Source organism: Agelaius tricolor, unplaced genomic scaffold (genome assembly GCF_023055355.1).
Source record: "Agelaius tricolor isolate 1412-34295 unplaced genomic scaffold, bAgeTri1.0.p SCAF_4, whole genome shotgun sequence".
Taxonomy (NCBI): domain Eukaryota; kingdom Metazoa; phylum Chordata; class Aves; order Passeriformes; family Icteridae; genus Agelaius; species Agelaius tricolor.
Window position 1 is genome coordinate 4,943,466 of NW_027269264.1, and position 259,185 is coordinate 5,202,650.

At 39.5% G+C, this 259,185-nt stretch overlaps 3 protein-coding genes across 9 annotated transcripts; all 3 read right to left on the reverse strand.

The window, feature by feature from the left end:
• Window positions 1–18,815: 18,815 nt before the first annotated feature.
• Window positions 18,816–170,704, reverse strand: COMMD10 (COMM domain containing 10). Of its 6 annotated transcripts, XM_071424419.1 has the most exons (7): window positions 170,360–170,694; window positions 170,101–170,191; window positions 167,196–167,306; window positions 165,246–165,401; window positions 147,240–147,350; window positions 64,882–64,941; window positions 60,380–64,254 (listed from the first exon to the last, which is right to left on the reverse strand). In XM_071424419.1, the coding sequence occupies exons 1-7, from the start codon at window positions 170,389–170,391 to the stop codon at window positions 64,216–64,218; spliced, it is 600 nt and encodes a 199-aa protein (XP_071280520.1). In that variant the 5' UTR covers window positions 170,392–170,694; the 3' UTR covers window positions 60,380–64,215. The 6 variants fall into 6 exon arrangements, with proteins under 6 accessions (XP_071280516.1, XP_071280517.1, XP_071280520.1 ...); XM_071424416.1 differs by lacking the exons at window positions 60,380–64,254; window positions 64,882–64,941 and adding an exon at window positions 18,963–19,266 and having other exon boundaries at window positions 170,360–170,704; XM_071424417.1 differs by lacking the exon at window positions 170,101–170,191 and having other exon boundaries at window positions 170,260–170,408.
• Window positions 170,705–181,832: 11,128 nt separating this feature from the next.
• ARL14EPL (ARF like GTPase 14 effector protein like) lies at window positions 181,833–184,164 on the reverse strand. The gene is made up of 3 exons (XM_071424422.1): window positions 183,951–184,164; window positions 182,428–182,567; window positions 181,833–182,073 (listed from the first exon to the last, which is right to left on the reverse strand). The coding sequence occupies exons 1-3, from the start codon at window positions 184,086–184,088 to the stop codon at window positions 181,851–181,853; spliced, it is 501 nt and encodes a 166-aa protein (XP_071280523.1). The 5' UTR covers window positions 184,089–184,164; the 3' UTR covers window positions 181,833–181,850.
• Window positions 184,165–196,668: 12,504 nt separating this feature from the next.
• LVRN (laeverin) lies at window positions 196,669–231,518 on the reverse strand. Of its 2 annotated transcripts, none has more exons than XM_071425923.1 (20): window positions 230,926–231,518; window positions 225,398–225,540; window positions 224,015–224,154; window positions 221,759–221,885; window positions 219,450–219,604; window positions 217,959–218,072; window positions 215,697–215,837; window positions 215,327–215,392; window positions 215,128–215,193; window positions 213,505–213,674; window positions 212,040–212,116; window positions 210,067–210,206; window positions 207,905–207,960; window positions 205,997–206,150; window positions 205,032–205,126; window positions 204,155–204,262; window positions 200,303–200,473; window positions 198,643–198,783; window positions 197,649–197,724; window positions 196,669–196,973 (listed from the first exon to the last, which is right to left on the reverse strand). In XM_071425923.1, exons 1-20 carry the CDS (start codon window positions 231,516–231,518, stop codon window positions 196,827–196,829), a joined length of 2,880 nt encoding a protein of 959 aa, XP_071282024.1. In that variant the 3' UTR covers window positions 196,669–196,826. The 2 variants fall into 2 exon arrangements, with proteins under 2 accessions (XP_071282024.1, XP_071282025.1); XM_071425924.1 differs by having other exon boundaries at window positions 196,882–197,305.
• Between the last annotated feature and the right edge of the window lie 27,667 nt (window positions 231,519–259,185).

Genomic DNA, 259,185 nt, shown 5'->3' on the forward strand with positions numbered 1-259,185 from the left:
ACATACCTGGATTCTTTGCCTTGATTTTGTGTAAATGGGATCACTTATGCACAGCCATTAACTACGGTACAAATAAACATTGGTTATGTCCATTACTAGGCTTAATGGACTCATTTTGTGAGAGGAGTAGGCATTGTGAAGTGTGACCCCATAGATAAAAGGGATCTAATCCAGTAATTTATCCTTGCTCAGATCATATTGGGGATTTTCTGCCCTGCCAGTAGACTCTGTTTAGGACCTATTGCCTTTGTGATACGTGTCACATATGTGACACACAAATGCAGAGCATTGCACACACCATTTTTCAGTGCCTTGCCCACATACTTGCCTGGTTTTTTCTCAGTGTGGGCTCCCTTCAAGCTGGGCACACTGGCATGCAGATGTGTGGTGTGCACACAGGGAGAACATCTGCCAGACCTGGGACATGCCCCAAGTAATGCTGAGGGACTCTCCAGCCTGGGGACTGAGGGCAGTGCACAGTTAACACAGTGCTCCACTCTCTGCTGCATTTGACCTGCGTGCTGCCAGAGCTGCAGCAGATGGGAAAGCGAAAGCTCTCCAGGTGCTTAGGGACCTATGTTTCTTTCAGTCCTGCAGACAATCCTTTGTGAAATTCCTTTGTCTATTCTTCTGTTTGAAATGCTTTGTATAAGCAGCACCTACAGAAGCTATTCAAAGATTAATATACCTCTTTTTTTAAATTAATATGAATGCTCCTCCATAAGCAGTGACAAGCCTGGAGAAAAAGGCCCAACAGTGCCCGGTGCGGTGCTGGATGTCTCATTTTGCACAGCTTCTCCATCTCTTGCCAGTGAAAGTCCATTTAAAACATAGGCATGAAGGAGGAAGGGCAAGAAAGTGCCCTGATGAGCAAGATATTTGGGGTCTGTAACTGCTCTGTTCATGCATCCAAAACCTGCTGCCAAAGGGAAGGTTTGTACTTAGCCCCTTAAAGAACTGTTCCCTTGAAACACTCCCCGAAAGGTGCACTTCCAGATGGCAAATACACGTCCTCTGACAGAGACCAGCCTTACCTTCTGCTGGGCAGGAAGCATCAGAGAGGAACTGAAGGAAACACACTGCCCCAGTGGGGTCTTGGCCAGCCAAGCAGAGGGCAGGTACCCACAACAGCACCCTGCCAAGGAATGGCTCCTCCACTGAGAGCGCACAGCTTGCCACCCAGAAGAGGCAGTAACACTGTGGCGACTTCTGACAAGTGAGGAGACCACTGAGCTACTCACTGTCTATTTGAATCATGAGATCTGTCCCCTACAGGGGCTGCTGGTGCCACACTGCAGAGGCTCCCTGGGGCTGAACAGGACAAACAAGAAAGCCAAGAGAAAGCGAGGATGCTTTGAGCGCTTCACTCAAGTTAGTGTCATCTTATTCATTGTATTAATGGTACTCACGTTGACCTCATTTAGCGTGTCATCGAGGATGCATGGAAATTCCCTTCCAATCAGCATTAATTTGCATGCATATTTTTACACAAAATGGTACTCAGCTGAATGACTCAAAACAAAAGGTCTCTGCAAATAAATCCTGGTCCACTGCCCAGTTCTTTCCCTCTGCCTCCAACAGACATTTCAAACTATACCAGACTGTAGTTTCAAAGACAACATCAAGTCCTGCCTCATTGTAACAGGGAATCAGGGAAACCCATCAGGGAATATTTTTTACCTGAAAGTTCTCCATGTGAAAAGAAGATGAGGCAATCAGGTCAAGCATGTGCAGCTCAGGGCACTTTGCTGCCAGCAGGATGGCCATACACACAGCTGGTTTGCATGGAAAGGGTTGCCAGAATAAAGTGCCATAACAATAATGCATCAGCACTAACAGTAACACATGATCCACATGATGGCCAGACAAATTTCAGGGATGCAATTCCAATAATTCTTCTGCCACAGAATTAGCAGGCTGTTCTCTCCCTGGAATAGGCATGGATTATTGCTCTCTAAAGCTTGTTTCTATAGCTTGTTTAAAGCAATGTGGAGGACCTTAAGTGATAGTCTTATCCACCCCACTGCACTGAGGCAGGATCAAGCAAGCCTAACCCATTCTTGATGACTGTCTTACCCTTTCATTGTAAACATATTTTACTCTGAGCAGTGAAAGTCACCCAAGGGATCAATATCAAGCATTTCAGAGTGTCTAAAGAAAATAATAAGCTAAGAAAGGGAGGTGGACTGCCTTAGTTAAGGCCAGTTTTCTATTTATCCAATTAAAGTTAATTTCCCAGAAGTATGGCACCTGCTCCAATGAACAAGTGTTAGAGAGACACATTGTGTGTGTAATATTCATATGCTTCCCGCTGATGCATGTGTCTGCTAATGAGTCTCTAAGTAGTCTTTTTATTACTCTTTTCCCTCTCTTTTAAAAAGTGGAGATACTTTTCAGAATAAGTACTAAGTCCATCTTCACATGCCTTGTGCAGAACAATGATGTGTTAGACATATTTATATGAATAGAAACAGGTAAATAGTCATATATCCCCTGCCTGTAATTTAAACAGTGCAAGTCAGTAGGGAAAAGCTATAATTGGAGTCAGAGTAAGTGAGGTGAAAATTGCTAGGTGGCAGTACCATCTGCATCTTGTTTTAATTAGCCAAGTTTATTGTCAGAATATAAAACTTTCTGCTATTCAAGTCCCTGGCTTATTTCAGCCATCAGTCCAAAGTGATTGCTACATGTCTGGGTAAGCACAATTACTGATCAGCAAAGGAGAATTACCCTCCCCATTGATCTGGCTAACAGTAACCATGTCTAGAAGTAGGGACAAAAATATGACTAACCAAGATCATTGTCATATCTGCTTAGTGTTTCATGACAAACTCTATTAAGGCTAACAGAACCACTGTTAATTCAATTAGATCAGTGTTTTCCTTTGCTGGCCATGATGCATTTGGAAGACCAGCAACTGTATGCAGAGCATGGCAGGCAGTCTGCTGCAAGGAATAATAGCATCATAAATAATATATTAATACGAAGACAAATCTAGCATGCTGCAGTCAGAGCACATCAGGCTTAGAGATGAATCCTGCAATATCACAAGGAGGTGGGGGAGGAAGAAAGTAACTATGACAGGAAATTATAGAAACTGTAAATGACAGGGACTACAGGAGGGGAAAAAAACTCATTAGGTCAGCTCTTTAAGCAAAGTGCTTGGGAAGCACAGGACAGCCTGCTGGCAGCCATGGAGGCCCTGTGAGCCCTCACATTTATCCTCCTTAAAATGAAATAGCAGACGTCGAGCGCTGGATTTAAAGGAAGATGATAAATAATGGAAGATGACTGGCAAAGACCTCAGTGGAAACTCCTCCCTTTCTCTGGCCTGCATGCCCTGCCCTAGCATTCAAGGCTTTCACCCTCTCTGCAGAGCGGGACTGGGATGGTTGCACCCTCCAGAGCATGTGGGCTGCCCTCCTGCAGAGCAAGGCCCCCAGCACCAGCTGGGCACTGCCCTGTTTTGGGGAAGCACCTTGCACAGCCTGGGGCAGTCACAGGCACAGGTAGCTCAGGACAGATGAGCCTTTGTTCCACCAGCTGGATCTGGGCTACCAGGGGGCCCACACCAGCACTGGGCACCGCCACACCACAGCCTCCACAGCAAGTAAGAGACTGTGGAAACCCTGTTCAAGCCTCTTCCATGTTCACAGGAAAAAAACCAAACCCCACTTTTGCTTCAGGGAACCAGTAAAAAGGTGCTGATAAGAGCTCTGTAAAGCAATTTCTGCCTTTTGGGGGATTTTTTTCGCATTTTTTTTCTATATATCTATACAGCCTTGCTGCTAGAGAAAGACATTCCATGTCAGGAAAAAAAAAAAAAACCCAACAACAAAAAAAGAAAAAGAAAAAGCCAACTAGAATATTTTGTTTCTCTGACTTCTGGAAATTATTACATAATCTTATCAATTTTCAATAAATACAATCTAAAATATTCGGACTGCTGATAGAAATATTGCTTCTGATGGTGCAGCAAACTGCAGATTGAGCTTTTATTAAATGCTGCATAAATTGTCTGTGAAGAAATCTTTTACGAGATGTGGTGGTTCAAACAATTTTACAAAGAGCAGGAGACAAAGAGTTCCTTTTACACTATAATGGTTTCCTAGGAAACACTGCAAAATGTAACATGATATCTCTTTGTGGAAGTTCAAGGACTTGTGTGTGCTCTTGTGTGTTTCTCCTGACCCTCTTTTTTTTTCCTTTTCTTGGTGTGGTGTATGGTATTGCTGGCCAATTTTACCTTTTGATGGTAGCAGAAGAATAGGATAGGCCTGTACCACATCAACCCACAATCTGAAGGACATTTTCCTCTTTGATAATCAAATCTCTTCTCTAAACAGAAAAGAAAAATGTTGATACAAACCAAGTCTTTTAATCTGTAGCACTGTGGTTTCACAATAAGGAAAAAACAATGACTGAAAATGCCCAGAGCCAAGTTTCAGGTTTCAGATAGTCCTCATGGCTGACCCAGTGTATTTTCTTATCTCTGTGGAGCCTATAGTACACGACATAAACTTATAGGATTAAAGCAGATATCAACTGCCTGCGAAGCTATCCAAAACTATTCAGAGATCTGGACATATGCCTGATCTTCCTTAATTAAAGGCTAATACTCCACCCATCTGAGACAAGCACTTTTTCTTTCCTATGTGCAAGCAGTGTGTCCCCAGAAGTGTAAAGTTCCTAACCAGGACAGCTCAGCTGTTTATCCAAACAGGAGATAACTGAGCTGACCTGGCTGCAAGCCCTTTCATTAGCTGTCCTGCTTTCATAGATGCTAATAGGGATGTAGCATTAGATGCATTTCCTGTACATGTTAAAGACTGCAGAAAGGTTGATGTATGAAACACTTTGCCCCATCCATAGCTATTCTCAAGACCTCGATATGCTGAAGTCCTTAGCTAGACAATACACGAGCCCATGCAGTGCTGCTACTGTGTCTGTCATCCTCCCAGCTGCAGTCTGGGCACTCAGACCCATGCAGTTCTGCCCAGAACTATGTCCAGTTACAAAAGCATACTGGCCCGAGTGCAGAAGCACTACAGCACTGTATACAAGGCAGCAGAGCCAGACAGACAGGGCCGAAGCTCCAACATGGCTCAAAGCAAAAACACCCCATTTCTTGCAGGATATTTTACAAGCAGTTGTTTTGCAACAGACTAAATAATATTTCTGAACAGGGCTGGGGATATGATTTAGGTCCTAGGACTCCTTTTGCCTAGTTTGGAGAAAGTGCAAGCAAGTATTTCAGAAATAGTTGCACTGAATTTAAGCAAAGTGTCATTCATAGGTGACAGGAGCAGCACTGGTTGTCCCTGTCAACCTCAGCCAGCAAACCTCCCTGAGTTAACCAGACGTCCTCTTTGGAAAGCACACACCCAGTGCACTGATCCTTACTACTGCCTCCCCACTCCAGTTACTCAATTTTACTACCTTGTTCCTTCGTCCTTTGTTCCTCAAGCAGAGTCTGGGACAGTGGCAAGCTGCAGTGTACACGATGATGTATTTGTCTCTGGTCCCTGGAGAATTTCTGTTCTGCAGGTAATTGACAAATGGAGGAAAACTCTCAGAACAGAATCCAGAGAGTTTAGCTCATGTTTATAAGCCCAGGATAATCCAAACAGCAGGTGAGCTAAGAACTGACATTTACTGTTTGTGCAGAAATGTGAACTTTGGTGAACTACGGAATTTGTCAGGTTGTGCAGAGAGCAGCATTTGGATCCAGATGTGCACTCTGGAAGAGTTGGAATGCATTACTGCTGGCAACACAGTTACTGACCCAGGGAAAGTCTTGACCTGAAACACAATTTCACCCAGTGAGCTCCCTGTTTTAAAACTGGGACAGAATGACAGATTTTCTGGGCAGGGCCACAGGGCCCCTCCTGAAGAGACCACATTGCCAACCACATTAAGAATGGTGCTGAGTTTCTTCCAAACTAACCGAGGCCAGACAGCCATTGATACTCCATGAGAACCACTGCCCTCCAAGCCAGTAAATCTAAAGGAGTTACCTGACAGAGCTGAACAGGCATAAGGCCGTGCCGTGTCTGTGAAGGCAAATTGCAGACTCAGGACCTGCTTCCACTCTCCTTGTTCATGTCCCATTAATTGTGTGGACATAATTGGTTATTCTGTGTGGCACCCAGAAGCTGTACTCATGGATGTGTTGGAAACACAGAAGACAAAGGAAAAGGGCTTGGCTGATGCAGCCTGTAACACTGTTTTGTTCATCCTCTGCTGTACTGGCTCTGTTGTACTAATAGGATTAAAACGCATTTAACTGAGATTTCATGTTTGAGATCAGCAGGTAATTAAGCCCACATTGATGCACTACAGTTATATAAACACTTTCTGAGTAGAAATACATCCCACTTACTTTCCTAAACACTTTACTCAGAGTGCCCAGTTATTAAAGATTTAAATAATTCACATCTACATTCAAATAGCTCCTCTTTAGTCTAATTGGTGTGTTTAAATACCTCCTAACTGTAGTACACCTGCATTTAGAGTTTAAAATCCTGTGCAGACAAACACACTTAATTATATAAGTCATACCAAATATTAGTCAGTGAAGGGAAATCTGATTTTCAGGAAGGGACTTTCTGAAATGCAGGACTCTTGAGCTGCACAGGCTGCAGGTTCAATCTCCCAGTGTAACCAGCTCACCACAGAGATTGTTTAGATGGTCTAGTCTCATCCACAATTAGAGCTGATACAAGATCTCACTTGATACACAGAATATGAAGTGCATTAGGCTGACTGACAGAAAACTAAATAGTGTCCAGAGTATTTGCTTTTACATGCATATGCCATTCAGTATAACAAATGCAACTCAATAGTAGTTCTTTTGTTCATATTAATTTTTGAATGAAAAAATCTACCTGAACTTTGAACTACTAGTTCTAACACTGGAAAGGACATTACTTAGAATTGGTCTAAAAGCAATAAAAACTAATTTTCTGTCTTTGGATTCTATGACTATGTTATATAAGAGAAAGGACAAACTCCCCTGACCTATATAAAGATGTATGTGGTCTTTCCCCATTGCTTTAATTATGTAAATTAAGAGCTGCCCTATTAGCTCAGATCATCAAGGCAGTTCTTTATGTGGATTTGGCATGTCTGTGGGACTTTCACCACATGAGAAGGGGAACACTTCAGAGTTACTGCCATTCCTGTGGCTGGCACTGCGAAACACAGGTGCTGTGAGAGTTGCAGGAAGGGGCACAGCTTACAAGCATCAGCCTCTGCAAAGGGTGTTCCCAGTCATCTGTGGTGGTTGCACAAAAGTGGTCTTTGCTTCCCTCCAGCCCAGAAGTCTGCCTGCTTCCACAGGTCATTCAACCTGATTTGGAGAGCACAAGGGAACCTTCATGTATTTCAACAAGGGTGTGATTCAGGCTGCTCCTTTCTAAATCCTTCTTTTCTCTCTCCTTTCCATCTTATCATGCTGCCTGCCCTACAGGGACTACTTTGATGCAGGAGAATAGGCTGGATAACACATTTTATGAGCAGGAAAAGCGAGGACTGAAGGCATTTTGTCCCAGGCTATCTGCAAACCAGCAGCAGGGACAAAGGCAGTCACAAGGTCCCAGGTCACCATCTCATATGCTCTCCTCTGCATTGCCCAGCATAACTGGCAGGTTTGAGGAAAGGCACAACTTCATAAACCTGGAGAGTGGTGGCAGAAACAGAGAATCAAAGGAAAGGGGGTTGAATGGAAAAGAATTCTCTTTTGTGAAGAATTTACAAACACGGCAGGCACACGGATATTCCTGGTTCAATACAAAGAGCCAGGAACAAGGCTGAGCTTTCCCAGAGCATGGAAGAAGAATAAGAAGAGGAGCTGCTGGTGTGAGAGGAGGAAGGAAAGCAGGCTGCTGCCCCAGGGAGCAAGGGCCATGGGTCATCTGTTTCCAGGGAGGGGTTCACAGAGTTCCCCAATGCTGTCTCTGGTGAGGTGTGTTTCCACCTGCAGCTACAGGCTGGGCACGAGCTGTGCCACCACTTTACACCAGCCCAACTTGCCCCTGCCCTGCCCCTTGGCACTGCCTGGGTGCTCACAGGACATCCTGCTGCCAAGGTGGTATGTCTCCAGCATCAAGGAACTTCTGCTTTCAGAAACCCTCCTGTGGCAAATTGATCATAAAACACTAACTATACTAATTTTATATCTAGAAAATATGGATATAAATGCGGTTTGCATATATGATATGCAAAAATATAGATATAAATAATGTGGTTTGCATACATGACAAATAGAAAATATATCATACGTGCAAACCACAATATTTATATCTATATTTTTGCATATCATATATACAAATTTTTGAGCCATATATTATATCTAGAAAATATAGACATAAATGTGGTTTGCACATATGATATATAAGATATTAAAGTTATATTAAATATATTTTATGTCTATGTCATGGTTTGACACTGGCACAATGCCAGTGCCCCCATGAAGATACCCTCTCCCTGGTAGCTGCTGTGAGATGTGACCAGGAATAAGCAAAGCAGGCTCCTACTTAGGAAAGAAAAGAAAACAGAACTTTATTAACTACTCTACAACTGCAAATAAAAAGGAACACACACACAGGGAAAATGAAAACCTCACAAATACATTTCCTCCTCCCCCCACCAAATTTCCAACACAATACATCTATTCCCCAAATCACCAACTCTCGGTCCAGCACCACCTTTTAGACAATCAATCCTCAGTTCATCAAGAGGAGAGGAGTCCTTCTTGTGCCATGGGCTTCCCCTGGAAACACAGCTGAAGCCTCGTGTGTTTCCGTGTCACTTGTGGCACCGCCCGGAGTACATCTGCCGTCGTGACTTCTTCCTTTTCATGTCCAGTGCTCTCACCACTGAACACGGACCAGAGCTGCTTCTAGGGTTGTCTTTTTAAGGATGCTCTGTCCCGTTCCAAAAAAGGCACAGTCTCTCCTTTGGGACACCTGTCCCCCCCATATTTTTTCACCCCCTGGGGCCGAGGGGCATCAACACTGAACCCTCTTGGTTCTGAGGCATTGCCTCCCCCTAGAATGCAGTCTCTGCATCACAAGGAACTTGGTTCTGTCCATGGCTGTACAAAAAGAGTCCAGCAAAAGCCACTCCATCATCTCTTCCCACTAGGATTCTTCTCTACTCTTCCACTATCTCTCGCTCGCCCAAACCTCTCTCACACTTGCACATTTCCTTCCTCATCTTCCACTCTATCTTCCAGGAGAGGTCAATGATCTGTAAAGTTCTCATTCTCCAAAAAGGGGTTAAAAGCTCCTACAAGCAGCCGGCTGAACCCCCCCTTCTTCTCCTTCCCAGCCGTGCTGCCGGCACAGGCCCATGTTTATCCAGTCTCAAGGTTACAGTCCCAGGCACCAGCTCTCTCTCTCTCTCTCTCTGTGTCTCTCGGGGGGGGCTGCCCGATGGCTCCCGGTGTCTCTCTTTCTCTCTTCCACCCTTCCACCCCGGGGCTCAGGCCTACCTCTCCCGGCCACATGGCTTTTCCCCTCCCCCTGCCCAGCCAGCAGCTGGGCCGGGGGAGAGACCCGAACTCTTTCCCGCTGGAAACCCAAGAGGCCCTCCCAGGGGAGAGCTCTGCTTTTAACCCCGTGTTCTCAGAGGCGTGTCCAATGTCCTAATGGCCAGGTTAAATGTCAATATTAAAGTCTGAATATCCATTGGCCAAAAACACAGCATCCCAAAAAACACATTTCCTGTCAAACCACCGCAGTCTATTAAAAAGACTCCTCTTGGGATTATGTACCAAATTAACTGCTAATTTTCAGGTTTTGGTAGAGTAACTTGTATCTTGTTCACAGAAGTGGAGGCTTGCAAAGCTACCCCAGTACACTGCATGCTGGCTGTGGTGGATGTGAGGAGGTATCTCCCTTCTCCAGAAACACTGCTGCTGGGATGAGGCACAGCAAGGCATCCAGGAGTCTGAGACCTCACCTGTCCTTCAGAAATGAAGTATGAAAGGCACAGTCATGGGAGGAAACAACATCAGGGGTTGGAGGACTTGCAGCAGCAGACTCTTAAATGAGGAGGGTAGGAATAGATGGTGTTAAAAAATCTGCTACCTTCCCACAAAAAACCCAGAAACCTTATGAGACTAAATTTAAGTAATTTAAGAGAGATTGCGTGGTTTCACTCATGCAGCTAATTAAAGGTTACCTCACTTAAACGAAAAATAATAGTGTAATTTTTAGAGCAATAAAAATGATAACTGATTTGCTTCCAAATTGTGCCAAAGACAAACAATCCACAGAGCCAGAAAAGTTTTTTCCCCTACTTCTCTGGGGAATGAGGGCTGCAGGCAACCAGCTGCCTCCTGCCCAGGGGGCTGATGCTGGCCAGAAGCAATTAAACACTCAGTTGTAATTGGGCCTCAGTGAAGATACATCTCTAATCAGTCATCAGCTGTACTGAGGCTGTCAAAGCAGCTTGATCTCCTTCACTTAGCCTTCCTCTTCATTTATTTGTGGAGGGTTTGTATGTGTTTATTTTTATTTTAGGTGGAAGCTAGTGCCAGGGCTACCACCTACAGCTTTTTCAGCTGCTGTCCCTTTCCCAGGTCTGTTCTGTGCTCCTGGCTACAGAGCGCAGGGGAGGTCTGGCAGAATGGGACCCTGAAGTCGACAGCATGACTGGCATGATGCACGTGGCGATGCCTTTCTTTTCCTGCTCTTCTTTCCTGTTGTGTGTACCCCTCAGCACTGAGCATGAGGGTACTTGCCATCCCTGAGCAGTAGCTCTGCCAAGAGGGCCTGGAAGGTCTTCAATCCAAGCAACTTGGAGTTGAACCACATCCTTTTCCTCCTTCCTCTTGTCTCAGGATGTTTTCAGTCCCTTCTGTGACTGTGGCTGTGCCAGAGAGGAAGCACTGGAGAGCTGAAACACCCCCCCAACACAGGTTAGCCAAACTCTTCTGAGCAGCAGCGTGGACTGACAGAGATAAACTCACATATTGCAGCCTTCATTTTTAATATATATTTGTGTATGTTACAGAAACCAGATGTACCCACATGCTCTCAGGACAGCTGAGGATGGGAGGCACCTGCAGATGCCATCCCATCCAGCTCCCCTGCTCAAGCAGTCTCAGCTAGAGCCGGCTGCCCAGGACCACATGCACTTGTGTTTTTAGTATTTCCATGGGTGGAGACACCACAGATTGTTTCAGCAACCTATTCCAGCATTAGATTGCCTCTACAGTAAAAAATGGTTTTTCTTATGTTTAAGCTGAATTTCCCGTATTTCAGTGTGTGCTTGTCCTGTCACTGCACACCATTGAAAAGAGCCTGGCTCCCTACCATCAAGTATTTGTATATTTTTATGTGGTTTTTTCAATACCCTATGTGTTTAAAGGGAAAAATGAAAGCAGACTTCTGTAACTGAAACAAGAATTGAGCCAAATAACACCTAAAGAAAGAGAGGCAAACTGCCAGGAAAGTAAAAGTGGAATGAAAAGCTACACGGTAAAATACATAGTTATAAGCTTATCTGTCTGCATATAAGAGCATCAAGTTTTGTTGTCAGATGCACCATACTTACTCAGATTATGTATTTGCATATGTCCTAATGTGTGTGTTTCAGTCAGTGTGAAAAGGCCTTTCACTGGCCCAACACCACCTTCGTCTCCCACTACATTCCCAAATCTTGTGCTGCTGCAAAGCACATCTGAAGCTTCAGTGAGAAGGTGTGAGAGGCTGTCAGGTGCGGCAGGGAGGAGCTGCACAGCCCCCTACTCGTGGCACTTCCCCAGCAGCATCACCTCACAACACCCACCTGGCTAAGGCCACTGCCATCCTGCAGGACAAAGCCTGCTGGCACACAGACAGCAGCAAACTTGCCTCTTGCACAGGAAAATACTGGACAGCCCTGAGCACAAGGACACATTTACCCACATCCTACCACGCCATTAAGGCAGGTAATGTTACTGCAATTAAAACCCATGCATTTTCCAAGAAACCACAGTGTGGTAACCCCACTGTTTAGAATAGCATATCAGAACAATATCTGTGTGGTAAGTACTGGTGAATAATAATGTTTTTAATGGTTAAGTACTTCATGTAGCATTCTATTTTGAAGGGCTTTGTACATTAAGGTATTTTCCTTCTAAATAACTCCATTTAATTTTTTAGTTTTCTTTTAATTCAGTGTGAAGTAGTAGAATGCACAAGCCAGAATAAGGTGGTTTTTTAATCCTCTGGGTAAAGGAGTACAGTAAAATAATCACAAAATCTCACTGAATGCCATTTGGAATTTTTTGGACCTTCTTTGAACCCATCTTCAGAGCTACATCCACCACATTACCACTTGATCAACCTCTGGTGTATTTACCATCAGCTAAAGAGCATTTCTATAGGATATAGCAACACGAAGTGTGACCAGCCCTTCTGGGTAGTGGGGACTGCTGTACAGTACCATGCTCTGAGTCTCAGACTTCTCTCAGTTGTTCTTTACACCTTATTAAAGCCTAAACTGTCATAAATTGAAAGGGTTTTTGGAAATTTTAGCTGTAAAACCTCATACATTTCCTAATCTAATCTAATCTAATCTAAAAGTATACTTTGGATGATAGGGAGAAATAATGTAATCTATTAAAAAAAATGAAACTCCAAGGGAGACTTGAGGTTATGATGTCTCTGATTTTTGTGGACATCCATTACTTGTTTTGCATTTGGGGGAAAAGGCTTTACAGACAACTTCTTATTTATTGGTAATATATAAAAGAAAAATATTTGCAGGTGAACTTAATCACAGAGGCTTCAAATTGCTGCTTTATACAGAAGTAACACCCCTTCAGCTAGCAGGATACTGAGCAGGAGGGCAAATATCCACCATGCGTGGGAGACCTTAAAAGCACTGTGGATAAAAAATGCTAGTCAAGTAGGTACTTTTTTAAAAGTATAAAATCATTATTCTGCCTAAAGCTTTCTATTTCCTCAAAAACTTCACGAGGAAGAGTTGGAAACTAAGATTTCTACTTTTATGTCCCACTTTCTTACATACTCTCTTTTTATTGATTATAGATAAAACAATTCATTCTTTTAGGAATGCAATTTCTGCCTCTTTATGAACATGCAAAATGGCTTTATTATAATAAAACATTATTCTGTTTGTATCATCTATTGACATCTCTGAAGTCTTTTAAGAGCCACGGATGAAAGGTGCTATGCAAGTGCCAAGTACAACATAAATTATTAAATATTTCTTCAAAATCTTCTTGCTCAGTCTGCATTTCATTGGGTGATGCCAGATTTCAGAATGAGCTATACAAAAGGCCTTGATGAAACTTTGCCCTCCTCAGCACTGCCTGTGCTGTGCAGGATCAGGCAGAATCAGGCAGAATCAGAATATATGCTGTTTTCTGCAAGGAATTGCACATTTCTGGGAGAGGGAGAGGATTATTTGCAATTACTCCATTTGAGTCTGTGTCTCTCCCTGCAAAGCAGGGTTCCTGAAGGCAGTGAGGTTAAGAGCAAGCACCAGCCATGTGCAGCCCTGCCCTCCCGCTCTGAACAGCCCTGCCTGGGTAATGCAAATTATGCTGCTGCTGCTGGGCATTTAAGATCTATATGAACAAGCTGTCAGTTCAAGATCTAAAACTTATTCAGTTATTCAAACTAATTCAATTTCATCACCCAGCTCTGACACCCCCGGCACTTGCTGCAGACCATTTTAATGGGAAGTGAAATGTAAGCGCAAACACCTGGGAGGCAGACGGCAGGGGGACTTTTCTGATACTACAGTCATCACCATGGTTGTTAACAGCAGTGGCATTTATGTGATCCTAATTATGCTGTAAGTATAAGACAGACAAGGAGGGCTCACACTGCTCTTCCTGCACTGCTCTCACACCATCTGCAGGCTCCCAGTGCAGACCATTGTGACTTTTAGCAGACCTAGTACAACCACTTGCCATATTTCTATTCACATGTCTTTCTGAGAGCCTTAAGAGCATGGAAAGAAGTCTTGCCTTGAGACCAAGTTGTGGTTTATGCTAAGGTTCCCACCTTTAAGGTCCTTCCAACCCATGCCATTCTGCCATTCAATGATTTTCAAACACCAGTAAATTCTAGGCATGGATGGTTTGATTCCAAAACAATATTGCATTAATTGTGCATGAAGACAAATTACAAACTGGAACTCTGGTAGATCCTAGAGCACGCTTAATAATGAGGCCAGATCCAGTAGGGTTTTCACAGGACTGTGTCTTGGGCCAACCTTATTTAATATGTTTTCAATCAATATTCCATATTACATAAATCTTCAACAAGATGCCTGAAAATGCTGTACTGGTCACACAGCACTGAACAGTGAGCAGGACACGCTTGTGGCTGCCAAATGAACTGAGCTGAATGCCACATCTCAGTGGTTTTTTGGGTTTGCAGGGACCTACCACCTTAACTGGGTAATTCAGGTGGGATGTAAGGATAGGTTGGCTCCCACGAGCCATATGGGCTCAGTTGCACCTCACCTTGAAGGGAGATAGAGAGACCTATGTCTCTGTGGAAAAACACAGAGCTGGTGGTCATGGTCAGTGCATGCAGAAGAGGAAGTGGGGTGGCTTGTGACCTTGTTGAAGGACACAGTCCAGCTACCAGCAGTGTCCCAACAGCTCTGCACCAAGCAAAGCCTGGGCTGCATGCTTTTTATTTGGCTGCTGGGATGTGGCCTTAGGGGTGTGAGGTGGCTCAGCCTCCCTAGCACCTTCCTTCATCTGAAGGATGAGAAAGGAGGCCATCAGACAACTTAATAGTCTGTGATTTACCAGGGGCCATGCTGAGATCACCTAATGATCAAGAATTAAAATGTGCAGGGCTCTGCTGAGATGCTGTAACATATATCAAAGCTTCACCCACCAAGGTCAGAAATCCAAGGAGGTGGAAGGCAAAACAGAGATAAGTGATTTAGTTCAATGCTATTAGTGATCTAGTTTAATGCTATTCTGTTAGCAGCCAAGTCAATAGCAGCACCTGCTTTCCCTGCCCTCAGCCTTGCCCCCAAGCTCAGTCTTTGCAGCCTCAGGCACCAAACAGAAAACCAGCTTTTAAAGAAGTTTACGCAATCAAGTTGTTTTTTTAAATATAACTTTCAGCAACTTATAAAACAATTCTTCATTTACAAGTCAGAATTAACTTTGCCATTAAAAGGGTTGTTGTTGATATTTTATTTTTTTCTTGTGATTTATTTATGGAGAACTTGAAGCTTCTTCAACCACACAGGCTAATTTTGTCAGCTTATGTAAAACAAGGCAGAGACTCGGCCTTCTTCTTTGGGTAGGAGGGCTCCTCAAAAACCAGAAAGCTGCAGCTCCAGTCCTCAGCTCTGGCAGCAGTGCCTGCCAAAAGGGTCAGGAGTGTACCAGGTAATGTCAGACCCAAAGGAATCATGTTATTCATGTTCCCCCTTCCCATAACAGCTGAAGCAATGCAGCTGAAGGAAAAAAAAAACAAACAAACAACAACAACAACAACAACAACAACAACAACAACAAAAAAAAAAAAAAAAAAAAAAAAAAAAAAAAAAAAAAAAACAAAACCAAAACCCAATGCATTAATGGCCCACTAATGCAAACACCAGTTTTCTCTGCTTTCATCACATAGAAAAATTGTTTATGCCACAGTAAACCATGCCAAGAGGATCCCAGAGTGGGACAGATGTGCCCTTCTGACACACCAAACATTCAAACATTTTGTGGGGTGGATAAGCATCGATATATGTCAGAGCAGTAGGCAAAAGTATTCTTGACTTTATCTTGTAACATGCATGAGTATAAAGAGTGATCATGATCAAAAGAATAAATACTGCAGATCTCTAAACAGGACTTCTCCTTATGAAAAATTGCTTTCTTTTGGCATTTGTTGTGCATCTCAAATAAACTAGTTATCAGAACAGAAAAAACATTCCTACTTGTTCTCAAATCAACAGTATTTTCACTTACAATTAGCATCTTGTAGATGTGCAGAAAAAAAAATGTATTTTTGATTGTGGGCTTGTTTCTTTCACTTTTCAGAGGTAAAACCCATAAATATCTAAAATATACTTTGATTCCTTTTCCAGACTCACTGAAAACAGTACAATTTATGCCAATTTTGATATAATTTTCTCACATTAAAGGACTTTGTTTGCTTAGGTCTTTTTTGAATGATTGTGTTCATGCTGCACTGGTTGTGGTTGGGGTAGAGGTAATTTTCTTCACAAGTGGCTGGTGCAGGCCTGTGTTTTGGATTTGTGCTGAACACAGGGTTGATAACACAGAGATGTTTTGTTATTGCTGAGCAGGGTTTACACAGAGCCAAGGCCTTTCCTGCTTTTGCACTTCCACCCTGGTGAGGGAGCTGGGGGTGCCAGGGAGGCTGGGAGGAGACACAGCCAGGACAGGTGGCCCAGCTGACCAAAAGGATATTCCAGAGCATCTGACATCATGGTCAGTACATAAAGTGGGGGGAATGAGGAGGAAGGGGGAGGACATTTGAAGTGATGGTGTTTGTATTCCCATGTCACTGATACTGTGATGGAGCACTGCTCTCCTGCAGCTGGCTGAACACTTCCCTGCCCTTTGGGAAGTAGTCAATTAATTCCTTGCTTTGCTTTGTTTTTGTGCACAGCATTTGCTTTCCCTATCAAACTGTTTTTCCAAACCCATGAGTTTTCTAAGCTTTTAGCCTTCTGATTATCTTCCTGATCCTGCTGGTGGGGGCGTGAATGAGCAGCTGTGTGGGGCTTGGCTGCTGACTGGGGTTAAACCTCAACACTTGTAATAGGAAGAATAAGCATCACCAAATAATTATCCTATTATTACTTCACATTGCAGCAAGGCATGAAGGACCTAATAACACAAACTTCAGCCCTTAAGAAATGCTAAGCATACAAACCATGGATGATTCATAGCACATGAACACTAGGGAATGCCACAGAGAAGAAAAGGCTACCCAGGCAGAGGAGGATGGGACCCTAGCAGTCTTCTAGCTGGTTCCTTTTTTCTTTCCATGCCTTTTCACAATGGGAGCAAATATCTATAACCTGATTAATCCAGGGACAGATATGAGGGATACAAGGCACTACAGCTTTCTGGCCCCAGCCAGCCCACACAGACAGCCTCGAATGTAGACAGAGTGCTATACACTGATGCAAGGCAAATTAAGCGCAGTAGGACCAATTTGCAAACAATAACCTCTCTTTATCAGTATATCTATAGTTGAGGAGAAAAATCCAAGGTTTGGGTTTTAGGCCGTTTTGGGGAAGGAACACAAAAAACAAATTGCAAACACATCTGGTTTTGCCTGCTTTCTCGGTAAAGGAGGAATATGAGTAGGGATAGCTGGAACAGCCAAGCTCCACTTACAATGGCAGGAGGTCACACTCACATGATACTTTACAGAGAGGGCAAGGTCTGGCCCTAGTTGTAAATGGGGAGAGCAGCATGTGGGAAGCAACTCAATTGACAGGCAAGGACCTGAAAGGTCATGTAATGGGGTTCAAAGTCTGTTTAACCATGCACAGCCAAGCTGGAAAAGAGCCTAATAAAGCATGAGGTAGGTGAGGCACAGCTCTCTGCATCAAATCACTCTGTGTGGGCTAAACCACGGGGAAAGCAAAGCTCTTCTCACAGCAGCCGAGTTGTTAATGGGTGCCTCCCTGCGCTGCCCCCCACCACCCAGCTCACGTCCCCCCATCTCCATCCCACAGGCCGGGGGGAGGGAGAATGCAGGCACACACAGCTGTGGCCAGACTGATAAGAAAACCTGGGGATTTATGTGGTCCTTGTAAGCAGAGCTCCCGTCCCCGGAGGCTCTGAGCGCATTTCACTGTGTGCGCTTTGCCGCCTGCCCAGACAGGCCTGCATGCAGCCCCTGCTCTCCTAGCAGCAGGGAAACACTCTGTAACACGGGGGACGGCACAGCTCTGGGGGCTGCAAAGCAGCTGGGCTATGAGAAGGATCACCATGTGTCTTTTGGGGTGTCTCAGTGTATGGAGAAAAAACTCTTAGTGAAGGAGGAAAAATGAAGCAGAAGATGACCAGGAAGAGGATGTCTAAACACACATGGTGGCAGAACTCAAAGCCCTGTGGCATCAGCAGGGGCTCTTACAAAGTGTCAGGATACCATCCTCTCCGTCCTTGGGAGTCCAAGAACAGGGCACAGGTCAAGAGAAAATTACTGTGCCTAAATCCCACCAGACTATCTCACCCGCCCTGCTGGCTGGGAAGTTACAAGGCATTTTTCATCCATTCAGAGGGATTATTTAAAGCATAAAATACCTGAGGGACTCCAGGCTTCGGAGAACAGAAAGCATTTGTCTAAGCTCATTTCAGGGAAAATAATACATTTCCTCCACAGCTAAATGTGAATGTAGAAGGTTTTAACCTATAAAAGCACATAAACAAATCACACAACTAGAGCAGTTCAAAGATTTCTCATTTACTTAGAAGTAGAAAGACATCATGGCAAAAACCTAGGGGATGGAGAGCTTTAAAAAGGCACATTTTAAACAATATTTAACCTAGTCCTGAAATACTTCAGCCCACATTCAGCTAAAAGTTCAAGAAACAGAAAAGTACTAATTCCTTTGAAAACTTCCATGAAACAACCCTACTTGCGTTCACAAATATCTTGAATTAGCTCTTTGTTAAATTGAGAGAGTCTTTCCTATTAAACCAATATTATGCATCAGAGAGGAATTATCCACGCTTTTGTTTTATAAAACAGGCTATTTGCCAAATGCTGTTCCATTTAGCAGGCTTAGCTTTATTTCATCATATGATTTTATTTGTCTTTCAAGATTGGTTCAAATAAACCTTAGGTAACCTAGACATTTTTTGAAAATAGAATAATCATTATTTGAACTGTAGAAATTACTTTCTTTGGTCTTTTGCAGTTCCATATATGGTTCAGGATTCACGTGCATGATTTATGTGCATGCATAACTACTCCTAACACTGGCTTGAGTGTTCCCCCATCTTTGCAACTTGAGCTGCTGCAGTCAGTCACCTGATAAGCTGTTAGAAACCAGAGCAAAGAGGCCAGGGTGAGCAATGCTCTTTTGCAGACCACTCCCAGGAATGAGAGTGCACTTTGGAGAAAGGAGAGGCTCAGCAGGGGAAGGTTTCCCCCCCTACATTGTACCTTTTTTATATCCTGCTCTGAAGTCTCTTCTGCTCCTTCCCCTGGATGGATGGTGTTGTGGGTTGATTGCTTGCAAACTGGCTGCAGCCCAGGACTCCAGGCAGTTTGGGTCCTCTATAGCCTAAAAGAGAAACCCTGGTAAGCGGTAAAATCCTTCCTTTATGAAAACTAGATACATTTACATTCACATTTACATGCCTGATTGACTCCCCCTCTCTTTTCAAATCTGAACTGAAAATATGCATTCTCACTCAGATATTATTTACTGTCGTGCTTTACAACTGCATTGTTGGGCAGTACAGAAGTCTGTAATTGTAGTTTGCACAGTAGATTGTACATAAAATAAATTGGAAATACATAAGTCACCCTAGGGAACTACGTTAAAGATAAGCATGTAAAAGAGTCCCAAATGTACTATACTGCCAGATCTCCTGGGGTATTCTTGATCCTTGTCAGGAGCAACATCTTGGGCTCTGGAGTATATGTGGGTTTGGTGAGCACATCATAGAGGTGCAAAAAGCTGGCCCCAGGCTTGAGAGGCAACACCAGCTATGACCTGTCTGCAGGAAGAAGGATCATCTGGTTTTCCACCCAAAGGACTCTCTTGGGAACACACTCCCCATCCATCCTTATCCAGGACTGACCACAGCTAAACATGAACAGTGTGCTACACTGTTGAAGAGCAGCTGGATTAAACCTTCAGCAAGCACAGGAGGTGAAGTATTATTAAGAAAAAAGGTGGGTTTTAATTAAAAATAAAGGTGCAGTGACTAGATATCCAGATACTCTGCTTCCCTTAGGGTTATATTTCATGAATATTCCAGTCTCGGTAATTCAGGAGCAACGTCTATAAAACTTCTATGAACATTTATTATATGATAGAAACCATATCTTCTCAATTCAGCCTACAGAAGTTCAGATATATTTAACCCTCTGATACCTAGCAACAGCGTCCAACAGCCTAACATTAGATAATTAAAGGGTTTTTCTCCTTGTGATACCCAGTCACTTCATGATCGATTTAACAGACTGACTCATAACAACAGCTTTTGAGTCAGGCAGATGCCACCCCTTCCTGGGCCAGGGGACAGAGCCAGAAGAAACTGGAAGGCAGGGTGCTTGTGGAGGGGGACCTGGGGACAGGACACAGCCAAAACCTGCCATGGTATTTTCCGACTGATGACAAAATCTGCTGAGCTCGCAGAGGCTGGTGGGGCCCAGCAGGATGTGTTGCCCCGAGTGTGCATTAGCTAATTCAGACAGCGTAATTTGGCACACCTCTGCTGCCTTCAGCAGCACTCTGGCAGCCTACACCTACTGAGCCTCTTGGACCAGAATCTGAGAAGTATATATTTCACCTACGTTTGATAGTTCTGGTAACCAAATACCGTAAAGTGCATTGCTGGAACCAAATCTGCCCCAGCAAGACACAGAGTGGAAAACCTAAGATTTCTTTCTGTCTCTCTGATAACTATTCTCACTCACAAACACAGTAACATACCAGCAAATGCTTTTTTGCATACCTATGCATTTCTCTGAAGGACAGAAACCTTTTGCAATTCATTTCTATCACTACTATTCATTATGCTGCTCAATTACATTAAGTGCCCTAATTACTTATTTACAAAGGGTTGGTAACATTGTACTTTTTACCTGACCTATATACTAAGCCTGGAGGCAGCAAACAGTTTTCTGCATTCATCTCTTGCTAGAAGCAGCTTTCAATAGCCCTTTGTTTCCACAAAGCATCAGGTCAGCAGAGTTTTAGAGGGAGGCATGACTTTCAGTTGACAGTGAGCCCAGAGCCTGGGAGGCCTGGTGCCTCCCTGACTAATCTTGCAGTGGTCTGTGTACATTTCTGCCAGTGAAGGCAGGAAGCCCTGGCCCATGTTCTCAGCAATGGCATGCATGGACTGGAGAGTGTGACCTCCTCAAGATATCCACAGAGGACAATAGGCTGTCAGGGGTGCTGTGTGCCAGGGCCACCTCTGGCAGATGCCTGCCTGATTAGACCAGGGCTGGGGCACTGGAGACCCCACCAGCCCTGTGAACTGGCAGCTGGCCCCACAACCTGGCCCCTGCCCTCCACTGTGCTTCTGTGGTTCTTCCATTCCCTGTATGGTTTACAGAATCATAGAACAGGTAAGGCTAGAAGAGACCACAGTGGGTCATCTGCACAAGAAGGGTGATCCCAGAACACATAGCACAGGATTGTTTCTAGACAGTTCTTGAGTATATCCAGCCAGGGAAATTCCACAGCCTCTCTGGGCAATGTGTTCCAGTGTGTGGTCACTTGCACAGTAAATTCTTCCCCTTTTTCAGGGGGAACTTCCTCTGCCCCTTGTCTCTTGTCCTGCTGCTGGGCACCACTTAGCAGAGCCTGGTCCATCCTCACGGCACCCTCCCCGCAGATACTTAGAGACAGCGATGAGGTCCCCTCTCAGTTTTCACATCTTGAGGCTGAACAGACTCAACTCTCTCAGCCTTTTCTGGTGAGAAAGATACTCTAGAGCTTTGACCAACTCAGCAGCTCTCTGCTGGACCTGTTCCAGGATCTCCACATCTCTCTTGGCACCAATCACGCCCTTCTTTTCTGTTCAAGAACATCAAATGTAAACACCCCCTGTACCACAACCTGTTTTGGATTCAAAGTCATCCTATCTCCAGCTGAAATTTTCTTCTCTGACTGAAGAAGGAATTTGTCCAAATTTTTTTCATATTTTCTAGTCTACTGTACTACTCCCACTGTCCTCTTGGCTTTAATCAAGTAAAATAGCCTCTTTTTGAGATACAGTGTCCAAAATTGGACCCAGTAGTTTCAGGAACTTTTTTTCTGTGTGAAGCAGAAATGTGTATCATGTTAGAGTCCCATTCATGTGCTGTAGACAGGTGGGCTGTCACTTTATACTGTTTCTGTGTACTATTTCCATTTAAATTTATATATTCACCCATCTTAGATTCACCCCAATTGAGTTATATCCTGGGGTTTTTTTTCAGTCCATATCTCTACCGTCAACATTATGTGGAATGCTAATCCAGACTTTCAACCTCCTTGCAGCAGCATTGATAAGCCTGATCTCTACTCCAGTATTCAGGTAATCAGTGAATTACTTAATAATCTCAGTGCTCATGGCTGCTGAAGAGGTGGCTTGACAGATGTGAGGCTGCTGCTGCTGCTGTGTCCCCAGATCCACCCAGCAGCAAGGCTGAGCTTCTATTCCCAGCACACACAGAGTGCTCATCCAAATGGGAAGCATGCATGTGGCCTGGTTGTTGTTCCCTCTCCCTCCAGCAAGTGGCCTTAGGCAGTCTCTGCTGTAGCTGGTCCTGGATCCCCAGCCTCCCTGGCTGCCTTACCAGCCCCAACCCTACTCCAGCTCCTACTCAGAGCTTCTGGTGCACAAACACACACACACAAGTCCCCAAGGATGCTTCACACAGTGTGCCATTCCCAGGTGCCAGGATCCCAGTTGGGCGGGTGACCTCTTGACCATGGGCTGGTGCACACAGCTGTCACTGAAGGCACACACATGCACATGCATGCAGAAGAGTCAATCAGCTGTGAGAAGTACACTTGCCATTCTTGTTCACATACATCTGTCCCCTTTTATCCCTTATCCCTTATTTTTCTGAACTTGTTCTTTCTCAATCATCCCTGATCCCTCTTCCTCTGTATCTGATTCTTCCCTAGTCATAAAGCCTGACCATCCTCACAGCTACCCTATGAACATTCCAGAGTAGGTGTTGTACAGTCTCTAGGTACCATTTTTCAGCATTCCATCAGCTCTGGGCAGTGACTCCTGAAGGCTGTTGATTGCTGCAGGGATCCTCTCCCACCTACTCCACAGGGTCTCACCTCGTACCCTGGATCCATTACTTATTTTTAAGACTACCATTTCATACATTCTACAGCAGACCACAATTTTAGCTTGCCAATGACAACTGCTAGGTGCACTAGCAGATAACATATACACTGAGAGATTCTTCTGAGAGGAATATGATACAGCTACATTCTTCAGATCAAACTACAAGCACTGCTCCACTAAAGCCAGAGCAGCTTTGAGCTTTACCTCACCATTAACAAAATCTACTCATCAGCTGTTAATATTGTGGCTGGAGCCTCTATGTGGGCCCACACACATCCCCAGGGAGAGCCAAATAAGAGGGCAGACATTCCTCGATTAAGGGTCTCCTGTGCAGGAGTTGGTGCAAGGCAGAGGCATAGCATCCAGACACAAATGGAGGTTCCTGCCAGGCTTGGTTTTTCCGAGGCTGTCACCCCAGGAAACTCACTGTTTCTGCCTTGGGGAGCACTCCTGTGGTCAAGCAATGCCATGACAGGGTATGGATGCTCACACACGCACATGGGGAGCTGCCAAAGCCATCCTAGGTACCACAGTCAGGGAGAGACATTCCTCCCTCCTGAAAGCTGATATTGTGAAAGACAGCAAGCAAAAGCCACAGAGAGGGGATATGGACACTTGCTGCTGCATCACAGTATGGATTTGGCAGCACTTTGCTGGAAGTGAGCTCACTGTATAATTTCTTTCACACCATCCTTATATCAGGCTACATGAAAAGAGAAATATTTAATCACAACCCTCAGAATTTAGGGGATAGTTTATTCTTTTGAAGACATAGGTAAAGACACAAAAGAAAACAATGCCTAAGATTCAGCTAGTAAAAATATGTGAGGTCTCTCTGTTTCTCCCTCCCTTCTGGCCTTCCTCCAGAGCTGGCTGGAGAGCACCCAAGCTTGGTAAAACACAGGAACCCCTACAGTCAATCTCTTCCAAGGGAGTCTAACCTTCCCTTTGATACAACTGTGCCTCTTTCCTTCCTCCCTGTGATGTGTTCCTGAGGTAGTCCTGCCACCCTCTAATCAAAACAAATATTTTTCAGCTCCTCAGAGGAACAAATAAGGTTTTGCAAGGCCAAGCATTATCTTGTGGACTTGGTCAGTTAATCAGCTACTCATTTAGTTAAAGATGAGGGCACATCCTGACCCCCAAAGCATTCACCTCTCCAAATGCGTTGCCTCTCCACACTTGCACCTAAGCTAGTCCATGTGTCCACTGATGGACAAACTTCAGTATCTATGTGGGATAGACACATACAGCCCAGTCTTGGCTTGTAGCCAGCCACGGTGGCTGTCAGCCACTTGACCATGTCAGTTTATTTTCCTGCAGGAGCTTCAAGAGCTGGAAAGCCCCTTTCTTGCAGCTTCGCTGGGTAAAATTTGGAGAACAGAGCCAAAATTGCTGGAGAGGAGGACCTAGAGGCAGCAGAAAGATCACCCTTCACACACACAGTGAAAGTGCTGGCTGCAGTTCTCACATCTCTGTAAATATTGCTCTAAACAGAAAGTCAGTTTACTTCCACAAGATTAGTCTGTTTTGATGTTATTACTCAGCATGTGGCAGGTGAACTGAAAGTACAGATCCTCCTGTGATGTGTTTGTAATATTCCGTACAACAATAGCACATGTTATTGGGAGGGTAGAAGCAGGAGTGTGAAAAAAATTGGCATGAAGAGTGACACCTAAAATTCACAAAAATATTAAGATATGTCAGAAATTGCAGTGCTAATTTTAACAAAAATTTACTGAAACTGCCATTATTTCCTTATGCAGTTTTATGCTGCAAAGACTATTTGATTGGCAAAATCCAATCTTACTTAGAGATGTATTTACACCCTGTAAACAGAGTGAAGCAAATTAAGACCTATCCAAAGGGTAACACATTTAAATGAAAAGACACCTTCTTCACTATCCATCCATGCATACCAAAGTGAACATCACCAGCTAGCAAAATCCTTTAAACTGCATACATTTTACTTGCTGAAAATGGATCCATGTTAATGGACACAATGACATACACCTAATGTACCACATAACCAGCTTAGTATAAAAAATAAGTATCAACAGAATTCTAATTCATACATGATGCTACAGAAAATGCTAATTTGAGAAATGTCTGATACCAGATTACAACGTACTTAAAGGGTTTTTGCTTCATCGTACACTAGAGATGTGAAAAATTCAGAGCAAACTGACAACGTTTAGTTTATTTTTCAGAAATCTCTAGAACTCTCTCATCCTCTTACAATTAATTCCTAATTCAGAAAGAGATTAATATGGTGTGTGAGGAAGGAATTGGATGCCATGTCTGACTATCATGTGGCACGAGAGACCATTTCATACATCCATTTGGAGTATTCCAGTTTCATTCCTCTATTGTGACAGGGGAGCACAGAAAAAGTATTATGGCATGGTGGGTTGTCTTGTTTTGTACCACCAGCAAAGTGAAAGGGAAATAAGAAATGTTTTGCCTTCTCATCATAAGCAATAACAGCTTAAGGAAAAGAGGAGAAGCTCCTCCAAAAGCTCTGTACACCATTACTCCATCATGTTGGTAGGCTCACATATGCACAGTTTCAGAGCTCACTCATGCTGCATGAAACACTCTTACATCCTTGAATAATTTAGAAAAATACATAGACATGTTTGGTTTTCTCTGTAATTATTCAGTGATGATGTTGTCCCTTCCAGAAATCTTAGAAATGCTGGCAATGCATACTGGGAGTTCAGGTGATGCAGAAATTTTTAAATAAAGAAATTGGCCCAAAGAAGTCACTCATACCTTCCTTATGCAAATTGCCTGCATCCTTTGTGGGTGGAAAACTCCCTGGATATGTATATTAAAGCAGTTAACAGATTTAGATGGCCTGACTGGCACTGAGACAGCAAATCACCAAAGGTCTTGACAGCATAACAGAGGTCATTAAGAGATGGAAGAAACAGAAAGAAAACTATTTTCCAGCTTGTCCACCATAAGCAACCATTTCTCTCAGAGCAGGCAGGTAGCTCAGCCTTTTCTGCTTTCATTTTACATCAGGGAAACAGACCACAAGCACAGCAGCAAGAATTTCTGCTTGCTGGAGCACTGGGAAGACAAGATTGGCAACAAGGAAGTGCAGGGCATTGCTTCTGTCTCCCTTGAGCCTCCTACACTCTAATGTTATAGTGCTTCACATACTGTGCTGCTGCTGTGGCAAGGATTGCTATTGATCATCTCCAGCTCACATGCAAAAATCCATTTTATTATTTTGTTGGGTGTCTCCAGGGAGGTAAGTGGCACCAGATGGTAAGGGGGAAGCAGCTTTCTGAAAATCAAAGGTGACGATTTTGCATGACTAAAATGCTTGGTGAGATTTCTAGCCTTCACCTCTCCCACAGATGCAGACTACTCCAATTGCTGGACTGGAGTCTTGTGGGCAAAGTGAACCCAGAGATCTGTGGGTGGCAGCCTCTGGGTCCTGCCTGAATGACGGAAACAAAGCAACCCTGTGGCCTCCATTGGCTCTCTGCACTGAAATGATTTGAGGAAATTCCTCCCCTGGGGGCGATTGTGCACAATTAGCTCAGAATCTCTGGGATTTGTTCCAGTGGAATTGATTCCCAATAGGCCCCACCACTCATCAGTGCTGGGCAGTGCAGGCAGAGGGAGTCCTGCAAAAAATGCATGTGCAGGGATCTCTCCATACACATTCATCCCCGTCCCTGCCCATTCCTGCACACACCTTGGTAAGAACTGTGTACATTTGAAACCAACTCTGCTGCAGGTTGAGCAGCACAAGGAAGTAAAATATTTCCTTTCCATTCAAGGGCAGTAACAAATTGATATGACCTGTTGGTCACCAATTGAGCCTGGAGGAGCTGCTCACTGCTGAACGCCTCAACAAGGATGCTCCAAAACTCCTTCTGACCACCCACACCCCTCCATCCAGACTTGGCTATGCTGTGGAATGATTCCTGGCTCTGCTCCATCCCCATCTCCTACATGAACATCACCACTTCCCACCAGCTAAGATGGTTGAGGGTCATTGTCACCTTCCTCCAGTGGACCAGCTCTGTCTCTGCCCCTGTCCTGCACACTGCATCCACCACCTGCAACATTGCCCTGTGCCCCTCCAGCTGGGAAGCACTGGACACAGAGTGGTCACTCCACCCCTGCCTCAGTTGTTGCACTCACAGAGAGCTAATGACCCTACATTTTGTTCCAGAAAACAGACTTTGGAAACATAACCCTGAAAAGGTGCCCCTCGGCAGCAGAAATGTGCCTACTTTTGCTTTGCTGCCTGCCTGCTTATATATCCTTCCATTTCATAAAATATGGAGCTGTGACTGCATTGGTGTCTGTCAAGATTATGTGATTATACTAACTACCTAATAAATGTATTTCTTTACATAACAGCTAAGCAGATGCTTCACACCCCAGCAAGCACTCAGCGGAGAAGAGGATCTTAACATCAACACAGATTAAAACCAGAGTACCATGGAAAAACATCTCACAATTTGTGCAACTCAGCCAGTTTCAATAGAAATTATCTCTGGCCCATAAGATAGAGAGAATTCGTGAAATTATTAGCAGAGACAAGGGAGAGGAGGCACAGAAAAAGAAAGAGGAACAAACACCAGTGCTGGCTAAACTGGGCAGGAGCACTGAGACACAGCACAGATGAATTTTCAAGGTCGCTGAGTGTGCTCCAGCAGCAGTCCCTGCCTTTTCCCACAACGAGCTGCTATCTGCAGGGAAAAACATAACACAACAAAGCAGGCACAAGTGTACAGCTCCTGTTCAGAGCCAAAGCTGGTTATCAGCAAGGAGGCCCCATATCCCACTGAGTACTTGTAAATTTACTGTCGGCTTTTTGTGATGTGCAGATATGTTCATTGTGTGTTTATCTCTGTGGTAAAGACTGCCAGGGATTTGGGGGCTTTATGGTATTGACTAAGGCCATGAAAATAAAATAAAAATAAGGGCTTGGGACTGAAAACATTAACACTTTATTAACCAGGGGAACCACTTTTTCTTCCTGAGTACGTTCTAGTGCAGAAGAAAAACAACTTGATCCATTAAGGGGAATTAATTTAAGTAATGCAGACAAAGGCCTGAGCCTGGGACACAGAATCACAGAATCACAGAATTTCTAGGTTGGAAGAGACCTTTAAGATCATCGAGTCCAACCCATGTTCTAACACCTCAGCTAGATCATGGCACCAAGTGCCACATCCAGTCTTTTTTTAAACACATCAAGGGATGGTGACTCCGCCACCTCCCTGGGTAGATGATTCCGGTATTTGACCACTCTTTCTGTGAAAAACTTCCTCCTTAATTCTAGCCTGTATCTCCCTTGGCACAGCTTGAGACTGTGTCCTCTTGTTCTGTCTGTTGTTGCCTGGAGAAAGAGACCGACCCCCAGCTCACCACAGTCACCCTTCAGGAAGCTGAAGAGAGTGATAAGGTCACCTCTGAGTCTCCTTTTCTCCAGGCTGAACAACCCCAGCTCCCTCAGTCGTTCTTCATACAGCTTGTGTTCCCAGCCCCTCTCCAGCCTCGTTGCTCTCCTTTGGACACGCTCAAGCATCTCAATGTCCCTCCTGAACTGAGGGGCCAGAACTGGACACAGCACTCGAGGTGTGGCCTCACCAGTGCTGAGTACAGAGGAGAATGACCTCCCTGCTCCTGCTGGCCACACTATTCCTGATACTAGCCAGGATGCCATTGGCCTTCTTGGCCACCTGGGCACACTGCTGGCTCATGTTCAGCTGGCTGCCAACCAGCACGCCCAGGGCCCTTTCCTCCTGAGCACTGTCCAGCCACACCGTCCCCAGCCGATAACGTTGCAGGGGGTTATTGTGGCCAAAGTGCAGAACTCGGCACTTGGACTTATTGAACTTCATCCCATTAGATTCTGCCCATCCATCCAACCGTTCCAAGTCCCTCTGCAAAGCCCTCTGTCCCTCTAACAGATCGACACACGCTCCCAGCTTAGTGTCATCTGCAAATTTGCTAATGAAAGACTCTAAATGATGACTCCCTCATCCATGTCATCATTAAAAATATTAAACAGAACTGGCCCCAGCACAGACCCCTGAGGGACACCACTGGTGACTGGTTGCCAGCTGGATGCAGCACCATTCACCACCACTCTCTGGGCCCGGCCATCCAGCCAGTTCTAACCCAGCAAAGAGTGCTCCTGTCCAAGCCACGGGCTGCCAGCTTGTCTAGGAGTGTGCTGTGGGAGACAGTGTCAAAGGCCTTGCTGAAATCCAAATAAACATCTACAGCCTTCCCTGCATCCACTAGGTGGGTTACCTGGTCATAAAAGGTGACCAGGTTGGTCAAACATGACCTACCCCTCCTAAACCCATGCTGACTGGGTCTGATACCCTGGCCATCCTGTAAATTCTGTGTGATGGCACTTAATATGAACTGTTCCATTATCTTGCCAGGCACTGAGGTCAGGCTGACTGGTCTACAATTACCAGGATCCTCCTTTGCACCCTTTTTGTGAATGGGTATCCCATTGGCCAGCTTCCAGTCATCTGGAACCTCACCAGTGAGCCAGGACTGTTGGTAAATGATGGAGAGTGGCTTTGCAAGTTCATTTGCCAGCTCTCTCATTACCCTAGGGTGGATCCCGTCTGGTCCCATCGATTTATGAACATCCAAGCATTTCAGTAGTTCTTTGACTGTCTCCTCTTGGATAATGGGGGGACCATTCTGCTCCCTGACACCATCAACCATTCCAGGCGGGCAGGTGTCTTGAGGGCAAGTCATCTTCCCACTAAAAACTGAGGCAAAGTAGGCATTAAGCACTTCTGCCTTCTCCTCATCTGCAGATGCTAACTTCCCTCCCCTGTCCAATAAAGAACAAAGGCTGGTCTTACCCTTCCTTCTAGCATTAAGGTATTTGTAAAAACATTTTTATTATCCTTTACAGAAGTCGCCATTCTAAGTTCAAAATGAGCTTTGGCCTCCCTAATTTTTTTTCTGCATGCTCCAGCAGCCTTCATAAATACTTCCTTAGAGACCTGACCCTCCTTCCAACGCTGATACATCCTCTTTTTATTCCTGACTTCCTCCAAAACCTCCTTGCCCAGCCAGGCTGGATGTTTACCCCGTTGACTGATCTTTCGGCACACAGGGACAGTCTATTCCTGTGCCCTCAAGATCTCTGTTTTGAGGCATGCCCACCTTTTCTGAACTCCTTTGTTTTTAAGGGCTGTTTCCCAAGGGATGCTCTGAATAAGTCTCCTAAACAGGCCAAAGTCTGCCCTCTGGATGTTCAATGTAAGAGTCTTACTGGTGCTCCTCCTGACTTCACCAAATATTGAGAACTCTAGTATTTCATGATCACTCTGCCCCAAGCGACCTCCAACCACCACATCTCCCACCAGCCCATCTCTATTGGCAAACACAGTGGGGACCTGGATGCTCCGCAGCCAGGATGGTGAGATGTGTTAAAACATGACATTGGCAGTGGCTGTGCAATGGATAGGATCAGTGCCACAGTGATCCAAACCTGCTGCAGATGTGGCTTCCTCACTGTCCAAGCATGCCAGTTCCTTAGTCTGAAAGCTAAGGAGGTAACAAATGAGAGACAGAGGCACTAAATGCTGCAAAACTCATCCTAAAGACCCAATAGTTCATAAGAGATCTGCCATCTCCTCTGTTCCTTCCCTCATTCAGGAGCACTGAGGGAGCCAGTAGTGAGGTGAAGCTCCAAAATCCCTATACCAAGCCAGGACTGGGCAGTCCCTGACCCCAGAGCCAACCTGCCTTCTCCAGGGTGCCCAGCCGCCCTGGTAGCTGCTCCTCTCTCTACCTCACAGCACGGGAAAATGCTAAAATAGGACTGTGGGGAATTCGTGGAAGAGGTGACATGCGGATAGGGACACCTCAGGATAATCTTCAAAATGGAAAATGGACTTTGCTTAACTTCAGAAGGAGTGTTTGCATATCATTTAGCAGGAAAGAGGAGAAAACATTGAAATATATTCTTCCAACAAGCAAACCCCAGGCTATCAACAGCCTCTGGAAAATTAAAACATCCACAGTTTTTCCTCCCAGGGTAATAATTTTAATTAAATAGATAGATCACATCCAAATAAAAATATATATGTTAAAATACAATGGAGAATATCATGTGACATGGACATCTGCAAATGGTATTATCCCACAGGCCTCTTAAGGAAGATATGCACCAAAGTTGAGGGAGGGTTCTAAAATCAGGCTCTTTGTACAAACATTCCTTTATCTCCATACTCTTTCCTAGGAAAAGAAGTACCATTCAAAAGAGGAAAGCTCAAAGAAATCTACCTCAGTTATTAAGGAAGTTGTCTTTAAGGTCTAGATTTGCATTTCATTTCAGCATCAGCAGAAGCTCTTTGATAATACAATTTTGTGTTAGAGGAATGACAGCTCTCTCTGAAAACACCTCCCTGAGAAGCATCTGGACACTGGGAAAAAAAAAAAGGTATTACAAAAAAGGCAGTGAAAAAAGTGATTTTCCTATTGATCTGAAGTTAATGATCTGCCACAGGGGGTTACAACTTTTCAGGTGCCTGCAGTCACATACAGCAGCTCTACCTTTGTAAGTCTGGATACTTAATCAATTGGGAAAATGTTATCTGCCAGCCACAGAAAATGAATGTAAAACTACAAAGCATGTATAAAATCTGGCTGCTAAACAAAATAAAAATGCTTCGCAGAAGAAACTGAAAATTTGGGTGAATTGGAAGATTGACATGTCAGAATAACAAAGCCCTGCACAGGGAATGTGGGGTGGGGGCATACACAGCTTGGTAACAGGCTGTAGGGGCACCTAATGCAACTCTGACCATGCCAAGCCCTCCAGTCTTCAAAAAGGGAATAAACACTTCCAGCTCTCACCAGGAAAATCTGGTGCAGATAATCTCTTTGGGGACTGTCTCCTTGAAAGCAAAAAACTATCCATCCTGCCACTTCAGTGGAAGGTTTACAACCCATTTACAAACCTTTTCTGCTCTAAGGAGGGAAAACAGCACATAAAGGCCAACTTGCTAAAACAATCCTTATCAGTGGTGCAGAAAGTGATAAATACAGGCAAGTAGAACCTAACTGCTCATGACTGGGGCAAACAAGACATTTTCCTATTCTTTTTTCAAATTTCCCAAGAAGGGACATTTGCCAGCAGGCCTCAGCTCCCTGCAAGTCAGCCTGCAGAAAACGGAGCAGCCATATCTTCCCCAGCAATGCCAGAATCAGAGCAGGTCCCCTGGGATCACTCTCCAACCTGTTAGCAGTTTGATCTCACTTAAGAAAAAATCAGAATATTTTGTTGCTAAACAGAAGACTGAAGGTTGTTATGTAAATCATCCTTATCCTAATGCATAGGCAAATGACTGAATTAGAGCAATAGGATTAGATGCTAAATTGTCAATACAATAGCTCAACTTAGAATATAGTAAAATTTAAAAAAAGCTGACAGTGGAGTTTTTGGTCTACCAGTCAAACATTTCAAAGAGTGACATCTTCTCTTTCTGAGGAAAATTCCCCCAGAGGAGGATAATGGACTAATTAAGGCAATTAAGGGTGAAGGCATCAGGAGCTTCTCTACAAATCACAGGAAAGGAGTCGCCAAGGCACCGAACCCTGTGCTTCCCTGAGCCCGTGTTGCCTGCAGCATGAGGGGAGCCACACTCAGGCCTCCTCTCCCTGCTGGGTCCCATCTTCCCCCAGCTGGGCGGATGGAGCTGTCACCTCCTGTCTTGCAAGGAGATGGCCAGCCCCAGGCTCCAGCCACACCAGAGGGGGGCCAGTGCAGGGCTTCCCCCTGCAGAAGGCATCTGTGGCACTTGAGACTGCAGGTCCACTGAGGAGCCCTCTCTTACTCTTCTAGCCCTACAGAGGAAACAAAAACATTTTCCTGTGGTGTTACAAGCTCAGGACCATAAAACCTGTGCTTCTCCCCAGCTCATCATGTAGTCCTTTCTTTCTCTGTCTGCTCTCCCTGGCTGCAGAGCTAGACCAGCTTGCTGGTTTCACCTTCAAGCAAAGGAAGATTGGTGGAACTGCTTGATTGTTAAAGTACAGTACAAGTAGCACTAAGCTCTGATATGGCAATTTCTGTCTGAAACAATTTAGCTTTTGATCTCTGGATGCAGTTAATTGCTAGCTATGCAGACATTCGCGGAGAAAAAAACAATCACAAGCAATTTCAGAAGCGAGATGCTTGATGTTTAATCTTGCACCTGTCCTAAGAACTGAAATGAGCTTTTCTTAGTCTGGGTCATGCTGCACAGAGCTGCAGAACAGCCAAAAGCAGAACATTCAAATGTCAAATAGATGCAAATCTATTGCTCTCCCACATGATAAAAAGAGAAAGTCACCATAATAAAAGCAATAAGGTGTTCCATTCAATATATTCACATTAACAACATTCTTCGTGTCTTGAAAATAAAGCAATAAATCATATACAGAATAATTGGGAAAAACAGCTACATTCATTGTTCATTTTGGTCTTTATTTTTTCTTCTTGTGGGCAATTCTAGGACAGCAGAGAGCCAAGTCCTACTTCTCCAGGGGAAAAAAAAAAAATATTTTCAGACAGGGTAAGGGAGTAAGATAAGACAGGGCATCTTTGAGTATACCTAATCAAGGTTCAAATACCAGCACATAAAACAAGTCCTGGCAAAAAAAACCCAAAAAAACTCCGACTAGCAGCTGGCTAGGTGTGTCTCAACTGTAACTGCCCAGCTAAAAATGTAAGCTGTGACAGATACCCTGCTACCCACCACCAACCTGCTTCTATTCTCCTGGGTGTAATAACTCATCTCAAACCCTTGAAAGCCTGGTAACTTGGGATTGCCTTGAGAAATGTCATACCAAAGTCCCATTTAGCCCAAAAAACAGAGCCATTCAAGGCTTGCAGTGTGGGTTTCAGAGGGGCTATGTGAAACAGGGCAAGTGCCTCTGCCTTGCTCCTGTGCTGCTGCCAGTCTGGGACACGGCTATGACAGAAGGTGTAGCCATGCTGCCCAGTTTAACTTGCTCCCCACAGTCTTCTTCCTTCAGATTACCCACTCCCCCAAACCCCACTGGTACTCTGGCATCCCCAATATGCAGAAGCAAAAGTGCAATTCTGCACCACAGGAAAAGGCACTTCTCTGCCTCCGCTCCAAATCCAACAGCCAGCTTGCCCACTGAGCAGCACTTGGATGCTTTTAGCAAACATTGACAATGACTCAAGCTGTCTCTCACTTTTTCCTGAGATAAGAGATCAAGATTTTATATAAGTAGTCACTTTTCCCCTAACACAGAATTTCGTTTTAGTACAGTGAATAATTTCAGTGGTTTTTCAGAGTCAAGACTAGTTTTGGTTATCCTGAATAATATTTCATCAGTTGTCACTATTTGCTTGCACCACCTTCTCCAGGCCTCTTAGGAAGATGCTGAACATCTGACCCAGGTCTTGTGTCTATTGGACCTCCTCTTGATGTATGAGGTGCTGTTTCTTCCAACTCTCCCTTTTCTGCAGGTTAGCCCATAAGTAACTTCTCCTATTCCATAGTAAGCATCATTTGTTATGAGTCATTGCTTCCCTAACGTTCTGCTGAAAGCTACACAGCCTGAACAAGCACAATATGTATGCTCATGGTATCCTTCTGAGAGTCCTTGTGGCTTCCAAGCCTGACCTTCTTCCCCACACCCATGTTTCTTCTCAAACCTCCAACCAAATCTGAGCACTGCAAATGAAATCTTTGACTGACCGTTACTTCCCAGGATCACTCCTGAAGCCCTATTCAAAACTTGGCATCATGTTCCCACTTGCATCCCTCTAAACCCAGAGCTGATAGTAGTGGCAGATCACACATAGTTAGCAATTCAGAAAATTCTTATTTGTGGTGTGTGTTTTTTCAGGACTCCTGTGTAAACACCATCTGGTGCTGAGAATTTGTTAATGTTTAGTTTATCAATTTGTCCTAACATGCTTTTTCCCACCACCTCCATTTGAGGTGGTTCCTCTGACTCCCTCCCCATTCATGGCGTTACCATCACAGTGAATGCCAATGCATGCAAAAAATTTGTTCAGCTTTTTGACAATGCCATTGCCGTCTGCCAGTGGATCTTTTTACACAGGGGTCATTTATTCGCCCCAGTAGTTCCTCATCATCTCTATGAATCATGGACAGGTGCTGCACAGACAAACTGATCACATTAATATAATATTTATAAATCAGATAAACTTTAAATGCATCTATACTTCAAATACATGCTGCTAAGTTTACTATGAAAATTTCAGATTGAAAACACCAAATGTGATCTTGGTACACATCCAAATATAAATGTGAATTCTTTTGAGTATTTCCCAAACAGGAGTAATTTTTATCTTAGGGATCTTCCAAAACTAACTGCTACACAAGCACACTGTAGCCTCCAGTCATGTCAAACATTTGTTATCAACAGAGATGACTGAAGCCTAGAACAACACCTTTCTTTGTGTTAAATGTTCCATTGAATCCCTGAAAGCACTCTACTGGAGAGAGAGAAACCAAATACAAGATGACCCTTGCCTGGCCAGCACAGTGCTTTTGAAGCCCCTCTTCATGTGGAGAGTTGTTAAGAAGACTTATCTGAAGTTGCTCATGAAAATTCATAACTAGTGTTTCAGCAGTGGAAGGTAAAATATTTATTAAAAGCAGTGGATTGAAGAGAAAAGCCTTGCAATCAGTTTACCATACATAAAATAAGCAATAAAGGTGACTGTTTAACATTTACTTAACAATCCCAGCTGAAACCCTTAGAAAAAGTGAAGGGGTAGCATAAGGGGCGATAAGGGGTAGCAGCTTCTACAGCACTGAAAGACAAGAGAGCAGCGTCAGTGCAAGTGAGAGGGAGATGAGGAGAATGATTTATAAGGGCAATGATTAATCTTTCACTTTATGTGGGAACAGACTTGGGCATTTGATTAAATATTCAAGGTAGAAGAACAACATCTAATAACATAAAACCTTGTTTTGCAACAGCTTTCACGGTCTCACTTTTCCTTCTGTGAAAGTGGTCTGAATTTTAGATTATTGAGGCTTTGATTTTGGGTTTGGTTTTTCTTTGTTGGCTTTTTTTATTTTTCCTGAATTAAAGATGACATAAATACATTTGAGTGTCGAGGTGTGGAAAGGACAGAAGGTGTTTTATTTGGTTACTAGCATTGTTTTTTCATCTCCCGCTCTTCACCAGATCCAGGAGGTAAGGAAAGCAATCAAAACAATGAGGAATATGCTCTTGGTCCCACAGCAAATTTGCCTCTTGGAGCAGGCAAATTAATTGGGGTGCTGTTCAGAGCTGAAATATATCACTGTGTATTCATCAGCACTGGGCATGGCGACACATAAAGAACATTACTCACATAGACACAGTAAGGATAATAAACCAGCAACACGTCTGGGAACAAAAAAGCAACACTTTCAAGCTCATCTGTCAGACTTCTCATGTACTTGAGGTGAGGAGATGGGGGAAGGAAACCAGGAGAACCTGAAATAGCATAGTGTCATGTGGGAAGGTAATATCACAGAGCTCTGAGCAGCGGAGACAGATATTTAAAATTCTTTTTTATTAAAGAACATTTTTAGATGCTTGGCTATTGCCCTTCTTTCTGTTTTCTGGGTATCATTTTAATGAATATGTATATTCCTGAATATTTTATTTATATATGTTCCCTCCTTCGTCATCGTAATTCTACCTTGTTACTAAGTGACAAGGCTTGCCGTTGCTATGTTTTTTCCTCTCAATAATCCTGCTCATTTGATACTGCCGTTCTTCTCCCTGTACAAGCAGGCCTCAGCCAACAATGGGGAGAAACAGCTGGCTTTGTTTCAAGGTCCCAGATTTTACTGCTGTTGGTAATGGCACAAGTTATGCTGAGTTCACAGATGAGTGGCCCTCTAAAACTTTCTTACTATTGCTACAGCACAAGCTGCAGCCTCCTGAAGTTCCACTCTGCCAAAGGCAACCAAACTGAACAAACCAAACCAAAGAGTTGAGTGACCTGCTAGACTGCTAGGAGACCTCACCTGCAAGTACACCCATCTGCAGGCACTCAGCAGCTTGAGTCATGAGACCCTGCTTGAATTCAGATATCCCACCCGAGCCCACCTGAGCTTTCACACAGAGAATTTGCATGAACAAAGAGATTACTCATTCACAAACAACCCAGTTACAGATATCTATTGTGCTGGAAAAACAAGTGCATATTGATAGGGGCATTTGCCCCAGGTGCAGTAATGCAGTAATGTACAGCAGGAGCTGTAATGCCAGCTGGGCAGCACTCCATACTGATCCCACCTCACTACCCAGCCCACTGCATGCTCAGGGAAAGATAATGTCAGTGATATGGACCTCCTGAGGGGCACATCCAGCCCCTTTGGTGATGCAGGGATGCTGGGGCTCCCTGCAAGGGAAGGCAAACTTCAGATAATGTGCATTTAAAGGCCAGAGAGACCATCATTAAATATAGCGTGATCTTCCAAACACCCTGGGAATATTGCTTCACCCACCAATTCCTGCTCCAAATCTATTTGGATGTTTTCAAATTATGTTGACCTTGATAGTATATTGCAATCTGGCTACAACATCAAAATATAGCTCCGCATTTATAAAAGCTTACACTGTAGTATTAATCAGTATATTTTTTACTAAATACGTTCACACTTCTTTCTCACACATATCAAATTTTAGTTAACAGCAACCAATGGTTTAATTTAAAATATAAAAAAAATCCTGTGTTATGCAACCACAACTAGGGAAATATTAAAAAAAAAAAAACAAAAACAAACAGAAAATAGGCCCACTTGTTTGCTCTCCTGCTGTGATTGGAAAAGCAGATGATCTGGTTTTTTTTACAATTGCTTTAAGACCATAGCTTTGTCAGCCAGGCTCCTGATCTGAGCCAATTTTTCCAGCTGATTTGCAGACCCCTGAAATGGGTGTTTCTAATCCTGTTGTAAACACAGACATGACAGATACCATCCTGGCAGATACCTCTCGAGCTACAGCACCCATCGCAGCTGCGAGAGACGTGCTGGGGCAAGGCTCGTCTCCCTCATCCGACTGCATAATCCCAGGTTTTCACACAGAAAACTTTTGTATCCAAGCCCAACAGTCTGTTCACCGAAATTTTCCCAAGCTCTCTTGCAATCTTGTTATTTTTCTACCCGTGATAAAGGCTGGTTTGCTGCTAGTTACCCTTCCCTCCCCTGTTCCACTCCCCAGCTCCCTCACCAAGAAACACTGCATCAGAGCTTTCAGGCCCTAATTGCTCTATTTTAGCATGGTTAGCAATTAATTTAAGTAGGTAAAATAGAGAACCAAAATTCACTGATGCAGACATAGAGATTTCCAGAGTGGAAACAACAAACTCGCCTTGTTTCCCCTTGAAGTCTGACTCTTGGCATGTTTAATTTTAAGCAAATATATCTCATGCTGAGTGGATAGTCAGCTTGAAATCTGAACTGGTGTCAAAGGGGTCAATGGCAATAAGTGGCACATTTTCCTCAGCTTCCTTCAAAAAGGTAATTGTTTTTGGTCTGAGAACTCTAAGATTAATTTGGCTGCTCATCTAATGGGATCTCACTCATGCAAAGGTTTGTTTCTTCTTGAAAACCACATTGAATATAGGTACTTATGAATGAAGCAGAAGTAGAGCATGGTCAATATAGTACTATGAATTATGTAACCTTTCACTTTTCTATCAAGCTAAAGAATGCTTAAAGTTTTTTAATTTTCCTCTCAAAAACAGCCTGTACTCTATTTATTCACAAAGTGATCCCAAACTGGGTTTAGCTAGCCCTGTTTTCAAGAAGAATACCAACTATTGTCCAGGACAAAGCAAAAAATGTACAGCAATTTTTAGCAAAGAAGAGGAAGTAAAATTAGCTAATTCTCAGCTTCAGTCTTGACAATATGTACATGACCCATTTATGCCATATTTGCCAGGCTTTCTCACCAGGCTTATTATCAAGGTATAACAGCGCCTGGCAGTCCCAGAAACACCTACAGGCCGGGTAGAGAAGTACTTGAGAGCAGCCCCCAGACAAGGACTTGGTGTTGCTGGTGGATGAGGGCCTGTGGCACAGCTGAGACAGAGAGCTGGAAAACCAAACGTGTCCTGGGCTGCATCCAAAGCAGCGTGGCCAGCAGGGTGAGGGAGGGGATTCTGCCCCTCTGCTCTGCTCTGCTCTGCTCTGCTCTGCTCTGCTCTGGTGAGACCCCACTTCAGTGCTGTGTCCAGCTCTGGGGTCCCCAACACAAGGACAGGGACCTGTTGGAGCAACTCAAGGTCCACAGACTTTATGAGAAGACTGGAGCACATCCCTTACAATGCCAGGCTGAGACAGTTGGGGGTGCCCAGCCTCAGGAAGGGAAGGTTGTGTGGAGACCTCATGGCAACCTTGCAGGATCTGAAGGGGCCTGCAGGGAAGCTGGAGAGGGATCCTTCATCAGGAACTATAAGGGGTACAAACTGAAAGGGGGGAAATTTAGGTTAGATATTAAGAAGCAATTCTTCACTGTGAGGGTGGCAGGGTACTGGTACAGGACACCCAGAGAAGCTGTGGATGCCTCATCCCTGGCAGTGTTCAAGGCCAGGCTGGATGGGGCTGTAAGCAACCTGGTCTAGCGTGAGGTGTTCCCATCCATGGGAGAGGAGCTGGAACAAAGTGATCTTTAAGGTCCCTTCCAAGCATCCCATGGTTCTATGAAGAATTATAAGAAGAAATATAGATTGGTCAATTCAGATGTAATATTCAGCACTATAGAGATGGCTTAAATAAACTACAAGCAAAATAACAAGTTTTGACAGAAGCATTTGCATAGAACAGTTAATAAAAAATCACTTACTAAACCTTAACTTTTTTAATGATGACAAAATGACAATTAAGAATGATCTAATATGAATATTTAATTAGGTCTAATAAAATGTAAAGTCAAGACTAATTCCAATAACTAATTCCAAGGACTGACTTATTTTTTGACCACTTAGCTTGATTATCAGGGGAAAAAAAAATCCTACAACCATTTTACAATCCATTGCTCAAAAGAAATTGGAGCTAACTGCTTCTTTTCAGGAAAGTCACATTGCCAGATTAGCATACAAACATATTTTTAAGGAATATTATTTTTTTTTTTCTTGAGGAATAGTAAAATAACTTGGATGAATATAACTACTATCCAAGAGGCAGCACTTTGAGTTACACATACAGGCAAAAAGAACAGGTTTTTTTTTTTCCAGTTGCCATTGCCAGCAGCCCTACCCAATCCAGCTTTGAAGTCTGATTTGGAAATTTTTCCCAGGGCACCAGCCTATGATTTCTTTTTTCCTGGAGCATCCCATGGTTCTGTGGAAACAATGATACATTTGTGCTCCCCAGGGATCACCACTGCTGCAGAATGGATGTGAGCAGAGGAAATGACACCTCAGTTGTGAGTAGGAGAGAGGGAGCCCATATTTGCTGAAGTCTGGGCTGGAGTCTGCTCCCCAAGGACTGAGCAGGGTGTTGGTGGGTCAGAGGGTGAGCCCAGCACTGGTGTCACATCTCCACCTCTGCCTGTAGATCACGTGTGTTTTGGAGGAAGTGACCACTGAAAAACAGAGGTTGCCATTAAATGCATTTCTGTCTTATGTTTCAGCTTCTGATTCAGGCTTATTACAGCTGCTCTAACTCAAGACTGATCCCTTCCACTCTTTCTGGCTGCCCCAAATTCACAAAGACTGTCTTAGAGTTTCCCTCTTTGAAAACTGAGGAGTTCCATCAGGCAAACAAATTCATATTTGAGACAAAAGACGCAAGGGAGATGGAGGGCCTTCTCACTGATCAGGGGCATGCAGGGATGGGTCATGATGGGGAAGATGTTGCACTGTTCTGGTAGCACCTCACTTAAAGCTTTCAGGGAATGCTCATACCAGAGACCACATCTGGCCAGCCAAGTCTGGGGACTGAGTTCCAGTTTGGGAGGGTTAGCCAGCAGTAATGGTCCTTACCTAAAAGACACCAGAGACCAGCAGTCAGGTCCTTGGCAGTTACCTCCCTGTGTTTCGGCAGCTGTTACTCCTGGGGGAGAAAATGCATGTCTTTCTTCCAAATCGTCATGTGTTCTCATGTGAGTGAGAAATTATGGTGGAATTCCACATTGAAAACTGACTGTACACGCAGCACCTTCTCACATAACCAACCTGCTCACTCTGTGAATTCTCACTTTTGCTGATTTCAGGCAACTGAAATAGATTTTTACTACCTTTTGCTTTCTAGTTGCATAAAACTGATACCATTGAGAGCAAGAGAAAGAGAAAAAGGTTTTCCCTATTTCATCAGCTTTCACATTTCCTTTACCAGGGACAGTGCAGAATGATGCAGAAGACATGGCTTCATGTATGGATCCCAACCAGTTATGAAAAGCAATAAATATAGACCCCTATACCACACTTTTTCCTGGGTTATTTTTCAGAGCAGAGCCACTGTAATGCTTTATAAAAATACTTCCTGAAGACTGCATTTCTGCAGCAGCACAGCTATTTTTAGCATCCAAAACTCTGGAACCACCAATCTACAAAAAAAGCTGTGAGGTACATCAATACCAGCTCACCTGACATCCTCAACTTTGACTCTGCACCTATGCTTCCAAAGGGTCTTTTAGTTTATCTGATCTGTCAGAGAATATCCCAAACAATGAATTTCTAGTGGAATGGTTCCTCCAACACCATTCAGCATCTTGGCACTGAGCTAACATAGAAGGGGAGAGCTACTTAATAAATACGAAACACCACAGCAGACAGGTTTTCAGTAAGAGGTGAAGGAATGAAGTCTGGGGAAAGGAAGGTCTGATGACGTCTTTGTCATCACGCAGCGGTGTCATGTCACCAACTTGGCCCAAGCAGATGCTCCAGGCTCTGTGCATATGCCCTGGCAGCAGAAATGGAACTGGTTCTGTTTGCTTCTTTTTAGTGCAGGGTTATTTCCATGGCATTGACAGATCTTCAGGTATAACAAGGGAACAAGCAAGCAGAGAACAGATGACGATTTTGTACTGTGCAAGGAAACATGGTGAACAAAGACCAGCAAGCATATAAATCCCCACCTGGTCAATTATGAAGTTACACCTTTATCTATCATTGTTACCGAGAGGAGGGAAATGTCCACATCTCTGGCAGTTTTGCTGCAGCACCAGCTGCAAGAGATGCCAATGGCTCTAATTGCTGAAAACCTTGTTGTGGTGATGAAATTGATGCTTTATCTTCACTCTCAGTAACAGCCATGGATACTGATTTGAAGCCAGAGTCTTTCCTCATGGAAACACATGCCCCTGCAGTAACTGGCTTAATCAGGCCTCTGATATACATGGTCACAGATAAGTCCCCTCTAACTCTTTACACACCCAACACTCAAAATGCAAATGCCTGTCATTTGAAGGCCTAAATTCTTTTTTGCCAGATTCCTCACCTGGGGGAAATTATTTCAAAATCCCTAAACTAGGAGCCAGAATAGCTGCTGCTGGCACCAGTGTCAATATTTCAAGCCATGGCCATTGCTCTCAGCCTTGTGCCAAACTCTGCAGCAGCTGTGCCTGAGAGGAATGATGCCAGTCCATCCATGCCCTCCCCAGCATACTTGGAGAGGTGGTGAGGGAGAAAGAGAAATTAATAATTTCCTCTCACTTCTTGTCTTCCCCTCAAAATGGGGGGAGGCCCCCTCAAGACACCTGGAGGAGCTGCTCCTCTGCTCAGGGGTTTCAAGGGAAGCTTCAAGAAGTTCATGAGGAGGGAGAGGGATCTTGGCTACCCATTTTGGGCTAGGAAGACATCCGCAGCTTCCAAAGCAGATGGATGCCCACTGTGGTGTTGGGTGGAACAGACGGCACCTCCACAGCACAGCCTGGCCCTGCCACAGTGGGGAGTGGGGCCATGTGTCTCCTGCACATATCCCAGGTCACAGCACCCTGAACATCACCTCCCAAGAGCACGTCGCAAACACAGCCAGTAAGTAGCTACGTTTCTGCAGAAGCAAACTCCTGGTTTGGATATTGTGGGATGGACTGCAAAGCCATAACCAGCCAAGCTGGCACCTACCTTTCAGGATTTGAATAAGAACTGTCTCCATACTGTTTCTTCTGCTCTGCACCTTGTGGGTTGAATTTTTATTGGGAAGATTGACTCTTACCAAATACTCTATGATGTTTGTGAACTAATTTGGGATAATGAAGGCCATATTTCAAGGACAGTTTTTAGTCTGCTTTCCTTTCATCCAGGTACAGAGACAGGAGGGCTAGGTAAGGTGCAGATCTGAAAGAAAGGGATAATAGGCAGTGCTGAAGCAACAGTGGAGAAATAACAAGTGGTGATGTCACAAATGAATGCTTTAGGGTCACTCAAGGAATCACCATCAAAGATATTGGCAAAAATAGATTTAAAACCTCTTTATAAAATTGTGCATTAACAAACTCAATGGCAAGGTTCACTCTATTACCTAGCTCATGAATGAAACATACAAAGGTAAATCAAGTCAGAATCCATTTAGAGTGGCAGAGACCAAAGATCCAACAGGGTATGGGAGGTTCTCCCCTTGAGTCATGAGGCTCAGAGTGAACCCCCTGGCTCTCTAAACTCGTGATGAAGCCTAGCTGCACCTAGGGCCAATCTTAGTCTCAGACTTGGACAATTGTTTGTATCAAAGGAATCAATTTGTTTGCAAAGGCATCCATTACATGTTTTCATTAGTGTTAATTTAGCATGCTATCAGCCACTTACAGAGGATTTGTTGCAAAGAAGGTATCTCTCTGCCTGGGGTAAGGAAGGATGTATTGATCTCAGGTAAAGAATCTCAAACTTGGAGAGCCATTCCAGCTCCAGTGGAGATCACACTTATGCAGCCACACTGCCTAGCAGGGAGAGCTCAATTAGGCTGTCATATTTAAGGGATAAAGCAGTTGGCTCCCAGTTCAAGTGCATACAGCGAGAAAGGTAAGCATGAGACTCCTTGTACCCACATATATGAGCCTTGGCAAAACCACCTGCTCTCCCCGCATTAACAGCATGCTTGGTGTTCCAAGTCCACGTGCACCTATGCTCCCTGGGTCACTCTGCCCCTTTGTGGCTTCCCTGGGGAGATTCTGCCCTGCCTATGCCCAGTTTTTACCTCCTTTGGAGTTTGTACCAGACTGCTGCTAGTTTGGTTGAGGAGGCTGAGTGCATCCATCACAGGTGAATGCTCTGAGTCTGTCAATTTCTCAAATCTGTCTATTTTGTCCATTTGTGCAAATCAATATCAGTGAAACTGAGTAAGCTTCATCCCCTGGGGAGCCAACCCTTTACTGCAGACATTTCCTGGTTCTCAGCTGCCGTGAGGATGAAGCAGCAGGCTGGTTCCATACCCTTCTGAGTGACTGCATTCAAATATTTCCAAATATTTTTAATGTTCCTTTCTTGCTTGTCAAGGTTACATATCCTTGGATAGGGTTTCTATAACAGGTTTCTAACATCCTTTTACATACCCTTAAAATTGCCTGTAATGTTAGAGAGGGCTCTAATTTTGCATAGTTTAAACCAGTCCTAACTGCAGAGCTGTTATATCCTGTGCGTCTTGCCTCAAGGCACAGTGTAAATGAAAGTGAAGCTAAGAATAGGGCCTTGTGTCTCAGTTGAGGAGAGAAGCACGTGCCTGCCTAAATAAGGAGAAGTAGGCTATGTTTCTAATAACAAGCAACTTTTTTATTTTTCTTTTTTTTTAGGAAAAAAAAAGGTCAAAATATCAACAAATTTGAGCTGATCTATTCTCCTTGCCTCATTCCTAAGCAGATAAATGATATATATAAGAAAAACAGACAGACAGAAAATTCCCAAAGGAGAATCTTGTCTTGTTTAAGATATAATGAATTCAGTCTTCAGAGACCATGAAGTCTGAGAGTTTTTAAGCTCTGTAATGTCAGTTGAATAATTACCTCACAAAATGCATTTGTGTAGGTGAAATCCCTCTGGTTTAGTTGTTTTCCTGCTACGAAATGAAAAGCTGCTAGCCCCTTGGAAAAAAAAATAAAAAAGCACAGGGAAGCCAGAGAACATCAATTTTGTGTAAACACTTCTTTCCACTTATATTCTTCACCTAAGTTTTGGTGATGAAACACCTTAGAAATAAGGTTTGTCTGTGACACAGACTTCTCTCCCAGTTGCATGTGCAGACAACCAGAGTCAAACATTAAAATAAGAAAAATTAAACATGTTGCTTAACAGCTGAGTGTTAAACATGTCATTAAATGAAAATCTTAGGCTAGGTTGAAATACAGACATTTCAGAAAAACACCCTTATCAAACAATTTTTTTTCATTAAGTTCATTAAAAATAGAGTATTACTTGAATTGCAAAGTGACTGTGACATTAACTTGATTAGTTTTTTTCAGATGTAGAATATTTTACATTTAGGAGATAAAATCTGGCAGCGTGGCCCTGTGGATATGGAACTGGATTAAGAATTAAACTGTTAATTGGCCGGGCAATTGGGCAAAGTACATAATCCCTCTGCATGATTCATATTTCTTTATCTTTAATACAGAGTTTTCATGCACTTCAGCTTTCCCAAAGTGTTTTGATTTACACAGATAAAAGGCTTATATTAATTACTGTAGATGAATACTGAAATGCCATAAAAGCATTGCTTAATGAAATATTGATTTAAAAAATATCAAGTAGGACTAAGTCCTCGCCTTAGATGTTGAGGAAATGTCTGTGAAATGGGGGTCTCAGATCAGTCTCCTCAGAGATGATTCATGGCTCTGAACAGAGGAGCAGACAGGATACTCAGAAGTCCTGAGTTGTTCAGTGGAAAAGCCAAGCCCTCGGTCTCCTAAGCGACCATCTTGGATTGCCATTGACAATCCAACCACAGGCACCCAAGATGCCACCACTGCTCACAGCAGGATCCCTGGTGACACCAGTGTCTTCAGGCTCTTTTGTTTCCTAAGGGGAAATGAAACCTAGGGGAGTTGAGGATATAATTTCATCTCTTTCAAAAAGCTTCAAATTGTATGCTCTGTCTCTTTTAGTGGAGAGTGGCCTGGACCTGGAGGGGTGGGGGGAGCATTTAAAGGTTAGTTACTAATGAGGCTGTGTGGAATCAGAGAGACCAGAGACAGAGGGAGGAGGAGGCAGTGGTTTCTGAATTAGGGAATCAAAAGAGAGCTATTTACGCCTATATGTGCAGAGACATTTACAGTAACCCACAAACACCTACAGTTGAATGCACTGTGGGTATTTTAGGTGACAGTGTTATGCTGAAACATTTCAATAATGCAGTCAGAAAGTTTAAATATAAAGGCAAAGTGACAACAGCCTTGTAATTGATGTTTTATCATTAGAAGTGCTTGAGGTTGAAAAGTAATTTGAAGCATCTGAGGGGTGGAAAATCATGTGAGCAGTATGCAATGGGTTAAACTACATCATTTCACCTTTTATCCTCATAGTGATGAACTGTGATACCTTTATTTTTATGTTCCTACACTACTATTATAGTCCTTCTCTGAATTCGGCCCTTTTTTGTGTTACTACATTTTCCTCTTATGATTCCGTATTTCTGTCCTTCTTTCTTTATGCTATTTCATGTACTGGATAGCACTGAGATAAAACTGACCACAACCATGTTTCCTGAAGCTACAGTGAATGCTGCCTAAAAGTTTATCAATCTAACTAGCTTTTCTTCCCTGCCAGAAAATCACTGGGAAGAGTGGCAAGGGACAGGCATGGCTAACTCAGATCTGAAGCCCTGAGGCTGCATCTGCCAGCACATCACAGAGCCAGCGACTCTGGCAGTGCTGCTCATTCACCAGGAAAAGAGGAGAGACACGTGCAAAGCTGTGCTCTCACCTCTGCCTGCTTCCCAGCCTAGACCTTTGATTTCTGGACTGAAATTTGGCTGCTGGGGAGGCCAATGGCACAGCATGGCTGTTAGCATTTGCACCACACAGGGCTGCAGATGAGCCCCTGGAAACCGCCCAGGGCTTTGGGCTGCAGAAAGGCAGGTGAAGCTCTGAGAAACCCCTTACTAGACTTCAGTGCAGCCAGGTATTTTATCACAGGTATAATTTTAATTGCATCCATAATCCCACTGAAGTCTGTAGGGCCATTCACATCTTTCCATTTAGGCACTTTCTGTAAGTACTTTGCTGAATCTGTCCTGGAAGCTTATAGAATTTTTTTTTAACCATGTGTAGACCTCTTACCCCACAGAATAGTTTAGTTAACAACAAGTTTAGTTAACAACCCGAGCACCACTTAAGTGACCCAGAAGCACAGTTTAAAGCACAGTTGGAGGTCAAGACAGATCAAATAAAGAAAGATAAAACCTCCAATACAGTGAAGCTCTAACCTTGTATCCAAATGCCTATGCCTCAAGTATCCCACCCAGCTTCTTAGAGACCCTTGCAGGGGTGAGGTGACATTCAGCAGGAGCCTAAGGTACTGAGGTTGGACACATAATAGCAGAGAGAACAGACTGACACATGAGCAAAAAAGGAAGAACACATCAAACATGCAGTGAATGTCTGGTCAGCCTGCAGACCCCACCCACAATGTGTTTGAGGGAAGCCTGTGGAAGCTTGTAGTCCCCTGCTCAGGACATGTGAGCTCTCAGCCCTCTGCAGCTCTGTGCATGGAAGACTAAGAGGAGCCATTCAATACAACAGAAATTACAGAAACCAATAATAAAACCCTCACTGCATTCACTGGCTCGCGGTGTGGGGAGTGGGGAAATCTCTCATTCATCTCATCTGCAGCAAGGCATTTCTGGGATTTTGTTGGTGTCAGTGAGAGAGCTGCAGGCACAGAGACTCAAGGCACACTAACTCATGTATTCTCTCACGATCATCTGTGCCATGTACAAGAGGCACTGACAAAAATAAATCAAACCAAACAGAAAGCAACTTAGGGTTCAGTTTTGCCTTTTCTGTTGGTATCCAGAGTGCAGTCCTCCATCTCTGTCACTGCCCTGTGCCAGTTATTTCCTTGAGTTAGCCTGGTCTGTGATCCTACAACTGCAGACAATACAGACCCATAAATAAAAAAAGATCTGCACGGAAATAATTTAAAGGGATGATCTAGAAATAGACTAAGTTCTTATCCAGGGCCTCAGATTTGGTAGTGATGGTGGCTTTGATGTGGCTTCTTCAGACTCCATGCTAAATTCATCCATCCATCTCATTTTAAAGAGTGGGAGAATTAATCCTGATTTTAGCTCTGTCACTTCAGGGAATGAAGAAGGAAACAGCCCACTAAAATAGATCTGAACTCAACTCATGAGGTGAAAGTCTAACTCTTTATGAGTATCCATTTAGTATCTAGTAAAAGTACAGAATATTCTAGATTGTATCCATCTGATTTTATAGTTCTCTGAACAATGGAGACAAATCTGAAAGCTGGATCTATTAAACTCTTCACATAAAAACAAAAGCTGGGAATCAGCAAAAAAAGGGAAAGTGTGAAAAGTTTCACTTAAATTCCCTTTTTTCCCCCACTGTAACTTCTCTCCCACTATCACTTCAGTGATTCAAATTCTACTCCACCATCTGTTCTGAGAAGAAACAAATGGAATCTGTCTAATTTCTGGAAATTCTGAAACAACCTGGGTAATCTCATTCCAACAAAGAATCCAAGTACAAGTCAGCTTTCTGATCTTTATATTTTACAAGAAAATGCAGCTGAGACTGATCAAAAGAACACTTATAGAACAGAAAACAAACATCCCAACAGAGTAAATATAGACCAAAATATGTATATATAGAGCCCTTCATTTCTCTGCCTAATGTACTCATGACCTCAAGTGACAGTGTCTCACTCAAGCTGCCAGAGTGTGTAACGAGTCTGAAGGATGTTCAAAGCAAAGTTACTGAAGAAAGTTCCCTGAAAACTCTGGATTAAAAGTTAAAAGTGAGTATTGAATCTGTAATCTAACTTGGCAGATTTGAAACCATGTTTTTAACCTTGTCAGCTGCCCATGAGTTACACAGCATGAAAAGCATCCCTTCCCTTTGATGGCCAAGGCAAGAGTACATCATCTTTTCACTGTGATGTTTGGGGACATGACGGATGAGCCTCCTCCATGTTCCTGTTCAATGCTGAGAGGTGGAATTTTACTGACAATGCACATCAGCCCCTCTCCAGGAGAAAGAGTTTTCAAAAAAATAGGATGAGAGAGGGGAAAAAGCATTTTGGAAGAACTCCTGAACTTTTTCACCTGCATTCCTAATTTAGCTTCTTTCTCCATATTAGGTTTATACAGAGGTAACAGATAAGAGTGAGAAGAAATAGAGCTGTTATTCCTCCCATTAAAGATAAGCATAAGTAGTTATGCAAACACCCTACAGATTGCTGGTTAAACGTACAGTGACTAACTAGATATCACATTTAGGAGTCTTTACTTTCAGACACCACATCTGCTGAACATTGCAGACTTGTCTTACACTGGTCTATGAAACAGGTAACTGCCTTTCAGATTCCCTCTGAGGAAGAGCATGTTCCATCAGCCCAGGCACCTGGAAATAAAGCCTCTTGGGGACTTCAGTCACTTCTGCTGGAGATTTCTCTTTTGCCTTATAGGCGGTTTCTAAGTTGCTGTCTCTTGTGGGCAAAATCTGGCATGCAGATATATAAACACAGCCAGTGGAAGTCTGAAACATCTGAAGGTTTTCTTCTTTAAGTACATTTTAGAGATATACTTAAAAGTCTTCTGACAGCTGACACACACCTTAGTTATTCTTTGCCATATGTATGGTCCAGACAGAAATGATGACAGTGCTAGTTTTGGAAATAATGGGTATAGGAGTCACCTCAAGAGTGAGCTCTGCAGCAGTTCTTAGCATGACATGATCCTGATGAATAGCACCCAGCTGAAGTTTAGCAGTCAGAGCATTTGCTTCTGCCACTTCTCTCCTGGAAGCTTGGCAAATAAGTAAGCAGTCTCAGTGCAAACCAGAATTATTTCAGTTCACAGGAGAGTAGTACCCACAGGCCCATTTCAGAATCTGGACTGCCTTCTTCTGTCATTGTACAAGTAATCCTATTCGAAAAGTTAAAGAAAGTATAAAAAGTCAGATACAAGTCAGATAAAATCAAGTGCAAATAAAAACTGAATCCTGAATTCCACACAGAATCCTGAATCCTGCATGAGTGACCAGCTATATAAGAAAAGAAAATGGAAATTATTTTAAAATTACTTACAAAGCACTAATAGATGAGGCCAGTAGAGGAGAGGGGGAAGAATACAAACGATTCTTTCAAAGTTTTAAATTAATCATTTGTCACCACTGGTCTCCAAAAATTTGTGATCTTAAACCATTATTTTAACTAAAACAATATTCTTGTTTCAACATCTTACAGACTGCCAAGACTAAGTGAATCCTACATAACACAGCAGAGGAAACCAGAAAAGGGTTCTTATTACATTGCAATAATGAGAAACATCCTCATGGCTCACTGCAGGCCTATTCAGAGCTACTTTCACCTGCTTCTGCTTCTAGCTACTCAACTCTGCTGAGAAGCAAAATATATTATCCTGTAGTGAGTTGATCTTCTGCAGCTACTTCAGCACCCCACCTAGCCCAGGTGTCTCTGCACAACACTGCTTTGACCTGCCTGTGTTCAGTTTTTTATTTTTGCTTGCTGTGGAACTGACATTGGATATCCCTTCCTCAGGAAATCCTATGTGACAGCACCTCATGTTCCCTAATGAGGACAAAACTGGATTCAAAAGACAAAACAAACATTATTAAAAATAGACTCTACATAACAAATCTGGATCTCAACTGAATTTAAGGGCCATAATCTTATTATTCATATTGTAACAATGTAAATTCTTGGACAATTATTTATTTTTACTATCACAATTAGCTACATCTTTAGTATTCAAGGAGGGGTATGATTATAAAACAGAAGTCTTGGGATGTGAGTGCTATTCCTTTCAGACATCCACTCTCCAAAAGCAGTCTGCTTGGTTGATTTCCCTTGAATAGATTATCTATACTAAAAGATGTACCAAAACATACAAACACTTTGTTTCCCTTTCAATTTAGGCTCCATTTTAGCTAATGAGGCAGACAATGAAGCTGTACTTTGAATACCTGGCTTTTATGGATCAAAGAATAAAAACTGCCTGGTATGTGGATTTTATTACCGTCAGAGAGTAGATACTCTTCTTCTTTTTTACTTAAATTACTAGACACTACTGTCACATACTGACTTTTTAAGGTTTTCACAATGGGTTAAGATAACTTCACAGATGAAGGCTGGTGGAATTCAAAGAAGCAAATAATTTTTTATCTGCCTCCTGCCTCTGCTGACCATTTAACTTTCTAGACCCAACAGGGGATGTGAGCAAGTACTCCCTCTATTTAAGCTGATGTAATGCCTTTAGAATGGATCTTAACAGGGGCAGTAGACAGGATTCTGTAATAGTTTAGCTCCCTGTCCAATTTATTACCTTTCTGTCACCCTCTTAGATATTGCCAGATCCCTGAAACACTACAGTTCTTTTCTCTTCATTTCATATATGTGACACTTGATAAATAATTTGATAGCACTTTGTGGTGAAATGAACTCCACTCAAATAAAATTTCTCAATCCTTCCACCTCTGACCCTGGTCCCAACTCCAAATCAGCAACAGACCCCAAGGACTAAGGTTATGAATTCATATCAATTTGAAAAGATATAAAAAGCAATTTAGGTGAGCACAAGAAACTATCTGTCCTTCAGAAAAAGACAGAAGCACCAAAGTACTTTCAGACACTCATGAAGCAAAAAAGCTACCCCTCTTGGACATTGCATCAGAGGGATGCTTCTTGGCTATCTTCAAACTTCACCAGCAAGGCCATATTCTGTAGTTCTATCTGCAAGTTGTGAGTAACCACGTGCCTATAAATTCAAGATTCAGTTTCATCCTTTGACTACATTTCAGGTCTTTGTAAGGAGAGGCAAAAATCTTTGGGACTCAAATGCCATGTCGCTTTGCTTTAGTTCAAGCCGCCTTTGGCCTCTCTTTTATGAGAAACTCCCTGCCACTTTATATCTCTATAAAAGTTTTCACAGGCTGAAGATGTCTCTCGGGAAAAAGGTGAATTAAGAGCTATCTTTATCTTTAGTGGGCAGCACATTTAAAGCAATTCTTCCTCTATGGATCATCAGTGTAACAGAGCAGTACTAGAGGAATAAGTACAGGCTAACATCTGATGCCTGGGATCCTGCAAAAATAGAGCAAACTTCCTAAATATCAGATCAAAGTTAAGAATAAAGGTTGCATAAATAGTAACACCAAAAGCTGGTAAAAAAAGCCCCAAACAAACAGAGAAGAAAAGAAAAAGCTGCACACAGAAACAAGAACCCACACCACAGAACAAAACAAAAACACAAAAAACAGAAATGAAGGTAGGAAAAAACTCCAGTTATACTGTCTGGATACTAAAAACACCAGATAAGAGAAATACTTGGGTGAATAAAGGAGGATGTACTCACCCACTTCACACTTTCCCCACAAAGCAAGAAAACAGTGCCCAAGAGCTGAGATTAACATGGACCTGAGAAAAAATCTTATTTGCATGTTGATCCTTATCTACAACAGAGAACTGGGAAACCAGGAAACTTGGAACACTACCTAGGAATTTAATCCTCAGAGATCTGTCACACTATGTGTTCCTGAAAAATAATTCTGATAGAAAATAAGAACTATCTTTATTAGTCAGTAATGTGAGAACAAGACAAAGCAAAGACACAATAAACTCAGGGTTGGCGCAAAGAATGTACTAAATTATATGCCTTGACGGAGAGAATTTTAGTATCAGAAGCTCTCCATGGGGAAGAACAACAAGTAGGTGTCAGAGAGCAATCTGAGAAATGTTGACTCAGAAAAGGAATTTACCTGCAGAATAAACACAGGTCTTTAGTAGGGGTTTAAGCAGGAGTCACAGTACTGCAGTCCACGTGGCAGAATAATGCCAGAAGGAGCTGAGCTCCATTGGCTTGCTCAGCTCTCCCCTTTTCAGGGCAGCCAAACCCTAAATCCAGCTCCTGAAGTGGCACCAACAGCTTATATGCCACACAGAATGGAGCAGCATTGACCCTTTGAAACCCAAGCACTACACATATGGTGTAGTGCTTCATTCATCACTACACATATCGTGAATATGGATATAGGTAGCTATGGGTGAAGTCTGGGGGAAAAAAAAAAGGAACTGTGAAAAGTGAAGGGGGCAAAGTGGGAAAAAGTTGCTGAAGTGCCCCTAAAAATATATTATAAATGAGTCATCCATTTCCAAATGCCAAAATGACTGTGTCCAAAAAACTCTTCATTAAGTGTCAGATAAACCCTGAGATCACTGAGCTTTTCCAATATTTTCCTAGGAACAAACTGACCATAAAAGTGCTAAATACTTCTGCAAATGGTTAATTCAATACAGATGTATCCCTTTGCAGCAGTACAATGAACCAAGATACTTCTGTGTATGTGGATGTACACAGCCCTGAGTTCACCTGTCTCTGATATTAAGGAAATGGAGGGAAACAAGGAGTGAACAGACTTTGCCTGAATGGCATTCACACCCAAGGAACACATTCACTTCAAGCTTTGAGTTGTAGGACAGCACCTGATTTTGTAACCTTAGAATACAACTGCACTCAATACATCAAAAATGAGTTTCATATAACCAATCTTCTGCCTTTCTAAGCACAGAAGTGGGATGTGAGTTAAGTTGAGAGTTGACATCCTGGTAACAGGTAAGAATAGACAAAATTTGAAATAACTTCTGCAAAACACTTCCATCCAGCCGAGCCACAAAACTACACTCAGTTACACTGGAGAGAACCTCTGGGCTCAGCTCCCACCCAGAGAAGATGTTGCTCCAACTAAGGATTTGCTGAAACTGAGAAAGGCAATAGAAGAGCTAGGCTAACTTAGCACACACAAAAGTGGAATCAAAAGTCTGAATGGAGGCATTTTAGGACTGAAGTGCTGGGGGTGGTGGCAAAGCAACCCTAGGACATGTGGACATGTTTCCCATTAGAAATTGGAGACAAACGGAATGAAAGACAGTTTTAACCTCCTGGATAAATACCTTAAGTGACATATATCAAGTGCACACATCAAGGGAAACTACTCAGGGGCTAAATGTAACTTTGTGCCCTCTGCAGTGACACACGTAGGTTTGCAAATATGCACAGGGAGCCAGATCAGGGTTCAATACTGCTTGCAAGCACAAAGTGACAATCCAGTTTTGTGGATGTGGACTTTAGATAGTTTTATTTGGCAGCATTTCCAAGGAACTTTGTATTTTTTGAGCTCATCCTTTTTGTTGCCTATGTTTCTAAATGCCACTCTTTCTTTCACTTAGAACAACAAATATTTTCAGATTTTAAATGCAAGTACACACAGACCAGGAATATGGTGGTCTGATGAGATGCTATTAGATCTTTTGCAGCCTAGTCCATTAGAATATTTCAATTCACTTCTGCATGCTTTACTTCAGAGTTGTTTGTGTCATAAAACTAAAGATGTCCTTATCATTTGCTGATAAGAAAACCATCAGTCTTACAAGCTGAGCAGCTAGTATTTATGTATACCTTGGTTTTGATCATGAACCATATCTTTTAGCAGGAAATTAAAATCTCCTGTGGAAGAGTATCAAACCCATGCTTACAAAACCCATCAATGGAAAACATAGCTGATGTCTCTTCGGAGGATTTAACTTGACCATGTCACATTAATCACCTCTGAAGTAAAGGAATGACTCATAATTGTTTTCCATTACCTTGTGTTTGCTTTTCCAGTATTGCAAAAATGCATGGGCCAGGACCATAAATCTCATCAGACTCGTAGACAAGACCCTGAGTGGTTTTTGCCATGCTATGTTTCATGCTGCCCTTTTTCCTCTGATTATAAAAATATGTTTCAAATACTGGCGTTTCTGAAGCATCAACGTTTTCAACTTTCTGTACTTTTGAACACAATGCTCCCATCATTCCTTATGGATAGTAAAATGAATTTATAAGGCTATTCCACATTGTCTCAGACATTCTCAGACCTATTTACTTCTCAATGAAGGGACTGAAAAGTTGCTGAAGTGCCCCTAAAAATGTATTATAAATGAGTCATCCATTTCCAAATGCCAAAATGACTGTGTCCAAAAAACTGTGTACTCAAATAAACAGACTGTACTTAACAGATAACAGAAAGATCTTCTTGCTAATGCAGCAAAACTTCTGTAGAGTAACAGTTTACACAATCACTTAAAGAAGCAAGGGAAACATTAGTTTTGTAGCAGGACTGATTATCTAATAAAGGTGGATTAGTTACATGCCCCATGCGTCCAAATATCCAATGATCCTCTCCTCTCCTCTCCTCTCCTCTCCTCTCCTCTCCTCTCCTCTCCTCTCCTCTCCTCTCCTCTCCTCTCCTCTCCTCTCCTCTCCTCTCCTCTCCTCTCCTCTCCTCTCCTCTCCTTTTTCTTTTCTGTATTTTACTGTTTTCTGATCTTTGCAGTTGTTTAGCTGGTTTATTTCACCACTTCCATGTATCACCAGTAACCTTGAGTGTCACTGTGATGAATAGTGCAATTTTATACAGAATAATCTAATTGTGAATGATTTTTTACTGGCTTTAAGATTTGTACTATGTCCTTCAAAAGTGCACACCAGCAGAGGACTGTTGACAGAAAAATGGCAACTCCTGACCCTTCTTTTGAAAAGTTGACAGAGTACATATGTAGCAAATAGGGAAAGAACATGGCAAAACATTAATTTCAACTTAAAGAGTGTTGGGAAAGTTGTGAGCAGAACCAGTTAGCTCAGTGAGCTAAGGTAAAATCAGTAAAAAATAGAATACATCAGCAAAGAGGTCAAAGAAGAAGCTGAGTTTGGAGGAAGGTTTTCACAAAAACCAAAGGAGAACCAGAATTCCAGTTCATGATTCATGGGATGCATAATTTTTATTACTGGGGCTTATAACTGTCCTCAGAGATCATGTTCATGAAATCTGATGGATTAAAAACTAGAGACTACAGATAGGTATCTGCATTTTTCAGATAATGTGCTGTTAACATGATGCATAACAGTGAGATTTCAGCTAACTTGTAGCTGGGGAGAGGGATGGACAACCATTCCATGTATAATAAGCTAATCTAAATCTATGAAAATTAACTTTTTTTTTTCTTTTTTTTCCCCTCCAAGCAGGCTCTTCCTAGAAGACAAAGTCTTTTACAAGCTGGCACAGTAGTGTTTTCCTGTTCTTCTTCATCCTTATGTCAGTATACCAGGGGGACTACTGCTGCACTGTATTCCCAGACTGGGTAAAAAATCAGCTTTTAAATACAGGAGAAATATAAGCAGAAAGGGAGAAATAAGGAGAAAAGATTATGCAAAGAAATCTGTAGCATCTTTGAGTGGTCAACAAGTCATCAGAATTCTTCTGTAAAGATACATGTGTACATATATATGTGTATACATGTATATATACACACACACATATACTGTTAGTCAAGAGGTACAGTAGATCTTCATACAAGTGATAAGAAGATCCCTTGTATCTTTATACAAGAGATATGGTTACTTTATCTGGAGGCTGACAGAACTCTCAAGGGCTGAATTTTCAAGGACTAATATCTTGGCTGCAGAAGTGGGCTAATGTGGGAGGTGAATGCTCTGTCTGATTTGAAACCACCTCTATCACTTGACTGAAGGTACTTATGACATGGGGCTACTCTGGCAAGTAAAAAGTGCAGTCATGTCTGCAGTCTGGGTTTGATTTAGGCAGGGCTATGAAACGCAGAATAAGGTACCAAGTTCATGCTTTGTGACCTTGCACACTGGAATAAGGTTGATTAATAGGAGATTTCCTTTCTTCCAACATGCTGAAATCATTATACCACAGGGATACGACCTCTTGCTCAGATAATTTTACACATTCATATTCAGGCCCATCTGAAAGGAACTCAAGGGTAGATTTTATTCATCTAACATAGTAGTTAAAGCATGAACTTTGCTCCAGGCAGCAGAATAAGCTCCACCTTTGGCTTCTCTTTCATATTGAGTATTTCAACTAAATATTAATTTAAAACTTCTCTGTTTTCAGACAGAAGGTGGATCTTAAAACTTATCAACTTCAGTGCTGAGAGAGACACTCACCCACCCAAAACCTCGTCCATCAACCCTAGCAAACACAGCTCGTTCAGACAGAAAGACACTAAAATTACTTTGCATTCCCATTTGGGTGCTGTTTGCAGAAGCAGTTAAGAGCAGTACTGCCCAGTAGTGCAGGAGGTAATTCAGGACCTTGTATCTTCTGTCCTGACATACAGAAGAGCACCCAGACTGTCCTTCTTCTGACTACAGACACAAAGGAATCAATCAGTAGGCTGCCAAACAGATTTTAATGGGTAGATGCAGGGGTGACATTTGACAGGATATGAGGAGAGGCAGCTCAGTTGCAGGAGGACATTAAAAGCACTCAAAGTCACTTACTGGGTGCTGCAATGAGGATTACACACAGTCTGTGCTGCCCTAAGCAAGACCTGAGAAAACTTCTCACTTCAAGCATCCTCAGTGACATACTATGTTCTCCTGCTTAAAGGAGACTCTGCTTTGCTTGTTTGTGTCCTTTTTGCCTCTTTATATCTATTTTAACTAGGCCAGCTTTTTTATTATATCTAGTATCAGATTACCTAAGAAATTGGGATCACTGCCATTCATCCTGTCAGACAGCGAGTGAACACAGCTCCGAAGGTATCAGTTCACACTTATATATTTTTTCTACATTTATCTGATGCACTTCACTTCTGTTGCCCTAAATCCAATTCCAAGGATATTTTAGCTTGCTGCGATTCATAAGGATGATGTGGGGAAACAACAGTAATTTTATTCAAGTAGGCAGTTCGGCTGCAAAGAATAAATTTTATCATCGATTAGTTGAACATAGATTTTGTTCCAGAAATGGCCAAATAGTGAATAATACCCCTGAAATGGAATATCCTGAAAGGCTGGTCTTGTTTGACTTCTCTTTTCATACAGATCTTTTCTGGACCTTTCTCAAAGTGAGTTTCAAATTTGGGGTGATGAGAAAACCTCAACAAAAGCTTGTAGGTAGGATGCTACCTGGAACTGTACTGAACACTAGCCTGAAAGAGGAGTAGGGATCCTCTTGGGAGGAGAGATGAAGCAAGAGAAAGATCCTCTTCTGTTCTTGAGGCCTGTGGTGCCTCTCTCCAGGCTGTGTATGAGCTAGAAGTAGCAAGAATTTGCTAGGAATTAGAAGAGAAGATGGTGGAGATCTACCATCAAGGTATATCTATACAAGGCATAGCTCCTGACAGAGGTATCAGGGAATCATCTGATGTGCAAAGCCGTACTCCTCGCTTACAGGGAAGAGACCTGGGCAGAACTGCAGCTTGCATGAAGAAAACATTCTCATCCCTTCCAAAATAAAGAGCTAAGCTAACAACACGTACTCTGACTTAAGTTTTTTTCCAATGCAGTCAGCATCTCTGACCTTTTCCTGATGCACTATTATCCAGGAAAGAGGTAGCAACCGCTCAACTAACAGGCAATTTGAGGTGAAAACAAAGGAAAAACCTGAGCTGCCCCACAGGGATCAAAATGGAGGAATACAAGGAACAGGAGACATGGTCCTTTCCTCAGTCCCTGGGCTTCACTGACCTCACTGAGATTCATTCTCTGCTGCCAGCAAGGATACTGGCTATGACAAACACTTTGAATTAGAAACAAAAACAAGAAAGCAATATTTAAAATGCTACTACATAATTAACTGCATAATTTCTTAAATCAGACTTTTTTCTTTTTTAACAAAGAAACATTTCTTAACCCTGGAAGCAGAAAAACAGAAAAGTGCATGACAGAAAAAGCACAGTGTTCTCATGCTGTCCATGAAATACAATTTATTGAAGAGCTGAAACCATGGATGGGAACTAAATGAAAAAAAGGTGGCTCACCTGTATGTGGAGCTCTTCATATTAACCCTGGTGGGATGATCCTTCCAACAGAGTGCAGATGTGAGGAATCTTGTTAGCACCGTCCAGGGAGTGCTGCTTCCTCCTCCCTTCTCTTATCCTGAATCGTCAGAGGGTGAATTCCAAAAGAGCTCATCTGCCACTTCAGTGTGTCCAGTGCCAGAACTAGTACTCCACAGCTGCCTGTGCTGGCCTCTGTGGATCTGCACAGCCATCTCAGAGGCAGGTGCTACATGCATTCACATTTTCTTGAACGTATGTCTTATATTACCATAAAGGGGCAATTAATGTTTAATACTGATGACAAGAAGTTAAAAGTGCTCTAAAAATGTAATAATCTTATTAGAACAGCTGGTCAAGACAGTTATGCTTCCAGCATGTGTAGGACTCCAAATTGCCTTCCTATGATTTCAATAATCAGAGAAAAACATTGGACAACCATGAAATATATTTTGACCTCAACAGAAAAAAGACTACTCCTCTAAGTGAGAGGGGCAAGTGCTTCCTGGATGCATAGCTGAACACAGATGAACACTATCTGATTTGTAAGAGACCAGTAGTTTTTATCTCTTGAGAAACAAAATAATGAGGGGATGAAGGGATGGTCTAAACACTTTATTTCAGTTAAAATCACAGCATATAATTTGGTCTGATCAATAATTAAGGAGGCCAAGGGAAGATCCAACAAAACTGATTAATTTCTATGGAAACTAGAAATCAACTTATGCAATTGCAGATAAAAATATCTTACTAGTTTATCTTAATGAGACACCATCAATAGCGTACCAGTCAGCAGCGATGTGGTTCACACACCTACTCAAAATCACTGTTATTCATATCTGCTCCATAGAAAAGGAGCTTCCACACAGTAGCTCAAAATGTTACTCATTTTCATTGGTCAAATAAGCTACAAAAGCTTATACACAAAGTGCTATGATACTTATTCACTGCTCAGCAGACATTACTAAGCTTTGTCATTATTTTACCATAATGTATTATGGAAAAGAGAGAATTCATAATCTTTGAAGATATGATATGCCAATGAAGCCAAGCAATGAAATGTTACTGATGATGCTGGAATCAAGAGTATGAGAATACGAACAAGTGTGAAGGGGAGCTTATGCTATTTTATAACAATAACCACTTTTCTTCCTTTGACCATGGTTAAGAATTTTAGCATGTCCGTAAATTCTTCATGCTCTGAAAGAACAAGACTTCACAGCCCTTAAAATCAGACTGTAGAAATGAAGCTGCAGGTCATTACTCAAAATTTATGGGTCAGCAAACCCAGAAATTAAAGGAGAATTTGAAAGCCTCCTCTGGAGTGCCAAAATAGGTTTCACAGTTAGTCAAAATTTGAGACAGCAAAGATATCTTTGTCTAACTATGTATTTTACGTCAACAAAAATAAATGCAAAAATTTACAGACATTTTGTATTTGCTTAAAAAACAGGAATTATATCTCCAAGCTTGAACTGGACAAAGATAATCTAATTCATTTGTACTCAACAAGCATTAACATGCTGTTAGTGTTGGTTCTTCTCAGTGATGTACAGGTGGTTGCTCTTTACCAGTAATTTGGTGCTTTTGAGGCAGTTTGAGAACTGGCTTTCTCTTAGGTCCAGAACTCCAAATCTTCACGTCAAAATATTATTGATTCTTGTTATACCTGAATCAAAAGATTTCCTTCTTTTGCCAACAGTCCATTTGAGGCAGATTTTGACATTATAGTTTTGGAAGAAGCACAGTCACAGAAAATACTGTCTTTAATGTCTGAACAAAGATGAATCAAATGTTTTTTAAATGCACTGGAAGATCTGAAATAAGATTTAGTAATTCTTACTCATTCCAATTTCCAGTTTTAGAGTTCAATAAATCTCTGCAAATATCTTCTTCAACACTATGTGAAGCCTTGGTAATTTCAAATCTGGATCATGTCCAAGAGATATTACAGGCCAGTATGCTAGGATCCTGAAAATGGAAAAAGTATCCCTTTTGTTTTCTGCAATAAAAAATTTCAAAATTCTTCTCGGGGCTATTCAAAATAGCCCTGAGACTCAAGTGTTCTGTTTTTCACCAGTACCCATAACCACAGCTTGAACACCTCCAGAATGCACACTTCTGTCTAGGCTCTCACACCAACCTTGTGTGGTCATTCTGTGTAGTCTACATGCCACCTTCTTCCCAGAAGTGTTTTTCTTTCTGCCACCCCTAAGGCACTGGTTGAGTCCCTGCTTCAGGCAGATGTACCCATGCATGACCCAGTCTGGGCCAGTGCTTGTTTTTCCTCTTGTTCACTGACACCTGTGTGACACCAGGACTCTATACAAACCAAGCAGAGACAGCTTCTCTCAGGAGAAGAATAACCTTCCCCTCTCCAGGTTCACTCACACCCAGGGAGAAGCAACCAGGATAACAGCCTTCTTTTCTGCAAGACCTAACAAAACCCCCAAAGTCTTCTGCTCTTTCTCAGTTAGCCAATTTTCTCTCCTTAGTCAGTAGCACTTACATTTAAGTGGCAATGTTCTTCTCTAAGATGGTACAGGTTATGTCCTCACTCCGTAACAATATACAACCCCAAAGGTTCCCATTTTATACAGAAAAGTCTTTTTAAACTAAATGTTTATTTCTCAGCAGTCCCTGACTAAAGGTAACCACTGTACTTCTTACAATAAAGCTTTTGACACCAAGAATTCAGTACAGTTAGTAAAAAATAAAAGGCGGACACTGTAAAGAAATTGTAAATCTTTTCAGTCATCTGCAAACAAGGAAAAACATTAAATGTATTTTACAAAATTATTGCAGTCATAGGCTTTTTCATCCCTTTCAACATAGTTTTATAATTTTTTTAAATATTTACTATTAAAGCTAGATTTAAAATCTGTATTTCATTATCCCATACTTTGATCTTGGTCAGCTTTGCACCAAGGTTGGCACTTCTGGGTTAGTTTGAAATACTAGATGCAGTTATACAACTGGCTAGTTTCTATAGCTAATTCTGGTTTACTCTGATTCCCCTACTCTCACTCTACTATAAGGTTATTTCCCCCTCTGCTTAATATTTTCTTTGTATATATACTTCTGTCATCTTTTCCAATGTTTCTGCTCTCTTCCTGGTATTTTCCAACCCCCAAATTCCATCCTTGGGAATATCCATTTCTCTACTTTCTCCTTTGTTTCTCTTGTGCCCCATTTCTTCTGACCTTGACTTCTTTTTCTAAGATATGCCTGCTGATTTGTCCACGGCTCTTGCTCTCCAAACTAGTCCAGCCTTCACCTCCTCCTCCAGGATTCATCAAACACTGCCTACGTTCACAAAGATAACTTAAACCCCTCACACAACTGCCTTAGTATGTCCTGTATCTACACAGGAAGGTCTGAACTTGCTTTAGACCTGATTTCCAGAACATAAGCTCTGAAAACTCAGTGAAAAGGCTCAAGAGCAGTGTTCTTGCACAAAACATACTGCGCCACAGGACTGGTAGAGAAGATACATCATGCAGAAAGGGGTTCCCTCAGCTGCACTAACTACAAAGTACTGCTACTGTCAGCAAGCAGCGGGAATGGTGGGGATGTGTCCAGCTGCAGACATGCACCAGTCTATGCATGGGTGAGATGAGTAAGCTGCCAAGCTCTTGTTGAACAACCAGACCTAGGAGGTGACGTCTGTATCTCCAGACAATATGGCACGTGTGCCAGGGGCTTATGACAAGACATGATTTTGGCAGCCAGCCTCACAAGCTATAGTGGATAGCTGAGGGTATTCTGTTGGGCAGTGGTGACTCGCTTCTTCCAGGTGACTTTCTTCTTTTTCTACAGTAACAGTGTTACTGTACCAGAGCAGTAAAGTATCATTTGGCACTTCCTTAAAGAGCTAAGGACCATGGTAAGTGTGTGTTTTCTTTCCAGTACCCTTTACTCACACATAGGCTGTTATCATCTGAATCTAATAATTTTCAGCTCAGACAGCTTGTGCAAACCTCACAGTATTCTAGACTTGACAGCACAATCCCTAACAACAAAGCAACAAAAAGGCACAAAAAAGCAACAAAGCAGGAAATCTGGAACAGGAGGACCTAAACTATTCAGGAGAAACCAGCTATTCAAAACATACATTTTGGTTATAATTATACCTACAGTCATGAGTAAAGAAGGAAACTGTCTGGCTGGGTATTAACCATGCCTGATGTAGGGAAGAAAAAAATTTTAAATTTCTGAACAGGCAAATTTCCTCTCACCTTCTATAAGCCCAGAGCCCAGAGTCATATACAAACTGTCAACAAACAAGAACTAAGATGACTTTCACCTTTCTCCTGCTGCTCATGAATCATCTGGAACTAATGGGTGAAAGTATGACTAAGTCGGCCTTTAATCACCATCCTTCAATTTTTCCTGTTCAATGTAAAAATACTGGTGGTAAAAAGAGCATGAGGAAGGATCAACATAGCTTTCAGAAATCTGTCAGATCATTTCAGTATTTTTTTGTTTTATACTCTGAGATTTCTGCTCTCAATTATACATCACACTTCTTAGATTCGTTAGTGGGCATGTAGTGCTAAGAAGCCATGTTTATTTTCAGTGCCAAGAGTAAACACTGAAATCAGAGATATTGTTGATTATTTCAAAGGAAAAAAAAACCCACCAAACTAAAATAGAATAAAGATAGTGAAATGAAATTTGACTAGCCCCAAAATAAACTTTCAAAATTCTGAATTTATTTTGACAAATCTGCAAGAAGCATTATCAATTGTGTGAATATTATTTAAAAAGGATAGAGATTGTATCAGCTGTGTACTTTCTTATAACTTCTACATTTATGTCTACAAAAAAGGGTTTTTTTCCTGGTCTCTCACTAACATGCAAATTTCTACCGGAATCAAGTAACACACAGAATGAAAAAAGTATTTCTGAAGCAGGGTAGCATTCTTTGGGGAGGTGGGGGGGGAGGGTCTGGGCAAGGTGTTTCCCCACTGTAAGTAAAGAAGGCATTTTCCACAGCTGCTAAGCAAATAAGAGAAAGTCCATTAGAATCTTCAGACCCTTGACAAAGACTTTTGGCTTATGGTACTGGTCTGAAAAGCAGATAAGCCATATCATTTTATTAGAAGCAACGTGCTGAATCCTTCAGGAAATGCAGCTTGGCAATCTATCTTCAATTCAAAATAATGAGGTGGCAGGAGCATGATGGAGAAATAAGTCTTCAAAAACATCACGTAAGGGAATCCAGCTGTGCTTGTATAGTTTCCAGCTATTTAAAGGAAAGAAAAAGAGAGGAAAAAACCTCCACTCATAAAGGGTTGTTTAGAAACATGCAAACAGAAATAACCAATATCTTCAACTATGCATACCAAATATATTTGCATACCAATATAAAAATCCTGTACTCATGAATATTTGTTTTTACATGAAGCTATTAGAATTCATTGCTGCAGTTTAAATATTCAAATTTTAAAGAAACAGTTGTCTAAATACTACCTCTTTAGCATGCACAGATGTTTTCCTCTGAATTTCCACTGCATAATAACAAGGCAAAAAAATAGAGTTCATTTTGACTGGATTACGAGCCTAGCATCTTGACTGAAGATGTAACATGAAGATGCTGTTTCCAGAGAGATCCCCACTGTCAATCATCAGCTCCTGCTCCTGAAGTAACTCCCAGGTACGCTTACAGTGACCCAAGCCCTGCCTATTCCAAAGGTGAATGCACAGGCTCTTCTTGAAAATGGTTTATGTGATCAAAGGAATTCAACAGCCTTAATTTAAAGTTGGATCCCTTCTTTCCAGTTTTATTCTATTTAATTCATATAGGCAACACTTCCTGCTGAGCAGTATAAGGTGTTTACAAAGAAACTATAATATTGTAAAATCTACAGACCTTGTTGTAGAACTCAAATAGCTCCTGATGGCTAAATTCTACAAACACCTTCTTCAGGTTCTGTAAAGAAGAAAGAAAAAACAAATTTAAAAAAATTAAGGATTAAGCATACTTCTTTTCTCTCTTTTCTTTTCTCTTTTCTTTTATTTTTTCTTTTCTTTTCTTTTTTCTTTTCTCTTTTTTCTCTTTTCTTTTTTCTTTTCCTTCTCTTTTCTCTTTTCAACATTAACTCCAGTAAATGAGAATATGAGATTAAGCTATATGAAAGATAACCGTTAGTTTCCTTCTATTCACTACAATGTTCCTCATACATGTATATTTCATTTAAGCAAAGAATTCAAATCTATGGGTATATCTACTCTCCTCCTGTGAAGAACAGTAACAAAATAATCTATGTAAAGAATTTAGTTACCTTATTTTTAAGTCAGACTAAAGTGAAAGATTACATCATCTTTCTCAGCAGTCCATCTAAGATCTGGTAAATACCTTTCAGAGTGACAAAGTCAGTAGTGTATTTGATTGAACTGGCACAGCTATTAACGCACTGCACAGGCACAGAGCTGATACTTCCATTCATTAATCCAACACTTCCAATCTTAGCATGCTGACACTGCTATAGGCATCCATGCAGATTCAGCCAAAGTTAACAATTAACACAATGGCTTCAAAGCAGTGCTTAAGCACTTAAAAAACCCACAAAATAACACAACTGATGAAAACTGCTGTAGATAAAACAGATGGTGGTAATAATCCTCTGCATGCATGTGCTGATATCTGTGAAGATGGGAGTTAAATTAAAACTTCTGTCCTGCTTAACTTGCTTGGAGCCTGATACCTTCAATCACACTGCAGATCCATCCACACAGTTCCTAGCCTTATTCCTTCTACTTCACTCTGTGCCTTTATTTATTTAAAAGTAAATTTCTATTTCTGCAGATTCTCTTTGTTTTTCTTAGACTTTTCAAGGGTTAGAGGCATTCCTGAGGATAAAAGCTGCACTACCATGAACAATAATGAGGCTCTGTGAAAGCTGAATCTCTGGATTCACAAAATATTCACAAAATATTATCAGCTGAAATAATGTATACACACCACATTTCTTTAACTGGTAGCAACTTCATGTACCACTTGGGTCAACTGAAAAACACTTGCTTATCCACTCAGCTTAAATGAGCAAGGATACTTTTGCATACAGACAAGGAGGAGGGCCAGATTCTGTGTACTCAAAGCAATGTAAGTCTCAAGTTATGCCAAATAATGTCACTGAATTTGGCGCACCAAATGCACAAGACCAGTAGAAGCCCTGGGAACACAGTATAGGTACTGCCTGTTGCCTGCTCCTCAAAAGGAGCTGTAAGAGACACAGGAAAGAGATAAAATAACTGGGGCCAGCCTGTCTGGTGCAATTCCTCCTTCTCACTCTGCAGAAAGAAAGATCCCTTCCAACAATTTCAGGACGGCTACAAAAGCCTAGAAAAGGACCAGTAATTTGCATGAGAGACCAATCTTCCCCCTCTGGGAAGGAACAATGCAATACTGTGAATCGTATGGTGAATACAAAATAAAACTACCAGGACAGCAGTTTTCTTTGCCATGACTCCAGCTGATCCTCCCTCCAAAGAGCATAATGCCATGACAGGGGAAGTAAAAGCATTTTTAAAGGCTTTCTAACAGCTAAGAAACAAAAAAAAGAAAGCAAACAAGGGTTTTTTCAGAAGAGAAAGCGGGTAGAGGAAAGAAGAAAGACACATTAATAGCAAAGGCATCTACCATTTCAGCTGGGATGTTTGCTTGCTGTTTGCCTTCCTAGAAGGATTTTGGCAACTGATTGGAAGAAATCAGAACTGCAAAGATGAGGTTCAGCAAAAGGAAGATATTTTGTATATTTTACGTTTACCAGTCACAATTAATAGCTAGGATCATTTCTTGAATGATTTCTGGAAGTCTGCTGCATTTTGATGTCATAGTTTTGCAATGCCGCCAGAGAGGGGCAGAGAAAGACTTCTGACCATTAGATCTCATTTCTCCAGTCTCCGTGTCTCATTCAAGATGGGCATCTTCTGGTACTTCTTCAGATCAGCAAGCACAATCAATTCTTCTCTCTCTCACTGCTTGTCTTTCATATTTTCTACCTACAATAGTTACTGTTAGTTAGAAGATAAAGTATGCAAGTGAAAAAAAGTGCAGACCTTTTAATTCAGATACTCTTTACACTTTATTAAAAAAACCCACTCTGCTTTATGCAAAGGATGAGATCTCTCTTCCCATAATTATTTAATAGTCATACTCTGATAACTAGGACAAAATGTATGTTGGATTGTGTCAGGCAAATGTCTGTGGAGATCTAAAAGAAAGCATGCCACGCTAGGCATGTTTCTGATCTGGGGTGGGAGCAGGAGTGTCAATGGGAGAGAGGTGTAACAATCTTGTATGAAATATGTTGTTTATCTGCACTTAATCATCTGCTAAAACACATTTGTTTGTATGTGTAAAAACCTGGCACATCTACTACACCACTTCAACAGAGAGTGGTGTACAAAAAAACCATGCAGATGTATGGCACCAGTTAAAAATGTTATATTACTATATTAAATTTTTCACTAGCATGAGTCCGCTAAGGATGGTGACAAATTATCATTATTATGTCGTCAGGAGTTGCTATACAAATTACAAAAATGTTGTATCATAACTAGATCACTACAAAAAAACCCTACCCAGGTGCCTGATGGCCACCCATTTTTAGCTGAGATATCCATTATTTACTTACTTGCTTTATTCTGTGTGAATATAAACAAGTGCAATTAAAACTGTGCACTACAAGACTAGGTTACCACCCAGTTCTTCAATTACTCAGTAAAATTGTCTTAAAAATTACTGTATAGATAGATTATTGCTAAACCCCCCAGAACAGCCAAATTCCTAATATACTTAATGGAATTTTACTCAGATAAGCATACAAAATTACAAACCCCAATAATATTTCAACTGTAGTTAAAACACAGGATGAAAAAAATTGCTTTCAGCTTACCTACTTAATTAAATGTCACTGTGTGCAGACAAAGCCTCGACCTATTTATGAAAAGTACAGCTAAGCCGACTTCTTTTATCTGCACATACAAGTTTTCAGATGCTGCCTCTGATCTAGTATGTTTTTCCCAGATGTAAATAAGAAAACAGCAATTTGCTGGATGTCTAACTTCTTCTTCTTTTTATCAAGTGTATCATTCTTTCTTCCTCTTTCCCTATAAATATCTTCCCATCCTTCACCTTCACACTACTCTCCCCCTCATTTCTGGCATCTCAATTTCTCTTTCTTTTTATCATCTTCATGTGAAAGAAAACTATTTTGAGCAACCAGAAAACCAAACTGAATTTATTCCCATTGTCACACCTTGTCAATCCAACAGTTTTTCTAATTACATCCCAAATTTTTCTGCTGTGCCAGTGTTAACTCCTAGCTCCTGCTTTTAAGAATTTTAGGCTTGAGTGTGACAGTTTCATAGCATCAGATAAACATGGCTGAACATGATATTCTTATGACGACAAAGAAATCTCTAAAGTACCAAACGTTCATTCTTTGGGCTGCTTTGAAAACAAGGAGATAGGCTTTTTGTCTGACACAATATCCATGAAGGGTGGCAGGGACTGCACTGGAGCAGTATGTTCAGTAAGTGTAGCTAAAGAGTATGTGCAGCACATTAGCTAAATAAAGTTGCTCTTCAGTGTGTTCATCTACTGTAAAACATGACAAAGCACTGCATTTACTACTGGAAAGGTATGTGTGAATTGCAAGTGTCACCAAGAAAAATCTTTACATCATTCTGAATTCACTGCAAGGAATATGGTAATAAGCTTTCTGAAATGTGTGGTTTAACATGTTTGGATATAAATCACTAGTGAGTGTATTTTAAGTGTAAAAATTAGATTTTAGTGCCATTTTGCCTTCATATATCTAGATGAAATCTGATTTAATTCCACCTCTTCTGTCACCCCAGGGTTGTATCAATTTACAACTCAGAGCCTCCTGAGAACCGTGAAATTCTAATAAGCTTAACTGATTAGGGTTGTTTTCTCCCCTTAAGTATCTTCTCACTTACTGTCTGCTATTATTTTAAAAAACATAATGTCTTCATCAGTCTCTAAAACCAAATTTCCTTTGCAGGTGGAAGGGGGGCAAGAAAGAGAAAAGAGAAATGAGAGGAAAATGAAGATAAAACCTTTGTATTCCCAGTGAATATTAATATGTTATCCTAACCAAAACAGCCATTCTGAATGTCTGGCTAATTCTACAAAATAGCCACAGTCTTTAAATATATACTTAGCTTACAACCACCACCAAACAGGCAATTTTTTAGCTGAACATGATCATCAGCATAAAATGACGAAGATACAAATATACAGGAAATGTAAGAGTCTTCAACTTCCCATTATCTTGGTTAACTATTTTAATCATTAATACCTTCTTGCTGCAAAACATTTCTGTGGAAACCAAGCAAAAACTGTCTCCTTAAAATACTTCAGAAAGCAGAGGCAAATTTCAGTTTATAAAAAAAGGATTGGGTTTTGCTTTTAGGGGATTGGCTAGTTTTTTGGTTGGTTGTTTGGTTTTACAGTGGGGATGTTTATGTGTTTGTAGTGGTTTGTTGGGTGTTTTTAATACAGTCATCTAGATATTCATAATGTGCTACTGAAAAAAGCCTTTTTACTAATGATAGAGTTTTGCAACCTTACATACTACACAGTGATTCCACACTTTTAAGTCCTCAACCCCATGTGTAAGCATAAAATAGTGCACTAGAAGCTATAAATTAAAGCTAAACCTCTGGTTTAAAGCTATCTTGAATACAAAAACACTGACATTACTGTTCTCAACTGCAAAGCTACAACTACTTCAATGGTGTTGAAAAATAAATGCCAAGTATTTTGAAGCAAATGGAGAGATAAGCTGAATTATATAATATATTTATAAGCTAAATGTCTGCTGATAATGATAATGTTATGTGGCTGAGCACGTGTAGAAAATAGAGTATATTCAGCAAAGCTTTTTAATAGTAACTAAGTGAAATAACATACATCCCAGTCTTCATATTCTAATATTACCTTTAATACTATCTTGAGCCACATCTCCATTCGGTTTGAGAGAAGAATATATTCACATTTGCTATCCATTCTCCAATTTATTCCTATTAGAGATCCTTAAAATCTGAGATATAACAGAATTATATGGATAACTAAGCTAATCAGTGTATGGACAAATTAAGATTCATTCCTAAACAGACCCCAGTTGATTCTTAGTAGCCTGCATTTCCCTCTGGACCTATCAATTTTTGTGCTACATTAATTCACACTTCCTTTAAACTTGCTTGGATCCCGGAGAACTGTGCATTCACCTAGGCACTTAGAACTTTTTCTACTTATATCTCACAGAATTTATCAAAATGTTTCTGCGGCTTAGTCAGGAAGATCGATTTTAAGAAGAGCATATGCATTAAAACAGACCAGCATTTCTTAGAAGCACACCTGTTTGTTAACTCTCTGCATGTAAGAGACAGTAATTAAAACTTCTTCATATTCTTACAGCTGTATATGAATGTAATTCAGCTCAGGGATTCAGCAAAACACTGGGAGTTAGATACAGACTAATATATTCCTAATTAAACTTCTTTCACATCATCAAAAAATGTAACCTTCAAACTTCATTCTTTTTCAAAGCTTATCTCCATTTGCAATACCAAATCACTATTTTTGTAGAGAAAAAAATCATGTTTTATTACCAAATTACATGCATTTCAAGTTTCAGTGTGTAACTGTTATAAAATGTAAGATACTAACCCACACTTCCTGACCAACATAGTAACATCTAGTTCATAAATATACTGCATTTTACCTTTCTACGTTGCATTTCTTTTTCATATAAGCTTAAGAAACTCAAATTCCTTGTAGATTCAGGGAGATCAAGATCTGCATCATACTAAAGATGTCTTTCCCTCTCTTTGCAACCTATATGCAAGCATCCTAACAAAATCCTATGTTGATTCCTGAGATCTAACCAATGTGTTACTGGAATTTATGGAGATAAATACAGATAAATCTTGAATCTTACTCCAGCAGATTCAGGATCATTTAAACATGCTTGCATGGAAGATGGCATGAATGAATTTATTGTCCAATCTGGTAATAAAGCAACAGATTCTGCAGGCATTTGAAGGCCTACAGAAGACCTGACATATTCCCAAACTGCAGTAAGAATTGTCAGTCACTACCATTTTCATTACTCCTGTTCCTCTCCATCTTTACAAAAATACCCATTGCTGGCTGAATGAACTGATGCAAAACTATAGACAGGAAATGGGACAGAACTCCTCAAAAGACCACACAGGCTGGGAGGATCACAGAGCATTAGAGGCAGACAGGTCCCTTTTTCACAATAGGTAAGAAAAATGCTTTTAAAACTGAGATAATTATCTGAGGAAAAAACCCCAAAACTACAGTTTTCACCTCAGTGCATTGTGTCAGAGTAAAGACCATCCTGCTAAAGAAAAGACAGATTGAAAAGCCTTTTTTTCCAATAGCTATATCCAAGCAAAATGTTCCTAGGAATTTACATTCCTGTAAGTACCATCATTATATTGGTTGGCCTTTCAATAATACTTTTGCATGGAAAACTTTTAAAAACCAGAAATCTAGAGATGAGGGTTGAACTTCTCTGCAGATTATCTTAAATACACTTTCAGAAAAACATCACAGTAAGCAAACATGCTTTTTGGAGAAATGGGTGGTAGATGTGTATCAGTGTATGCCTATAACTTAAAAGCATGTCTTTTATATTGATACTTCCCTGTATGTTGCAGGTATGGAAAATGGCTCATAGAAGATCTATTGAAAGGCTGACTTGCTTTATGTCAGTTCTTTATTTGTACTTACCTTCACATGCCCTTTCCTTCTTTGAAGATAACTATACACACTGCACAAGCTCCTGACTGATTCCTCACTAGACTCCATATGGATTCAGTCACTATGAGCAACAAGCCTCCATCCACATGAATGTTGTTGTATTTTCAGGATTCAATAGCAAAGCATGCATAATTTCCAAAAACAGTATATCCAACAAAACATGCATTTAAAAATTGGTTCATTCACTGAAAGGCTGCCACAATTACTAAGAATGTCACAGATTAATCTGAGGAACACAGGTTCCGATAATTATTATCTTCCTGTTTCATCTCTCATCTAATTTTGCAAATTCTACCGTACTCCAAATACTACAGAAAGCCCTCTGAAGAAGCAGTCTTACTAAAAATTTAAAAAGGAAACCCAAAATAAAAAACCCCCAAAAAACCCCAAAAAAACCAAAACCCCAACCCAACTCCAAAACCCACCCAAACAGACTTTCTCCCTTTTAAATTTCACTGTATAAAGTTTGGAAAAAAGGAAAAAAGAGTTCACAAGAAATCATATACACCCTAATTGTTGCATACTGCTTATACTATCTGTAACTGTCAAAATACAACTTTCTTCTTTAATCAGAGCTATACTATGATAAGTGGTTTTATTCCTCAGAAGAAATTAAATTCTTATCTTTCCCATTTTGGTACACTTCACTTGTCACAGAACTTACGACATTTAAAAAATTAAGTTCAGGAACTCTGCAAGGAAAACCAGGCAGTTGTGATTCTGCATTTCTTTTATTTCCACTTGGGCTAGCATGTATAAGTCTTCAAAGCCATGAAGACCAGGGAGTTCACATTTCCATTCTAAAGAGACCTCACATCAAAACTGACACAACAGTCTTACATTCACCTCAAATGATAAGGAATTCACTTTTCTTCTTTTTACTGTATTCACAGATAACCTCTGCTGAAGAAATGGAAAGCATCATGCTGGCACCAGAAATGCTTTCAAGCTTTTCTGACCTCACATGTTCACCAGATTTGATCACAGCTGATGCCATTTTGATTTGATGCCACATTAAAAAGATGCCATGTAGTTATAGTTGGGAAATATTTTCATTATTGTGATCAGACAATGATCAAATTCTAGGAAACTAACAGAACTGAGTATAAATATTAAGTGCCTAGTATTGTCATCCACCAAGATTATGAGGCCTAAATGGCAAACAATGCACCTTGGGTATCTTAGAACAGCGAAGTTCAACTTACAGCACCAAAGGCAGACTGAAAACTCTTTGCATCTTGATATACAATGGTCAAAACCTTCTATTAGCAAGAAGAGCAGCTCAACACCATGCACTGAGTGTTTTAAAGAGCTTTTCACACAGCTTGCTTGCAGCTGATGTAATTAACCTGGAGTTACAAACACTTTATGTTCTAATCAGTTACACATCTAATGCTGGGTCTGAAGCTGGTTTTAGAGAAAACTCAAACTGTCATCAAAACCACCCCTTTGCTCTTGTCAAAAAGCCAGATCAAACCTCCTCTGTCCAGAGAAGAAACCTGGGTTGTTATCAGCTGCGTCCACATCTAGAGCTACAGATCTGACAGAAATATTATATGGTGATATCCTGCAGATGATTAACATTTTAAGAATGATTTATACCTCCATTTAGGAATGGAGGAAGCTGGCATCTTTTTGAATTATGACCTTCTGAGCCTACCTGATTCAGTAAGAAACTGCAATGCTGTATTGTTTTACCACAAAGAACCTTCATCGCTGGAATACCTGAAAGTATCTATTGTTTCTACTGAGGCACAAGAAAAGTGGCTGGATAAAAGATGCCAGCAATGAGGGGAAAGATCTAAGGAAGCTCAGACCCACATGAAATCAATGTAACTGATGTGAAAACACCTTTCAAAAATCTGTTTAAATATTCACAAAATGTTGAGATTAGATAATCTGTAAATCAGGTTTTTTTGTTTGAAATGGGTCACTCGAAGTATCACAAATTTGGATTTTGTTAGGCAGATCAGCAAAGATAAAATGTTTGGGGCTGTTTTTTCTGTGCTAAAGTGATGCTAGTGGCTGTCAGTAAGTATGTTTTTGATCTCCAGCAGGCAAATAGTTCCAGCAGCTAGCAGCTGGGGACTTGCACACAAATCTCAGCTGCTGAAAGACAGGGAAGTCATGCAGGAATGAGGGATGTTAACTAGCAGTCTAGTCCCTAGCAGAATCAAAGGCAAAACTCCTAGGGAATAAGGTTGTTTGTAAAATAATACATATTTTATCCTTTTAAAAATTTACTTAATTTTATGAGGAAGTCACCTACTTACTATTTCTACTGTATTCTAAGGGTTGTAATATATCTGCAGCTTTTGCTACAATGCTCATAATCTACAAATAAGTGCTGGTATCTCTTCCTTGCCATAAGCAACCCAGCAAAGCCTTGAACCAGAGCTACCTGTGTGGATCAAGGACACACTGATGTCAGATGTCTCACTGATGAGAACAAAACTACCTTGCACCACTAGCCTGACCAAGTAAACACCAACATTTCTCAGACAACAGACCACAGTGCAAAACTGGAAGAGTTTATTAAAACCAAAGTTTCCCAAATGAGACAAAAAATCTTTGCCTTTTTACAAGAATTACTAATAGATTATGTGGTCTTCTCATTATGACTCCACAAAATTAATAAGAATGTCGAAACTACCACTACACTACAAAGCAATCAAGCAACAACTTTCTCATTTGTCACTGAAGGTTACACACATTCTAATGACACAAAATTAGCTATTTTGGATTTCAGACAATGGAATCTCAGTGACTTTACTGCTTTTGCTGACAAATTATTTAAAGCTTGATGCAGTGGAGTGGTGTGAATTCTCACTGCTTACTGAAAACTGAACAAAGTGCTAAGGACTGAAAGTACAAGTTCTGTGTGTTTTCACATACACCAAAGATGAAATAAGATCTCTCACCCCTAATTTTCTTCAAAGCCAGACCATGAACATAAGTGTGTAAGTAATATCCTCTCAGGAAAGAACACAACAATTTTTGGCTAAGCTAAGCAATTTGAAAGAAGGTATCAAAGCCTTTTTTATTTTCTTCAAGTCTGTGTGCTATTGAATTACAATTCATACAGGTTGCTTTAAAAGACAGTAATTCATATGAAGGAATATAGTACTACATTCAGATTATTTTACAGATAGCAGGAACACAATCCAGTACTCAGGTTGGCTGCAATGGTTTCAGTAAGTATCAAAACCAAGACACTTTTTATGCTTCTCTCTCAAAATGAACCCATTTAGCTCCCAATTGATTACATTTTTCTCTTTCAAGACAACACTGCATGACGCAAAACTAAAATGGTAGAGCAAGCAATAAAAAGTATATGTGGTGTAATCTTTTCACAAAGATAGACATGAAATTAATATTTAAACTAAACTTAATGTCTTTTTTTGTCTTTTTAACATAGGAGTTCTTCAAAAGGAAAAATGGAATAGCAAGATGTTACAGGTCAGTTTGCAAATACTAATTTCTCAGAATCACACATCATTAAGGTTGGAAAAAACCTTCCAAGATCATTGAGCCCAACCAGACTTTGATGAAACACCACCATGCCAACTAAACCACAGCACTAAATGCCACATCCAGTCATTTCTTGAACATTTTCTCTACCACCTTCCTTGGAAATCTATTCCAACAATCCCTTCAAGGAAGAATTTCTTCCTGATGTCCAACATCAGGATCAACAATCCCCGCAAGAACAGCTCAAGGCCATTTCCTCTTGTCCTGCTGCTAGTTCCCTACCTTTCCACAACCTCCTTTGAGGTAGCTATTAGTACCAAAGCAGCATCCAGTTGCATTCAAGGTGCAAAACTGGTCTCTGAGCAGCAGAAAAATGAACTAGAAGAATGAAAGGATGACAGCAGTCTTTATAAAAGAGCATAATAACAGTATCTGTGCTTTCTTAATGGTGTGACAAAATTAACAGTTGAACACACATTAAAGGGAGATGCCACTGGATTCCAGGCATGAGAAATGTTTTGTATCTGTTGAAGAAAGTAATTTCAAAACCCTACACAGAAGATTGAATTGCCCAAATTGCAAACCAGTTTCTTTAATGAGAACGACAGTCTAACATACTTGGGAACATTATTTTTAAAGGATTAAAACACTATTGTGAATGAGAAGTAATGCTATTTGGACTGTTTTGTTTATTTACAGGTTGACTGGTTTACAACCATAAACTAGGCAGGACTCCATGGTCAGCCAATGGCTATGTGGGATTAGAGGCTACCTAAGGAATACATAGGTCTAACAGCTGATTTGCCAGTTGGCAATCTACTTCTCAAAATGATAAACACAGTACTCGGGGTTTTGAGGCATTGGTGATCCCGTCTAAATCCTTCTATATAATATCCTTCTAAAGCTGAAGCCTACAGAGATATGAAATTCTAGACTGCAGTAACAAAGCCTGATATTACAAGAGAAAGGACCAACTGAATAAATTGCATGTCTGTATCAGCAAGAACTTTGATAAATACTCAAAATGAGGTTTTGTATTTGAACTAAAATGTTCCTCCAAAAGTTGTTCATATTTTCTGTGTGTTGAAATGTGAAAATAAACATATGAGAGGTCAAAAAGCTACAAGCCATTTAACAATAGGCATCCTTGGTACAACAATGAATGAAGACCTAGAATACTGAGGATCCAGAAAGACTTTCCATTCCTCTTTTTTTCTGGGAACTAAAAATTTACTTTCGGAAATACACCCTTCAGATTAATACATGAATGACAAGAAATCCTTCTCTTAAAGCATATTCCATTGTAAGAAGAAGGTAAGAGATTGTTTATTTCCACTAGCAAAAACTAGTGTCTCAGATGAAGCCATTAGCCTTCATCTGAGACACTGCTTCCAGTCCTGCACAGCCCCAGTACAGGACAGATGTTTGGAAACTAGGGGGAGTTGATAACTGAAGGGTTATCATCCAGATATACCAGCTGTGAAGAGATACTAGAAGAAGTATCTCTTCACACCTGGTGTATCCAGATATACCGGTTTTGTAACAGGGTTAAGAATAGGGAATTTACCTGCAGTCCTATTGTCCTGACATAATCCTTAATGTTATTGTATTCCTTATCTACCTGTGCACAAAAATTCTCACTGTATCTTGAAGATCCTACAAATGAGAACCCTAGTGGGGAGTGTGCTATCACAGGGAGCGATCACCTCTTGCATGCAGTTTCCTGGTTCTTGCCACATGGTATTTGCTTCACTGGCTCTTTGGTCTTCGCTTAAGCAGAGAATTTCTCCATTTTGGGTTCTCTTTTCATTTTTTTTTTCTTTTTCCTCATCTCAGAGGGGCTGCAGCAGGAGTTTTGGGCTGCCCTGGGGAGGATTCCGCAGGTGCCTGTCCGCAGCCGAGGCTCTGCCGGCAGTGGTGCAGTGGCAGCGCTCCGGTCGGGGACAGAGAGCACCGAGTGTCCCAGGATAGAGGGGACAGAGAGCGCCGAGTGTTCCGCGACAGCGGGGACAGGGAACACCGAGTGTCCTGGGACAGTGGGGACAGAGAGCACCGAGTGTCCCAGGACAGCGGGGACAGAGAGCACCGAGTGCCCTGGGACGGCAGGGACAGGGAACACCGAGTGCCCTGGGACAGCAGGGACAGGGAACACCAAGTGCCCTGGGACAGCAGGGACGGGGAACACCGAGTGCCCTGGGACAGCAGGGACGGGGAACACCAAATGGCTGGGGACAGAGGAGACAGAGAGCACCGAGTGCCCTGGGACAGCAGGGACAGGGAACACCAAATGGCTGGGGACAGAGGAGACAGAGAGCACCGAGTGCCCTGGGACAGCAGGGACAGGGAACACCGAATGGCTGGGGACAGAGGAGACAGAGAGCACCGAGTGCCCTGGGACAGCAGGGACAGGGAACACCGAATGGCTGGGGACAGGGGGGACAGAGAGCACCGAGTGGCCTGAGCCAGAGGTGACAGGGAACACCGAGTGCCCCAGGACAGCGGGGACAGGGAACACCGAGTGTCCCACGATAGAGGGGACAGGGAACACCGAGTGTCCCAGGACAGAGGGGACAGGGAACACCAAGTGACCTGGGCCAGAGGGGACAGGGTACACCAAGTGCCCTGGGACAGCAGGGACAGGGAACACCGAGTGACCAGGGACAGCAGGGACAGGGAACACCGAGTGACCTGGGACAGAGGGAACAGGGAACACCGAGTGCCCCCCGCCCTGCTGGGCCTCTGGGGGAGGGTGCCGGCCCTGGGGAGCCATCAGGTCTCCATGTGCTGCTGCACCTGCCCTGAGAGCTCTGCCTTCTGGCATGTATCTGTTGCTGCCATCTCGTCCCTCAGTCCTACAAGCCCGAGGCCGTCCCTGCTGGGCATGGTATCAGGAAGGGCATTTCCAGCTGATCGTGACTTTGCAGCAGTTGGCTATCTAGCCGTTATTTACTGTTACCTTTTTTATTCTTGCCTGTTGCCACTTTGTTACTAAACTCTTATTTTTCACTTACATCCTTTGGTTATTTCATTCATTACTGGTGGGAAGGGATTAGTTGGAATCAAGAAGAAAGTTACCCATTTCAGACTGCCCATCTCTTTAAATTGTCTCAAAATTATACACCTATTTGTAACAATGGTAGCATTAAAATGTATCTCTGTGACAGGAGATTTTAGTTTATTCTGTTAAGTACTAGAGATCTTACCTGCTTAGGGAGTTCACCTCATAAAAAAGAACCATGTTTGGCAACAAATAATAACCATCCCTAACCTGAAGAATTGACAAGGAATACAATTTCAATCCATTCATGACTTCAATTTCTCCAAATAATTCTCAGAGGGAGCTGATCCAAACAAAATCCCTAAAAGCTGGCAACTACATCTTTTAGATGGCCACTGCTCTTCACTCTAAAAAGATGTAGATGTGGATGCACAAGTAATTTCAATAGATTCTGATTGATAAGCAGTGAGAGTAGCCAGAAAGATGATCTAGATAACTCAGTAGGAGGCCAATGAAGTTCCCAAGAGACAAGGCTGTTGAATAGTCAATTCTTGGGATCTGAAGACTTACTGACCTCCGGTTTGTTTATCACCAGCTGTTTGAAAGTGCTGCAACTGGAGTCTCATTAAAGAATTCCAGCACAAACTTCAATAACTCTGAAACTTTAAAGAGAGAGTAAAATATCCATAAAGAGCAAGTATAAGAGTGAATACCCAAAAGGTCCAGAGCTCTTGAATAAAAAATTGCTGCTATTAGTCAGCTACACCTCTCTAGACATTACCATTCAGAGCACCACTGGGCCTTAGGGCTCTTGGTGTAGAGGTAAAATGCTATGGTCAGATAATACAAGGAGCTAGATTACCTCCAACCACTAAAATGTGCTTAATAGAAAGTCAATATGCTAATTTTGCATTAGTGGCTGCATAGCCCATTCTCTCAGAATCTAAGACAGCATAAAAACACAAGGCTGGCATAAACTCTGTATTAGCTGCATATATTCCAGTTAATGTGACAGAATGGCTATCTTGTACCCGACATTACAATTCTACTGTGAGCAATCCAGCCATGCAGAGATATAGTATTAATGATTGTGAAATCATGCCTTAACTCCGTGGCGCTAACCTAATTGTGAAATTAGACTTTGTTTATTTCACAGCTGGGTACTGACTGGCTATGAATTGAACTGAAAATGCTATTTACAGGCCAGTATGTGGCAATACTTCCAAGCAAACAAGAGACTGAAGACGTGAAGATGGGTATCAAAATGGGGCTGTAAATTAACTTGCTGGATGCTCTTACTCAAAAGTTGCCTGGAATACTTCACTACTCTGAAGCCATACCAGAACGAATCTCACAGGCCATTATTCAAATGATAATAATAACAACGGCTACTAGAAAATGCTGTATTTTCTACACCACTCACTAATGCAGCATGGCATCATCTCCCTAGTGTTGCAGTTTCCAGTATGTTTTTCTAAATACATGTTTTATGGAAACCAAGAAATACTGACAGAGTCTCACAATCAAAACCTACACAAATTAGTGAAAAGTTAAGGTAATTTACTTCAGTTACTTCATATAATCCCAGCAGCCCACTGCTTCTAGTTGCTGACTACAAAAAAGCTCCAAAATCTTCTCTAGTTGAACAGCTACAGTTGAAAGTACAAAATAATGCAAGAATTTTACAACTAAATATAACTTTGTCACAAATAATGTTTTCCACCCTGACCATGGGTGGAAGCTATTTTAATAGTTTCACAATCAAGAAAATGTGTGAAATCAGTTGTGACTGGGGATTACAAAGAAAATAATTAGTTCATGGACATCGATCTACAAATCAACACAGACCTTGGAAAAGGCAGACCTCAGGATCAAGACTCTCCAAAAAGTGGCTTCTGTCGAGCCCTGTCATCACTCTGTGTTCTAGGAGTGAAGAGGGAAAGACTCCTTCTTTTGCTATCCCAGTAACACCCAGTTAGAAGATACCTGGGCTTCAGTAACAGTCTGTCCCTGTATTTCCAGGGAAAAAAGCAATTTTGAGGGACCACAGTTACAGAGTAACACTAAGTCCACCTATTAAAAAAATGTACCTATCAACTTGTTCCTATTGCATAAGGATTTGACTAGAGTGCTTCACTAGGAACAGAGAAAAATTTTTGTAAATATATTTTTTTAAAAGTCAAGTAAAATTCTTAAGTTTTGCAGTGATAAAAATTTTCTGCTCTATCAGTACAATAATTTTTTAACACCTTTAATTAAACAAATTTTAAGAATCTTTAATTCACTTGATGTTAAAGTCTCAAAGTACGCCCAGTATTTTTGCCAGTATAGCTACTTTTCAGTAAACTGTAGTAAATACTTTATTACTTAATTTGTTTGGGTGGGGTTTTTTGTTTTCTTATAGCTGCTTTCCAGTGAACTATAGTGAACATGTAATTTGGGCCTTTTAATTTTTTTTTGGGGCCCCCTATCATAAAGCCTATCCATGCTAGATCAGAAATAGTTCCTTCTGCACTACCCTTATTCTAGTCTAAAAATCTTGCCCTAAAACCTGTGAGAAAATATTAGGTGCATCTACCGTGCATTCATTACTTAAAATCTTGTATTCTGTCCTTTAAAACATTTTTTTTTTACTTCAAGCCTTTTTGAATAACAGGGAGAGAAAATGCACCTGAAATAAATAAACTCATTTTAGAGATAATTTCTAACAAAAATGAAATATGCTCAAGGGCATCCACATCTTACATAAATGCTTAGCATGAAATCATTTTATTATAGTTAAGATAAATATCAGTGGACAAAAGGGGCAAATGGAACAGGGTAAAAGTACCAGTTTTATTGTGTTCAATGAATTAATACTACACCAGTGTAGAATAAAAGAACTGCAATGGTGTACAGAAGTGTATAAAAAATGTACACAAGTGAGCTCTCCAGCATTCCCAAGAACTTACCAAAGATATACTACATTTGTACACAGGTTTGTGTGTGATCTGCAGCACAGCATGAGATTAGACTGACTATACAGTCTAATGCTTTCTTGATAAGTTTACCTAGCCATAGCTTTGATGTTCAGTTCTTGCTTTTGCAGAAAGATGAAATGACTTGCTAACACTTCTGCTGACTTCATTTTCTTCTTGATCCTCAACACTAACAGCTGAAGTTTCAAAAGTGGCACTTCTGAAAAAGCTTAGGAGACTCTAAGAATGGTAACTTGTTTCATACATCATTTTCTACTAGCAGTTTATATTTTTTACTAAGAGTAAAGTGCAGACCTGTATAAATCAATAAATTCAGTTTCATCATGTTGTAATGAAGAGCTGTAACACCTTGACTCTTGAGTTATTTTTATTTATTTTCAATCCAGGTTTGGACATCTTTTGCATGAGTGATGATCTGAACTACTATCCTACCTAGATTCTACTTTCACAATCCAATAGAAGATGTTACATCACACAATGTACTTCTTAAAAAAATCCTCATGCCTACAGTATGAAAAAGTCACTATCAAAAAAATGAGACTCAAACCTAATTTGAAAATTACTTATTTTTAAAAAAATCCAATTAATTTGGATTTTTTGAAAAATAAAGCAGGTTTTAGGCAAAACCATCTGTCCATTTCAAAAGACAATTAATATCTTTGCCCAGATCATTAAGTCTTACATGGCCATAGAAATAACAATATTTAATTTAATACTTGCTAGAGGGAAAATGTAGAATGGCTCTTTTGTAAACTCTGTTAAAAATGTATGAGATATTTTTTGTTTTGGAGAATTTAATTTTTTTAATTCATAACCCTTAAATGTCACACACACTGAAAACCCTCATGCATTCTAAGCAGAGCAGATCAGAAGCAGGCAGCATATATTAATAACAATGGGCCTATTAGCATGGAATCAGAATGCCAGTCTTAACATGAGCAGGTCACATGTCTGTATAGCAAGGAGAATGACAATACAAATTTTCTCAATATGCAAACCTTTTGTCCCAAACTCCTTTTTTGAAAGTTGTGACACATGCATTTTATACAGTGAGGATAAACCAAGTGTCATTATTTTTAAAACGCATAGTTGTATTTGTTTTTGCTCAAGTAGAACTGGCAGAGGACAGAAGAAATAAATGAGGAAAAATTACCATTAAACAAAACTAAGACAGAAAATGCATTTTTTCCTATGTTGGAAATTATTTCAGCAAGAGACTTTGAAGCATGTTACAGGAATATCTAGTAATACCATGGAAGCCAGAGACTCCATCTTGGAGAAGCAAGCAATTTTCATTGTAGAATCACAGACTGGCTTGTGTTGCAAGGGGCCTTCACTAGATCAGGTTGCTCAGGAATCCATCCAACCTGGCCTTGAACACTTCCAGGCATGGAAAGTGCAACAGATTTTATTTTGCAATATCAGAAAATCAAAGAATTCTGAAAATCAAAGGCATATTTGATGCTTGACACCATTCCTCATCCATGTTGATCCTAAAGCCCTCTACAAACTTTTCAAACTTGAAATCAATTTAATGGTCCAGAAAGAAACACATTCTGTCACACTCTGCTAACCAGAACTGCAACACCATTTAAATTCCACCAATTTCAGTTGGTAAATTCTCTTCAGACTGTCTTCTCCCTTCATGCATTTGCAGAGTAAATATTTCAAACACTTTGGTATTGCTGCCAAAGCTTCTTGAAACTACCTCTTGAAACAATGTGTCTGGCCTTCAAAAGTCATAAAATGCTAATTTATTTTCCACAGTCTACATACACTATCAAAATAATCCTTCTGTGCATGGGTTTAATTAACAAAATTAACTTGAAAATACTCTTGGTCATTAAAATTTTTATTTAGTGTTACAGAATCAGACCAAATAGCACTTCAATTTAATTTTACCTCAGAACACAAAACCTAACAAATTCCCTAGCAAGTCACCCCATAGACCAAAATGCCAGAAATTATGGAACAAAGATTTGTAGTGAAAAAGATAAAGGAAATGTATAGGCAGAGCTTCCCTTAAAAGATTATCAGCTCTCCAGATTAAAAAATCTATAATATTTTCAGGTTTCTTTTGTTTCACTGTGCACACTTTGAAACCAATGGCTTTAAAGGCAATATCCATGCATTCCCACTAGACACTCTTTCAGAATTCAGCTGGGTTTCTTCAGTTTCATGTGAATTTATTTGTCTAATAACCTTCAACCTCTATTCGAAGACTTGTTCTGTCCTTCCTGAAACTCACATAAAAAGTTTGCCACCACATTTTTGAGCACAGCTTTCCAAAGGATTATTACTTCCGTGACCGAACCAACACTCTCACTTTAATTAAAAACACTTCCTCATGTATCAGCCCAGTTTATAAAGTTAGTATGAGTCAATGACAGTTGTATTGCTAATCTCAGTAAATGCCTTCCCTTCAGCTGTTAATTGTCATGCCATTGTCAAATTGAGAAGAATATATTAAGTCGCTGCTTAAAGGTTATACTGCATTTTATCCACTCAGTTTTAGAAAGATACATTTATAATGCAATAAGAAGGAATTTGCTTTAACTCCCAAAGCACCTTAACTCTCTGTTCCATTTTTTTCCACCTTTATTCCAGTTTCTCTTTCCTGAAAATCTAGTTTTCTCTCTATAAGAACTCACAGTTTGTGAAGTCTTCACTTCCTTTCAGGAAAAAAACCCATGCTTAACTCCAGGAATAGGCCAAATATGACTTTGAAATATGAATGAACTTCAGAAAAACATGATGTCCTGCTTTCAGATCTATTTTTAAAAGTAAGAATCCATGTGGATACTGAAAATTTATTATTATTATTATTATTGGTAATGAAACAGAATTATTGCTCACCATCAATTCTCTTGCAAACATGCAATTTTTTCACAGTACATTTTTCAATACCTGGATAATTCCTTCAATTTTGCATTCCCATTCTCAAAGACACCTTTTTTATAAAATGGTTGTTGCCCTTGAGAATTAGGAACACCAGAATATAATATTATTTTTAAGTAAATACAAAATACAGTAATTGATTTAATTGTTGCTTCTGCAGATTTCGTATATATTGTTTCCTCTACACTCACACTTTTCAAATTTGAGAGCCCAATGATCCCTCTTTCTATCGAATATTGGATAAAAATATTAACTATTAGTGAACATTAAATTTACAGAAAAAATACTAAGAAACTTATACAGACTACAAAATTATGTAATTGATTAATTTTTTTTCCTGCCAAAGGATCTACTGCTTCTTTAGATGGTAAAATATTTTTCGTTCCTGGTGCAATGCCCCTATGCAAGGCTATCACTTCAATTCATCTACTCACTCCCTTTATTTCTTTAAAATGGAGTCTGCTGCTCTACTGCAGAAATTCCTAGCCTGCTGCTAAACACTAGACTATGCCTAAACATGTCTAAATATGCTTCAAGATTTCATACAGTTTTATGTGACAGCACATTAATGTAAAAAAGGATTTCCACCCAGACAAATCTGATAATGACTTGCTATAGTTGTCAACTGTTTATCAGCTTATGTTAAAAGACAGCTGATTTCTATGCAAATGCAGCTGGTTAAAGCAGCACAGTTCAGGAGAGTTCAGCTGACATACTTTTATACATAAGGAGCAAACTGAGTAATGTGAGTCAACTTTTCAAATCCACAAGGACTTTTAGGCAGAAGAATGAAGTTACATTCCCATAATAGCTTAGCCACTTCAAGACATTGCAAAGCTGGTATGCAGCCGCCTGGTAAGAAGCAAGAGCCACCCCAAAACAACATGTAGCAGATTTCCCCTTTTCTACAAAGATTTCAGAGGGTCTCAATAGTAAAGCAACAACTTGTCTGAATTTAGTAAGTAAAAGAATTCATATTTCTTGAAAAGTATTTAATCCCGAATACTTTATAGCATAGGAAATACTTTTTAGAGCATTAGTACCCATTACATTTCTTTGTGTTTTTACAGCAATCAAGAACACTTTATTACTACTGGATTGGGGGATTTTTGTTTGTTGTTGGGGTTCCTTTTGTTTGTTTGCTTGATTCTTTGTTTTAGGACCTAAGCAGCTAAAATTTTATCTAAAGGACATATGGGTAGACCCTTCAAATTTCTTAGTCTTAGCTGGAGTTTACTGTAAGCTAAATAAGAATAAAATTGTAGCATTCACATATGTCAACATTTAAACAAATTATTTACTTTCTAAGGTTGTAGCTTTTTCTCCACCATAAGAGTGGAGAATTATTCTTCTAATAAGAAGAAAGAAATATTTTCATCACCTTTAACAGAAGTCTGTGATTTTTGTAGGCGATTGTATTAACATAACTCTAATTAACACTAAGGTTTTTAATATACACATATGCTCACTGCTTTTTTACAGAAGTAAACAATAAGCAAACTTATTATTCTCATAATACAAGGGGAAAAAAAGACAAGAACACTGTAAAGCCATAATTTACTGTAATGATTTGATGAATCTTGAGTCATAAAATAACACTCAATGTTTAGTGTTCTGCAGGAAAGCAGAGATATTAAACATAAAGGAGAAAATAAAGTCTACAAGATATGTACTCTACAAATAGGGAAATATTTAAAGATGCTGAATGTGATTTTCTCTCTCATAGTATGTGTCACAGCATTTTTCAGGAACAGTATCTACACCTAAGCAATTGCTAAGATTAGCCTAACAGTTATTTAAATTAATTTCTGATCAAGCCTGTTATGCTTATAAAATTCAGCACAACAGCAGTACAATTCTAGCCAAAGATCTTGCTGTGTCTGCTCAGCTCCCTTTGTAACAATCTCAAATATAGGCTGATGAGACCTTCTCTGTTCTTCATTTAGCCAGTTTTCCCTGTTGACAACATGGTTTTTTGATCTTTGTCTTTACAGCAATGAAGAAAACAAAGAACTTGTTGAATGCACATTAGTGCCTCGGTCCTTCTGTACAGAAATAGTTTAGTATTTGGTAACTCTGTAAATTTACTGGCACTTGTGCAACAAAAAGCAGCTCCACATTTGGACAGCTTATGATTTCACAGTGCATCTGCAGAGGTCATACATAATATATACTTTTCTGAGGTCCATCCAAATAAAAGGAACTGAACAAAAGCAATCTGTGCTGATGACACTGACATAATCATAGCTGGAAAATAAAATGCTGCACAGAATATCACATCAAAATTATATTGCAAGAGCTAGTTTGAATATTTAGAAAGTTTAGCAAATCTAGCGCCAACATATGCAGGAAATAATATACATAGTATTCTACATCATCAAGTATGAAGTGTACAGGGCATCTAGAAAGAGAAAGGGAACACAGATCCTAAGGAGTACTGAAAACTTTGCATTTAAAACCATGTCAGTGGTATAATGCTACACCACTAAATGCAGAGAAGAGTGACCAGTATAAAGGCAGGAAGAAAATTAGAAGTAATTAATTATTGAGATGCTTGAAGAGAGTTTACCTTAGCTCCCTCAAATTCTTTCACAATATAGGACTCCTTACGTTTATTACAGGGCATAAATACAACAGAGAGAAAGAAGAGGGTAAAAGAACATTGGAATGAAAACAAATGAACATAAATTAGGCAAATATTCACTTCAAATTGAAATGAAGTTTCCCAAACACTGTGACCGATAAGCCTGGAAGAGTCGTGCCATTAAAGTAATGGGGAAAAAATCTGAATTAATTTTATAATGAAGATCAGAGAACTTACAAAGGTGCTATATGACAGAAAAATCTAACGAAAGCAGTGAAATAATAGCAGATTTTTAGCTCCAGATTCTTAAATTCTCATCTAAAGAGTGATGCACCCTACCTCAGAAGGTATCTATACCACTAAATATATTACCACAAAGTAAATTCAGCGGTATTACAGAATATTAGTTTCTCAAAGTATGCTAAATATTAAGCCACATTAAAAATAAACCAAAAATCCACTGGATATTGACAGCTAAGATCAGCTAGTGCCACAAGCCTCCAATGAACCTTAAATCATGAAGCTTAAAACAAAGCAGCCACCCACTCAGTCTCTGCCCATTGATTGTAATGCTGTTGCCAATATGACCCAACATGACATAAAGCTTTCAGTTCTACAAACAACACGTCATCAATAGCAACATGTACCTTAACTTTGTCACATCTACAAAATCTCAGAAGCCGGCTTTCTACCATTGTGAAGTGACAGCATAGCATGTCAGATTGTCAGTCCATTTGTTTATTTTGTTTCAGTATATGTGACAGCTAGTAAAATAAAAGTCCACTCTGCCCAGACCCTCCGTTTTGTGTACCATCCCCGAGATACTGGGTACTCTAACCAGCATCTCTCCCACACCTAATTTTCCATCAAACATCCTAAACCACGTTAGACTCAGTGATGTCAGAAATAGCTTCAGGGAATATTGTATATTGTCACTGTGAAACAGGCACAGCAGGTTACTTCAGAGAATAATCTCTTTCATTAAAATTTTAAGAAGTGAAATATCATTAGATGATTCATTCCCTGCAATCTGTATTGTTTTGTAAAATAATTGAAAAAGGAGTTAATTGATCCATGTTTTACTTCTTTCTCCTTTTAATTCTCTTGGGTACAGAGGAAAGAAAGCCTTCAAAACTCTCAGAAGCAGTTTGTTTTACTCCTGCATTTGAGATAAGTCCCGAATGGGCCAATCTGTAGCTAAATGAACACATGCAGAATATTTAATTTTGCTACTATCATAGAACTGATTTCCACACAACAGAAAGAAAACATTCTCAGTCGGCTCTCATCCAAATTGAAAATCTACAATCTTCCTATCTGTTTCCATATCATCTCATCTCCTACAGCCAATTGCTTCTGCACCAAAATACCCTGAAGCTTTCTTTATTCAAATTTGTCATTAAATGCAGTCTTCTGATGCTTTTTTCAGATACACAACAGAAACTAATTTTAATTTTCTTCTTGTGCATTCATTCAGCTAATGGATATAAAAAGAACATTTAAACTACAAAGCTGAATTTAGGAGATTTTGTAGAAGGATCCTGTCACACTTCAATAATTGTATATAACTAAACAATCTGCACTTGAGTGAAAACAAGTTTAATGTTTTTAATGAAAGTTCCTTCAAATAGTAAGAAAAGTTTCCCATTCCTCAAAAATTGCTTTGAAAAATGAGGATATGTGTGAGGCACATTCTGATTTCTAAAAGCAAATTTGTAAAAAAAGTAACATGTATTGGTATCTTTTGCATCATTAGGGGTTTTTTATTTAGAAGAAAGAGGAGCTATAAACAAAACAAGGACAAAGCAAGCAAATTCCTTGTCAAGTGTACACCTGTATGGACAAATGCAGAGTAAATCGTAAATTCACACATCAGAGACCATGAGAACTAAGAAAAATTTAATCAAAGACGATGCAAATTCAAGCTACGTGGTTCATAGAAGCCATAGTGTAGGATCAGGTCTGAATAACTTATTTTATGATGATGAAAAAGAAAATGGAGATGACGCTTTTTATTAGAAATATTTGAAAAAGAGCTTTGTTTCTCAGCACAAGTCAATAGCTACCACAATATAAAGCCACTAAACACAATGCCTATCTTTACATGCTACTTTCAAAGATCTCTGTGTTAAGAACAGGAGATAAAAAAGAGGCAATATGTGTAAAATATACATTATAGATTTGATACAGAAGTAAGGAGCTGTTCCAGCATGTGAGAACACCACAAAGTTTAAAAAATCTGAACATGTCTTGAAATGGTCAGTTTTTACAAGCAGTTGGTGGTGAAAGATTTACAAAATTTTATTCTGTTATTATTTTTACTTTTTCTATAACTGACATTTCAACATTGTCCTTCATTCTAAATTAAAATTTACTCTACTGCTAAATGTGGATGTTGCATAACTACCATACTCTCAGGACAATGGATGATGTAGTATTACAGTCTTAGAAATAAAGTGCTGCATTTGCACAGAGACACACAAGAATGAAGCGCAAAGGGGGCTTCTGGCAACGCGCTTTTCCTGCCTCCTCTCAGCTATCTTTCCTTCTCTAAATGATAAATCCACTCTGCCACATTAACAGCAGTAACTTTTCAAAACATCCACTTTAAGATCTAGCATTTCCAAATAGAAATATCAATTCTAGGCAGACAAGGGAAGCAAAAGAAAAGAAGATAATCTAATGAGAGCAGCAATCCACCTGGGTTTTTATTTGTTCACTCTTGATGTGCTTTGGGATATATTGTTTAATTAATATTATACAAAGATAACAATTGTGCTTAAGGTAATCTTTGTAAAAATTCAGTCAGGAACATGCACATTGATCATGCTCTGATTGCTAGCAAGTCTCATCAAGCTTTAAAATGTATTTGGAAACAGGACAAACTGTTCTCCCCTTCTCTGGTATGCTAGTAGTTAAAATAAAAATATTTAATTGAGATCAAATGTTTCCTATTAAGCTCTGTAGTTTTAAAAAACTAAGCCAGGAGCTTAGAAGTTGAACAAGTACTCAAGAATAGGAATACAAGCACAAAAATGTTTTGAGGTTTTAACTATTAAATATAGGGGAACTTGGGTGGCACACTGCCTTGCAAACTGTTGACTGTGATCTGTTACAGGGTAAATCAGAATTAAAGTACGAGAAGAATTAAAAATTATTTACAACCTCTTTCTTATGCCCAATATCTTTTTCTTCCCTCCAATTTAAAAAAAAAATTCTAAATTAACTGCAGAACATTTTATACTGTTTCAAGCTCCTTCATGGAAAACATACAAATCCTTCTCTCTTCTGGATATTTTAGTTTTCTGCCCTGACTTCAATAAACAGTATTATTGTAGACACACATATGCAAGATATCACCAACTTCCAACATCCTAATTTTTTTCTTTTTCAGGCTGAAAGAATTTAAGGTTTCAATACAGCCAGTTAAGAAAGTTTCAGTATAGTAACTTTCAGATAGAAAATGCTGAATTTGACATATCCCTGACAAAAAAATCAAATTCTAACAAAACACCAGCTAGAAACATGCCTGCTCTTCTGTCTCCTTCTCTGCCTGCTTCCCTGGGCCTGAAGACTGGGAAGGACACAAGGTTCCCATCTTTTCTACCAATCTGTCCAGAGGACTGCTGCAGAGCAAAGAATACTGAGACAACCAAAGGCTGGGATTTCCAGATCAGTGCCAGCCCTGGCTTGTGGACAATGAAGACACAGGGGTTTCTGAGCTCCAGGTGCTGCTGAAGGCAGCACCTCCGGGACCTGCTGGAAGCTCTGGCCAATAGGCTGTCTGGTAGACATCTGGATCCTCAAGACTACCAGTTCTTCTCGGTGGTAGCTGGCCAAACACCTGCTAGTCTATCACACTGGGTAGCCTACAAAGTCATCAGGGTTATCTTGGCAACTGATAAGTTCCTTTGTAAGAAACCAAGATCCCTATCTGTATAGGACTTTCTCACACCTACTGTTATGTGTGGGAAGGCTTTGTAGTTATTACAGCCTTGGCCTGCTTGATAAAGGCAATGCTTTTTGTTACAAAGGACAAAAAGCACTAAGTATCTGGTTTTCATTTGTGTGGCTGGTGGGGTTTCAAATAATATAAAAACAACATAAAAGAAAATGCAACTAATTAATATTTTCTTTACCTTGCCCCTTCACTGGGACTTAATTTTGTACTCTGTAAGACTACTGATTTAACCACATTTGTGGTATCATCCAAGAGAACTAGTCTGCCCCTTAAAATTTGGATTTGGACACAGGCTGTTTTCACTCGTATTTCAGCTAAAACATTTGAATAGCAAAGACTACATATACAATGGCATCTTGGATCCAGAAATCCTGACCCATTCTGTATGAAATATCTACCAACCAAATCTGAATGGTAAAATCGAATAAACAACTGTTCATTAAATAACAGATTACTTTACACATTATCATATAAACTGGTCCAAATAAGCATGAAAAAACCTTACAGTCAAGCATTGTATCTGTTGCAATACTACTCTTAAAAGGAATAGTAAAATCATAAGTTTCTGAGCAAAGCCAGTAAATCAGGAAAAATAAGAGTGGTTTCTTGAGCAAAATAAGCTTTGAAATGAAGTAGAAGTACACTGTGCTGAAAATGGATGAGAAGCTGGTGAGGTGTCCAGTAATGATGCATTTAAATAAGCAATTTGGCTAGAATTTGCAGTCATCTGTGAATAATTTATCAAATGGAGCAAAGCAGCTATATACAAAAGAGTACACTGGCTAAAAACTGCTGAATATTTTTGCAGTGATAAAATTCAAAGTCTCCCTCAGTTTCAGTTCCTTTACTTCTAAATCCATAAAATCTGTGAGAACATTTCAGTACACTGCCTAGGTGACAGCTGATCAGAGGCTGTATCTTCCCTCAAAATATTCCTGAATAAAGACTGTAAAAATGGTAAACGACTTTTTTCTTTCTCTGAGAAAACACAAACCACAACTACTAAAGCATCACACATGTTCACATTGAGACAGTGAATGCAAAGTATACACATGCTTCGAGTACAATCAGGGCCTGAGATCAGGCACACTTGCTTATCCCACAAGTCATACATTCTGTCATCAATAGCCTAGGCACAGCCTGCATCATAACACAGTCTTCATGTATTAACCATCCAGAATTAAAAAAAACAACCAAGCAGCAGTGGTCCCTTCCTTTGTTCTCCCACCCTACACTCTACAGATGCTGAAAAGGGATTTCCAGGCTTCTTTTGGATCGAATTTATTGTTATAAATGATCAAATTGGCAGCCAAATTTATAAGAAAATTTAACAATTATTTATTAGATTGTTAACAAAAATAGAATTTTGAAAAACCACCCCAGCCAAGGCAGCGTCAACCCCAGGTGCTGGCGCTGGGTGAACCGAGATCCGACCGACACACGTCTCCCCAGTGGTTCACCCCGACTGCTTCAAGCTGCTAGCTAATATACAGTTTATTCTGCCTGTGGCAGAGATGACCAAAGGGTCCTTTGTGTCTCTTCACATGTAGAACTGGGTCCATACATGTGCAGAAATAGACAAAGGTAAGTCCAGGTGTCCAGACGGATGTCTGAGCACTTCGGCAGAGCCTGTATTCGCATGTAGCAGAGTGGCGGCCGGGTGCTTGAGTGTGGTAGATGCAATCTTCCCAGGCCAGGTCCTCGTGAGTGGCTTAGGCATTCCAAGGAAGTCATCACTCATGGTCAGGGAAGGTTTCTTTCATACGTTAACAGACCGGGAACTACTTGAATAAACATAAGACTCTGCTCCCAGCCAGGGTGGTCAAAGACATACTTTGGGTTCTACAATATTTTATACATATATAGCATGAATTATCTCTACCATATACTACATTTATATACTGTAATCAGACTGGTTGGGTTTGGTTTTAAAATATTTTCAATTCTAGCCTTACTGATGAGAAGAAATCATAGAATTATGAAATGGTTTGTGCTGGAAGGGAATTTTAAGCATCATCTAGTCCAAGCCCCTGCAAATTAGCACAGACATCTCCAACTAGATCAGGTTACTCAGAGACCCATTCAGTGCTGCAGAAGAACAATAAATTCTAGCTAGTTATAAAAGAACTTGCTCTGTAAGGAAAGTGTGAGCAGCTTTTACACTTACCACTGTCCTGTGATCAGGAAAAGCACATTTATGGCTACTAACTGTAGAGTCCAAAGCCCCTGCTGCATCTCTAATTACAACAATACACTTTCATTTACACTGCAGGGGTTATTGTCCTTAGCAAGCATGCTTACCTGGAACATGATGGTGAAAAGAAACTTATTTCAAGCATTTCAAAAGTGGGTCCCTTCTTTTCAATCTGCAGCCTAGCCCTCATAATATACTTTCACTCAAATATAAAAAACCTCCAACTTCTGCCACCCTTTCTTTAACATGACGCAACATTTCGCTATCCCTTAGTAATGCAGCTCACCAGAAAAATCTTATTCCCCCATTCCCAACATAAGCAGTCTTGGCTCAAATTTATAAAGCTCCCATCTTTCCACTAGATTTCTCAAATGCAGCTTTCAGAAAGGGAATACTACCATCCTTTTACTGTACATCCCGCTCATGTAAAAATTCATTTTAAAAAACCCCAAAATTTAACCCTTGAGATTAAACCATTCCAAATGCTTAAATCAAAATCTTGATGCCCTACCAGGCATGGAAGAGTCTGAAAAAAACTGTCTCTACTTTGTGAAGTCCACGTATGCCTTAGTTGCTGAACCTCTCAAAATACAGATCAAGGAGAACAAAGCACATACTCACATGTTCAAAATATTTAGTTTAACAAAGCCAAATTACTCCACACAAGAAAGTTCTAGAATACTTCACATATCAGCAGAACAAAATGGCATTGCTCAGTATGTCACGGATAAAATAGGTTGTAAGATAAAGACAAAATTAATTTTCTTTATTAGAAAGCCCCAATCAAAACCTTCCACTTCACAGCTCTGAGGACAGAATACTGAAAAGGCCCTAAAGACTATTAATTAAAAGACTTTGATTTCTTTTGAAGAAAGCATTTAGATTTAGCTGAATCCATGTAAAACTGATAAAAGAATACTGACATTAGTGAGACAGAACTCACATTTGCACCAAGAAATAGTTTCCTGATCCAGAAAAAATATATTATGTTTTACTTTTAATTACTTTTTCTTCCCAGACCAAATTTGAAAAAACTTTTACTGACTTAACCTGGTTTGACAGTAATGAACATTGCAATGTTTTAAAAGGAAAGCAAAAATATATGAGTCTATATGAAAATATGCATTCTGAAACACATATATGCTACTACAGATTTTCAGACACTATTTCAAATAAAGTAAGTTCTACTAATGCAACCTATATTGCAGCATATATGCACGATAAAAGAAGAGAAATGTGATGTAGGACCCCTCAACAACTAATTTTTAAAAGTTGTATTCGAAATACAGCAAATTAATACAATCTTAATGCATGATCAACAGATCATGAGTTGATTCTATTAAAATGTGACCACTATTGTGTCAAAATGAACAAACTTCCTTCATCATTCTGGTTAAGTAAATTAAACTTTTCTTGATACATTCTCACTTGAGGCTCAAGAATCCACTACAAATGTCTAAACCAAGACTGGATAACATATGTCTTGTGGCTTTTTCATATTATCATTTTAATTTTAAAAATATCTCAAGTGGTAAAAATGCAGTGAAGATGAAAGTATTTCTATTAAAAGAAAAAAGAAAGAAACCCTGCACAATTTAATTAGCTGAGAAACTAGAGCTTTGTTAAAAGTTATAAATATAATAAAGATTATCGTTCAGCCACAGAAAAAAAATCTCCCAGCATGCCTTTGAAGAAGGATATTTAAATTCACCAAAAGATCAATTACTGTTTGCAAGGATAACTATGAAAGTTAATAGAGAGCATTGGCAAGCGTTATTCTCATAACAAGCCAGCAAAGTATCACAGATAAATTAATACAAAGTGTTAAGGCTTTAGAGACTATGGCTCTCCCAAAACACAGCTCAATCACATACAGAAAATTATCAGAGGAAGAGCATAGCCAAGACTTTAAGAAAACACAGTCCAGAAGTTAATATGCAAACCCTTGTTACTATTTGGTGTTAGTGAGTACTCAAAACTCAAGTTCAACAAAAGTATTTTTTCTCAGCTGGCTCCTCTTAAGATCTCCCCTTAAGGCAACTCATGTGCTAACCCCTCTTCATATGAATTACAGCCTGTGTGGACTAGCTGAGCCATGAACACAAGAGAACTTCAGCAACCTTAAACCTGGCCTAAAAGATTTATTGTGTTTTAAGAGGCCTAGTGCTCTCATCCACATTTTCATATGAAAAGTTAAGATGCTAAGAAATATGAAAAAAACACTCTTTAACTCTGCATGTTTTGAATTTTCACCAACTTAGTTACTGCAGTTCAAATGTGCCACTGGTGCCTCAGATGCTTTTAGACTGTGCCTTAGGCCATGAAAAATAATGTACTTATCACTTCAGCAAGGGGATCTTGTTTACAAAGTCAGGGAGCTGCCAACAGTCTCTTGGAATGGCTCAGTGACAAGTGTCCATGGATAGGAAAACCTCTGCAATTAGTAGAGGTTGTCCATCTTTTAATTTCTTTGGAGGGCGAGGATGAACTTCTGAAGAAAGCTAATGTCTGAGAAATCCATACAGAAAGGATACCCAAGGGGCCAGTCTAGATGATGGTTCTCAGGGGCCTGAAAATTGCGACAAGATATATGAATAGAAATGTGAATGAACTCGAACAATGTGTTATTGTTTATGCTGTATTCACACATTTACATTCCAGCACATATTTGCAAACACTCCAGCTGCATTCACTATGTTAATACTCAGTGTGGCAACCAGTGGAGTTGTTAGTGAGAGCAGCCCGGAGGAGCTGCATCTTGTGATTTGAAAAGAGTATATATTTATCCCAAGGAATCAAGAATGCCTCTTTTCAGGGCTGAACTGAATTGATTGTGTGGGAAAAGTTCCCTAGAGATGAACAAAAATGCCTCCGTGTCATGGAATTACTAATAGCCTACTGGCATATATGACAATGAATCCTGAAAGTTTAGCAATGGGTAAATGAAAGGAGCATCTCAGAATGAAACCCCAGGCAAGTCGGGTATAATTTGTGAAGAGTAATCTCAGTGCTGGGAAAAGCCCCTACTTACCATACCTATTTAAAAATCCAAATTTTGCCAGGCAAAGAACCTAGGTGTTCTGTGCCCAGAGCTGTTAGAGCACCTGCAGAGGCTGTGTAGAGCATGTAAAGATACAGCAAGGCATGATTCCAGAAATTCAGAATTAAAATCCTGTAGTGGAATCTGAACACATTAAATCATGCACTTTCTGGTTTCTAGAGTCTTTGTATTAGCTATTCTCTACATCCTCAAAAACTACAGAGCACCAATGAATAATCTTAACCCCATGTTAGTGAAGCTTTTATTCATTTATTTCCTTGGTCTTCAAAGCAACAGATTTCCTGGCAGACCCTTAATTCAGAGGCCTAATCCTTCTTTCCATTTATGTGAATTCTTTGAGGAGATACTTCTGAATACAGAATGCTCTAATTACCCTTTTCTTTGCCTTTACATCATCCTCCCATTTCTCTGCTGTTCAGCACAGCCTGGTTCACACTCTTGAGGTATTCTCCCAGAAAGAGAGATCTTAGTAAAGGTATGGAGAAGTGAAAAGCAGAGGATATAAGAATAGCAAAGGACCAGCTTGCAAAAAGGCTGTATTTAAATGATTGTAAAAGAGCAGGGATCAGCAGTACAAGAGGAAGATGGATAAAGGCAAGGCTTATGCCTTATGAAATTTGGACTTGATATTCTGCTCTTACAAGTTCATTATGCACTTTGGGGCAAAATGCTTAAAACTTACCCATGCTCAAAATTATCCTGTAACTTTTCTCTGTTTAAGCTGCTATTGTTACAGTTCACAAGCAGCTACAGAAATAACCCAGTCACCTCCTCAAGGTTTGGAGAAGGTCCAAACTACCCTGCACTCCTCAGATTTGGGAAGCCTTTATATTGACAAATGTAACATTATCACTGATATCTTCCTTCTTTAAACCAAGAATTCCATCAGTAATAATAAAGGCTATCTTATGTGGGACCTAAGCTTGTAACAGGCAATGACTTCAGATGCTCTTCCTCAGAAGCAACAGATGTGTCTAGCCACATGTGACTCAGTGTATGAATTGTATGTGGAAACCAGAGGCTGAGTGCACAGTTTAAAATGCTGTTAGCCAAAACACTTAGCATCACATGGGAACCCACCTTTCCCTCCCACTATGGGGATCATGCAACAGCAAAAGGCAAGCTTTCTGTGTTCCAGGAGGAAGGTGCACATTAATGGTGATGGCTTCAGGCTCTGGTATTTGTCCCTGCCCTTCAGAGAAATCACAAGCATTCATGAGGGGAAAAAAAATGAATCAAGTCTCTTAAGAGCACAAAAATAAATCCTACCGGATGATTTCCACCAGACTTGTTAATGTCTGTGCAGGAAATCTGGCAGACTGTTGATCACTCATAGGACATGACCAGCTATGTGGAACCATCAAATCCCAGAACTTAAAGCCTCCTGAGAGGAACCAAGCAGGTGCTCTAGGGTTTTTCTTCTGCCTGAAAAAAGGGGAAGTATTTGGTACCCATATATATTAGAAGCCAAAAACACTAACACTGTTCCTGCATTTTGCAGCTTACTTTAGAAGTAAAAATACTGCAAGCATTCTCACTAAAACAAAACAAAACCAAACCAAACCAAACCCACATGTAAATGTGAACTGCCAACACTATTTCACAAATGAAATCCTATTCAGGTTGTGTACTTTAGAATATTCAGGGTAAGGGAAACAAAAAGTACCCTAATTACAGCAAGTTGGTGTTCCACAATATTAATTATTATAATGACATTCAAATAAATAGATCAAACAATGATAACACAGACACAAGGAAAATTATTTTTTCATCAGTAATTTGGTATTGTTAGACTTCCCCACTTCTGACCTGCAAAATTGCGTGTTCCTACATTTAGAAAAGACATTAAAAGAAAGTATATCCCTTACTTTTCTTCCACAGCAGATAATGCTTCCACTTGAACAATAACAAGAAACAGCTGGAATGAGTTCAAGCAGTAGCTTGGGTTGCAAACAAAGAAAATGCAGGTTCTTGTTACATTGAGCAATTCCTGTTGCAATTTTAATAAATACTTTAATTAGGGGAAAAAAACACCAGCATCTCAGTTGCCGTATGAGGCTATTACATTCTTCCTGTTTTGTACACTATAAAAATATTTTGAAATCAATATGACTCAAGCAGCACACAAAGTACTGAAAATAGAAACACCAGTGGCTTAGCAGGATACAGCATCCTTGAACTTTCAAATGAGCATACTTAAGAAAGAATAATTCCTGTAAAATATGGCACTTTCATCCAAATGATAACTTCTTTTATACAGTTTCCAGAAAACTTTAATAATTACCATTATATAGCATTAGGGAAGGCAGTGCTCCACTTGGTCAGCCTAAGGGGCACAATTCTAGAAAAAGATTACACACAATGGCACCCACCAAACCTCACCTCTTGTGAAAATCTGTCCTTTTGTTAGGCACATGAGACACATTATAGAAATGCAAAACCTTCCATCAAAATGCAATTTATTAAGGAAATTTTCTCACTGCCTTATTCTTTCACTCAATATGGAGAAATTTTTCTGCTCCCACAAACTTTTGTTTTACTTCACAATAGCAACTCCTTAAGTAAAGTTGTCTTTTTAGGACCATCCCTACTGTCCTGGCTACATTTCTGTAGTACTCAGTTTTACCCAATTCTCAGATTTGGTCACTACATTTCAGCATGTCAGTAGCAGTCTAAAATTCACCTTTATTAAAAAGCTTCCATCAAGAAGATCCTGACTTTACTCAGTGGAGGCTTGAGAGCTGCTGGGTGGCTAAGAAAGGGTAAAGAATCTCACAGAAGGGGACACTCAGGCTTGCTGGGGCAGGAGCAGCACCGTATTTATTAAATACTGCTCCTACTGCTTTATCCCATGAACTTGGATGCCTTCCTTGGCAGCCAGATTGCAGCCAAAGGCTGTTGCCATCAGCCATGCACCTCTCCAGCTACTTGGGGGAACCACAGTGGGGACTCCAAAGGAATTCAGAAACAGAATTTTTTTTCACACTTAGGCAAGGGACACTAAAAGTAGCATTTCATGGCTCTCCATTTTCATTTTATCACATTACTTGTAGCACTTCTCATAAAACATTCTTAGAAGGGTGGTCAGTGTCCACAGAAAAGTTAAATGATAACAGACAACAATCATTCATTCCACACAGGTAAGTTTCTTTGGATTTGCACCCTGTTGTATCTTTTATCTTCAAAACTAAAGAGGCATCCTTTTCAAGAACAAGTAGCAATAGTACTTCATCTTCTCAGTCTGCTTCAGCTTCTTTAAGATTACCCCATAAAGTTAAATTATACTTTTGTCCTCTAGCCTCTGCTCAGACTTAAATAAAACAAAAACGTCATGAGAATCATGGGACCTACAGCATGTTGAAGTGCACAGTGAAAGCTAATTTAAGTGCTAGAAATTAGGTGAAAAAGTGATCTTGAGTTTTATGGATATTAAAAAAAGGCTTCATTTCGGAACATAACAGCTTCAAAAAGGTAAATTTTTGTTTCTTAACAATCCAGCTCTTAGTATCCATAATATCATGTCAATATACAAACTGCCAAGAATAAAGAGTACAAAGAAATGCTAAGAATAAAAGAAGTAAACAATTCAGAGGACACTGGATATATTTTTAAAACTAAAATAACTGGGCTATATTTGTTGTCCAATTTCCTCTCAGTAAGATGGTAGAGCAGATCTGAAACACTGATTGTACACTTATGCTTAAGCATTCCCTAAACATTATGATATCCATGAGATACATATTTGCTAACATGTCTTTATCTTGTAAGAGGAGTTCTTGTAACACTTGTTCACAAATGTCACTTCCGTAAAATTGCCAGCCTCACATACATCCTGTTTTCCTGAGACCAAAACCAACTTCTTTTGTCTATACTTGAAGTAATGAGTTTCAATCACATTTCAGTTAAATAGCTTGACTTCTTTATTTAGACTGCTTTTTCAATATATTTCAAGTGGACTTTACATACTGATCCATTTACTACAGATGAAAAAAACCCTAAACAACAACAGTCACCTATTATTGTTCACTTAATCAGTGATTTCAGAGAGAAGAACTGAGTTTCTGTATGTCTCCAATGAGTCAATATAGGCTCACACACAATTAGAATTTTATCAAGAGAGATGTTACTCCAAGACAATTTTTTCTGAAAATATAGCACATCCATAGTTTCAGAAAAACATTTTAAAAGGTGACAAAATGTGCAAGAACTCAACAGATGTAGTTTCTGTTGCTGCAGTATTGTCGTATATTGACTACACATTTCAATACTCCAACACTTCCACTTTTATCAAAGTATGTATCTATTTAATAATGTCATTTGTTTAAACAAACCATTCAGGTGACCCTAGAGTGCTCTGAAGCATATTTAGCGTCCAAGGCTACCTTGCTTTCAGGCATGGAAGTAATCTCACCATCCAACACAACATACCAACAAGAGTACAAAAAAAACAAAAACAAAAACAAAAAAACCCAAAACAAAACAAAACAAAAAAAACAAACAACAAATCAAAAGAAAACCACAAGCAAAACAAAACTCAACAACCCAGAAAGCATATGTCATTTTTCTCAGTACTCAACTGAAGTGATGAATGGATCAGCCTTGTATAAGAAAATACAAACATAAATCCCCCATGCAATTTTGAGGCAGATGCAGTAATTCTTATCTTCTCACCCCAGTTGCTCCAACGCAACAGAATATATAAATCTGATAATTTCCAAACATCTGAGTAGTCCCATGAAAGGAAAAGAAGCATCACAGGTGCAACTTTTACCACATGGAAATGGTCTGTTGGATTAGAGCTCCCACACAATAACATGTAAGAACAACAGTGAAATCTTATTGAATAGTTCAGGAGTTGAAAGGCAAGACCTTGGCATTTTTTTAAAATATACCAGGAAAACAACCAAAAAATCTGAGAACTTGTATGGCAATGAAAGGAAACAGATCTTACATATTGCTGAGTATGTAATTAAGTAAAGAAAACAAAACAAAACTTGGAAAGCTAACAAACTGATAACAATTAAGTGTGGTCCTAATAGGCTATGCATCTATGTGCACACACACTTGTGTGGTCCACGTAAGATGAGGCATTTATGACTTCTCTTTCTTGCATGGGCTCTCTTTGCCAGACAGTATGTAAACTTATTCTGTAGCTTTTCATCTAGTCAAGGGTTTACAGAACACTCTACATCCTGCTCTCAAGATTAGCAGGGAAGAAACTATGTTTGATACCTCTGCCTTTTTTTCCAAAGTTGGAAGGAAAAAAATAAGAGGTTCAGATTGCTAGGGGATGAGAACACAAACACTGACTGCAGACATGACACAAGGTTTACTGTCTTGTAGAGTACAGGACAAGAACAGGAACCCAGCCATTAAATTGTTGGAAAACTTTGGAAATCACAGCACAGGGTACCAGTAAGACCTCATCAGAACTGAGACAGGCAAATCCGGTGATCCATTTACAAAAAATATGATTCAAGTTGGCAGAAGAACAGGAAAAGGATGCTAGGAATTTCTGAGAATGGAAAGCTTATTTACACTAGCAACAAAAGTAGCCTGGCTTGCATAGGATTGCAATACAATGGCAATTAAGAAATAAAATTGCTCTTTAAATGTCAGAGGAAGCATTGCAGAAAACTGTTAGGATAAAAGATAATTCTTACACACAAAAATAAGGAGGGAAGACTTTGAAAAGAGACCAAATAAAAAAAAGCTCATTGTTCTCAGAGCATAGATACTGGTCAAAAACTTAGCTGCAACAGCAAAAGTAAAACACCCAAGTACAATAAAACTGCATATAAGAATCACACAGCTCCAGATGTTATTCAGTTTCATTCTACACCTATTACATTTTCCCCTTAGATGACACTTTGTTTTCAATATCAAATCCTAAAATGGTATGGCTTGGAAGGGATCCTGAGGATCATCTAGTTCCATGTCCCCTGCCATGGGAAGGAACCCCCCCACTAGCCCAGGCGGCTCAAAGCCCCACCCAACCTGACCCTGAAACATCTCCAGAGATGGGCATCCACCTGTGCTAGTGCCCCATCACCCTCATAGTACAGAATGTCTTGATAATATCTTACATAAATCTATTCTCATTCCATTTAAAACCATTCCCCACTTGTCCCATCACTACATGCCTTTGTCAAAAGTCCTTCTCTGGCCTTCTGATAGGCCCTGTTTGGGTATTGGAAGGCTACAATAAAGTCTCCCTGGAGTCTGCTCTTTTCCAGGCTGAACAACTCCAGCTTTCCCAGCTTTTCTTCATAGGAGAGCTGCTCCAGCCCTATGACAATTTTTGTGACCGTCCTCTGCACTTGCTCCAACAGTTCCCTGACTTTCCTGTACTGGGGACCCCAGAGCTGGATGCAGCACTGGATGCAGGTGGGGTCTCACCAGAGCAGAGCAGAGCAGAGCGACAGTATCCCCTCTCTTGCCCGGCTGACCACACTGATTTTGATGCAGCTCAGACACAGTTGGTTTTCTGGACTGCATCCAGATTCTCATCCACCAGCACTCCCAAATCCTTCATCTCTGGGCTGCTTTCAACCCATCCTCTGCCCAGCCTGTATTTGTGCTTAAGTATTTATATGACAAAGTATTTATCTGCAAAAATAGATTCATGCAATCAGCATAAATATTCAAACACGTAGCCATACCAATTGCAGCAGTAAATACACTAAAGTACCATGGCCTTAATTATTAGAGTATATTATTTTACTATGAAAACAATTAAATGCTATGCTAGTATCCCCTAAGATGAAAAGATCTTATTACACTATATGATTTAGTAACTCTTCAATCTGATTACAAAAGCAGCATAACAGTAACAAAAATTACAGGTCTTGAATAACTGGGGGCAGGAGGGAAAAACCTGACTTTGGTAATGAATCTTAAAATATGAGCTTTTAATATTTTAAACATAGAAAATGGGAAAAGGTTAGAGAGGTCTACTCAGTAACCCCTAAATATATGCCAAAGACTCGAGAAGATTCCCTTTCAGACTAGGTGTCAGGACAGGTATCCATTAGCAATGAGAAGTGCTATTCCAACTATTTTAGATCTAATTAATCAGCAGGAGAAATATATACGGTGTTGATATACCAGCCAAAACTTTTCCTCTAGGAATGGCACCATTCATACAAAAAGCTGAACAACTCCTTAAATATACACTGTTGAGTAAAACTTGCAGAACTAAAATATAAAGTATTGTCCAAAATAGCAAGGCTTCACAAAATGAAACCACAAGTGTAGCAGCTGTCATGATAGAAATTCATATGAAATCTCTTTGCTGTCAGTTTCTGAAGAAATACAAACTTTCAAGACCAACATTTGGATAATAACCTTGTGGACTCTCTCAGCCATTCCTGTCTCTCCAATTCCTGTGTATATTTCCCTGCTCTGTAATAATCATATTACTCTTTCTCTCACACTTGTGCCCACAGTAGCTGGTAATGCAAATAATTTCCAGAAACCAAAGGTTTGAGCTGCCACATGAATCATTCAATTATTGGGACTATCATATGCATTCTGAATTATAAAATTCAGCAATTCTAAAAAGAAGCATATTTCAACTTGCTTCTGAAAGAGGTAAAAAAATCTTTGCAACATAATTACTATTAAACAACAGAATTCTATGCATCTTCTGCGGGGTTTATTGCCAGTAGAGTATTTAACCTACATGCTGCTAAAGGAAGAGACACAAGGGACCGTGACAGCAACCTCTGTAGATGAGAGGAAGCATTCTTGCTTGCCAGCAGCAGCCAACTCCTACCCGTCCAGCAGCAGCATTCAGCTGGCTGGCCTCGGCACAATAAACAGCAAGGTCATGATAACCCCCGTGCCGGCAGCAACAGGCAGCAGCATCAGGCATGACAGTCTCTCCCGAGGCACCAGGCTGTGCTTTACTGATTTACTACAGGAGTTCTGTGTTTTCAGAAACAGCAATAAAAGCTCTTGTGACAGCAGAATCACAATTTAAGATGTGACAATGGACTCAAGTTGAAAAAGAGGAATTCAGAACAATGCTGTTCTTCAGTTATTTTGAAGACAAACACGTAGAATCCAAAGACTCATGGAAAACAGAAAAAGAAACCTCCTTAAACAATGGAGCACTGATTACTCCAAAAGTCGAAATTCTAGTCTGTTTCAGAATTAGCCTACACTGTTGAGTAAGATCGGTCCATAAATATTTACCATTAAATATACTTAAGTAAAGAAAGATAGTATTTGTCTTCAGCTTTGTCAGGGAAGTGTTTAACTCCATCCTGATGGGATGTCCAACAGCAATGCATAATAAAAGAGAGTCAAGAATTAAAAAGACAGAGATCTGATTTTTAAAACAGATACTGCTCTGAGAGACAGACTAGTGAGACTCCATTGTGCAAATTAAACATGCAGAATAGTAGCATGCGGATATGTGTCTTCATCACTGTTTTCAATGTTTCATATGGTCTTTCAGGCCAGTGTTTTCATTGCCTTTAATGAAAGAACATGAAGATTGTAGAGAATAACACCTCTTATTAACCTTCAAAAAACCACAATTGCACTATTCATGACATTCAGGGCTTATGAAAATTCAGAACCTAGCAGCTGTTACAAAAGATAAATTATAAGTTATAAACCAGTGTACCTAGTTATTTTCTGGGGAAGAAAGTGTATTCAATCTCAAATTTCAGAAGTCATTTGAAACTAAAAGTGGGCCAGAGGCATATGTCAGTTTGTTTGCTTGCTTTGTACTTTAATTCATTTACTTACTTAAAATCTGTTTTGCATGTCAACAAAAGCTTGAGGGGTGGAGGAAGAATTTCCAGTAACTGAGTTTATTTTTGCAATTAATACCATCCTTATTCTTAATACAATTTTACTCATATAACAATGCCATTGTTTTTTTATCCTCCCCTCAATAATAGTTTCTAAAGTGATTATAGCTAGATAATGAGCTTTAAAGGATAGGAAATTCAAAGAATTTGTAAAAGGGGAAAAAAATAAGGCTATTTAATTTTTCAGTAAAAGGATGGTATTGAGGGATTTTTTTCCAGTTAAAAAAATGAGCAACTTTATATCCTCACACAATCCTGTGCTCATGGCCACAGACAAGGCAACATGATAGCTATCAGGCAATGTAGCATCTTATTGTAATTGTAACGAAAACCCCAAATACAATCACATTTTGGTTTTATCCAGACTAAGTTAACCTGTACTTAACAGTGTGCCTTACCCACCTACAAAGGATGCTGAAGTGATTTTTTTCAACAAAAGTTTCTGAAGAGGACTCAGAATAATATTTACACTGACATGTCTCAGACATTTGACTGGTACAAACATGAGCGGCTAAAAATGACATGTGTCTTGTAACCACAGCTCCATAAATATAATTTCTCCATGGAAAAACATCTTGTAAAGTTAATACAGTGCCACACACTAGTGAAATCAATTGCATATTAACTTTACTATGACTAACAAATGTGTATCACTGTTTTTGCTTTAGACTTACAGTATATTTGAAGTGCAATCCAGACAAGATAATTACACAAACAATTTCCACCCTCCCTGTTTTTTCCCTCCTTCATGCAGTATCCATAAAACATGCAAACATTTCATCACTTTTATTTTTTTCTGCCATAGAGCATCATGTAGTCACAGTGGACAAGACCTGCACAGGATGCAGAAAATACTAGATGCTCTGGAAACTGTTGGGTTGACTCTGCTTATTTTTTTAAATGATGATTTGGAATGGTAGAGTTACATGTAGATATATTCATTCTTCTTCATATGTTTCTTTGGGAAATGGAATATGAAATGAAACCCAAGGAATAGATTCAAATATTCCTAGGGAAAAAAAAAAGCTGTATTCTTCTCCATAAGCTCTGGCCCCAAGAGTAAAGAGCCATGCTTGCTCCCATCAAAATGAATGAAGAATTCTCTGATCTTCCTAAGCCAGCTTTTGTTCTTTTCAGAGACTTTCCAATGGAAAGATTTGCATTACAGCCTTCTTTCCTGAAACTTTTTCATTTTCTCCTTGGGAAAAAAAAAAAAAAAAGGTCTTAGATTGTTTTCTCTATAGAAGAGTGACCTCTGCAGTCAGACTCTGCAGAGTCTTTAATGCTCTTCTTTAATCTCTTTTTCAGTGTGACAGATTTTGGGAGGTAGGGGTAAGGGGGATGGAGAAGAGTGGAAACAGGAAGAAAAACGTAAAAAAAGCAATCAACCTCTCAAAACTCTGATAATCAAGTATTTCAAATGCAGATAGCTCCCCTTCCTTTTCTTTTACTACAGAATGAAAAATGGTTCCAGATTTGGAGAAAACAGAAAACAAAGCCATTGCCAACAAAGGAACCATGCCACCATTACTGAAAGAAATTTAATGCTGAAATGTTCAGAGGTGACCCCTTTCTGTAGAAAAGGATCCTGAACCTACTTCAGAACACAAACTGAATCAACAGTGGGAAGATGCTGCCCTCTCTAGTGCTTTAAGAGAACTGCTGCATACAAGACACAGAGGTTTTTTGTTTAGGGATTTTTCTTGTAGAAGAAAAAGCATGAGCTGTGTCCGATTTCAGTTACTTCACATCAAATGTGCACAAACTGAAATGAATTCAGGGAAAAGCACCAGCATGAAGTAACATTCAGAAAACACGATGAACTAAAACAATGAAAAATAATCTGTTCATAACAAAAGAATTTATGAAGGGCATATATTTCAGAATTTGATACATTCGGAAGACTGTTACAAGAGAGATCTGTGCTCCATGGTCCTTTTCATGGCAAAACTAATAAACAGGCCAAACTGCAGTCAGAGAGATTTAATGTTAATATCCATAGAGCTAGAAAGAAAATTTGCCCCAGTAGAATGTATAGAAGAAACCTAAGAATCTCTGCCATTGGGATATGCAAACAAAAGTTAAGAATTATTTATCGCAAAAGGCTTAAACACGAATTCCCATGAATTTGCTTTTGTTCTCCAGCAATTACTTCCTACCTGCCACTTTCTCCATTTCACTGAGAGAAGAGTGCAAATGTAAGGTAGCTTCTAGAACAACTTGGGCAGTTAACATTAGTACTTTTAAATGCAGCCCAAAGACCATGTCTTGTTGCTTTGCACTTCAGGTCAGATCACTAATGTGGCACCCAAAACATGTGCAGCTAGCTACTCCCGTATCTGGAGAAACAGCAAACCTTCTGCAATAAGGAAGAATTAATGCAAATCCAGCAACATTGAGCAGGATCCTGTTTTGCATCTCCACCCTTACACTTTTCCATCTATGCAGGCAATTCAAGAAGCCTTTTCAGATTCAGAGAGTGGGTGAAGATGAAAGGGATTTTGGAGAACATACAGTTCAAACTTCCTGCTCAAGGTTTCACACTGTCAAAAATAGCTTGATCTGTGTGTTCAACAAGTTTGGTCACTCCCAACCTCACTCAAAATCTGGATCTGCCATAAGGGAACAGTAAATAAAAGTTTGCTGAATAAATTAAAGATTCAGTTAATAAATTAGAAATTATTTATTAATAGGCCTTATGAAGAATTGAATCATTACGAGAAATTGATCTTCCCCAAATCAGTATATATTTTCATATGTATCATAATTTCAGGCTGCATTTGATTAAATGAATGACCAGTAGCTAAAAGAAAGAAGAATAAACTATACTGTTGTAACTACATAGTGAAAGAAAACAATTGAACAATACATTTCTTTTACATTCCAACAAAACACAGTGAAAAAGCAGCACCACAAACAGTTGTCTTTACAGACTGTTTTTTAACATCGAGATCATTCCAACACCATAATAACCATCTGAGCTTATCAAGCAGCCCATCTTGCAAGTATAGGAAGGTGCAATGAATGAACTGATCATAAAATAAACATGCTAACCAGGCATTTGTGCATGATCGTGTTTCCCACACATCGTACACAGGCCACAAAAAAAAAAAAACCACTACAGAATTAAAAATAAAAAAAAATTTAAAAGCTTTTCTAGTTGTAACTGAGTGGAAGCTGAAGAGCTGTCTTGCACTTTCACTATTTCTTGAACAGCAAGTGTTGTGTCTTTCTGGTATACAGCATTTTGTCCTAAGCAAAGTAATCTCTGCTCCTAGAAAGAAAAATCCTGGTTTTGCAATTACTGGTTATAACTGTATAATGAAGGAAGTCTAAAGATAATGTTTTGTAAATCTACCCAGGACCAAGATACTGTAAGCGCAATGGACTGCATAAATCAGAACTTAGAGATAAAAAATATAACTTGGATTTCTATCAAATCACCATACAATTTGCAATCCAGCTGAGCTACTTCTTCATTCACTTATCTTCTATTTTTTGCTCTCCTGTAATACTCCTCTACCTAGGCACATCCCTACATGTTTTGCTCTCTCTCCTATAACATGTCTTTCTACATCCCACTGTCTAGCTGCTGAAATTGTTAAATTTTTAGTCTACATTACCATCCAATTTACACACTCTGTTGTAAGTGATTTAAACATCTAAACAGTGCCTCTAGACATGTAAGAGCTGTCCACTCACATCAATGAGACCACGGCAGTCAGGCATCACTAGAAATTCCATTAGACATTTAAGAAAGTCTGTTTTTTTCTTAATCCAACAGTAAAAACTTGTATTGTGTTTAGTTAGCCAACTTATATTTTAGGTACCTCTGTCAGTGCAATATAATTGCAAAATTATGATAATAATGTCATGCAATTTAACTGTAAGCACTAGTCTCAAATCCTAAATAAAGACAGGGCAATGTCAGAAAATGCTAATGCACACATTATAAAGGAGTCACTAATTCTGTTCTGTATAAATGCTAGCTGTAATTTATTTGGGGTTTCAATTCTGGAGGGAGAGACTTTCACTTTTTATTAAATTTAGTATTTTTTAAAACAATGTAACAAATGGTGCAGTCAAAAAAGTATTTCAAAATGCACGTTACAAGAACAAAGATTAAATTATCTTAAAATGTGCAGAGAGAGTTTTAGAGGAAGATTTGACTTCAGTGATAAACTTTTTGCAATTTATTGTCACATAAAAGCCATAAAAATGAATGATGCAATAGTTATGAAATAAAAAATGAAAGGCAACTATATTTATAGGTGCATATCTGTTAAGAAGTGTCTATTAAGAAGTGCTTTAATAACAGGCAGTATTTTATCACTCTCAGCTTCAAATCCGTTCTAGACTTGTATATAAAATGCTTAGTCCACAATTACCACATTAAAATCCCAGATCCCATAAATCACGACGCAAATTAAAATCTCTTGTCTACTAAGTCAAGTTTGCAAAACTTGTGACCCTGTTGTGACTACTCTTTTTGTGTAGGCAAAAAAAAAAATCCAATTAGATTTTTTAAAAGTCCTTCCTTTTCAAAAATAAGATAAAATAAAACATGACCCCAGTTTCTAACTATCTGGTGCCTTTTTAAAAAGCGTGTCTGGAGTAATAAAAATAGCATGTAAATATTTCTGAAACTTTTTGTGAACAAATTTAGAAGTGCCTTAAATTTAGTCACTAGCTACAAGCAACCAAATCTCAGCAGAATACGCTGTATTGTCCCCAACAAGTAACAGCTGCTCTCTCTAAACTGCTTATTTTGTCAAATCACAGTAAGTCTTGGAGAAGTATCCAAAAAGTTCTGCAAGAAAGCTTTTGCCTTCTGGTGTACACAGATCAGTGTCAGTTAAGGGGCAGGAAGCTTGCTGAGTTTGCATTGAGAACAGAGAAAGTTCATTTAATTTTTCATATTTCCCTGCCTTTGTCCCTAGGGTTTGGTGATTCAAAAAACTGATTTATTGTCTAGAAATTATATTCATTGTTAGACTGCAGATTTTATTTTACTGGTAAATTTTGAAAAAGGTATAAATAAAAAACAATAAAAAAGGATAGTTTCCAAAAAGACAGCTGTACTTAAAAGTCAGCTATATATGTTTTAGATAGAGAGAGAGATTTGTTTTGATTTTCAGATAAAATCAACCACTTACTGCCATCTATGCAAAGGTAATTCCTTTAGTAGATATATTAAGATATTAACTGACACAAAAATGGTCAAAGTAACACAGAGTAAACTTAGGAGAAGTGGACCAACATGTAAGACAAGATATTAACTGACACAAAAATGGTCAAAGTAACACAGAGTAAACTTAGGAGAAGTGGACCAACATGTAAGACATTTTCGTTTTAACTAAGATTTAAGGCCTTATACACAACTTAAAATAAATTTCCAAGGGGGGTATGAGGAATTCATTAAAAATTATTACAGATGTACTGACCTTTGAAAGAAATAAGTCAACTCTCTTTAAGACTATGCATTCAAGCTATCTAATATCTTCATGTACACTACATTACTTCATCCAATCTCAGTTTGCAAAAGAATATACATAGGATTTTGGGGTTTTTCAAGGAGAGTTTTCACAACATTGCCGATACAATTCTTGGGCTAAAATTTTCTATGGAGTTGTCTGCCTCAGACCGTGCTTTTAAATTCACTTAACTAATTTTTGGCAATCACTCATTTCGCTTTTCCAAGAATTCTCAAGGAATATCCCAATTTCTTTATCTCACAACTGTTATTGTTCATCCTGATACCTTTGTCTACACATCATTATACACCTTCTACAAAAGAGAGAAATGCTATGAAAAAGCAGCACATTATCCTATAGTCAAAGAAAGTTACACAGATGTACTCTCTAACATCTGTGCCTGAACCTGCAGCCTTAAACTCCACTACGCTGTACAAGTAATTAATTCAGGATCATTTATGAAACATGCATCGATTCTACAGACTGCTCCCCCATCAATCCACAATTAGATATTCAATGAAATGACAGCTCAATCTTCCTTCTCGCAAACAGCAACACTTCAAACAAGTGCACTGACTCTCAAGGCTGAGCATCTGTGGTGAAAAAACTGCAGTCAGTGTTATTTGCAGCAGTTTTTCATATATGTGCATCTTGCGTGTGGCATTTTACTTCGTCATTTGTTTTGGAGACATTTATGGAAGATCAAATTAACATGGTGAGAAAGGACTTTGAGTTTCATAAGTGATTTTGGCCAAGCATAATGTCTGGTTCCTACTGGTTTGCAAATAATGATGAATCATCATGATTATAACAGACTGAGCTTTACTTCTTATGTATATGTGTTGTATATGTGGATGAAGGTATAGCAGCAAAGAAATCCAATACTGCAAAACTAAAAGTTGATTTTTCTGAACTGAAAACTGATAAGCGTGAGCCTAAACACCACAGATCAGGTTACTGAACATTTGCTATCATGCTATAAAAAATATACAAAGTGCTGTGACAAATGTCACAGACAAAATCACAAAATGCAGCACAAATTAGTGTCTGGTAAAAATCGTAAGTCTCTTTCACCATTAGACCATTCACACCTTCTGCTGATAGTCAGTCTACTATCCTTCAACCTTGACTCCATTTTGGCTGTATATCAATTCATCTAGAGATGTACTTAAGAATAGAAAGCTGCTGGTGCTCTCTAAGAGATAGTTTGCCAATATTTTTGTACTGAGAAGTGAAAAAAAGGGAAAGAGAAATAAATTATAACCATAAAAAATCCCCACTGTTTCTCTTATTCCAGTGTCAAATACAGGCAATGGACAAAGTTATTTAGCTTATTCATGAATAACGTAGAGAAAACTTAAAATTTGGAAGCAGTTTTTAAAGGCTTGAAGGTTTAAAGCAAATCCTTAATATTGATTTTTAAAAGGAATACTTAAAAAAGCTAGGAAGCAAGAAGTATTGGAGCAGGGTTGGGTGACACAAGCTTCATGAAGAAGCCACATCAGTGTGGTCAGATTCAAGTAACTAACACAGAAACTTTCAATTTATTGCAGTAAAATAAACTGTTAGAACGTAGGTATTTTCCTGCAATCAAACCAGGAGCTCTTTTCAACCATACTGAGAAAAAAAACCCCTCAATTTAGGTAAGTAGTTGCATCCGATTCCACAACACAAAGATGAAATTACACCACTGCTAGCAGCTCCAACCTAATGGCAGGCAATAATCATGACATGTACTTTACAGTACAATGCAGGATCAGCAAGTAGCACATAGCTAGATTAATATCAATAATTTAGAGAGCAACTTGGAAGCTAGTCTTTTTGGTTTTTTTTTCCATCTACATTCCTACATGTTTATATAGGAATGTTTAACAGTGCCTATACAAGCACCAAGTGTTTAAATATATAAAATACTAACGAATACTTTAACCATATGGTCAGTCCAGAATGCATATGCAAGTATACCTGTAACACTTACCTGAAAAAGAATACATTGCCACTAGACTGATTAAATATTCTGTATAAGGACTTCTTTTATCTGCATATTAGATTTACAATGAATTACATTTAGATTTAGCCAAAACCACATAAGCCTCCAATTAGAACCTATTTTTACATCTCAACTCTAAATGCTATATTTCCACAACTTCACTATTGGTAACTAGAATATTTCTGAAAAGAATATCCTAAATATCAACTGCAAGGATGACTGGACACCAATACCAAGGAAAATACTGATCCTGGGACCTGCCAAAAGCGGAATAAAAATCTAAGTATGTGCTGTACCACTTTTTTAAGTGGATTTTACGAATAGAGTTATGATGGTCAATAGTTTAATTGCTGTACTCTGTTATGTGTATAGGATTAGACAGAAACATAATCCTATCTTCCCTAGATACATGAAGACTGACAACACTTCAGAGTTTCCAAGCCCTTTTCCCAGCCCTTCATTTCACAGACAAATAAAACTGGCCTGTTCTGAGCTACAACAGTCTCACAACATTAACTCTAGTACATTAGTTGTATTCTATAATTAGAAGATTTTGGGAAATTAAAATACTTTTCACATTTCTTAGATGTCCACACTAACTTCCTGAATTTTGCAGGCTACCCCCTTTGAGTTAGTTTCCAAAGCACAGGGGGTTTTAGAATCAAATCCTGGAGTTCTGGCACATCTATTTCCTTCCTACTCATCAGACTTATCCTCTACACATCCACCTCTTTTATTCCTGACCTCTCTTTTTGTAATTTCCTTTTTCTTCATTATGTTTGATTCTCAACAAGTTTCATTTTATGACCTAGGTGTAATGTAGAAGGATTCAAGATGCTTCTCTATTAAAAAAGGGACATACAGCCACTTCTGATTTTAACTGCAGACAGCAGTAACTGCAAAATGGGATGAAATAAGCTCTTTTTGGTCAAGCATATCTGAATAATAACAGTGATAATTATTCATTATAAAAATAATAGTCTTCAAGTACATCACAGAAGAAAGACTCTGTGAAAGAGATCTTTGAAAAATTACATTAAATATTACTTTTTTTTTTCCACCTGAAAAAAAAAGTACAGGGACGATGTTTAAGCTTCACATTTTAAGAAAAATCCCAAGCCCAGATAAATAAACAAACAAACAGAAGCCCATATTTATCTTTGTGCACCAACTTCCTATGCCTTCTGAAATCCTTTAAAAAAAAAAGTCCTCTAGTTTATACAAGACAGAGGCAACTTACTGCTAATAGAAGTGAGTTTCAAGAAATTCTCTTTTTTATTTTGTGTTCCTGACAACACAGGGATATTTCTGTAGGGCAAGACTGCCTTATTAAATGTCTATGACAGTCTGAAACCTAGGTATACTAGGGCTTAAATAAGGTATACCTTAAACTAGGTATACCTAGGGCTTAAATACATCACTTTCAAAAGGGTATTAAGCTGCGGCATCTGCAAAAATTTATCAGAATAAATATTTTCAGTCACATTATAGTTCTGCATTTTTTCTCTTAGATGAAGTTTCAGGTTGAGTAAGTTTCCAAATTAATCTATTAACATTCAATTCCAGTACCTAAACCAAACTTGCCTGAAGAGAAAGTTGGCCATGCTCCCTCCTTGCTCCACTTGGGAGTATTTTCACAGAAACAGGGTTACTAGAGGAAATAAATTGAGTCTGAATGCTCCAGAAGTTTGTTTGGCATCACTGTAATGCCTCTTCCATTGTGCCCTGGGTCCTATCTCCCATGAGAAAATGCACCAAGTTCTCTTCTTTTATCTTCTCCCTCTTTGGCCTACATTTCATAATTGTCAGCACAGCACTGAAGGATCACAACCTGCCCCTGGGTAGGATAATTTTCAACACAGAGATGTAGCAATACACAGCTACTTAAAGGTCCTCTGTTGGCAAAAGAAAAAAGCATATTTGGTTGAAGGAGGGGATGTATATCTATCGATTGTTTTTCTACATATAGCCTGAAGTGACACATTCACATTTTCTTAGTGTTTCTTTCTCATAACTGTCTCATTTTTAAACACTGTCCCCCATGTTCCCTGAGCTGCACAAAATCCCCAGACTCACCCTAGTACATTTGAACTCATCTGATGCTATTAAAGGGGAAACATGTATTTTTAAACATCTTCAGTTACCAAAAAGACAAAACCCTGAATTACATTATTGCAATATAGAGAACTCAAAATACACTAATGAGGTTTATCTGTAAATTTATCTGTTTTTTCTCTTTGTTCATATGATACTACTCACATTAAAGAGGGCTCTTCTTGCAAAGTTATGGAATCATAAAAAACATTAATTACATCAAGTAATTACAATAATGTTGACTACAGCCAGAGAGTAATGACAAGTGTCATTTCCAGAGTTAAAATAATTTTGAGGAATCCTGAAAGAACTAAGCACACATTTTGTTTTCTTTGGATAGGATCTATACAGTATAGGGAAGAAAGAGATATTTTCATGATCCTAAGGAAGTTCTATTCCTTTTCCCTTGAACAGTATTCAGTCCAAACACTGCCTCTTTACCTGGCACAAAACCTATCCTATCAATTTCTGTTGTATAACCACTGAAACAGCTTTTTCGTATAGATGCATGTACAGTAATGTTCTCTTTGCTGCTGCTTAGCGTCACACATTGTTGATGGTGTCAGTGTTACTAAACACTAAGATAAAAAGAGGAGAAAGACCACTCACAGTCATCGATAGACAGTAACCTTTCATTCCATCACTGCCCATGATAGACAAAAAACAAACTGTTCCACATATACCTGACCTCCGCCTCGAATTATTTAAATCATTGTGGTGAGAAAACACTGCGAGCACATTAACAGAAACACAGTTCACACATAAATGAGTTTAGAAAGCCTACATGACAGGAAGGTGAGCACCCACTGCCCTGGTGCAGCTTTTGCTGTGTCCTGAGCACAGCCTTAAGCATCTCCCAGTGTTTCTTACTGCACCAGCTGCTGAAAGGCTGGTTTCCCTCTCCATTTCCTGTTCCATCAGCACAACAGCCTTAATCTTCCACACCAGCACAACTGACAACAATAGAAAGCACTGAAATTGAAGACTTTCATGTGACTGTGACAAAAGACAAGAAGGCAGCAATTGCTCGTGGGAGAACAATGCATCCTAACCACATGCAGAATGGAGCCTCAACCCTTCAATTTAGCTTTTCCCTCAAGTGTCTCACACCTTCAACTATGAACTAATCAAGCTAAAAAGGCAGAGGGAGAGAGACTGTCATTTCTATTTTTAAATACAAAGGAGACAGTCAGGTACTATCAAGATGAAGGCTAGCAAGATTGACACACATAGGATCTAACAATCATGTCTAACAGTCATGTTGGTTAAGGCAGGCATACACTAACACAGGCCTTTTTCAGCAGATTTGCATAGTATGTTTCCATTCAAGAAAGACAGGCTTGAATAGTGTATTAAAGTGTTCTGTAATATTGTGGCTGGCCTGCCAGTGGAATATTCACGATTTTTTTAAATATCCTTGGTATTCTTTTTCATCATAAAAAAGAAAACTTAGTATCTTACAAAAATTTTTGTCAAATGCTCTGCCTCTTTCTCACAGCATGAAGCAAGCAGGAACTCAATGTACTTCTGAGCCTACATTAATTTTATAATCCAAAAATGAAGTGTCACCAGGGTTCCCAGTTACCTAATACACTTTTGAAAAGTATGCCTAGACCATCTTACAACTAAAGGTCTCATAAAAAGGCATAGACAAGCTTATAAATAATCACATTTTACATTCAGAAAACTTCATAAGAAATTCAGAGAGACTGCTAAGAGTCACTAATGGTTCTTCTGACACTGAAGAACCTAATTTTCTTCATTTAGCATTTTCATAAACTTCATATTGCATTTTAATGAACAGATTCTCACCCAAACAAAAATGGCTGGACTTAGTTATGTTCACACACAGAAGCACAATAGCCCAAGGTAACTCATTGTGGTGATAACTAATATTTTAGACTACTGAAATCAATGTGTCTTACAAAAACAGGTAGTTCACTAAATCTTAAAATACCATATTGTAGGCACACTAGTAAGTAATATGCAGAAAACCCAACTGAATGAAAAACAGCAAGGATTTTACTAGAAAAAAATGAGACTACAATGTGGAAGGAAACCATTGAACTAAAAGTGAGATTAAGAGTGGAGCTCCTACAAACCATTGTGAGAAATGACCTTGTAGCAAAAAGAAAGAAAAAGCCCTGGATCATAAATATAATACTTGATGATGGTTAAAAAAATAATAAAATTGGAACTAGTATCAATACAGAGTAAAATCAGAACATCATAGTGCAAGAACTGAATAGCCTTCAAGGACCAAAGTGATAGTAATGACAAAATACAATAGCACAAAGACAAGGTCAAGTATTCTGGGAACAGGACAAATTTCTACTGTAATTCTACTAGGGAATCATCAAGTCAAAATAATAAAGCAGGAGAATGACTTAGATGTATTAATCAATTGGGATGAATACAACCTGTTAAAGAGCTACAGCTGTCAAAAAGACATGCAATCTGGCTATATCAAGGGACAAATTTTCAGTAGAGATGGGGATGTTTTACAAGAAACTGGTAATATCTCATCTGGAGCTCTGTGAATAGTTCTGGTCACCTGTCTTAGAAAATTCATGATTTAAGCTCCAGCATGCATAGGGGAAAGCTACAAGAACAACCACAGAAGCAAAGAGAGGACAGTATAAAGAGGATACCAATGGAAGCTTGTTTAATTAGTGTTTGTAAAATGAAAGCTGAGAGGCAATTAGTACTCTCTGTAAACAAACCAGGGATGTAAGAAAAGGGAAGGAGAAAAACTCTTAAGCTATAGGCAACACTGGCACACAAGAAGTGGGTATTAACAAGCGGTGCTGGGAACTGGAAGCCTTCATCACCAGGTGAACAATACGCTGAATAGTTTTTGCTAGCAGTAGTCAAGGCAAGGAACATCCCAGGAGCAAGATGCTTTTTGGTTTGCTTATAAACAGTACTACTGCTGCTGAAAGCCAGAAGATCTCAGAAGTCCTTTTTTCTATAGGCCTGTGCCTTACTCATATTCCAAGCTCATATACCATGAGTATATGACTTTCTGACTGCAATTTCTTTCAAATGTTATCTTTTCATACATACAGTGTGAAAAACCATTTGCACACACTTGCCTGCAAAACCTTCTTACTCTGAGGTATTCCTCAGCCTGAAGACTCTAGGTGAAAGGCCAAAATACCAACCTTTTCTGACCTAACCACTAGTGCACCTAAAGGTGCAGAGGTGGTTTTGTCAGCTTCTCCTGTAAATAAAAACTTAAGGTATTTTTGATGTCTGCAAGACATCCCAATGCAGCAGCACAGACAACAACTTTATAGTTCATGCTGTTTTACATAATTAACCAATTTGCCAATTCCAGCTTCTTCTCCTCATCCTTATATTGTAATCCCATAGAAAGCTGGTAATAAACTAACAGCTGCTCTGTACTGCAATGTAGAACAAACTAAATCAACAAGCCAAGCACTCTAACCACACTATTTAATATAAGCAAACTCCTGGCATTGTGAGCACCTTATGTAAGGATTTCAATCTTTCAAGAAATTTAACTTTGTCATGCAATGTACTGTTACATACAAAGACCGTATCATACTGATAATAAATTTCATTATTTAAATGCTAAAAAGATAATGCATTTTAAAAATAAGGTCCCAATTAAAAGATAAAGAATAAATGAGGGTGCATAAAAGTTGTAACACATGAAAAGACTGTACTAGCTGTTTAGTAGCTTTACATAATTAGGAGTAGCTGACATCATGCAACCCAACAACTACAGGGACCTGACAAAAGCTTGAAATGTGCTTTTGCCATCTGTACTCATGCCTAAGTATGTACAATTTAGTCCATATGCTAAATCTGTAATACTTATTTGAAGCTACACATAGCAACCTAGCAGGGCACCTATTTTTTTCAAACAGGGGGCAGCATACTTAAAAAACACTCTTGATCTACCCAAAAGTTGCACATTATCCTAATGAAGAGTATTCTGCTATGAAAAGACACATGTCCAGAAATCCAAGCAGACTAGCAATTGTCTTCCTCTAATATTACCTTGATTCATCTAGCACATCAGTTATTTGCATTACTCTGGCTAGTTTATGAACATGCATCTGGCAAGGCAGATGCATAGGCAAATCCAAAATCCCTGGTGTTCAGACCCTTCAAAATTCTCTACTCAGTCAGCTGTAAAAAGCAATATATTCTAGAACTGTGCATACACAGGTGGAAGACTATGCTACTTAAACCTGTGCAGATTGTACCATCAAACTAGCTTTTTTTTGCCTTTTAAAAGTGGACAGTAAGAGAATTGAACATAACTAAACACACAAGTGTATGCTTAGTTACAAATGGGAACTACAAGAACTGCTGATACAAACACAATCCTCTTTATGCGCTGCCCACGGCAGGAAAGGTGACGTGCTCTTTACCTAGCAATGGGGAGGTATTTTTATTCACTATGAAAATATGATAAATTATTTAATGTCTAATTCTGTATTAGGCCTAAACATCACTTAAATGGTGCAACTTGGTAGCCCAATTCCCACCACTGTTATATTACTGTTGTATTACTCAGTTACTTTTCCTTCCAGTTTGCTAGAGCCTTGTGCTTGCAGATAGCGTGCTAACACACTAATCTTAATTACAGCTGTTATTGAAAGCTAACTGCCAGTTTCTGTAGACATTCGAAGACAAATTTAACTTGGGCAACTGTGGTTTCTGTACATTATTTCCTTGCTAGCTTAGTTTACTCCCTTTCAGCGAAATTCAGTCTCTGCGTCACCCTACTCTTCCTTCTATTGAAAAAATCCTAACCAGGGTATACATCATTCATTTTTAATAAAGCATAACTGTCTCCATCTAATATGTGCTTCAGCTTGATGCATGCATACAATAAAAAGAAAACCACATGAAGGAAGGAAGCATGGTGATCAGGGAGGGAAAATCAAATGTAAATACCAAATCAGCACAACCAAGCAGGTAACTTGGAAGGGAAGGTCTTCCTTACTGCTTCAAGTGCTAAATTCTTGGGGAAAAATAGCAAGCTGCTGCTCTTTCAGGATCAGGTATATGCTTAGAAGTCTCTCTGCATGGATGATATTGATTTGGAGGCATTCCTTATGTAATGGCCATCTGTAATGTTATAATTAGACTGAGCAGCATACATGCTGGATTCCTTTTCCACTCTGCTAGCATGCAGCCCTTCACCTATAACCAGAATATTAGGTATCTTTGGCAATAATCTTTCTCTGTGAGATTCGTCCTTTCAGGCAAAACAGCATTCTCTGCTTAAACATATTTAGTCTTCTTTGGAAGTATACAATAATCTCAGTAGACACCAGCATTTCCACTGGTTCTGTAAAAATCACTCATTTGACAAGAAATATTTGATGACTGAAGTCACATGATTCACTAACATTATGAAGGATTCAATGATAACAAACAAAGAAGATATAATAGTAATATTTAAATGAAAATGTTTTCCTTAGAAATTGTCACTTAAAAGTTACCTTTCAAAAGTAACACCATCACTAATTTTCTGTTGCACCATCATTTTTCCTACTGCTGCTAATTTGAGGAAGACATTCCTGGTAGTGTAAGAGCTACAAAAAGACAACATGTGACTTTCCTATTTATGGTTTGTCCATCAGTTTTGAAACAGATCAAGAAGAGGGATTTTATTTTATGGTACAGTCTTTGAAAAGAGATGATGATTCAGGAAAATGGCTGAAAAAATATAACAAACTTCTAAATCTAATGTGGCATTGAAAATCTAATCATTCTTTGTGTAGCTCTTACTCTATATTCCTAAAGCATATCCTGCATCTGTGGGTAGAAAACATGAAAATACCAATACAAGAGAATACAACTAAAAAATTAGTATTTACACAAGATGAAAATCACAAGGTTAAATATACAGGCTATACATGTGCTCTGCCCTATGGTAATCCAACTACAGTTGCACTTACAATTATTTAAATCATAGTATGGATCTGTAGGGTATCAGGAGCTGTGATATTCACCCTTTGGTGGTTTCTTCCATGTACTTCAATTTCTCAGTGACATAAAAACTGTGTAATACAACGCAAGACAGCTTTATCTGATCACAGCATCTGTTAAAACTGTCCATGTTATTAATATCCACTACCTACTGGTGGCCTATATACAGGACAATCTCAGACCAGCGGCAGATAAATATGTATCTGCACCCCAAGATGACAGTCTTACAACAGACTGCTTTTTTTGTTCTGTTTTCTAAGTGCAATTTGTTCTGTCCAAAACTCATATTTGAAACACCCCAGCAAAATATTCTGAGAAACTGGTTACATCTCCACTGCAATTTTCAAGTCTCAGTGCTTTTCTCAAGGTACCTGAGTACATACTACCTTATGTATACCACTTCAATACTCAGCCTAAATAAAATATATTACTTTTAGATGAAATTATGGGACAGGCAAAATGACTATTTATTACAAACAACAGAAACACGCAGCAAAGTGCCCTGGTCTACTGCTATTCTACCCAAAGCAATTGTTCAATAACTTAGCACAAGCCCATAACCAGAAAAAATTCATAATGTCCTTCTTCTGCAAGACCAACATCACTACCTGTGGTAGAGTTCAACTTGCAATTACTACATAGATCATGGTTCAATATTTAGCCTGAAGTAAAACATATATTAATTCCATTTTTCCTTTGCAATACTCCTTTTCCTCAAGCTGGAATATAAAAGGACAAAATCTCATCTCAGGAAAATTACTCCAAATAGCACTGGCTTAAAGCACAGAAAACCACTAGGCAGAGTAGGTCCCGATGACACCACCTGGAAACACAGGAAGCACCAGTACACCTCCCTCAATGGGACGAGGCCGTGGCCTAGACAGCGTGATGCCTCCTACAGTGACTGACTAGGACTATCCCTCTGAGGTAAAGACTGGTGTGATACTTTTGAGATAGCAGAGAATGGAGATGAACAGTATGTTGCTAACAGTATCTAGACCAGTAACCTTAAATCACAGTCCCTGATGGAGGTTACTGCCATGTGATAACAAATGCCAAAACAAAGGTATACTGCACAATATAAAACAAGTGAATTCAATACCCTCTGTTTTCTGGATGCTACTAAGAAAGACTTCCCTCCTAGGATTCTTCCTTTTGAAAACATAAGCATCATAATGATCTTTCCTCCCTACATTTCATAGGAAATTTAACTTGGAAGCCATGAAATTTGACTTGGAGCACCAAACTGTTCCTTAGAGAGAAAGAAAAACTAACTAAAAAAAAAAACCCTCTAAAGCCAAAACCATGTGCCATGGTATTAAATTCCAAGAAATATATCATTAATAAGAAGATAAGCTAGAATAAGATACATGAAAAGAACACCATATAATTAAAATCAGTATTGTATTGAACATTGGATGTCCCTGCTGTATTTCAGAATCTATTTAATAGTTTATTACACATTCTTAATAACACTGTTAATAACAGAATTGTGGAAGTTAAAGCTATAATTCTAAAATGTACACATGAAAGTAAAAAAACAACAGAAAAAAATCCTTTTTTCTATGATTATTAAGCTTATGAACTATTTTTAATATTTTATTCTTGTTGTAAAATTTCATGAAGTATTTCCTTTCCCACTTTTTATAGACACTGTGAAAACTTCAAAGAAATATGAAAGCTTCAATGGACATGAAATACAGCTGTGTTCTTTCAAACAGAGTTCTGAAACTAATTAAACTGAAATACTGTAAAAAATGCTACAATAGGAAAAAGCTGATGAACCTATAACTGCATTTCAGCTGGGTTTGCTGTGGGTGATTTTTTTTTTTCCCACATAGCAGCCACTGCTTGCAGGCATTTAGAAATTTGTTAAAATAATTGGAAGAATTAAGTAGGCCACTGTATGCATTTGTGAAAGGCAGACACCAAGATAAGAAGCTTAGGTGTGTGTTGCTAAACCTGCCTGAAAGTAGCACTGCTTCATATACTGCTGCTTTGCTTCTGGAGTCAGTTCAGGCACAGAAACCTTACACTTTGATAAGAAACCAAATTTTAATTCTGCTTTACATATCTTAAATAGGAGCATTTTAAATGCAAAATTCTCTCTCTTTCCTATATTTAGTGGTTCTAGATGATAAAAGTTCACTTTCTACTGCTTTATCACCTGTGGGGTAGTGACAGCAATGACTGAAACAAGAAGGAAAAACATTTGTCTAAAACAGGCATTGATGAAACAGCAGACAGTTCTTCACTGCACAGAGGTGAAAGCATGAATACCAGTCTTCCAGACTAAAATTACCTTTTTTATCTGCAAATAATTAGGTGCACTAAAGTAAATGGGTTGTACCTGTAGCTTTCTGTATGTATTGTTCAGTACTTCCCATGTGCAGTTCAAAATTACAGTATGTAAGAAATCCCTCATACCTAAACCAGTTTTACCCTTCATAACGTTAAACCCAATTAAATGTAAATACAAGAAAGCAGAAGAAACCACACAATAGATGCTTGTTAGGTTTATGATGGCCACATGTGCCACAAATTCCCACTTTGATTAGCATTGTTTAAGATGTGTTTTCACTTTTTAAAAAATGGTAATACTGAGTGATTTATTACTTATTTTTCAAGGAAGGTGGCTGGGGTCTATTTCCTCGATACTGTCTTGACACATTACTATAAATTTATTTATTTTAAAAAGGCTACATTATTCCACAGGAACAGATTTTTACCTGTAGATTATTTGCACTTTAAATATCATCACTTCAAATAGTAAATAAAAAATAAAGAATGGTTGCATAGCTATCCAGCTATGTTTCAGTATTTTATCCAACTTCCAGACATTACAATGCTCAATTGATCAAATATTTTTTAACAGATGTTATAAACACGTTATTTCTTTCTTGAACTGACTCAGAGACAACATGCAAATAGAATCTCTGATCTGAAAGTTTCAACCTTTTAAAAAGCTGGAATAAATCCTCATCTCAATTTTACCACTTTTTACCCACCATTCTCTTCACAAAAGAAAAGATTCTGTATTTTCCAGCAAATAATTACTCCTTATGAGTAATCCAGTTATAGCTATGTGGATGTCAACATTAAAAGAAACAGTGCAAACAAGTATGCAGGTGGTCATCTTTATGTCTGGCAACCATGGTAAAAGCTCTCCTTTTGAACAAGAAAAGGCACTTAGGTTTCAGTTCAAAAAGAGCTCACCACTTTTCAGATGAAATGTAATCTAAGATTCTCACATGAAACCTGTGAGAATAAAGGCAAATTGAAAAATTCATGTTAAAAACACCAAAGCTTACAGCACTATAAGCACTTAAAGCAAGTATTGCATGGTCTCCCAAAATCATATCTTCTCATGTCTTCTCAGTTTTTATGTCACTTGAGCCGTATTGTGCAAGCACTGAACAAACATCAAATTAGGGCAGAACATTCCAAGATTCTCAGATATGGTGTTTCTCAGAAACATTTCCAACCCCAAATGTAGCAAAAGGAAGTAAAACATCAGTGATGCAAATGTTACTTTAGCCCTCAATGTCCAGTCACCTTTCATAGGGTTGGGGTTTTTTTTAAAAGAAGTTCTTAAATAATGCAATATCCCAGCAAATGTGGGGGGAAAAAAACCCACTTTTACCTTGTAAAAGCATGTAGTACTTCAAGCTCAGCACAACAAATTCATTAGAAAGACCAGGTCTGAGCATGAAGACCCTTACTGCCGTCATTTTTAGGCTTTGCTTTATAACCATTCTAAGAGTTTATACTTATACTCTGAGTGCTAAAGCAACTGTGAGGAACTACTTGTATACTTGTTCCTCCTACCTTACAGCTCTTTCCCTACAGGCAAAGTTAATCAAAGCCAAGACACTTCTAACACGCAGAATGCATACACTTGAACTTTACAGCAAAGGAAACTGATTGGTAGTGCGTTCATAGTATCCTATGAGCTACTAAGTTTGTCTTTAATAATGAATGGGGTTCTACAACTTGTCCTTGGTGCTTCCAGATTCGTCAACCACCACAGTAACCACTAATAAGGTATCAGCTCATACTTTTTCTTTAAGACCTCTAGTGGTAATTAAAACTCCTGATTTACAGTCTAATTAAGAAGATAATGGGATATTAAAAGTTCTATTTAAAAAGCTTAACATTTTCAGTCTGATCTCTCTGTTACTTAACAGACTGCACCGCTAACCATTATTATTATTGGCTCTTGCATACTTGTTTCTATAGGTTCCTTTCCTGGTGCAGAAGAGCTGATTTTCTTAAACCTCCTGAAGCAAGAAAATAAAAATAAACTGGAAACTCAGTGGTAGGTCTGGTTCTGGTTTGGCATCTTTTAGTTTTCTTAAGCATGACTGAGTATTTTGCAGTGGATTAAGACATACAGTAGGTAAACAACACCCAGTATTTTAACAGGAGAAATTCTGTACGTCATCTGTCCAAAAAACTTACTGCCTTTTGCTCTCCATTGCTTTTGTCATCTTCTACTCTATCCATCACAGCTCTGGGACACTGCATGAGTACTCCAAGGTATCACTGTGTCAGTCAGCACACATTGTAGACTTGTATAGACCTGTATGCTTTGTGGAGTATCATCCTAATGAGGAGTTGGCATCTGTAATGCCTTTATTATAGTAACAGAAATGAGTTTTTGCACTTCCACATTTTCTTAAAAATCACATCAAAAAATCTCCTGGTTTTGCTTGTTGCAGCAGGAGAATATAATCAGCCTCTTTGCAGTTTCATTAGTTTAAACACAGAAGGAGAATTTATGTCTACTCAACTAATTACATTAACCCATTACTCAACAAAGTGACCTCTGTGGACTCCTTACAGAAAATCATGCAGGGAAAATCCTAAAATATAGCAGAAGAGAATTCCCAGTGGTTTCCTCTACAATCAATTCAATGCAGAATTAGCAAAATTGATTACTTATCAAGTCATGGCTTACCTTGCCGCACAAAGCTCAATTTCTACATTTTCAATTCAAATAATTCAGTATTTTCATCATTTCAGGTTTGTGTTGGAAAAATAAGCTGAAATGGCCAGAGGATCAGGGTAAAATTTTTGAAGCCAGAAAAAGTAACAGAATCTCAGACAATGAAATGTCATATTTTCAGAGGTAAAATTATTTTATCAAAACAACTGAATCTGAAAGACTAGACACTACTTTAGAAATCATAACCTAAATTTAAAGTGATAAGCAGGCTAAAATAACAAACACAAATAAAGAAATAGTGGAAATTTGGGACAACAATTCAAAATTGCTTTCTGTAAGAGTCAATTCTCCTATTTTGTCTTTGTCCTGCTTTGTCTGAAGGGCAGAAACAATCAGAACTGTAGAGCTCTAATTTTCAAGTGCAAGATTAATTCAGTGTGTTCTATCCTACAGCAGTGTGTACTGGAATATTTTCAGATAGTATTATCAAAGTAATCTGCATGCTACTGATTTAACTCTGAAATCAGCTGACAGGAGGTTCCATCAATATGTAAATTGAGTAGTAACACAAGTTTTCAACCAATGAAAAATTACAAGGACATGGCTCCAGAACCTACTCTCCTTACAGGACACAAGACCAGAAAAAACCCAAAAACACCTCACAATAATATATTTATCCTCTGCTGTAACAATCTATCTATTCTCAATGCAATGTAAAAACAGTAAACAATAGCAGGCTATCTTCCAGCCCTCCCCAAGTGCTGCCCACAATTTGTCACACTGTAAACTCATCAAAGTGGCAATTTTTCTTCTGCAAATGCATCATCATAATGATTGCCCAGTTTCCAGTGAAATCTGAATTGACAAGCAAAGTAAGTCCTCAGCAGGACACAACCTCAGTTAACACCACCACCACAGTCCAGCCATTAACTGTGATCTATGCCCACCTACAATAGAAAAAACACTTTTGAAACACATATATGTACTAACGATTTGCTATCACATTCTGTGGAGATCAAATTATATTCTAACTGACTTGCAGGCTTCTCCCAAGGCCACAGTCATGTTTCAAATGGATACAGTAGTCTGCACACAGAGCACTTTTTTACTGTCCACTCTTCATCTTCTCTTCTTGAACATTTTGTCTGATCTGCTGCTTCAAGGAAAAAAACACTGAAGGCAGGCTAACACAAGCACTGAGTCTATTTGCCTTTTAACAAACAAAACACCTTGTGCCCAAACCACTATTATAGATGAATGGGGGGCCAATTTTTTGTTGTTGGAGAGAAGACAGGGAGAAAGAAGGAAATATGTTTTCTTTCTTTTTAATTTCAGCTCTTGAAAACCAAAATACACATATGAAATCACAAACTCCATAACCACAAGTAAACAATTCATATTGCAAGCCATTTTGGTACTGAAGAGGATTATCAGACTACTGTTGCCCTACCCTTAGAGCATCACAGATGCAGGTTGGTCAGACAGCTACTAAAGAACTTTTGATACAGTCATGTTCTTTGCAAAATAGTACACAGATTATTTTAAAGAAAAAGCAGAAACACTTAGCTCCGTTTTGTTCCTTCAGTGTGGTTTTGCTGAAAAAAAAAGTTTCAATTTTATCTCTAATATAATATACTATGATAAGCATAGCTTAACCTTTACTCACCATTTTCAACTCATGCTTCACTCATCTGAAAAAGCTCAGTTTTCTTACCTGGGTCTCTGCACTTTTTCACCCATTAGACCTATTTGGAGTTGTGAAGATGTCCATCTCCCATTTAAGCCTTTTATTTTACGGTACTGTTCTATTTCTAAGACTCAAATGTTTCAGTCAACATGAGGCATTATGGTAGAAAATAATTGTTGTGATCTGTTCCTCTGTGTTGCTTAATGAAGTAAAAAGGAAAGTTGCATAGCAGTTTGGCAGCCTTGCTGGCTGTGAAATGTCATTAAGTAGGAGACGGCAAGTTTTATCCACGCACCTCTGACTACTAAATTCACAAAACAAACAGAAGGTTTACCATGGGAGGTAGAGAGAAACCAGGCAATATCCTCAAGTTGCTCTTCCAGTTAAACAGCGCGTGGTTACTAAAATTGCTATGGGAACATGGGAGTTCATCATTTTAGATGTAAAATGTTCCTCAACCTTTTACATTACCACTACTACTACAAAAAAAAGAAAACAAAACCAAGGTGTAGAGTCTCACACTCACACACCAGAAAAAGCTAAAATATAAGTGTGAAACAATGTAATGATAAAATCTTTTATGCAACCTTGGGGTTGCATAAACTATGCTAAGCTGTAGTATCTGATTTAGGAAAGAAAGTCTCCACATGTGCCCTACGTGATACACTTCACTTGATTTTAACACACTCTCTAATTGCTACTGAAAAAAAAGAGGCCACAGCAAAAAGATGAACAAGAGACAACTGTTTTCTTTTGAGTCAGTGCTGCATGCAATTATTCTGCTCAATGGACTACTCCTATGATTTTGATGACAGCAGTAACATTATATTTAGGTATCTCCATAGTGCACAACAATTCTGCTCCAACTTTCATCCATGTTTTATGATTCATTGATTATCAAATGGTATTATTTAAAAATTTGTATTATTATTGTATTTAGGCAAAAATACCCACTAGATCAGAATTTATATTAGTGCCTGCCACATTATTCACAGTTCCACTAAATCACAATGTCCTGTTTACAAATACTGAAGTTTGGGAAACAAGGGCTTATTCCTTTTAAATGCCAATTTAAAAGTATCTTTCAGGACAAAGTCATACAGTATTCCTCAACAGACAGCTATAAAACCACCTCCACAAATATATTTAGATTGTGTACCATGTTCATAGTAACTGTTACACTGAGTTCTCTGATTCCTGCAAAGAGGCTGAATTGTGGTCCAGAAATGAACATAAATGTCAAGTATTAAAACCGACATTCCAAATGCAGAATTCAGGTTACTTAGGCTAGTTGGATTATAAAAACCTGGGCTCTCAAAATACAAATTAGGTATTCCAACCTAAATATAGAAGCAAGAAAGAAAAACGTACTTTTTTTCCATGTAGCATGTTTCTTTCTGCTTGCTGCCATTTTCCCTATTAGGATTGTCCTTTAAAGTGACATGGGCAAACAGGAGAGGTTATTTGAAATTTTTATGGCTTTCCCAAGGTCATAGGTATCATGGACATAATGTAATAAACTAGATCAGTTGGACTGATAAAGCACAAGGAATTAATTAATCCCTTGCTCATAAAAAAAATTAATCAAGAAAAAGTAAATAACATGCTTTTTACTTTCAACAAGCAAGCTATCCATCAAATTATGATGTCAAAAAAATTACTAGAAGAATACATAACATATCCTGATAAGAGTGTCTGTAATAAATTATTCAAATAATAATGAATATGTCAACAAGTCAAGGACCTGAAAGACAGAACTATTAGGTTAAATCTAGTCTAAAATTATGCCTAGTTTTCACTTTTGTCACAAGTTACCACAATTCACATGCCACAAGAAGCTGTAAATAAGCTCTTCCTCTGAGGTAGGCACAAATGGCCACTGTAAATGCAAATCTTAGAGAAAGCAAGGCAACACACCCCAGGGATTTCAAGATTTCTTCAGATTATCCACTTACATAAAGCCTTACTTAAAACAGATAGCCCCAGTGAGATGCAAATCTAAAGTTTCATTCAGACTGTTTTAACTGTGCCATAAACATCATGACCGTCAAAATCCACTCCTCTACTCCCCCACCATGTTGCTCTGCACGTCGTATTTGTACTGCTAAAAGTAAAACAAAGGAGCAAGCTGCAATAACACAGTCCAGACCTACAAAATGGTTACAGCACAGAACTAAAGACAATAAAAGCATGTGTGAATTTCTTATTTTATGTGGCTATGCCTCAGACATGCTTATTACTTCTGAGAATCTGTGTAAGAATAGTTCAGAGTCCATCAACTGTTACACAACACATCACAAATATCCTTCTTCCCCTCTGTTCACAAGAAGTAGAATTAAGACACCTTGCTTCCAAGGAGAAAGTACTTGGGCTCTATTCCTGAGCTTACCACCAAAACACAGCATGACCTTTTGCTAATATTTTATCTCTGTTAGTCTGTTTCAGATTACAGAATTCAGGTTGGTTGTTCTGGTTTGGGATTTTTTTTTTTTTTTTTTTTTTTTTACTTTTAACCACTTACAAATAGGAATAGTATAGAAAATTTAACGTTAGAATCTATGACTTCACGTGAAAATACATTCTCAGAAAAAAGTGTTTCCATTACTAATCCACAAGAACATTAAGAGAGGAAAAAAAAATACCTCAACTCCTCCTTCACTGCAAAGTTTGTTTCATATAATAAAGAAAGAATAGATTAATTTTGCATTTCCAAAACTTTTCAAAAGTCTAATTTTTGAATTTAATCAACAAAATAAACAAGACCCAAAGGGATGTAGGGCACATATTTCAGTGTGTGATTCTTTTTTACTTTAAATAAAAAAATAATTTTTATTAGGATAAATAAGTGAGGAAGGCAACAGCATTACTATTGCCACTATGTATTGTAACAAGCACAAACACACCTTTACCACCAGCAAGCGCTGCGTGTTAGGATGAGCACCTTCCACTGGCAAATTACTACGGTTAAAGAAAAAAAAAACAAAAACCAAGCAAAATCCTGCTTCCAAGTTTAGCCTAATAATAATCAATATTTTTTGTTTTATAATACACTTTCTAAAAACTTTTTTTGTTTATTAACTATAGCAATGTAACATTTTACTACCATCTTTTTGTTCCTTACACTTCCCAAAAACTAAATGTGAATTCAGTCCAACAACTGGCTTGTACATTTTTTGTTTTACAAACTCCTTCTGTAGGTTTACAAAGTGATCCTACATACACCACTCAGCAATGGCACAGAAATGCAGCCATGCACTATTCCACATTCCCCAGCAAGCTGCCCAGCCTCTCTGCCCTCACTCACCAACCTCAAGCTGGTGGTGTTTGCAGCAGACTGAAAGAAGTGACGTGTTTTGGCTGCACCTCTAAGGGAAGCCCCATCAGCACACTCCTGACACCCGAGTTGCTTGTGGAGGCACTGTGGAGGCACAGGTGTAGTGCCAGGTGCCAGGGGATGCTCTGGGACTGCACACCCCACTGATGGCTCCAGCAGCCAGCCGTGTTTGCCGAGCAGCCCTGAGCCGGCGCCGCAGCACAGGCGCGTGCGCACCCATGGCACACACCAGCTCGGGCACAGGTGTTAACTGGGTGCGCAGCTTGTCACACTGAAGTACAGACAAGATGCAATTTTAGCAGCCAGTGGATTAAAATAAGGAACACTGCTGCTTGTTACTTGTGAAAAAGAGAGGCAAAGCTACGCAGAATCCAAAACTTCCACAGCATTTCCACAATTTTTCTAGAGAGCACTAGCATCATATTAAAATAAGCATCTAAAGAAAGAAGAGAATTCAAGGTGTAACAGTAAACAGGTAAGAACACTGATATGAGGAAATATGAAAGTGCTGGACTAAAATCAATAACTGCCTTTAGCAGTAGTCTGAAGAACATTTTCCAATTGTGGCAAAAATCTGCTATTTTTAAGTACGACAAAAATGGATCATCGCTGCAAGGAATTTACAAATGCTAATCTTATTTACACACAAAGGAACAAGTTAAAACAAATCTACCACTAATTTCAGACCTTCCAAGAGAAATTAATCATATAAGTTACCAATTACAAAAATGTATTTTCTCCAGAACACTGCAGAGTTTAGAAAGGAATATGCAGCAAAAATTAAGGTCAACATTACAAATGTTGAAGATTTTCAGGGATAAAAAATTTATTAATTTTAATATTTAACCTTCATGCCTCAATCACTGTAAAATGCAGAATCAGATTACAGTCTCATAGAAGAAACAGAAAAACGTTTCCATGAAATGCTACTCTATTTATTGGTACTAAACAAACTTAAATCCCTAGTATTACTCTAGTAAAAATAAACTAAATCCATAATCATAAAGAGTCACAAGAGATCAGAATCCAGGTCTCAAGCTGTTCATTTTTTAAACTACAAGCCATGCCCAGAGTAACTGGAACCATAAACATATACCCAAATACTATTTTCACATTAAATATGGAATACCACAGAATTTGCACTCTAGGCACAGAACAAGCATTGTCTTCGGTCCTTTATCCTGTAAACAGCTTTTACCTCATTTTGGTGCTCATTCTTGTCAAACTGCTCCTTATTGTGCATGTTTCACATAATTACTATAATGCCAGGCTATGCTAACTATCATACTACTGATTAATGTTTGACATAGGTCCCAAGTCTGCCAGGTTATGAGCTACTTGTTATTCTCCATTATCTAATAGAGACTGAGTGATTTTTTAATGAGAATCAATTCCATTGAAGAACCCATCTGCAATGCTATAGATTGTTTTACTTTTTTTACATCTCCCATTAAGCAGCATTTCTAATGAAAATTCAGTTGGACACCTTAACATGAAACTCAAAATGAAAAATGTGACCAACTGACTAGTACAGCATGGTTTTTAGAAAGAGTCAAAACAAATTAGGCACCTTGCACAAAAGGTTCATCTTTGGAACCCACGCACTCTATCTCACTATTCTTGTTTAAGCAAAACAGGCAGATTAAATACAAAATTAGCATTAATCTCTTCAGCCTCTTTTCCAAGGTTCTTTAGAAGGTGGAAAAGAACCACCTTCTAAAGTGGTTTTCATAAATGAAATCTCTGCATAACTGCAGAAAAATTTATCTTGAAAATAGGCCTCAGGAAGCCATCTGGCCCAACCATCCCCAGATTCCCTGCTTAAAGCAGGGATACCTCTGCAAGTCCAAGTACTTTGCTTTACAGAGAATTTTCAACATATACCCCACAAATGTCTACTTCTCACATCTTGGTTGAGGACAGCACTTTCCCATGTGAAATGTGAAAATTTCAAATTTCAAACTTTTCAAAGTTTGAAACCCTTTCTTCCAAACCATATTTAGGCATTTCCAGTGATGTTCTCAGTTTTTTCCCCTCCTTGAAAATGTTACTTAAAATACTAAAGGAATACATTGAAATCCCTTTGATAATAATCACCATAATCATAGAAAAGAATCTCTTCATTTCAGTTGCCCTGATCACTGCAACAATTTTTTAGCTTTTCTTGGGCAATTTCATAATTTCTTTTTATTTTTTCTTTTAATCACTGGATATATTACAAGGAATATCCCTCTCATCCATTATTTCCTCAGCTCCCTTAGATACACACCAATTATTAGCTGCGAAAACAAAGTGGTAGGCTAATTCCTGCAGCTCAAAGAGGAGTTTGATTCTCAGACATTCATTTCCTGCCTTGATTAATTTCATACATTTCATGTCACTCTTAATCCTTTAACCCAAAGTATTTTGGCTTCATTCTATCTTATCTATTACTAATTTGCCCAATATTTACTCTAAATGTGGTCCACATTGACACTTCCTTAATTCCCATTCTTCTTCCTTTGCTGTTTTCTCTTTCATAATGCATGCTGTTTACAACCACATAAGCCTTTCTTTCTTATCATTGCTATTTTACACCTGTACCTTTTAGTTCTAAATACTTCACTTACATATCCAATTCTTCTTATTGTATACTTTGGTTTACGTTTGGACACAATGGAAAATTATTTTAAAACAGGTATTATTTTAAAGCAGTACAAAATATGTTCATCTCTAAAACTTTATACAGACAGCTCTTTTAAAGTGAATTATTTGGGGTAAAAATTATGTCATTTTAAGGTTGAGCGTATGAAGAACACTACTAATAGTAGAAAAACAATCTAATCAAATAGCACGTCAGATAAACAAGGACAAACATGATTACAAAAAAAAGGTGCTAAGCAATTTCCTGCTTTTTTAATTTGTGGGACTTTTTAAAATATTTCGTTTTCTCTCCTTCTAACTGATTTCATTAAAAAGAAATGCCAATGCATCAACTTTAACAAATTCCATGCAAGTAATTTATCTTTCCTGCCTCTGAAAAGAATAAGTTTTAATCATCCTATCTTTGCATTAGTAGCAATACTAAACGGACAAACATACATATTTAAGTGCCGCACTTTTATCTACATTTGTAAAGCAGAATGACAGTCTTTAAATGCCTACTAAAATAAGGGAAATGACTGCTATTTTGTGAAAAAGAAGTGTTAACAGTTAAAAACAGGGCACAGCTTAAAGCTGTATTTTCTTTGCTATGTCACACCCCTCTCCATGCTAACAACTCACAACCACCTGCAAATCCGTCTATTCCTTTGAGTGCCAGTACAATTTTTCTGTAGATCCCACCAGAAACATAAGGTGTCATAATTTCTAAAAACCTTCAGGCCATCAGTTTTGTTTCATTTTCTAATTCATTTCAGGGCTCCATTTTGCAGCACAGCTTTACAAACATACCAGTGCGACTATAAGAATGTGAACTTCATTCACCCTCTACAGGAAAAAAACCACACACTTGGGGGTTTGATATATTTAGAGGGAGAATCAACACAATTCTCAACTGCCAGAAGGAGAAAGGGGTTTGGATTTGTTTTTATTTCCAAGGTTTCTATCTACAATCATAGTTTGTTCTACTGCTTTTGTGCTAGCCTTGAAGGATACTTGACAATTGCTGACAAGGTATCTACTTTCAATGCAAAAAATACCGCTTTAACTTAAGCATCATTAAGGATTATAAACATCTCCAACATTCTAACAAGAATAGTCAAGGAAACTGAACCCCCCACAATAGGCTATTGTCCTTGATGCCTGTTCCAGAGGTAATCTCCTCCTTGGTCTAGAATTTCCTGCCCCATTTTGAACTACTTTCCAGGGGCCATGCAGGCCACAGACAGAGAAAGAGAATTGAGAGCAACACAGATGTTACTGTCACTAGCACACATACAGTCCCTTACTACTTTCATGTATATATATGATTTTTTTTTGTTGTTAAGAAATTATTTTATTATAATCAAAAATTACAGGGAGAATCCTTTTGGTCACCTCATCTATCTTTCTGCTAGTATGGCTGTGTCCTATTTTATATATAGTATATTTTATACTCCCTGGAAATGTTGGGATTTTTTTGTAGAGCATTCTCCCACATTTCCACCTGTGAGAATATCAGCCATCATCTTCTACATTATTTTATTTGCCAACTTCAGAAAGCAGAGCGAAGGCAGCTGATTCCCTGTACTAAGATTCAAGGCAGGAAGGAAGCAGCACCAAGCCTTCTTCTGCTCAATTATCTCCAGCACTTAGACTACTTACTCCCCACAGTGCCCAAGATTGTGGTGCTTAATGACACCAAAGCCTGACCTTAAGTCAGAATGCTCATAACGACTTAGTGTTTGGGTAAAAATCCAGGAGTTTTATGAGAAACCATTGGCAGAAATGGAATGGTAGTTTTTATACAGTTTAGGTCAATTAAACTTGAAAGTCATTTTGTGGCACAAACTACAAGACACCTTACTAGCCCAAAGGCTTTCTTCTCCACACTTTTACATTCAGTAAAGTCACTAGTACTCTTTAACAAAAAAACCCAAACATAAAACCCAAACTCCCCCCACAAAAAAAGTTCTAAAAAACAAACAAACAAAACACCAAAAAAACCACTCATACAAGAAACCTCAAACCTATAACTGAAGAGAGTATTCTGTTGGAAGCTTAGGAATTAGATGCAAATAAGGAAACAGTGATTCCATGTAAACAGGTACTTTTCTTAAAAAAACTTTGCCTCCACAAAGCCAAAGAATAATTTAATTTTTCAAGCTCTGAGCTAATATGAAGATATTAACACAGGTACAAATACAATGGCAGATTACTTTTGCACTTGTTCCAAACCTGTTGCTAGAACAGCACACTACTGGATGTTGTTTCCAGTGGTAACAATGTGCAGTCTTCCTGACACTCAAATTTGCCCTAGTCCTGCAACCTTTTTTGACAGAATTCCACACATATGAATTTCACATAAGCCTGCAAATGGGACGTGCTTATCTGCATATAAAGACGCATACTACAATAATAGCTCTTTGGTTTTGACATGCAAAGCTATTTTTGCAGTTTTATAGGCTGATCCACGTTTGGTCTACAATTTTTATTTCCATATCCACTACAAAAAAAAAAAAAAAAAAAAAAAAAAAAAAGGGAAAAGGAAAAAGGAGGCTAATGATGAAAGCATATTACTGAACTGCTTCATAAAACAGTGGGAAGAACAGAATTCCATTTTTTTATTTATTTTTCCAGCATCTAAAGCCACATCACTGTAAAAAGTGAGCAGTCTGTCAAGTGGGATTAGAATATTTTGAAAACAAATTATTTTATTGCAAAGAAGGAAAGAAGGAATTTAGAACAAGTATCCACAATCTGATGCCTCACTGCAGTGCTTAAGTTACAGCACTGCACATCACATGCTCTGCATTGACAAATATATTTCATCTGTCCATCCAAAAAGAAGAGACATATTAGATGCCTTTTTTGGGTAATTTGGGGAGTTTTTTGGAGTCATATCGTTCTTCTGCCTTACTATTTCCACACTTCCTCAAAAGATCTGCCGTTGGTCTGTGGCTCACCCTTGGAATGCAGTCCCTCAGAGAAAAATGTTCTTCTCTTCTCAAAGTAGCAAACACAACTTACTTATACATCATCCTAGACAAGCATCAAAGGCCTCAATGTCAAAGTCAAGGATAGTTCCAAGTGCTTTGTGACTTCCTGAAGGCCACAAAAGCATACAACTGCAGTTTGAAACAGTAATGTGAATTCTAAAGCAATTTCACTAAGAAAGTAAACTCAAATTACAATTGAGTTGAATTTTCAAGAGCTTTTCAGAATGATTGTTCAGTGCTTGAAAAAAAAGCACTGCCATAACCCTTCTCAGAGGTTTCCCCCATGATTTTCCTCCATAATTTTCCTCCATGATAATCATCTTCAGTTTTACTCCAAAAAACTTCTTCAGGCTCAACTCAATTTCAGATAGCTCTCAATGAACACTACCTTCTTGCATTTCTGTGCTGTTCACTGCCCATACTGCCTCCATCTCCCCGTATCTGTTTTATGCACTTCTGCTCTGTTTTACCATTTCCAAACATCACTGTGCCAGTTCACCTGAATCTGCCTGGCTACAGTACCCTTGGCAAATTAATGCACTCCAACATAGCAGCTCCTTGCTGCTACAGCAAAGTAGCTTTCCTGAAAAGGTTTACCTTTTCCTCCTGTATGGTGTCTCAAATATATTCACACAAATATATCCCAATATATTGGAAAGAAATCAGAGAAATAAATTTCAATACTATAACCTGGCTTTTCTTCATTTCATCTATATTATTACCAACCCCATTTTGGTCCTCACAAGAAAGACCTTCATTTCCACTAAACAGGATACAAATTCAGAAAGACGAAACTAAAATGTTCACTCAAGAAACTGGAGTCAAAAATACAGACAGGAATATACTGCCATTCAGGAACGCTGAAGCTGTGTAAAAACTGCCTAAACATCTTGGGTTTATATAACACTGTGCTTTACATCCTTTTGGAACAAAAGATACCCCACGGCATAAGGGCTCTAAGGCCTCAACAACAAAGGAAGCCGATCTAATAAAGCATTGTAATGATAACGCTTTATTAGATATGTGACAGATTGTGTACTTAATCAATCATTGTTCAACAATAAAAGAAACAGAAACAACCATAAAAAAAAAAGTTACTAGTTATATGTGGCAGCCCTTGAGAGCTTGTATAGAATTTATTAGATATAGCATCAAACTGAGGAATTCTGTCCCACTTGAATGGCAACCTTGATGTTTGAGGAATTTCAAAAATGTTTTGGAATCTGTTGCATTTCTTTGATAGGAGAATAATGCATCTATTCCTATGAAGATGAGATGACAAAAAAGAAGAAGGAACGGGAATGTGAAGAGAAATAACAACCAGGAAGAAAACAGCTCAGGAATTGTTTTTCTGTAGTCAAAAGGACCTTCCGTAATCTACAGGTTTTCTTCCTGCCTCTAACTGCATCTTCAAATAAACCTTCTCCTCCTGACTATTCTTAAGATCTTCTAATAAAAGGCACTTACTTTCTAGTAGTAAGTTCAGGTATTTTCAGGCAGTATTTGCCTGAAAATGTACTTGTTCCTGAACAAAATATGTATTTGCTTTCACATGTGTAGATTTTGAAATTCCTTTATTTAGGATTCAGAATAGAGGAGTAAAGATGACATGAATTTGAAATTCTCTGTGCAGTTACTGAATCCTGTACTCAGTTCCAGCCTGCAAAACTTCCAGAACTACTGGGTATGACGGCACAACTAAATTGCCTGTTGGCAGCCCCTAAGGTACTGTGTCCATCCCCCAGAAAGCTTAAGCCTGTGGCTCTTCCTAAAGATATCAGGAAAAATTTCTTCACTGACATGATCAGCCATCAGAATGGGCTGCCTACAGAAACATGGAATCACCACTCCCAAAATGTTCAAACAGCATGTGGATGTGGCATTGGGGATATGGGTTAGAAATGCTAAGTCACTGGTTAGATTTGATGATCTTGAAGGTCTTCTCCTGCCTTAAGGATTCTATGATTCTTTAATACATTACGCCATGTCATGAAGCAGACAAGTGAAGCCTTTAGTGCTGAAGTACCTAATCATAGAATTGTACACCAACAGAAGTAGTAGTAGTAGAAGAGCTCCACAGTAATCTAGATATTGGCAAGTTTTTTTGCTGTCAAATTCCCAGTCTCATAACATGACTTATTTCAAAGCATAGGTATCTCCCAACTTCTTGTTTCTGTTGACATTGCAAAAGATGACAGAGAAATAATCTAGTATTTTTAACCTTGTTAAAAGTCTGCTGCCTGCCTCTATACACCAGAGGTAATACAAAAAGCTTCAAATCAGGCATTGCTAAAAAAGAGAGACAAGCATTTTCAGTAGCTTTGGATCTCTCTCGCCTTTTGTATTATCTATTCATTACTCCAAGGCTTCCAAATATATTCTTAGTAACAGGATCTGTCCAATATGGAAAAAATGTTTTTCCTCTCTCCCTTGAAATCTTTCTCTTACTGTCTTGCCACTGAGCATGCACTTCTAGAAATATGTTTTATTTCATTAGTAGTAATTTTATACAATCATACTGAACAAGATTTTTTCAGAGGCTGTAGGCCATGCGGTGGTTTATGGTTTTCCTATGAAAGAGATCATATTTCATGTATTTCAACCGGTGAAAAAGGTCACTTGTCATAGCAGCTTTTAAAGTTTGTTAAACATTCATACAAAGCCAAGTGGCACAAACTGAGATGCCACACAGTTTCAGATACCAGACTCCTGTCATTGGTAAACAACAGGAAACAAAACAAGTGAAAATTGTCTCCTCTGCATATGAATGAGGTGATGACCTACCTTCTTCCACCTGAAGAGGGACTGGAAAGGATGTCACAACACTGTTAGACACCTGTTCGATGTCAAATGCTTGGCCTTGATACTGTTTGACAGCTTGTACTGCATATTTACAGCCATGAGCAGGACAGATGTTAGCAACACAGGAGATACTAACTTTCTACTCTTTCAAGAACAGACCTACTATTTCTCCAGAAAGCCAGATTTGGCAATTACATTTGTTTCAAACTGACAAAAAAAATAGCAAAAGTTGAATGGAAGTCTTGCAACAGGAATGCAAGTCCAGCAATTTGACAAAGTGGGCGATAAAACTGCTTTTAAATTCAAAACCATGCTATTAACCCCCAAAGATGCTTGGTTTGAAACTCATTACCACAAGATTACTTTTCCTTGACAGTACCTACCATTTTGTACCAAAACTCACAAAACTATTAATTTAAAGAACTGACAAATTAAAAGTAAAGCACAGGAGATAATTACAATGGTGAACAGAAATGTAAACTGAATGCAAATAAAGAAGTGTGGGCTCTTGCTACACTGCTCTGAGCAGACCTGGTGAGATGCCTGTCACATAAAACACCTAATTAGTTTGTAATAGTCTAAGCAAGACAGAACTGCTGGCAAGGTATGAACCAACAGAGTAACTGGAAATGGTCCTCCTCACCATAATCTTTTCTAAAGGTACACGACACAAAAGCAAGGTGCGATCTGCACGGTACTGAGTTGGTTTGGCAGCTGCTCCTTGTCACCCATTCAACTGTTTTCACAGCCTCTTCTGATACAAATATTGACATTATCAGGAAGAAAAGACAAGCACATATCTTTCCATAAGACACGTGACAGATTGTGTACGGAGGAGGAAACTCCTCCTTAGCAATGACTAGGTACAGGATGCACGGCCCCAACGTGGTCCCAAAGTAAGCTGTGGAGCCTGACCCTGCCAAGATGCAAATGCTCTGACACGGATCAGTTTTTCTGCTTTGGGCTGCACAGTATTTTTACTTTACTTATTTTACATCAGTAATAGAATTTGTAATTTCTTAAACCAAATTAAGCAGTTTCATATGCAATGTGAACTACCCTTTAAGTGAATGTATTTTTCCTAGTATCCAGTCTAAACCTCCCCTGATGTAAACTGAGATCATTTCTTTTTGTCCTATCTTGCCTGGAAGAAGAGACTGACCCCCACCTGGCTATGACCTTTCAGGCAGTTGTAGAGAGCCATCAAGTCTCCCTTGACTTCCTTTTCTCCAGGTTGAACATCCCCAGATCCCCCAGCCCTTCTCATCAGACTCCAGACCCTTCATAGCTCTGTTGCTCTTCTTTTTGTTATACTTTGTCTACTTCTGCCTCCAATTGACTCAATTCTCAAAGGCAGCAGTCAAAATCAGTGTGACAAAGGAAAAGGCAGAAGAGCAATATTAGTAACATTGGATTTTCTGTTAGAGCAAGTCCAACTTTCACATTCATCTCTCCCTAACCTCACCCATTTCTTAGACTACTGCATCTTTCTACCATAGAGCTGGTAACAAACAGACATGGGAGAGATGGTGGTTTTTTACATATTTGCGAAGGTACCACAGAGCTTATTGTCTCAGTAAAAGCAGAGGGAAAAATAATGTCCAGAAGTTCTGCAAAAGCACTGAACAAATAGGGTTATCTTCCATTGCTACATACAAATAAAAGCAACAGTTCATCTGTTAAGGCACTCCATAGCTTCTGAGACTAACAGGCAAGAAAATATATAAGTGCCTGAGAATTTGCCATGAATCCCAGGGATTTGTCTTCTTCATCTGAAAAGACTGAAGTACCAAGACTACAAAACCAGTTTGGGGCAAACAGGAGACAAGTCTTCTAAGAAAAAATATGTTATGAACAACTGCATAAAATAAGAAAAGCTCACCATATCTTTCTGTTTTTTAAACTCCCTCAAGGCCCTAAAGTTTAACTCTGCCTGGCAATGAAATGGTCACCAAGTTTAAACTTCAGTATTTGAACTACTTTTCTGCTGCTTATTGGGACTCACAACAGTACAGCTACATATTAGACACAATTAAATTTACTCCTGCACAAAAGATTCATTTCTAACTGTAGGCCAAGGTTGCCCAAGGCTGCAACCAACTACAGTCAACTGGCACCATCTTCTTTAGTTCCAAGACACAAAGAGACAGGGAGAAAGTCTAAGAATGTTCTGCCATGAGCAGAGCATGTGTAGAGGCTGTAACCAGTTACAGGGTTTGTAAATTTATGTGATATAGTCTGTATTCATAAATTTTGCATACAGCCAGATGAAAGAAATGTAAGTATACTGAAAAGAGATCCTTACTATAAGCTGGATAATGAAATAATGTAAAATCACACATGAAGTCAGATAATTAAGTACACACTTCAGTAGAATTGCCAGAGGTGAGTGCATACTCCTGGAGCCAAACCCTGTGACAAATAGTTACTAAGAAAAATGTCAAACTACTCCAAACTTACAGAACATAGGTTACATGGGCATCCATTTCTATGCCGCTAAGAAAAAAAAAACCCTCTCAGCATTTTAAAAATTCCAGACCATAGATTAATTTTTCCTCTATTAAATGGATTTAATCAGAAGTAATAGCTATGATAGATCAAAACCAAACAGTCTAATGCAGGATTTGCTCTTCATCGTTAGGTGCTGAATTTCCGTCACTCGTGGAGCAATTAAATTTCTGTCATCTGTCCGTAGCAATTTGACTGCTGGAATCAAGTTATAAATTTCAGGCTCATTTTTCTGTGTTTTTCCCGCACTCAAGATTATACTGTCTTTCTTACTACCACTCCTACAAATATGAGGACCTTTCTCATATTCTGAAACCTCCTCTTAGGGAACTTTCTTCTTTCCTAACAGCAGCACTATTTATTAGGGTTTAATACTCGGAACAAAACTCATTTAATGATGTACACCTTGCCAAAAGCAGCAACACTGCCTGTTCAGAAGCACAGAAAAACCTGCACAGGACTGTGCTGTCTGAGGCTATCCAGGTCTCCAATTAACTCCTCCGAATAGGAATGAAGAAACCCTTTTCTCTCAATCTAGTCCTTAAATATTTTTGCATTCACCCAAGGCCTGTCCTACTTTCTTTTTGCAATTGTTAGAGACTTACAAATAATCTTGATGAGAAAACTGAGCTCAGCTCCAGAGTGTACATACAAGGCTGTTTGTGCTCTGAGAAGGAAAAGGGTGATGTTCTCATCAGAAAAGAAAGTGGTTGAGAGGGAGCTGATGAATGTTGGAAGCAATTTACAATTGTTTCATCTTTGGACCTCATCATAGTTCTTTCAGCATTATTACTTTAAAGTGTCCTCTTTTTTGAAGGCCCTACAGATAAAAATTACTCTTCTAGTTCGAAAAAAAAAAAAAAGGCCACATAAATGCATCATCCCCAAAGGCAAGGACTGACATGACAAATGAAAGGAGAACATGCTCAACTCTGCCACCTCCTACATCTCAGAAGTGGGATCATATTACTAGCATCCACCAACTCCCACTGTTGTTCCACTGCACAAACACAAATTCTTTTCAGAGAAAAACAAAGGGCTAAACTGAGGTGGAAAGGGAAGTACCACTGTATTTTCTTTACACATTGATCAATGTGCAGGTCCTGCCTGCATGCCATACAGGCTGCAGAGAATGTATAGTGTGAATTAAGTAACTGATGTAGCTCTGATAGAAGATTTCTCATTTACTTTGCTTTGTTGTTTTTTTTTTGTAACAGATGGGAAAAGTAATCACAATGGCAAACCCAGAAAGTAGAATGGTGTACTTATTGAAGTAAACAGAGCAAAAAGGTAAAAATTTTGTTCACTGCCCAGAAATATATTAAAAAATCTGTAAAAAACAGGAGAAAAAAAAAAGCCCAATACATATGCTATTATCTTAACAAGTAAAAGATAAGAATTCCAGATTTCTACTTACTCAGTGAAATGATGAATATGTAGTATCACCTCAGTTTCAAATATAATCAGACTACTGTTTGATTTTCATAGAATCATAGAATATCCTGAGCTGGAAGTGACCCACAAGGATTATCAATGTCCAGCTCCAACTCCTGGCCCTTCAGAGCCCCAGGAGTCAGACCATGTGCCCGAGAACATTGTCCAAAAGCTTCTTCAGCTCTGTCAGGCTTGGTGCTGTGACCACTTCCCTGGGCAGACTGTTCCAGGGCCCAACCACCCCTTGGGTGAACAACCTTTTACTAATATCCAGCAAAATCTCCCTTGACACAGCCTCACAATGTTCACTCAGGTTCTGTCACTGCCACCACAGAGAAGACACCAGTGTCTGCCCCTCCTCTCCCCTCACAAGGAAGCTCTGGACTATTATGAGATGTCTCCTCACTCTCCCCTTCTCCAGGCTGAACAGAGCAAGCAACCTCATCTGAAGCTCATATCACTTCACCTCTAGACCCTTTACCATCTTTGTTGCACTCCCACAGCCATTCTCTAATAAATCTATTTTATATGGTGGCACTCAAAACTGCCTCCAGCACTAAGGTGAGGCTGCCCCGGAGCAGAGCACACTGGGACAATCCCCTCCCTTGCCCAGCTGTCCATGCTGTCCCTGATGCTCTCCAGGACACGCTTGGACCTCCTGGCTACCAGGGCACTGCTGGCTCAGATTCAACTTCCATCAACCCCCACATCACTTTTCACAGAGCTGCTGTTCAGCATCTCATTCTCCAGTCTGTCCACATACCCAGGGTTGCCCCAGCCCAGGTGCAGAATCTGGCGTTTGTCCTGATTAAAATACATTTGGTTAGTGATTGCCCATCTCTCTTAATTTGTTGCAGTCTCTCATGTGTTACATTCCCCTGGTAAAGCATCATGATGTTAGGGGAAATTATTTAAAAGGAAATAAAAGTAAATCAGGATAATATTATCTGTCTTTTGCCAAAAGTATTACACTACCAGGTTCAACAAACCAGCACAATTATCAGTTACTTTTTGTGAGGCAAAATCCTGTAAAAATTCTTCATATACATCTATAAAGAAGGAACAAAAGAAGCAAAATATTGATTTTTCAAAAGGAATATCTACATAGTATTTATACTGAAAAATAGAGCTCCCCCAAGAAGTTCTTTATGGTTAAGAATAAATTCACAGATTAAATAAGGAGAAGGAAAACAAGAAAAGAGCAAAGCCTTCCACAGGACAAATTGCAATCAAATAACTGAATCTAATAAAATCTGTGGAGTGGATTTACAGAAGAAAATTGGATAACTATCGAGAGACAACACTGGGCAAGAATAATATATTTATCCTAACGATTTTCAAGCATAAATGGTAACTACAGATAATGTGTGAAAATACACAGTAACAAATACCTTATATAGTAATGTGCCTTACTGTATCTTGTTAATGATGAGTAATAGCAACAACTCTAAGAACACACTCCTACTTCCCATATTCCTCCCTGAAGATATTCAGCACCAATTGTGTGACATTTCCGAAGCCCTTCAATCTTTCTACACAATTCGCTACTATTTATTTATTTATTTATGTGGCTTCTCCTACAGTTATAGAAATTTATCACAGTTGTTTAAAAAAGTCTGGACTAGATAGCCTAAGGAATTACTGCTATTAACAGTGGGAAGGAATGTGAGAGTGTGTGTCTATGTGAATAGTTACCAAATAGATTACTGAAGGAAAGAAATATTAAAAAAAACCACAGCACTTTTTGGCATCAGCCTTTGTTTGCAAACCAAAAAATCTAAATTAACAACAATCTAAATTGTCAGGATTGTTAATTTGTGCTCCTTCTAGTGGTCAATTGAACTTATAGCCATAAAAATAATGATACCCTGTACAGAATCTCCAGACTGTCATGTTGCTATCAACAGTCCAAAAATCTGAAACCAAATTTACGATTAAAAAAAACCTTTATACACAGCTGCTAAGTTACACATTAGTTCTCAAATGCCACCTAAACTCATCAAAATGTCATAAGGGAAGCAAAGGGATCTTGCAAATCAAAAATATGCTTCCTATTATACCAGTTTGTTTCATGTGTCTAGTTCATTGACATTTCACTTCTCTCAGATTCTGAGATGAATTATACATTTGAAAAAATTAATCATTATAATAAAACACTGTTAATTGGATTTTTAATTGGAAGTTCCTTTTTTCTCTTTCTCATACAAAACATCAGCAGCAACCAAAGCAGCCTAGATCACAGGACAACTTCGGCTGGAAGGCTGTGTCTGGCAGCCCACATTACCCACCCGCCTGCTCACACTGGGGCTAACACAAGCATAATTCCATGCCTGAATACAAGCAAACAGCAAATCTGTAACAAAACCCAGTAAAAACAGATTAACAAAAATCATGAGCTCTGATCACAACTCTTGCTAGTCATGAGCAGTTTATTTCCTGGGAAATGCAAATGTCACTAGCAGCTTGAACCACCTGAAAGAAATAAAGAATACCCTACTTTTGCATTACGATGGATTTATTCCTCTGGGACTCTGCATTTCATCTGAAGCTGACAAAATGTACTCTATAAATATTTATACAGCACATACCAGATTTTTTTTAATTTCTCAATACACAAGTAACATCCATATAGCCACAGGTTTTATGATTACCTTTCCTGAAGAGATAATTTAAATACTAATTTTAAATGTCTTCTTGTGAATAAGAACAGTTAAATTGTTCTTTAAGTAGTGTGATTTGTAGTAAACACAAATGTATTGATATAATTAATTTTAGTTAGCAAAAGTGAAAATAATAGCCTATTTCATCTGCCTTGCTCAGTATGGTTTTTTTATTAATAGGCTTTATTTTTTTCTATACACAAGAGAAACTTCTATTGTCATATACAGATTAGAAATGTAAACACTTAAACACTTCCCACAATGACTGACTTCAGAATTGATTCTGAGTATTATCTCAAAAAAAGCAAAGAACCAGGGTGACAAAGAGCACTACTGCCCCCTAATGAGCCAGACCATAAAAGCTCCTCTGTAACAGCATTTTGTGTCTTTCCTGAAAAAAAAATCAAGTCATTATATCCATGAATTATGAAAAAAAGTGAAAAAATAATCCAATCATTAAGAATATACATTTTAAATTTACACCACATTTCTGCACAAAAGGCACACACAGTTTCATAGAGGAAAAGAAGAGGTATCCAGCAGCTACAATTTTCAGATACAATACTTAATGCACCAAGGATCACAAAGATGCAAGATATAGCAGAAAAATTACCAGGACTAAGCAAATATTAGTCAATCTTAGGTACTAGGAAGTAATCCCATAGTGATCTTCACACCAACCCAGATTTTTAAATTTTAATGTCTCTACTGTGAGAGCATCAGTTTTCTTGTTGCATTGTTTCATCTAAATGCCCACCATAGTTTATTCTAGGCTTGTAATTATCTCAAAGTAATTCTGATCTTGATATCCCAACATATCCACAAAAAGAAGTAAGAGAGGAAAGAGTAGAAAAAGTCCACTACATGAATTCTGTTTGTACAAGAAACAGAACTTTCTGTCTTACATGAAAGTGACATTTTTCTGTCTGTATTTTTTAATAGTTTTGCCATAAGAACTGAATCTGTATTCAATGCTCACCAATGTAGCTTGGGCATAAAATTTTGTCCAGTTCCTGTATCTGCAGCAATGAACTGCTGAAAAAAATACAACTGCTGCAAGTCTTAGTGAGAAGCACAAACTTAAGCTATGTATTCTCATTTTATTTCACCATAAATCAGAAATTCCACTCACATTAGTAAAATTACTGAATTAAATGCAATGCTAAAGCAGCACTGAGTTCTGATTTCTCTCCTCAAACTCCTTATACTGAATTTTTCATAGGTAAACGTTCTGACATAGGTAAACATTCTGACAGACACCACAGAAATAAATTTCAATTTCCGTTAGCAAGATAAGGTTAAAAGCAAATCATGTGTCTAATTTGAAACATGACGGCTAACCAAAGAGACAGATTTTACGAATAAAAAATTATGTTCTTTAGTGAGTTTGGATTCTGATATGCCACCAACTCACTAAAATCATTGAACTTAAGACTCCACCTTAAAACCTCCAAATACTGGGTTTCTGTGGCCTCACATAGTGTCATCATTCACATATATACATCAATAGCATATGATGATCATTGCAAATGATGAGCAATGTCTTGCATAACTACACACATGGTAGAAGGCTGCAACCTACTATGTATTAAAAGCATAAGAACTACAGTCACATGCTATGTGATAAAAATATATTATCTACAAAAACTTTAGAGACCTAAAATAACCATATTCCCTATTTCTCCTATTACAGCCCAGAGAGCTGGTAACACAGCTCTCAGTCTGCTGAATATTTATGCTATTATATCAGTATTTCACAATTCCAAGAGTTTACTATAACTTATATGAAATACAAAACAAAAATAATGACAAGAATAAGAACAATTAAGAGTTCCAAAGGATGCCTTTAACAGAACTTCAACATAAGGTCACCATGACAACTCGTTCCAGCTCTGCTAATATTTCTTACCTTTGAATCTTCATTGCTCACTCCCAGCTCTAGCACAGCCTGAGGAGACTTCAGCTTTGCTTGCATGGACTCTGCCATTTGAAGATTAAGCTGCCATCCAACTGTTTCAAGCTACAAAACACAAGTTTAGATGACAATCAGATGGTACAGAAGCACTGATGTCAACCCTCAGGCCTGCCAGTGGTCTGTCAGTGAACACAGGGTCACATTCTACAAATGTTAAATATTTGTTTACAATGCATAATATTTGTACACAATTTCCCTCAAATTACCTTGGACTCCAGGACAGATGTGCTTTTCTCTTATCTAAATTACCATTCAAACTGCCTACTACCACTCAAATAGAGCAACTTCCTGTGTCTCAGATCTGATGGACCCAATCCATAGAACACAACTACAGATCCAGAATACAGTAGCTTCCTCTTCTTGTGGAAGTTTATCAGCAAAGTTGCAGATTCAATTTCATATTTATTTTACTTTCAGGCAAAAGAAAAAAACCTAGTAAATACTAAACAATTTAAAAATCGTGATTTCTTAATCCACAGATCTACTCATGTGTGTTGTACCATATTCAGATCTTAACGACAAAAATAATTTTGCTTTTTGAATTATTAATGCTGAAAGGACAAAACCCAGGTAAGCATGTGAGCAATAGAATTTTTAATAGAATTTTTTTTAAATACAGTGAAAATTCTTTTTTCATTTGAAGTTAAATTCAAGCATTATTAAGGTACAGCTCATGCACAAATGAAGTACACAACAACAGAACCACAAGGCTTCCACAAAATGATCCTCCTGGCCTTAGTGAATAATAAGAAATGGAAATACAAAGCCTTACCATCTGCCAAGATAATTTACACACAAATTCTTTTTAATCTAGGGTCTCCCCTCTTCTAGTAAATATTGCAGCTGATTTGGAAAAGTGAAATAGTGCCACATCTTCATTAATCTCTTACCAATCTAACAGCTAAATTCAGCTAAAATCACTAACAGAATAAAGCCATGCCAAAGGCCTTGTGAACAGCAATACACGCCCTGCATCCTACAGTGACAGTAATCTCTAAATGAAAGATAGGAAAGGGTGGGAAAAGCTCCTCCCATGGACACAGCTCAAGGATAGAGCTCCAAAAATTTCTTGCAGCTATACGATTTACACTTACAAACTAATGTACTTTACACTGGATTTATCTGTACGCAGGATGAACAGCAGAACTATGTAACAAACACTGACCACCACATATCTACGCATACCAGAAGGAAAACTATGTATCATGATATATCTTAACCACCAAGGCCAGTACAAGATGGTTAGGGAGCTTTGTCAAGACCACAGCTAAGGGAAAGACACCACCTCAGACTGACTCTGTGCACAGCTATAAGAACAGGGCAGCAGGAAGAACTTCAGCAGGTCAGTCTGCAGTCTGGCAGCTGCTTTGCAATCAATGCACCATTCAAACTTCAATTTGTCATAAAAATAAGGAAGTTTACATTTAGTAAAATCCATGAAAGCATGCAGACCACATAAAGGGACTCAGTGAAGATGTTCCAAGTCCAGCCCACTTCATTTTGAGCATAGCTTTAATAACAGTAGGCCCACAGCTTATGAATGAGAAGATGTTTTAAAGAAAAGTTACATAACTTATAAAAGCAGATGAATTTTTAACCATAATTCTGCTTTGATTTTGATTTTCTCTAACTTGATTACATCTTGGATAGTGAAAATAATAGTGCATAACCCATCCCACCCAAAAGTACAGAACAATCTAGAGTGGATTCTGTGTAAATGCTCAAGTCAATCACACCAATGGACAACTCTGCTAAGTCCCTCTGCTAGCCCCTATTTTCCAGGAAATTATACCACAATGACACAACTAGAAAACATTTTTCTCTCCACAAACTTCAATGAAATTAAGAAACTATTTCAGGAGTATAAAGATAGTACCTTAAAAATAAAAAAACAAACTAAATAACTTTTGAGTTTTCATCAAGGAAAAAAAAGTATAGCTCAGTTAAGAAAATTGATAATGGTCAACAGAAAAGGACTCAGATCCTAAGTTACGGGTTACAGGGGTGGAAGGAGGCCACAGCAGGCAACTGGTAACATAAACAATGTATTGATAGAACAGCTAATCACTAAGGACAAAACCAGAGACATCGAGCTCTGGAATGTGACAGCTCTTCATACTACAGTCACTGTGGTTCAAGCCCTCTGCTCCTCATGTTAGAAAGGACTTTCTATCAGCTACTTAAACAGTTTATTACTGTAGTACAGAAACCAAGCCTTAGACAGGATAGCAGCTTACCCAGGATCATAAGACAATGCCACTAGAGACAAAAACAATATACAAAGAAGTCTGACTTTTAAGACTTTGCTGAAGTTGCTAAACACTGTATACTCTGTGTAGACTGAAGAACAAACCACCAAAAATAAAAAAAATTAAGTTTGTGTTTTCTATTTCACTTCTAATACACATCTATCCCAGAATACTGTAGAGAGCTTAGAACAAATACAATACATGCGGAAGCAGACCAGCCTGAGTTTATAGCTGAGGAGCACTTGTAATTCTTGTTTTATATTGCTTCACCTTAAAAATTACATTGTTTTCCTGTATGAGTCATGATTGTTTTCTGTTTTAAATATACTTGTATGAGAATAAATTTTAATTAATAAATAGCATGCTGCCTGAGGCATCAAAATGGTCCCTTTTCTTGAAAGAAACATGCAACATGTATCTGGCAATGGTTATGTTAGTTTACTTAGAAGACATTCAACATCTTGCAATGTTAATTAACCTTTTGAGAGTAGTGACACATTTCTGCATGGCATTTGTGTCAAGGCAAAGTATTTGTTAGTCACAAGGTGGTACATACTTTAGGGCAATTTTTTTCAAATATGAAGGGACTATAAAATTATTTTTACTTCTGGTATAAAACTTGTTACAGAAAAAAGAATGATGGAAGAACAGTGCCAGAATCTGTGATATACTAACTGAAAAGCACTTACTGGGGCAGAGGAAAAGTATTTCTCCATGCCTAGCATGAAAACAAAGCCGTGTTTTTAGCTAGTGTAGACCTCCCTCTCACAATTTCTTATCAGCAGGTTAGAAATATGCAAGCTACCTTGTCACTGCAACACTAAACACTGTTGAAAATATACTGTTTATAGCTGTAAATTCCCACTGATCTCTCTGGCACTTATTTAACTTCAAGGATATGTTTAGGAAAAAAACACAACAAAAAGTAAACAGGTGCAAGCTGGAAAAAAGAAAGGGAAATAAACATAAGTACTAAGACAAACCAATAGTAAGAACATATGAAAAAGTTTCAGATCTGTTTTATGAACCCTCTGGCAAATAAGTCAGGGCAATAAAGATATGAGGAAGCTTTCAACAATCCCTGTAAATCCTCAGTTGTTCTGTCCATTTTGTTTCATTCAGGCTTCTGAAGAGATTACCATGGCACTAGGGACTCACAGACACAGGAGAACTGAAGCACCTCTCCCTTCCAGCACTCACTCTGTACCGGCTGTAGAAGAGGTAAGGTGTCATTGCATGTTGAACTAGCTCTGTACTCCCTCACCCACAGCGCTTCTCAGGGCCACCCACAGCTGTCCCAGGGCAGATCCACACCAGAAAGCAGCTAGTTCCCCTCCTATAAGAAGATCTGACTCTTCAACTGAAGACAAGCAGCACCTTTACAGGTACATAAAAACATCACCTGGTCTGTCCATGATGGCCACAGTAATTTTCTTCCAGTGTAAAACACTGGATTTTCCAACTCAAGCCCTATCCAGCAGACATGCTAAATAGTAGAGCATAGCATTTTACACAATAAGACAAGACCATCACCAATCTAACATAACTATGGCAAAACATTTGTGTGAAAGTCACTCTCTTGAAAAAGCCCAGTGCATTAAATGTCAAGGCAGCCTTTACAGGTGATATAAACCTCAAGCATAATCTCCAGCTAAATCAAGGTTCACACAGTCAAAATTAACACCCATAGAATCCACCATTTCTCTTACAACCTATTGTGTTTTGGCATACTCTATTGTCTCTTCCCAGTATATCTTCACCACAGTTCCTTACTTCCACTTTTTGCTGCCCATAAATATTATTACAAATTAAATCTGAACTGAGAAAAAATTCAAGAAGTCTGTCAAATAGGACAAGTTTCTATATTAGTTGTCAAAAATACTTCTCTCAACTACACAGATATATTTTACACTCTTCAACGAGAAATCAAATAAATGTTCTTTGGCAAGGAAGTTCAGTCTAATCATCTCAACTATACAAGAACGAGGCTGCCAGACTCAAAATGAAGGACTACAACTTTGAGATGGAAAGCAGAACAAATGTCAATAATGGGCATGTTGCAGGACTTCAACCTGAAAGAGCAAGAACAGAGCCCAAGTGAACAAGAAACTGACACTAAAAATGGCTGGCAAGGGCCAAATTTGAAGGAACAAAATAAGGGGAAGTATTGTGAAACAGGGACAACGAAGTAGAACAGAATTTCAGAAAATGTGTATTCACCTAAAATTTCTTACCTAATACCTCCAACTTCAGCCAAACTTCTGGAGCAGGGTCCAGTATTTTTAAAGGACAACACAAAAAAGGGCCTTAAATACTCAGTCAGTACCAGAGGAGGAAAAGAGGTTATTTTTCCATTGGTCTTGGCTGATAAACTGAATTACACCTCCTGTCTGTCTCTACACTCATAAAGACTGGAAGTTTGCTTTAATTTTAAAGAAGAAAACTTCAATTTTCATGTAAATTACCTGTGGAAACTCAGGGAACCAGGAATATTTCTCTGTCTGCTCTGCAGTGTCCTGACCCCCAGGGGAGCACTGAGTTTGACCCACATTTGTGGAGAAAGTTTCCTAGACTTTAAGATAGACTAGAATCCACAAAAGTGTGAAATAGATATAGAGAGTAGTGTAGGTGTAGCAATTGGTGAGAAATTCAGGTTTGGGGATTTTTTAGTATGTTGTGGATGGAAGCACGATGGAGGGCACAGGGTGCTGTCCAGGGTTTCTTCTTCATGCTTCCTCTTCCTCCTTCTTGGGTTTGGGTGGCTGGGCAGAAAAGTCTGCAGTGGGGGCTCTTTGAGATCAGTTATTGGGTTAAAAGGGAAAATAATCTAGGTGTCAATTCTTAATTGGATAGTTTAGTCTTAAAAGACCTTGTAACAAGAGACCGTTAGCCATTTTGTGCCTTCTAATGAAAAGCTGCCGAACACATGGTTGTGAGACTGTTTTACTGATAGGGAATAATAAACACCTGAATCAGAACATGAACTACTGTCTCAAGTGCCTTCAATCCAGACCCAGAGAAAAAGGTAATTATCTGATTCTAGAAGGGCTGTAACAGTTCATTACAGAAACTACAGAAAACCAGTATTTTATATGGCTCTCTGCCACTCAGATGTAGCAGCTTACTTCTTACCACAGCGCCAGCAGGATGCCCTAATACCATGCAAACCACTGTTTCTCATCCATGATTTGGCACCTGCTTGTCCCTTAGAAAGTGCTTTAAGCACAGACTCATGGAAAGTAAGAGCAATGATGAGTTACTCAACACTGCAATGAACCTGCAAGAACCACACTAGAGAAATACTGCTTGGACACACAAATCCAACAGCACTGAGATTTTTATAACCACCAGGCATTTAGACAGTTATGAAACAGCCAATTACTTTACAGACCAAATTTAACCTGTTATGAGGATCTAATTTTTTTGTTCAAGGTCTTGCTCACCCTTTTCTTGGCAAGATTTGCTGCTTTCAGAACACCTAACTCTCACGAAATAGAATAAAAATGTTATATTCAGAAAACATACTTGATTCAAAATATGTGGACAATTATTCAGTGCTACAGGTTAAATGTTACTTAACAATCCACTACAGATAACCTGACTACAGGAAAATGGTATAAAGGTCCTGTCATATCCAGTATTAGCCTTTCTGGCAAGCAACTGATCAGGAGCATTTCTACCGGCAGAGCGATAAATGCTGATTAGCAGTTAGCAAAGAGAAAGAGGAATGCTCAAAAACAGTGTTTCATCTTAAAACCCAAAAAGGGAGAAAATCACAATTCCCTGCTGAACTGCTTAACAAGCCTGGTGGGGAGAGAATGCAGAAGCAACTCTAAATTGGCAGCAAGTGTCCTGTGGTTTTATGCTTATGAAGCAAAAAATGTTATGAAAGCCCCGGATGGAAAAGGAACATATAGCATAGGCAAACTAACATATCCAATTTGTAGAAGTCTACTACTAGTACCACCACAAATGTTTTCAGTATAGCCTAAAGTCAATGGCCAAAATGGTCAATAAAAGTGGTAACATTACCATATAATAGTATCTTTGAAGACCAGCTGTATAACGCAGTTTTTCAACAGTATTATTTCAATTCAGTATCTCTTCCACTGTCACTGGGCTACAGTTTAGTTCGTGTGCTTGAACTTTTTTAAAGCAAAAAACTGGCCAACATGTGCCTTTTTAGGTAGCGAAAGATTTTCATTACCACAAAGTTGCTAAGGAACTGCTTAAAGCCGTCTAACATGACTGAGGAGAATTTTAAAGCAAACTGAGCTTATAGCCCACAGTCAGAATTATAAGCCAGTAACATGAGCACAAATGAAAATAAATCCTACCATTCCTTCTGCAAATTCAAATCTTGGCAGAAAGCTAAGTGCTTCTAATCATAGAATGGTTTGTGTTGGAAGGAATCTTAAAAATCATCTAGTTCTAACTCCCCTCTCCTCCATATACATGGACACCTTCCACTAGACCAAGTTATGCAGAGCCAAATCCAGCCTGGCCTCAAACACTTCCAGAGATGGGGCTTCCACAGCTCCTCTGGGCCACATGTTCCTGTGCCTCACCACCCTCACAGTAAAGAATTTCTTCCTAACATCTAAACTAAACCTGTCCTTTTCCTCAGTTTTTAGCCACTTCCCTTCACTCTATCACTACATGCCTGTGTAAAAAGTTCTTCTCCAGCTCTCCTGTAGGCTCTTCTTGTGGGGTCATCCCCTCCTGGTATTGGTGGGGCTGAAAGACTTGATTAACATGAACACCCCTGTTCTTGGTTGTCAGCAGCTTTTTATGGCACAGAATGCGTCTGTAGACTTGCATAGCCAGGAATTAATACCCAGGTCTCCTGACTTTATATCCATACTCAAAGACTGACTTCAGGGTAGTTTAAGTGCCTCTATAGTTACTTCCATTCTCAGGCAGTCTGATTAATTTGAGTATATGCCAAAGTAGTGAAACTGACTTCATTTTTTTCTGAGATTTTTAAAAACTGCATAAAGGAAACAGAATGCCAATAACTTCTTACTGGCTCATTTTTTTACAGGTACCACAGAAAACAGTCTCCCATTAGGCTCAAGCCTAACGAACTACTGCAGACAAAGTAGGTCAGTTACAGCAATACAGAAATTAGTGTCATGCTCCACTGGTATATAGATTCACCCATTTATTTACAAACAATTTAATCCTTATTTTGAGAGACCATTTAGTTCAAAATGATTTGGTATTTGTAATAACTTCAGTGTTACTGAACATCAGATTAAGCTTTTCATAGCCTGAGAAAGAAATTGACACGCTTGAAGCTCTTTCTATTAAAAACACCATAATAATGCACAAGTGCACAGCACTATTTTTCAAAGTGACACTCTCGTCATCTATTTCTACTAAATGTGGTGTATCTTCAGTTTACACACAGCAGCTACTCTGGAGGTAAGTTCAGCTTCACTACATCAAGGCTCCCTACTTAATAGGCTACCTTAACTCATAGTTAAAAGTAAATATTGACATATTAAGATTGCAAAGTCTAAACGCCTATTTTAGTGTTAAGAATGAGTAACTAACAGTGTCAAAGACTGCATGAAAGGGGGATGAAAACCCAACCTTCAGCCTATTCTTGAGGAAGTAGATTTCTCACAGCAGAAGAAAAAAGGAACTATCCTTGAATAGCCCCAGTGTGAACAAAAACTATACCTTAAAAATGAAACCTGACAAACTGAAAAAGTGCACTACATAATTTTGCTGCTTGCAGTAATGGGGAAAATGAACAACTTAATGTCTCTGCCATATGTACCTTAGCAAGGGACTATAATGTCCCAAAAACAATTACAATAGGAGAGAAATTACATCTTATTTTAACAAATTAAATCAGAATTTCATCATTTTATCTCAGATATCAACTCATTCACTTCAGTTATTTTTTCCCCCTAACTTCAGAGGAATAGTCCAACTTGAAAAATGAAACATTTCCTAGAATAACTGAAAGAGGTATTATGAAATTTAAGCCAACGATACTATTCTAATTGGAACTATTATGAACAGTGAAGAAACAATGGGATATGAAAGACATCTTCAGAAAATCTTTTTCTCATATTATTACAGTAGTATGTATCACACTGACAACAAAACACTTTAAAATGTTTTCCACTCAACAAAATATTTTGAGGAAATAAATACTCCACAACATAAGAAATTTTCTAATGCAGTTCTTTCACTTACAATTTTTTGGTTATTCTAAGCAAATAACCTAGAAGAAAATTAGTATGGCCATCCTTTCACTCAGTTTAATTCTTGAAAGAGTAACTGCCATGCTTAGTTCCTACAATGAAGACAAAATATTCCTCAATTAATTTTAAAAAACTAAAATCAAAATACTCATGTTTAAAGCTTGAGGATCTCTTCCCCTCATCTTTCAATAATCAACTAGACAAAATACACTAAGTAATAGTTAAATAAATGAATAATTTTCACTTAAATAAATTATTGCAACATGTATGTATAGTTTTAATATATTAAGTATCAGTTTTGTATGATGGGAGAGGACAAAATGTTTATTATATATTTAAAAAAAAACAATGGTCTACAATGCATTACTCTAACTTCATACCTGTCTAATCACACCAGCCTACAACCAGAGGAAACCATTAATTCTTCTCTCTAAAATTTGCAGCTGGAGGTGCAAATTCCACTTTTCATCAGCAAACAGCACTCCAGAATCAAAAATCAAAATATGACATGAAAATATCAATTTTGCCTTCTGTGGTGATAGAAATCATTTAGGAATGATTTAAGGGTGACAAAACATGCCTGACTATTAACTCCTTCAAAAACTCTCTCCATCTCAAGAAAAGAATATTACTGCAGAGGAGACAGCAGCAGGATGTAGCCAAAAGTGTACTCAATATAACAAATGAATATTAAAACAGAAAAAAAGAGGCAAATTTTTAAGAGAAGGCAATGATTGACAGGCAAAATTTGCCAGACACCACAGGTAGGGTCTTCATCACAGGAATAATCTGTAATCAGGAAGAAAGTGTTTCCTTAAAGATAAGTCCCATATCAAACACCAATTTTCTCCTGATGGGAAACTGGAGCATTGTGAGTGTGGGAGATAACTGCACAAACACACTGATTTCTATTCTCCATTGTTGCTACTGACATCAGTTGAACTCAGATGGCATGAATATCTTTGAAGAAGTTCTGGATGCTGCACCTTCTTTTCAGCAGGTCTCTCTGTAACAATTGCTCCACAGGTGCCAATCCTACAGTGAAAACAGCTGGATTTTCATATGGTTGCATGAAATTTCTGACTGCAGTTCTTTACCACATTTTTAACAGCCATAGAAAAAGACTTCTATTTTTTAATAGAAAATAAAGTATACAGTAGTTAAAAAACTGTCCCTCTACTGGACAAACATATTCAACTTCAATAAAATTCAGCATCCCCATTGCATAAATAGGTTACTGAGGCATTTTGTAGTTTCAGTGATAAGTTTCTCTTTCATGGCAGGTTTAAAATTTGTAACATTCATATTTTACCTGTATATATGAATTACAAAATGAGTGACTAGCATCTTCAGCTGACAGTATTACACAAAGCTTCAAAATAAACACAAGAGCAGTCCCCATAAAAATGGTATTTATCTGTCAACAAAACCATGGGTACAACTACTCAGCCACATAACAGATTCACTACAATAGGTTGAAGATTTTTATGAACTACAAGTCTGTAGTTACAGTCAGTCATAACACATATGCACAGCCAGGTTAAGCAGAAGTGGCATAGTCAACTACAGTGACTCAAACTACATTTTTAAGACTGGACTTTGAAACTTTAATGATATTCTTGCAATGTTTTTCAGTCATGAAGGCAAAAGGAAGTAAGAATCACTGGATGGATCCTATCTACCTAGACACAATACCTGAATGCAATGTTAAACCAGATTCTGCCCTAATCTTGTCAATGTTGTGAGACCATGAGCAAACAAGCAAACAAAAAAAAAAAAAAAAAAGGAGGAACTATACTTTTCACCAGTAGACAAGAATAACTAGACATTAAAGTACCTGTAGTATAAAGGCAAGGAAAGAGTTGGATTTGGCTAGGCAGACAGAGAGTGAATTTACAGAATCATGTAAATATTGATCAAATGGAGCACAGTTCCCAGGGGGGAAGAAAAGTATCTTGGCCTCAAAGGAAGGCAGTGTTATGATCAAGAGACTGAAAACAATTTAGGTCAAAGACTCTGTCAAGTGATTAAACCAAGCAAGTGAGATAGAGGAACTGAATGTGAAGAATCGTCACTAATGTGAACAAACACATAATGTTTGCCGTGCAACTCTTGAACCCCTCAGCATAACTTTCCCAAAGAACATCAGTAACTTAAGAAGGCAGCAAAAAAAAAATTAAAATGAAGAGCAGTAAGCTTTTTAGCTCTGTAAACTCTCAGTTTCACCTTGTAATTAATGTTAGAAAAAGCAACACGAGCAGAACAAAGGGCCAGTACCTCACTTACCTCTCAGAGAAGACATTAAGAGCATATTAAAAATAGAAGAGACTAGGATTTAACTAGAGACTTAGATTTAACTCTAAAAATAAAATATGCACAAATTATGCACCTAAATTCACCTTATTAGCAAATATTTAAGTTTAGCTAGATTACTTATCCGAGACTAGCTGGAGATTTCTTTCTTCTGATTTCCCGTTTTTGTCTTCAAGGATAAATTATTTTTTCTTCAGCAAATATTACTTAGCATGTATACGAAGAAAAGTGGCATTTTCAGACTTCATTGTTCAATATTTATCTCAATCTCCCTCACCTCTTTAACCTAGGAAATCTGAAAAAAGACACATTCCAAAAAAGAACCAGTATCCTTCAAAAGGAAGGATATAAGAGAAATAATATGACATGACATTGGTAGAGTAAAACTAGTGCTAAGGTGCAACAACTTTAAAAGACTTTCCCCTACTTGAAGTTACTGCAAGTTTTCATCTTTCACTGATTTTTACTGATAAACAGCTAGCTTGAAAGCAAACAGAAGGAGACTCTATGACAAACATTAGAAACAGCATTCCAATTTCAAAAACCGTAGCATTTAGTGTAAAAGGTAAATGTGCTGCTGTGCTCCGTCTATGGCAAATTTGTGGGCACAGCTGCAGTAAAAATGTACACCAGTCTATGACCATTTCTATTAAGTCATGGCTGACTGGTGTTTTTACCCAGCAGAAAATATAACAAGATCCAATGGATGAAAGATTAAGTTGGACAGTTTTTAATTAGAGATAAGGCAAACATTTTTAGTAACCATTAAAAAACCTTCAGAAGTTACCTGTCATTTCAAGCTTTGAAATCACAACCAGACTCCTGTCCCAAAAGCTCCTTTATATATTGAGGAAAAATTAGGGTTTGTATTACACAGGAAGTTCCACAAGACAAGGACAGTACTCATTTTATAACCTCTTAAAATGCTATTTTTCATGTAGGAACAGAACAAAACTTACAGATCTTCCTAAACATTCTCGAAACATACATTCTTCCAACCTTCTTAATTTACACTTTCTTGGCAGAAGAGGGCAAGGATAGGAAGCAACTCATTAAAAAAAACCTTAAGAAGTAATATCAAAAAACTGTAAACAATTAAAATTCCTACTAACAAAGCTGAGTGAGTGAAACACTAAGACTCACTTGTGCTGTAGTCGGTGATTAAAATAATCTCATTAGGTATAAAATTGTGGTTTTACTTTGTATTTCATCATTTGCAGTCTCTTTGTGAGTGCATTGGCATCACATAATGCAAGCTGGTTCACAATTCACTGTGACAACACCCGTAGGTACAACACTGTTTTTGTGACCTCAGTTTGTCACTGCAAGAACAATTAGTTAATCAGATACCAACAAGAAACTGTAAAATTATTTCTTATAGTTTGAGCTGTATTTCTCCTTATTTTGCATTCTTCTGGTATCACAAAAAAAATTTCAGCCACGACATACACACACAGAGCACACCAATTCTCTTCTTTTTTTTTTTTGGCATAACCACAGTATGCATGTGTTTCAGAGTATTTCTGTAGATGTGCCAGCATTTAGCAGAGGGAATTTAGCACATTAACATTACATATACACCCATTAGCAAGAAGGCCAGTTTCTGAGAAAATTACTTTCAGAGTTTTCCCCATATGGCTTCAAATAGGCACTCAAGATACAGAACTGACAGCTCTGTCAAGAATTTTAGGTACATAATTTCACTAGTTGCATTCCCACGCATCATTATATTAAGCAATGCTGTCTGAAAGCTATAAAAAACTCCTCTTGCTTGGCAACATAGGACTTTTATCTTTTTCTTTATAGATACTTTAACAATACCCTGAATAGTTTTCCAAAACTAGAAAGATATGAAGCACTCAGCTTGATCTGCCTTTAAAACAAAGATTTTCACAGAATACCAAAACACATACAGAGAACAGAATATTAGGGGGAGAAGAAGTGGAGAAAAGCAACAAAACTGATGTAAAACTGCCATGAGAATTCATCATGAACCCTATCAAAAATCCAGCTCTTCTTTGCAGGGAGGAAAAAAAACACATTTTCATCTGATCAGTGTGCCCTCATTTCTAAACTTGTACATTACCAAGAAAAGACTTATAAAGTGGATCAGATTAATATCAAACTATTACTACCAGCCTATCATTTTAAAGGCTAGATTAAGAATGCATTCAAAGAAAAACATGATACAAATACCATGATTTTAATTGACTAGGATTGTATTATCATCAGCAGAAATCATATAATAAAGGCACTGCCATATGAGTAAGGACCAAAGAACCAATTAACGCAACAGCAGAATATACATAATTAATAACTTTGTGCAGTTGAAGACTGCCAATAATTCAGCAAAGAAAAATGAAAAGATGAAGTGAGAAGCAGTATTAAACAGTACAGCTTTATTTTAACTCCACAGTTTTTTTAATTCCTCAAGTCAATAACATCCCTATCTACTAAACAGTCTGCACAAAAGATTTCAAAAACCTCTGCTCAAAAAGAATGTTTTTTTCTCAAACTATTAGAAATAGTGTTTAATATGCCACAGAAAACTTCACCTAATCAATATTCTAGGAAATACTTGTTCTGCTGCTCTAATAAATACAATTTGACTTGTCATCCTAAAGAAGGTATCAACCACCTACACCTCTTGCTCAGAACTAACAGACCTAGAACTCAGAATACTACTTTTTAATAACTTGTAGTTTACAGGCATGAAAACAATCTGATTTAAGAGAAATAGCACATCAATAAGAAATAGCATATCAATAAAGAAAAAATATGAAATTATTTCTCATAATAACTAGTGGTTTTGAGTCCAAACCTGAACACTTCTGCAAGCCAAAAGATGCACTGGCCTACTCTCAAAAATGTCAGAAGTCAAATTTTTTGCTCTATTATGAAACAACAAACTTGGACACTCAGTTACCCACTAGTTTTTGACCATAAGCTAATCAATCACACAGGTTCCAATGTTCTCTTAATACGTAAACCATACCCCTAATAAAAAAAAATTAAACTGTCTGCCATTTTTTATTGTTTTGAAACAGAAATGGATTACAGCCCAGTCCTTCTTGTGTACATGACAGAAAATACTGTACTGTCAGCGTTTCAATACTACTGAAACAGACAACCTCTAAGTACCAAGTGTCAGGTAAGACTTAGAATTATTTTGCCACACAGATTTTAGTAAAACACAATATAAAATTCCAAACAGATCTTAGTTATTTCATAAACTCTGTCTTGTGAATGTGTTCAGGGACACTGTGACAATGTGTTGGAAGAGAGTTATCGAGACCTCAGTAATGTTAACCATGACCCTGATTCTGCACTTGGATCCACACAAGCAAACCCTTTTACACACCCACTAAAGCTTCAAATAAAGAAAATTCAGAGTTACTAATGTGGAGGAAACAGATGGTAAGCAAAAGTACAAAAGAATCACATGTGAACTAAATTCTGAATTCATATGTAGTGCTGCACACCACCTAAACAGGTCAGCAATAGTCCATACCAAATATGTAATGATAACCAAAAAGCTGGTATGTATTTTTAAAAGAACATGAAAGAGGAAAGAAAAACCAACCAACCACTAGCCTTCATAAACTCATAGAATGGTTTGGATTGGAACAGACCTCTGAAAATCATCCAACTTCACCGCCATGGGCTGGGAACATGTTGATCACTAGATCATGTTGATCAATGCTCCATCCAATCTTCTGAACACTGCAATGACAGAGCATCCACAATCTCTCTGGGCAACCTGCTCCAGTGTCTCATCACCCTCATCAAGAACTTCTTCCTTAAATCCAGTCTAAATCCATAATCGTTCAATTTAAAACCATTGCCCCTTGTTCTGCCACTACATGCCCTGGTCAAATGTCTCTCTCCATCTTTCTTGTAAGCCCCCTTTAAGTACTGAATAGCTACAAGAATGTTTCTCTGGAGCCTTCTCTTCTGCAGGCTGGACAACTCCTACTGTCTCAGTCTGCCTTCACAGCAAAGGTCTTCCTGCCCTTGAATCACTTCAATGGCCCTATGGACCCATTTCAACAGATCTGAGTTTGTCTCGTGCTGGGGGCCCCTCAGCCAGCCCTTCATGTAGTATTCCAGGTGAGGTCTGAGAAGAGCTGAGAGGAGTGGTTGGTACACCAAAGGGTTGTGTTGCTATCCAAAGGGACTTGGGCAGGCTGGAGATATGGTTTGAGAGGAACCTCATGACGTTCAACAAGAGGAAGTGAAATGTCCTGTACTGGAGGGGACAAGCACCAGTACAAGCTGGATGATGTCCAGCTGGAAGAAAGCCTTGTGAAAAAGAACCTGAGCCTCCTGATGGACACCAAGTCAATCGTGAGCCATCCTGGGCTGCTCCAGGAGAAGTACTGCCCACAGGCTGAGGAAAATGATCCTTCCCCTGTACGCAACAATGCTGAGGCCTCACGTGGAGTAGCATAATCAGTGCTGGGCTCCACAGTATAAGAGTCATATAGGTACTGTAAAGAGTACAGCAAAGGCCACCAAGATGATGAAAGGATAGGAAGGGCAGGGAAGGGCACCTCACATATGAGAGCAAGCCACAAGAGAGCTTTTTAATTCCTTATATGAAGGAAAGCTATGTAAATTGGGAATTCATATATGGCCATGTATATAATTACTGATATAGAGGGCAAATATATAGGATCAATTATCTAATATGTTACACCTGTATTTACATATTGAAGAGGATATTAATAATTGACTACACATCTCTTTCTACAAAGAAGTAAGTTAATATAATCTCTAAATCAATATAAATACCTAAATTGTATATCACTGTAATCTAAAATTGTAAATTTTAGATTGTATATTATTGTAATCAAAAAAGCAATCACCCTTCTCTAAGTACATGTCAGGAATCAGAACTTTTTTCTAACTTCAGTTGAAGAGATGATGATGAACATTACAGAAAACTGGCTAATACAGCAATGTACAAGTAGGAGAATATTTTGCCCAGTACAGTATTTTTCAAGGTACAGAAAAGTAATATAGAAAATATATGTAGATATGCAATTACACACAATATTGAAGGAAACAATGCAGTCACCTACTGCACTCGTAAGATATTACAAAGAGATTCAGAAGATTATAAGGACATGCCAAGTTTTTCTTCCATTACAATGCAATTTTAAAAATATTTTACTTCTTGCTAGCAGAATTAATTCTTTATTCAGCAATTAGTTCTGTGAACCTAATCTTTAAGGAAAACTCTCATAAACTTCAAATCTACAGGAGTAATACTTAGGAGACTTTCAAAACAAACTGAGAAAGCAAATTCAAGTTCCAACTCAAATTACACTTGAACTGAAACTCAACCTGTTATCTGAGCAAAAAGGTAGGAGAGAAAATGATGGTTTAAGCATACGTAGTGGCATACATCTGTATTTAAACCTGCTTTCACACTAAAAAACAAGTAAATGTTGCTACAATATTTTTGCAGTTGCTTACCTGCAAGTTCAATTAAAAAGACAGTTTAAAACTTCTTTATATGGGATGCAATATAGTAGGAAAACACCATTGTCCTAGCAGATGGTGTTGAAGTCAGAAAGAACTTCCAAAACTGTAACATACACCACAAACATTGTATGTTGCAGGGCTGACAAAACTCGAGACAAGTAACAGAGCAAGGTCATTCTCAAACCAGGTCACAGAAGGACCTTGGGTATGTATGGTACAAGCTGGAAATGAAAGAGGATGAAAGGTGTTTTTATTAGTTTCTCGAAGGCCTAGGAGCCAGTAGTACAACATGTATTAATGCACAGTCTGCCTGAAGAAAATTTTTAAAGACATCTGATTGGTAGGCTATATTCAGAATTGCCTTCCATTCTGCACATATATTCTGTATGTTGAAAAGTTTACCTTATGACCTTTAATTATTTCACTTCAATTTCAAAGAGGTAAGTTTTCAAATTACTTACCTCCTTCAATGGACAGTCATCCTTTCCTCTACAATTACCGTCCCACTGACCATTTTAACTTTGGGACTTGTACACTTGGCATTGGTAACATTATTTCAAGAAAAACGCAGAAACATAAAATATCTTGCCGATTCCTTTTTTTTTTGTTTTTCTGTATACTTATACTATCAGTCGTTTACTCTGTTAGATTAATGAGTTATTATAATTTTGCATATCAGAATCCCGTAAGTTTTGTGTCTAAAATTACCCAGTTTTACAAAGGATCAAGTTTAAATACTTTGAAAAAAAATCAACTGTGATGCAATTCAAAGTATCTTCAGTTCGTTCCACCGATATACCTCATCTTCTCAAAATGTGAATTTTACACCTAAGTGACATTCTAGATTTATTTAGGAGCAAGCAAGCTGGTAAAAATTACATTGTTATAGTTCTGTGTATCATATATACTTAATTTATACAATTTATTTTCTAAGTTTACCTTACTCACCAAATCATTAATTAACAAACCAAATCTTATCCCAGCATGATATAAAGCAATGCTAAAAATAAAGTAAGAATAACTGAGTTATGTTTCACAATTCTTTCTAAAAATTTGACCCTGACTAACACTGGTGTCTTCTATATACAATTCCTTATGCATTTGAAGGGTTATTATGAATCAACAAAATGATGTTATTATACCTTGTCATAGATATAGATGTCTATGTCTAAAAATGCAATGAGACTTTCAAAGCTTGTAGCAAGTTTTAAGTGCAATAGGTACATAGGAAGCAAGATTACATGCCATCATAAAAAAACACCACAAAATTATAATAAGTATCTTGCAAAATTCACTACGCAACCAGCTTACAAAATTAAAGATGGCAGGAGCTCAGATACCAGCACAGAGAATGACCAACCTGATGAGCTCAATCACCACAATTGCTCATGAACACACTGTCCCCTGGGCATGTTGTAAAATCTGCTCACAAACAGCATGCAGGTTTCTAATACTGCATATATAGCTGGGTTCCAGCAGTTACAGCAGCTCAGCTAACATGCAACATCTCTTTAAGACAACACGATTTAACTGTCTCAATCAAATTTATCTAGTACCTGTAAGTGACCTGGCTTGTCACAAACTTTGCACCTTAGTTTAAAACTCTTTGCTTTAAACTGAACTAATACAACTTTAGTCTCTCTCAGAAGAAAAGCCACGCACATTACCTTCTGAGGGGTCAAAATCCTCTGCCTGAACTTTTCAATTGTCTCTTGACCTGCAGCTGCCCATGCACTAGCAAATGCTTCGGCTTTATCTTGATCCAGGTGAATGCTTTGCAGCTGCTGTTGCAGTGAAGCAGGCTTCAAATTGTGGTAGACTGCCTGTTAAAGGAAAAATAACTGCTGTTGCCAAGTGCTGTTCTACAGGTCGCAGCAGACACGTTCTAGCACAAATGGCCACAGTGTTCACTCAAGATTTTTACTAGCAACTCTGCTAGGGGAACTATCTGCATCCTTTTCATCTTAACCCTCTTACTTGGTAGATGGAAAACTGTAACTATCTCAAAATGCAGTGTAACAAATTTTTCTTCTCAAGATAGACACACTACAAAAAAAAAATGTAGACACAAGTCAGATCTGAGTACATGTACAGATTTCCACTGTACATAATCACAAAGCAGCTATCAATGAAAAACAGATGGGCTTTGAAGCCAATTGTGACCATCAAGAAAGGAGAACTTTTCCAAATTCACACTATTCAAGCAAAATTAAACTACAAGGTAATATTCTGAAAAACCAAGAAGTTTGCCTAAACTGAATGGGTTAGATATTACCTCCCTACTAGGGTCCATTTTTTTGGGAATGGTTCTTCACTTTCAAAACAGGCTTGTGTCACCACCAGGTCAGATTAAAAAAAGAAGCAACATATCTGGCAAAAACTGTATGGCAGTCTTTTTATCTATAATACCTCCACAGACCAAAGTGCTGTTAAAACAGTTATTATCTGACAGAACAAGCAGCTGCTCCAAGAAGCACAGCTATCAGCAGGAAAACAAAGAATTCTCATCCAACATGTAGTCCATCTTGGACTCTTTTTTTGGGAAGATATTAATATTCTTCCCTCTTTTTTTTTTTAATGCATAAGAATCATGAAGAGAATTAACTGCTTTTTCTGCTCATCTTCAGTAATTATAATATAAATTAAGCAGTCTGAGGAAATCAAGACAATGTAATTCTGCTGTTTTGCTGAGATGAAAATAAAAAAATTCCAGTCTGGAGGTGACCTCAGGTTTTATTTTGATTTTTGGTGGATGGGAGCCATGAGGAGGACTGTTTGTTTTATTTCTAATACAGTGGAATGTGTTAATTAAGTAAACTGATCATAAATTGACGTGTGTAAGAAAGGAGCGGATTTAAATCCACAAAAAGACCATCATTATGCACACCCTCTGTACAAGACTCCACTTTCTATATTTACATTAAATGGGTAGATAACAACATTTTTAAAACAGTTATTTTTATATAACTGTTTATATACATTAAACATTTTTTATATGTTTATATAAAAAACATAATTTTTAAAACAGTTACCATATTTACTGGGTAATACAACAGCTTCCCAGCTTTAGTAGAGGTAGACCACAGAATCAGAAAACCTTCTCTGTTTACAAGGTTACTGCACCGGGCTACACCATGCAGTCATCCACTCCTCCAAATTCTTGAGCTACATTAGTTGTGCCTGTCCACCTCAGTACAGCCTGCTTCTGTGCATGAAAATTTTCCATAACTGACTCCTAATGTAAGTTAAGCTGTGCTCAGTAATGTTATCTAAAATTTTCCTCACAAGAACTTAAAAAATGCACGGCTGGCTTGATACAATGAATAAGAGAGAATACTAATCTCATAATTTTCAAGAGTTCCCTTGGAGTATTGCAGACCTCACTAATATTATTTATATTTACATTAGCTGAAAAACCACTGCACAAAGGCACCTAGTCCCATCCAAATGAGAAAGGCCTGAAACAAAAAGCAGTTAAATCATAACCCCAAAACATACAAAATATACTACAGATATATTTTCACTAATTCCTTTTTAACTTCACTATCCTATTTTTGAAATCTATAGCTGGATAAAAAAAATACATTTATTAATGCCTAATAGTGAAAACAAAATACCTGCTCCAAAATGAATGATATAGTTTCAAGAACCAGATGAAGATCCTGTTTTTCCAATGAAAAAGCTATTTGAAGTTTTTCTTCCTCCTCTTCACTGAAGATACTTTCAGCCTGAAGCACAAAAATGGTTAGTCCTGACATTTAAGGACAAATAATATAGTTATCAAAATAAAAACTTTCTCCTCATCTTTATGAACACAGTGGCTATCCAGTTGTTTCTAAACAGAAATCACAAAGTAGGTACAATTCCTCTCACTGAAAATAAAAAGTAAAAGCCCACACAGTACCACAGGATTATCTGACATACATCAGAAGAAAAAGCTTTCTCTTTGTACCTCATAGACACTACGGAAATATTATTCTTTCAATTATCAGATCATCTCCAACAAACTTTTATAAATAAAAATAAGGCAAATACAAACTGCATTAGTTAAATCACACCCCAGAAAACAGAAGGCAAAACTATAGTTAAGTTAGTTATGTATGCGTCTTCCATTCTGGACACCCTTCTAAAAATCACCCATGCTGCTGCAAAGGAAATAACGGCCTAATGCATATTTATTTTGAAAGTCAAATTTGAATCTATAGCCTACTGAGTTACTGAAGACAATTGAGAATCTGCTGTACTTTTAAAATACAGCAGTTGTATTTACTATACTACAGCAAATTAAATAGTAATTTAAAATCCAGATATTGCCTTCTTTTAAAACCCAATTACTAACAAACCCCACATTTAGACCACTTAGCAATCCGAAATTGCAAAGCTAGACAAGCAAAACAATTTAGCTGTCCAAATAAAAAAATGAGGCAATTACACAAAACTTTCAATGATCACAACGTTTATAACAAGAGTATCAAAGTGGAAACATTATTTGAATCATTAGTTGTTAAAAGGAAACACAGAGTTCCCAGTGTCTGCTTTGCTAAGGCAAAGAAGTTCATTTCAAGCTTCCAGCAATTTAACTAGTTACTTAGGTACTTTAGAAAGTAAAACTATTCATGAGATTGAGTGGGCTGAATTACAATAACCACTTCAGCTCATGTAAATGCCAATTAAAACTGCAAAGAGCTACTAAAATGCTATGGAGTAGTGAAAAAGAACAAACCAAACAAACAAAAAGCTGGTGATGCATTCCTGTTACCTAGCAGTTAATATCCATGCAAAACAGAGAAAACTCTCTGCAATAACAGTGGCATCCAAGCTAGTGATGTTAATAGAAAAAAAAACCAAACAAACAAACCAGCAACTGAATCAAATGAATCCTTACAGTCCCACACTTACAATCCTTAATATATTTGCATTTTTTTCCCATGCTGCTCCTGTCATATTTTACCATTTAGCCTATATGCATATGTGTATAGAAAACAAATTCTGTGTTTCTTTTTATACTTTTTCTAAACACAAAGCAATGGAATAAACAAAATCTGACACCATAAGACAATGAAACTAACAAAATAATTTCTGGTGTAAGATTCATTTTTCAGTCTCCCCAGCAATATTTAGTACAAAGTTTAGAGTTAGCCTGCATTTGACATTTGAGCACTGTGAAAAACTGACTACTGATTTTCTTTCTCTTTTTTTATTTATTTCTTTTGATTCTGCAATCAATAATTGTCTTATGCAAAGACGACAGAAATATTCACTAAAGGCTCTGGATTTAATTTTTATCCTCAATTCCAGAGGTGTTTTCAGTTGATGGACATCCACAAATGCAGAAAAATACACAAAACATCTATTTAGTGTTTCCTTTGTGTTGTAAAACACAGAACATGTAACATTTTCTTAAGAAAGGATGTTCTTTGGTGGTTAATCTTTGCATACTTTCAAGCCTAATCAAGAAGAAAGATTAATTAACCCATGAAACACGGAGCAGCAGCAAACAAGCTCTGAGTGATGTGCAAGATTTAGAAAGACAAAACAGTTGATGGAAGAGTTGCCTTGTTAAAGTTTAGGGCCTGACATGCATCAGTGACCTCAGACCTAGGGGAAGGGTAACAAAACCTGGGAAGAAGGATGTACCACCAACAGTGAACACAAATAATGCAGAATTTATGGGCCTCAAGGACATTCGGCAGAACTCCCAAGATAAGGGAGAAACTGATAAAGCCAATTCAGCAACTGTGCTGAAATTAGCTCTGACTGGGTGAAAGGTAATTCCTGCAGAGGAATCTGCAACCACCGGCTCACAGACCACAAACCCAAGAAGCCCACTGACTCAAGAGAAAAAAAAGAAAGAGTAGGCAGACTAATTAGCATGGGAAGCGAGAGAATCATTAACCAGTAGAAGACAGAATATTAACCAAAAAGAACTATGTAACTTATTGCCAATGAAAAATAAAGCCTCTGCTTGCTAAGAAGTATAAACGGTAAAAAGTTTTGATGCTTGGGGTGCTTGCCTTGGGGAATGCCACTGAAAATCCAGCCTGCACAATTCTGAAATAAATAATCAATATCTTGCTCGAGTGTGTAATTACTGGCTTTTTGCAAACCAGGTAACACATCCGATTTTTTTTTGGACAACATTTGTGAGGGCAGAGGAGGAGTTTCTGCAAAAGGCCAAGCAACTCGCGGGTCCTCTGACAGCGCTCTCGGAGGCAGCAGCACCTGGAGGAGGCGGGCTACAACAAGCATCACTCGTTCGCATGCCATTCACCTTCTCAGGCTGTTCGTTACCGGCTTTTACTTCATCCTCCCGAAACAGTTCTGAAGAACTAGTGATGAATGGAATCAAGATCTAAAATCCTTAAGAAGGAACGGAGGGGGCGGGGGTTGTGTTCAGGCTCCGCAGGCGCGCTTCCCAAGCTCCGGCCGGGCCCGGCCCCGCGTCCTCCCAGCACCGCCGAGCCCCCGCTCCCGCCCCACCCCGCCCATCGTCACACGACCCCCAGCCGGCTCCCCGCCAACCTTCAGGTGCAGCTTCTGAAGAAGGCGGGAGAGGAGCCGCGGAAACCGGCCGGGGTCCACGGCGTTGAGCAGCGACACGGCCCTGCGGATGCTGGGAGGAGGGAGAGAGGGGTGTCAGAGGGGCGCTGGCCCCGCTGCGCCCCAGCATCTTGGCGGTACCTGCTCATCTCCGTCCCGCCCCGCCCCGTACGGCCCAGCTCGGCCCGGCCCGCAGGGGCAGCGGGGCCCGGCGGGAGCAGCGCCGCCGGAGCGCCGGTACCTGTCGCTCTCCGGGACGACGGGCGCCGCCATGGCTGTGGCACGGGCCCGCCCCCTACGGCGGCCTGGCGGGGCCAAGCGCTGCCTCGCCGCTCTCAGCGAGGGCAGCGCGGACCCAGAGAATCACGGAATGAACTTGGTGGAGAAAGACATCTGGGATCGTCCTGTTCCAGCCCATCATCTGACACCACCATGTCAGCCAGACTACAGCACTGGAGTGTCAGGTCCAGTTTTTCCCTAAATACCCCCAGGGACGGTGACTCTACCACCTCCCCGGGTAATCCATTCTAATGTTTAATCACAATTTCTGTGAAGAAATTCCTTCTTAGATCCAGCCTTAACCTCGCCGGGCGCAGCCTGAGGCTGTGTCCTCTCTGTTCGTCGCCGGTAGCCTGGGCGAAGGTGCCGAGCCTCGCCGGGCGCCCCCTGAGGGCGCTCCCCGCGGGCTCCGCAGCGGCGGCGGCCGCAGGGCTGCGGCTGAACCCCGGCGGGGTCGGCTCCGAGCCGCCCTGTTGCCCACCAGCAGGCAGCGGGGACCAGTGCTCATCCTTGAGTATCATCCCTGAGCCCTCACTGTTCTGCCCCTCAGGAACCACAGGGACATTTGTTCCCATGGGGGAGTGCACCGTCAGCCCTAAAATACCTGTCATCACCATCCTTGTTTGTAGGCCATGAACTTGTCAAAGCAAGCTGCCGCCCTTACAGCAACAGCGAGTTGTTCTGGAGGCCATGGAATCTACAGTTCCTGCCTTCCCCAAACAACCTGTGCCCAGATAATGCTCCCAAAGTCCCACCCCATCCCACGCCATTGAACTCCCCTGCACAAGACACAGAGCACACCATGCCTTGTTTCAGGCCGAGTACAAGGTTCTCAAGCTACATGAACAGAACCATTAACTTTTAAGCATTGGATTGAATGTTTCTACTTCACTTGAATGTGTGAAAAATGTGTTTTTTATGATTGGCTTTTTGCAACTATTAAAATGAATATTACAGATGTTGTGCTAGAAAGTAATCTGTATTAATTCTCTTAAGTAGTGTGGTAAATATAGTTTTAGGTTATAACAAAACGTTAAAAATAGAAACTATGCTATGTAGGATACATTTTTTTCTCTAAAGAAAGGACTCTCACTGAGATAGCAGTCACAGGACACCTAAATCATTCAGAGAAAGGGAATTTATTGATCCATTATCAGGAGAAACAAACTTCTTCCCACCTAGCACAGCCAGGATGACACTGTTAGGCTTATGAGGAAGAAATTGACACTGACTAGACAGAATCCTGTATTTGAATGGAATTTATGCATCATGTATGAGGTGTATGAATATTTTTTAGGGTTATTTTAGCTTTTAATGGTTAATCCTTTGTTAACAGGTGTCCTTTTTCGGGCTTGTGCTGCCCAGAAAAAGGTACCCGGATGTCCATAACTCTTGGTTTCTATTGTCTCATATTGTCCTAATTCAAATTGTCCAAATTATTATTTCTCTAATTGTATTACTATTTTTATAACCATTTTATTACTATTAAACTTTTAAAATTTTAAAAACAAGTGATTGGCATTTTTCACAAATGGATCTAATGTCTGTGAGACCTTTATTTTCCATCAGGTTTGGCTGAAATTGAAAAACAGGATCAAAGACAATGGGATGAGCAAACCGAGGAACAGGCAGCATAACTGCATAAGCCTTGTTTTCCTAGGAAGCCAACTAAAAATATTAAGTCTTTTGAAGACTTCTTCAGAATGTGGCTGCAAAGGTTTATAATATGTGTCACAAATGTAATAAATGGTAATAAATTATGGTAACCTGAAGAGACAGGTGGGAAAAGGTTGGAAATTTTTGAGAGTACTGTGAAGAAATGTTTTATAAACATATATGCTGAAATCTTGCCTCTATTAACTGAAGGGAATTTAGTCAGTAGGGTCAACTTCAATATGGTCACCATTGCAGCCAGAACTTCTGAAAAGATAATTTCTGACTAAATAGACTCGGCCTTAAGAAGCAACTTTAACAGAAGAAAAGCCCTGTGAGAGACATGGCCATATTCCAACAGGAGTTTGAAAGCAGAGAATTCCTGCCTGAGACTTAAAACTTGTTTGTGCTCTACTCTGTCCTGGGTAACCCAAAATGTTCTTGGATTCCATATCTATCTGTGCCCAAAATAGTTACTGACACTTTAAGGCCCAGCGCCACAGCCAGAAGCAGAACTGCATGGCAGGTGGGGGTGGTGCCAATCCCTTTAAAATGTTGGAGCACCCAGGCCAAGTGCTCTTTACCCTGGTGGCATTTGCTCAAGATAGATGTTGTTTCAGGTGGGTTTTTCTGGGCTCACAACAGTAGCAATCCAAAAAGCTGCATTTTACAATAAGAACCCGTTTCAGAGTGAATTTCACACCACCTGTGAACTGTGCAAAGCTGGAGCCAGCCAGGGTTGGGTCGCCACACGTCAGTGCTGAGACACTGTTTCTTCCCTGCTGCTCCCTCCCAACACACCAGTGGCTCAGGAACAGTAGCACGAATGCCAGCGGAGTTCAGTGGATGATAGGAGACAGAGAGACAGCAGCACCAACACCCAACGAACCAGAGCCTGACTCTGCGGGGCCAGAGTCACACCCAGCAATGCCCGTGATTTCTGTCTGCCACCAGAACTGCTTTGTAAGCTCCTACCTTCCCAGGACAGGTTTGCCACCAGCTCCCCTTCGTCTTTCAAACCACATTGCCAGCTGTGGGGGCCACCATCCTGGAGGGGCGGTCACTCCACCATTTTTAAGTTTCGCTTTTTTCCAGGCGGGCCAATGAGATTTCGCAATTTTGTATCTAAGGGTGATTCACTGTTATTTTTTGCCTGTTGCTGTTTCGCATGTTAGAAAAGCGTTAATTTTTTCACTCACATCTACTCATATTCATTTCTCCTTGTGGTGGAAATAGACTGGTTAAAACTATAAGGGGAGGTAATTAGTTTCAGATTGTACACTTTTTAAATTGTCTTAAACTGAGACAAACTTATACCAGAAAGTGGACCCACAGTCACTGTTATGAATGGCCGTTACGTTTTTCAAGCTATTGTTCTGGGATGAAATACAGTAATATTCAACTATTCATCTGGTTTTCTGCGCTCTTATAAAACACACACACAAAAAAAAGCAATATTCTTGCAAGAAATTTACTTGGCTAGAAAAGAAAAATGACTGTTTTGCTCCACACTGAAAAAAACTCAACAAATCTTTTTGTTCTAGGAAATCTCCCCTGAGAGCAGAATTTTATAAAGTTTGTTCAGGCAAAATGAGCAAGGGCAGCTGGAAGTCTAAACAATTGCTTATTATTTCACAAAGTTACAGTTGATACAGGTATTGAATGTGCTGCTCAGGTGTGCTGCCAATTCTGGGTATTACAACTTTGACCTATTTTAAGGTGTTTTCTTTCACAGTTTGCTGCATCAAAAGAATATTCAAAATGAATAATCAGGAGAATGAACATTAAGAATTCAACTGGGCAACCTGCTCCACCTGGACTTGCTTGACACAGGAGGTTTGACTTGGAGGCTTCTTCTACCCTGTATGTTTCTGTGTTCAGACTCTCACTGAAGAAACACAGGAAAGAGAGATTAGAAACAATAAATAATGAAGCTAACTTGACAAGGTGCTGTCAAGTGCACTATTATATAACTTTTTATCCTAATACTTTTCTGATACTAAGTAAGAATTCTAAAAAGTTGTGATTTCTCACACATCCCTTCATCTGTTATTGGTTTGCACTTGCACCCATGTCATGAATGAGTGTTTTAAAATTGTTTAAAGAATCACTGGCAAAAATATCAGTAAAAACAGGTTTAATATAATAGATTCTATAGGCCCTCTCTACTACTTACCAGATGGTCAAGGCGCACTGAGGATAGAAAGGGGAAGGATAAAGGGGAATACAGCCCAAAGGTCCAACAGCACCTAATTTAATAGCATTTAGAACTTCAATTCAATTGAAACTAGTACTTCAATTCAACAGCATTTAACTTAACTTATAACTTAAGTTAAACAATTTAAGCAGTTAAAAATCTAGGAGAGCAGCATTTCTCCTACATTTGGTATAGCACGTGCACACTTGTATGCACGCAGACAAAAAGAGTGTGTGCTCCCTAGCAGGTCAGCCCCCAGCCTGTGCGGGTTCTTGGGGTTCTTCCTCCCCACGTGCAGAACTCTACACTTGCCCCCCTTGAACCCTGTTAGGTTTCTCTCTGCCCAGCTCTCCAGCCCATCAAGGTTGCACTGAAGGTCAGCACAGCCTTCAGGTGGATCAGCCACTCCCCCCAGTTTTGTATCATCACCAAACTTGCTGTGGGTGCATTCGGTCCCTTCATCCAGGTCATGGACAAACAGGCTGAGTAAGACTGTACCCAGTATTGATCCCTAAGGAATGCCACTGACTACAGGCCTCTACCTGGATTCTGCTCTGCTGGTCATGATCCTCTGAGCTCTGACATTCAGCTAGTTCTTGATCCATCTCACTGTCCAGACATTTAACCCACATTTCCTGAGCTTAACTACAAGGATGCTGTGGGACACAATGTCTACCTCAGCTGAAGCTGAGGTAGACAACATCCACTGCTCTCCCCTCATCACCCCATCCTGCCATGCCAACTCAAAAGAGCTGTAGCAACTGTAATGCATTTGGTGCAAATATGTATTTAAGGATATTTGAATATTTATTCAGAAAGCATTGGTCTATATTTCTTTAGTTCATCTCTTTTGGTTTTTTGCCCTAAAGTGAGTCAAATCTGTATTCTACCAGAGTATGGGATGGATATAGACAAAGTTCAATTCTGCTCTTATAGGAGGTCTTTAAAAGGATAATGAAAATAGTCTCAAAAAGAATTCAAAAATGTATCTTTCTTTTTTCTGTTCTCTCTCTCTTACTTTCTTTTTTTTGGTTTTTTTTTGGTTTTTTTTTTTTTTGTTTGTTTGGTTTTTTTGCTTTAATGATGCAGTGGGATTGAATGGCGCTTTGACATATGCAGAAGTTCATTTTAAGCCAAGAGGAACTGTTTAGTGGTCTTGTAACTGAAATATGTAGACTTTCTGGAACCACAGATCTGACTTTTCGCAGGACTGACTGTTCCTCACTCTTTTAAAGCACTGAAGGTAAACTGAATACCTTGTGGTTTACTTAAGTTATCCAATGTTAAGTTCCCATTTGGACAGGAATCCCATAGCAATTTTTATATTAAAATGTGGGAGTTTAGTTTGGGAAAGAAGATCTCTTCTCAATTTAGAAGAACTAAATTTTCCCAAATTTAGTTTGGGAAAGAAGATCTCAAATCTCACTGTTGTTTTACAGTGCTATGATCTATTGTACTCCTAGTCTGTGTTTCAGAAGTGCTATGTTATACAAATTTTCACTGTGGAACTTTGCATGAAGGATTTGCAAATACCAAGCAAGGGAAAAATCAACATTGTGTGTCCCTTCTCGTAGCAGAGAAATAGAGGTAGACAAGAGAAAGGTGGTCCTGCTACAGCTGGCTAGCTAGCCCAGCCTTGTGCCCCCTGTACAGCTTTTGTCTTCCATATTCCAAACTTCTATCTCTTAACTCACCCAATAAAGCCTCCGACGTTCATGGTCTTCCGCATACTTTCAGATCTTAAAAGTCATAATATTTAATGGCTCTTCCTTTGCCTCTCCTAAGCCACATGCTAATAATTCTATTAATACTTCCTTTTAATTGGCCTTTGTTGTAGAAGCAGTTGTAAGTATCCAATACAATATGAAAGGACAACTATTGTGGTTTTTTCCTCAGTGACAACTTCAGATGTAGAGAAATAGACACATTGTCAAATAGAGTGTCCTTAGTGGATGGATTCCTTGCTCGTTGTCTAACTCAGTGCAATGAAGGCAAACAACAAGATGCTGTGCATAGGTTTATTTTACTTTCTGAATTTTCAAGTTTATAAAAGGCAGGAGGTGCACAGTGTAATCTTTGGAATTAAAACAACTCCAATAAGACAATGCCCAAGCACATAGGAGCTTAGAAGGGAAAGAAGCATCCTTATGCAAAAATCATATGGGAACACAATGTTCATTTCCCTGAGATTGGCTTCTTTGTAGTAACAACATCTAATAAAGCAGAGGGTGAATATCTCCTCCCAGATAGAAAATGATTGTAAGCAAGGGAAATACAGTGGAAGACACAATAATTTCAAATTAAACAAACTGAATCAATTTTTAGGCACAGAATTGAGAGATTGAGAGATGGTATCTTAGTTTAGGGTATAGTTCAATATGTATCTATCTATACTCTCCCCTTTCCTTAAGCCACAATGGGATCACTTGTAGCCATGAGCAAAGCAGCCATATGGAGAAGGAAAAGACAGGAAAATGATTTACAGAGTCACTACTTGTTTCAAGTGCATAATCTGTGGGGGAGGGGAGGAATTGGAAGAGAGAGAAGGACACACAGACCTTAAGGAAGAGGTCATTGATCTGTTTTCCCTTAACCAGTTTTGTAGAGCAAACTTATTGCGTAGGGAAAATCATATTCTGTTTAGACTGATTTATAAGGTGTAAGATGATCTGATGTCATCTGGAGCAAAACCAATCTCCCAAGAGACTATAAAATGTTCTCTGCCATTTCTCTCAAGGGATTTAAAACCATAATGTCATGCAGTGTGGTGGTATGTAATTTCCTAAGAAAACTGTCAAATATGGGCACTGTGCTGCTATTTGTATCTACCACTAACTTTCACAATCCATATAAAAATACGTATAACATGTTTTTTTCTTCCCCATGTACATCTGCCCTAATAGAATTATACTTGTTCACTCCGAACTGCTCATTTGGAATTTGGGGAAAAGTTAGCAGGATCATTGCAATAGTAGAGTTATTTTCAAACCACAGCAGAACTGCCTCTGCCCTGTTATTTCTTTATCTTGGCTTTCACCTTTCTTTTATTTTCAGGTTTTGTGCTCTATTTCCAAGGTTGCAATAAGTGTGTTTGTGTGGAGTTGACCGAGTCACAGTCCATTTTAAAAACCACAGAGTAACACAAATGAATTCAACAATGGTATTTCCACCAATCTGGCATTAATCACATTACTCAGAAAATGTAACATGTAGCCTTACCACAGGAATCCATCTGATAAACTATTTAGGTTTTTGCTTTAAAATAAAAATAAATAGATAATAATTCAAACCTGTCCATTTCAGATCTTGAAGTTATGTCAAAGGCTGCCATCTTCCTGTCAACTTAAATCAGCTTCATCTTCTTGAAGAGCTGCTTGTTCTATCAAATCTAGAATGAGTCTATGGCACATCTGGAACAAGAAACAATTCCTAACTCCTGACTTATGAGCAGGATTTCCACCTACCTTAAGAAATTATGTGAGCTATTTGGACTCCTGGCAGAAGTCAAAGGATACTTGGGGACCAGTAAAGTATATGAGAGAACATCACCAGATCCAATTCCCAAACAGAGTGTTTTAACCACCACAGGAGACATTCCTATGATAGTTTTTGGTTTGGTTTTTTTGTTTTTTTTTTTTGGTAGTGAGTGTTTTTATAGAATCACAGAATTGTTTAGGTTGGAAAAGATCTTTAAAATCATTGAGTCCAATCACTAAACCACGTCTTAAAGTGCCACATCCACATGCCTTTTGAGTGCTTTCATAGATGGTGATTCCACCACTTCCCTGGCCAGCCTATTCCAATGCCTGACTACGCTTTCGGTGAAGAAGTTTTTCCTAAAATCCAACCTAAAAGACCCCTGGTGCAAACAGAGACCTTTTCCTTTCATCTTATTACTTGTTACCCAGGAGAAGAGACCAACCCTCACCTGTCTACAATCTCATTTTAGAGGGTTGTAGAGAGACATAAGGTCTCCTCTTAGCCTCCTTTTCACCAAGATAAACACTCCCAGCTTCTTCAGTTTTTCCTAATACAACTTGTGCTCCAGATCCTTCAACAACTCCACTGCCTTTCTCTGGATTTACTCCAGAATGTGGACATGCTCCAGAGTTAAGGTCTGTCTTGTAGTGAGGAACCCAAAACTGGGCACAGCACTCAAAACTGGACACATCACTCATTGTCCCCCTGTACCACCTTTGCCTGGTACAGGGGGACAATCTCTGCCCTGGTACTCATGGCTACACCACCAGCCAACGGCCCTTTTGGCCATCTGCACACACACTGTCTTATGTTCAGCTGCTGATGACCAGCACCCCCTGGTCCTTTTCCTCTACGCAGCTCTCCAGCCACTCTTCTCCAACTCTTGCATGAGGTTGTTGTGGCCCAAGGACCCAGCACCTCACCTTGTTGAATCTCACCCAGCAGGCCTTGGCCTATCAATCCATCCTGTGCAGATCCCTCTGCAGAACCTTCCTACCCTCCAGCAAATCAGCACTCCCATCCAACTTAGTGTCATCTCTGAACTGACTGAGGGAACACTCAAACCACTTATTTAGCAGGACTGGCCCCAACACTGAGCCATGGGGAACATCACTTCTGACCAGCCTCCAGCTGGACGTAGTTCCATTCACCTTCACTCCCTGGCCATCCAGCCAGTTTTTAACCAGGGTAGACTGCCCCTGTCCAAGCCATGAGCAGTCAGTTTCTCCAGAAGAATGCTGTGGGGAACAGTGTCAAAGGCTTTACCGAAGGCCAGATAGACATCCACAGTCTGTTCCTTATCCATTAGGCAGGGTCATCCGGTCACAAAAGAAGATCAAGTTAGTCAATAAGGACCAGCCTTTCCTAAACCTAAACTGTCTGTGCCTGATCCCCTGGTTGCCCCATACACGCCAAGTGAAGGCATGTGCTTCGTAACCCTCTCTGGCATCGAGGCCAAACTGACCTCCCTATGGTTCCCTGAATGTTCCTTCCAATCTTTCCTGTAGATTGGCATAATATTTACCAACCTTTTGTCATCTGTCACCTCATTAGTTATCCTGAACTGCTGGTACATGACAGAAAGTGGCTTGGTGAGCTTTGCTGACAGCTCCCTCAGTAACTTTCAGTGAATCCCATCCAGCCCCATGGACTTGGGTATGATATAATGGGTCATGGCCCCTTTAATATGCAGGTTTCATTCTGATCCCCATCCCTGTCTTCCAGTTCATGAGGCTGGGGACCCAAAGAACAACGTGTCTTGTTTTAAAAACAGAGGCAAAGATGGCACTAAGTACCGCTCCCTTTTCCTCATCCTTTGTCATGTTGCATCTACCCACATCTATGAGGTAATGAGATCCTCCTTAGCCTTCCTTTTTTTTGTGGTCACCTAATCACAGAATATGCTGAGTCAGAAGGGACTTTTAGTCTTGCACATCCCAAGAGCTATAACATGTGCTTGAGAACACTGTCCAACACTTCTCTATGTATTTATGAAAACGTTTGGTGTATTCATAAAAACATTTATGTTGTTTTTCGTAGCAGTAGCCAGATTAATTTCTGGGCTTTTTCCCTTCTATTTCTTTTCCCTGCATAATCTCACAACATCCTCCTAGTTCTCCTAAGTTGCCTTCCCCTTCCTCCAAAGGTGATATATTCTCTTTTTTACCCAGAATTCCAGCCAAAGCTCTCTGTTCAGCTAGGATAGCCTTCTTCCACATCAGCTTGTCTTTTGGCACATGAGAATAGCCGGCACCCTAAAGATTTTCTTCTTTAAAAACCTGGACTTCTTTGCCATTCAGGACTGCCTCCTAAGGGACTTTGACAACCAGGCCCCTTGACAGATCTTCCTAAATCTAAGATGGCAGTTATACTGACCCCCTTCATTTTTTTCTCTGAGAACTGAAAATTCTATCATTTCATAATCACTGTACCCAAGATTGCCTCAGACCATCATATCACCCTCTAGTTCTTTTCTGTTCATAAACAACAGGTCCATCAGGTGCCTTCTCTTTGCTGACTTGCTGTGTCAGAAAACAGTCTTACACATACGCCAGGAACTTCCTGGGTTGTTTTCCCTCTCTGCTATATTGTATTGACAGTAAGCATCTGGAAAGCTGAAGTTCCCCTAGAGAGGAAGAGCAAGCAATTGTGAGACTGCTTATAGAACATTTGATCTGCCCCTCCCTTCTGTTTGGTGGTCTATAACAGATTCCTACCAGGATATCTGCCTTGTTATCATTCTCTCTGATTCTTGCCCAGAAACACTCAACCCCATTGTCATAATCATTGAGCTTGAGACAACCAAAACTCTTCCTAACCTACATGGCTACCTCCCCACCTCTCCTTCCTCACCCATTCATTTTGAAAAGTTTACAGCCATCTATCACAGCACTCCAGTTGTGTAAATTGTCCCAGCATGTTTCATTGATGGTAACTGTGTCACAGCATTCCCACTGCACAATGGCTTCCAGCTCCTCCAGCTTGTTGCCCATGCTGCCTGCGTTATATAGCTGAAAGGAACAAAAAAGTTTTTCCAAGATAGCAAATCAGAAGGAGATTTTGATGTTAAGACATTCTTGGGATCTGTTCCCAAGTTCCATGTGTTGAAAGGTATCTTTGTCTTGGAGCAGATGGTCTTTGTAACAGAGAATGGCCTGTGGTAAGGGAGAAAAGTGGTGCCATGTTCAAAGTTGGGAGAGCCTCCTCAAAAAGAAACAAGCACTAGGCCCAAGGAATGATTCCCCCACTAGCAGCATGCTCCTGGAAATCACCTGCAACCATCTGCAGCCTTCTTGCCTTCAAGATCCAGAGGGACCCTCACTCCTCAAAAAGAGTGTGAATGCCTATCATGAATGAGAATACCTACCTCATAAGAAGACTGGGTGTAAGTTATTGTATTTAAAATCTGCCATGTCTTACCTGAAGAGGAAACTTACGGAACTAAAGACACTTTTCTGTCCAGAAGGAAAAATATCCACTCTCTTTAGCCATGTAATTAATGACCAGTGGACATTTAACGTGCCACATGCTGTAAAAAAATAGTGCAGACTGTACATGTTGGTTTCAGTTTTTCAACCTGGACAGCAAGAAGCAAGAAAGAATTGCTGAGAGAGAGTTGTTTACACTCTCCTTCACCTAATATACAGACAAACACGGAAAGTAGTGACCTAGTTTCAAAGAACAGTGTTATCTCAAATGCCTCCTGTCTCACCTCTGCAAGGAACGAATGCAGCAGGATGAGAAGGCTCTTGGACAAGCCTACACAAAACAAAGAGCTGTGTCACACATCTGAGTAATTAAACCAGCAGAGAAATCAGCAAAAAACCCTCATTACAAGTAAAGCAGTTCAGCTTCCCAGGGTAAGAAAATTATCTTCCCTCAACAGTTCAGATACCTTCAATTTTAGAAAGTCAAGATTTAGAAAGAATTGACTAGGTGCCTCAGTAAAGCTTACAAGGATGAGGAAGAATGAAATACACACTTTTACTTGACGGGGAATGCTAAAACTTGCTAGGTAGGCAACAATAAAAAAGCACAAGCACCTCTGCCAGGTGGTGATTTACTTTAATAAAACATGAATTTAAAAGAACAATATTCAGGCACAAAACCTAACAGAACATAATCAGTCAGGGACAAAAAATGGTAGCTCACTGATCACATCCCCAGCTTCAGTCTCAATTGTATCATAAACCCATTTCCTATTGCAGCGACATTCTGCCCCACATTTGTTCGAGTTGCATTTGGGGCAAGGATAGAAGCAACCCAGGCAGTCCATTTCCAGGCAATCACATAAATCTATGTCATTACAGAGCAGCCTGCCATGTTTGTCATACTTCTTTGTAAATCTGTGAAAGAGAACAAAAATTATTTTCAGACAATGCTTCAATGCATTCAGACACTAAATCAAACACATGTGGAAAACATCTGTACACCAAGTATTTAGTCTTCAACAAACTCACAGCAAAATGAAATACAAGCATTATATCCAAATTGCAACAGCCATTGGTACTAAAAAATGAATCCATGCCATACTATATCAAAATTCCCTTAAAGTCACACAGAAAAATCTTGTTTTCCCAACACGGCTTTCAAGAAATCATTCTGCAAAATACAATGCTTTTATTAATTTTGTTTAGGTTCAGTGAACAGTCTACCAGCCATTTTTTAAAGTAAATCAGGTAATAAATTAGAGGTCTTACTTGGACTCATAAAAAAAACTTTGTTTCATCTGTGACATGCATGCTTTCTTTTTCTGCTGTCTAGTTTCAGGATTGAAGTCAGCTACCTGAGGTCCTGGATTTTGAAAGGCTAAGCATTTTAATTGTTTCTCGAGTTTTTGCTATAAATGAACAACAGAAAGTTTGTAATTAGTACAATTGGAAAACATATTTATCAGCTGCCAAGTGTCCTCACTGGCTTCTGAATGACATTAAAATGAATATTCCTGATAACTTATAAGGTCATATTGATTGTTTAAAATGTTTGCTTGTCTGACTATTAATCAAGTATTCCTTTTACCGACTGTGCATCCTGACTGGGGATGGAACAATCATGACTCTGAACTCATGACTCCGGTACAGCGGCATGGAGTTTGCAAGTTGCCATGTGAAAGGCAGAATTATGTGTTTTGTTCTTCATCTTCATCTATAATGTAAAAACAAGTACTATGATTATAAGCATCTTGAATGGATTCACTCTTATTTTCACTGTTCCCTCAGATGCCTAGAAACTATCTATGTCCAAACAATCTGAGGGCAAGAAAAATGTCTGAAGGAGCAGCTACTAGAGTAAGAAAATATTTGCACAAGCGAGAAGTATGAGAAAAAAACTCCAACACACAGACAAAAACAAAGAAGCTCAACTGAGCACAGTTTTCTGAGAAATAGGAGGATGCACTTTTCTGCCAATTTTATGGAATTCATGTTTACAATTAGTTAAAACTGCTGAGTACTTTTGGAAACTAAAATATTATCTCTGTGTATTACCATTCCACATAGTCCACATATGTTGACAGATACTTCTAAAGTCACTGCAAACATAAGCATCATGTCAAACAATTTCCCTTTGGACAATGACTGTAAGCTTTGACACCTATCATTCATTATGTAAAGGCACAAAAATACATACAGATTTATATTTTTCTCCTGTTATATAAATGGAGCTGCCTTGCCATCTCTTAGCTTCCCTGGAGGGTGTCATTCCCATCAGAGTTCACAGTGATTTTCCACAAACAATTGAGCACTTTCACTATTTCTCAGGGGAAAGCAGTGGCCATTCAGCCCAATCTGCTGGTACAGTGATTCAGGAATGTCCATGCACTTGAGTGCACTTTTTCCCAAGGTGGTGATGCTGTGCATCTTCAGCTGCATTCTCCTGAAAACATACAGGGCAATCCCATGTACCTTATTCAGACATGTCTGCTTTGGATTCTGGGGTAGATTTTTCAGCATCATCACCATTCATGATCAGAAATAATGCAATTTTAAGTTGCAAAAGAAAAATAAGGTATGGTGATATTCCTTCCTCTAAGACTACTCTTCTGTTTCCCTACTTAGAATTGCTCTTAGCCCTTTAAATCACTGCATTACAAACTTGATGCATTTCACTGTTCTTGTTACTGATATTTCCCTCTTGACTCCAGCTCTTTGTTTTTGTAATGACTGAAAAAACTGAAGGCAATTTTAAGTATCTTGATAATAAAATAGTACTAGAGAAGTCATACCACATTTTTGTGTCTTATTGAGCAGTCCTCAGCAGGAGACATATTTTTTCCTGCAGATGTTTCCTGGGAAGAATAGCTTTTCTTGCAGTTTTCTTCCACGAGATCATTCATTTGACCACTCTTGTGAAATAAGCACATATTTGTTAAACATATACTACGGTATAAACAACTTTTAATTTAACACTTTAAGGTAAGCAGGTGATATCCACACAAGGCTTTTACATATTCCTAAGCAGCAGCAAATGCAGAACAGAATGTAGCTCAGTGACCAGCTCGATTTTAAGACTGTATTAAACAATACCACGAGCATGTACAAAAGCTACATCACCGAAGGCGCCCCAAGTTCGCTGCGCAGCCGCGGAGCACCGCAGGCGTTAGAGCGGCGCAGAGCTCGAGAGCGCAGTGCCCCCACCAGCCCGCAGGTGGCGCTGCCGCCCGAGCCGTGCGGGCGCGCTCCGCGCCTGTCGCGACATTCCCTGCGGATCCACGGCGCTCTTCCCGGAGACGCCAGCCAACGGAATAGACGTAGGCTGCTTGGCTTTTGAATCTCACTCCTTTGGGAAAGACTTTTTAAAAATAAAGTAGAATGTGGACGTTTTAGGTTTAATAGGAAAAAGGGCATCACTCACTCTGCTAACAAGGTGCCTACGGAGGTGTGTGGGCTCTGTGAGTCTATCCTACAAATGCCATCCATCACCTCTCTGCCATCAACATAGGTTTGGCATGGATATTAGCTACCTCTTACCAACCTTGTGCGGATACTTAATTAAAAATTTTTATGCACCACTGCCTCAGACTTTTAACCCCAAACACAACCAGAAATAATTTAAGATTTCTGGAGTTCCTCCAACCCTTCCCCACATGCTACCCAATCTCCCTCATCACCTCTGAAAGGTAGCACAGTGGCCTCTATCAGTTTACCCTGTAGTTCAGAACTGTTGCCCCAACCCTGCCCCAGAGAAGATCTTCATTTCACCGCTGCCAAAGGACCAGCACTTCTCTAAGATAATCAGGAGTCCAAGCCTTAGGTTTCCTCTCTTGCAGCCACTTCCTGCAGGGCAACAGTCAACGTGAGAATAGGAACCACAAGGGAGTGACTTTGCATTACCTGGGGGGAATGCCTTTTAGAGAGGTGAAACAGCCTTCAGCCAGTTTCAGAGGGGGGTTCCTGTTCTCTTCAGTAACCTGAAGAATGACAGATGTGACACAGTTCACAATGGGAGGCTTGACAGCAACTGTTTTAGTTCTGGGACTTGAGTATCATTTTAGGGTTGAAAAAGGAATTCTATTGCCAGGCAATTAATATTTACTGGATGGGGGAGCCTGCTTTCCTACTGGAAATTTGTTAGGGGTCCACAACTGAATAAAGAATGAAGGGCAGCACTCAAAAGAAGGCAAACATTGCTCAAGTTGGAGTCCTGGTAAGGATTTGCTTCCTACATTTCCTCTTGAGTCCAACCATACATCTAGCATTGTTAAAGCCCTTTATGAGTATGCATGATTGTCATCCATGCCTGTTTTTTCACAGTACACCAGGTTCAGGAGCAGAAAAGCCATCAGCAGCTACCAGTGTAAGCATGGAGAGCCTCCATGTGTCCTGTGGCAGTGTAAAAATTTGACTGCTTTGACAACTAGGTCCTAACAGCTATCTAGAACAAACACACAAAATCAGAGACCTCATTTTAAATACCAGCAGAAAAGAACATCCATCTTGTTCCCAGATGTGTTTCAAATGCCATTGCACCTCAACAAAAATTTCCTATGCAGAGAATGTAGCAGACTTCTGCCTCCACAAATATTTTAAGTAGATAATGTTGAATTTAAATCTCCAGGAGAGATAACAAAAAATGAATAACAAAGTGAGCAGGACTGATTATCCTCCACAGTGTGTTCTGAGGATAGATGGAAATGAGGGAGACGCAGACACCCACTGTGGAGTCTGCAGAACCTAATTATACAAAGGAAAGTGTTCTTGGTCCTGAAACAGATTTTTTTCTTCTACCATTTTTAGTTTGACTGTAGTGATAATCTGGGGGCAATGCATTGAACACTGTTCTCTTCCATAAAAATTTCAACTCTGAGGATAACCACCAATTGCACTCTTCCTCCACCAAAACCTGGGTTCTCCCATGCTTTTTGAATACAGCAAGTACTTTTCTGGAGATGATCACCCACAGCTGAACATCCCATTGTGGCTACAGTGTATGGCTAAGAACTGGCAATTTCAGCACAGAGCCTTGAAATAGTTGACCAGGCCAAAAACAGGGTAAGGGAAGAAGAAAATCAGAGGCTGTGTTATATTTAGAGTGTTATCCGTGACACAGATGTTTCTGCTCAGAGAACAATTTCAGAAGTTGTTGGGATTTGGAAGGAATTACATTTGTTTATGATTCTCATAAAGGAAATATTTTCCTATATCTGTTTTTTCAAGAATTTAATATTTCTGTTTATGCTCCCTGCAGATTACACACTACATGTTTCAGCTGGTGTGAAATGTGGTGACCAGCATCCCAGACACTTCAGGGTGTTTGATCTCAGCAGCCTAAAGCTAGTGTCTCTGCAGGGATTGCCAGAGTGAATTCACATTGTTTTCAAGTAGTATTTGTTTGTGCCATTAGAGGGGTTCTGGCTGAGATATGTGAGCATATTCATCACCTTCACTGGGGAAAGAAGAGATGCTGCCCTGTGCCTTTAATCCCCCTGTGCACACACAGATTAGACAGACCTATTGCAACAGTCCTACATTCCGCACAGCCCTAATTCTGCAGAGATGTCTGGGAGCTCAGGAACCAGCAGTCAATTTTGTGGCACATTCAGGTACACATCTTGGAGTTCTACGGGACATCTGATGCCAGCCAAATTAAGAATAGGAATAAATTAATCTTTCTCAGATCAACTATGGACTGAAATGTAAAGTTGTGGGAAGACCACTTGGCATGTATTCTGCACCTTCTCTCACAGCTATAAATGTGCACGTGTGTTCAGAGGACAGCCTTAAAGCCAGGTAGGAAACACAGGCCAGATGAAGAAATAGAAATCATCTCTTATAACTCAGCTGGTTTACCAGAACCCTGACAAACATGGTGACAGTACAATGGCCTATCCTTTAACAGGGGTCTGGAGGAGCAAATACATCCCTCTCCAAGTAAAATAACACAAATCCTCATGAGTTCTCCCTCCCAAACCCAGACATTTTCTGCTGCATCTGGAAGTGAGGGGTCCTGTAGCTGAAGTTAAACAGTTAATTATAATGTCATGTCATTTCTGGTTGTCATACAATAGGCAGAAGAGATCTGCCAGGTACTTACCTACCTTCTGAAAATCTGTGGTTCTGAAGGGTGTATGTTCGGTTCAGAGAAGACAGCAAGAGAGCAAGGAGGGTCTCTGTAATTCTAAAGTGTACTTACCAAAGTAGGGAGGGGAATGGCACAGCCTGCATTTACTGCTGCACAATTCTTCTGATACTGAAAGTATGACATCAGCCCCAGAGAGACTGAAACAGAAGACAAATAATCAAAGTAGCGCTCCCCAGAGAAGCAGGCTGAAGACAGTGCCAGGTAACTGTCTTAAAGGACCTCACACTTTCTGTCCCATTAATTATGGCTTTTACATAGTACTGAGCATAAAGAGTGGGAATAAAGAGATTGGATAAACTGGGATGACAGTTCTAATTTCTAATTTGCATTAGTGAACAACAGAGCAAATGTGTTTCCTAGGGCTTTTTTTTTTTTTTTTAAGGTAAGTAAAGAAAAATATTTTGTAATAAACTACTGCATTTTTTATTTTAAAAATATTTAAAAGTTATGAATTTTAGGATGTGGATGTAGTAGAGAAATATTTTACCATTTTAGATAAGATGTTCTTGATTTGATTCACTGTTTCCAGAAGTCAAAAATAAATATGCTCCCCAATTCCTGAAGTGATGTGCAACCTCAATATTCAGCTTGCTGCCTTTCAAGTTTATTTGCTGCACTACTGCAGACAACTCAGCCTTCTCCTGATACCTTCAGATGCCAATTTTCAGCATGCTGTAATCACTAATGGCTTTCATTATTCTTCTCTACAACACAGTTAAATACTAAGTATCTGAAACTGTCAAGTCTTACAAATTCTCCTTTTGTGGCTTAGACAAATAGCCCAAAACGTCTTTTTATCTTAATCAGCTGTATCCATCCATTCTCTGAGGCAGTTTCTAATCCAGATGGAGGAAAGTAGATTTTTTCATTTACCATATTTTTCTTTCCCTCCAAACATTTTTAAACCCAAAAGTTGATACATAATTCAAGTAGCAGACCTTAGCTAGGTGATGCAAATGCTGCTACACATGTATTCATGTGTAGCTACATGTATTCATTTTGCTTCACAGAGTGGTTTTGGGGGGTTGTGTTGTGAAAAATAAACCAGAAATCACTCCAGGGGAAAAAAAATCACAGTATCCTGGGTACTTATATAAAAACAAACAAAAACAACAACCTGTTTTATTCTCATAATTTTTCCAAGGTTCTTCTTTCTCCATATTCTACTTGATGAAGAAAACAGAATTTAACTCTATCAGTATAAAAATTGTAATTAAACCATCTTATGCCTAATATCTCTTTCCACTTTGCTAATTATACTTGTGTACCTGAACTTTTTCTGAATTGCTTGTGCATGAGTTGTATTTGTTTATTATGGCATATGTGGTAACATGCAGCTTGCAATCTGCTCAGAAAAACTTCTACTGCGTGCGTGTCAGGCTATAAGGATGTAAACATAGGAGGATTAAAATCTTAGGTGACACTTAGAGAGATTGATTTCAGAGGTGAAACTCCTACTGGTTTCTCTAGGGACAAGTTTTCTCTGCCATGAGCACGGGACTGTAAATACACCTGGGTAGGTACCATACAAATGTCCCTTCCTGGGCAGAGGGAGGTGCAGAGGAGCAGATGTCTTAAATTTCTCTTGAGCTTTCGGGTCAGGCTGATTGCTCCTAGAACCCCCCCAACACACTCTGCTTGCAATGTGCCCAGTAGGACCTACAGCAAATGGGACAAATGGGGCAGCTGAAAAAGAAAAAAAACATGTTTTTCAGTGTAATCAATTAATCTGTGATGCTCTTGTCCTGTTGCAAACATTTCTTCAGATCTCTATTATTTAATTGTTAAAATTTTGACAGAGTGCTGTTCCTCCCATTTTATAATTAAATTTCCCCTCCTCCTCCTCCTCTTCCTCCTCCTCCTCCTCCTCCTTCTCCTCCTCTCTTTACCCTCATTTTTTCCAAACAACCAGGTTTATCAGGTCTTTCTGCCTCTTCCTGCATGTTCAAATTAGCAACAGTCACTGGAAGGTTGGGGTGGGGTGGAAGGGGTGGAACAGACACGGGGGAAGTACATCAATGTCCATATGATAAATGAATATGATTCATGTTAACAATTGCAACTACATTGATATTTTAGAAAATATTTGTTAAAAAGTAATAGAGGAAAAGGGTATGTAATTACTGTCACAAAACAGATGTTCTCAGATGTTCATCAGAGAATAGGATACAGGACGTAGTTTGAGATAAGTAAAATCCCAAAACGGAATAGGCCTTGGGATAATTAGAGAATCGTCCTTGAAATGGACAAAATTGAAATTATTCCAGGTATCTATGAAATAATAAGGCTTACTTTTGAATATAATGCTGACTTCTATAACACAAGACTTGGGGTGCATGTGCAACCTGTGGGGTTGTTCAAAGGACAGTGACAATGATGAGAAGCTTTGGTCAGAAGCGACCATCAAAAAGCCAAAAGACCCCTTTGCAACAACTGGAGCATGGGCTGTGCAGTATAGTGATGTAGATTTTAAGTATTGAAAATAGGAGGAGATTTACAGGAAAATACTGATGAATATGTATTAGCATACAGTATATAAGTTGTGTTTCGACTCTTGTGCTTTTTGTACAAGGAGGCAGAGTGAGAAAACCTCCCCCGTACCCTGACTAGTTTTGCATATACTTTATCCGAACCACTGCCAAATTTCTTTTTGTACCTGTTTGATTATATTTGATTGTATTTATTTTATATAAAATTGCTGCTCAATTAAAATTGCTGCTAAAATTCTAATTTTGTTGTTTATTAAATTAGACATACAGAACTTCATTCATAGCATCTGGGAGATGATTCTAGTGGCCAAGATGCCCAGAAGAGAACATGCAAGAATTGTGTGAGGAACAAGGGGAGAGCAAACCAGCTCCCCTTTTCCAGAGAAGGCTGCAAATCCTCCTTGCCGATCGGCCCGGCTCTGCAGCTGCGGACCGCCCTCTCAAGGCTCCGTCTCCCAGCGGCAAACCGACCCAGCCGTGCCTCCGAGCCTAGAGCACAGGTGCGATCGTATCGCCTCCGTGTCCCCAGAGCCTCCTGGGCATGGCGGGCACATGCCCACCTCCCCGAGCCCCAGGGCACGGGGCAGCCGCCGGAGCTGCCCGCCTGGCCCCGCTCCCGCCCCGCCGCGCCCGCCTCGCGTTCCCCCCGCGCTGCCCCGATCGCTCGCACCTTGCCGGAGCGGCCCCAGCGCCCCTGCCTGCCGGCTGCAGCCGGGGAGAGTCCGCGGAGGGAAGGGCCCTGCGAGCAGAGGAGCCAGGGGAAACCTCAACGGGAGGAACAGTGGTGCCAGCGCCGAGGTGAGCGACGCCGGCCGGGAGGCACCGGGGAGCACCACGGCCGGGCAGGGAGATGATGTTCACTGCAGGAACTGCTGAGGGACCCCGCGCTGAAGCAGAAGAACAGTGAGGAGGAAGCAATGTCAGAAAGAAGTGGTTCGGGACTGAGCTGAATCCGCTTCCTTCCTTCCCACTGGGCTACTCTAGGAGGGGAGGTGAAAGCGCTGGGAATGAAGATGAGCCTGGGAAAAAGGAAGAGTGGGGGGATGGTTAATTTTTTCTTTTGTTTCTCATTATCAGAGGCTATTTTAATGAACAACAAATATTAGGCATCTATTTTAATAGCAGAAAAAATCAAATTATTTTCCCCAAGTCAAGTCTATTTTGCCCTGTCCTGGTTCCAGCTAGACAGATAATTTTTGCAATAATTGCAGGGCGGGCATGTCCAGGATAGTGATGTCATGGGTGTTATTCTGTATCACCACATCCTTGCCAGGGACAGGGGAACTGTAGCAATGAGAACAGACATATGGACCTCCTTGCTAGCTCCAAAGATAGTTTATTGTAAAGAACCAAGCCTTTTTATACTTGAAACTTAACCAAAACCTAACCAAAATAGGCCCACATTTGCTGGCTGCGGCTGTGGTGTCGTCGTTCACGCGTTGCTTTACCCAGTGAGCTCTCCTGACACAGTGCTGGAGTTTCTCCATTAGCTCCCGGCCATGCACCAGGAGTGCGCTGTTCCCAGAAAGCAGCACAGTCCAGGATACAGCTGTAGGACTTCAGTGTCAATAGTTCAGCGTTGAAGGCAGGGGCAAGAATGAGGGAGAGGTCTTTTGTAAAGGTTCCTAAAGAGCATATTCTATACAGGATCCAGGACCACAAGACACAGAACACAGCTGTGCAGGGATTCTTATACAAGGAAGGTCTCAGGAGAGGGTACAAATTTTTAGCCAATAGGGAAAGTGACAGAGAGGAGCATTAGGTGGGGTTCACAACACTCAATGGGTTAACACAGTGGAGGGGAAGAGTTCAAACAGGCCAATGGAGTTTTGGGTATTAGGGGATTTCCAGAGCAGGGGTCAGGTACAATCTCAGAAGGAGGAGGGGCAGAGAACATTCTGTAACAAAGGGAAGGTCTTAGGCTAAGATTGACAGCTAGGTGCAAGAGTGCAACTCAGACTAAGCCAACAGTGCAGAGGGGTAAAGAAACAAACCCTTGGGGATAAAAACACACCACAACACTCTCTGATCACGTGGTGTCCACGTGTCTCCCAAACTGATCCCTGCCTCACACAAGAGGTCACTATGAACCCACTCATCCTGATGCCGTGATAAAAGTCTGACCTAGAACAGAGGCTAGACAGAGTTAAAGAATAAAGTAGGCATTTACTAAAAGGCCTCAATGAATACACTTTGGGCAGTACAAGAGCCTGGCCAGAGTTACAGCCAAGATGAACCCAAAATAGTCACAAAGTAGACGACCAGTCATGAGGTCTCACAGATTTATAAGTTTTGGTCCATCTGCATAATGGAGCTAATTGTCCAGTTATAGCCCCAGGTTATGAAGTTACAACCTCCTTGTTTGTCTCTTTTCAATTAATCATTGTTTATACTTTTTGGACTAGGAGCTTATACGAGTTGTCCCTGGTCTCAAGGAAAAGGATTGTTTTGTCTACCTACTGTATGAAGAGAATCCATGTCAACACTTAACATGAAGCTCAGAGCTACACAGCAAAGCAGCACAGAATCTGAAAAATACGAAAGCTAAAACTTAAGGCATCATTTCCTCCCTTTAGAGGATCGACAAGCCCTTCACCTTTACCCACAGCTGAACCCTTCCCTGAGTGCATTCTGGTGAACAAAAGTCAACAGAACAGGATTTAACAAAGGTCTTTATTCCATAAGGCTTTTCTTATTTCCCACAGGGAAGGGGGTCTTTTCTGAAGAGGTCCCTTACAGGGCCAATGGAAGGATGGGTCAGGTATTGCTTCTATGTGAATCTTTGCTTCTTTCTTGTACAGTCAGTCATTAGTACTGTTCCTGTTACTGTTGTTTTCATATTTCATTGCTGTTTGCAGTCAGTTGTTCATATCTCAACCTGTAATACTTGCCTCTTGTGCCTCCTCTCTCTCCATCAAGCTGCAGAGGGAGGAGGAAGGAGGGAGTGAACAGGCAGCACATGGTTTGGAGTCTCAGTGGGAGCACTAAACTGGGGAATGCTATTCCTTAACTACAACATGATCCTGATGATAGGCAGTAAGTGATCTCCCTGTCTTTCTCTCAACATATGTGCTTTTTCACCTCATGTTCTTCCTGCATCACAATGGTTATCCCTCAGCCAGCCAAGGTCAGCCTCGCCCTCTGCCTGTTCAGGTCCTTGTCTCATCCCATCACAAAGAAGGACAGATAGTGACCCCCCAAAGACCAGAGCTCACAGCCCCTCTCACGCAGGGAAGGTTTCCACAGCTTAAAGAACCATAGCAGCAACAGTGGTTTTATTGAAGTAAGATATTGTGAAAGTGAAACTTATCAAATGGTTGTTTAACAATAGGTTCATTCTGTTATTTACTGTGCAGAAGATATAGTAATGATTCAAAGTTACCAATTCACAGTCTTCGCGCACTATGATACAAGGTTATGCATGATGTTGCTCACTTACTTAACAATTGCCTTGGATTGAAAGACAGGTTTCTGCTAGGGAAGGCAGGAGCCTCCCTTCAAATGGAGAATGTAAACCCCGTCCCTCCAAATTATTATAATTTTGAAATTAAGGGGCTCTCAGGCAAAGATATGAGGATAGGGATAGCAGTTCTTTACTAGTGTGTATAACAAGGAAAACAGAAGAGAGCAGGCAGAGAGCTGAGAGAAGGTTCACATAGGCTGTCTTATTTATGGGATAAATAAGACAGGAGTTGACTAACAGTCAAATTACAAGCGATGGAAAAGGTGAAGGTGAGACTCCTTGTGCCTCCTTTATTCCTTGACAAATGAGTCTACTGTTCCTGTCTTAGTCACATATATCCAGTTTCCAAGTTTATGGCATCAATGCTCACCACGCCACCCTTTTCCTGCATGGGCTACCAGAGAACAAGTTGGAACTAGAGAAGTTTTAAGCTGGTCGTGGTCTAGACCTTTGCTTCCTTTGGTGTCTGAACCAAAGTGCCATTAGTTTGGCCAAGAGGCTGTGTCCAGGCATCACAGCTGGCTCTGGAGGAGCCCCTGCACCTCTGAGCCAGGGGATGCAGAGATGACATCTCTTTTTATCTTTTGTGGGTCACTGCACAGCAGAAGTGTGGCAAGGCCACATGAACTCAGTTCATTTTTTGGCATTTTAGCCCGCATCCCCTTTCACTACCCTATACTCACTCTTCTGGGACTTCCAGCAACCCTGAAAGAAGCCGCAGGCTGCTCTACCCATCTCATCAATGTGCCATCAGTGCAGCCAGATGACGTGGGGTTTGTGCCAGGCCCCACAACCAGCTGCCTTCTCCTCGCTTGCCTGGGAGGTTTCTTGAGGTGCCAGGAGGGAAAGGGGGCGCAGCCACCAGTGGGGAAGCAAGATAACTGTGCCAGGAGGTGCAGAAGAAAAGTTGGCTGGTGCTCTTGAACCTTGGCTTAAGCAGCTCTGAAGTCTCCCTCTCCACTGGGCTTGGTGTGCATTCTTGCCAGCTCACGAGTCCGCTGCCCTGTCACACATACATACAGTATGGGCAGAATAAGTGTAGCTTTGTGACTTCCTTACTCTCAAGGCAGAGGGTAGGACTTAAAGCAAAAAGCCGGTCTTTTCACATCATACCTACTTTTTTTCCCCCACTCAGGGCCTACTGAATGCATCCTGTCTATCAATGACACACAGCTATTTTTACTGGAAATTGCCCCATATGTGCACACCTTCACAACCACAGGCCCCATAACACCTACACAGTCTGCATAAGTAGTATTAAAGCTCATTTCTGATGTCCTCATATTCATTTCCAACAAAATTTTTCACCCCAATTCTCTCTTCAATAAAGGAGCTTTCCCAACTTTTCCTGGATTCATCCCATGCACCTCTTCTTCCCCTGCTGTACTTCCCAGTTGTCACTCCAAACCTCTGCACTCAGCTTGTACTCAACAGCAGCAAGAGCTGCCACTGATACATGCCACCAAGTGCAAATGTGTGGATTCTGGAAGTGTTTCAGATCTGGTCCTACTCAGGCAGCTTGCCTAGCAATCACCTTCACCATTCTGCCTCTTCCATGAAAACTGTGCTGAAATTCTGAAATATAGATTGTCACTGGGAGGCAGACTTAAGTCAGCAGCCATTATTTGAAAATATCTTCTTATTTTAAATTCTTACAGTAATTTTAACACATTGGTGGTTCAAATGAAAAGTTTTGTTCAGTAGGATGAAGAAAAAGTGACAAAAGCATGAAAGACTGGTTAGAAAGGCAGTGTGGTTGCTCATGGTTGGAGAGAAATGGTTTGAACGTGCTGGGCGCAAGGTGAAGTTATGGGATGTTTCTTGAGCTTTGCTTAACCCACATGATGAGACATACAGTGCCAGTGATTAACTACAGGAAATCACAGAAAATGCTGAAGCAAAACAGCTCCAGTACTGGCACAGGTTCCCCAGGAAGGCTGTGGACTTCCCATCCCTGCAGGTGTTCAAGGCCAGGCTGGACAGTGCTTTGAAGAACCCAGTCTGGTGGAAGGTGTCCCATGCCATGACAGGGGGATTGGAACTACATCATCTTTAAGGTCCCTTACAAACCGTCCTAAAGAGTCTATGATAAAACCCCTGTAATTCACCACAGCCTTGACAACTTCCCCTGCTCTCTCAGTCAAATTGAAGACTTGCAAGAATACATGCAATTTTCTTTGGTATTATCCTTAACTAGATCAAATGCTAAGAGGTCAATTGTTTCCAGCACAAACTTGTATCATTCATATGGGTAATTTCCACACAGTAAAGGGCTTCTCAAGCACTCTCAAAATAGTTTGAATTTTTCTTTGCAGCCATAGAAAGCAGAGGAAATTCAGTACAGTCATCATGGCAGCATTTTTTCTAAATGTATTTAGAGGGAACCAGTGAAAAATCCTTTGTATTAACATGTCTAGAGTTTACTCTTGTCTTTTCATAGATCAGTATTCTGATTTATTTTGTCTCCTGCATTCCCATCTAACAGTGTTTCCTGATCCATAACATGTTAACTGATCACCGGTACTGTAATTTTGCCACAATACTGTTACCCTATAAATAAATTATTTGCATGGACTGAGGATCCCATGCTTTTTTTTAAGCACAAGTTAATGTGGTTTGCTGAATTCTGCCTGTCACTTCCAAAAGGCTATGTAATCAAGGTGACTAACCTTGTATCTACAGCAAAGGATTTGGAGTCTGTGACTCTGATGGGTCCCTTCTAACGCAGCATATTCAGTGATTCTGTGATCAGCGAGCACCTCAGTGCAGTTAGAACAGTGATGTTCCAGAAGAGTTAGTTTAGACTAGACTTTGCACATTGGTGCCATGGACAAAATGATCCTCAAATGTCACACACATCATCTCCAAGATAAATTTTATCCAAAGATAATCCAGTCCACACACTCCAAGACAATTCTGGGGGCTGAAGCATGCTAAATGGAGATAACTAGCAGGGTCTCTTCATAAGCATCTCCTAGTCAAACACAAATGTAGACACCTTATGTACAGATCTGCTGAGAAAAAACAAAGTTTGAATGAGAAGGCATTAATTTCTTAAGTAAAATTACAATTTGAGGATTCTGTAGTCCTTTCCTCCATATGGGTCTGAAGTAATTGTGAAGCTTATGTTTCACAGAACTATTCTAAACTATTGTCCTCTTAGCAATTTAAGAACATAGAAGTGGAGGCAGACAGGTTATAGACCACTGTACAAATGAAACAAAACAGAATATAAACTTTTTCAGCTTCCTTATGTTATTTTGCCTTTCATTTGAATATTCAGAAGAAAACCCCCAAAGTATTCAAGGCTCTATCTATATGTTAGATTATTAGCAATGCATCCCTAAGACCTCATTCAGGGGGAAATTATTTTAGATATAAGATGCAAATATGTTTATACCCTCTTTTACTAAATCCTTTATTTGCTTGTGAATCATTTTATCCGGACTTTACAGTGGAAAGACAACCACAGCACTCATAAAAATGTGCTTTACATTTAATTACAGCATATAATGAATACCAATAGGATAGTGAATCACATATAATATACTGGAAATTGTTTTCCAAGTCAATCATCTATGTTTTTCTCTAACCAGTTGGCAATTTTGATTAGTAGTTTTCTCCTTTCAATATTTTCAAGTTTTGCAGATTCCAGTAGCATAGTAATAGCCTCTCTCTCATCCTCTTCCAAAGTAGCATTATAAAAAACCTGCAACTGAAGAAATAAACACAGGCTTAGTTCACACATAACTTCACTTGCAGCAAGCAACTGTGTGCCTGACAGATGCTTTAGACAGAACTGCACAGAAAAGGGGCAGATGACAGAGACTGAAGAGGGGGTGGGGCAAGGTTACTGATTTACACTAACGTGGGAAAGCTCCTTACATATCAAGAATGTGCCCTTTTGCTGTTCCTCTAAAAATCCTTTCAAATGCAGCCAACTTCACTGGTACTGGTGGTACCACACTGTCTAGGACTAGTTGGGTAGAAGAATCCTCTTGTGCTGCCTGTTCTACAATCACAGAACAAGAAATCTTTCTCATCAGTCTAATAGGCAAAAGACAAGAGAGGAGTGAAGAATAGTAAATAAATATTTGGGATAAGCAGTGATTGAACAGTATGAGGAATTAAACAGATGTCAGTATGACAACCTAACAGGCCAGCTGCCCAAATGCTGGTACATTTTCAGTAGATATCACAGCAGAGGTTGTCCCTACAGAGAGATTTCATAGAGGAAAATGAGACAGTTTTGATAGAATTTGTGGAGACTCTGCTTGAAACATGAAGGTTTGGAAGACATCAACATTATGGTTAATGATTCCTTTTAAGAACCAAAACTTGTATTTACAAACTGGCCATGAAGTTGAGACTAAATGTTTCTCTGGTTTACCTCTTGGATCTGTACATCTGTTTTGACAAATCTTCCCATGGCTTTTAGTACATCATGCAACAATTCATGCCCATATCTGTAAAAGTGACATAAAGGTTCTTCAAATAGCACATTAGCAAATATATTAAATTTCATCTCATTTGAAAATTCTGACACGATTTAGTGATTATTTACTATGCTGCAAATACCAACTAAGTATGCAAACTGAAGTTTGCAACTATGGACTCTTTTCCCTCTCTTAAAGAACTACCATTAATATTCAATTTAGACATTTGAGCGGCATGAAATACAATAATTACCCTTCATTTTCATTTCCTAGAAAGATCTGGTATTTGTACTTTGGTAATGTGAATTCTTTGAATGAAACAGATAATGTCTCTGAGGCCATACAGCCAAACTGAGCTAAAAAGACTAACCAGTAATGTGTTTAACAAGCTGGTGTTCCTGTTGCTATCTTGAGGGTGGCATATAAGAAAACATTTGCACTATTCTTTTCATTTGAAAATAAGGGGACAATTTTCCAGCAAATTTCTCATAAATTTGGAACGCAGAAAAGCTCTGTAAAGGAACAAGTTGATATGACACAAATCTGCTACAACTTGCCTTTTCTAGTGTTAGCAATAATTTACATATGAGGATTTTACTTCAGAATTTTATACCCACAATTTACAGCATTTACACCCTCTTGTAAAATCCTAGTGGATAAACCCACTTCTAGAGTCAGGATTCCCAGAAGTACTTAAAAGTACAGAAACAGTCATGAACAGACTAATTTTTAAAGTCTTCTGTGTTTGATGAGCTATTCTTTGGCATTAAACCCTGATCAGAGTTGAATACTCTGAAAACTCTGCTCTGCATACTCAATTGAATCAATCATTACAAATAGCCATCCCTGGAAGGACAATCTGCACCTGAATTTCATAGCTCAAATATAAAGAGAGAGGAAGAAGCCAAGAGCCACAGAAATTAAAGGAAACCAAAACTTGTTGCTTACCCTTGACTTAAAAGTGGCCAATTTTCGGTAACAAATTCCCAGGCTATATGGTGCCCAATATCCTTAGTTACTACATGTGAGATGATGACTGAAGTACAATTGGAAGAAAATAATGTGTCACTGAGTCCATATTGCAAGTATCTGTTAGAAAAGCAGGAAAGAAGTGAACCTTTCACTTGTGTTTTAAAATGGAAATATACAGTATTGCAATCTGGAAATGAAATCCAGTACACAAAAAATCCTATCTCAACTAATATGAGCATGTGGAAGGTTATACCAAAGTTGGTGTCACTCTGAGCTGTGTATTCAGCTCGGGTTTTGTCCTTAGCATTTGTTCTTGCACACGGACTCTTCACTTCTTAGTAAAGTGAGGGTGTAGAATATCAAATGGACATAGATGTATTTCTTATCTTGGCACCAGAAAGACAACTGCTCCTACCAGTTGGAAAGGCAGACTGCTCTTCACCTTCAGGCAATTCACCTCATTGTGACTCAGAGGGAGCCTATAGAGTATGCCAGTGAGACACTTTTACACAAAAACAACCTGTTTATAAGTTCCCCTACAGTGAGACTCAATTAGAAAATTTTTATGAGGACTAAGGCAGGATTTCAGAAGTGTCTTCTAATGATGTCAGTGGCAGTGAATGGCTGAACATCTTGAAAAGTAATTATTCTCTGTCTTGCCTCAGTGTTTTACCTTGCATGCTCCTACTTCCAAATGAACCCTTTTAGAGTTATTTTCTCATAGGGTGTTGCAGGCAGCTGCTTTATGGGTAGAGTTGGGTTTCTCCCCTTTTGCAGGCCCTATGTTTAACATAATGGGCATAATTGTGGGGGCCAGGGAAAGCACATCTTAACATTCTTCACCCCAAAACACTCCCTGGGTGGCATTTCAAAAAACAGATTGGTTTGTTAGCTACTGGAGTATATGGAGGAAGAAACTCATAACAACTTCCTGATTTATCAGGGAATGGTGATAGCCTGTTCCAAGAAAAAGGCCAGAGGATCATAGGTCAAGGGGGAAATTAGTATAGGCGGATGGGCATCTCTTTGCCACATTTCTTATCTTATTCTCTTTATTCATATTTCTTATCTTATTCTCTTATTATCTTAGTCATATTTTTCTGTCTTCCCAAATGACCACCACACTGGAAGGACTAAAGCATTACTTCCACACCTTTAGACCCATGGAGTTTATGTGAATGTTTGGATGATAATTCTTTAGACCGTCACTGCCAAAATTCCACCCCTTAACAAATGCTTTAGCTACTACAAATATGACTGATTAGAGAATTCAACATCATTTTACTGACAAAGATACAAATGCCAGTAAAAGAAAATAAACACAGCATTCCAAACTATGTTCTGGAAACTTTTGAACAAGATTCTTCGATATACGTCTTAACTTTTTGGTTGGTCCACATGGAGTCAGGACTTAAGACCTGATGGTCCACATGTTGTATTTGCAGAAGGATTGTTTATTGCTGTTTATCCCATTTTTCATACTTGCTCCCTAACAAAACTCCTTAAAACTTTACCAGTGGTTGACAAGGCATATGCTTCTGTGGGAAGCAAACCTCTACCAGCTTTGCACAGTAAAGTATTTTTGTTCTTGTTATTTACTTCTACATACACAAAGATATACTTTGATCAAGGTCACCTGTAAAGTAACCATGACTCTTTGGCACAGCTCATGGCATAGAGCAGGATGTCTTCATCTTCCTCAACGGAGTCAGTATGGTTGTACATTTCCCATGCAAAATTCCATTCTTTATCACTTCCCACTGCAACACCATAGCAGCAGACTGTTCTTCTAATTAGAAAGGGGATTCTGCAAGGTAAAATATTTAAAGGTACTGTACTGTTGTAGAGACAAACCCTGTTGTAAATGTGTAACTGAACCCAAATGTTTATTTACAGTTAAAAGATACACAGCAATGCAAATATAAAATATCAGTGTAAATAAGGATAGGAAATCTGTTTGCTTTATTTATGATTTAAACATTTTAAAAGCATGCAGTTTAAAGGAAACAAAAAACCCCAATGTTTTTAGAGCAATTGGGCCAGAGTATTTTGTGTACATACAGTGTCAATGCCACTGTTCCCCATCACAGCCTAGGAAATGGATCACACCATTAAAGAGTGCACTAATGCATATATGCATCATCCCAGACAAACCTTTTCTAAGTTCCTTCAGTAAATGCACCCAGTAGGAAAAGCCATTTGCAGCACAGAAGGAAACAGAAGGGACATTTTTCCATGCAACAGGCAGCCTCCTATTACTCCCTCCCCAGGGAAGAGTCCTCAACAGGGCAATGAATTTCATAACAGAAACTAAATGTAAACATTACCAGTGTAATGCTCCATATGCAAAGGCTGAACAGGAAATTTTTCCTGTAGCAATGATGTGTCCCTAATATTAAGACATTGTTAACACTTTTCAGTGAAAGCAGTGTTCTACTATGCAGACTATCTGAAAACAGTTTCAGCTAATGGCATTTTGGACTAATGCTCCTACAGAAGAATGGGTCCCATTGCTATAAGCAAAACATTTGACTTCCCTATGTCATACTGCTAGTCTGCTTATTATTACATTAAACCAAGATTGTAAATCAAGGTGTAAAAAATGCCCTCCCTTTGATCAGGGGATACACTTAGAAAAACAGATAAGTTTCTGGTCAGAAAAGCCATTCTTCAGGCCCAAAACTGGAAACAGCAAATTTAAATTTAAATAATTTGAGAAAAATTCATGAGTTTCAGCAGATTATCCTAGAGAAAATGAGGATGATTCCAACAGAGTTAGTGAGTCAGGAGGAAGGATATATGACATGAATCTTTAGAGTACAAGGTAGAGAAAAGGAAGTCATAAGTTTTGGAAACAAAGGACTAGTAGGAAAGAGCAAGAGACTTGGATGTCTTACATGACAGACATTACTTGTTAGTGAAAAGGCAAGATGGAGGGATTTTGGTAGTTCTGTTGCAGATGTGGGGATTTCATTGTCATACTAACAGAAAGCATAGGCATGTTCTATATTTACTTTAAAAAGTAGTTTGGATTCATTTACCTAGCTATTTACTGGGACATAAGGGATTTACCACCAAGAATGACATGTAGGGTAGTTTCATCAGTCTAAAGTATTGCCCTGTGAGGAATCCTTCTCTAACAGATCTGAGTTACAAGGTTTAGTAATTTGTTTCATAATCTTTTCATAATGTTGCAGTAAGAGGTCATAGTAAGGTGACAACAGGGTAAAGCTATTTTGGCCAAAGTACAGCTATTTATTTTGCTACTGAAGCTGCTCCAGTAGTTGCAAGAAAATGTTCATTAATAGGTGTACGTGAGTAGACAAGTTCCGTGTATCATTTGGCTGCAGCTCTGATGTACAACATTTGAAGCAGGCTGGACAGGCAGCCTACTATGGGGCAATGGTTTGCTGGCTGGTGACATCTGTGGGGGCCCTGAAGGGGTTTATGTTGTGTAGTTCCCAGAGGGTATCCAGTATGGTCCAAAAAGGGACTTTGGAGCTTGAGGGTATATTAATTGAGGGGTGTGACTTATTAATCTTGAATAAGCTGTGTGATTTGACATTACTAAATAAACTCATCTTTCCTGGCTGTGTGATTTGACATTACTGGCCTGTCAGGATCCCTCATTTCTGGATGTTGGGGAAGATGCAAAAAGCTGCTGGAAAGCAGGGCAGGTTATTTTACATTGGTTTTTTGGAATCAATCCAGAAATAACATGGCGATTTCTTAACTTTTGAGAGTAGCAGCAGTATATGTGAACCTTTAGTAAAAAAGTAAAATGGACTGAAATACTGTCCCTCCCCCAAGTAGTTTCCTTCTTTCAAAAGACAAGCCAGTAACAGCATCTAAGAGAATACATTAATTTAGCAAGCTTCACTACACTCCTATAATGAAAAAAGAGTAAAATTGAGAAACTGGCTGGGGTTTACAGCTCTAGTTATTTCCATGAAACAGATAAAAATGCACTGTATTAAGTCCAGTTATGTTCTGCCCAGAACAATTTGGAAATGTTCAGCTGAAAGTTGATCACCCAATCTGAAACAGAAATGCGTTACTTCGTTCCACAGATGTGAGAATCCTTCTGGGTTCCACCTGTGGCAAAACAGCTGCTATGAATTTGCTCTCAGCATGGAGAACGTAGGCGCATCTAAAGGGATTTGTCTGTGAAATATGGGTCAAAAGTGTATTGTGCCTGTTTTCTCTCCTACCCAGCGTATGTAAAGTCTCATTAGCTGCATGGGAACAGTGATCTGTCACTTGAAACCTAAGAAGTGTCCTATCTTCTATGGGGTTTTCTCCTTAAAACATGATCATTTTTTAATGATCATGTTTAACTTAACCGAATTCAGAGTTTCATTTTTTCCACACATAAAGCCCAGTAAAATCCATTTGAAATTTTCTCAGTGTCAAGAAGGACAGCAAAATTAATATTCTTAATCAAATTCAAAACCCAATCAGCTAATGTATTTCACAGACTTTTCAGCTATTCAGGTCAAACAAGGTATGTAGTATTCCATCACCTCAAATGTTATTAGTAGGGAAAGATGACTATTCTGAAAATAGACTGATAATTCAGCATAGCACTGTTGCTTTTAGTGTGGAATTGCAATAATAATCTCTTTAGAATGGAACAAAATTTATGTAGGCTATTTAAACTTTTCAGTCTAACTGCAAAACTCAGTTTGGCTTTTATAAGGATGATCACTATGAAACTATTTTAGAAAACTCCAATATAATGATACAAGTTCAGTTTACTTAGCCAACTACATGTATCAACATATATCAAATAAAACTGAAATGTTTATCACAACTACCACAAATAAAAAGAAACTTTAAATACTCACTCACCAGTGCCAACATTATTTGACTATTGCATAGAAAAACATCAAAAGAAAGAGGGAGGAAAAGATAATAAGAATTTCAATACATTGTAAATTTTTTTCAATGATGCAGTGGTTGAATACAGAAAGTCTCTTCCTGAGAGTCCATTGTCACAGACCAGACCCCTAACCACTAGGCTCCAGTACCAGCATAGGACTGACAGCTATTCCCAGCACCTCTTTGTGTGAACACAGAACATGCAAGGCACTTTGATGGCTCACCATGGGCAGTTGGCTGTATCATGCAAACATCACTTCACTCAATATAGTTAAGAGAAGCTTAAAAGCTGAGTTGGTGTATGTGACAACCCCAAGGCTGTACTACTGCAAAGGGACTGGGCCACATGGACCAGCTTTTGGTCTTTGTGGCAAAATCTGCATCCTCCAGCCTGTTAAGTCTATGTAAAAAGAGGCAATTATGAAATCGTCATAAAGCTGGGATTTAGGGAAGAGAAAGAGGTTGGGTAGACATAATTGCCATTTCTGGCAATAAATAAGAGCAGTGTACAGAGACATTGCTCATTCTGCCTCCCCCTTGTAACAGCCTTTTAACTTTCCACCTCCCTTAGACAGGCACACCTCTAAGAGCAGATCACCATTCTTACTTGTACTCAGGGTTGTCTCTCCACTTAGCATACAGTTCAGATGACAGGTCCAAACAGTCTTGGAGGCCCAGCCAGCACGCTGTTGCCAAGAGTTTTTCCAAATACACTCTTGAAGGGAAGTTAAAACAGTAAGAATAAAAGATTTACCACATTTGGCATACTTGCACTGTGCCTGACCACCACAGTTTCAGAACATGATGCCATTAACCCACAAGAACCTCTACTAGGAAAAATTGAGTTTTAATAAAATAATTAATCAAACAATAATGGTCCCCAGAATTAATATTAGTGGATATATAGTGAGGCAACCAATGTATTATATTTTTGTAAGTTTTTTGCATGGTTTATATCCTCCTTGGAAGTGATCCAAATCCCTCTGATGTTTAAGCCTGTGGCTGCAGTGGCCTTGCAAAATGAAGTATTTTGAAGAGTTAGTAATTGACCCAAAATCAGATCTTAAGTTCATTGCTGTCAGTTTTTCTTCAACTAGCAGCAGCCTGTTGAGCCTGTTCTCTGACAAACGAGAGCTACCACTAAAATTAAATGATCCTTAAAATTAATGATCCTTAAACTATCACCCTTTATGTTCCTGTCAAAGGTGTCACACTTACAGAATAGTAAAATAACAATTCAGTTACATTCACATTAGTTAGAGAATTATTCCTGGATCTTGTATTTAAAAGAGATATAAGGTTTAAATTTATAAGGTTATAAGTTTTAAGGTTATAAGTTAGGTTTTAAGTTAGGTTATAAGTTAAGTTATAAGTTTTAAGGCTATAAGGTTATAAGTTATAAGGTTTAAATTTACTTGAGCAAACTGCAATGTATCAGATCCAATCACACCAGAAAAAACTCTTAAGAAAAGCAGGATACTTACTGAGCAAAATAGTCATCTTCCAAAGCATCAACATTTTGACGAATAAAACCTGCATAATAATGGTATATTGGCAACATTCTCTTTAAAAGGTATTTCTTTTAAAAGAAGGGAAAGAAAAATTACTTTCATTTAGATACAAGTTTTTATTTTCCTTATTTACTCAATTTATCCTAAAAATTTATGGCTTTTAATGTCTTGAAAACACAGAGCATTAAATTAAATATAAACTGGGTCTAAAATACGATATACCTGTACGTCAAACTGGCACACTACCATTTCACATCACTAGGACCTTTGAACTTATAATGAAAGACAACAAATTCTCAGAGAAACAGGGAAAAGCCCTTCTCAACAGAAAATACTCTGTTCTTCACACTTATTTTAACAAACCTTTACTTTTTAGAACTTAAGACAACTAATACTGTAGGGCTGAACTTTAAACATAAGTGGAATCTTGAAAGAGCAGTCAAGGAAATAAATAGTACCTCAGGTAAGTCAAATATGGGAGAGAATAATTTCATTTAGTACCTAAACACTATTCCTTCTTTCACTCCATGAAGGTGAATGGAAAGCAGTACAAAGCACAGAGCACAAATATACTATATGCCTTTTATACATAGCAGTGTTGGTCCTTTCACTTGCTACTGACAGACAGTTCTGTTTTCCAAATTCACTGTTTCAAAAAATGAAGGATGAAGCTTAATGTAAGGAATGTGAATGCATTTGTGCTTTTCAATAAGGATCAGATAAGACTCAATGAGACTTATCATTGACTAATATGTATAATTAAGTACCTCCTCCTTTTTAATAAAACCTCAAAAGATGATAAAGTCATGGAACAGGAATCACAAGCTCTCTGACTAATCATAGCCACCACTACATCCTTGAGAATTTAAAAAGCATTAATTTTAGACTAATGTATTTGTATGGTCTATTATCTTGGGTAACTAACAAAATGGTCATACCTTTAAAAGTGGATATACTTCATGGTTCTTCAGCGTACTTTCCAAATTCTCAGGTATAAGGTTTAATAATACCACATTCCATATGAAGAGTTCATCCTCTCTGGCAAGGTATTTCGTTAGCTCAAGTGCTGTTTCAATTGGAACATATCCAAAGCTATGTAAAAAAACCCCAAAACAAAACAAAAAAGCCCACACATTTTAACATGCTTATTCACATTAACCACCTACCACACATATATGTTTATTTGTGGGGCAGACAATAAAACATCAGGATACTGTGTGAAAAGTAACCTAGAAAAGGCACTGGAAAAAATAAAAGAAATATAAATGAATGGTGATTTTAGGAGCTGAACTCTCAAAACATCTATGAAGGAGCACTGTGCTGCTATCACAGGAATAGGCCAATCATGGCAGTAAGCATGGCAGCATGCACACTCTGTGTCTGCAGGATATGGTACAAACACATTGACAGCAGGACAGTCTGTCCCACTGGATCAGAATTAAGAGGTACTGTCTTGGTTATAATACAACTTTATTTTTATTGTGAAACAACTTATTTTCATTACATGTTCTTTTGTGGAATATTGCAAAAGTCAAACCATTTAATTCACAGGCACACTATTTGTGGAATTAACTTCTTCAGCATGGCATTTCTGTCCCTCAGTGTGTAATAAGCATAGAGTTCATTTTTTCACAAAAAAATTCCAATTCAAGCACCCCCCTACAGAAAAAAAATATTTTTTTCACATGTGTGGCAGTGTTCACAGGGGTTCTTGGATGAGGGAAGAGACGAGAATGTTGACTCCATGTTTCAGAAGGCTTGATTTATTATTTTATGATATATATATTACATTATAACTATACTAGAAAGAAATAGAAGGAAAAGTTTCATCTCAGAAGGCTAGCTAAGCTAAGAATAGAATAGAAAAGAATGATAACAAAGGCAGCTGGCTTGGACAGAGAGAGGGAGCCAGCTCTGCCGTGACTGGTCACTAAATCCAAACATCCACACAAGACCAATCATGGATCCACCTGTTGCATTCCACAGCAGCAGATAACCATTGTTTACATTTTGTTTCTGAGGCCTCAGAAACAAAATGTAAACAGAAGGGTTTACAGAAAGCTTCTGTAGGGAAGCTTAGTTTATATATATAAAGCTTCTCAGAAGGGAAAAAATCCTAAGAAAGGATTTTCACAAAAGATGTCTATGACATTGGTGTACTTATGTAGCAGCACAGTTCTGTACGTCACAGTTACATTTCTTGTTAGCTCCTAGTTTTGAGCTCTCTTCTGGAAAATTACATTCTTATGTGAGGAGAAATGGGAATTTTTACTTCATCCTGTCAGAGGTACTTCCAAGGCCCTGAAGCAGGGCTGTGTGCTTTGGCCACCTCATCCCTGATGTCCCTCATCGTAGGGACACCCTCATCATCGGTGTATGATGCTTTTGGCACCTCTGGCACAAGTGAGGCTTAATGCTTCTCAGATCCCTACAACATTGTTGACCTCCTTAGCACCACAGACCTGAACAACCAAGTCATGACTCAGAAAGAGAAATTAAAAAGGTTTTGAGTGACACAGTGCAGCACAGTTGAGATAGTCCAGAATAAATGAAGGAAGATTCAGAATCCTCATTTGGAGTATTTTTTCTGTTAAATACAGGTTAATCCCCAAAGAACTCATGGCAATGCAACTATTTAAAATAATTTCCTTGGAGCTGGAACAAAAGAAATTTTGAAGTAAATCACTCAGCACTAACAAAAGGGATTAAGTAACTCCCAACCATTTTGTAAAAGCAGTTATTCTTAGGAGGCACACGTGGATAGGAATGAAGGAAGCAGAACTAGAAATCTTGAGTGCAATCATATTTTTGAATCAATTTCTGTGACATATTGGAAACATACTTACTCTGTCAATGCAAAAACATCATCTATCAGCTGGAACCTGCTGACAGCGGGAATAGCCTGCAGAAAGCATTGGTGTTGTGTTAGTTGATTTCAACATGTCATTAAGAGTTTACAAAAAGCTTTACGATGTTTCAGAACATCCCTAACAGGTTTTCTATATCAAAACAGCCTACAAAACATTGAGAAATGGATCCTGAATTTTAAACTGAAATTATTTATGTGCTTTAAGAGATATGTGCTGTACACAGAGCTACATAATATAGTTATATATTACGTTGTATATAAACATATAACTACAGGCCATTAAGCAGAGAATTTAAAGACCCCTCTTACTTGCATGCTGTAATTGAAATTAAAACATGGAAATGCCACATTTCTTCAAAATACCCTAACTACACAATTTTGGTACATTTTTCCCTTTTGAGGTTTAAATACAGTGGTGCAGAGCAGCGTGTCTATCACTACCATGAAATAAATGATCCAAGCACAGCCATGGCTGTTTCTCTGCTTACACACATGTATCTCATGCTCTTGTGGCAGGACTGCTGTCCTCCATGTCCCCTCCCTGTTCCACGCCCCTGCAGTTTACTGCTTGAGCAAATATTCCCTGTGACAGCTGGAAGCATAAAGCAAAGCAGAGATGCTGAAAGCAGACACAAGTCAGGTGTCTTGGGCCAACATCTGCCAGGCAGGAATGTGAGGCTGGGTGGAAGCTGCGTGTTCTCGTTCCACTTCTCGATACCAAGACAAATTAAAAACAGCATGACCATGAGGAACAGACAGTTTTGTGCAACTGCTACCAAGAACACTTCCCACCAGGAAGCATTATGACAAAGAACAGACAGTTTCACCACAGTGCCACCCAAGGCACTTTGCACAATTGTGGTTAATAAGGCAGAGAATGCACCCTGATTTTGTACATGACTGGGGATTGTGAGAATTTGACACAAAATTTTAGGCACAGAAAGATGTGCCTGTCCTCCTCACCCTTCCCAGAAGGGATGCCTTATGGTAAGACTTGCATCCTTGGCCATGCTGAATGTTTTCACTCAAGAAATTAGGCTTGTGATCGCAGTCCTACTGTTAGTGCTATCCACAGCTGTTCTGCAGTTAATGCACTTGTCACGGTCAATCCAAAATAACTCCTTTGTTGTCCTTAATAGCCCATGCTACTTGTGAACCTGTCTTGTTTGAATGTGACCAAACCTATACTTAATAGACTATTCCTGTCCCTCCTGACTGGCCCAGAGTTACATTTTTGCAACCCTGTATGGTGCCCAAGTCAGCACACACCCAACATCTTGATGATGTAGGTCTGCCCTGAAAGAAAGAAGCCTAGAAGAAATGAAGACACTGTGCTGTAGGAAGGTTTCATATGCTCTGATCAGCCTTGTGTCCAGACTCTCTAGAGAAAGATTGTACCGATTACTATTAGGTCAAAAGGTTACATTTTCTCACTTTTGTTAGCAAAACGAATGAGCTGACACTACTACTGCAGCCTCTGGCTCACTGTAGGATTAGGCAACACTGAGACCATGCAATCCTATATAAAGTCACATTTGTTCTGTACCACTTTCACCTTCAGTTCAGGCTATGGCAAGTCAAAGGTGGGATGCAATCTATTCTAAGTCACTGTCTACAGAGGACTGAAAGAGCTCAAATAGAATTGATTGGAACTTCTAGGAAAATTATCCACAAAAATCCAAAACCAAAAAAACCAAACAAACAAATCCACAAAACCCCAACTAACCAACCCACAAAAAAAAAGTCAGGTTGTTTTTTTTTTTTAATTCTACAGGCAGAAACACTATGGTTTGACAAAACATGGAAATAAACTTTCTCACAGTTTTCCTTCTTCTTAATTACTTTGTACCTGCTAAGGCTGAAATCCCACATTCATACTGAAAGCTCCTTGAGAGAGATTTAAAGAGAGCAGAAGAACTATAGGCCAGTAACACAAATTTGAAGACAAAATGTCATGTAAAATTATCTGAGAGTGTTCAGGCCTGTCATCTTCCATTACAAAAAGCCAGTGACTAGTGGTGCAATGGTGGGTTTGTCATTATTCCAGATTTTCATCAATGTGATTCCAGGTAAAAACTGCCTGAAAAAATATACAGAAAGAGTCTGCTCATAAGCTTGAGAAAACAAACATGATCTTACCTTTGGATCATTTTCAAGCAAGCGTGCTAATCTCTTCAAGTTTAATTGGTCATAGTTCACTCTGTAGTATCCACTTAAATTTACATTTAGCAAGATCCAGTCATAGTCTGACTCTGATACTTGCATTTCAGGAAACATTTCTGTAAAGTGACATTAGAATGTATCATATTGTTTTCCATGCACTGCTTCTTTTGAATTTACAAACAATGGACTTGCTACTCGTCTGAGGTATGAGACAAGTTTGAGGCTGGACTCAAAAAGAAGCCCCCAAAAGCACTTGAGATCAGTGCACTTGAGATCTCTGCTCTGCCCAGCAGGATGACTTCAACAAGCCAATGATTCCTCAGGTACTGAGCATCTTGGGATTCTAAGAGAAGGCTGAAGACCCACTTTGCTCCAGGCCTTTAGCTGAAAGGCAGCTGTGAGAGTTCAGGAAGTTTACTCAGCAGTAAACTCTCAGGATGAGGAGCAATATCCTCCCACACCTGTTGCAGGGTACAGATCCACAGTACACCTGCTGCTCCCAGCTCCAAAACACAGTGCTCAGCACCTCACAGAAGAACTGACCATCCATCTCCATTTATTCAGATAAATGCAGATCAAGGAAAAAAAAACCAACCAAACCTATTAAGTTTAACCAAGAGACAAGTAATCAAAAATGCTTTTTTTAAAGAAGATAGTTCCATAGTCCTTTTGAGTTACATCACTCACTAACAACTTCCTCCTGCATTCCATCTCACTACTCATAGGTTCTTGCCTGGTTTACTGCTCCTGAGAGCCTACTGTGCTTTGAAGGAGCCAGTGCAGCTCTGAAGGCTCTAAGCTGCCTCATCAGAAGTTTATTCTGTTTTCACATCCTGATTTGAGAAGGCACACTCTGTTAAGACAGTAAGTCCATACTGGTGAGTAGTCTACACCCATCAGAATGTACTCTGAACACTCCAGTGTTTAGACAGAGCAAGTACTGCAAGATTCATCCTGTGTTCAGAGGAATATACACACATTTTTTCTTATTTGCCTGTCTGTATACAGTCGAATTAATGATCACTCAAGCTATCTTACTGCCTAAAAAAAAGAGGAAGCAACTTTTAACCCCTGCCAACAGAGGGTGGAGAGCTGCAATGCACACAGCATATTGAAGATTTGCTCTCAAGCATTCCACTGCATTAGTCTCTGCATCTTATTTTGACTCATCTAAAACCTGATGCATGCCTGAATTGCCAAAGCAAAATGATTACCCCATTCTAATGAATATACTTCTTCTTTCTCAAAAAAAAGAAAAAAGAAAAAAGCTATTGGAAAGCACTGAGTTCAGAAAGAACTGAATTTTTTATTTGGATACACCCATAAAATCACTTTCTATTGTAAGAATTTAAAACTTTAAAAATCCTATTATATTGATAATTTTAAATTTAATTTGCATAAACAAATTAAATGCTGTTGAAAACATTAATTTTCCTGTTGTTACAGGTATTAATGTGCAATAATATTTGGGTTGCTTCCCACAGCCAGTGTTAATTTTTTCAGTCTTCTATCTACTACTCGAGCTGATAATTTTCTGATATTTCACAGCTGAGGTCCTGTCTATATTCAAAAGCTGTCATTAACACCAATGAGATCTGTTGGGGGAAGAATATTACAGAAGCATGAGGACATAAAAGTTTGGATTTGTGTAAAAATCATAAAATCATAATTTCTGTGGAAATCCCTACTTATAAAATATGTTGTGCAGTCTTATTAAAAACTCAAGCTTGCACTAAAGTTTGATACAACAGAGAAAAGAACATTATATTGACCTAATGGAAAATCTACTGCTATTTTGTAGCACAAAATCATTGCTATGGATAAACAGAGACATTTCTCTATTAAAGTTTTATCTCCCTATTTAATTCAAATATATCCTTTTTTTAAAAAGACTTTCGAGTGTTCTCATCAGTTTGGTTTTAGAATGTGCAAACAAATACATTACTTACTGCTGCTTTTATCTAGCCAGGTTAAGGGTTGTGATGATCCATTTCTCATCCAAGAAATAGGAATAATCCAGGTGTTACTTGACAAATAAAAGGATATTATTAAAATTGGTATATTTAAAAATCCCTCTTAGCTGATGCTAAACCACAGTGCAGATTAGTTCCATCTTACAAGAATATCCATCTACCTTCTGTCCTCTCTGATGCATGCAACCTCATCAGATAATGGTACTTCTGCTGGATCAGCATTTATCTTCTCCAAAAGGGAGCTTTAGCATGGCTTTTAAAAGGCACTCATATCAAGAATATTGTTCAGTGCTAGGTATTTCAATACCATTGTTTTTCTGTTCTATCTTTCCTTCTCCAGGCAGCAATTTTATTCTCCTCACTTTTTACAATTCACCCTATTTCTGGAGACCTTAAAGCTACTTTTCAGAACCACATCTACCAAAAAAAGGTTCCGGGAAAGCAATACAACTGTCTTTCCAACAACTGTAATTTCTTTTCTGAGGGAATGTAAAGCTCCTTTCTGGTAAAAGAGATGAAAGCTTCAAATACAGAAAAATTCTGTAATATGGATCCTGAGCTTTCTTACATTCACACAGTAATTTGTGCTTGCTAACTTACAGGACTTCACACTTGTGACTTAGAATTCCTTATCTGAGCTAACCAAGAATATTGAATGGATTAATGCTTTACAGTTCCCGGAGATCAGGAGCAAAGGAAACCCTGTGACTCTTGTTAAAATTCCTTTTGTCTGTTTGTACTACCAGCCATAATTTCCAAGGAAAAACTGCTTTGGATTTTGCTCTTTTCACCTTTTCCTCGCATGACAATTCATCTCATGGACTCCATCCATGCACCCCAAGACTCATAAAAACTGCTTCTTCATAAATGCTCAAACCCTAGCCAGGAGTTTCCAAAGTGGGTGACGAAAGGCAGCTACTTCTATCATCATTTTCAGACATCTAGTAAGTTTTCAAAAGCCCCAGACACTTAGCAATGCTCACAAGAACTTAAAACTGTTGTTCAGGTATCAGCACTTTCTGGGAAAGGGGTCATTTACTTAAGTATTTAAATGCAACCCTTCTATCCTTGTCAGGCAGAAGAGACTGGGAATGTGTGCACAGGAAGGAAGCTAAGTGTGGTTCATCCAGGTCCCCAGACCGTATACCTGAGGGATGAGGAAAAAAGAAAATGCCAGGCAAAAATCCTGTCTGCAACACGCTCATCACCTACATCTGATTTGGAAAAGTCACTATTCCAGAAGAAAGCAACCTTTTGGAAAAACAAGCAGAATCTGCAGAACTATTGCAAACTCCAGCAAAATCTCAAACAGATTGACTGCTCATCACAAGAAAAAACCATAAGTTAAAAAATCAGATGATCAAAACATATTGTTGTAACTGAAGCATTTCCTGTAAAAAACAGGGTATAAATATACAATAAAAACACAAGCTAAACATACTTGTAAGAATCAGTACTCTTTCTACTGTTTTTATTAAAAAATTGTTCCTGTCTGATTGTTCCTGAAGTTAGATTTAACGTTAAAACTGGAAACCCATTTTGGCATGTCCAGGAATCCATTATTTGCTTTACAGGTGCTGGCAACTGAACTTCATCCTGTGCATCTACGACCTGAAAGGGAAAGAGAAATTAGAAATGCTTGTGATGAACAGGTACTTACTGATATTGCTTCAGTGAATCTCTGGGAGTGCTCCTAACGTAGTAGAGAAAATAATGCTTAGCAGCTTGCTGGTCTTTGGCTCATGCAAAAAAATCAATGTAACAAATTCCAAGGAACCTTTATTAGGATGTTATCCTAATAAAGACATAATACAGGCATAAGCCATTTTCAGGAATTATGAAATACTGAGATGACATTTTTCATTCTACAACTGTCGCAGACATCTTTTCACTAAAAATCCTTTCTTTAGGATTTTTCCTTCTGAGAAGCTATGAGTCCTCAGAGACAGAATGTAAACAATGGTTATCTGCTGCTGTGGAATGCAACAGGTGCACCTGTGATTGGCCCATCTTGGATGTTTATAATTAATGGCCAATCGAGGACTGGGTTATCTCGGACAGAGTGCGAGAGAGCTGCCTTTGTTATCATTCTTTTCCTTTCTATTCTTAGCTTAGTTAGCTTCTGAGAAAACCTGTCCTTCTATTTCTTTTTAGTATAGTTATAATGTAATATATATATCATAAAATAATAAATCAAGCCTTCTGAACATGGAGGCAACATTCTCGTCTCTTCCCTCATCCAAGTACCCCTGTGAACATGGTCACATACAACCTGCTGCTAACCTTTTCCTTTTTAGCGTTAATGTACTTACACATCTCTATGGCTATGACAGACTTGACTAGTTAATTTCATTCAAATAGAACTGATGCAACACAAATATTTTTAAGTGTCATAATAAACTGAACTAGTAATAACAAATGGGTAAAGACATTAAGCTGGAGCCCAAACTAGTGTGAATTGGCACAGTCTTCACTGGCTTAAAACATATCTGAATTGTGTATCTGAAATTCTAGCACTCCCATTCTAAAGACAGAATCTGAAACACAAGAAGCCTTCTTTAGAGGACCAGGAAGGTGGATTTTTTAAAAAATAACCTAATATTAGCATATGTTTTCTTAGTCAGATCTCTGCCAAAACCATTGAAGGGTGAAATGCCAAGCTACTGCCCTGAGTAGAGACTCTGCTGGATCTGTGACATACCAGCATCTTTGATCATCAAGCCTAAGGCATCACACACTCTGATCTAGCAAAACCTAAGCTACAGAGCAATTTCATGTAGGCTTATGTAATTACCATGGAACCCAAAACTTTGCCTGGTCCTGATTTCCTATCTCATCTATCTACTCCTTGTACTCAGTCCCACTGATCTCAGGTGTAGCACAACAGCCAAATAAACACTTGAGAAGACATTAGCTGAGGAACTAGCAAAGCAAATTTTATGCAGGAGAAAGGCTGCACTACAGACAGCCACATTCCAATGCAGTCTTCTACAAACAGTTTATGCCTTAAATTTGGACTGGGCTAAACAGCAGGAAAAGAATACTAGAGACATAAAATGAGTACCATCTGTATGTGGGTCCACAGATCATCTTGATTAGCATTTGAGAAGGAAAATTCTTTCAGATAGGACTGGGAAGAAACAAAGAGAAGCATCAGAATCCATGGAGATTCAGTGAACACCATTGGCAAAGCAAGCAATTTGTACAACTGGAATTTTCAAACTTATAAATCAAGACAAAGAAGGTTGTTTTTTCAAACTTACAGTAAGTGCTCTGATGAACAACCTTTCAGTCAGGAAACCAGAAAGCATCCAGGCTATAGAAGCCCCCTAGAGTACAAAAAAAAGTATGAGAAAAAATGAACTATTATTGCAATTACTGCTGCAATATTTTTTCAAATATTCCAGAGATGCTAGTTGGTCTACACCCACACTTCATATTTCACAGAGATTAAAAATGTTTTCACCTCTTCCTTCATGGCCGCATAGATTTGCAACACCCAATAAATTTGTGTGTGCAGCAGAAACACGTTTCGAATGACAAAGTAGTTTTGTTCAAGACTTCCTCCCAAACCTACCTTATACCATTAGCTTAGAATCTGCAAGAAATGGGAAAAATTTTCTATTTTTTTACCTTGCTGTATGTGATGTTGTCAAAAAGAGACATTAAAGAAAATGATCCTTTGATCTTGTCTTCACTCTCTGACAGTGATCGAGCTATTTCACTGTCTTCCCTTAAGACAGGTTGTACAACATGAGCGTAAAAGATTTTATCCTGCAAGAAGAAGACAATTCTTGTCATGTGAGATGAACAGAAGATACTAATTTTCTGGAGGGAATGAGGAGTATGGAATTAGCACTATTATGAATAATTTTTCTATAAGCAAGCTCCGCAACTCCCTAGCTTTCTACTGAAGAACAAGGGACCATATACCTGATCCTGACATTTCCTACATGCAGCATCAGTGACCAGTGAAAATATTACATCTTCAAAGTACTGTGGGCTTGGGCCTGACAGTCAGTTATAGTGTAATCCTCAGGCAAAAATAAGTCAACTGTATTAAACAGCAAATGAACAAATACTGAAAACCGAAAGCCTGTATTTCATTTATTTCTGCTATGAATATGGCAGCATTTTCCTCCTAATTTCCCTGTTTCTTCTGCTGCAACCCTGAGCAATAACCTAAAACCTAAGCTACTGGAGGTACCAGGGTTTAGCTGTGTGGCATTGCTGCTGTCACCCCGTGAGAAACGGGGAAGAAAAATGGCTCCTCAGAAAATGTCTCTCAAGTAATTGTCACCTACCATGGTCAACAGCTCAGGGAAGGGACTGAAGCATCTCTCCTGTAAGAACAGGCTAAGAGAGCTGGAACTGCTCACCTGGGCAAGAGAGGGCTCAGAGGGATCTCTCCAGTGTATGTACCTGAAGGGAAGCTGAGCAGGGGACATAGTCAGGCTTTTCCAGGGGTGCCCAGTGACAGGACCAGAGGCAGTGGGCACACACTGAAACACAGGAGGTTCTCTCTGAGCACCAGGAACAGCTTTTTCACTGTGGAGGTGACTGAGCATTTCCACAGGTTGCCCCGAGAAGTTGTCGAACCTCCATCCTTGGAGACGTGCAAAAGCTGTGTCGGCACAGCCTTGGGCAATTGGATCTTTTGTGGCCCTGCTTGTGCAGGGAGGCTGGACAAGATGACCTGCACATGTGCCTTCTAACCTCAGCCATTCTCTGACTCTGTGAACATTTATGACCCACAAAACTGCAAGATCTATACTCTTACACCTGTGTGATTAATTCTGCATTCCCAAGGCACATTACCTAACTGCAAAGTATCAAACAGAATTATTGCCCAGTATTAAAATTTACTTTAGGGACACAAATGACAACTGCTCATTTTCAGAAAGGGAAGCTTCTAAATTAAATGTTTAAATTTAAAAAAAGTCAAGTATTTATTTCCAATTTAAAATTCAGAGACCTTAACACTTTTCACTGGTATTAAGACACTGTATTGCAGAGAATAAAGTGAGCTGTTGTTGAAGTTTAAAGAAGAAGGCAGGCATATCCCATGACCTAGAAATCCTCCTGACAGAAATTGTTTGGCATGTCTTTATTAGTTTCCAATCTAACATATAATTAAGAGCTTTGGTGAATGCAAAAAGGAAATTGACAAATGGTGTTTCAATTTAGCCACATAAAAAGCACCCTGGAGTAACTGCCCAGACGTAAGGCCCTTCCTTCCTTCAGAAGCTGATGGCACCATGTACAGACATTTAAGATTGCAGGGGCAAGTGCACCTCATGCATCTCATGGCTGCAATTAGCAGCCCCTATCCATCTGTCTCTCAGTTTAACAATGGATAGAGTCTTCTAATATGCTATGGGATTTATGCTTATTCCCATTTGGGCAGAACAGGAAGGAATTCTACCCTGCTGTTGGATTAGCTATGTGCATTGAATTTGTCTTATCTACAACCAGATATCCAGGGACCCACTGGGGTAAGCAGACTCAAAATGACCCAGCCTAATCTCTGCCTCGTAAAGATAGTGGAGGACTGGGATTATTAGAAAAGAGCCTGGCAGGTGAGGAGAAAACCATTAGCTACAACAGGACCCAGGAGAGAAATCTGGGTTTGCTACATGACAGATCTAGGGCCAAACACCCACTCCTTGCCACTGCAGAATCCCAGCCGTCCACCCGTTCTCTGCACCAGTCATTGAGGGCTGGATAGAATCCCAGTGCCCCCACAGATGGAGACCTACAGGGAAAGAACCAAGACTGTCTGGTCTTTCCCCCAGGAGTGACATTTATAATAGCACTGTTTGATTAACTCCCATCTCCTGCACCTTCCTTTCCTTTGTACACAATGGAACTTGGCTAGTGAGTGTTGGCACTTACCAGTGAAAGCTTGGGTTCAACATAGGTGGCTCCCAGGTACTCAAAGTAAGATGCCAGGCCCTCGTTAAGCCACAGATCATTCCACCAGTTCATTGTAACCAGATTTCCAAACCACTTAAATTGAAAGAAAAAATATCTCAAAATCTTCTTGGAGTGCTGTTTTCACTTTTTTTGCAGGTTAAACAGCTTTTGCAGGTTAAACACACATAAACAGGTGGAAGTAACTTTATTTAATGTCTGTGTGTAAATTGAATAAAATGCTGAATGTTCTTTCAAGTAGTGAAATTCAGTAGAAAAAGGCATATTTTAGAAAAAGTCAGAAGTTGAGGGCAGTAATTTTTAAATTGCTTCATCTACAATTTCATACCATAAGGGTCAACCTCAGTCCATTATGTCATTCTTATAGAAAATTTAATTTTAAAGACTTCTCAATATAAATTAAATTTCTAAAATATCATACCAGGCTATGAGTAAAAGTAGGACATCAATCAAGCAATTACAAAATCATATTTCCATGCTCTTAACAAAGAGAAATTGTCAAAGGAATGTCACATAAAACTGGGGAAATAACCATTTCCAAAACCAGCAAATCCCTCTCGTGGCAAGTACAAATCTTCCAAAACAGCTGCTGTGTTCTCATATCTGGCATTTAATATTTAACAAAAAAACTACCATTTCTGGATTTATATTTTATTTGCTAATTCTTAAAGACCAGAAGTACAAGTTTATTGTAAAATAGATTGTAGTTAACCACTGACATTTATTTAATTGGCCTGCAGTAAAAACACTCTGCTCATCTGAAGATCTGAAAAGTTACAGACATTGTCAGAAAGGCATAAATGTGCACTAGCCAAGTTAAGCTATTTTTGTTAATTTTACTGACTAAGTGTAAATAGTTGTTGCTCAAGCAAATAACAGGAAATTAAACACTGTCAATAAGGAAGGGCAACTGTATTATCATTCCAAATAAAGTAAGAAAGAATTTGGAAATCTCTATGAAGGCTGGGCAAACATCCAGCACAAAGTATTTTCATGTTAATTTTGTTCTATTGTACTATGGGCTGTGTCTTAGAGAAAAACAAATACCCTTTGCAGTATGTACGGTGCACTGCCCCTACAAAAGGATACTGATGAACTCAGTATGAGTGTCCTAACAAAGTACTAAGTTTATTGTGTGGGCAGTAGTGTCATCCCTATGTCCCCAGAGTATCTTCTCTCATGGCATTTAAGTACTGTGTAAGAAAAAAACCAAGTGTCCCATTAACAGTTTCATATCAATGAGTCCTGTACAATCAGCATGCAGTCTGAAAGATGAGAGAACCTACTTTTAACATTGCTTTATCAGCAGAACATACGATCAAATATGCTTTCAGTTCTCTAGTGCTCACACACACCCTCTATTGTTAAGTGATTATTTTGCTTCTATTAATCAGTAGCCATGAGGAAACAATGTCACAGGCAAATACATGTACAGAATTTTTTACCACATGCCTGGTGTCCTAGTTCATGTGACACAATTAAGGCAATCATTGCCTTCCTGCTTGTGAATTCATCACTTGGGAGGTTCATCAATGATGCTTCTTGGAAAATCATTAGCCCCCAGTTTTCCATACCACCTGCTCCAAAATCAGGCAGTGCAACCAGATCTAAATTGATTCAAACAGACACACACACACAAAAAAATTATCTTAAACATTTTCATAAATAAAATGCTCACAATTTTAATGCTCACATTGGCTTAGCACCCCACTGAAGGATACTACATGATAGTGCTTCTTTGTGGCATTACAACAAAACTTGCAAATGATTGCTGAAATTTCTTCTTGTCATGCTTTTCACCTATGATGCCATTCTTCCAGGAAGCCACATAAATAATTTCCACAAAGCTCAGATCTGTACTGTATTTTCTACCTACAAATGTTCTGAATTAAAATGGAGGTTAGAAGAGAACATATATTCACTGCTGGCTGTCAGAAATCTTTCTCTGTGAGTTTCTCTTGTGTTTGAGTAGGGTAATAATTACCTTTTTTCAGCCTAGCAACTGATAAAAAAGAAGTCTTGCTCTTTCAGCTGTGTGAGAAGAGGTATCTTTTCCACTCTTGTGTGAAAGGTGCCTTAGAAACATCATCTCTTTATTTTCACAGTAAGACTGTCACCTCTATACTGCCTCTTCTGCCTTATGCACAGCCATTAGTTTTCCAGTTCAAATGTGAGAGCTGGACAAAACATCAGGGTCTCAAGGAAAGATATACTGTTTAAACTCAGCAGGGAAAATCAAAATTTGGAAAAGTTTTACAGAACATTTAGAAGGAGCTGACCACAAGAAAGCTGCAGACCAAAAGCAAGGCAATTAATGCAAGATTGGTGCTGAATCCCTTTACAGGTAGGCTGCATCTCAACTGGTATTATTGGCTCCATCTTACAGCAAAGGTATTTCACTTTTGGTGAGGCAGGCCTTATCCAGCCCTGGGGCAGGAGACCTCACTTACAACAGCACTAAAATCAGGTGTAGACAAACCCTGGGTTAAAGACCCTAGGTTTAAATGTGCTTTTTCTTAATTTCACATTTGAGTTTGCAATAGAAATCTCTTGCATTTACATGGAGGCACTCTCGATTGGTCTAATTTTAGCATTTTTTAAGTGAAATTTTAAAGAAAGACACTGGGAAATCCAGTGGATATTGCATAGCATTACAGTGGGGATTGTAATGGTATTACAGCCCTCTCTGAAACTGAAATTCTGCCTAGCAGGAAGTCTACAACACTGTTCCTCTACTTCTGTTGTGTATTAGTTTTATGCTGATGAATTAATGTATTGACATTGCTACTAAACACAGCAATACATGCATGAAACAGATTTATCTACAGCCCTTGCCTAGCTTGTAAGATTACTAAGACTAGAAAATTTGAAGAGTGTAGACTGCATATATTGCATTTTACAAAAGAAGTGTAGTGAGTAATTCTACAAGTTATTAGAAATATACTGGGAGATAATAAATTCACACATATTAAAATTTATTTCTTTCAAGTGCCAAAATACAGATTTGACAAATCAACAAACTATCCAGTCAAGAAAAGGGGAAATTCCTCTTCCCCAGTCCTGCAATCCTCTAAAATCATTGGCAGGTCCAGAATTAATTTTAGATAAGAACTTTTTACTGTCTTCTCAATATTCTACCCATTTTCCCATAATATTAATGCTGAAACCCTTGGGAATACAAGTACATGTAGCAAACAAACTGTAGAGTGAAACAACATGGTGTCAGGTGTTTTTTTGTCTGAACCAACTTACCCAATGTCCATTTGAAGTAGAAACAATGCTTTCCTGCAGGCAATCCTCCTTGTTTTTCTGGGGAGGAATGTGCAGGAACATACACCCAAGGCAAGACAGGAATATACTGAAGAAAGTAAGGAATGCTTTGTGGGGACACAGGCTACATAGAGGCAGCATGGATTTACTTCAAGGACATAGGAACTACAACATCCTTGCATGTTGTGATCCCCAAGACAGCCCATGTGACTGAACTACACCTTTCTATCCACTTTGTTGTCCAACTTGCCCCTTTGATTAGGAGAATAGGCCTTAGAAAATGGGTGGAATGCAAAGGTAAGAGTGTTGAGTTACAGGTTTGTAAAAGCCATGAGACAGAAAGGAGAATTCAGTGATTTAAAGTTTAGGGGGTTTATTCCATGAATGTAGTAAGCTGTAAAAGGAGAACCCCGGAAAAACCCCACAGTTTCTGTGAACATTACACCATCAGCAGCCATTTCTCATCCATTCCAGAATATAAGTCATCTCACCTGTCTTTGGCAGAGGGTAGCTGACATTAAGTTTGTCTTCCAGAAATGAAAATATTGGGCCTGTGATATTTAAAGCGTAGTCAACATACCCATTTTTAACTGCCTCCTTCCGGGCCCAAATACGTATCTGCAATAAAACAAGGAAGAATGCTTTTAAACAACCCTCACATTTCATTTTCTTTGCTTGTCCTCTGTGAGTCATGGTTGGAAAAATGCTGTCTGTCAACACCAGACCATTCAATGAACTTTTAAGTAAAAAAAATCCAACTGAAGTTTTACTGGACCTAACAAATTGCAGCACAGACCCCGATCCTGCTAAAATCTAGGAGAGTTCCAGTACTTCAAAAGGACAACGATTTGAATACAACTATACATAGCAGGAACAAATGATATCATAGCTTTTATTTTCTTAAGTGGAAAACACTGCAAAACCATTAAGAATTACACATCTTAAAACCAATGTATTCCAGTGAGTATGTATGGGTGGCAAGCTTGCATTTAGCCCACCTGAAGAGAGAGAAATAGATGTCCAGAGAGTGTTTGCAGTCCTAACATGCACATCTCTCCTCCTGAACTCTCTCTGAGATCACTGGCCTGCTCCTTTGCTGGAGAGAGCAGGTGACATCTGAGCAGATGACATCCGTACCTCCAAGTAATGAAGACCACAGCAGCAAGAAATCTTTCCTCTCCTGTGCCCATTGACTTAGTTCCCATACTAAAAAGAGCAGCTGCTTGCCCAAAAGTGATAGGGTAGCCTGAGAAAAGGTTTTTATCTCCATCATATATCTCTGAACAAGAGATACCTCGCCAGGTGCCCAGCAGCTCAAAACCTTCATATTTCTTGCATCTAAATGCAATGCATGATCTCACAAGGAGCTGCACAGCCAAATCCTAAGAGCATGCTTGGAAAACATCAGGATTCAATTCACAATGAAAAAAAAAAAATTAAGCATATTCAGTCAAGAGAAGCCCTCTTTTCAGCCAAAGCTTCAGAAGAGATTCAAAGACCCAATCACTTAATTTTGCTAAACCTTAACACAGCTAGCATCTTAAAATCCTAATCCTAGTATGAGCTTTGAGTGTTTCAGTTTACCAGAAACATCAAAACAGGCACAAGAAACATACTCACACAAATACTGTGGAGGCATAAACTGAGCAACTCTGTCCAAAACCTAGGGGTGAAATACCCTCTCCACTCAATCTCACAGAACACAGGTGGTGCCTTTTCCCTCTGAAAAACAGTTCCTTTGAATGCTCTGCTCTGCTGACTCCTCAGTCCAAGAACTCAGTCCAAGAACTAAGCCCAAGAAAAAGCCACTGCAGCCATAGCTGTAAGTATCCAACAAGTTCAACACAGGAGATGGCAGATCTGACACACTAAATCCAACCTTCCCTGTAAAAAAGACCCAACACTGTGCTTCTTAGACAATCTCTGCACTCTCCACTTACATTGCTCTACCTTTTCCCAGTAGGATGAGAGCAAACTAACTGTGAAGTGCTCTCATTTAATAAGGAGATAAAGTAAATCTATCTTTAATAGCTTTATGCTTGAACTTACTATTTATTTTGGAAGAACTTGTTACATCTTTTCCCCATTAACTTTGAATGAAAGAAAGGAAGAGAAGCAACTGCTGCCCATGCAGTACATTTTTTTACAGCTTCTCTCAGCAAGCCTTAGCCATTTTAGTCTAAGAACAAAACTGAATACTCACAGATGAAGAAACTTCAAACCCAAAACAGTCACTTTTGGAGGCTAAAAGGCGTGCATACTGTGGAATAGAAGGTTAATGTACTGGTATACAAAATGTTTGGAGTACAGTGTTACTCCTACTGATGTCACCGTGTGGTTTCTCAAAGGACCTTGAGGAACAAGGCACTGAACATCAGTGGTTTGTCACAGCAGTGGAAATGAGTATGTTTTCCAACTAAGACACCTAAGAAAGTAAGAAGATCATGAATTATAACAAGTTCTTTCTGCAGAGTAGCCACTCCTAGATTTTAACATACATAGGTCGTGCCTACTTGTGCAGTTGTATGAAATGAACAGGACAAGACAACAATCTCATTGTTCCAAAGGAAAATGTTCTGCAGAAATATCTATGGGACAAATGTTAGCAGTTTTGCAACATAAGCAGGTAGTTTGGGAAATGGTATTTAGCACAGTTAATGTCTGTGATGTCCTCAAACTACATGATGCACCAGAGGGCCAACTTCTGTTGTAAATTCCTGTAAGGTGTCAGGCAGCCTCATATCTACCTCATTTCCCCGCTCAGTTCTGGTGACGTAATCGAAATCACAAATCACAAAAGCAGTCAAGTAAGTTGACATTTTCAGTGAAGTGTTAAATGTGGTAACTGTCCACAGGCTTCCATTTTCATCCTTCACTTCACATACATCTAGAAAAAAAGCCAAAGAATTATTAAAATCAAAGTTCTCCCACAACAAACAAGGAATTTTGTGTTTTCTGCATGTTTATTTTTTACTCCTCTCTTCAATATGGTGTATTCCTGCACTAACTGGTATGTTTCTGGGAGAAGGAAAGCCAGACTTGATGCTACTGACATAAACCAGAGCCACGACCTTCCATGCAAGCAGCAAAAATTCACTCTTGGGCTTCATGACTGAAGTCTTGGAAGGATATCAAATTCCATCACTTTTAAGTTGTGGGCAAGCTGAGGATAATTTATCCCGTGCTACCTATCTAAAACATACAACCTGTTATGACCAAAATGTTGGTTAGGTCTGCCTAAGAATTATTAAATACTTAATCAGATACCTTCCTGTTAAGTAAGGAGGACACAGGCAAGATTCTTTGGGGTAGAAAATGCTTCCAGTGATTCTCACAGCAATCCCACCTATTATAATTCCTAAGTGACTTCATTTCCTTGCAAATGTCATAGAACTTACTTTTATGGCTGAAGTGGTTTTACAAAACCATGACAATGGCTGAAAATTATTTAGCTGAAAAATAAAGATTCATGGCATTGAACTGCAAAAAAAAAAGAGTTTTTAAGAATGAGGCAAGCAACCCAATGGATTTCTCTAGGAATACTAATTTAGAAAATTTGTTTGGAATCTTATACTCCACAGACATTCCACTTGAGATCCCAGCAAGGGACTGAAGGGGCATCTCCAGAGTCTTATACTCATCTTGTTCCTATTCTGCACATACACAGGAGGCTAGAATGTCTCTGCCTGGAAAAAAATATTTTAATTTGTTGTAAATATCTTAACATGTACTGAGAATTAAAGTATCCCCTTGATATCACAAATATGGACTTTGCATTTCTGGGGCTGTGATTTTGCTTTAAAATGATGTCACACAGTATGACAGACACACTAACGAAGCAGTAAATATCAGAAATCAAACTCTGTGCAGCCTTGAGCAGGCAGAGGAGAGCACACCACAACTGATAAAATTGATCAACAGAATGGTTACCATTGGGGACATTAATTATCAATAAAAGTGCCCAAACTTTTAAGGTCATAGGCATAGATTTTCTGTGCCCTTTGAACACACTAGCAAATGGACAACAGAACACTTTTTTAGATGACATAAACTTCTCAGATGAATTGCACCCTTTTTAAAAGTAATGTAGGGGGAGAAAAAAAACTTACATCAAGTTGTTCTTTACCTACCAATAGCAGGCATGTTGGAAAGAGCCACATAGCTTGGGTCATGGATAATTCTGATATTAAATATGGCCTTCATGGCAGGTTCATCAAAACATGGGTAAACTCTCCTGGCATACGTTGGTTCCATTTGGGAGGCAATGAGCATACTGTATTAAAAATGCAAATAAGATTAATGCAGCATGCTACAGCTGATCAAAATTATATATATACATAGAAACAACAAATCAGAAAAAGCAGCCAGTGAAGCACATAGATATGCAGATTTGGAAAAGATTCAGCTATTATTTAAGGTCATGACAAAATCCCCATACCCAACAGCCAGTTCAGTTTGGATGTTTGTAGAGAAAAGCAGTCTTTTTAATCGCATTTGGTTTTTTTTCCTAGCAGGCCTTTTCCAGATTAAATATTTGAGCATTTCTATTTTGTTTGCTAAAACAGAGTTGATTAAAGAGATACAGGAGACCATATCTCTTTACACCTGCTCTTCTCCCTAATGCATGCACTCTTATTAATTAATTACACATTTATAAAACATTGTGATAACTGTTAACTAACTGCATATGCATGCACTTGCACAACTCTGACAGGTGCCACTGAGAAGTACCCTTGGGAATGCAGCACCAGTGCTGTTCCAGTGCACTGGCAAGCCCAGAATAATATTCAAAAGGATCCTTTATGCCAAGGAGCTACACCTCACTTGAGGCAGATCTCTGTGGCACACTGTGAGGGATGCACTCCTCCTCTGTGAACCAAGTGAGCTTTGCTCCTCTCAGATGCTCAGCAAGTGAGTCCAGTCAAGGTTAATCCTCCTGGGTGAGACTGTCAGTGAGAATTCAGCAGTAAACCAAAACTGGAGACTGGACTGGACTGGTAAATGGCAGGAACTGCATTAATAGTAGAAAAACTGACTACAAATCAATCACTTTACACCATACTATCTGCAGCTATCAGTCTGCTGAGCTGCAGATAGTATGGTGCTCCACAGTAGCTAGCTGCAGGGCAGTGATCTCCCCTCAAGGAGGTAGACCTCTCAAGGTTACCCTTGAAGTTGTAAGACCTTTTACCTGGCCCTGGACATGGCTGAACTGTTGACATTTTTTTGCATGCAACATTAAAGATTTTTTTATAGGAAGCTTACCCAATAATCTTTAAATCCCATCATAACTATAAGTGTAGAGCATTGACTTCTAATCCATCCATATTTACTAAATACTAAAATATCTATTTGTACTTAATACTTACTCATTGTTAAATATTAACACCTAAATTTACTGTTGGAGTTATCTCCGACTCTTCTCCTGCAACACACACTTGCTGGAAGCAAAAGATAAACCAATGTCTTGTGGCAGAGCTCTCAACAAGCTGTACATCTGAGCTGTTCACATGAGGGCATCCGTACCAAGAATTAGAAAAAATACACATTCAATGGTCCTCAAAGCTCCAGACCTGTCAGCCAAGCAGTACCAGCAGCTGGGCACACAAGAACAGCATAATCAACTGCTTCTGTGACCTCACTACTACAGGGCAAATATTTTTCTGTTGTAGTTGAGGTGTTTCCCAACAGTTTATTCCCACCAAGGTGAGAAATGCTTATTCTTAGCACTGAGGCACCCCAAACAAGCCAGGAGCCATCAGGGCAGTACCCATACCCACAACGGGTAATGAGTCAGATCTGCACTACGTTCTAGTAATTGGTGCAGAAGCAACTAATAAAAATCTGCACAAATACTGTGTTTAGTTACATTTTGGAATGCCTGTTCAGCCCTATCCAGTCAAGTGTTTCACGCATAGGACATATGCAGAGCAAAATTCCAAAAGGATTTCAAAATATTGATGTGAACAGCGACATGCATAAAGCCTGCACTTCATAGCACAGCCTAAGGGATCCTCTAACCCTGAAGCAGCACACATGAGCTCATTCATGGCAGAGCAAGATCTCTGTGCAGAACGATGAACAACAAAACCCCTGCATTGTGTGTGTTTGAGCCCACAGTGCTAGAGAAGAGCAAAACTGGTTTCTGTATCTTTCTGCCTACCCAGGTGCTGGTATGGACTACCACAGCTACAGCCAGAATATTGATTCCCCATTTCAAGAGGAAGCCCTTCACACACCTAAAGCTAGAGAAGTGTGAGTTTCTTCCCTTTTCACTTCCTTTGCTCCTGCAAGCACTGCAGACATGGGTTATCCTTTATCCATAACAAGAGCTCCCATTTTTCAGCGTTTTCTTTTGTGAGACATGATCAGGTGGTTAGTAGGAATTGTCAGCAACAGTAAAAACACATACAGTCATCAATGGTCAAACTGATAACAAAAAATTTCTGTGTTGGATATTCAGTGAAGTTGGAACTTTGGTTTATTCTTTTTTTTGCAGAGGTAAGGTTAAGACTTCTGAAAATAGCTGTCACTCTGAACAGCTTTCCAACACAGTGCAACAGCAGTGGGGTTAGCTGACCAAGAAATATGGCCAATAAAAAAGAAAGTTCACATGGAACAAACATTTCAGGGACTTCACTTCTCAAAGCATGCCTTGCTCAGACTCTTCTGAAATGACAGATCTCCAGCAGTTCCTCAAGCAGAAATCACAAAAACCACTAAGGCTTCTGACACATGGCAGAAACACAGAACTGCATGACCATAGAGGTCACATTTTCTATCACAGCTGCTGGTTTCAGTGAGGTGCTGAGGTCAGAAAGTCTCTGCAGGAAACTGACCCAGGAGGGTCTGCTGAAGACTGGTACGAGTCACTTTAGAAAAATTACAGGACAGTCTGCTGGAGAGGGAAGTTTCCTTGCAGAACAGTAACTGGCTTTGTACTGACAGCTGAAAAGCACTGGAAGTTTTTATATTATTTCACATCTATGTAATTCATTAGAATACAACTTCTCCTGTCATTAATACCTTAACAGACCTTACAAATCACTCAAAATTTATCTCCTCCAAGCAAAACCCCTTCAGTGTTTTTGGAACCCATCTGGTTAAGGAAATGGCTGGTGAAGTGATGACCTAAATCTTAGTGAAGGAAAAATAAGAAGATACTATTGCATACCCTTGATTCAGAGAAAACCTTTTTTAAGCACAAAAAATATGCAAAATCATTCAATAATATCTGTTATGTGTGCAGGAACAAATAAAAAACCAATACACTGTATCTGCATTCAGTGGATTTTCTTTGATTTATTCCATTGTCTAAATACCACTGTCATCTTTTTAACCAGACTGCAATCTCACATTTCATTAGTGCTTTGCGATGAGCTAAGAATGAAAAGGAGAATTTGTCATAAACCCTCTAAACAACTGGAAACTTAATTATACCCATTATTTGAATGATTTAAAAACTCTTTTTCTTATTTTCTACTGCTCCAGCAAGGCTGATGACAACTTTTTTTTTTCAGATATTCTGAATTTTATACAGTCTGAATCAAAAAAAACCAGCATCTAATTCAGTGTTTCTTATGTTGCCTGATAAGAGAAAGATCCTTGCAACAAACCCTTGCAAGAGTATTAAAATGGTAAGATAAAAAAGTAATTCTTTATTGGAAGCTTCCAGGTCTCTCCACAGTTATGGCCTGTGGGCCTGCCAGTATCAGATTTCTACAATTTTTATAAGTCTAACAAATTATCATATCATATGGACATAACAAACATTGTCCAATTAGAAGAGCAGGTGGTAAGGTAAATTTTCCCCTGGGTACTGTCCCATTGGATCTGGTCCAGGGCTTCTTTGTCCTACTTCTTGCTAGGTCTTCTCAGATTCTGACTGAAAAAAAACGTTCTTCTTGTAGGTCCTCTACTTGAAAATAAGACTAAACAGCATTTCAGGAATGTATTAGAAGGTTAGCTTATTCCTCTGAAATGTAAGAGAAGGAGTAAGAAAAACACCAGGACCTGCATAATCACATATAAATGGTCTAAAACCCTACAAATTTATGAAAAATATTTAAAACCCAAAAATCTTTAGGCATCACTTAGATAGGACTTGATTGAATTAATACCACATCAGAGAGCACACTGGCACAGAATTAAGTAATTAAGTGCTCGCTCCTTTCTAATTTGGATTTTTATAAAATTATGCAAATAAAAAAATTCTAGATTTTTCTTACCTTAAATTGCTCAAATAATCCTGTGAACAACAATCAGTGAATGAAGAAACAGTAATTAAAGAAAACAGAATGTGCTTCCTAAAATACTTATTGTTATACTGCACTTTTCTCTAAGGCTTACCAAATTATCACCTTTTTCTTCAAAAAAAAAAAAAAAGCCTGTATAAGTATCAAGATTTACACAAGAGCTGGCAGCTGAAAAGCCAGTTTATTGAGAAGAGCCACACAGTCCTCCCCCATGTCAGTAAAAACTATTAACTTCATTTTGTGATTTCATGTTTTTGCTACTACAGAGCAGCCTCTACAGAGGCTTGAATGTATGGATCTTGTGACTGCATTTTACCTGCTCAAACAGAGAGCCTGTGAACTGCTGAGATAAAGTTTATTTTAGTGGACTCAGACAAGAGCCAAAATTCTCTAATTTTAACTCCGGGTTTCCTTGTGACTTGGTGTTTGCTCAGCAAATCATGACATCTTTGATTATTAAAAAAGAGATAACTTTAAAGACAGCAATTCATCTGCTTCTTCTTCAACTGCTTATTTTGAGAAACTTGTTTTCCAGTGGAAGTACTTAAATTCTAATCTTAAATTTCACTTCTCTTTAGCAGGTTTCACATCCAGAAATGAAAAAGGAAAAGAAAAAGAAAACGAAAAATATTATTTTGAGTGTGAAAATGTTTTAGATGATTGACTACCTAATAAATTCACACTGCCCCAGGACTGATTTTGCAGTTCAAAAGAGGAAGAAAGCATCCTGATAGCACCCACAGTGCAAATCACGGATTGTCTGGTGACAGCTGAACAAGTTCATGTGCATTAGCATCTACAAGGAAGACACGGCTGTTTAACGCAGCCACCCATCCTACTCCACCATGCTTTTGAAATTGCATGTGGTCAGCGTCTCTAAACTCATGCCCAAATACACAGCCAGAATCCCGGGTTCTTGATAAAGACACGCTCCCCACAGACGTGGGCTGAGGAGGTGGGGAGTTGTCAGCGCTACGCGGACCCCGGTGGGGCCGGGATGAAGATTCTGATTCGGGCTCCATCTCCCAGGCACTGGGCACAGGTACTGTCTGACCCCCTTGCTGCAGACAAAAAAGGCACTGAGAGACCAGAAGTTGTCCAGCCGGTGCTGCAGGTGAAGTCACCTGCCGACGGAGAGCCAGGGCAGTCTGGCCGATACTCTCCGGAGCGCGGAGCGGCCGGCCTGGGCACAGCCCGGCGTTTGCGGCTCGCTCCCTCTGGAGCCGGCGACGCAAGCCCTGGAGGTGCGCCCGCCGTGCGGAGCAGGCAGTCCCCCTCCCTCGCCCGCCAGCGAGCGGCTCGCCCGGCGCTGCTCCCGCCTCCTCCCGGCACGGCCGGCCCCGACCGCGGCACCCCCGCTGCCGCCGGGGCTCGGGGTCCCCGCAGCGGCCGCCGCCGCCTACCTGCTCTGCCCCTGGTCGGTGTAGCGAGTGAGGAAGAGCCCGTCGAGGTCCTCCTCCAGCCGGCCCTGGAAGCCCAGCTGCAGCACGTAGCGCCGCCCGGCGCGGAGCCGGCCGCGGAGCTCCAGCACGGCCACCTCGCCCGCCTCGTCCTGCCTCAGCCCCGCCACCTCCACGGCGGCGCCCGGCTCGGACAGGGGCCCGCGCACGGCGGCGGCCCCACGGCTCCGCAGCCCGGCGCTGTGCAGCACCGCCGCGTCCGTGTCCTGCAGGCAGCGCACCGTGATGTTCACCTGCCCGGTGAAGGCGAACGGCCCCTCCTGGCCCGGCCGCACCCGCGGCCACAGCTCCAGGTCGTAGTGGAGCGGCAGGAGGTGGCGGGGCAGGCGGCGAACGGAGCCGGCAGCAGGAGCGGGCGGCGGAGGGGCGGCGGGGCCGGGGGCGCGGGGCGAGGGCGGCGGCGGCGCGGCCTCCTGCCGGCAGCGCCCGTAGAGAGCGGCGAGCGCCAGGAGCGCGACCAGCAGCGCCAGCAGCAGCGCGGCCCCCACGGCCGCCGCCCTCCGCCCCACGTACAGCCCCCCGCCGCGGGTCCCCATGCCCGCCGCTCTGCGCCCCGACGGCCGCGGCCGCCGCTACTTACGGGGCGGGGGAGTGAGCGCGCCCGAGGGCGGGACGAGCCGGGCCAGGGGAGTCGAGTTCCCCCCCCGTCCCGGGGAAGCCGCTCCGCCAAGAGCTGCTCCGGCGGGGCGGGCGGCCCGGGGACACCGGGCCCGTGCGGGCAGCGGGGACGCGGCAGCCCTAGGCGGGGTAAACTGCGGCTGCCCCCGTCCCGTCTGCCTCAGCAGCCCGCGGGGGAAACGCCACGGCGGACAGCCAAGCAGCCACTCCTTATGTACGTGCGGGTAGCCGTACCGGCGGCGAGGGTGGGCGGGAGATGCCGCATGCCGAGGACCCCCCGGGAATGAGGGATTCGGCGCTGCCCGGACGGACGGGACGGCCCCCGGTGGTCCCGGCCGTGTCTCAGCGCAGGGCGGAGGCTTGGGGCTGCGGAAAACTCTGGTCCGGGGGCGACCGTCGGGCCGGTAATGGGGGATCCCCATGTACCGGCCAGAAAAAAAAGCCAAAAAAACCAAAAAACCAAAACCAAAACTGCACAAATGTTTCTACGTCTTTTACCATAGTGGCAGGAGAAAAAATGAGGAAATGGCAGGGGCACTGAGGAGCACAAGAGTTGTGGTTGAAGTGTTATCTGTTCTCGAGGGAAATCTATGTTAGATGATCGAGTCTGCAAAATCTTTGGCACATAAAGGCGCGACCAAAGTGAGTTTTTAATAAATAGAGTCCCATTCCTTGCAGCTCAGTTGAGGCTATAAACATCGCTGTGCTGTCCATACATAGTTAACCTCATTACAATCAATAGGATTAATCCCGTGTTCCCATTTAAACACATACTTAAAGGGTTTGCCAGTTGGTGTCAGATTGCCAGCAAGATTGAAAAATGAAACCTTGTAAAATTTCCTGGTTTTTTTCTCAGTTGCTCCTTTTCTAAATCACGATGAGCCATGCATTAACAGAAGCAGAAGCCAGGAACAGTGGTTCTTGGGTGCCATTGCCTTAGGCACTTTGTAAATAGGATTACAAGCAGTGTTTCCCCCTCCTTTTTTTTTTTTCTCTTTTTTTTTCTTTTAATTTACTCTCAACCAACACACACCCGCCACATTGTCTTGGACCCAAGATAATTTCCTGGGGCTTGTAGTCTGCACAAGAGCCACATACCACAAACATCTCTGTTTGCAAAATCAAGGCATTGGATTAGGCATTACAGACTGTTTGGTCACCAGAGTTAAAGCAAATTTCACCTCAATAACCTCACTCTAAAAGTTGTATCTCCTGCTAATTTCGTAGTTAATTGAGATAAATAACTTTTCCTGTTGTCCTATACAGAATATAGGTATTGCTTTTGTCATACTGGGTACAGCGGGGCTGGCTGCTTCAGGTCTAGGGAATAGCTCTGAGCCACTGCACTACACTGTGAAAATTTCGTGTTCCAGAAGAAGACTGTAATCTGTTTTCCTGTCACTTGAGGGATGGGGGAATACCCTCTGACAGCCTGTTCCACTGGTTGCATCCCACTCTTCTTGCCTCATCTGCTGCCTGTCCCAGTGCCTTTGCTGCTGTTGCCCACTGGGTTCACAACACTTTGTCTCCTGGTGCTGGCTCACCCCTCTTCCTTTTCTTTTTTCACTCAGCTTGACTTGTCTGTTTCTGCTTCCATGCTTCTTTTCTCATTTGGTCTTCATTCACCCCAGTCCTCACCACCCACACCCTGGGACTTTTTCTGTTTCCCTGGCTCAGGCTTTTACACTCTTTCCACTTAACCCATCATCCTTGCACATGCCTCACGTAACTTTACTCTTCATCTTGCACATCAGCAGCCTCTCCCTTTTCTCCTAGCATATTTTGCAACATCCATCATATCACTCTCCTATTAAGACTTTACAATAACCTCCAGCCAACTCCTTGGAGGTTGCTGGACCTGCAGCCCTGAACTGCCCTCCAACAAGTATGACCTGCTGCGTGTCACTTAAACATTTCGCAGAAACTGTATTCAAGTGTTTAGGAAAGTATCTTTTCCTTCTTGTTGACATTGTAAGCTTGGGAAACATTAAGTTTGTTGCGCTAGGCCAAAGGGCTGGTTCATCCCATAGAAGAAGCACTGACACACTGGGGAGACTAGGTAAGAAGAATGTGCTCCCAGAAAGATCAGAATGGACAAGACAGCACTGCAGAGAAGGACATGACGGAAAGAAGAGCACAGATATTTTAGAAAATTAAGGAGGATTTCCATGTCTTGTTTTCAATTTTTTTTTTTTATTCATCGTCAACACTGTTCAGTAGAGCCATCCTCATCCACTCGACTCCTCAAAACAATGCACAGGTAAAGTTAAAACTGAGGCATTTCATTCCACATCTGTGAAAAGAGGCAGAATTTCTCAGTTCTGAGAAGTTTTCAACCTATGGGAAGGTTGCTCTTATTAACAGAGTGGGATATGTTTCAAAGTTTACAGTTCATGTCAATAAAACACACTTTATTTTCTCATGTTTTCAGTGGAAAATTCAAACCTGCTCCTTTCCTCCATTAACACATAATAAACCCACAATAGTTATGACATAGAATAAATGTTTTTAAAAGTCTTGTTTAACTACCTTTTCCTCTCAAATAATTTATAATGTCACAAAGTGACTGATGGGTGAAGGCCACAACTGGACATTCCCCTCCTGGTTGAAACATATATACCAGGGAAAGTTAGAAGTGGGGAAATATTTGCATGCAGTACAAAATATGTGAGGACCTTCTGGTGCAAATATTGCAGTTTATCCCTTCTGCTGGACTTTGCAAAGTTAAGACATCTGAATTACATGCTGCTGGAGCTGAAGATGCAGGCAGTCCCAGACACTCCGACCCAGACACTCTGACCACGGCGAGCAAGGCAGAGCTTTTATTCAGGCCATAGCACAGATCAAATCCTGACCTTGAACAGAACCAAGAGGCTTATATTTAAGTCAGAAGAAGCTTTTAATACATATCTGAAAGTTGAAACAAATCACCTGTTATAACAGAAGTCAGTTCTGTTGCTTTGAAGAGCACCAAAGCATCTGACAAACTTTACTATCTTTTTTCAGATGATGGGGTCTGTGCCATGCTCACCAGCTGTTCAAAGTGTCCCCTGGTGTCCCCTAAATTTTGAGCAACAGAGAAAGGTCACATCTGACAGCATGGGATCTACTGTCTATTAAGTGCAGTAAGGTAAACAACACTTCCTCTGGCAGCTGGCCAGGAAATTTGACATATTTCAAGTAGCAAAATGTTAGTGACCCTTCCCTAAAGTTTTTCAAGATATTAAGATTAATAGTATTGCTTTCATAAAAAATATTGTAATGTCATCGTAAATCACATCTATTGAATGCCAAGAAATGGGACAATCACATGTTTAAGCAATGTGAAATAATTTTTATGCTGAAAGATGATCCCCTCAATCACATTCTTAGTGATTTGTTCATTCTAATTTGAGGATGAGTGATGGCTTATATGGTAATTCCAGCATTCAGTCAAGGGTGATCAGCCCTCCTGAAACTTTGATTTTAATAGATCGGATCATGTTTCTTCTTCAGGTTTTGGGGAAGTGCCTGAATTCTTATGTATTTACAAGACCAGAACTTCTAGGCATGAGGAATCCATGTGCACAGTGAAATCCCCCTCCCCCCTGTTTTTAAAAACTTGGTCTGCTCATTTCACAAAGTCTATTTTTTTCTGCATCATTTATTGTCCTTCTTTTACAATAATGTATCAGAGCCAAAAATGTTGTAATGCCTGAGAGCATCTGTGGCAGGAACTATACCATAGAAGATGCTGAAGCTGCAAACTTTTACCATTGCTCTGAAGGTCCAAATAAATGGATACTTCAGGATGTTTCACAGCCATCTGAAGTAGGAAGTGTGAGCTAAAGGTGACCATGCACAGTTAGCTTAGCTGCAAATAAGATTTATACAGGTGAACAGAGCATGAGCAGCTGAGGACCTTATCTTTTGTCTCTGGACATGTTTAAGCAGTTCCTAGCTTTCCTTGGGACTCAGGATGAATACTTTATGTCATTCTTTATGGAGTATGTACCTTCAATATCAAATTCAACACACATGATACTTGCTACCAAGGAACTAGAATTAGACTTGAAAGAATGACATTTCTTTCCCTAATACGAAAAAAAAAACCCAAAAACAAGAAACCTAAGCAAGTCAACAAAACCACAGAGCAAACAAAACAAGCAACCCAAACAAACAAGCAGAAACCAAACCCACCACCAGACTCTGTTCCACCATTTCTGCCCTCAAGAGATTTTGTACACTTCTGGCACAGAACTGTGAGTGGATATAAAGTTTAAAAGTTGTCACAGTATCAACTGAACATAGATCTGTATTTGTGTTGATAAGACTGTCTTTATTGGCCAGTACAATGCAATACAGAAAGGGAAAGGGGAGAAGATTTCAAATTTAAAAGAGTCACATTTGACCAAGCATTCAATTTCATTCTTCAAAAAGAATAAAATTGAAAATTCAGGTAAATGGTTTGAGTGAGGTGTCATTGTGCAGTGGTCACTATATGAGCAAATCAAGTGCTTTCACCACAAGTTATACAACAATTTAAAAAGTTGTATGCAGGGAAGCATGCTTGAAATACTACCATTATTGGTAATGATGAATGATCTATAACTGGAGGCTTTTTTAACCCATACTTTAATTAGAATATGTTCCTGGGTGTTTCAGACTAACAGGCCACTGATAATCCTCTGTCTTGCAGATGATGAAACCATGCAAAAATTTGTAATTTCTGTTCTTGTTTGATGTACCAGCTGTGAGCCGTTTACCAGGGCCTTGCTGACTGCCTCTGTAGATGTGTGTACTGCTGGTATGGTTTGGATCTGAAGAGCAAATCCTGGGTAGGAGCAACAGTTCTCACCACTGGAGAAAGAACAGCCACTGGAGCAAAACAAAGCTATTTCTCTGGGTACTTCTGCTTGTGGAAGACAACAGGGTAGTCCCTAAATAGTGTGGGTAAAATAGAATAGTGATGAATCCATGAGCAGAGTCATGGTGCTGAAGACTCCCTCCAAAGAGCTGAGGGTGTCCAAAGAAGCCAGCAGGACCTGCAGCCCTGTTTGAAGGTAGGATACATGGGAAAAGCACCTCCTCCTCAGGGAGGGTCAGGAAAGCAATTCTAGGAAACATGAAGAGATCCACAGAACAGCATGGAAAGCAACACAGAAATATGCACAGCTGACATGAAAACCACTAACCAGAATATCAGCAGAAGATGACAATTAAGGAGGCTGCATTTTTGTAAGGTTTTTTGGTTTCTTTTGTTTTAATAACTGGTGATACTATCAGTTGGCTTTGAAGTTTTGGCAGGCAGTCAATAGGACTGATAAACTAAGTCTGGCAACTGAGGCTGTATGGCAAAGAAACATCACATTTTGATCAGTCTGCTTAACAAGAAAAAAACCCACTGGAACAATGTACTCTGGAATGAAGTTTTGAAAGAAAATTGTTTCAGATTTAATAAAAAAAGGATAAGTGTATCCATGAAACTTTGTTCCAGACACCATTTAACCTCCTCTCTTGTGAAGTTTGTTTTCTGATTATTACTGCACTTAAAAACAGCATTTCTCCAAATGTGCCAACATTTTCAGGCTTGCATCCTGTCAGACTGCAAGGAAGTGGTTAGTAGATTGATATTGCTTAATATGATGAATGGTGTCATTTTTTAAATTGTTGGCTTTTTTTATTATATGTTTTAAAGCTTTTAGATGCCCATTATTTTTCTGGAAGCCTCACTGAAATTAACCAGGAATGTAGTACTTGTCCCCCGAGTGCTTGTCATACTGAGGTTTATCAGCTCTCTAGGAGGAATGTCAAGTAAAACTTTGAAAAATTGATGTATTGGGATACTGTAAAATTTTTCTCATCCATGGAGTTGGACCAATGGATTTGGATCAAGGACCCATGTGTCTCCTTTTATTTCATCTGCTTTTGTTGCGAGGAGGGCTCTTGGATGGTATGCAAGCCTAAGATTGCAACAGCCAAGTACAGGAAATGCTTCACAAAGCTAACTTCAGCCCTAGAGCTGCAGAGGGAGCTGAAAGGGAAATAAGCAGAACCTTAGCACATCCAGCTTGCTTTCCTGTTAGGACAGGAGGATAACAGAAGAAAAAGCCATGGCTGTTCCTGCTGGAAATAACCTCTTCATCTGCACTAAGCTGGTGCCAGCCAGTCCAGCTGTCCAGAACAGTGGGCCATGTTCAGCCTTTGTCAGGAATTTTGAAGCCTCTCTCCTGGGGCACATTGTGCATTCCAGCCACTGATGAGCATTTGGGCCAAAACACAGAAGAGAGAGGTCCAGGGCATCACAGCTGATCCAGAGTTAACTCCCTGGAAATGCACATGCTTTGGACACTGGGTCCTCTGCACTGACTGCTTTGTTTCTTTAGGGTCATCATACCTGTAAATGTCAGCTTAATCTTTCTTAGCCCATTTTCCTAAGAAAATGCTCAATTTTTCTGTACTGGGAGTTAGCTTTGAACAGAGCTCTATTATTGCACATCTGCAGCAAGCTCCACTGGCTCATCATCATCAAAAAAACCAAAAAAAGTATATATAGTTCACATTCCAAAGTATTGTTTTAAATCTGTCCTCTAAGATTATAAATTGTTTGCCGCATTTTGATATGTCAGATTTTCAAAAATTACTGAGAAATTAGTACAGTTATTCCCCCACACTTTTTTCCCCATTAAAATCTTCACTAAACCAGTCAGACCTGAAGATTACCAGTGGGAATTCCCATACTGACAGAGACCTAAATACCCAAGACTCCAAGAGATATAAAGCTTATGCATCATCTTTATCCCAAGATTCCAGGTATCATATTTTGAAAGATAGACTTCTTGAAGAAGTTCACAAAACACTCTCTTCTTTATTGATCCAACAAACCCTTACTGCAGAATGTGGCTACATGTCAACTTGTGATCAAATTGGCCAGAGCTCTGTATATCCTTACATTCCCCAGACAGCCTGTTTTCCAGGGCCTCTTTCTGGCAGGCCTTTGGCGGAAATGTACTAAGGTTTGAGCCTGATTTATAAGTGGAATAAAGCAGGTCTCTAGTTTAACCCCTTAGTATGTTCTGGCATCTCAGAACACAGTACCTGTTTAGAATTCTTGTCCTCGTGCAGCTTGCAGTCCCATTGCAGTTCTTCATTTCTACTTGCTAGGTTTGCTCTGTTAAATCCTAAATCTGATCTCATCTGATCTCCAAACACTCTGATCCAATGAGACAATTAAAAAACAAAAAAATCTCTCCTAAAGCCCATGTGATTGGCAGGCAAAGAGTTCCAATATTTTTGGCAAGTCTCCATGCTTGGTGACATGTGACGTGTCTCAAGAAAACATGTATCATAGAAGAAGCTCAAAATAAATAAATTACAAAATATAATTAATAAATCTTCTGCATAGATGGACCTGAGGAGGGAATGTACTCTGAGCTCTTGTACAAATCAGCTTTCTCCAAAGACTGTGACATAAGACACAGAAATAGGTCATTCCTACTCACAATAGGATAGGAATACATTTTTCACTTAAAATTAATGTGTATAAAATAATAATGCTGCTAGCTACTAGACCCTGTCTTTGGTGCAGAAAAGATCACAATAGAATAAAGGATGTGGGTGAGCCTTTAGATATCTCTTTATATTAAACAAACAAACAAATAAATAAACCAAAACAACCCAAAACAAAACCCCAAAAATTAAACAAAGAAGAAACCCAGTACAACACTTCTGTGCATTTGTCTGTGTTGGGAAAGCTAGAGATACAAAAGCAGGATTTTCTTTCAGGACTAATGATACAGTGGATGCCTTTGAGAAGAGCTCAGTAACAATAATAGAGGTGGGAAGTATTTCTGATCTTTCCTTTGATAGAGTTGTGTGGGACTGCAGGCTGACCCATGCTACCAACTGCTAAGTGTGCTGTGGTGGTTTGTGAGATGGTATGGGAAAAGTCTTAGGAGAGCACAGTCAGGATGCACTCTGAGGAAGATGGCAGTAGTGACATGAAGATCAGTGAGAAAAAAACTCTGAACTGATGGCAAAGTGAGGAAAAACAGGAGGAAGGCACAGGGCCTAGAAGGCAGCCAGTGGCTACACCACTAGTTAATTCAGGGGATAACTTCTCAATCATTGAAGCCAAACTACAGGAATGCTAGTTTCCTTATAAAGTCATGAGGAACTTGTGCCATTATGGTGAATCTAAACCATGAAATGATCAAATCTCTATGCAGGACAGAAGGATGTGTCAAAAAAAGGAGCATTCCACTCTTCTTGTCTGGTACAGGAGTGATAAAAACACAGTCTCTGTGCCAAAAAATCCCAACATATAACTGAGAAATGACTGAAAACTAAGACAAGTTCAACCTGAGAAAGTTTGGGTGCATGCAACATGTGTTATTAGTATTAGTTTGTTCTGGAAACAGAAAGAATGACATTGATAGAGTACAGAAATGGGCAGCTAACCACATTCTTCATTCTTCAGAAACTAGCAAATCTAGTTATGAGGTAAGGGAAGAGGGGAGCCTAGCAGGCAGATAAATCAAAACAAATACCATGGAATAAGCAAGGACATTCTGGCAAAGTATTCAAAACTTCAGGCCATGAGAAGCTCAATGCTGACATTGCAAAAGAGCACAGTTTTGTAGTGCTAGCCACTCAAAAGAAGAGGGGCCCCAGGATTCTTCCCTTCCCATTTCCTGGCCAGGCTTTGGGACGATCTGCTCTGGTGACTGGACTTCACATGACAGAATTATTTGTTAAAGTCTTAGCTAGTGACTTCTGGCAAATTTATAATACACTCAGTAACTTGGAGAGAAAAACTCTTGATGTCTTTTTGGTGAACTTTGGTCCTTAAGACTCTTACCTCATAGTACTCCCAAATGGGTTTCATTCACATATTGAAGGAACTCTTTGGCTCACTGTAATTTCTTTACTGCACTGGTATCATACTGACTCAGAATCATCTTAAATATCACTGAATCTCACTTGGGGCCATAGTGCACCACCCTTGTCCTCACATCAGTCCACCTGTTCTGGAGGGACCACTGCACACATGACAGATCATAGGACATGTACACATTTTCAGTTCCCGTCCCTTGCATTATGAATAGATCTTAATTTTCTTCCCTGGGGTTGCTTCTGACCAGAATGAAGGCTGTATGATCCCAGCTGCAATTTTAACCAGAATTTAAAACTGAACTCCACAAGATCCGTGCCCCATCCACTGAAGTTGACACTTCAGGAGAGATCTGCTGTTTGCCAATAGAGATGGGCTGGTGGGAGATGTGGTGGTTGGAGGTCGCTTGGGGCAGAGTGATCATGAAATACTAGAGTTCTCAATATTTGGTGAAGTCAGGAGGAGCACCAGTAAGACTCTTACACTGAACATCCAGAGGGCAGACTTTGGCCTGTTTAGGAGACTTATTCAGAGCGTCCCTTGGGAAACAGCCCTTAAAAACAAAGGAGTTCAGAAAAGGTGGGCATGCCTCAAAACAGAGATCTTGAGGGCACAGGAATAGACTGTCCCTGTGTGCCGAAAGATCAGTCAACAGGGTAAGCATCCAGCCTGGCTGGGCAAGGAGGTTTTGGAGGTACTCAGGAATAAAAAGAGGATGTATCAGCGTTGGAAGGAGGGTCAGGTCTCTAAGGAAGTATTCATGAAGGCTGCTGGAGCATGCAGAAAAAAAAATAGGGAGGGAGGCCAAAGCTCATTTTGAACTTAGAATGGCGACTTCTGTAAAGGATAATAAAAATGTTTTTACAAATACCTTAATGCTAGAAGGAAGGGTAAGACCAGCCTTTGTTCTTTATTGGACAGGGGAGGGAAGTTAGCATCTGCAGATGAGGAGAAGGCAGAAGTGCTTAATGCCTACTTTGCCTCAGTTTTTAGTGGGAAGATGACTTGCCCTCAAGACACCTGCCTGCCTGGAATGGTTGATGGTGTCAGGGAGCAGAATGGTCCCCCCATTATCCAAGAGGAGACAGTCAAAGAACTACTGAAATGCTTGGATGTTCATAAATCGATGGGACCAGACGGGATCCACCCCAGGGTAATGAGAGAGCTGGCAAATGAGCTTGCAAAGCCACTCTCCATCATTTACCAACAGTCCTGGCTCACTGGTGAGGTTCCAGATGACTGGAAGCTGGCCAATGTGATACCCATTCACAAAAAGGGTGCAAAGGAGGATCCTGGTAATTGTAGACCAGTCAGCCTGACCTCAGTGCCTGGCAAGATAATGGAACAGTTCATATTAAGTGCCATCACACAGAATTTACAGGATGGCCAGGGTATCAGACCCAGTCAGCATGGGTTTAGGAGGGGTAGGTCATGTTTGACCAACCTGGTCACCTTTTATGACCAGGTAACCCACCTAGTGGATGCAGGGAAGGCTGTAGATGTTTATTTGGATTTCAGCAAGGCCTTTGACACTGTCTCCCACAGCACACTCCTAGACAAGCTGGCAGCCCGTGGCTTGGACAGGAGCACTCTTTGCTGGGTTAGGAACTGGCTGGATGGCCGGGCCCAGAGAGTGGTGGTGAATGGTGCTGCATCCAGCTGGCAACCAGTCACCAGTGGTGTCCCTCAGGGGTCTGTGCTAGGGCCAGTTCTGTTTAATATTTTTAATGATGACATGGATGAGGGAGTCATCATTTAGAGTCTTTCATTAGCAAATTTGCAGATGACACTAAGCTGGGAGCGTGTGTCGATCTGTTAGAGGGACAGAGGGCTTTGCAGAGGGACTTGGAACGGTTGGATGGATGGGCAGAATCTAATGGGATGAAGTTCAATAAGTCCAAGTGCCGAGTTCTGCACTTTGGCCACAATAACCCCCTGCAACGTTATCGGCTGGGGACGGTGTGGCTGGACAGTGCTCAGGAGGAAAGGGCCCTGGGCGTGCTGGTTGACAGTCAGCTGAACATGAGCCAGCAGTGTGCCCAGGTGGCCAAGAAGGCCAATGGCATCCTGGCTAGTATCAGGAATAGTGTGGCCAGCAGGAGCAGGGAGGTCATTCTTCCCCTGTACTCGGCGCTGGTGAGGCCACACCTCGAGTGCTGTGTCCAGTTCTGGCCCCTCAGTTCAGGAGGGACATTGAGATGCTTGAGTGCGTCCAAAGGAGAGCAACGAGGCTGGAGAGGGGCTTGGAACACAAGCTGTATGAAGAACGACTGAGGGAGCTGGGGTTGTTCAGCTTGGAGAAAAGGAGACTCAGAGGTGACCTTATCACTCTCTTCAGCTTCCTGAAGGGTGACTGTGGTGAGCTGGGGGTCGGTCTCTTTCTCCGGGCAACAACAGACAGAACAAGAGGACACAGTCTCAAGCTGTGCCAAGGGAGATACAGGCTAGAATTAAGGAGGAAGTTTTTCACAGAAAGAGTGGTCAAATACCGGAATCATCTACCCAGGGAGGTGGTGGAGTCACCATCCCTTGATGTGTTTAAAAAAAGACTGGATGTGGCACTTGGTGCCATGATCTAGCTGAGGTGTTAGAACATGGGTTGGACTCGATGATCTTAAAGGTCTCTTCCAACCTAGAAATTCTGTGAAATTCTGTGAAATAAACCTCCAAGACCAAGCAGATGTCCAACATAACTATACCAGGATTATCATGGGCTCATTTACAAAAGGGAAGTTCTAAATAACTTTTCTTCTGGGAACTCACGGGAAACTATTGGAAGACTGTCAAGCAAGCTGAGCTTTTATTTCCAAACCCACACCCATTTCATGCACATTTCAAGTGATGTCCAGGATGAACAGTCTTTTCTTTGTAGTGTTTTCTTTTCTGAATTAACAAACCCTCCTGGTTTTGATTACCCTTCTCAAGCACCTCCTCAATATGTTGACTCATTTAATATTCCCTTGGTCCCTTGTTGCATGACTTTTCCCTTACCATGTGCACAAAAAAATGTATACACCAATAAAATGTGAACTCTGAAGTGTTCCTTTCTGTAACAGAACAAAGTGTTCTCTTTCCCCTTCAGTTGACTACTGTTCCATACTCTGCTTAAGCTGATAGCACCTTAGAGGTTATAAACAGATACTTCACAGGAAAGGTTTTTCCTGCTGTGGTTGATAGACAAAGATGAAGCTCAGTATAGAGAGTACACATCAGCAACAACTACTTATCTCAAGGTAGTTTATAACTACCCTGAGCCTTGGTAGGGTATTCTTCCATAAATCAAGACATTGCAAAATGCAGAAGAGCAATAAGGAAAGTGAAAGTACTAAAACACAGAATGAATTGTGAAAGGCAAGAAAACAATTCCAGGGCTGTCAAAAAAATGACACCAGTACTGGCCTTCTACGGCAGCAAATTTTTGGAAACCACTATGCAGAGTAACATTACACACATTTTGCTGAGTCCCCTTTTGCCTGCTCTTCACCTTGGTCTGACCAGAGATAACGTATTTCAAAGCAAAGATGACACACAACATGTAATTGGGATACTCCTATATCACATAGATTACATTAAAACATATTCAGCAAAGATTTCCCACAAATATTGTGCAGGTGAAAGCTGAGATACCTCACCTGTATGGAACAGAGAGACATTCGTAAGCAGTTTCTTAAAGCTGGATACAAACAGGAGTACATTAGAACCCAAACCTTTAAAACAATCTGTCCAATTTAATTTCAAAATACATAGAAATCTCAAGTGTGGAACTCAATCATCTTGCCTGCATTTAGATTTAGGAAGCACAAAGGGCAAATGCAGATCTCATCTCACTGTCTTTCTGCAAGTCTCTGATTCATAATCCCTGGCCAATGCTGTCATAAAATAGAGAGTGGGTGCTGACTTGTCCAGAAATATATAGACAGCAATGCAATTAATTTAGTGTTATATGGGTGTGGAGTATTTAACCATTACTTCTCTAGGCCAGGAAGATGTTGTCAAGTGTAAAAAGCTATGTATAGCACAGTGGACAATACACCTTCCAAAGAAAGAGCATTACCCCTTCCATTACCTCCTCAGTGGCTGCTTCTCCTGGTAAATACCTTATTTTTCCTTGGTGATTAACTTTCCCTTAAATAATTCTGTTTGAATGGTAATGCACACAAAGTTACAGTTACTGTAATGACTTACTCCATTCTCAATTTCTTTACTTCCCTCTGATCACATTCTGTTTATTACAAGGTTAATCTAGTTGCTAGATAATCTACTACAAGAAGTAGTTTTTCAAAAGAATGTTAGGGGGAATATCCCAAAAAAACTTTTTGAACCAAATGCAGCTATTCAGGACTCCATCTCAAAACCAGAACTACTGCATACAGTCACTTTTTGTGGGTTTTATGTCTCAAACTGAAAATGTTTTCAAAGTTTAGTTAACACAGTTGTATTGATAAAAAGTGCAAGTGAGCCAAAGCCCTGGCAGTATGCCACTTTTGTTACACTACTTAATCATTATTTTCCTTCTCTCACATAATAGACACTTCAGTTCATAAACATATTGTATTGTATCATAAAATGGCAGTCAGGGATTGCTTCAAATATCTTAATGACTCCTTGCTGTGGGTATGTAGCAGAAATAATGGAGTTTGGAGTGTATCCCAAGAATTATCTCAGTACTCTTCCCAAATTCATTGTGTCAACTCTAAAACAAAGTGATGTGATCATAGTAGGCAAGAGCTAAAGACTTTACCATGGGGAATGGTAACTTCATTTTAACATCACAACTGTCCTCATTAAACTGCAAACAGGCTAACTTTTGCCTAACAGCTGTGTTTATTGATATCTCTGTTGCCATGCTGTATCCCTTAGTACCATCAGACAGGGTCCATTCAGGAAGGTTCCCCAGTACCCCAGCAGCTCACAGTTCAATGAGACAATGAACCACTTCACAGGGAAGATAGGGCCAAGCTAAAAGTTCTCCTAGGAGAGACATCTTCCACTTCTGCAGCCATCAGTTTTTCTTGCCTGAACTCTTTGTTAGAGTGTTGCTTATGTATCCACTACTGTAGAGGAGCCCACAGTTTTTATCATTCACGTATCTATCCAGCAGTTGTGAAATAATCATATTCACCAGCAGTTTGAAGAAAATGGGTCGCAGACATCAAAATGATCCTATTGCCTCATTGCCTACCATTTAACCTGCCAGGCATGAATGCCTCACATGCAGAAATCTAGGCACTGGTCATGGCCAGAGTAGTGGTTTGCCACACCAACACTTGTTATTGCCATGACTGTTGTGCCAAAAAAAAGAAGCTTTCCTGAAATTACCAGAAGGGGAAAGAGGTCATGTGGTGGGAACTGAGTGACAGATTTGGAACTGGAATGAAGTGTGGGATGAAGGCATGTAAAAGTATGAATGTTACAGGTAAAAGGAAGGTGTCTATGTATCTCTAATTGAGGAATGTCATATATATTCCCAATTAAAAGAGCACCAATTTCTGATAACTCCTTTTTTAAAGTTTGGCATCATGTTGCTCTAAGTATATGCACATTATTACTGCTCTGCTGTCTAACACTGAAACAGATCTCAGGATACCTTCACAAAATGCCACAGCTTACGCATATGCTTGTTTTTTTCCAATGAGAAACACTAAACGTGAACATACAGAGCTGGTTAGGGCAGTTAGAGATTCTCTTATTCTATATTGTAAATTCTGCCAGCAAAGTGATTTCATTTGCAACTACAAAAAAAGATGCAGACAAGCTGCACAACAACATTTCTGGAATTTTTAAATTAAAAGCAAGAATTCCAGGAATGGTCCAAATAATCAGAGAATTGGAACAACAGAGTTCCAGCAGGAGGGGTGAAAAAAAGAGAGAGGAAATTCGGAATGATCAATCCCTTATTTGCATTATGTGTTTTACTGTTTGTAGAAAGACTGTTGCCTCAAAACCAAAACCAAAAAGAGAAATTATTAGAAGTCGAATGCTACAACCTTTACTGCATCGTGTAAACATACTTCTCTCTAGTTAACATAGAAAGTTTTCGTGGTTGTTTCTAAAAGTAGCTAACCTCTCCTGTGTAAAATTGACTACCACAACAAAATGACTGCAGTATCAGAAAATGGGGTAGAACTAAGTAAGCATCTTACCATACAAAAAGAACCAGGCTCTCTAATAGCCCTGGGAATCAGATCTTGACCATACAATTCACTGGAGCAATCTGGTGAAATGAATAAAGGAAAAGCACATCTTGCTGAGGTCCAGAAAAACAGGTAAGAACCAAATAACCATCAACAGAGACTGTAAGTAGGTAAATAACACTAGGGGTTTGCATCCAGCATTCTGGTATCATGACTTTTTATTCTCCTTTGACTTTTTTTTTGTTCTACTGTTTCTTTACTTACTCTTCAAAAGCCTCTCACAACTGAGGTGGTGTGCTAAGGCTGCATCCTTAGCTTTACTCTTGCTCACTGCAGACAGAAAAGTTCATAGCTGTTAGCTAGCACATCTACCCAGACAAATCTTGCTACATGGCAGAGGCAGAATATGTGTGTATCTTGAGCAAAAAAATAGGAAACATTAATTTTGGTGAGAAATATTAAAGTGATACTTTTGAGTTAATGTGAAGCAAAACACTTCAAACATATCAGACCATATAATTTCCAAGCTGGTTTAATTTTGAAATATTTTTTTAAATTGTTCATGTCTTAATTTTAAATTGTCATATTATAATTTTTAATATCAATTATGAAACAGTGAACAATTCAATAATGACTACAACTTCCTACCCTCCGTAGGAATTTCAGTAATTAATTTACTGAAAAAAATTTAATATATTTATTACTAAAATATCTACAGTACTTCTAATAAAAAACATTATTAACAGACATGTAATAAAATAACTTAAAATATATATACTATTAAAAAAAAGCACAAAAAATCTACAAGGCTCTAAATTCAGAGTGAAGCACATAGAATTCAGCAAAGACCCTTCAACTAAAGTGAAAAGAAAAATATGTAGAAATGCTGGAACTTTTCACCAGTTGGATCTTTTGCTGCAGCCACCTTTGTGTTTTCTGGGCACGGGATATATACACATACACAGAATGTCTCTGTGACAGTTCTGGTGCGTTAGCAAATCTTCAGCTCTGTGGAAGGTGCAATTTCATCTTACATGTCTCTAGTGACAGCACTGGTTTTAAAACTTCCTGTCCTCTCTTGGTCCTTTATTTATTCCTGCCTTCATGCAGCTGTTCACCCCCGCCCTTTGCTGAGCCAATGTCACCGTCTGTGAGAGCAAAGGAAAAGAATACAAACCTCCCCATCCCCTTGAAGAAGAAATTCAGAGAGTGGAAAAAGAGAAGCAATGATGAAGTGATAATTGCCCCCTTTCCATTCATATTTACTGAATTATTTCCTTCTCTAAATTCCATGTAAAGATTGTCAATGCCTGTGCAGTATCATTTTCTGAATGACAATCTAGCATGGTATTCTTCCCAGCGAAAATCTAGACCTTCAACGGCTGGCAAGCCAGACTAAACTCTGGGTTAGCATAACAAAACTGTTTCTTATCATGAATACTGGGATAAAGCCAAATTACTGCAAGTGATATGACTTTGCCTTCTAAACTTTGTGTTTAGACTGCTGAATTAGTGAACTAATGACTTGCATGGAGGCTACACCCTCTTCTTGGCCACACTGGCTGAAGAAAGCACTCGTTATAGTACAAAAACAAAGAAAGTGCTTTTGGAGAAGCAAATTGTAAGGGTACTAAATCATCTTTTTCTGAACCACATCAATATTACCATTTCTTCTGAGCCCAGAAAAATCAAGAAAAAATACTATCCTCCACCTCTGAGGTTTAAGACTGGAAAGTGCTGATGAAATCCCATATAAATTATTGATTCTTAACTCTTACAGAGCCTCCAATGAATACTTCATGTCAAAGAGGTTTACAAAGTCCTAAGATTTCTAAGGCAAAGGTACTAAACTTAGAAGAGTTCTCCTCAGACTCCTTCTCAAACAAAGAAATGTGGTATAATGGTACAATGGACAGGTGCTTATTTTTCAATTGAAGTAAGATTAAAAAAAAACTTTATCCAATGCAGAAATAAGACAAAATGAAAAAAAAAGTAACAAATTTATGGAATGGTTGGGAAGGCTTCTGCACACTGTACAGGCCATAGCAAGCTTTTGCTTTTGATCGAGAGACAGGATATACTGAAAGAGCCACAGACTCCTTGCCAGCACATGGTAAGAAAAAGAGAGTATTTGGCGGAGGCACAATGCTGACTTTATCACATGTTTGGAGACACTTGCTCCCAGACCTATTCATTTTAGCATTTTATCACTTTAGCATTTTCATGTTAGGCTGTTTAACAGAGAAACCTTTACCCTAGTCTTTGTTTTTCTGCCTTTAAATAAACCGGCTGCATGCCCAAACTTCTCAGAAAGATTATACAGTATATACTGCATAGGAGCATCCAAAAAGGCCTGTCCTTTGGCTCTCTACATATTAAATTGCTTGGACAATGGACAGCACAGGGGAGATGAAGATTTAGAAAACACCTGAAAACTGGACCAGTAAAATGCCTGATGAACCTCATCAGGTTCATTCAGCTGTAATACCAGGAAAGACATGAGGTCTCTTTGGGTTCAGTGATCCTGTGGTTAATTTATCTGGGTTTGACAAGTGAAGGTAAGACCATGATCTTGATATTGCAGACAGGGGAATCATGGGAACAGAGAGCCTTGGGGAGAAAGCACAGACCAAGATTTACGTTCTGTATTGTTATTCAGTAATCAATAAAGCCAAACCCATCAAAACATAGCTAAGCTATACAGTTGTAGGGCACAACCAGTTTCACTGGCCAGCAACCCTTTTCTATGCTCAGAGGTCAGGGAAAAGCAGAGATACTCTTTGAGGATATAGTGGCAGGCTCCAGGTCCTATAAAAAACTGAGAAGCAGCACAAGGTTGTTGTCCTGAATTACACTTTCACACTTCCTACACTGCATCTGTCTCCACAACTCATCTCAGGAACCTCCTTTCACTTCCGCTTTGTCTTGAGGCTTATCTGTCTTAGCCTTGCACTTTTTAATGGACTGCTATGGCTGAATCCTCCCAAGACAGAAGAAGAGAGGCAGGAGATACCTTGGCACAAGCAGTCAGCACAGAATCTCAGACTGATGAGCAATCTGCAATCCATCAGGCACGAATGACAAGACCTAGCAGGAGGCTTTGTAAAGGAGTGATGTCATGTTTAATAAAGTCTGTGCAGCTCTGAGGAGTTTTTTGTGACACAGGCAGAGCCCTTTGTCAGGCAGGTAAGGCAAGATAATAATGAGTAGGAACAATAAATAAAGGCTACTAAAAATTCTGATAGTAGAAGCAACAGCTAGAGGCTACTAAAACTACAAACTACTACAGGCTACTAAAAAAGGCACAAAGGGCATACACAACACACAATGGATTCATTTGTTAAAGACAAATGGACCTTTCGTATTCTGTACAAGAAGAGAGAGAATAAAACCGGGGAGTTGAGGAATAGAAAAAAAAATTCACCTAACAAAGTAGTAAACTTTGCTGTGAGTGAATCAAGCATCTCATTTGAAACAGACAGATGCTAAATGTTCTTTACAATAAATAGGCAGATAGGTATTTAATTCTCCAGAATTTTTAATCTCTTTGAAAGCAAAAGGCTGTGTATTAAGTAACTTTGTCATACAAAAGAAGTAAGCAACTGAATCAAGTATATATTTTATTTTTAACAGTTGTACCAGCCATCAGTAAAAGTTATTTTGTGAGCTGCAAGAAAAGAACATATAATTTTGAATCTTTTTTATGTTTCCATTACATGGCATTTACTTGTATGGAATAGCTTATACTTTCATATCCAGTTAAAACATCCACTTTCCAAAGCATACAGCCTTGGTTCTTGAGACTTTAATACAATTGCCCCAGCCACATGAAGAAAGTTATCCCAATGTGATGAACATGAAAAGAGCTCTGGAGAGTAATCAAGTTACAGCACTTATAGTGATGTGGATTATATAAAATGTAATGAGTCAAGTTTTAAATCCTAGTAAGAAATATAGGAAAAGACCTAAAATAAACCACTGCCTTATGTGAGGACCCACAGTGAAAGAAAAATTACATATAAAGGAAGGAAATAAATTCATAAAAGAATCTGGATTAGTGTTAATGTAAGGGTTAAAGCACTTTTTTCTCTAGATGGGCTCATGTTAATAACATATGCAACATGCATATGACATTGTAACTCCCATAAACACAATGTATTAGAATTTTTTTTTAATTACTTAATATACCTGTGTTTATTTGTTAGAACACAGTTGGCATGGCTAGGTGAAGAAAACAAATAAAACTTTCCAAACTCTAGGCACATTTATCCAATTCTAAATAATATGTCTTTGGGGAAGTCAGATCTGGTTGCCCTAATAAACAGAGCAAAACTTTAAGAAGAGAAGCTGTAGAGCTCAACTTCTGTTCTTTATACATCACATAATTAAGACTAAGGAAATAAGAGCAGACACTGCATCCATGTACTAATTTATAGATGAACCCTCCAGCTCTACAACATGACAGGGCAGCCAGTTGGTTTTTATGCTAAACTTCATGCCCACTGAATTACCCAACTGCAGTAGATTACTAATTGTTTATTTATATATCTGAGTTTCCATACTACAGTCATTACATGCCATCCAAATGTCTCAAATAGCTAAAGCTATGCTTACCCATGCTAAGTGGCAGATACACTAACATTATCACTGTATCTAAAGAAGAAAGCTTTTTCAGTTTTCTCCTTCTCACCTTTGAATCTCTTGATCCATTTCAGCCTGTGACAAAACCAGATATCTCAAAGACATTTAATTACCCAAGTGTTCTGTATCTACAGAGAAAAGAATGAAATCCAGTATTCTTGCTGAGGGAGCTGCTATACACCATTTCCTTTGGCATTTCATGGCAAGCCATCCATCCCACAGGCTTTGGCTGTCCCCATGGCACATGGCACTTGTGGCCCATTAGCTTGTTCTTAACTGCAGCCAGTGTTTGTCCCCTCACCTCAGAAACACAGGGGGTAGGAAAAGAGACAAGAATACAGAGGCAAGTGGTGAACTGGGAACACTGTGAGCACAGCAAGATCTCAAGTTACTGAGATGCACATCTCCTGGGATACTGGAAGGGAAACTGGCTTGGTGTTGGGTGACAGAGTGCATGGTTTTAGAGGAAATCAGGATTGACTAGTTCTGCTGCTCATGGAATAGCTTGTCTTTCCTTCTGGTTTACTTACAAAGTCTCAGCAAGCACATGGAATTTCTATTCTAACAGCAATTTCTGATCTTTTAAGAATTGCATTCTAATACAGGCCCTCTTTTATTTGAGATTAATCTGTCATGGGATATTGCTGCTTGAAGGTAATGCTTGGCTAAAGCCGTCTGGATAAGAACGGGTGATATTCCAGTTCCAGGAAACAATACACATGCCCTGCTGTGTGGAAAGTAGGAGGAAAATACATTTTAAAAATCCAAATAAGGAAGGCTTCACTAAAAAAAAGTCCCTACATTGCAACATGTAGCTGCTTTCCCACTCCTAAAAAACTCCAGAGAGATTATTCTCCCTTTTGCAGATATTCACTTACTTCTATTTAACAGGAAAACTGAGAATATCACGGATCTGGTTTGCATTCCTTTTCCAACTGGAATAATTTGCTTTAGATTTACTCATATTAATTTAGGGCTAGAAATATTTACCTTTACCCTTCTCAAAATATAAGGTACTCATATGACACTCCAACCAATTTGTTTTGTTTGCCTTTGCAACTGTCAGTCAGCTTGGCAAGGGACCAAACCCCAAGTCAGGATGCTCAGTGAACCCTAAAAAGCCCCAAGCCAGGAGGAGCTTCAGAGTAGGCAGAACCTTCAGAAATCACCTGTTTGGTGTCACAGATGTTACCACCTTTCCACTGAGTGGTCAACAAGGTTAACTGGACTTCATGATATGCTCAGGAAGACACATCCACCCAGACACTGATTGTTGTGCTTTTTTTAAACCCTTAATCCTTGTTTCTTTTCTCAGCATCCCTAGTGATTATCTTCCCATGCATTGTATTCCTTGGGTAGATAGACTTTCAGAAGCATAGGTCTCCAAAACCACTGGAGAAGAAGCTGGGCCATGAAATCCAGGTGGCAGAAAGATGCTCTATTCTCCTTTTATTGTTTTAAATCTTGTTTGACTATTTTTTCTGAAGTTTGGAAGACAAATCAAATAAGCAGGTAGATGGAGAGCAGCAATTCCTTATCTTAAGGCAGAGCCTATCACTAGTTCATTCATCTACAGCTGGGCAGATTACAGGCAGGGATTTTTATCTGTGTAAAGAAAGAATTTTAATTTAGATTGCTTCTCTCAGCAATCTTTTCTGTTTAAAACAAATTGCAAGCTAGAAAAAAGACCACCAGAAGCAGAGGTCCAAAGTTATTTCATGAACCTTGGCTTAGGACAGTAGTAGTTAGGTGTTCAAATGCCTTTTAAATATGGCCTAATGGACCTTCTTGTCTTTGCACACACAGCCATATTGTGAACCATTTAGGAAAGCTAGGATTTTGTGGTTTGATATGGTATGTGGTTTCAAATGATGCTGAGTTTGTCATTGAGGTTGACCCTGGAGAGACAGACTTGTTTAGATCACTCTTTGCCAGTCTTTGCCCATTTTGCACTCTTTAGAGGAGTTTGTGCAAACTGTAATATCAAAGGGGCTTCCAGAAATACAGAGGTCCCAAGAGAATACAAGAGTACAAAAATGCATGGAGCAACACTGGCAAATTTGATCACAGGGTTCAGCCCCTCATCCTACTTTCAAGACCCTTTATGAAACTTGCTCAACCCCTTAGTCCCATTAAAAAATACTCAGTTAAATAAAGCTACCCTGTGTTCAAAGCAAGATCTAGCTTCAGTTTCCATTGTTTCAGTCACAGTTCTATGCACAGTGGTACGAGGGCATCAAGGAAGCTGGTTTGATCAGTACTGCTTGGTCTCAGAAATGTAAATTGTAGGTTTATTGGTTTCTTTCCTAGCGTGCAGCTATACACACTGATTGTTTCCACTAATTCTGAGTGGAGTCCCAAACGAAAAGCTCAACTCTGTCATACCTAGAGTGACTTTTTTTGAAAAACTCATTCTCTATGGTCAGAGCTCTGGATTTCCTGATCTTGTTTCCTGGTGTTTAAGAAAAAAAAAACAAACTCCAGATGGTATAAGCCTGGCTTTAACCTCTCCCTACAGCCTTCATAATTTAAATGGGAAGGATATGAAGAATTACATAAAGATATAATGTTTCATAGAAACAAATAATGGTAGCTGTAAACACGGGCATATTTCTCCCATGTAACATTAACTGCCACCTGAAACAAAGAATTTTCTCTACCTTCTGAAAGTATTAGATTTTTGCTATTGCATAATAGAGAAAACAAAAATATCAATCTTCTATTAGTTTGATGTCACATACTGAGAAAAAATAATCTTTTATAGTGGTTTTGATACAAGGTAGATGAATGCATTGGATATTGCATGTTTTTAAACAGGAAAAAACTATGCAAAAAAAGGTTAAATTTCTTGTGGTTGAACCCATGAAGTAAATACAGAACATATTTTGTTTGTTTGGATCTTGGGGGAACAAACTGTTTTTATGTAGTCATATTACACTAAAGAAAGCACTGTAATGTATTGCATTTCAAAATCACATATTTATATAATAGGGAATGTACTCACATCCAACATAATCAGTCTCGATCACAAAACCTGGAAACAATTTTGAAAAGTAAAAACTTGTAAAAACACACCTTTGTTTTCTAAATGCTGACATGCAAAGGAGGAAAAAACCCCTATAGGCCTGAAGTAAACCTTCACATCTTTAGGATCTAATTGTGAAAAGCTGTTTATCATACATAACTTTCTTACACAAGTGTGATTCAGAGTACCTTTGAAACATCCTGTCTTGCTAAACTCCACTAGCCTCCTCACAATCTAGCTCTTAATGATGCTGCCTTTTACCTTAATTCCCACACTTGCATTTCACCAGGCAAATGTCTGATAAAAATAAATAACGTAATTCATCTTCAGCAAAGAGGACTTGGCAGGTATTTTTCAAGTTTAACTAGTAAAGAAGATGGTGTCTTAATACAACTACAGGTTAAATTGGGTTAGGAGGAGTGCCTGGAAAAAGTTCCAACTTTGAAAATGATTCCTGTGCCATTTAGGGAGAAACTCAAGATCTTTCAAGATTTCCTGCAAAGAAACTGGGAGTGAGAAGCTCAGAGTTAATTTGGAACTACTGTGTGACTTCAGGGCTTTAGCTGTCCTTGCACTAGGGCTGCTCTGGTAGTTGCTTTGGTTTTAAGCAAAAATTGCATGCAGTGAAAACTGTCCTTAAAAATTCCTGTCAGCTCAGATTCACTCAACAGTGTGGTCACAACCAAGCACCTTCTACAAAACTCTAATTTAAAAAAATTCATAATCTGCTGGATTGATGCTTCTCTCCCCGACAAACAAGTCACTCTGTACTGATTTACAAGTGATTGCATTTGGGAATTGCTGTGTGGTAGAGAATAGGGACATTTCTAAATAAACAATGATGTTGAGCACAAAAATGCTAGCCTCTGTGATCCACTGAAACATGAGATGGATCTCAGTATTCCTAGAGGAGGAGTAAGTTTAGCTGATTAGTTTTAGGGATACAAATAAACACAGCGTGTTTCTAATTACACCAGTGAGTCACAATAGAGTCCTGGTTAATTGGGTAGTTTTGTGCCTGAAGTTCTAAAACTGTTTCAAAAAACAGTGTGCTTGTCCTTCTTCCTTTCCCCAAGCACAGCTTACTTCTTAGCAGCATTAGTTAATCATCACAGCTGACACTGTTTAGGTCACAATCCTCAATCTCCTTTATGTCAGGACATTTATGCTGTCCCTACAAAGCTCTACGTAAGGAAGTAACACAGCCTCGTTGCTCCTTGTGACTGCTTGATTGTGGTAGAACTCAACAAGTGTTATACTACATTAACAGATCTGAAAACATCCCAGTCACACCTGCTCAGACCACCTCAAACTCAAAAGCATTTAAAAATCTACTTTTCAAAGTTATACTCAAAGAGGCAGACAAGAACATTTTCAAACACACCCCAAACTTCAAAACACAAAATCCAGGGATTTAAGAATATAGGTCTTCACAACCTCTTACGGATTTTTTTTTTTTTTGTATACTATTACTTCTTAATTAGGGGCATATGATTTTTCAGACTGGAAGTGCACCTTAGACAGCTACAACTCCAATTTCTTGACTGCTTTACTTCTGTACAATTCTGTTCAATAGAAAACAGAGGAAGGAGAAGAGTAGCTACCTAAAATATATTTTTTTTTTTGTAGTACAAGGTTTGTTGTTTTAAACTGCAGAGAAACCATGACATATTAAGTTTAATTATGACAGTTGTGCTTATTCCTTGTTCACTATGTACAGTGCAGTGATCTTGACAAAACTGCCATGTAAGTAAGGCTATGATTTATTCATCTTGGACAAGTACCTTTCACAGTTATAAAAGAAGTTCTGAAAAGTAGTAGAAAAATTACTTTTTATTACAATGACTTTTATCTTTGTATCTCTCTATCTACCTATCTCATCTCCCCTTTAAACCCTGTCCTGCACACTTAGAAATAACTCCTACACAACTTTGATCCCAATTTCCTCCACAAGCATCAACAATAACTCCTAGAGCCCTACCTTGATTCATATTCCTCTCTCTTCTAGTCCCTCCACCCAAACAATTCCATAACCAGAAAGTGATTGCAGTACCACTAAACTCTTAGTTTATACTAAAACAATGCATTATTAAAAACAACACAACTTTTATGTGTTCACTCCAAGGCTAAGCAGCTGTACAGCTCTCATTTGGACCTGTATACTTCGGCAAATATGGTAACATAAGTCATGCAAATTCTCTATCATGAATAAAACTGACTTTGTGTGTGTATATATATATATGTATATATATATATATATATATACACACACGCACTATATATGTATGTATGTATGTATGTATGCGTGTATTTTATATTACTGTGTTGACAAAATAGAATCAATGTGAGTTTGGTATTAAGATTTCATTTATGATGGAAAAGTCTGTCCACCTGGCGAAGACATTTCAAAGCCATCCAAAGAGAGAACTTCACTAATATTTCTCCCCAGGGGCTTGATGGGATCCATACTGTTAATTCAGTCAAATGGCTTTGCAGCAAAGCAACAGACCCTTCTGATTTTCTCATCTGGCAATCCTCTAACAAACCTCACCATTTGCAGAGTCTTCCAGTAGTATCTTGATTCCTACCCTCCCATCCTACATTTGTGAGCCATCTTTCTGGGATTTTTTTTCCAGAAATTTTACATATGGCCTCTGTGTGCCGTCCTCATTCCTGTAACTTTTTCCATTATCTCGCTCTCAAACAGCTTTTCCCAAACTGTGCTTAATTTCTTTTCTCTTCTTGCCAAGAAACTCCCTTTTTTTCAGCTTCCACTCGCATCCCCAAGTTTTCTATTTCTTTCCATCCATTTGAATCAATTAGATTAATGGATTTTTTCAAAAGCACTCTTGCCTGATGTCAAGCAAGGAAGTTCAGTGGCATCGCACACAGAAACACCGGAGGTGCAGTTCCCTCTCCAGCTAAAGTGAGGGGTCTGCAGCTCCCTGTGTGTGCTGTAACCAAGAGAATTAGGAGGTCTTCCCACACATAAAGCTGTGAACCCAAGCTGTCCATCAGATCACCTATAAACCAGTGCTCCACTCAAACTGCCTCCACAACACCTTATCTGCTAAATCAATAAGAAGAGTAACAATAATGATGACGATGATGATTGTAATCCTATCTCTACAAAAACTCCAAATGAACCTTTTTTAATACAGAAAACTCAGAAGCTAGGGAGGGGAAAAGAGAACAATTTTGCTAAGGCAAAGAAAACACATGCTGTAATAATTTACTTGGGGACAGAAAAAAATTAAAATATATTTGCATTGGCCTTGTGTTGAAACCTTGTGTGCTAAACAGGTCTTTGGCCATTAAATGTCACTGGAACTCCCAAACATTTGGCATAGTATTTACATGTAACAAAAAGACTAAGTAAGTGAAAAGCCACTAGCATGTCTTCTGGCAATGGACTATTTCTATTTTCTTCACTGTTTTCCCTAACTTGAAACACCCTGCATTCAGCCTCCCTGCTGCCTTCTAGACACAGCGCTTTTGCTTTTGCCATCCACCCTGGGGTGAGTCTGTAGCCCGAAGCCACAGTAGCAGATTCTCAGTTCTCTGATACACACTGTGCATTGAAGGGCTCATGGGAGGCTGCAGTTTCCCCATCCCTTCTAGAAGAATACAGGCTCCCTGCTAATGCACCAGATATCTCCACCAGCTAATGAAGATGTTACCAGATGATAAATTGTCTACACCTGGTGAGCTAACACAATGCTTGTTCCCCAAAACCACTGGCCTATAAAACTGCACAATGCCTATTGTGTGAGCAGGAGAACTGGAAGTTCCCCAGCCCCAGTGCCCTGCCAACTCAGCCAGGTCACCTGGAACAGCAGGGTCTACAACCACCAGGGACCACCAGAGAAACCCCCAGAACAAAGCATGCGTAAAGGGGAGGGGAAATATGTTAATGATTTTGGGGAAATGATTATCGTATGTATGTTTATTCTGGGACAATCAATCAATACGTGTGCAAAATACGGTATAAAAACAGAAACAATCCAGTACTCAGCATGCACAGATCTTGGAGAAGCTCTGTCTCTGTGCATTCACCCAAATAAAGAATGCCTACTGCTTAATACTACACTTGTGTTAAGGAGTTTTTATTTCACCAAATTTTTGGTAGCAAAGATAAAACTTAGAGGATCAGCTTGGGAGGAGGTGAGTGAAGTGCCTTAATTTTGAAAACTCACTTAAAACCCATTAACAATTCTAGCCCTCCCAACATATTCAAACTTTTATTTGGAAATATTTGGCTAAAAAATGATGAGGCAGGAGTGATGAGTGGGAAGAACAGGAGAGACATTTGAAATTCCAGAAGTGTGTCCTCCTATGAACAGGTATGACTGTCACAGCACACACTGGGCAGTGAATGGGTGATAGATACCATTACAGTCAAACTCTGAGAAGAATTTCAAAATAAAACTCTGAAGTATGAAACAAACTGTTATTCTCACTCCTTATTTTGATCAAGAGACTCTGTCTTCCTTATACTCTTACAAATCGAAATATCTAAAACTTAAAAAACATGGATGCCAAGCAAACTTAATGACTCTGGAATGTTATTCATTCTTCTCGTGGACAGGGGAAAAATTTTCTAAAAGGAAACGTCATTTGGGAATCCCAGTCTTGGCACTGAAACTGACATACACTCTGAAGAAATCCAGCCCTCCTCTCCTTTTAGCCTGTCATTTATTTAATAGGTAGCACAGGTAGAAGGAGGCTAGGGGAAAAGGGAGATTGGAGAACTCGTATGTTAACACTACGTACCTTGAATATTCACCCCACCAGCAGCCCTATCACTGTTTTGCATCAGAAAGCGCACAAACATGGTGTAAGTACTTTCTTACACTCACAAATGCTGCTAATACTATGTAGAACATACTAAGAAACAGCAAATTTTCACTTTT

Bases quoted from the DNA above. Each gene is read 5' to 3' on its own strand.
- COMMD10 (XM_071424415.1), bottom strand. From the start codon at position 170,391: ATGGCGGCGCCCGTCGTCCCGGAGAGCGACAGGTACCGGCGCTCCGGC. The intron at 165,402-167,195 runs GTATTTTGTTTT...TTCCTTTAACAG, and splicing joins TATCATTCATTTTGGAGCAG to GCAGTCTACCACAATTTGAA. The intron at 147,351-165,245 runs GTAATGTGCGTG...TGTGTTTTGTAG, and splicing joins GGATTTTGACCCCTCAGAAG to CTTGAAACAGTTGGATGGCA.
- ARL14EPL (XM_071424422.1), bottom strand. From the start codon at position 184,088: ATGTGCTTATTTCACAAGAGTGGTCAAATGAATGATCTCGTGGAAGAA. The intron at 182,568-183,950 runs GTATGACTTCTC...GTTCATTTATAG, and splicing joins CAATAAGACACAAAAATGTG to CAAAAACTCGAGAAACAATT. The intron at 182,074-182,427 runs GTAAGACCTCTA...TCTCTTTCACAG, and splicing joins AGTTTTTTTTATGAGTCCAA to ATTTACAAAGAAGTATGACA.
- LVRN (XM_071425923.1), bottom strand. From the start codon at position 231,518: ATGGGGACCCGCGGCGGGGGGCTGTACGTGGGGCGGAGGGCGGCGGCC. The intron at 210,207-212,039 runs GTAAGTAATGTA...GTCACTTTACAG, and splicing joins CTGGCTAGATAAAAGCAGCA to AAATGTTTCCTGAAATGCAA. The intron at 204,263-205,031 runs GTAAGTATCCTG...CTTCCCTTCAAG, and splicing joins GAAGATGACTATTTTGCTCA to AGTGTATTTGGAAAAACTCT.